The sequence below is a fragment of the Chiloscyllium plagiosum genome, unplaced genomic scaffold, assembly GCF_037043375.1.
Source record: "Chiloscyllium plagiosum isolate Xiang-an unplaced genomic scaffold, Cpla_swu_hap1 HiC_scaffold_8, whole genome shotgun sequence".
Lineage (NCBI taxonomy): Eukaryota > Metazoa > Chordata > Chondrichthyes > Orectolobiformes > Hemiscylliidae > Chiloscyllium > Chiloscyllium plagiosum.
In genome coordinates, this window is record NW_028270146.1 from 25080996 (window position 1) to 25369353 (window position 288358).

Sequence of the window (288358 nt, forward strand, 5' to 3'; positions counted from 1 at the left end):
ATTCCATATGGTGAATGTGATCCCACAATGTTGTCATAAAGGAAATATTAGGATTTTGACCCAGTGATAGTCAGGCTATGATTATATATAAATCCAAGTCAGAACAATGTCCAACATGAAAGAGATCTTAATGTTTTAAAGCAAATGCGGTTGTTGTCCTAATTAGTAGAAATCACAGGTTTGGAGGATGTTGCTGAAGCATCCAGGACATGCAACAGTGCATTTTGTAGTCAGATGGTAATGCATTAATGGAAAGGTTTGATGTTTGGGACAATGTGGATTTAACAAATGCTTCATCTTAGATACAAACATATAACTGTACAAATAGGAGCAGGAGCCATGCTCTACTATTTGAAAAGATCATGGCTGATCTGATATAACTTCAAATCTGGATTCCTGGCCACCTCTGATAACCTTTCATTCTTTTGTTTAACACGAATCTATCTACTTCTACCTTAAAAATATTGAAGGATCTGCTTCTCCTATCTTTTCTAGGAAGAAAGATCCAAAGACCCATGATTTTTTGTTGTATTCATTCATTCATTTTGAAGGATGTGGGAGTCGCTGGCTGGCCAACATTTATTGCCTGTCCCTAGTTGCCTTTGAGAAGGTGGTGGTGAGCTGCCTTCTTTAACCACTGCAGTCCACCTGCTGTGGTTTGACCCACAATGCCATGAGGGAGGGAATTCCAGGATTTTGACCCAGTGACGGAACGGCGGTATATTTCCAAGTCAGGATGGTGAGTGACTTGAAGGGGAACTTGAAGGTGGTGGTATTCCCATATATGAACAGATGGAAATGTCTGTTTGTCTCTGTTTGAAATGATGGCTCACCCGTAAAAAGAAATGTCCTCTCCACATTTATCATGTCAACACCCCTCATGAATTTACATGATTCAGTCAAGTTACCTTTCTAAGTTCCAATGATACAAGCTTAGCCTGTCCAACCATCCCTCATAAGACCACTCCCGGCTTCCAGATTTTCATCTTCTCCAAATTTCCAACAAAGCATTTCAATCCTTCCTCAAATGAGGTGACCAGTGCTGCAGTTCTCCAGATGCAGACTCACCAGTGCCCAGTTTAACTGAAGCATAGGTCCCTACTTTTGCATTCAACTGCCCTCACGATCAATGATAACATTTTGTTAGCTTGTCTAATTGCTTGCTGTACTTTGATGTTACCAAGCCTCTTGATACCTGATGCAGTTATACTCACCAAGACCATTCGATGAAACTCCTGACTTTTAGATTAGTTTCCAGGCCAACAAGTCCACACCAACTCTCTGAAGAGTAACCCACCCGGACCCATTCCCCTATATTTGCCCCTGATTACAGCACCTAATACCATGGGCAATTTAGCATGGCCAATTCACCTGACCTGCACATCTTTGGATTGTGGGAGGAAACCAGAGCACCCGGAGGAAACCCATGCAGACTCAGGGAGAATGTGCCACACAGGCAGTTGCCCAAGGTGGGAGTCGAACCCGGGTCCCTGGCACTGTGAGGCAGCAGTGCTAACCACTGAGCCACCGTGCTTTTTGTGCCTTGTAGATGATGGACAAGCTTTGGGAAGTTGAATGATAGGTTACTTACCTCAAAGTCCCAAGCTGCTGACCCATTCTGTTAGCCACAGTATACATGTGGCTGGTCCATTTGAATTTCAGGTCAGTGGTGGCCACAAACTGTTCATGATGATAGAATCGCTGATGATATTGCCTTTGAATATTGAGGGGAATCTCTTGCTGGAGATGACCATTGCCTGACAATTGTGAGTCATGATTATCATTTGTCATTTAGCACTTAACTCTCAATGTAGGGTCCTAGTGCATGTGGACAGGGACTGTCTCTGTCTCTGAGCAGTTGTTAACAGTATTGAAGAAGGTACAATCAGTCAACATCCCACATATGACCTTATGCTGGAGGGAAAGTCATTGGTGAAGCAGCCAAAGATATTTGGGTCCAACCAGCTCTCTTTTCATTTTCTCTGTAACCACAAATTTCTCTGTATGGAAATTGTTGTGGGATTAATACTTTCATAGCAGAGTTAAAAATTAAACAGTCGATATTTCAATCAGCAAAATTACTACACATTTGCCAGTAGATGGCAGCAGCTCCTTTCTTTCTCAATATGACAACTCTCAATTTTCCATAAATGCATTTGTTTTTAAGTGTCACAACTTAGATGTTTGGATAGTTCTACAAAATAAATGAGACAATAAAAGGTGTATATAAGGAATTTTAGAACAGCAAAATTCATAGCATCTAGTAATCCATGTCTGCACTGTACAAACTTCTCAATCTTCAAGTTAAATGCCTCTGAGCACCTTAGAAGGGTTACAACTGCTAAGAGGGACACTATCATGAATGAATCATTCTTTCAGTTGGTTTATTGCCAATGCTTCTGCACTCAGGTCCAGCCAAACACAATATCATACACCTATATCACCAAGGTTGGAAAGTCAGCTTTCATTGAGGAAGTGCCTTTGGTGCATCCTAAATGATGGGGGAGCCCAGCATACCAGTGCAAATGGCAAAACATTGCATTCATAAACCAGAACTGCCTAGTGGATGATTCATCTCAGTCTCCTCCTAACCATCCCAGCCTCACAGCTGCCAGTTTCAACCAGTTTGATGCACACCATGTTCTATCAAGGACTGGCTAAAGGCGAGGGATACTGAGAAGGCGATGGACCCTAATAACATTCCAGCATTAGTACTTAACATGTGCTCCAGAAACAGCCAAGCACAAGCTGTTCCAGTATAGGTATAACAACAATAATATGAGAAATACCCCAGGAGTGTCCTGTCCATTAGAAACAGGGCACGTCCAATCTAGCCAATTCCCATCTAATCAGTCTACCCTCAATCTTCAGCAATCTGATGAAAACTATCATTGACGATGCTCTCAAGATGCACTTATTCAACAATCACCTGCTCACTGATGCTCAGATTGGATTCTGCCACTAAACCCCTGGCCTTATTCCTGCCTTGTCCAAGAATGGACAATGGAGGAGAAGAGAGGTAGAAGTGACTGTCCTTGATATGAAGGGCACTGAGTGGAGCATTAAGGAGCCCTAGCAAAACTGGAGTCAATGTCTACTTGTTGGAGTTATACTTAACACAGAGGAAAGTGGTGGTTGTTGTTGGAGGTCAAACATCTCAGTCACAAGACATCTCTGCAGAGGTTCCTCAGGCTAGTGTCCTAGGCCTAACCATCTTCAGCTAACCATCCATCAGTCAACTTCTTTCCATCATTAGGTCAGAAGTCAGGATGTTCACTGATGATTGCACAATGTTTAGCACCATTCACAAATCCTCAGATATGGAAGCAAGACCTGGACAATATTCCGATTTGTGATGCTAAGTGACAAGTAACAAGTACCATGTAATGGCTATCTCTAACTGAGAGTCTAGCTATCTCCCCTTCATACTCAATGGAATTACCAGCTGCCATCTACCATCTACCCACTATTAACATCCTAGGAATTACTATTGACCAGAAACTGAATTAAACAGACTGTACAAATACCGTGACTAGAAGAGCAGGTCCAAAATGAGTAACACAATTCCTGCCTGCCCACCAGCTAGAAAGCACAAATCAGGAATGCGATGGAGATATTCTCCACTTGCCTGGATGAGTGTGACTCCAAGAACACTGAGGAAATTTGGTACCACCCAGGACAAAGCAGTCTGTTTGATTGGCACTGCATCCTCCAACTTAAGCATTTACTTTGTCGACCACTGGTATACAGTAGCAGCAGTGTGTACCATTCACAAGGTATGCTGCAGTAACACACTAAGACTCTTTCAACAGCACTTTCCAATCCAGAACCTCTACCATCTATCAGGAGCGAGGGATACATGGAACACCACCATTTGCAAGTTTCCCTCCATACATTCCTGACTCGGAGCTTATTGTTCTTTTACTGCTTCTGGGTCAAAGTCCTGGAACGTTCCTCCTAACAGCACAGTAGCCTTACCCACATTAGGTGGATTGCAGCTGTTCATGATGACGGCTCACTAGATTGCCATGTCCCATAAACAAATAAGAATAGCGTGGCCCCATGATTCGAGAGCCATCATACTCAACACATTGAATCTGATGACAACAGGTTTCCACAAAAGACTGATCCTCTTCACAATATTCTGACGTGCTGGATGGTTTCTACAGCAGTGAAGTTACACTAACTCATGAAGTGGCTCTGCTGTTTCCGAATGCATGCTCATGAAATAATTGTGAGCTGCACAGTGAAACAAAGAATAAAACATCACACAACGTGATCATTCAGCCCATTGTGCCCGTGTCAGCCCTTTGAATGAACTACTCAATTACTCCCACTTGCTTTTCTCATCCTGCATGCTCCTGTAGGTTTCATCATTTCAAGCATTTGTCCAATTCTCTTTGAAAGTTACTATTGAATGCATTTCAGACAGAATCTTTCAGCTCACTGCAAACTTGCTACATATGAAAAGAAAACTCCTCAGCCCCCCCCCCACCCCCCCCCCCCCCCCCCCCCCCCCCCGATTCTTTTGCCAATTGCTTGGCCGGTTTATCGATTTTATTGAGTTTTCCTAAAGATACTGACATTTGATGTGTTATGTCTCTCAATCCTAAGGTCAGAAGAAATCAATTCTCTTTGTAACAGACAAGAAACTTGTCTCATAGCTTCATGAATTGCAGATGTTTACATGAACCCTACTCCTGGCTGTTACATTAAGAACTGAGGAAAGATTGATATCAGCAGTCACAGAATGAGGAGATCTGCCTGCTAATGGTCCTGCGAAGCACCTTGCAATAATTTTCCCGCTCCTCAAAGGTGCTATGTAAATGCAACTTCTTGAGACAATTAGCTATGGCAGCGTTGTCACAATGTTTCAGAACGTTACACATCTAAAGCCATTTCGAGTAGTCACAGAATGAGGAGACCGATTCTGCCTACTCATGGTCCTGCGAAGCACTTCAGAATAAGTTTCTCACTCCTCAAAGGTGCTATGTAAATGCAATTTCTTGAGATACTTGGTTATGGCAGCATTGTCACAATATTTCAGAACATTAAACGCCTAAAGCCATTTTGAACCCTGTAAGATTCCCATTCGCTTTTCTACATCTGTAATTTCACCCCCTCGTTCTTTATTGTTTTTCACCAGTTAAAAAAAAGCTTAATCTGTTTATCTTTGCTTAGCTTTCCCTTGTTGTGAAATGGAAGTTGAAAGCTCAGGCAGATTACAGCTAATAAACCTATTTAGCTTTTGGGACTCTTGACCTTGTGCTTTTGAAATCTATTGCTGCTAAAATATTCCAATGATTGTACAAGCAGCTGTACATGGACTAACAGTATGAGTAGGTGAGATATCAGGGTAATTATAGGTCAAACTGTCGTGATAAGCAGTAATGACTGTTCAGGCCCCAGCAATGCACAAAAAGTGAAGGTACCATTATATTCTGATTGCAATGGGAGTTATTAATAATCTGAAGCCTATTCTAATAAGAAAGAAAGTCTTACATTTGTGTAGTGTCTGTCATGATCTCAGAATGTCCCGAAGCATTTTGTGGTCAATAATGAAATGCTCAAATGCTGCCATTGTTGTTGTACAGACAACCTAGCAGCCAATTTGGACAAAGCAAGATCCCATAACAGAACAGAGATTGGGACTTCATTCTGCTTTTAGTCCTGTCGTGTAATGCTTAAATATGGACCAGGGCACTGGGGATTACTTCACCCGCTGCTCTTCTTGGTATCTTTTACATCCACCTGAGAAAGTAGACAATCTCATTTTAATGTCACAATTAAAAACCACTGCCTGGAGGGCAGCACATCTCAATGTTGCAGAGGAAGGATCATATGCTCAGGTTTCCAGAGAAACCACAACTTTCTGCCTCAGAGATGAGGTTGCCATATTACATGAGAAAGTAAAGGCATTATAAATTGTAACTGTACAATAATAAATGGCTACAAGTAAGTTGCAGGGCAATGACACAGCTGGGACAGCACTGAGTAAAACATTGCCTTTGACGAAAGCTGTCTTGTTAGGCTGAAGTCAGTTGGAGCTGACTTATAACCTACTGAGAGATGGTGAGCACAGCATGAAGCAAGGGTTACAACTCTTTGAGAAATTAACTCAAAAATTGCTTTCAGTAAAACATACAGTTAGCTTGATTGTTCAATGGACAAAGATGACTAAGCTACCATGGTCAATTCTCCTCACAACAATGTGAAATTGCTGATGAAGTTTGCACAAAGTCTAAAAGCCAATATCCTGGGGATCCTTGTGATTGCAACTAGCTCTAGGATACAATGCTAGTTCAAATAATGGCAACCACAATCTAATAAAGGAACAAAAAGTCCCAAATATTACTGGATGCAGTCCCTTGACCAAAACAATTGACGAACATGACTTTAACCTTTGACCTAATGAATAAGGGATAATTATTGGGGATGATGTATTAGTGATTGAATGACTATCTTCCATATCACCTTTTGATTCCACCACACCAAAAAAATCATTATAAAATATCTCAACACAGATTAAATGATCAGATTCCTTGGGGGAGAGACATTAGTATTGGTCACCACCACATCATATTTATTCTGACCTAATAAATCTCACACACTCAGGGATCAAAGTAATTTTACTATGATAGATATCTTTGCAGGACCACATGATGTGTCCTAGAGTCTAACTCCCTCTGGCTGAAGTTGAGGGAAATAAGTTGAGAGATCCACCTGATCCTAATCACTCCAGGTGAAGAGTTACAAGTAAATAACATCAGAGACTGCTTCACAAGCTGGAGTGAAGGGAAAAGAGAGTGAATGGCTGTTCGAAGGCAGTCACACCATGGAATAATACATCATAAACCTAAAGAGCAATGCACTCTAAACATTTTATTAGTGTCCTCCAAATTATTTTACACACAGTAGAACCCTCCCAGCTTAAACTTTACAATTCGTGCTATGATAGTGATAAGAGATTTGGCAGAACTGGGCCGGTCCAAGGTTATGATCCCATGGTACGAGCAAATGAGTTCTAATGCCGGAAATGCTTGATCCAGGGGTCATGCTGCGAATGTGTTACACTAATGTGTTATTTTCCCAAGCGAGAAATTCTTAATCTGCATCGATTAGATGTAATCTATGAAGAGTATTTTGGGTCGGGGTCGAAATGAAGGTTGTTAAGTTTGTTGAGCAGAAATAGTTGCATTTGTTTTGTTTTTCTTTATTGATTACTTTGTGCTCATCATGGAGAGAGGTGTTGGGAAACAGAGTATTCAGGCAATCAGTGCCAGGTCTGGTACAGCATGTGAAGGCACAGTTCCATTCCTGCTCTATCATCTTATCCCATGTCCCATACCAAACAACCTATCCCTTTCCATGATTCAGAGATGCCGGTGTTGGACTGGGGTGTACAAAGTTAAAAATCACACAACACCAGGTTATAGTCCAACAGGTTTAATTGGAAGCACAATAGCTTTCGGAGCGACGCTCCTTCATCAGGTGATTGTGGAGCTCCACAATCACCTGATGAAGGCGCGTCGCTCCGAAAGCTAGTGTGCTTCCAATTAAACCTGTTGGACTATAACCTGGTGTTGTGATTTTTAACTTTATCCCTTTCCAAGCAGCATTGGCCATTAAGGCATAATTTGATTCAAACTGGGTGTCATTTTGTTCAGTGAGCCCCAGTTAATTGGGAACTGCAGAGGGAAGACTTCCACTTTATAAGGCTTAGTTACATTCACATTTGCTCCTGACATGCCTGAATTATAAGGGATGTGCCAACTCATAGTTACCATTCAGTCCACCAGTGACCAGGATCATAAGGAAAACAAAACTCTGCAAGTAAATTCAATATTACAAAATCAAATTGCAGGTTATACATAGTAAGTCCCTGTCTTCAGTCTCTCCACTTTGAAGTTGGTCAGTTACTAGGACATGACTAGATCAGTGCCATTCTGCCATGTCCCTTCACCAACCCCAGACTCTCTGTTGCAGTTGATCAACCCAGTGACCGTCCGTCTCATTGTCTCACCAGCTGCAAACTGCCTCAGCAACTTCACAACTCAAAACTGCTTTTTCTAACTCTTGTCTCATGAACCCTCGCTCACAAAGGCTTGGGAGATGGAAATGATGGGTGGGAGGTTTGACGAGAGGAAGGTTTGCTGAGAGGGAAGTTTAGGGAAACACAATTGATCAGGAGGGCTGGGGAGCAGGAGGAAGTGCAAAACAAAAGAGGCACAGAGTGAGGGAGCAAAGGAGTTGGTGAGCCAGAGGATTGAAGAGTGGGAGAGACAGAAAGGCAGAGATAGCAGAAAGTGTGGAGAGCCAGAGCGTTAAAGAGACAGCAATTTAGAGTTAATTAGAAAGAGTTAGTCATTTTCTTTTGCATTAAAAATTTTTTTTAAGTTATTTTACCAGAAATGTAATCGTATAGGAGGTTGTGTTATTTACATTTCCAAGGTATAAAGCTTTAATTTTTTTTACTGATGTGAAAAGACCTGCAAAATTAAACTAAAACTTTTTCTTTGCTGCAATGGAAAATCAGAATCACTTAGTGTTGTTAATTTTAAGTTGCACTTTTTAAGAATGCAGCTGCAAAGTTGAATTAGAATATACTGCAATGTATTTGAAAAGGAAACTTGAGCAGAAAGATGTTGCAGAGAAGTTTGAGGAATGAAATTAACTAGACTGCTGTTCCAATGAGATAGCATAGGCACATTGAAACCAATGGCCTTCTCCTTCCATGTTGTAAAATGAGGCCAATCTCATTCTATGTACCTCAATAGATTGGCTCGACACATGTCTATATGAAATCTATCAGAGTTTCTCTAATTCTATAAATTTATAGCTCTGAAGGTAGCACTCTTACTGCTGGGTCAGAGCACCGTGGGCTACAGTCCAGCTCCAGACATGAGTATAAAATCTGAACTGATATGTCACTGTAATAATTAATGAGTGCTGTGTTGTCCAATCTATTCTCTTTTGGATGTGACTTTTGAAGTGAAGTTCTGTCTGCCCTCTTAAATGGATGTAAATTATTTGATGGAACTATTTTAAAGAAGATCAATATTTTTCCCCAATGTTCTTGCAAATATTTATATCAAATGCAACACCACTAACATCAAATTATCCCTTCATTATCACTGTGATGTATGTGGGAGCTGGCTGTGTACAAATTGATTGCTTGATTCCTATATTACAATGAGAATTGTAAGGAGCATTGAGATTGCCTGACTGTCTAAGGTTCCATTTATTAAAGCAAGTGCCTGAACTGTGTAGTATATCATTTGCGGGTTGGGTCACTTAGCTCAGTTGACTGGCTTGTAACGTAGCTTGATGCCAATACTGTGGGTTCAATTCCCACCCCAGCTGAGGTCACCATGAATGTTCTGTCTCCAGTTAACTCATCACCAGTTGTCTCTCTCTAATGAGAAAGCAGCCCTCTGGGACTATGGCAACTTTACCTTTACCTGTAGGCCAGTTAAAGAGAAGAAGACTGTTCCCAGATGATGAGATGATAATTTCAGTTACCCCATTGGGGAATGGCTTGGTATCTGTTTTTAAACAGTGAAAAGGTTGGTGAGAATGACAGGGAGCACCAAGCAGAGCTACAGAAAGGAAGTTATTTAATAGTAACTCGATTAAGAGAAACTTGATCATCAAGTCTCTTAAAGCTTTTCACAGGAAAATGTCTTGAAAAAACTCATGCTGTCATGCATCAAGCAAATATATTCAAAGTGTAAGGAAATTCTCGCGGCCCTCTTATGCTGTAGTTTAGAGTGAGTACAATTTGTTGAGACAAGGCATAAATGTGATGGACCAGAAGACGTCCCTCAGTTTTTTGATTCTATAGTCACCCAATTCCCTCTTTTATCACTGGGAGCTGGGTAGCACACACAAGGGTAGTTTGCTGCCACAAATCCTCCCTTCCAAGCTGACTCTAAGAGCATTTCTAATTATTAGTGGTAGAGGATAGACTATGAGATTGTCTTCACAAAAAGAGGTACTTATCTTGCATAATCATGAATGATGTGGAGTTTCCGGTGTTGGACTGGGGTGGACATAGTTAGGAGTCACATGACACCAGGTTGTAGTCCAACAGGTTTATTTGAAATCACAAGCTTTCAGTGCGCTGCTCCCTACACTTCACCAGATGAAGGAGCTGTGCTCCAGAAGCTTATGATTTCAAATGAATCTGTTGTACTCTAACCTGGTGTTGTGCAATTTATAACAATGCAGAACTTCTTTTTTTATAAATATTTTTATTGAAAACATTTTTAAATCTTTTACAAAACATACATACATAATAACACCATCAAAACAGACAAAAAAGGCAGTACAAAAAAGCCATAACACAGTACCATTGTTAATAATAACCATTGTTCGTTCTACCAGAACAAACATATCTACTTAACTTAAACTAAACTACAAACATATTAAATAAATACAAACTTAAACTAAATTCAAATAACTTAGATTAAATAGTATCTCACTACTTTATTCTATCTCACTCGTCACATTTCCGCTGAGGCTCCCATCCCTGTTGTTTTACAGATGTAGAACCTCTTAAAATGGCAATGTTCATCAAGTCACTTGCATTGAAAAATTTTATTCTTCTGGATTGAATGAACTTTCTCCACTACTGTTATCTTCAGGTATTTCAGCAATGGTACCTACCACTGATCACAATGTCATATTGAGTTCTATATACCATCTACTGTCTGCCACGGGAAAGGCCATCCGCTCCTACAAAGTACATTTGAGGCAGTGCCTCCAGCAAGCTAATGCTGTGGCTGTTTGAATTTTGATTTCAATTTTGATTCCAAGAACCTTTTTTTGTTTAGGCTGCTGGGTATGCCTGTTTCCAACTTCAACGTTTCAACAGATCTCACGATGGGAGACTTCGAATTTTGGTTTTGTATGCAGTGTGGGGTGAGTGAAATGAGACAACAGAATTTTATCTGGCTGAGGGTTAACATATTACCCTACCTTTACCTTTTAGATTTTGACTGACCAATGGTACATGCATCTGTGTTTCATTCCCCACCTTACTCAACCTCTCTCTTTTTGATCCTCCTCAGTTCAAGTTCGATCCTTTATCTCCCATTCCCCTCTCCACACCCCACTACTGCTCTATTTGAGAAGATGATCTGTAGTTCACAGTTAATTTATTTATTATTATGAATCAGGTACTGCCCTACACAGTTTGTATACAGTTAGTGATGGCAATTCCAAGTACTATACCAAAAGTGAATAAATAAGTAAAAACCCACAATCAAATGACTGCAAAAAAAACCACCAACCTCTGGTCCTTTAAACTCAATTTATTTTTCATTTTGGGGAGAAAGATTTACACAGTGTATTAGTTTATATTTTCATTGAGAGAATTCACTGACAAATAAAAGAGCAACTGTCAACTGGAGAAATTCAGTTCTATTATTTATTTCATACAGTGTCTCCAAAGGTTCAGAGTGCTATTATTGCCTCAGTACTGTTATGCTTTTTCATAACTAAGTTATTGTATGTACAAATTACTTTAAATTATATAAAACGAGTGGAAATTATGGGGTTGCTATTCCCTAGACCCTCTACATGTACCGTGTAGCGATATGAACTATATTCAGCCATCCTTTAGGATATATTCTCAACTGTAGGGGGAGATTGCCTTTAAACACAGTTAAATACAATTTGTAAGTTTGACACGCAGCTGTACTGGAGTTGTGGCTTTCACACATTCACACACACATTGACATACATTTGGAGATCTGTAGAATGTATATCACAGACATGGATCATTTCATCCAGCTGTATTATGTCAATATGAAAGCAAAAACTTGTTGATGCTGGAATATGAAATTTTAAAAATGCTGGAAATGCTCAGCAAGTCAAGCAGCGTCCATGGAGAGACACAGAGTTGATGTTTCACGTTGGATTGATCTGTCATCAACTGGCTGAGTCTTATTTGCCTCAATTTTTCTCACCAGGAGCCCAAAATGTAAATGAATTATAACCTGATCAGATGTCCATGCCCAATAGATACCCACCAATAGATACCCTGATGTTTTACCTGGACAGGGAAGCACAGACAAACTCTCCAAATCTTGCCTCGTTATCCCATAAAGTGGGACCATTCTGACATTAATTGTATGTGTCCACTTATAATTTAAGTGGTTTCATCTAATATTTTATATTTTATGTTTTGGTGATTGCAGCTCCTATTCTTTTTGATTGGGAACTATTTTCTGAGGATTTCACCTCTGGATCCTTCCAATGTCTGAGAAAATTTAGCAATCTAGTGAGGTTATTCTTGAATGTAAATCACAGTAACTAAAACCTGAACATCTGATGCTCTGAGAGTTGATGGGATTTGAAGTCCAAATCTACAGATCTGGAGTTAAATGTAACCCTGCTTCACTGTGAAGGGAATAAGGACGAAGACACGTAAGATGGCTTCGGGAAACTAACCTGAAAGGTTTCTTAACAGTAAAACCTGCAGCAAGCTGCAGTCTTCAAAGGGCAAAAATGACTGGGCATAACATGGTCAACTCCCTTCACTACAATGTGAAAGTGCTGATAAAGATATGGAGCACATAAAAGTCATATCCTGGAGAACCCTTGTGATGACAACTAGCACTAGAAAGCCATGCTAGTTCAGATAAGTAAAACCACAATCTGATAAAGGGATCCTAGGCCCTAAGTTTTATTATCTTCCTGGACACGATGCCATGACCAAACATATTGACCAACACGACCGTTAACTAGCCCTACATTTTCAAGAATAAATATAAAAAACAATTTCTTGGAAATAGAATGGGCAATACATGCTATTGTTTATGAGAAGGTCTTCCCAGTGAATATAAAATAATGCTTAGGGGTGATCTATTATGGATTCAATGACCACCTTCCATGCCACCTGTTAATTATAGAATTCCAAAGAAAATCACCATAAACAACTCAGCACAGGTTAAATGATAAAATTTGTTAGGAGAGAGTCTTTGAATAGGTCACTCCACCTCAGATTAATTCTGAACTGAATGAGTCTTTCTCGGCAATCAAGTCCATTTTGCTTTGGCGTTGGACAGACATCTTTGCTTTCTTTTAAAGTCTTGATTTTGCACTAAGTAGAAATTGAATATTCTCATATAAATTCGAATCATTTGTCTTTTATTTTCAGGATATTCAGATTTATCATTTATACTCTGCAACCACCAAAATTACTTTCTAGCATTAAATATATGTGTTCACTTAAGTCTCATCTAATATTTTGTGGATCTTACAATATCTGAGAAAATTGCAATCGAGCTAAAATAATTTATTTAGACTATCAGAAAAAAGGTTTGACTTTTTCCTTTTGGGTGATGGGTCAAGCTGGGCAAGGTGGGCTCAGACAATATATCCTAGAATCTAACTCACTCTGGCTGGAGTTGAGGAAAATTAATTGAGCATGCATCTGGTCCTAATAGCTCTCGCTAAGGTGCTTCAATTATAAAAACACCATGTCTCCATGGTGTTTCATGGGATCAATGTATAGATAGCTTACCATTCTAATGTCAATTGGGTGCCTTATGTAACAGATTTATTACTTGGATGGTGAGAATGAAAATTAACATCCTCCTACTCCCCTCACTTTCATCCTGACTGTCTCCTCTTGGGTTACAATCCCTCATGTACTGTTTTCTACTGAATGTCCAAGGAAATATTTTAATGCATGAATATGGATAATGAATGGTGTCAGCTTTCTTTGATATTGGAAGATATTGTACCCTGAAGGTGGCAACGCAGGTCAATAGAGTGGTCAAGAAGGCACATTGCATGCTTTCCTTCATCATACAGGGTTTCAAGTACAAGAGTTGGCAGGTCATGTTACAGTTGTATAAGACTTTGATTCAGCCACATTTGGAATACTGTATACAGTTCTGGTCGCCACATTACAAAAAGGATGTGGATGTTTTGGAGCAGGTGCAGAGGAGGTTTACCTGGATTTTGCACTGTATGGAGGGTGCTAACCATGAAGAAGAGGTTGAGTAGATTAGGATTATTTTCATTAGAAAGACAGAGGTTGTGGGGGGGGTGGGGAACCTGATTTAGGTCTACAAAATCATGAGAGGTATAGACAGGGTGGATAGCAAGAAGCTATTTCCCAGAGTGGGGGACTCAATTACTAGGGGACATGAGTTCAAAGTGAGAGGGGAAACATTTAAGGGAGGTATGCATGGAAAGTTCTTTACACAGAGGGTTGTGGGTGCCTGGAACACATTTCCAGCAGAGGTGGTAGAGACGGATACAATAGCATCATATAAGATGTATCTAGACAGATACATGAATGGGCAGGGAGCATATGGAATACAGATCCTTAGAAAATAGGCGACAGGTTTAGATAGGGGATCTGGATTGGCGCAGGCTTGGAGGGCCGAAAGGCCTATTCTTGTACTGTAATTTTCTTTGTTCTTTGTTCTTTGAAACCAGTCTCCATCTAGTCCTTACTTGTTGTCACTTTCTAACAGGGAGTCACTGGATTGTGATCAGGACAGGGGTGGTGCATTCCCCTGCCTTATCCTGTATCCTATTGCTACTTCTAGCAATACTTACAACTCACCCAGGCTGAACTTAGTTAATTGGTGTTGGTGGATTGGGGACCAAACAGTAGAATTGTACCAAGGCCAGTCAGGAGGTGAACACGTTATCGATTCCCTAATTGTCTCCTACAGACCGTAGTTTTCATCTCATTATTTATATGTCTTGGGATAGCTTATGAGTAATTCAAATCACTTAGTAGAAGATGCTACAATTTAAATGTTCATGAAATACCTTGTCAATGTAATGTATAAGCTGCAGTTTTCCCTGTTATGTGCCAGGACCACAATTTATTACAATGAGACTTAGAATTGTTTGAAACCTATATAAATAGAAAATGCAAGCAACACACAGCAGATCGGGCTTTTTGTTTTGTTTTTCAGGTTTTTTGTGTTGTTTTCTGTTTGTCATTCTGTAGCTTCTTCCCATTACAATTAGCTGTTCCTTCGAGCATCAACCTTCAGTACAGAAATTAGAGAGTGTGGCAGCCTCTCAAGGTGTGTAATTCAGTGACAGGGGACCAAATAAATCAGACATCTCTTGGGATGAGATCCCTGCTGGTGCTCAGGACTGGACGATATGGCAAGCAAACCAGCAGGTGCCTGAGACCTCCTGAGACAAGCCAGAGGGGGAATAATGTTGCTGTTATTGTTATTTTTATTCTTCAGTATGGTGTTAAGTAAAAAAAAACTAGCTAGGGTACCAGAAGGCTTCTGTTGTATACATTTCATAGTATGTCCACTTTTGACCTCCATCTTGCCTACACTCCTGCACAGGACAGACTAAAAAATCGCATCATATATATAAAAAAAGAAATCTCTCAAGCAGGAGAGCAATGAGAGGAAGCAATACAGTTGGAGTATGTCGGACAATGCCAATGGTGGAATCTGATAACGTACCTTCCTTAGGTTCACATTCTACCCAGCGAGCAGAGGAAGGAGATCCCAATAACCGCACTGGTCATTGTGATGAAAAGTAAAGTTGGACAGAGGTGTTAAGCCTTTCTTATCTCCTCAGTTTATCATCAAGCAAGTTCAATTATAATTAGTCCCTGAAAATTCTCTCTTGGCTCAACTTTATTAAGCTGTGTATCCATCTCTCCTGATGTGGATGCTATTGGTGATTTTTCACAGCTCAGTACCAGAGACTCTTTTCTCATATTGTCATTTATAGAACAAATCTGTTCCTCCTGTTTTAGTGCCTCTTTCTCTGAATAAACAGGACTCTCTGACAAATGGGTCCATGGACACAGCTAGCTCACTAATATCATAAATTAACATCAATGCACTTGAGATCGGAGCTTCAATCTGCATTGAATTAATCAGGGATAGTGGCACTGCAAATGCCCTAGCATCCCTGGGCTAGTTCCTGCTCATTGTTCAGCCGACCCTTACTCCAACCTCACTCCTCAAACCACCATCATCACTGCTATTTTCACCTTCTTGGCCTGGGGCTGGGGAGGTCACTGCCAACAGTATTGTTCACTTTTGTCCATAGCTGGCTGTGTTGGTATCTTAACATTCCAGCTGTTGGTGACTGGCTGGTGAGATGCTGGACTATTTTCCTATCTCCCTATCAACCACAGATGCCTCACATTTCCCTTCTGATTTCAGATTTAATGTAAGTGTGCTGTCTGAGCGTATTAAAAGAAAGTAAATTCATACCTGCTGGCTGAATATTTTAGCTCTGCATTCTGTTTGCGGAATGTACTATTTTCCAAATTACTCATTTCCCTCTGTTGGGAATGATGCTGTGCAATCATTTCCTGCATGCCTGCTGTCAGAGCTATTCCTGGGCTTTCCATCAATTTCAGCAAAGTTAAGCTCAATATAAAGAGTAGACAGGGCTCCCTTTATAAGAATACATTTGAAGAATAAAGGTAGGTATGGCATTGTGTTCACCATTCAGTTCCTGCTCCATTACAGGAGGGATTTATTCAGGAATCAGCAACGCTAATGTAATCAAGGTGGCCAAGGTGAAGTATAATTTGGGAAAGTCAACTTTGGTCAGCTGTTTTATTTCAGAAACAGCTTCATAGCCAAACACAAAATGGTTCTCATTGGGCCTTTAAGCAAATGCACCTGGAAAAGTTCTAGAAAGGAATGATGCCGCGGTTGGGTGACAGGTCTAGTACTTTGGAAGAAGGGGTAGAATGAAGAGGGTGTGGACTGTTGCTTTGAAGAAGAGGTTATTCAGGATGTTTCTGAGGGAGATCAGGATATTGCCCAAAGGCAGAGAGGAGATGATAGCCTCAAACTCCTGTCCATTTCTTTATTGAGACGAGGTTCAGTTGGGTGGTCAGCTGCTGAAACTGGAGAAGATAAGAAATAGGAGCAGGATTAAACCAATTGTCTCCTTGAGGCAATTCCACCATTGAATTGGGCCATGGCAGTTCAGATTGTGGCTTTAAATCCCTAACCTTTGACTTCCTAGTACATCAAAGATTTGTCTAACAAAGAGAGAATTCAGGAGGTACATTTCTATTTTTCAGCAGTAATGGATGAGTAGACTGGAATCAAAAGGATTATATCAAGATGAGGTTGAAGGTGGCATCTGCCAATTGATTTGGACACAAAATATTCCTTGCATTATGCGTCTGAAGTCAAGGTAGGCAGAGCAAAGAAGAGATCCGAGAGATGGTTATTGACGAAGAATAGGAATTTGGGACATCATTAGGCCAACAGCAACTATAGTAATAAAAACTTGTATTCATATATTGAGGTTCAGTTAGCTCAGTTGGCTATATGGCTAGCTCATGGTTCAGAATGACACTGACAGTGTTGGTTTGATTTCTATTCCAGCTGAGAGAAATATAGGACCTTCCTCCTTGACTTGCACTTGAGTGGAAGGTAATGGCAAAACACCATTGGCCAAAAAAAATTACTAAGGAAATGACTCAGGATGAAACAACAATAGACATCGATAAAGGATCTACCTTTAAGCAGAATACACAAATGTATCATTTGTACAGAACATTTAAATTGGTAAAATGTCGCAAAACATTATCAAATAAAATTTTAAAATGCACCCTCTGATGAACTCTTAGGACAAGTGGCCGAAAAACTAGACTTATAGGAAATCATAAAGAATAGGTCAATTGACTTCTTGAGCCTCCTCTGCCATTCAATAAGATCATGACTGATCAAATTGTATCCTTGACTCCATTTTCTTGCCTGACCTCCATAACCCTTAATTCCCTGTGCAACAATCTGTCTAATACACCCTTGAATATATTCGATGACCCAACTTCCACTGCTCTTTGGGGAAAAGAATTCCAAAGATTAACTACCCACTGAGAGAAAAACTTCCTCATCATCTCTTTATTAAATGGGAAATCCCTATTTTGAACCTATGAACTCCTAGTTCTAAATCTCCCCAGTGAGAGGGAACATCCTCTCAGCATATATCCTAGAAACCTCCTCAGCATTTCAGTAAGATTACTTCTGATCATTCCTGTTCAACCTTTCCTCGGAAGACAATCCCTTCATCCCAGAAATCAGTCTTCTCCAAACTGCCTCTAATGTGAGTATGTCCCTTCTTCAGTAAGGAGATTGTTCACCTTACCCTAGGTGCAGTCTCACCAATGCAGTTGTAGCCACACTTTATACTCCAGTACCACTTGTAATGAATGGGAATGAGATAGAAAGGCAAAGAGTCTTAGGAAGAAAATTCCAAAGCTTTGGGTCTTGGCAGCTGGAAACATGGCTGCCAAATGATGAGGTTACGATGTGAAGGTTCTAGTGTTAGATTTAGGTGGACAAAATCAGAAGTCACAGAACACCAGGCTATAGTCTAACAGGTTTATTTCAAATAACAAGCTTTCAGAGCGCTGCTCTGAAGTGCCTTCACCTGATTAAAAAGCAGCTCTCAGAAAGCTTGTGAATTTAAAGGATGAAGTGACAGCCACTGGGGATGTGCAAGAGTCATAAATTGGAAAGGCACAAATATGGTGAAGCATTCTAGGAATGGCTGAAGAGATAGGAATTGATAAGGCAATGGAGGGATTTGAACTCAAAACTTCAATTATTCATGTTAATGAGAAACCACAATGGGTTAAGAGATTAACTCCACTACGAATTCATCAGATGTTGGGCTGTATAGCAGCCTTCACATAGGACCTAAGAATGATATATGTATATAATTGTATATTTTCCTATCAGAGTTTGTTATAATAAGAATCAATGCCTTAAATTTCAAATAACGCTTCCCATTGCATTTAAAAATTTACTACAATATTGTTATAGAAGCCAAGTATTTAATAAGGGTTCCTGCCAACAGAATGCCTGTATTTTAGATCAGCAAAAGATATTTCTGTGTCCTGGAAATGTATTTTTAAATGTAACCAGAATTAGCCTATATACTTTTGAATCATTTTCACATGTAAACCTGAGAAAATAAATTCATTTCCCACACATTCCTAAAATGAAGCCATTTAGAGAGTCATTTGAGAATGAGCATGTTGAAATGATCAGTAGTTAAACCACATGGACAGGCAGTTCCAAGTTCAGTCCTGTCCTGTACTGAGTTAGCCGGTGTTAGAAACAATGTAGTTGGTGCACCACAGTTGCTGTCAGTGCCTTAGATGCGTTTTCAGTGGTACATCGATCTGTTGTGCCTCCGCATCATGCTTCCTTAGTACTTTATTTCAGTAATACTTTGTACAATTGGATCTTTGAAACAAGGCAGTGTGTTGTTGTTTTTGTGAGGGTTCTGCTTATTGGTAATGCTCAGTGATTAATTTTTTAATGAATTTTTCACACGAAAAGTGTTCCATACCTGTGGACTATGTGAAATTAGGATAAGTCAAAATTATCTGTTGCATTACCTTCACATCTCACCAGGGAGATCTTGAACACTAGGCTGCCCTCTGCTTTCACAGCATGTCTGGTTTTAGCTCAGCTATTGGGACCCACCTGGGAAGGGAACTCAAATGGAAGAAATAGGATGAAGAGACTTAAGGTCCCTTTCCTGAATCTTGTGGGTCATGTCATTGTGCCTTCGCAACAATGCGAGGGAAGCTTGCTTCACTCCTTAAACAATATCAGAATAGAAGAGGAAAATTTACAAACCAAACTGAAAGTTAAAAAAAAACTGTTCTAAAGAACCGTTCTTTGATAGGATCCGTACAGTTTGTCCCAATCCTTGGATAAATAATCGAGCCACATTATCATCAAGGCTCCCTCTTAGCAACCTGCCTGCAGTTTACCTGGTGGGAGCTGTCACTATTCACTGTGTATCAAATAAACCTGTTGGACTATAACCTGGTGTTGTGTGATTTTTAACTTTTGTTCACCCCAGTCCAACAATGGCACCTCCACATCATGGCTACCATTAGCTACGTCTAATGAATAGCTGAGGAGAACACAGCATTTTTGGGTGGGGAGGATCAATAGGAGTAAGGGCTGGGGAAAAAGATCAAGAGGGAAGGGCACCTTGGGGAGATGTATCTGGTTTGGAGTTGAGAGCTGGAGGTGTGGCAAAAAGGAACCAAAAGGGGGCACTGTGAACCAACAATTCAATATCATTAACACTAATCTGCCAGAGATGCAGATGCAATATCTTCTCTGTTTTGCGTTTGCATGTATAGGAATGAACGGCAGGAAAAGCCTGAAAGATAATTCAAAATATGCAGAACTGTGTTTATTAACTCTCTTTTTGAAGGTGCACCACAGAAGTGACCCAGTCTCTTCCACTGAGTCACAGTGACCACTTACTATGCCTGAGTTTAGATAGGCAGTGAATTTTGGGTGGTGATTCATACCTTAGAGAGGGGAGGGTCTGTGACATTGAAAACCAATTCTGTCCCCACTGAAGGTCCAAATAAACATACTTGCAGCTCTTGCCACTGGAACATAGCTAGGATCAGATCACCAGGTCACTTTTTTCCTACTCACCCCAAGAGCGCTGAACTTAATTGCAAACCTCTCGTCACTGGCTGCACTACCTGAGGTTAGGGATGATCATTCGTAATTTAAAGGGCTTTATATAATAATACAACAGGAATTAGAGGCATCTCAATTACCCAGCGCAGATCTATTAACATATCCCATTAACATTTTCTTTGGGTAGGGCGTGGTAGATGTATGGCTTGTTTCCAGAAGTGAATACACTTAAATTATGACTCCTTCTCTTCCAAGCTCCCTACCATGCAACCCCAAAAAATTACTTGAGTCTGTAAAGGGACTGACTTGAAGAGGTTAACATTCAGTGACGATTTCAGTATACAGCAAGAATGGAAATTGACAACAGAGGAGCTTCAACACAACTTCTGTGCATCACCTGAAATGGTATGGAATTGTTACTGTATAGGCTATTTTGTACAATGCCTTGGGATACCGGGCTGCAATTTTCCAATATTTTACATTCTCCGATGAAGAAATGGTCATTTGTAAAAGTTATCAAGTGCAAAGTATTGTTTTACAAAGAAAAACATATCAGTTAAAACTGCGTTGTCTGAGAAATAATGCAGATGTTCTTACAGCTGGTCGGAGGGGATGAGAGATGAAGAGCAAACTTAAAATCTTTGCTTATCTCTTATATCAATATGCATGTTCTTGCTTATCATTTAGCAGTTTGATATTGATTTACAATCTTGGAGATTTGTTAGAGCCAATGCTGCCACCTTCCTCATTGTACTTTTGTCATCCCAAGGTTTAACAATTCTGGGATTTTCTTTGCCCTATTCAATGTCAACTTGCCGAAATCCAGCTGCCCAGCTTCCTGTCCTATACCATGACCCCCCCCAAGAAGGTCCCCATGCATCTAAATTCTCCACTTTCTTTGTGCATCTGTTCATGAGCTGACTGATGCTTTACTCTTGTAATACCCAGTCAGCTGATGTCCCAGTTTGCATACTATGATTCTCAGATTTTTGGTCTGTCATCTCTTCTCTCTCGACCGCGCATGGCATAACTGTTCAGCCATTTCTATTTTGCACTTTTGAACTGCCTCTATGAACCACTTTACCTTACTATCCCACCTGATGTCTCTGCACTTATGTTTCCTGGAAAGCTGCCATTTTGATCATACTTTCAGTTCTTTCCCCATTGCAGTACACCACCTTCTCCTTTACAAAGCACCTTGCAACCTTCACAAAAGCAGCAAATAAATAATGATAATTTGCATTTGTATAACAACCTTTAACATAATAAAACATTCCAAGCTGCTTCACATTTGAGGGAACAGATTGAGCAGTGGTGGAAAATTAGAAGATGTGGATGAAAGCACAGTCAAAAAGGCTTTGAGGAGGCTTTTACATAAGGACACATGAGACTGCCTCAATGTAGCACAAAGTTTAAATAAAAAGCTGAGAGAATCTCTGATATAGTTACTGTTTTACACTCCTGAAGAGGACTAAATTATCTGGATTTTTGCACAGAATTGTTATGCTTCTTTCGTCAATGTGACCACTCTTTGTGAATTGATATTTGAAAGTAAATACTGAAGGCCATTCAAACATTTGATTGGAACTGAATCTAACCTTTCTAACATTTTCACTTTCCATCAGTGATCACAGGATTCTGCGGAAAAGCAGAAACATATTTTAATATTACATCTACTTATTCTGGAGATATTGGAACCAATTAGAGTGTTCAAAATGCATGTCCTGGCATAATAGTAGAACAGACCAGGCTATGTGGTTAGGACCTGCTGGTTGAAAAGTAGCTCAGTACCTTACTTACCTGTAGAGACAATGAGGACTACAGATGCTGGAGATCAGAGTTGATAGTGTGTTGCTGGAAAAGCACAGCAGATCAGGCAGCATCCGAGGAGCCCTTCCTGATGAAGGATTCCGGCCTGAAATGTCAATTTTCTGCTCCTCGGATGACGTCTGACCTGTTGTGCTTTTCCACCTTACTTACCTGTGAATATCTGGGAGGCAGTTAACTATATTACTTTGATTTGCTGGACTTACATCTTCTCTTAACTTGTAATGATTTAATTGATTGGTTACTGAGTTACCTGCACTATCTAGAACATGTGTAATTTTACCTATACAATGCTGGTCATGTTATAAAACAAAAAGTAAATATTTTCACATTTATTGGAGGGCTCAACTTACAACCAGTATAATGCTTAGAAAGAACTTGTGGCACCAATGTATTCAACAGCAGAAGGTCCATCCACAATGTTTATTTTTATCAAAGAGTTCACTTGAGGTTAATACAAAAAGGCACAATGAATGCATGAGTGCTCCAATGATTTACCAAAGCTGGTGATGCAGTTGGTGGCAATTTCAGTTGATATTTGATGTACAAACTGCAGTGACAAGTCACTGCCATATGTTAGTGACTGTCAGAATACTTTGTGGAGGAGGTCCACTGTCTTAGGTCGTATGGTTGCATTGTTTGGGAGTTGATGGCTTCAGGAAATGAGGGAAAAATTTGTTTCTGCAGAGAAGGAAAGTAAAGGAAGAATAAGATTTGGTCTCAATGCCTCAAAGGAGAATTTACATTGTGAAGGAATAAGATCTAAAATGAACGGGGCAGATACAAGAAATTAACTCCAAAGCTCCTTTTCAGTAAAGCCTACAGCAAGCTGCATTCTTCCAAGGGGCAAAAATGGCCAGGTATAAGATGGCCAAATCCTCTCACAGCAATGTGAAAGTGCTAGTTAAGATTACACACACTGAAAAGCCGCTATCCTGGAAATTCTTGTGATGACAGCTAATGCTGTAATACAAAAGCTGTCCAAAAGCGGTCCAAAAATGTGCAAGTTAGGTGAATTGACTGCGTTAAATTGGACATGGTGTTAGCTGCATTAGTCAGAGGGAAATGGGTGGGTTACTCTTTGGAGGGTTGGTGTGGACTTGTTGGGCCAAAGGGCCTGTTTTCACACTGTAGGGAATCTAATCTAATCTAATCTAATCTACAATGCTAGTTCAGGTAAGTAAAATCATAACCTGATAATGGAACATTAGGCTCCAGATCTTATCTTACTGGGCACAATAATGTGACCCAACAGACTCACCAACATGACTGTTTATTAGCTCTATGTTTTCAAGAATAAATGAGAAATAAACATTTCTTGGAAATTGAATGGACAACCTAATTGTAATGAACAGGCCATCTAGCCAATTAAGGGATAATACTTAGGTTTGGTCTATTATTAATTGAATGACCATTTTCCATGCCTACATTTGAGTTCTGCAAAATCATAAAAATTCATTGTAAATATCTCAACATAACTTAAATAATTAGATTTGTTAGAAGAGATTTGTTGGTATTGGTTGTCTCCACTTCCTAGACCCATTCTGAATTGAACACATGTCTTACACTCTCAGGGATCAAGGTAATTTTACTGTGCCATATGATGAATAGCCTTGCTTTCTTTCAAAAGTTTGTATTCGAATTAAGTAGAGGTTAAAGTTTGAATTCTCTGGTAGAAATAATAACTAGTTTTCTTTTCAGGATCTTATTTAGCTTTGTGATTTATAGTCTGTGTATAACCACCAAAGTTGCATGTTTTCTGTAATATTAAATGTATGTATATATTTAAAATTTAAATTGCCTCACCTAATCTTTTGCATTAGTGAACCTAACTCCTATTCCCCTTTGGTGGGGGAATATTTTCTGAGGAATTTCACCCAGATCCTTACAATATCTGAGAAAATTATAATCAGAATTTTAAAAAAATGTAATTTAGACAATTGGGAAGAAGGTAACACTTCTGTTTGCCTTTCATCCTTTGGCTAAGGGACTAGTTGAATTCTGCAGGCCCAAATGATGTGTCCTAGAATCCAACACCCTCTGGCTGAAGTTGAAGGAAATTAGTTAGAGATACATCTGATCCTAATAGCTCCAGGTAAGGTGTTACACTTGTAAAAACACCACAACATTTCCAACGATACTTGCAGAAGCCTCCCCTCCCAGGCTTCATATGACCTTCCACTGCTGTGAAATGTCAAACTAAGTTCTGATTTTGATGCAATGGTTTTGCTGTGTTGGGTCCCATTAATTGTACGAGGACAGTGGAAGAGAACAGCAACAAAACATATTGTGATTATGCACAGAATAATAGGTACCTGGGGGTGAGTTACCAGGCTGTAACCCAATTAAGAGGCTTGGATGACATCATAAATCATTACAATGAAACCTGAGCCAATTGATAAACATGATCAGAACACAGAGATTGAGCTGCAATCTTTTAAACATTTTTCTTTCAATTTATTTAGAAATTATATATATTGCAGGTATGTTATCCAACATCAGCTGAGTTGCTATAGGCTGATAGTATTCTTCAGTGTGCACTGTTGGACTTTAATGAGCACATGTGACTCCTAGAATGATATTAACAACTCTTTGTGATGTAATTACACCATCATGCGACTGACAGAAGGGTATTGCAAGGTTGCCGATTTAAAGATGGTTGTAATTTTATTTGTTAGAGGCTGTATCGTAATTACTTCATTCCTTTACTGCATTGACACAATACAGTAAATTGAAAGATTGTACGGTTTAATTCATATCACTAATGCTGTATTTATTTTTGTGCTTCACAGGGTCAAGTACTGTTCTGTTGGTGCTGTCTAATGAAAAGGCTATCCTTTATATGTAAGTCTGAAACAGGAGCTGTAGACAAGCTATTCATACCTGGGAGGCATCACTACTAAACCCTAGACCACCTCCTCTCAACATACACAATCTGGAGCCACTTTTCTTTTGCCCCTCTGTATCTCAGTGGTTCTGAGAGTTTTCTCTTAGTCACTTTTTAAATAATCATGTTAAAGCAGGCAATGTATAAATGTTTGGTATAAAAGTGTCCAAACACAGAGTACAATCATAGGTAACATCACGGTCATGTGCTGAAACTGAGCTCTTACTGAGGAAGACAACCCAGTCATTCTCTCCAAGGAGGGAGAATTTTCCAATGGAAAAGATTGCTCTTAGAGTGAAATTACACTTGAGAGAATTTTTGCATTCTGTGGGGATTGCCATCAGCTTCACATATACAGATGAAAAGCTGGGATAATTTAACTCTTCATGGGAAGCTGCTTTGAAATAGAGAAGCCTGCCCTGTTACATTTCAAGAAGTCAGAACAAAAGTGCAATAGGTTCTAGATGAGAGTGAGAGTTCCTAAGTAAACAGTTTATAGTGGAATTTGCAGGCTGAAAGGTGTTTGATTCATGTGAAGTTCATGTGCTGCTCTGAGACTAGTGAGGGACCCCAGGAACAGGGTATGTTCTGTAAACAAGCACTCAATTCCTTTCTGATGTCACAGATCTAAGCTCCCTTCCCTCCCACTGCAACCGTGATTGATTTTCATGAGTTCACTTCTGTTGGCTTCCAGTATTCTGATAGGACAATGTCAATTTAACAACTCCTCCCATTCATTTCTCTCTCTCTCTCTCTCTTTCTTGTTCCTTGTGTTTTGTTCTGTCCTTCCATGCATCTCTTCCTGTCGCCTGACTTTTCCAAGTTGTGTGTGTATGTGTGTGTGTGTTTCTTTACAAAAAAAAATCTTTCTGAAGAAGGAAGCAAAAGGACTGTCAAGTGAGTGAGAAAACTTGTTGTGATGTGTTGGTCAGAATTTTATTTTTTTTAGAAAAAGGATAATACATGACAGTGCTGAAGCTCTGCTACAATTGGAGCTGTAATTAACTGGTGCAGTAAATTCTAAGCTCTACAGGGTAGTTTACATAAGTGTATTGTACCTGACTCCCATGAATGTGCACTATGTAGGCACTTGCCAGTAGCAGCCCCACTCCATTTGATTTATTTTGCTAGTAGCCAGATTCGTTGCAAAAATGAAGGCCAGGTGTCTGCCAAAATGTCAATAACAACAAAAAGGGAGACAATTTTTTTGTTAACTAACTGCAGTTTTGAAACGCTGCTGGCAAAATCTGCTGCAAAATGCATTGTGCCCGTGCTGAACTGAAGAGACTAGCTTGTGTGTAAATAATATTTAGTGACTGAACATGCGTGATGGGAAACAGTGCCAATATAAACCCCAAAATTGCAACAGAAATAAAAAGAGGAAGGCGAAGGAGAAAATTCCGATGCAATGTGCCAAAACTTCCAAAATGAATATTTCTACAATGTATTTACAGCTTTAAAACATTACTCATAGAATTCACATTTAGTACTCAGAGGCAGTTCCAAACTGTCACAAATTAGCCTATGTATTATGCGTGTACAGTACAATGTGTTGTGATTGACTGAGTGACTATGTGCAATATGAGCTGCTTGCCAGCATTTACCTTCTTTTGTTGCAGAAATTGAACTGAAGCATAGAAAAAGAACCTCACATGGACCAAGGGAAAAAAAACTTTTGAGGTTATCAATAGCCGCTGGATTTATCTGGAACATGTGGGCATTAGTTTATGTGTTTATTATACTGAAAGAGAGAATATTTCAAAAGGGAGAGCTACTCGTGCAGCCCATTCCCATTTAGAATGAGAGGTGTCTCCTTACATTTTAAAGCAGGAGGAAATGCATTCTATTATACGGGGATTGAGTTCAGCATTAAACTGCAGCTTTGTCACACTATGGTAAATAAAGAGTGGGTAACTATCATCACCTTTGGGATGACAGCAGAGAAAATGAAGCCTATTTGTAAGGTGTGCAACGGTTTTCTCTAATTCCGTTTCAATTGTGAGATTGAGGAATACTCAGCCTTAAGTTTTATTTTGTGCGAGCCATTAAGGGTTTATTTTGTGAGGCCTTATTTGTCATTATCAATTGAACCATCTGATTATAAAATGGCATTCAGATTAAAACCCATGACCATCTGGCAAGTAACCTAGCAAGCATTTGTGACAACAGATACCACTTTGCTTTCTTCTTCACTCTTAAATAAATGCACAAACCTACACTGAAAATTAGAAACAAATATTTATGTAGAGAGTTAATTTTGTCAATAAATTACTGGAAATAGGTTACAACTTTACAGTCGTTTTGCTTCTTAAGTGCAATGTTTCGCCCAATGGTACATATTTTGGGTAAAGGAAATAATTGTGTAATGTTTTTTTTTGCTTCACTGTTAATCTGCAATATTTGGAAACTTAAAAATAAAATGAATGTCCGTGATAAAGTTTTCAAATATCATAGCCCACCTCCACTCTAAAATTGCTATCAGCTATTTTTCCACTGAACAAACTATGCAATGTGGTCAGATGCTAGTTGTAGCTACTTCTTGAGTGGAAAACAGAAAATAATTTGGATTGTGCCGCTTTTAAAAGATCACTTCTTTCTAAGAGTGTAACAAATATCCAAATTAGGTTAGCTAGTGCTGGTCCTCAACTGTGAAGATTCCACCGTATTGTGATTAAGTGAATGAGTGTACAATGTAAGCTCTTGCCGCTAAAAGCTCCTGTTCAGTTTTTTTTTTCTAAAGCACATTGCATTTACTTAGAGTGATGATTACCAATGTAGTTACAAGTAGCTATTTTGCACCACACAGATTGCTCTGTGTGTCTATTGTCTCTGAATGAATGCCTCACAATATGAGCTCTGGGTTTATGTTTGTGTGTGTGTGTGTGTGTGTGCTTACAATTACACTATGCCTCAAATTGATCATGCTACGGGATAGGATGGCAGAAAAGATAATTCGAACAAGCAATAATTTGAGGCAAACAATTTCTGCTTTCCTTTTTTTGACCTTCCCAATGAGACACCCCATTGACCAGCTTAGTGGAAAGCTAGCCTCAAGTCAGCTTTACCAGATGAGTTTGAATACAAAATTTGGACTTGGGACTTTCTGACTGTGAACAGGAGCAGCAACAAGAAGGAAGCCCACTCACCAGCAAAGAAATCAAAGGTTATAAGCATAGGACAAGAAAGTGGAGTTGAGGGTGATTAGATCAGCCATGATCTCATTGAATGGGGCAGTGTACTCGACGGGCCGAATGGCCTACTTCTGCTTCAAATCTTCTGGTTTTATGATCAATTGGGATCCATTCAGTTCCTGTCGACCATGTCATTCATGATCGTGTGGCCCAGCCATTTAATTGGAATGGACTCTATAGCTGGACGCTATTCTGGCGCTGCATCATAAAGGTGTCTGCAGTATGTTCGTGATATCGAACATCACCCTGTAACCAATGTGCCACAGACTCGCTGAGCGGGATTTCTAGTCGGGATTGGGCACATCTATGACAAAACTTTCAAAGAGAAGGTCAGAAACTGTACGCCTTGATTCAAAACCGTAACCATTCCTGTCGCAGCCGCGGGCAGGAACATTTTTAAAAAAGAATGCAGCGATCAAAATGAAAGTTAGTAAAAGTTTGCAGGCTTTCTTTTGTGGCCTGTTTCTCTGCTGAAGGCGAATCTTCAAGTGTGAGGCAAGAGAGTGTGTCGGCAGGACGGTGAGGAGGATCATAACTCGACGCTGAGCCTCAACGAGCCATTATTGCCTGTTAACCCTTAGTGGGCTTCTGTGGGTGGCTGATGGCGAACAGTACTACAGTCTGTCATTGACAGACGGATGATTCAGAGCGTTTCACATATTGCTGCTCACGAAAAATCGGTCAGCAGGGAAAGCCATCCGTCCAGTGTGTGTCGTACAATTAATGCAGGCGCAATATATACTATATGCCAGGAAAATTTGACTGCAAGTAACTGATGCCAATGGTGTGCTGCACATGTCAATCTATGTGTACGTACTTTTATTTGAGTTGAATGCCTGACAATGCGATTTGTTGCCAGAAGTAACCTCCTTTAATTGGAGAACAGAAACAAACATTCAAGACGCAGCATATGTTAAAAACTCCTGCGTTAAAACATGACGAGGAAATGCTAACATACACAGCTGTTGCCAGTCCTACAGGGCACAGGTTAGACGGAAAGCATCTTAAAATGTGCTTCTATGCCAGTATTTTTTCCCCAATTTATAAAATAAAGGAAGAGGGAAAGTAAAATATTTTGCATTTAGAAAACTGAAAACCAAGAAAAAAAAATCACCAATCAAAAGAAAATACAGATGTAAGGAATTGTTCCCGGAATGGCAATATGCAGATGAGATGTATTCCACTAGGATATGCGTGTGTGAAACTCCACCTCATATTAAACTATCTGTTTCTTAATGGTATGTGGCGAGAGAAGCAAATATACCATAGACTTAATTTATTTTACAACCTTAGTTCTCAAACATCCAACTGTATGCATATTAGATGCTCGCTCGGCAGGGCACAGTTTAGAATTGCAGTGCATTGAATTCCATGTATAATAGAATTTATTACAAATAAAATGATCAGTTGCGGTACAATAATGTCTCACAGCACATTAAAGGATTTTTTTAAAATCACGTAGATGAAAATAGTATTGCAAGTGGGGTGCATGGTAGAAACAGTTGAAAATTCTTCGATTCTTACCTAGAGATAATGATTATCTGTGATATTATTAGTTTATTTCTTTTCTTATCCATAAGAATGTTCTGACATATCCACAAATAAAGAGTTTACGCTCCTGAATATTCCCCTGCTGCAGGAGGAGGCATGAAATATATTGTGTTTCTCTCGTTTTATTTATGCACGTTGATTTATTCATTATTATTGGAAAGATTGGAAGATGGAAGGTGCAATTTGACTGCCTAGGACGGTTCACGTTGGGACATCAGAGATTAAAAACTTCCAGGAATATGTTCAGAAAGTGGGTCTGCTTGCCTGGTCTCTGAACATGGAGCCATGGCACCTTGAGGTCAGCTCGGCCGCCGTATCTGGGGTTAACCTGCTCTCTGAGATTCTTTCTATATTTCTTCCTTCCCTCCTTCAGTCCATGATTCTCCCGAATCAGCCTCCCAAGGGTTACAAACTTTGCAAAAATAGTAAACTGGAGGTGCCAGTTTATACCCCCTCCCCATCCCCTGAACAACATTAGTAAATCAGTTCCAAGTCAGAGTAGGTGGTGGGATAGGGGAAAACTATTAGCCCTGGTTTCCTGTTTCAATCTTGGACAAGCTTGGGTGACAGGGTCTGCAGAATCTGAAGGAGGAAAATCCTTCTAACCCTTCTCTGCCTGCCACCCCCACTGTCAAAGCAGAGTCCCTCACTGGCTTGTGCTAAAATGATATTGACGGATCAGGGGGCGAGGTGCTGTGAAGAAAGAGTGAAAAAAAGAGATAGTCTTTCAAACATGTTGACTGGCGATGCAATGGAATTAGCAGGCACCGACCTTTGTGTGCTATATAAATACCTTTCAAATAAATTGTTTTTTTTTTCCTTTGCAAATTAGCTGCTGCCAGCCACAACATAGAAAGTTAAATGATATCAGTGCAAATGTCTGCTCTGTGTATGAGCTTGGCGAACGGAAGCCCCCTATTTAAAATCAATCCAATTCATTTAGTCAGAAAGATGATTGGAAAATGTTACTGTGAGTGGCTATTAGCAGTTTAGCACTGCTCAATTTAGTCCGCGTCTGTTAGTTTTTGATTTGTGAGAGGGAGATTATACTTATCTAATAAACTAACAAATATGCTCTAGTGTTAATCATTCATTCCTACCTTCAATAACGAACTGCAGTAAGACTGCATCTCCCGCTCTATAAACATGAGTGGTGTGTATGCCCCTTACTGTGTTGTTAAATAATTTCTGCTATAGAGATTCAAACTCCTTCCGCAAAAATAAAATCTGAAGTTTTATTGTGTTTTGCTAGCGTTGCGATGGTTTTAATGCCCTCCAGCTTAGTAACAAAACAGAATTTAGCCTTTAAAAAATGCCCGTTTCTATTTAAGCACCAAAAGGGACTGTTTTACACAATGCCACAGTGGGATTGTAGCTGAAGATGTCACTAATCAATATTGAGGTGTGGCTTTGTACAGACGAGGTATCTGTGTTTAATTAGCAGTCAGTGGTTTAGTTTTTTTTCCGCTTCTGATCATACAAGGCCAGTGGTGGAGGAGACTATCAAATCTTACATATTATGCCAAAAGCATCATTTCCAGCCCCTAACCTTTCCCCATCATAATTAATAACGTGTGTGGTGTATGACTGAATATATAATCGTGTTAACCCGTGCACTGGAGGCAGCTCAGTCATTGCTTTCATTCTTCTGGATCGAAAATAAAACTCTTCAGAAAAGATGCAAGCGAACATTTGAGGATTGAGTCTCACTGCTCTACACCTTCCGTTCACCCCCCCTGTCCCCACCTCCAGCAGTCCCCCAGCGACCCTTTCCCTTAATGTTTGCGCGTTATTTTGGATTTGCTACAAAGCGGATGCTTCCACCCAATTTGAGCGCTTTGTAGCCGGTTTACGGACAGAATCCTTGCAAACGCACTTTAAAAAAAATAATTGCAAAGGGGATTCGGACGCGCAGCAGCGAGTGGCCAGTGCGCTGTGCCTGGATGTGAATGAAAGCTGCTCCAATACCAGTAGCAGATCCGAGTTGCGGAGGGAGCTGGATGAATCGGTACATTCCCTCTCCACCTCCTCCCACCACACTCCCCCCACCCCAGCCCACCCCAGCTTCAAAAAGAATCACTAAAATACATCAAACGTTTGAATAAGCAGTTGTTGCCAACTCTGTAGTTCTCGGATTAGCCGTGTGTATGCATTGTGCGTGAGTCACTATCTGTACAATGCGCTCGCTTGCCAGTTGCAATGCAATGCAATGCATTTCCTTGAGAGAGAAAAAAACGATTGCAAACATAGCAGTAAGTAGCTTTCAGCAGTCCCGCTCTTCTCCGGTTTACCAGACGTGCGCGTATGAGCATAATTGCAGATGAATGAATCCCTTCCAGCCCTCCCGCCCTACCCCTCCTCCCCTCTTAAACAGTTGAGCCCTTATTTTTAAAATACAATCCCTGAAACGAAAAAAAACCATGCACTCCACTCGGAAAGTTCATTATTTTAACATATATGTATATATAATAAAGGTCTGCGAGAAAGTGTCAGTTAGGGGGAGTCCGGTTTAACTTTCAAATCGCAGTCTTAGAAAGTTTGGGGGAAATGAGATATTTTTACTTGCCGATTTAAAAAAAAGTGTTGTCACTGTAGACTTAAAGTTAAGGATAGAGAGAGGGATGGGGAGAGAAAGGAGTTTTTTTTAAAATGTGCTTTCCAGAAGAACGATGCTTCAATTTTAAAGGAAAATAGGCAAATTGTTGAAAAAAAATGAATGGGAAGTTTTTCCTATGGACTAAAGCCTCTGCTATGAAAAATGAAATATACATGCAACTTGCAAAAGACAACGATCGAAGTTTTTTTCTAGAGATTATTTTTAATGAAAAGGAAAGCAAATTGATAAATACAATGAAGACTTTTGTTGGGGATTTTTAAAAGTGCAATTTGCAGAAGACAATTACTTTTTTAGATATTGTGTTTATTTATACCATGCAGGCAACTTGCAGGGTGCAGTGAAAACTTTTTTAGGGATAAAATAATCTTCGTGCAACTTGCAAAAACAACACAAAGATTGCTTTTAGGGATTGATGTTTCTATTTACACGTGCAACTTGCAGAGAGCAAAAAAAATGTTGTTTTTAAAGTGTGCAGTGCATTTACTGCACGATGTGGGGTAAATTGAAGAAAAGTGGGGTGTGTGTGGGATAAGGTGCGTGTGTGAGGACAGGCAGACGGGTTCGTACAGTATGTGAGATGTCTGTGTGTGAGATGCGAGTGTGTCTGTGTGAGCAGAGGTGTATGTATGAGGCGGTTTGTGAGAGGTCTGTGTGAAGAGGCATGTGTTTGTGAGGAGAGGTATCAGGTGTGTGTGGAGGTGTGTGAGAGGAGAGGTGTGTAGAAAGGTGTAAGTATGTGAGGAGACATGTGCCATATGTGTGTATTGAGGTCTGTGTATTTGAGGAGGTATGTGCCAGGAAGAGGTCTGTAGACGTGAGGAAAGGAGGTATGTCAGGAAGTGTGTGTGAGAAGAGGTGTGCGCTTATGGTAAGAGGTGTGTGTGGGAAGAGGTATGTGTGAGGAGAGGTGTGTGTATGTGAGGAATAGTGTGTATGAGGAGTGTATGTGAGGAGAGGTGTGCGTATGTGAGGCGGGTTTGTGTGAGGAAGGGAGGTGTGAGGAGACGTTTGTGCAAATGAAAGAGGTGTGAGGAGATGTGTGTGAGGTGTGTAAGAGGTGTGTATTTGAGGACAGGAGGTGTGTGAGGAAGAGTGTATAAGAAGAGGTATTTTTGTGAAGAGGTCTTTGATATGTGAGGAGAGGTCTGTCAGGACGCGTGTGTATGTGAAGGGAGGTACGTATAAGAGGAGATGGGTGTGAGGAGAGAAGTGTGAGAGGAGAGGTGTGTGTGAGCGAGGAGAATTGTGTGAAAGAGGTGTGTGTGAGAAAGGAGAGATGTGTGAGATGGAAGAGGTGTGTGTGAGAGAGGAGAACTGTGAAGGGAGAGATGCGTGTGAGAGGGGAGAAGTGTGATAGATAAGAGGTGTGTGAGAGGGGAGAGGTATGAGAGATGAGAGGTGTGTGTGAGAGGAGAGGTGTGTAAGAGGGGAGAGGTGTTTGTGAGAGATAGGTGTGTGTGAGAGGTGAGTGAGGGGAGAAGTGTGAGAGATAAGAGGTGTGTGTGTGAGAGAGGTGTGTGTGTGAGGGGAGAGGTGTGAGAGGGGAGAGGTGTGTGAGGAGAGAGGTGCGTGAGAGGAGAGAGGTGTATGTGTGTGAAGAGAGGAGGTGTGTCAGGAGGTGTGTGTGTGTGTGTGAGAGAGAGAGAGAGAGTGAGAGAGAGACACACACAACCAAGCAAGTGCCTCGGCTCTTTGCTTGGGGAAAGTGGGCGAGAAGGAGGAAGCCTTTATGTTTATTTTAATTCCCTCCCTCTCCCGACAATGTGATGCCTTTGCCAGTAGTAGCCCCCATTGAGCTGGCGGCTAATTCAACATCGGGGCTTTGACGTTCAAGTTCGCGGGCGCGTCACGTCCGCACTTGAACTTGACAGTGTGTGTGTGTGTGTATAGTGTCTGTGTGTGTGAGAGAGTGTGTGTGTGTGAGAGAGTGTGAGAGAGAGAGAGAGTGTGTGTGTGTGTGAGGGAGAGAGAGAGTGTGTGATCCTGTGTGTGTGAGAGTGAGTGTCAGACTCCCTGTCTCTGTGTGTGTGTCTCTCTGTGTGTGTATGTGAGTGTGTGTACACTAGCAGCTCTCTCTCTCTCTCTCTCTGCCCCCCCCTCTCTCTCTCTCTCTCCCTCCCTCCCTCCCTCCCTCCCTCCCTCTCACTGACGGCCGTCCCACAATCCATCTCCATCCGCCATCTTTGCATTATTTCCAATTTATTTTCTGTCAGGGGCTCTGATGAAGATATTTTTCTCTGGAGTCTCCGGCTTTCCGCTCCAGATGTGACCGACTATGTCTCGCCGCAAGCAAGGCAACCCTCAGCATTTAAGTAAAAGGGAATTTTCGCGTAAGTAACCATTCAGAGAGAGACAGAATGATAACAATTATTATAATAATGATGGTTATAATAAATAAAACAGCCCTCTTCTTTTTATCCCCCTCAGAATTTGTATTTTTTTTCAAAAAATATAAATTTCCGAACCCACTATAAATTGTTTTAATATCTCAGGCTGTTTTTGCTTGCGTTTGTGCTGTCTGTTTTTCTCTATTTTCTCCCCTCCCCTTCCACTCTTGTTTTCTTTTTTAAACTAATGTTTGAGGTGGATTGCACAGGAGGATGACAACAAAACACTGAGACTTTTAAAAAATTCTGGCGGAGTTGTTTCTCCCACCCCTCCCCAGATCCCCGTGCTCTCTTTATTTCTTGTTGGGTTGAAGATCGGTCTGTGGAAATTCGTAGCTCGCTATAAGTTTGATTAATATTATCCCACACACCCCCCCCCCTCCCCACCACAACCTCCAGAAAAAAAGGAGGAAAATAAATTTTGAAAAGCCCTCCTTCCCGTGCGTGTACAGTTTTGCATTGCAGTTTTTCTTTCGCAACGAGGGGCATCGCTTGGATTTATTTTTTTTTTGCAAACGTTTTTGTTTTAATATTGGGGGAAAGTTGCAAAATGAGAGATTTTTTTACGCTCTTCGGTTTGCAGATCTCTCTCTCCGGCTTTTCCTTTTTTTTGCAAACATTTTTTTGCGCGTAATTTAATTTTTGTTTGAGTTGCCGGACAACCCCCCCCCCCCTCTTCTCCACTACCACCTCCTCCTCCTTTCCTCCCCCTTTGCAACCACTTACTTAGTTCTACCGAGAGTGTGCCTCTTGGGGGGGAGAGAAAGCGGGGGGGGGGGGGGGGTGAAAGGAAAGGAGAGGAGCTGGGGAAAGAAAGAGGGGCGAAAAGAAAAGGAGGTTTAAAAAAAAGTTTGTGCAATAGTGCGTTGGAGTGCTTTCTCTGCATTGATGATTGCACGGGTGTCTGCTCTTGCATGTTTTTGGGTGTTTGGGGTAAATTTTGTGTGTGTGTGTAAGATCGGGAGAGTGTTTGAAAAGTTGCGAGTGGCGCGTGGAGCGGAGCTGCCCAGCGCGAGGCGGCGGATCACAACGTTCCAAACGTGGCCAAATAAGGAGAAAGTCGGAATATTTATGTCCCTTATTTCTGCTAAAAATTTAAATAAATATATTCTTTCCTTGCCCCCCCAACCGCTCTCTCTTCCCCTCCTCCTCCCGACCTTCCCCGAAATAAAAAAAAGCACTAAATGCACTCCGCTGCTTGCGATGTTAGGAAAATAAAACCCCCTTTCTCTTTTATTTTTGCAAATCAGGTGTCAGTCGCTGCTCCTTTTTTTAAAAAAATGTAATTTTATATATATTTATATATGCTGAGTTGGGCAGCATTTTTGTTTTGTCTGAAATTCTCGGGGATATTATTTTGCTTTCCACCCCTTCTCCCTCTCTCTCTCACACACACACACAGTCTTGCAAATTAATATATTTGCAATGGGATCTTTGCAATAAGGTGTGTGTTTTTTTTCGTGTGTGAAGAAATAATGTTATTTTTTCTCCGGTTGTTGCGTCGCGTGTCCGTGCAAAGGTCGGAATATCATTTTCTTTTTCGATGGAGATCGGTTCCATTTTTCTCGCGAAAAAAAAGGTAAATGCATGTTTAGTACGGCTGGGGTTCTTGGAGGGAGGTCGGTTGCATTGGGATATTGGGCGTAAAAAGGGAACACTTTGAGCAGAAATAACAAAATGCTGGGGTGTATTAGGTATATATGTGTGGGGAATAAATCCGACCCTTTTGTTTTATCATTTAAAACGTGTCTGCATGTCAGATTGGATGCACGTTGCCGTCTTTATGGGGTTTAAAGCGCACTTTTTGGTTTGAGAGACCCTGCAACTCACTGAAAAGGTAAATGCATATGAGACATTTTGCCGTTCTTTATTCTTTGACAGCCGTAAATAGTGTTGGGGGGCGGGGAGGGGGGGGGGGGGGGGGGAGGAGGGTGTGTGTGGAAGAGGTTAAAACAAAAGTGTAACGATTTAGTTTCATTCTGAAAACGATTCTGCCCCTGACCCATTGCATGCATTTTTAAAATTAAATTAACTGACGGGAAATCGGAATGCCTCTTGCCACACAGATTCTCTTTAGGTTGCATTTATTTTAATGCACATTTCCGAGTAGCTTATTTGCTTTCATTCTGTAATCACGCTTCTCACCCCCAGCTTCCCCCTCCCCCCCCCCAAAAAAAAATCGTGCTCTTCTCTCGTCTGTCCATCCCGGTTCGGGAATAGGATGAGGAAACTCGCGCTCTGCTCTATACCTTTCATACAGTCACAGAGAATGAATACCACACGCTCCGATGCAATTCCGAATCCCCCCACCCCCTCCCCCAGCTTCTTTTTGCACCGTATGGTGGAAACAGCACTGGTCGCTTTTTAATGCCACTTTCTCACTCGATCCGAACAACTTGCTATCCACCAGTTTTCCCCATTGTATAAATCGTCTTCCTTAACAGTGGCTGGGGGGGGGGGGGGGGGTAGTCGATGCATTTCTGTGTGATGGTGTGTGTGTGTGTGTTTGGGGGGGGGGGGGAGGAGAGGGGGTGTTGGGAGGAGGCTGTGCAGAGAGAGGTGAAAGAATTTCATATGCAATTCGTGTATTTTGCTTTGCATGTGTTTCGACTTTGCTATCGAAATTTCTGCAGTGTTCTAGTGCAGTGCTGCAAAGTCTGGCTGCGGGCAGGTTATTGAGCGAGCTGCAGAGACGGAGGAGGGTTAGACATTGAACTTGGGCTTGTGCTGGGTCTGAGTTAGACTCCTTTTGGCTGCCTTTGTGTTTGAATAAAGGGTTGATGAAAGGAGAGGAGGGGGGGTGGGGTCGGGGCAGAGAGTGTGTGCTTGAAATTCCCATTGCCAGCCGATCGAGGTTGCTTTGCGCTGAAAGTCGGAGGGTGTTGTGCATCGGAAGCACACTGTGCAAAAGGAACATTTATTTTTGTTATTAGAAAAAAAGAGAAAAACCTTCGCAAACGCATTGACGATATTGAGTCCTATTGAGATAGTTATAATTGTAATAAACTTTGTCCAGGGTTCCAACTTAAAGCGCGTGGGTCCCGCGCTGCTGAGCGGCGGTAACGCGCTGTCGCCGCAAGGGGGCGCTCCAAGTCAACTCATCAATGCCTTAAGAGCCAGGAAACCTGTTCTAGTGACCAGTAGCAGTCCCATTTACCTGTATCATTGTCAGGCATACATAATACACACAACCCTGCTAAATATAAAGCATTTTCTGCAGCATTCCACCGTTGCAATTCTTTCAGTGCGATATAATCTCTTTTTTTGTTTGTTCAGGAAGAATATGTCATATCTTTGCTCCATTTCCAAAATCTCGCTCTTTCTTTGCATCAACTTCTAGTACAACACAATCAGAATCAGTTTGGTGAAACCAAAATGCCGTGTTGATCTTCAGAGGAACTTAAACCATTTCATATACGGGTGGGAGGGAGATTGTAATTAAAATAATAAAGCAAAACATCCAAAAGCAATTTGATATTGGTCGTATTTGAATTAATTCAAACACTGAACAGCACCCCGTAATGGAAATTAAAGTGTGTATTCCTTTTTTTTCAAAGAAATGTGTGTTTGTGTGGCTGGGGAGAAAAAATATTTGGGGCATACCTTCTAAAAATATTTAGGATGCTGCAGTGATGAGTTTTGATTTTAATTAAAGGTGGGTAATTGAGTGAGAGAGAGCTGTGTTTGTATGCATTAAATAAATCAGATTTTAACTATCAGTTCGATGTTGTGAAGCAGGCATTTTAGACAAAATGAGATTGTGTTTGTTTTATTGTGGAGTTCCTACTAGCTAGCCCAGGCTAGCGAGGAGAGAGAGAGAGAGAAAGAGAACATTCGACTTTAAGGGAATGCTTTCGAGCTTCTACCCTTCCTTCATTGTTTTTGTGCTCATAAAACCCAGGAATAAAACAAAAAGTGCCTTAAGCAAGTTATTTAGAAATAAATTAAAGCAGAGGGGATACACTTCAGCAGTTGTACACACGTCAATGAGTAGGTTAGATGAATATCATCATTTTCTTGCTAAAGTGACAGCAGATGTGGGAATTGATTAATGATAGAGCAATCACTGCAAGTCTATTTGCCTTTTCTGAGTCTTCATATATTAAATATTTCAGATTTTATTTTGTACATCAAATGCAGATTTTTTTTGGTTGCTTGGAGAGTTGTTGGGTCACAATTGCATTGCCTGCTGTTGTGTACAAAAATCATTTGCTGCTCATTTTGACTTATAATTTTGTTGGGTTTGGTTTTTAGAAAATAAATAAGATTGTTCTGTCCGTACACATCTATCTGTACACTCTAGTTTGTTGGGATCAGTTTTGCTGCTGATTAATATTCCTCGAGAACCTGTTAAGGGTTTTCAAATAACGCAAAAAAAATTGTATCACTGAAATAATGAGGCTTCTTGTAATCCTGTGACAGAGCAAGTTGTTAAACTTTGAGCGACTGTCTGTGGAGAGCAGTAAAATGTTACGTGCTTGTCGGTACAATAGCCGGGGAGCTGAGAGGAGGCAGATGAATCAGAACATTCCTATTCATGCTTTGTCTTCCCAATCTCTTTCTCCCTCTTTCCCCTTCTCCCTCTTTGTTATTCCTGCTTGCTCAGTGCACCCATAAATGTAGAAAAGTGTCTACAAAATTTTCGATGTGATGTTCCTCCTCAGCTGTGCGACTTGATGAAGTGACTTGTCCGATTTATTTACATGGACACAAAAAATAAAATTGGTGGATGTTTTAAAAATAGCTCAGTGACAGCCGTTAACATCAGCTCCACAAAAGGGCCCTACAAACCACGAGTTGTGACGTTTTCATATTAAAAATGCACTTCTCTGCGTTAAGTTTTTTTTTTGTTTTGATTGGGAAGGAACAAGGGAAGGAAAATTATTCTGACTGATTACTCCACCACCTTTCTTGCTCGGTACAGTATAACTCTGTGTTGGTTGTCAGTAATTCTCACAGACTTGTAATGCAGGTCTTAGGTGGGGAGGCATTAGGAAGAGACTCGGCCAATGTGCCCTCTCACCTGTGAAAAGAATAGTCAATCTTGGGTGTAGTGATTGACTCTCATATTCAATACAATGAGAATAAACCCCCAAGCCAAGATATCAATAAATGTGAAATTAATCGGAATTGGGCAGGGTATCACTGTAGAATTTATCTAGATTTATGATAGTCCAGGGTCTTTGTGTTAGAAAAGATCATTTATTTAGTTTCTTTCAGGGAGAGTATAATATCTTCTGTATGATATCCTGTGACTTGTTCTACTGACTGCTGTGTGTAAGGTGCAATTTTCCATTTTTAACAAATGAAAGAAAATGCTTCTCTAGCCCCGATTTTGGGCTATTTCCATACTGTCACGGCTTCATTTTCACGACTACAAATAAAAAAAATGTTCTGTTTGCATGGGAGGGGTTGGGGGGAGGGGGATTTTGTCCAATAAAAGTCTGGAAATTGTATCCATGCGATCTTTAATTTTGTATGCAAACTTATAAATGTGGGGATGGTGTTATACTACAATGAATTCCTAGCTAAAAGCAGGCTCTCCTTTTTTTTTGTCTCTCTCTTTTTCTCTTTTCCCTCTGTGTGTGTGTGTGTGTGTGCGCGTGTGTTCCTGCGTGAAGCAGAGGCTGACCATGTGGAGACGGCGAGCACGGACGAAGAGGACACGGTCATGGCGGGGCCAGGCAGCGGCGTTGGCAGTGGAGACCACGACCTGCTGACCTGCGGGCAGTGCCAGGCGCACTTCCCGCTGGCCGATATCCTCGTCTTCATCGAGCACAAGAGGAAGCGGTGCAGCGGCGCAGGCATCTGCTTCGAGAAACCAGTGGATAAATCTAGCCCCTCTCCCCCACACCCGGAGCCCAGGAGAGTGTCTGAGCCCGTCGAGATTGGCATCCAAGTCACGCCTGAGGAGGACGACCGGCTGCTAACGCCTACGAAAGGAATTTGCCCGAAGCAGGAGAATCTTGCAGGAGGTAATGCGTCTGGTACCTCTCTGTGTACAGATAATTGCTTTGTTTTTGTTACTCATTATGGATTAATAAGTGGGTATGGTCACAATCATAGATCCCCTCTCTCTCACTGCATCTCTCCAGGTACATTTAGCATTTTGCCTTAAACTTTCATTGGCTAACCAGATGTTCCTCTTTTCCAGATTGCTAGACAGGTTTTAATAACATGCAGGGGAAAAGGAAACCCTGCCTGTCTTACTGTGCAAGTTGCTTTCCTATGCTATTACCTATACTGTATATAGCATGCATCGCGAGAGTTATAACACACAGACACGGACACACACACACACAGGCACTCTCTCTCTCTCTCTCTCTAACTCTATAAATAGTTAGGAGGAGGTACAGTTGGCCCTCAGTTTACTTTTAATTTAAGCATTTTCAGAGGTTACTGTTTTTAAATATACTTTCATTGCTGTCTTTACAGAGAGGGCTCCTGGGGTGTGTACACATTTTTGCATGTAACTCCTGCAGAACAGGTCACCTTAACTGTTCACCATGTCGAGTGCATTTAAGGAAATGGGTTTTCTAAGTCAGTCAGTGGTGACGTGTGACACTTAGTGCTTTTAATGGTGAATAGGGTGTTAGATATGTGTGGTGTTTGATATGTATGTATGTGTGTGTATGTATTGCCAATGCTCCTTCTTGCTCACTGCCGTTTGGGGTCCAATTGTATAGAAGGGAAGAAGGATCCATGAGTTGCACTCAGAATGGAAAGGGAAGGGTTGACACTGTTGGCTAAAAATATAAACCAGGATTTCAACTCTTGCCTCTTCCCCTGACCCTTTACCTAGAGAAAGCTTTGTCCAACCTGGAGTGAGAACTTAACTGTACCTAGCACAAAGGTGGTTATACAGAAATGGAACTTAGGCCTGACGCTGAATCGTTGTCTTTCTGTGTTTTTTTTTCAAATCAGGTTTGAAATCTCCAAGTCTCTCTGTTCAGCTCTTTTGTGCTATGGAGTGATGATTATGTTGCTAGACTGGAAATCTGCATTTAGACCATAAGATCAAACGCTACTTGTGACAAGCTGTGAAGATGGATTTGATGAATAGCGGGTGTTTATTGGGGGGTCTCGGTGGAGGGGATGGGTGATGTGGTTAATGGAGTAAAACAGACCAGCCCTGGTTTGATGTTTGGACTGACCAAGGAAAGGTGATGGTTAAACTGTGTTAACTCCATCTTAGTTATGCGCTGTACAAAGTCTGTGAGCTGCCCCATTGCCAGCAACGGAAGTAGAATTTGGGAGTGGATGAGTTGGTGACCAGCTTGAGGTTAACAGGCCCTTGTGATCAAGCCTGCTTTGCTTTTCTTGTGTCGAGTTGCTTATACGTACACAAGAACATAAACTGGTGTCAGAATTCTGTGTTGGCTTATCAGTTAGCTTGCCTGTAAAAGTGAACCGCAGAAGATATGCCACTTCCAAGGGGGGCAGTGTGGACTTTTCTACTCTTCATTCAGAATCTCCCATAAGAGGGTACCATTTCCATTTAAAACAAAAGACTTTTGATAATCTTTTAAAAGCTTCATTAAGCATAATGAGTATTATTATCAGTGCGGACATTGTTTCAGGACGGTAAAACCTCCTTTGTTGGAAGATTTTAAAAGGTTTAGCGTAAATAGGAATGTTGTGGAATTTTGTTTCTTTCAAAGATTACAGCACGTTGTATGAAGGGGAATGAAAGGTGGTTTATTCAGGTGATTGGGGAATGGTTGAGATTTGAATGAGTAAGTCTGTTTGTGGCTAGACATTTCCAAGCAATCGGGAGTGAGGTATTTGTGTTGTTTTTCCTTCAGTGTGATTCACAAACTTCTTTGATGCTTCTCGGGGCCTGAAAACACAAAATCCATGAATCGGGTGACTTCAGCTTGTGCTGTCTTTGACTCTTTCTCATTATCTACATCTTCCTTCAGCCTCTCACACGCACAAACATATACATATCACTGCGTTCATCACCTTCTCCCTCATTCAGAGATATGTGCATAAACGCACTGTTCAGATATTCAGATTTTGCCTTTTGCCTTGCTTGCTCCCTCTCTCTCAAACACCCACTCTACCCTTTGTGTGTTTTCCCTCCACCCATCCGCACCACTATGTTGTGCTCATATGACCATGTCTCTTCTCCCTCTCTTTCTGTCTTTCACTCGCTCAGACATGCAGATGCATATCCTTACCTTCTCCGCTTGCTGTTACATTCTCACTCTTTCTCCCACAGTCACTGTTTCACTCACAATGTCTCCCCCGACAATCCCTAAGAAGCTGCTTAGTTAAGTTTGTTTAGTTAAATTTTATTAAATTTAAAAGAAGGGGTGGGACACCAGGCAGATCTGATGTTCATGGTGAAGGGGCTTATCCATAAATCCCAAAGTTACAATGAAAACAGAAAGGTCTTCTCTGCTTTCCTTTTTTTGATGCCTTTGGCAGTTGGGGCACTCACGAGTCCCAGTGTTTTGTTTGTGAGCGTTTGCCTTAGACTCACATGATGTCCTTTTTTTAAACAAAAAGAAAATTACAACATAGATGAGAAACTAGCATTTTTTAATGAAAATTTAAGTTTTCCACTAACTGAAATTTGCGCAAAAATGCTTAGCTTTCTTTTATTAAAAACAATATCGTGTTCATGTTCGAGACAGAAAAATCAGATAATCCTAGTAGCTAATCCCATTGCTTTCACAAAGTGGATGGAATTATCTGATGGTTACTAGTCTTTAAAAATGAAATAAGTGACTGAGTTCCACATGATGAAGTGCTATAGTGCTCTAATTATTGTCGTGCTGCTGTTATTTCTGTCATTCCTTCCTCACCAACTCCACCCCAAAACAAAAGAAATCTTTCTTGAATTGGTTCCCACAATTTGTCATTGCCTTGGATTATTGCCCCTGGGAGAGAAACTGAAGAACTTTTTGATTATCACATATTGGACTGCATCCTAATATCTAGGTATCTCCCTTTGTAAACTGTGAGCTGCTTAGCAGGTAGAAATTCAGGTGGAGATGAGAGTTGTCAATACTGCAAAGGTGCACTTTGCCGAAGGAAAGTCATCTTGTCTGTTTTAAAATACGGTCTGGAATTGAATGTCAGGTACCATTTGGCGCTCAGCATTTCTTTGCGTCTTATTTGTTTACAGTAAGGCTGGGAAAAATATTTCTACAGAACTTTGGAAATATATCTGTGGAAATGTGCCAGCACCTGCCGTGTGATACACTCTTTTATAATTTGATTTGACTTGCAGTGTTTACGTTGTGCTTCCTTACACCTCACTCACTGATGGGCCTTCCTACACTGCACTAGGATTGTACTTTAACAAACAGAATAAAACTGTGGGCTCTAGAGATCTCTGTTCCTGGGTGTGCTGTTTCCTGCAAGTATCTATGCACGGGCACGTGTACAAATGTATTCTCTCTCTCTCTCTCTCTCCCCCTTTGTCTCTGTCTCTCTCTCTCTCTCATACACACACTTATATTTATTGTCGTACATACGCGCTCACATCTTTATGCTCCTGCATGCTTACACCCAAATCTATGTACATGGACATTCCGCACACATGTGCTTGGATGTGCTTTTTCTCACTCACACATATGCACTCATTTACAAACTCTTGCAGCTACATACCGTTACACACGTGCGCACCCCTGTGTAAAGGCATATTCTGAAACATGCTAACATATGGATGCTCTGTCTCCCACATGCATTCAGAAACATGCTCCCAGTACACATGTATAGCATGCGCGCATGCTCACAAATCGAGTCTTTCATGCAATCTTACAATTTGTAAACTGTGCTTACTTTGGAGTCTTTACCTGGCACATACCAGAAACATCTGATTTATGCCATTTATCTTTGCAATTTACATTTCAGAACTGAATATAAAACTTGGCCAAGTTGAGCCCCAGATGTGTCTTAACAGCCAGAGCTCTGCTTCCACAGTTACTGCTGATATCCGGAACCCCTTGGTTGTATTATGGCTCTGCAGCTTAGTCCCACCAGCCAGTGTAGTGGAACGTAGCCAGTTGAGTAAGCTTCGCTTGAATTCCAGAATTCCCAATATAAAAGTTTATTTATACATCATGGCCCTGCTATATACATGCTGAGACAAAAAAATGGTGAAATGGGAGACTTTGTTTTGAAGGGGACATGGGAAAGAAAAAAAATGTTCTGTCTTTCTAGCTGTCTGTCTCATTTTCCCTGACTCTGCATGTTTCTCTGTCTGTGTCTGTGTCTGTATCTCTGTGCCAGGCTTTGGTTTTCTTTTCTCTGTGTTTGTGCCTGTTGATGTCTCTGTCTCTGTTTGTCTGTATTGCTGTGCATTTCTCTATCTCCATTTTCTGCTGATTAAGCGTTTCTCTTTTTTTTTTCCCGCTCTATCTTTTCCCTCCCTCCTTATTCTGTCTCTTTCTAACTCTTTTTCTCTCTGTCTCCCTCCTTGGTTTTATGTCCCCCGTTTCTTTATTTCTCTCCCTTTCACAGAGGTAGTCATTGCCAAAGTAAGCTTTTCGTCAGCTTACTTCAGCATCAGGAGAGAGTGGAGAGAATGGATGGGTGAACAGCCACATGAAACATTGTAAAATGTTTGCCTTGAGAAACGCTTAATGATGGAGTTTGCTGGTACTTGGTGGATTGGACAGCGTTTTCTTTTGAGCTCCGTTCATGTGACTTTTGAAACACAATAGGAGAAACGGTAGACAGTATTACTCAATTTCCCCCATCCCACTGCGTGGCTTTCTTTTCTCTTCAGAAATGAACTGCCTTCCCCTCCAGCTACCTCCCTTTTGCAAACTCAGTGACTATTCCCTGTGGAAAGGTTCCACCAATCTTCTACTTCGCTGACATGGCTTTCTGCATGCATGAATCTTGACATGTCAGCACTGGTAGGGCGTGTCAACTGTGCAAGGCATTGTGAGGCCGAAGAACTGCTCCGACTTGATTATCACTCCAGACATGCACTTTGCAGTGGTGGGGGTGGGAGGGTGCTGGGTCTCTCAGAGGATCACTGGATGGTGGGTACTGAAGTGGATCCTGACTATTTACTTCCGCATCCCAGGTACTCATGCCAAATATTATAAATCTCGTCCCCCCCACCCCCATTCTGTATTGCACCAGACAATGCAAATTTTTATACCCCTTCATGTTGCTATTGCTCAGCAACTTCCCAATGTATTGCCAACAGTGTGAACGGGGAAGAAAACCCTTCCCTCCAGTTTGCAATAAGATGTCTGAGGGTGAGTGGGAACTCTGGGAGTGGAGAGAGTGGGCAGTTGAGTGGAAGTTGCTTCTGTGCTCAAACATGAGACCGTCGAATGTAACAAATAGCACTTTTGGGGTTGTTGCCCTCTGATGAAAATTTAGTCTCCTCCACCTCCCAAAAGCCAACTCTTCTAGTCCAGTGTAATGTCTGCTGATTCAAACCTCCTATCATGTTCACAATGAGCCACCTGAGGTGAATGAGAAAGTGTTATCTCAGACTGGGCAAGGAGAAACATTGTAAAGCTTTCTACAGCTGCCTGATGCTGGGGATTGGATTTGCCCCCCCTTTGTATTTCAGTTGTGTGTCAGAGAGCGCATTGTTAATCTATTTTCCTTATGGTTTACCCTTGAGCTCTGGCTGCATTCTTGTTTTGCCCCTTTGTTTTGGTTGCTAGTTTATAGCGTAGTCAGCATATTTCTCCGTTTTCTGCATTCTGTCTGTTTCCTTTAAGGGATGATCCATGTTTGCAGCATTGCTGTTCCCGCTGTAGTCGAAAGGGCAGTAGGGATCTGCTCATTATTTAGAGTTTGGGGGAGGTTCAACGGTAAGAGGGATAAGAGAAGTCCAAAGCTGGCGAGTGTTTGTGTGGACGGGTGCGTGGTCCAAAGGTGGCAGCTCTAACCTGTGAGACAGTGTTTCAGACTGAGGGGTGGGGAACACTGTTGCCTCTGCAAGTGCTGGCAGAAGGCAGCTCGGTTCAGCAGGCCTCACTCTTACTGGTGAGTCAGATGACTTCGAATCCCATTCCAAAAACTTGAGCACATTATTTAAAAATGGCCTTCAGCACAAAGAAACTGTGTGCCATCTTTCTCTCGAGCTGGCAAAATGAGATTCTGCTTGGGTGGGTATAAAATGTCCCTTACTACAGTGCAAGAAGAACAAGGGCATTCTCCTGGCATGCTGGCTAGTATTTATTCCTTAGCTGATACTTAATTATCCACTAGTTTGTCTCAGATCTGTCTGTGGGACCAAGCTGTGTGTAACTTTATGCTGTGTATACGTTTGTAGTAACACTGGCTACCCTTTTAAAAGTGGTTGATTGATTGGCTGTGAAACTCTTTGGTGCAGCTTGTACACATACACGGTGCTATATAAATGAATTTTCCTAATCTGGATTGTGCTGTCTCAGTGCCTCAGAGCTTGCTATTGACTGCACTGTTTTAAACTAAAGGGTAACTATTAGCCTCTGGTTTTCCCGTTGAACCTTTATTCTTTTATTCCTTCCCACCTCCAAATTTTAATTGGATCCAGTGATGTAGACACTCTGGACAGAAGGAAGCAGACACGTTCTGAAACCTCTTGGTATTTATTGTATTGGTTTCTATTTCCATTGAATGTAAGGTAGTGTCAGTCAGTGTGGGATAAACTGTTTCAAACATCACCTTTAAACTTAACCCTGAAGCAAGGCAAGTGGATTGCTGCAGTTCTGATTGCTTGACTTCTAGCATTAACATCTGTTTACTAGGAAGCTCCAGTTCCCAAAATTAACAGAAACTGTGCCAGACTTGTCCATGGTTTGTTTCCGGTTAAGATCAGATATTTAAAAATAAAATCAGTTTCCATTCTTTCCTCCCCCAACTCTGCCAAAAAGTGTTGACACACATTTGTCTAAGTCTAAAGCAATTTACGTAACGGGTCTTGGATTAATGGATGATGGGTTTGATCACATCCTATTGATAGCCCCCCAACAATATGGGTTCGATCATTAGTGGCAGGAGAGAGTGGAAAGTATAAATTCACCACAGTCCCAGAGGAGCATGGGGCTGCCCTCACATGAGAGATGACTGGAGGTGGTTTAACATGAGGGTCAACATGCCTTAAATGAGGGGTGGGAGGAGAGGTTGGGAAGGAGAGTCCTACATGGTGACCTCCGTGATTAGTGGAAAGTATAAGCCGCAGCTGTCCTGCTCCTGATGGTTAACAACTATGTTGTTGTACTTGTATGTCCATCAGGGTGAGGATTGTTTTTTATCTATATCACTCTCACCCTCTCTGTCTGCACAGCACAATGTGGCTCCTTGCTAGTGGTAGTTATCAATTGGTGGGGAAGTGCTGGCACAACGATAATGTTCCCAATGCTATCTCTAGGACTGGGCTGGTGCTGTGTGGGCATGCGGTCAAATTACTCCCAAGGCATCTGCTAGATTTTCAAATTGACTAATAAATTTGGAATGTAAAAGCTAGTGTCCATAAGGTTGACTCTGATGGCCTCATTGATAAGAGGCCAGCTGGTTCAATAATGGCTTCCTTTCAGGGGAGGAACCCTGCCGTGATTCCCTGAGTTGGCCTGCACCTGACTGTAGAATCCCCGCCACTCTCCTCCTGCAATGTGACTCACTCCAGACTGCCCTCAGTTCAAGGACAGTAAGGGATGGGCAATAAGTGCTGGCTTTGCCAAAGGTAACCACCTCCTGTGAAAGAATGAAAAAAATCGAATCCTGACAAGAATCTGATTGCAGGGAGGGGTTCAGATCTTTCTTGATTTCACATACAGTTACAGTTTTGTCTGTGTGTTTTACCATGCCTGCTAAATTGGTAAAGGGTTACCCGCAAGAAGCCTGATCCTGTTACGTTTGGGATTTGTGTTTACTTTTGCTTCCTTGCTCCCTGCTTTCATCCATGGCATCCCTGTCTTTCTGATGGGAATACTGAAGACTTGGTTTCATGTTGAATGTCACAGGGCTGAAATGGTTTATGCATGCATTCCACATCCAAGAAGCAGATTTCTCACAAAGGGTTTATGGGTCAAATTAACAGGTATGAACAGAGGGGGGGAGGAGAGAGGGGGAGAGGAGAGAGCAGTAATTGAATAACAAATTGGGAGACATGTTTAATACAGTTGAATGGGATGTCACCAGAGCCTTATTCCTGATGAAGGGCTTATGCTCAAAATGTTGAGTCTCCTGCACCTCAGATGCTGCCTGACCTGCTGTGCTTTTCCAGCACCTCGTTCTTGGATTGTGATATCCCACAACGTGTGCTTTGTCACGCAGTTGTAGCCTGGCTGACCTGTGCACAGAGGTCACGAGGTTTGTCAGATAACCCTGTGATTGCGGGGTAACTGGAGAGCTGGAAGAGAGGAGTTCAGTTGCCTTGAGGTGGCGTTGATGCCCTGTGAGGCGTGCCCCAGGTTTGTGGACCTGCCCATCTTGAGCCACCTTTTGACTTAAAACAGATATTTATGGGGGGGAATCAGCTCCAACCTTTGAGCCTAAATATATGAAAGTGGAATGTGGAGCTCATTCTACTTGTATGGTTATGAAGGGGCTGTAGCTTTTTCTTTTCTGATTTGAAGGCAGGCTGTAGTAAATACGAAGACTACACCGGATGAGCTTCAGTGTTTACTTACTTATTAAGGCTAGCTTTTGTTCAACGGTGTTTGTTCCTTCAGAACCTGGTAGACAGCAATGATGGGTGCCTTTGTTTTAATGACACAGGTTGTTGGTGTTGCTTCCATTCCCTGGCAACATTTTAACTTCCTGTGGCAATGATTTTAAAGAGAAAAAAACCTCTCCCTGCCCCCTTGCTGCCTGCTATTGTCCAACTGGCAACAGTCTGCGTCCATGCCTGGCACTGATTCAAAGTCTTTCACAGTTAGGTTTTCAGTATCTTTTTTTTTGTTTTTAAATAAAAACACACACACACACACACACCGTAAGCTGTGAGGCGCCAATTCAGTTGCAAAACTCGGCCAGCAGAGAATCAATGCAAGTACTGAACGCACAGTGGCAATGCAACTCCGCTGTTTGCCACTTGGAATGGGAGCGATTCACCGGACCCTTGTGTGTTTTTTGTTAGCAAAATAAGCAGGTTTGAGTTGGTGCAGCACCTTTCTTCTTGTATTGCAGTCACTAGTGTAAGAAAGGGTCCTGAGAAAGAGTCCTGCCTGAAATGGCGACTCCCCTGCTGCTCAGATGCTGCCTGATCAGCTGTGCTTTTTCTAGTACCGCAGCCTATCTATTCTGACTCTCCAGCATCTGCAGTCCTCACTATTTCCTAGTCACTACTGTAGTAATGTAGGGAATGTGACAGCCACTTTGCATACAGCATGTGTCCACAAAACGACAGTGAAATAAAGGATCGCTTTTTTTAGGGATGTTGGTAAAGAGATAAATATTGCCTGCTGTTCTTTCACATTGCTTTAGCTGTAATTGCATATACTGCTGGGTGAACAATGCATAGTTCTAAGTAGGCCAGGGAGTGGGGTTTATTGAGTGTTGGGTTGGCTCATTGTCAAGAGCACTGTCTGAAAGTTCCTAAAATGTGAGGGATGTGGGCTGGGTTGAAAGGTGAAGCTTCTTAATCCAAGCAGTTGTGGTCATGCCTGACTGGTGCATTTCTCTCTGTGTTTATGAATGTCACTCAAGTGAGCAATCTCTGGTCAGCTTTCTTTTCTCTCGCTTCCGAGCTCGGGGACGCAGGGACCATATACAGTGGCAGGCTGCCACTTTGCTAACTAGGCATAGACAAGGCTGGGACATTATTGGTCTGTGTTGCTGAGTGAATTGCAAACTGTGTCCACACTAATCAAGAAGTTGCTGATGTTCTTATCCCTTGTGATGGTCTGCACTGTGTTGGCAGAGTTTCTACATCATAGAACATAGAACAGTACAGGCCCTTTGGCCTTGATGTTGTGCCGGCCTTTTATCCTACTTTAAGATCAAACTAACCTACATTCTCTTCATTTTACTATCATCCATGTGCCTATCCAAGAGTCGCTTAAATGTCCCTAATGTACTACTCTCCTACTCAACTATCACCGCTGGCAGACCATTCCATGCACCCACCACTCTGTGTAAAGAACCACCCTCTGACATCTCCCCTAAACCTTCCTTGAATCATCATAAAATTAGGCCCCTTTGTGATAGCCGTTTCTGTCCTGGGAAAAAGTCTTGACTATTCACTCTATCTATGCCTCTCATAATCCTGTACACCTCTATCAAGACAGCTCTCATCCTTCTTTGCTCCAGTGAGAAAAAGCCCTAGCTCCCTCAATCTTTATGCATAAGAAATGCCCTCCAGTCCAGGCAGCATCCTGGTAAATCTCCTCTACACCCTCTCTAAAGCTTCCACATCTTTCCTCAAATAAGGCGAACAGAACTGAACACAAGATTCCAAGTGTTGTCTAACCAGGACTGTATAGAGCTGCAGCAAAACCTTGTGATTCTTAAACTCAGTCCCCCTGCTAATGAAAGCCAACACATCATATGCCTTCTTAACAACCCGACCAAATTGTTTGGCAACTTTGAGGAATCTATGGACATGGACCCCAAGATCCCTCTGTTCCTCAACACTGCCAAGAATCCTGCCTTTAACTCTGCAATCTGCAATCAAATTCAGTCTTCCAAAGTGAATCACTTCACACTTTTCCAGGTTGAAATCCATCTGCCACTTATCAGCCCAACTCTGCATCCTGTCAATGTCTCGTTGCAACCTACAACAGCCCTCCACACTATCCACCACTCCACCAACCTTTGTGTCATCAGCAAACTTACTAACCCACCTTTCCACTTCTTCATCCAAGTCATTTATAAAAATCACAAAGACCAGAGGTCCCAGAACATCTCAGTGGAACACCACTGGTCACCAGGCTCTAGGTTGAATACTTTCCATCCACTACCACCCTCTGTCTTCTATGGTTCTGTATCCAGCCAGCCAGATTTCCCTGTAACCCATACCTCCTTACTTTCTGAATGAGCTTACCATGGGGAACCTTATCAAACGCCTTGCTAAGATCCATGCACACCACATCCACTGCTTTACAATATGTTTTGTCATATCCTCAAAGAATTCAATAAGACTTGTGAGGTGTGACCTGTCCCATCACAAAGCCATGCTGACTATCTCTACTCAGCTATGGTTTTCCAAGTAATCATACATCATGTCTCTCAGAATCCTCTCCAATAATGTGCCAGCCACAGATGTAAGACTGACTGGTCTGTAACTCCCAGGATTATTCCTGGGGAAGGGAAAAATAAGGGAATGTTCACCATCATACCCTTACCTGGGCCTCTGGCTGACCAGCCTGGGAACAGTAATGGTGGATTCAGCAAAGTCTTTCAGAAAGGACCAATTAGAGTATCCCGTGATGAAGGAAGGGAAGTTATGTAAAATCTTTAGGCCCCAGTTGGTGTAGTGTTGACTTCTTGTTGATGAAGGAAGGAAAATTTGCAGGCATGGCAGAAAAGAGCACATGAGCAAGATCAGGGGGCAGTGGGCCGAATGATGTGCTGAAGAATCACAGAAGCAAGTTGGCAAGATTAGTCAAGTGTTGAGGGTTTATACCATGAAAGAAGGTGCTACTGACCATACGCTGCAGTAATTGGTGTTAGTCTGGAACCATTGTCTCTCCATTACATCATGAGCAAGAAGACTTTGGTCTTTATTACCGTTGAGAGTGTTACCTGTAATATATAGTCTTTTGAGACTGAAGTCTCATCAGGAGATGCTTTTAAGATGTGATACAAAAGAGCACTTCATACCACATTCCTTAAACAGACTTGAATTTTTTTGAAGAGGGTAGCAGTGTTGAACATGTGATGTCCTGTACCCTGTAGATCTTTCTCCTTCTATTTCTGATTGTGCATTGTCACATCTCAGCCAGGAACTGTTTAATCTTTAATATGGAAAGTTATTTCCTTCCTTCCTTCCTTTACAAACCCCATGGTCTTTAACACCTGCTAGCTGCTGCTAGAACACATATTTGTTTGTTTGTTTTTCTCCCTCTCTGTCTCTCTGTCTGGTTGTCCTAATAACCCTTTCCTTCTTGCCTGTCTGCTGTCACATGGCCGGTGGTGCTGTCTTCTCATCTCACCCTCTTATTCTTATTTGTCATGGACAGTTGTAATTAATATTGCCACTTCTTCCCCAGACGTAACACCAGAAGCATTTTGTAACTTGTCAAATTTGCCATGTTCGACAGACTGTCCTTGTTCAGAAGAATTGGAGTAAATTCAACATTTCTGTTGAGTTTTAAATGTCCCAGACTTGCACCTTATGCTTTTATCATGTGACTGCCCTCATGAATGTGGCTAGGGCTATGTTGAAAATTCATGAACTGCCTCAGGAATGGTAATAAGTAGTGTCTCTATTTCATAGGGTGTAAACACAAATGGAAACACCTTCTTTTACCAGTCAAGCTTTGTCATTTTGGTGAAAATGAGGTCTGCAGATGCTGGAGATCAGAGTCCAGATTAGAGTGGTGCTGGAAAATCACAGCAGGTCAGGCAGAATCCGAGGTGCAGGAAAATCGACGCAGGAATTTTGTCCGAAACGTCGATTTTCCTGCTCCTTGGATGCTGCCTCTCTAAGCTTTGTCGTTTGACATTTTCAGCCATGCCATTCAAAACCTGGGCCACCGAGCACAGAACTAGATTGGCGGGTTATATCTCTGTAAAAAAATGCAGAAATGAGCTTTCTCCGCAGAAGCCCTGCACTGACCCAAATTAAACGTCACCTTGTTTGGTAATTTCGGATTTTTATTTAACCATCACCAACGTTTTAGAGAGGGCTGATAATCTTCCTGACTGCAACAGCAATGGTCAAGAAATTCCATTAGATTAGATTAGATTAGATTTCTTACAGTGTGGAAACAGGCCCTTCAGCCCAACAAGTCCACACCGAAGAGCAACCCACCCAGACCTATTTCCCTCTCACTAATGTACCTAACACTGTTGGCAATTTAGCATGGCCAGTTCACCTGACCTACACATCTTTGGACTGTGGGAGGAAACCCACGCAGACACGGGGAGAATGTGCAAACTCCACACAGTCAGTCACCCGAGGCTGGAATTGAACCTTGGACCCTGGTGCTGTGAGGCAGCAGTGCTAACCACTGAGCCATAGGTTGGAGAAAAGAAAGGATTGTATTTACATGGCATCTTTCACAACCTTGGGACATCCTGTGTTGATTTCCAGCCAATTAAATACTTGTAAAATTTAAGAGAGTTGCACTTAATTTGTGCATAGTAAGCGCCTAGCAAACAGGGAGGTGATAGTGAGCAGATGATTTTGTTTTTAGTGATGTTGGTTGAGGAATAAATGTTTGCGAGGTCACTGGAGAGAAGAGCCTTGATCTTCTTTGAAATAGCCCCAGGGATCTTTTACGTCCACCTGAGAGGGAAGATGGAGCCGCAGGACAGTACTCTACCTGAATGGCAGAACCTCTGGCAGTGCACCTCTCCTTCTGTGCTGCATTGCAGGGGTCAGCCTGGATTCTGCTGAGTGGGTCCTGAACTCTGTCTGGCTCAGATGTGAAAGGATCACCCACTGAGCTGTGGCATTTGGTTGGCTGTGAGCTTTCAAGATCCTGATATGTTCACCACAGTGAAAAACTGCAGATGAACAGTGGTTTAATTGTTAATTATTTGATCCATGCACACCATCAATTTTTAGACTAGCTGTTCCTGGCCGTAGGATGCTGCAGTTTGCCTGAGTGTGCTCCATGAGTCTTTTTTATTGGAGGGTGGGAACTATAATCAGCAAGTGCCTTCTCTGTGGTGTACCTCAAGTGAATGTACTGAATGAGCAAGCAAAATGGAAATGTACAAAGTACTCAGCAACTCAGGCTGCTATGACAACTCCGCCACCCGGTCAGCTGAGCTGAGGGGAGGGGATGAAAGCCCACCTGGATAAGCTCTCTAAAATATTTCGACGATTCAGTTGTGATGTGCAACAGTTGGAATCTTCAAAAGGACTTTTTAAAAATCTTCTTGCTTTGTCACCGGAGCCACCATTTTACAAAGGTTACTGTTGTACTTTGAACCAGTTTTGCAGGCATTGTCGACACTTATTAAAGTAAAGGCCACTGCCTAGTTTAGTTAAACACTGTTTTCAAATGGCCTCCAGCAGCAAAAAAGAGCATTACAGACCAATTAAATGTGTGCAGCCATCTTTCGAAAAACAAAACCATGCCACTCAGCACTGGTGCTCAGTGGGTTAAATCCAGCGTTGTGTGTTTTTGTCAAAAGGAAAGAATACTTTGGTATGTCTGGTGTCAGGTAGAAGAGAGGTCGATCATTTTTTTTTTGTTTTTCTCTTTGTCTTTTTTTCTTTAAAGGTGTCTTGGGGTGGGTTTTATGAGCTTGTAAAGATCAGAACAGTGGCCGCTCAGCTTCCTGTGCAGGAAGTTTTTATTTCTCTCTCTGCCTTTGTACAGAGTTAGCTCTGAGTTTGGCTGGGAGCCAATTTACCTCCACTAAACGGAGGAGCCAGTTTGTGCACTGATTGAGAACGGGGAGGGGTGGGGGAGAGTGGGGGTGGGGAGGTGCCTTTGGTGAACGCACAAGTCCAAGGGCAGAAGCGTTCCTTGCAAACCCTTTATCTGTTTGTTACTGATTAATGCGGCCTGCTTGTTCGACTGGTGCTTTGTCCTCAGCCTTCAGGTTTCTGCCGTGCAAGGCTTTCTTTGTTGTGTACGGTTACATTGAGCAGAAGTACAGAGACAAGAACATTCTTCTGCTCTTTGAGTTTATGGAGTGTGTGCTGGAGGAGCAGATGCCAAAGCAGAGGAGTCACTATAGCGAGTCAATGGCTTCTGTACCCCCAACTCAGTGAGATATTTGATAACTGTTGGAGGAAGGTTATTCATTTTTAAAGAAATAATGTGTTGTACTTTGGTGGGAAATTGGCTGGGCCTAGGATGATTACAGACACTCCCCTGGTTCATGGAGCCAGCGCAGAAATGATGGGCCACTTAGAGTCATAGAGCCATAGAGGTGTACAGTACGGAAACAGACCCTTCGGTCCATCTTGTCCATGCCGATCGCATATTCTAAATTAATCTAGTCCCATTTGCCAGCACATGGCCCATATCTCTCTAAACCCTTCCTATTCACTTACCCATCTGGATGCATTTTAAATGTTGCAATTGTACCAACCTCCACCACTTCCTCTGGCAGCTGATTTCCATACATGAATGAAAAAGTTGCCCTTCAGGTCCCTTTTAAATCTTTTCCCCCTCACCCTAAACCTATGCTCTCTGGTTCTGGACTCCCCCACCCCAGGGAACATCAATGTTCATCATTCTGTGATTTTGTGAAAATGGAATGGAGATTAATAGATTATGTATTGTTGCTTTGCGCTGGTCGTGTTATTCTCACTGTCTTTTTCCAAATGGCTATTCGTTTGGAATGTATTGACAGAGGTAGGGGCGACACGGTGGCCCAGTGGTTAGCACTGCTGCCTCACAGCGCCAGGGACCCAGGTTCAATCCCAGCCTTGGGCGACTGTCTGTGTGGAGTTTGTGCATTCTCCCGTGTCTGCGTGGGTTTCCTCCAGGTGCTCCGGTTTCCTCCCACAGTTCAAAGATGTGCGGGTCAGGTGAACTGGCCATTCTAAATTGCCCATAGTGTTAGCTGCATTAGTCAGAGGGAAATGGGTCTGGGTGGGTTACTCTTCGGAGGGTCGGTGTGGACTTGTAAGACCGAAGAGCCTGCTTCCACACTGTAGAGAATCTAATGTAATCTAGTCTAATCTAAAACTTCACGCTGTGGGTCTTACTAGCCTGAAGCAAATGGGCAGGGTCAGGCTGTGATACTGTAGACCCATCTCTGAGCTAGCAGATCCTTGTAATATAGTAAAGGCTATATGCAGTATGGAGATCTATAAAGGCACATGTCTTACCGGCAGGTACCACTATGTAGCCATGGATTATAGTGTGATTTTGAACAAGCTGTTAAATACACCAGTCTCACTTGGAGAAATTTCATTCAGCAGGTGCTGAAAGGACAGGAACTTTGGCAGTGGCAGTCCACCTGATCTGCAGTGGGAGATTTGTTAGGAAATTAGAATGTGGCAATAATGACCTTAAAAATCCATTTTAGCTAAGAAATGTTTTAAAATACTAGCTAACACTTTTGTCATTTGACGTGGGTAGTGGCTATTTCTGGCTTAAGTGCCCAGCAGTGCTTTAGGAAGGGGGATTTGAAATCTTCATTCTAAGTGGTGAGGAAATCATGGTGAAGTTGATTAACTGTGAGCTCAATCCTCATGTACATTTGACAGGTGATAGTTTCTTTTCCCTATTTGCCTCTGCAGCCTGGAGATTTATTAAAGAAAGGCCTTCAAGATAATTAACCCTTGCTTTTGAGGCGCAGGGATCATTGGAGAACTTTGCTTGATGGATTTTTTGTTTAGATAAGGGTATATAAGGTTGCAGAATAAAGGCAGGCTGCTGCAGTCAAGATGGAAATATGCCATGATCTACATAATGGGATAGCAGTACCAGCTGGAGGGGCTGAGCCGCCTGCTCCTTTACTATATTACAAGGATCTGCGAGCTCAGAGATGGGTCTACAATATCACAGTCTGAGTCTGCCTATTTCCTTCTGGCCAGTAAGACCCAGTAGTGAAGTTGCCTGCGACCTCTGCCAATGCATTCCAGCTTTTTCTCCTTTTACAGTTGGTCCATAAGTTCTGTTATTTGGTTTTGAATGAAAATTCATCCATCATTATTTCCACTTAATCTCCTTCGGAAATGAGGTGCAATTTATTTAGCAGGCTAAGACAAGAGAGTTAACAATTCGAGAGCATCAATGTCCTGCTTTAACATAACGAAAATAGGTTGAAACAGCTGAGAGCGCTTTTACAATTGGCTTCCATTTCTCTTGGATCAAGAAGTGGAGGAGGGTGTCCAGATCCTTATTCCTGAGCACAATCTGGGGAATTCTTGTTGGAATTTGCACCAGGCCAGGACAGAATGAAGCATTCTAAACTCAACTCTCTAGGTTAGTGCTTAAGGCAAGTTGCCAGAGGGCAACTCTTGCATGTGGAACCAGTGTGTAAGGCACTTTGTCACTGCTGCCTTATGTTTTAGTACAGATATGAGGTGCAATGAGTGATCCCTGTTACTTCTTCAATAAGAGGGGTATTTCCTCAACGTTTTGCTGTTCTCACATCACCGTGTGGGCGGCACGGTGGCACAGTGGTTAGCACTGCTGCCTCACAGCGCCAGAGACCCGGGTTCAATTCCCGCCTCAGGCGACTGACTGTGTGGAGTTTGCACGTTCTCCCCGTGTCTGCGTGGGTTTCCTCCGGGTGCTCCGGTTTCCTCCCACAGTCCAAAGATGTGCAGGGTCAGGTGAATTGGCCATACTAAATTGCCCATAGTGTTAGGTAAGGGGTAAATGTAGGGGTATGGGTGGGTTTCGCTTCAGGGGTCGGTGTGGACTTGTTGGGCCGAAGGGCCTGTTTCCACACTGTAATCTAATCTAATCTAATCTAATCTAATCTAATCTAATCTAATCTAACCTGTGTTAGCTCAGGAGCTCCATTTGCAAATCTTATTCTGCCTAAGGTTCAAACCTCCCCCTTGTACTTTTCTTTCTGATCAAGTGAAATGACGATATGGTTTTAAAATTGATGCTCGTGCATATTTAATCAGCAGATTAATGTTCCTGCTTCTCACCTTTGGAAATGCAATTTTGTGAATTGAAATAAAAGTGCAGTCAGGTTCACACCTCGTTCGCTCATCAGTATCCACTCAGGTTGAGTAGGTTCAGCACTTTGAGTTTTCCTAAAATCTCTGCTCTTAGAACAAATATAGGACATTTTTTAAAAAGTGCACATTTAGGTTTCGCAGTTTGTCCACTAACCGCTCAATTTGCTGGGATTATTTTCTTATTCCCAAATCCACTAACCGCTCAATTTGCTGGGATTATTTTCTTATTCCCAAATCTCTTAAATTCTGATTGTGAGTGCGAAGTGGAACAACCAGTGCACCTTTCACATTTATGGATAAGTTCAAGAACAATATCACCAAATTGGATGGATCGGTTTTGGGTTGGCCCTGGCTGCTCATGGTACGGAGCTCAGTTTCCTTTCATTGGGAAAAAGGTTTATTCTATTAGCAAGTATGGAAATCTCTTTAATTACTTAGTTGAACACTACAAGGAAGATAGATATAGTTGCCAATACACTATACAATACAATCCAGCACAAGAACAGGTCCTTCAGCCCACTAAGCCTGTGCTGAGTCCTCATCCTTACTTAGACCTGCTACTTATTGCCCATGTGCGGTATCTATCCCTCTCTTTGCTTTATGCTCATGTATTTATCAAGATGCGCCTTAAACATTGCTACTGTGCCTGCTTCCACCACCATCACTGGCAGTGCATTCCATGCACCCACTACCCTTTCTGTGAAAACATTTCCCTGCACTTCTCCCCTAAACCTTCCCCCTCTCACCTTGAACCTGTGCCGTCTTATCGTTGACCTTTCCACTCTTGGAAAAAGCCTCTGACTATCCACCCAATCTATGCCTCACCAAATTTTGTAGACCTCTATCATGTCGCCCCTCAGCTTCCATCATTCCAAATAATCCGAGTTTATCTAACCTCTCCTCATGACTAAAACCCTCCAGATCAGGCAAGATCCTGGTAAACCTTCTCTGCACCCTCTCCAAAGTATTCACATCCTTTTGGCAGTGTGGCGACCAGAATTGCACACAATACTCCAAATGTGGCCTACCTAAAACAGCTGTAATGTAACTTGTCAACTTTTATACTTGATGCCCCAGCTGATGAAGGGAAATGTGCTGTATGCCTTCTTGACCACCTTTTCCACCTGTATTGCCACTGTCAGGAATCTGTGGACCAGTACACCCAGATCCCTCTGTATGTTAATTCTTCCAAGGCGTTTTGCCATTTATTGTATAATTTGCACCTGAATTTGATCTTTCAAAATGTATTACCTTGCATTTGTCTGGATTAAACACTATCTGCCATTTCTTTGCCCATTTCTGCAATCTCTCTGTATCCCACTGTATTCTTTGACAATCCTCCTCACTCTGTAACTCTGCCAATTTTGATGCTGTCCACAAACCTAATCAGAAAATGTACATTTTCCTCCATATCATTTATGTGTATTACAGGTAGCAAATGTCCCAGCACTGATACCTGCGGAACACCACTAGTTACTGATCTCCATTCTGAAAAACACCCTTCCACCGCTAGTCTCTGTCTTCTAAGTTTTGTATCCATCCAGCCAGCTCACCCTGGATCCCATGAGATTCGACCTTCTGTACCATCCAGCCATGAGATACCTTATCAAATGTTGCCTTGCTAAAGTCCATGTAGACAACATGCACTACCCTTCCTCATCAACCATTCTTGTCACCTCATCAAAAAAACTCAATCACGTTAGTGAGACATGACCTTTCCAGCACAAACCCCTGCTGCCTATCACTAACAAGTCCATTCGTTTCCAGACGTGAACAAATCCTGTCTCTCAGTATCTTCTCCAACAGCTCCCCCACCGTTGACATCAGACTCACTGGCCTGTAATTAACTGGATTGTCTCTGTTTCCCTTCTTAAACAGAGGAGTAACTGTTGACCATTCTCTGGTCCCCTTGAACCTTGCCTGAGGTCAAAGAGGATGCAGAGTTAAGGCCCGAACTATTTCCTGCCTTGCCTTCTGTGATTAGGTTCTTTCGTTTTAACATGAAAAAGAAGGTCTCACATTTAACTATAGTGCCTTTCATGACTGCAGGCACCCCAGAGCGCCTTATATTCAATCAGGTTTAGTCACTGTCATAATGTAGTAGGTGTAGCAGCCAATTTGGGCACAGGGATCAGTGTTCTGACAGTAGTCGGATGGAGAGACTGAGTATTTAACAGATTGATAACTCACTACAACACTGAGTCACGGAGAAGATTTGTTACAATGTTGGAGAAGGCTATTTGGCCCATTACATCTGCTCTGACTCTCTGAATGAACAGTTCATTTAATTCAACCACTCGCTGCATGAAGTGTTTTTTTTTTCACACATCACTGTTGCTTCTTTGGCAAATTACTTTAAATCTGTACTCTTTGATTCTTGATTCTTCCACTAACGAGAATAGTTTATTTCTGTCCAGACTTCTAATGGTTTTGAATCTTCTATCAAATCTTGTCTTGGCCTTCTCCAAAGAAATGTTCTCCAATTTATGAAGCACTAACCATTAGAGGGGAGGGTATGGGGTTTGGAGTGCTATAAGTTCTCCTTTGTTTGTACTTTAACTGATCAGCTATGCACTGTCTTCAAATTATTTATCTCTTTCTGAAAGAGTCTCCATTTTCTGACTGTCGTTTTCTCTATGTGCCTCATTTTCTTGTTCTCTCCACTCACTACTGCTGTTTTGTGTACTCTGTCTCTGTCTCTCTTTTCTTGTCTCTGATATCTGTTTTCATCATGCCTCTTTTGTCTTTTTCTGATCGCCATTCTCGTTTATCTTTCTGCCTTTTTTCTCCCTCTGTATATCAAGCATTCTGAATGTCACTAGTTTTCTTTCTATAAATATTTCTGTATATCATACATTCATCTGTCACTGAAACTTTGAAACAGAAGCAAACTTTCAAGCCTCTGCTATCTTTATGGATTGTCTTCTCCAGCTCTCTATATGCCTGTTGTGCTCTTGTTTACCTTATGAGTGATTTGGCAGGCCATAACCTATCATGGGAAAGAACTTTGAGCTGCAGTCAGGCTAGGAAGGGATATGAATGCCAGGATTTAGTGAGAATGCAGAGACGGGAACATTGTTGGCGAGGTCATTGGGGAGGCTGAGGACTGAGCTCTGAAGAGATGATCGTGTTGGACTGATGGCTTAGATTTTTGTTCTGTCTCAGTGATTACGTAATGTAAGGAGCAGTCCAGTCATCGCGATATGGAGGATGAAATTCGTTTTATTTCTTGCTGTACCACATGAACGAAGTATGTCAGTGTTACCTACATGAATATCAAAGAAATAGACAAATAGAAAATTAATGCACCACAAACATGTATGAATTGAAACATGTGAAAAAGATGGATGATTCCAATATTGTAAGTGTGAGTAGTTGGGAAAGGGGGTGAGGCCAGTTGCTTGTGCAAAGCATAGTTCACGTGGTTGGATAAAGGGCATGATCTGATTTATTGCTCACTTTTTTTTAATGTGGTCTACTATAGGATATGCATTTGTGCTGAATAGAATTGAATTTGAAACAAGTAACTATGTCTTGACATTTTACTAGTGGTGAGTGGCAGGTAAACAAACCCAATTGTACGGAAGAGAGCTCAATGCAGTGTATCATTTGTGCCATTTGGGGCTGCAGAGTAACCCACCCTGTCACCCACACTCTCTGTCCACATGAGATTAAACTAAGGGCGAGGGAGAACAGATAGCTGTGCCTTAATTTTATCATGATGCCTTCATACACGAGGGTCACTTTGGGGATCTGTGTGATGCAGATCCACCCTTGACCATTTTTCTCATCGTCAAAAAGACTGTCCTTAAAGATGCAGCATGCATCTTCATTCACATTGTGTAAAACTGTGACCCTAACTGTAAAAATGCTGGTATTTTGCTAAAACAAAATGTGTGGGACAGTTGCCTGCCAGTGGACTCATTCTGTCAACTTAGGGGGCATTTAATTAACATTTGTAAATGAATGTACAAAAGTTGCTGTATTATCTGGGAAGAGGCTGTGGGTGCAGCAGAACCTAGAGGGATTCGAAATTTTGATAGTAGCTACTTTTGGTCAAACAGTTTGTGCAACATTCATGGTTCCTTTTTGACTTGGCCCTTGTTAATGTTGATTTTCTTTAGTTAAATGTGGAAATTTGGTGATGAGTGTAAGAGAAACCTGCATCAATTTGATCAAAAGCCAGAGCCAGAACAAATGACTTTTAAATAAACAATTAATGCAAATAAATAGGAATACAATTGGTAATGGTGTTTCTGTTGCATAACCAATTTTTGGAAGTAGGACAAGCGCAGAGCATCTTAAGGCCAGGGATGAAGCGTGTAAAGGGAACTGAAAATGTGTTGCTGGAAAAGCGCAGCAGGTCAGGCAGCATCCAAGGAACAGGAGAATCGGCGTTTCGGGCATAAGCCCTTCTTCAGGAACGTGTAAATGCCACCTATTATAACAGTCAAACAAAGCACATGTTCCCGGACTGGGTTTGCTGTGACTGCTGTTAATGCTGGAACGTTGGACAGTAAGGTCTGTTGCGGCAGAGTGGAAATTTCCAGATCTCTTGCTCCTGGTTCAAGTCCCACCTGTTTCATGACATGTCTGAAGAGGTTGAATAGGAAATATTTATAAGTAAGGACATGGCAACTGATGGAGGTTAGCACTGATGCAGCCTGCTTCCTGGGGGCAAGAGGAACAGTACTGTTAGTCGATATCAGTGGGTACTGGGAAGAAGTGGTGAAGTTAAATCAATGCAGAAGTGCACTTAATGGATTTGATCTCGCATTCAAGATGTCCCAGTGCAGCTATTATAGAAAAGTGCCAAAAAAAAATAAAATTACCCTTGGCAGGAGCAGCCTGAAATTTACTGCCGAGCTAGTTGCTCTCTGGTCAGCGGCGTTCTCGCTGACCGGTCTCAGTGCAAAAAAAAACGTCTGGCTCTCTCCTCGTTTCCTTCAGAGCAAATGTCTCTTTGTGCAGATGTATAAAATGCTGAATGACGGACAATAGCGCTCTGTGTGACTCTTAGTAATAACAGTCCGGTCTGCTGTGTGTTTACTGGCCCTGTTTCACCAGCAAGCGTGTCACATTGATCTTGCTGCACCCATTCCACAAATGTGTAATACCCAGGGTGACTGTACTTCCTTTTTTGTTTCTGTCTGTGTGTCTGTCTCAGGCAGTGTTTTAATAATAACTTGCAGCATTGGCAGAGTACCAAAGCCTGGGTTTGTAGGATGTTGACCAGCAGCCTACTGTCTTCAACAACCAGACCAACCCAATTTTAAATGCCTGTAGAAGTTGTATGCTGGAAAGCCCACTGACTGAATACAAGCTTGAAGTACAAAACATCACACTAAATGAAATGGGAAAAATACTACCTTTGTGTAGAAAGTGACACACCATGGAATAGGGCTTGTATTACAGGTGAACTCGAGAATTCAATAGATAAATACTGACTTAATATGCAAGACAGCACTGAATAGAATAGGTAAAAAATATGGCTTTAATGTGCAGCGAGTACACACAGTAAATTGATGAATAAATCACTGTTCAATATGCAGAATATTCCTGGGTAAAAATACCACCTTAATGAACAAGGCAAGAGAGGATAGTTTAGGTAAAAGATTCAGACAGGAGGGAATAGAGTGACTAAAACGCCAAATTAACACTCGGGGGATTGGAGAGTATCATGAGTAAAATACTGCTTTAACATTCGGAGCAAAAGGAAATAAAATGGGTAAAACACTTTAATATTCAGGGCAGGATTGAATAAAATCAGTAAAATGTTCTCGATATTCAGGACCGATGAATATAAGTTCTAACATTGAAATGAGCTTCATCTTCAGTTTATTTTGTTTCTGTCAGAAATTGTCTTGTGAAGTATACTGTCCCTTTTTTTTAGAAAAAGCTGCAGATTTACAAGCAGTTATAGAGAATATTGAGTTGAACATTTTGGTTTCAAGGCTGTCATATCTTGGTATTGGCCGTTATTACGTATAGGTTTTGTTGTGTCATCTATTGCACATGCTGCTGGAAATGAGGTGATCTTTTGCAGACTTCAGCAGGCTCTGTTTACAGTATTACGCTCAAATGCTGCAGAAACATTGCCAGTATGTTTTTGGAGTATTACTTGGAATGATCAGAAAGTATCAATAAGGAAATAAGAATTCATCATCAGAACTAAGTCTGAAATTGTTCCTAGAGCTGGACAGAAAATTACTTTGATGGAAAATGTCAGATACTTGGTGTACGTTTTGGAAAATATGTGGAATTTAAGAAACCACAAATTATTAGTCACTAAAGCAAAACACAGAGGGTCCTGTAACCTTGATAGGAATGTCCAAAAAGCCTACAAAATACTCACTCTGTGACAGTGGGAGTGCAACTGGGGACTGCATAGGGTTAAGTAAACTGACAGCCAGCTTTCTGCAGTACAAAATGATTTGTCGTGATTAGTTCAATTGCAGTAGGAGAAAGCGACTGTTGAAAGTACTTTGTAGCATCCTTAATTACGACATTTTTTTTTGAAGACATGCATCTGAATGAGGAAGGAGCTATTGTTTGGTGGTTGCCGTGCACCGACTTCAGAGTATTCTCTTGGGCCCCATTTATTACAATCTAACAAGATACCATCTACTTTTGAAAATCTGTAAATATACTTCGGGATAAGACAGCTGTATTCATAATTCATAGATACTAAAGAGGAAAAATGCTGTGTTTGATTTTGTGCAGATAGTACAGGGAGATGAAGGGATAGGGGAGGATGAGGAGGATGTTTAACAAAGTGCTTTTTTATGCATGAGCCTTCAAAAGGCTTCCATCTAAAAGTGTAGACCATAAGTGAAGATTTCCTCTGTGCGCTAGTTGCTGTGGGATTGTATATCCATTCCTCTATCAATTCAGCTCCCATATTGTCAGACCTGGTACAGAGAAAGTCATCCCGTGTGAATATTTGTATAAATGTAGCTAATTGTTTCTAGTAGCTTACTGTGTCTGATTATTGACTGTGTGCATAGAAAATTATTTTTCATTGGCCAGCCCATATTTTCATAAATTAAGTCATGTTTACTTTATTCAATTAATACATTTTAAAAATTTACCTTGTGCCTTCTTCACTGGCATATAGCTGAGATGCTGTGGGTGAGGACTACAAATCAGTTAAATCAATACCTGTTTGCAGCACTGTTAGTTAAAATGCTACGGCAGTGTAGTGAAGAACCTTTTATCATTACTACTTTTTAGACTCTTACTGGCTTTGAAGGTGCTATGGATTTAAAGGGGCAGGACCTATCTCCAAGATTGGGATTGGAATGCATTTAATCACATCTCTAAATTTCTAATTGGGAACATTGCTTTTCAGGAGGAATACCATTTACTCCCAACGTCTTTTAAAGTAAAAAATAAATGCATCAGTTTTGGGTGAGAAGCCCATGATTTTAACCATTTGATGCAATAATATGATGAACAAAAATAAAAGTATTTTGGTGACTTTGAGCTACAGAACATTCTGAATGTGTCTTATGATTTAATTACAAATAGGGTGAAGATGACATGCCATCATTTCCCTTTACTTGGGGAATGGAAGTTGCTTCCTGAGATGTTGCCTTTGATAACAAAAGCCTGTTTTACAAGGCTGAAGTGTGTTAGAAGGCATGGTGCAGAATTGCTTTTATTTTGTCGATAGCTTTCAAATGCAATCTCGACAGGTTAGCAGAAGGGGTTTCTGTGCAGTGTATGAGACCGCTGGTCAGTAGTGAAGTTCTGCTAACATAATATCAAATGAATCTTATTTGTATGAGTGTCAGTGGAAGAGTGATTTTGTTTCTTTGTGTTCCCCAGGAAGCTTTTGTGGGTTGGAGGATTGTTTAGTCTTTTCTTTGGGCCAGCTGACCTTTATTTTTAAATAGTGCTGATTTTCAATCCCCGGTTGAGGATCTGGAGTTTAGGATTGAATGAATTGCTGTTTTGAGAAATTTACAACTTGGTCAGCAAGTTCACACCAGTGTTTGATGACCTAATTTTAAAACAAGTTTGGACTGTAACTCTCAAGCACATTTGAGCACCTTCAATTTTATCTCTGATTCTATTATCAGACATCTAAAAATCCATGTTCTTTTGTTCCCCTTGACTCATTTTTGCACCCAAGCAAGCACTGCATCGACTTCACCACTTATGACAGGAATTTTGCACTTTCTGAATTGCAAACTGACTCTTAATTCACTTGTAAAAACGCTCATGACACTTCACCAGATTTGCACAGGAGTGAAATGAGAGCTGCAGTCATATTGAGTATTTGATATTTGTATACTTCATCAATCTGTTTAAATGCATTACTACACATATGTTACAAATTAATCTGTACGTTTACACTCCCAGAGGAGGGAAGGAGGTGAGAGTTTGGAAGACCACTGTCTAAGTACCCAAAGTCTGTAATGCTGTCTGCATTTGATGAATATTTGATCACTTTGTAGACAGTGAACAAAGTTATAAATCTTCCAGGTTTCATTTATTACTGTGAGAATTTCAGCTTATTTAGCATTGTTGCGAGTGTGGCCCACTAATGTAATGTTATTTCAGCCTTTAATTCCTCGTCTGTTCTATTACCCCATGCACTTTGTATGGTATGATCAGCCTGTGCTGCACACAAAACAAAACGTTTCACTGTAACTATGTACATGTGACAATAATAAATCAAATCAAACTGTGGGATACTGACACTACAATTCCTGGTCACTGTCGGAATATTTTGATGCTTGTGATGTGCTCTGGTCGATCCTGCTGTAAGTACCTTTGTACTGAAGGTTGCTTGTATGCAAGTCCAACTTCCTTGCCAGATGGTTCCAGAGCTGTGAGGTGCTTCTGTTCCGCTGTTTTGGCCTTTCTGGCGATCACTCCCTGGGTTGCTGAGCTATAGGTAGAAAGATCCATCCTTGCTCTGCACTTCCCAACAACAAGGGTGAAACAAATAATTGCTGCATGAAGCCACAGCGATCCATCACAAATACGGCAAGGAGGGAACAGGGCACAGTTATGGAGAGAGGGAATTATACATGGGCACCAGGGGTGGAGAACAGGGCAGAGGTACAGGATGCTGGCTGTTAGGCAGATGAAAAAATACAGTGTATGAATTGTTTAATTGTAATGAAATAGGTTTTGTCTGTAGAAAGCAAGCAGTTAGAAGGTTGTGTGCTGACTGCTTTAGGAATTCAGAAGAGATGCAGATTCTATAAGGTTGAGCTTTGCTGTATTGTTTTACAGTAGCCTTTTGTTTGTTTTATTTAATTTGCTTGGATTCTTTGTTATTTTCATCTCTCTAATCAACACAAGATTATGTCCAGCATTGTGTTGACTGACTCACATACATAGCTACGTAGGAAAAGATTTTACATCTGGGTTTCCTTATTCATTCAGTGAAAGCCCATGACTTCAGCTTTCCCAGGTATTGAAAAAACATTCCACTCCCTTTTTCTTATTGGTTGTCTTTAAAAACTCTGGTTCATAGGCGTTCGTGTGAGGGTTGAAACAAATAAGCTGTAGGACCTTCCTGTTATACAATTATCATGTGAACTTGCATGGAATTTGAAAGCATGTACAGCATAGAAACACACCATGTGTTTAAATTGCTCCACTCTTTTCTAACCCTAACAGCATAATGTTTTGGGAAGTTCTTTATATATATTTTTTTAAATGGCTGCCTATAAACGTTCTTGTAACAAAATACTTCATCAGTCTAAACTGTTCTCCATCCATCAGTATGTCTGCACAAACTTTATATCAGACCTGAGCTGGGTTTGGTTGTCATATTGGTGCTTAGCTAAATTTGTTTCGCTTTTTACCTCAACGTGTTACTGTTCTATAGCCATCAATCAGATGTCAGGGTGAATATTGTATAAATGATCAAAGATGGAAGAGGCCGAGAGTGAGGTAGAGGGACTTAACAGAGAGCAGAGGCCACGGTTACAAGAACAGTGTAAAATCATTTCAGTTCTGTCAACCTGAATGTTACAGACATCAGTGCACTGGTGTACAAATTGAGATTGTGTGATCCATTACTGCATCACAGTCACCATCTACTGCTCTAACTCAACTGTGGTATTCTTCACCTCCCTCAGGTTTACTTGGGACTGCATGAAAGGTTGCAATTAAACTGACTTGGATTTTCAGCTCTGTAACTCACTGTCTGTTATCTCTCCCTTGTGTATAGCTGGGACTGATAAAAGCTGTGGCGTCTTATCATGGTGGCTAGGGTGTATGATCAATTGAAAGAAGAAATCAAGTTGAATTTGAGAGAGTTTTGGTTCTAGTTAGAATCTTGATTTAAAAAAAACAATTTACAGTATGCTGAAAACCTGAAATTAAAAGTGCTGCCAATTCACATCAGGTCAATCCGCTTTTGAGAGTTAGGAAGCAGGTTAACACACTGAGGTGAAATATTCTGGGGTCTGAATGTGCTTTTTTCTTGGGGGCTTTCAATTATAAAGCAATTCAGAATTGGAACAATGATGACATCAGTATCTTGGCAACCATTGCTGAACTGATTATGAATTAATTAATATCAGGTCTCCCCACCACAGACCGGAGTGTTGATCAGCTCCCTCTTGCTGTGAAAGCCGGGCTTTGGGACTGATTCAGGGCTGGTCACTCCAAACACCAAACTGAATTTTCAGAGTAATTTTGACTCCAATATGAGTTCACATTCGCAGCAGTTCTTTCACATAGCATCAGCTCTTCTTATCTCTGGAACCTACTACAACCCTCAATTCCCTGAGGTCACTGCGTAACTCCTGTTCCAACCTCTTGTGCGTCCTTGATTGTTCCACCCCAACTAACCATACTGCCTACTGCAGGCTGTAAGCTCTGGAATACCGCACTTTCATCCTTTACGACACACTTTCAAACCTGTCTTGTGGCATCTGCCCTTATATTCCAGCTTCCATGACATGGTGTCAGTTCCGTTTGATGACTTTCCTGAGAAATACCTTTGGGATTCTTGCAAAAACTGCTATAAAAATTGGTGTTGTTGTTGTTGTTGTTGTTGCTGTGCTATGAATAGAAATCACAACGCCTGTTTCATTCAGAGCTGGAAAAAGGGGAACCTGTGCACCATTTCCTTGATCTAAATTTTTATAAATTAGTCTGTGGTTTTGTATAGAGGGTTATTAAAATATTGTATGGACTTCTATATCCCTTTTGTTAAGGATTGCAAATGTTGCAGATTGTGCATCCAATAACAAATGAACATTAGGCAAATGTCTGCTTCTTGGATTCAGTGATGTGTGGTGCACCTTCAGTCGAAAGTGCTGGTTGGGTAATTGTTGAAAAAGGATGTATCCAGGAAACAAGTGTGACAGAGAACAAGGTGGAGAAGTAAGAATTAGAAGTGGGGACAACGATAGATGGACTAATAGTAATCTATATTATGCAGTTGCATCAAATAACTATATTTGGAAAGTACTTTTATCATCCAAAGCTGATTGTGTAGTTCAACTGGAAATTTGAGAAGTTTTTTAAATTCTTTTTTTTTAATCCTCCAGTTGGGATCTTAGCAGCATATTGGTTAATTTTTAGACAATAAGATTAAAAGCTGACTTCATGACTACATGAGATGGCCCTAAATCTTCCAGGTTCAGAATGGCTCTCAGGCATGGCAGCTTTGTGTTGGATGAATCCCAGTATTTATAAGACCAGTTCCCCACGCAGGCATTTATGTTCAATTGCCATGCTGCAGTAGAAGTGGAATGTTGGGTGTGTTGGGAATGGGGTTGTGGGCATGGGAAAATAAACTCTTCTGTGTGGTACTGCATTTTCAGATGAGACTTGAAATTGAGGACCTGCCTGTCTACTCAGGTGGATGCAACAGGTACCATGGTGTGCTTTCAGTGAACGGAGGAATTATCTCTGATGTCGTGGCAAATATTTGTTCCTCACCCAAAATCTAAAGATAGATTATCTGGTAACTATTCCATTGCAGGATCTAGCTATGTGCACATTGACTGCTATATTTGCAGCAATGACTGCCTACACTAGTTAGTGATGAACGGCTTTGGGATGCCTGCAGTCATCATGGATAATACACAAATGCAGGGTTTTGAGATGTAGTTCTTATTTGCTTCTCCTTTCTGTTCTGTAGGATGTTAATGTAAAGGAGGGGGTCATGGGAGGAAAATGAGAACAAGATTTACCTCACCTCCAGAAAAAGAGCAAAAGGTTTAATGTTTGGACAGTATACCAATTAGCGGTGCACAGTTCTGATAAAGGGTCTTGTTCTCTGTACAGACCTGCCTTGTACCTCCAGCACTTTCTATTCTAATTCGTGATTCCCAGCTTTTGCAGTCTTCTCTTTTTTTCCTTGTGAATCATGCTTTGATTTTCCCAACTTCCTACTTGAGAGGAGTCTTGCTTACGTCACAAGGTGACTTGGAAAAGAGTCAGCCCATTTTCAGGTAAAATTAAAAATATAAAACCACATGCCACCTTTCTTAACTGTGGTTTGTTACAACTATGGTTTGGAAATAAATAGAGATTGGCCCATCTCAGTGCTATCGTTTTGCAATCACTTTCAAGAGTGCTTCTGGTAATTAGTTTTGTTCCCAATTTTAATCTTTTTAACAATTCATTTCAAATCAAAAGCTTAACCTTTTAAAATTCAGTGATTTTCATTGCTCACCACTCTTTTTTAAAAAAAAAACAATTACTTTTTTGGCACCTTTCACAATCTTGGGCCTTCTGAAAGCTCTTTACAGACATTGAAGTACTTTTGAAGTGCCATCAGGAAATACAAAGTTAAAAATCACACAACACCAGGTTATATTCCAACAGGGTTAACTGGAAGCACACTAGCTTTCGGAGCGTCTCTTCTTCATCAGGTGGTAGTGGAGGGCTCAATCGTAACACACAGAATTCATAGCAAAAATTTATAGTCTGATGTAACTGAAATTATACATTGAAAAATTGATTATTAAGCCTTTCATCTGTTAGAATACCATGATAGTTTCACTTCTTTCATGGTATTCTATCATGGTATTCTAACAGATAAAAGGCTTAACAATCAATTTTTCAATGTATAATTTCAGTTACATCACAGTGTAAATTTTTGCTATAAATTCTGTGTGTTAGGATTGAGCCCTCCAATACCACCTAATGAAGGAGCGATGCTCCAAAAGCTAGTGTGCTTCCAATTAAACCTGTTGGAATATAATCTGGTGTTGTGTGATTTTTAACTTTGTACCCCAGTCCAACACCAGCATCTCCAAATCAGGAAATATGGCAGCTAAGTCAGAGACGGCATATTCTACCACCCATTCAGGCTCCAGCAGTGCCTGAGACATTCACTGTCCAGTTTCATTCTGATTTTTGAACAGGCTTAGTATTGAAAGCTGAGTGGAGTCCCTGCGGCCTGACTTTAAACCCCACCCCACACCCCTGACAATCTAGTCAAAATTTAGTCTGTAAATACTTGTTTGAATAGCTTAGTTTCTGTCTTGTATTGCATTTTATGGCTGAGTGTATTATAAGATTGTATACAACAGACTGAGCTTGAAGTTGCTGTCTTGGAATGTGTCAGGTTTACCATTTCTAGTGCCGCATAGATCTTCTGCCAGATTTATTGTGACCTCGTGTATGCTTTTCTTCAAAACTGCTACGTTTTGTTTTCTTTAGAAGTATACATCTGTCAGAGCCCCTCAAAAGACTCGGGCTAGAAAACGTCTTAAGGTCTTGTTGCAAATATCAGTCAAGGGTCTTGTTGCTTATAACTACCGAAGGTGGTGATTTCTGAGAGATAGCTCTCATTTCACGTCCCAGCTGAATTCTGACCAGCATATAGCAGCACTGAAGGTGAGCTGACTCGGTTCGCCTGTTGAATCCGACATGGCTCAGTACTGCTTCAGCCAGATTTGCATGTTTAATATAAAAACAAATGCTGATCGACTCTTAATGAAAACACAGTGGTAATTTCTTTTAAGAAAAATGAGCAAAGTGGCTTGGAATGCCAAAGAGAAAAGCAGTTGCAAGAAATATTAAATAAATGATAAACCTATGTTTTGATGTTGGCTGAAGTGAAGCATTAGAAATTCCGTACTGGATGAGGACACTGTCAGCAAACCTGCACCATATTGCTGCCCTGAGGTGTTATCACTGAAGCCATTTTAAAGTTGGATGCAACTTGCTTTTCTACAGAACTTGGATATTAAGCAAATTGTATGTATGTAGAGCCATTCTTGCTGCTCAATTATAGATGGAGCAGAAACGGTTTGAGGGACACCCCCCTGCCGCCGTCAGTCAGTCCACTGAGATAGGAATTAATAAGCAATTGCTCATTCCTTTAAAATTTGGCCTCTTCTGCTGATGTAACTGAAACATTGAGAGACATGCAGTACTTCTTAAAAAGTGACGGGTCCCTTTAGCTCACTTGGCTGGACAGTTAGTTTGCGAAGCAAATTGTTGCCAACAGAAGATTCGATCCTCTAAGGTTACCATGAATGACTCTGCTTCTCTACCTTTCCTCCTCGCCTGAGGTATGGTGGCACTCAGGTTAAATTACTACCAGTCATCTCTCTGAGAGAGCAGCCCTATGGTCTGGTAAGACTGTAGCAACTTGACTCATAAAAATCAGCATTGTTGATTTCTGATGCTCTATCCGAGCTGATGTCTACCACGTTAGGCTGTCTTCTTCCCCTGCCCTTCTTTGTTGGGGTGTCCTGATGAAATCATCCAAACGTGATGTACTTTGCTGAGGCATGTGTAAGGAATCTTTGCTTCTTCCACATGTTTGGTCCTTTTGCAAACAAATATGGTCCTCTTGGCATCCAGATTCTGAAGCCTGCTGAACCAGTAACTGCCAGACTGTGTTCCAAAGTGCAAGAGATAGGTAGAGGACTAACAGTATGACTCTTGAGTCAGCTGCCAGAACCTGCCCAAGGGGTCACTTTGCTCTTGGCTTTTTATAAAACTTGCCTCATCCACATGGCCTAGTGTATCTAGGCAGCTCGTGGTATCTGTATTATATGTATAGTCAGGGAGTAGGAACATTTTCCTAATGGGGACAATACAAGGGCAATCATCACACACTCTGACTTTCTGGCACAGTTCACTGGCACAGAGCTGAATGATCCAGCAGTGTGTAGCTGATCCTAGTTTAAACTTGAGACATTCCTGTAGTTGAGAGATTGACACCCATACACTGGCTGCTTATGTTTATGTTGTTAAAGCCAGCTCCTTACCTTGATGGCAGAATCACGAATTTCCAAACACAGCTGTCTCCCATGATCCAAGCTCCAGAAATTGCTAAATGCTGTAACTGTAAGAGCTGCTGCGGATACTGTAGAGCTTCCATTTGACTAGGGTCCTTGCTCTCTGCTCTGTAAAAACCCAAGCACATCTGCCGTTATGAGCTTTTACTGCAAGATCTTGTTCCATCTATTGGGACTGCTGTTCGGGAATTTGAATGGAATGGCCAACAAAACCAGTAGAAATTCCCGTTGTTGAAATTAATGCAGGGAGAAACCCTATGGGCCAAACATCTGAATTTTTAATTTGAGCTCCTGGGAGAAAGCTCCTTGTTAGAAGAGTAGATTATGAACATAGCTCCCTCTCTAATATGACTGTTTCACTGGGTAGGAAAAGTGTTAATTCAGAGCATGCGCGGCTGTATTTGTATTTAGCTCTATTATTTTAAGCAGATAACATACTTACTTCAATGACTGTAAATGCTTTGGGCAGTTTTGAGGTTGTGAAAGGTGCTGCCTGCCTTCCCTCATTCCTTCCTTCATTCATTGTTTCCTCCTGACATTCTGTCCTTCCTTTGTTCCTCCCTCCCTCCCTTCCATCTTTCATTCTTTTTTCCTCCTTTTAATCCAAACAAAACATCTCTTAGGTTAAAGCTGCATTATTTGTGGACTGAAATTGTGTTTGTGTTTGAGTGTGTCTGTACTTGGGATGTGTTGCATGGGCACACGCTCACAGAGGTTACAAAATCAGTCCAGGGGATGATGTCTGAAGTAACTCCACGAAGGCCAGTATCCCTTCACTGAGTCATCCTTTATTTAGGAGAAAGTGAGGACTGCAGATGCTGGAGATCAGAGCTGAAAATGGGTTGCTGGAAAAGCGCAGCAGGTCAGGCAGCATCCAAGGAGCAGAAGAATTGACGTTTCGGGCATGAGCCCGGAGTAGGGCTCATGCCCGAAACGTCGATTCTCCTGCTCCTTGGATGCTGCCTGACCTGCTGCGCTTTTCCAGCAACACATTTTCAGCTCACCCTTTATTTACCCATGCATGGTACATGATACTGACCCAGCTAGTTTAGAGCTGGCTGCTAGACTGAGCAGAAATCCTGACACTAATGTTTATATCTGTCAGCCAGGGCTCCTTGATTGGACCAGGTTAATTGTCCCAGTCAGGGAACTCATAGTCTATGATGTCCACTTGGCTGACCTCGTTACAATCACTACAATGTCCTCTGGCCCATTTGATCTCTTTCAGATGACAATGCCATTCTCTTCCATTTAAAAGATAATCCAGGGGCACTTAATCATAAGCTAATGTCCATGTCTGACAGTGTATAATATTGGGGAAGGATAACAGATGAATGTGAGACATTTTTCAGAATTTTATTTTCTGTTACTACCTGGGAATTTATTGATGTACTTTTGTCATCTGTGTAAATCTGTAGAGTTGAATTCTTACACTGGGAAGTCTAAATGGCGGACTGTATTTGGGAGCTTGCAGTTCATTATCGGTGCACTTTCAGAGCTGATAACAAATATATCCAAGTTTAATTTCTCTCCTAGAGTCATAGTGATGTACAGCACGGAAACAGACCTCTTGGTCCAACCCTTCCATGCTGACCAGATAGCCCAACCCAATCTAGTCCCACCTACCAGCACCCGGTCCATATCCCTCTAAATCCTTCCTATTCATGTACCCATCCAGGTGCCTTTTAAATGTTGCAATTGTACCAGCCTTCACCACTTCTTCTGGCAGCTCATTCCATACCTGTACCACCCTCTGTGTGAAAAAGTTGCCCCTTAGGTCTCTTTTATATCTTTCCCCTACCACCCTAAACCTCTGCCCTCTAGTTCTGGACTACCCTAGGCCTGCTTCTTGAATGCTGCCTGACCTGCTGTGCTTTTTCAGCACCATTCTAATCTAGACTCTGGTTTCCAGCATCTGCAGTCATTATTTTTACCCAGGGAAAAGACTTTGTCTATTTACCCTATCCGTGCCCCTCATGATTTTATAAACCTCTATAATGTCACACCTCAGCCTCCAATGCTCCAGGGAAAACAGCCCCAGCCTATTCAGCCTCTCCCTATAGCTCAAATCCTCCAACCCTGGCAACATCCTTGTAAATCTTTTCTCTCTTCTCACATTTGTGATGTTTTATTTGCTTTGTTTGTGGAGATGTAAGATGAAATCCCAGAACCCTTTAACATGATTGGAATCAGGCATGGAATTCATTAAGATGTTAACTGTCCTTGGGTGTAGGCTTGACACCTATTCTTTGGGAGGAAACGTAGTTGGGGGTGGACATGGTGTACTGTCTCCCAGTGTGCGAGTCCACGTTGAAAGGGGAAGCATAGCTACAATTTAAAACAAAAGTGACATCCACCATTGCTCCGTGATGGCAAAGCTGCTTAATTCCCTGCTTGGTGTGGTACTGAACTGTTCACCTCAAGAAACTCTTGGATACAATCTATTGCTACCACCCTGATCAGAGTTAGATCACCTGGGCGGCAGTGGTGTGTGCATTGGCAGAGTGTGCTGCCTTGAGGATGGTGGGTGTGTGGAGAGAGAAGGGAGGAGGCGAGTCATGGCATCCTGAGAGAATCAGCTTAAGTACCTGCCTCTGATCCGTGCCTCCTTTCAGATCAGCTGGAAGGTGCCCGCACCCCCTCACCACAGTTAATGGAACAAATACACACAGACGGGGGCTGCACCTGAGTGAGCTGCTACCTGGGCAAGAGGGGGGAACACGGTGAGGTGGAACGCTGTTGGGGCTTGTGTCTGCATGGTCGGTGAAACAGGGAAAGAGGAGGGGGAGCCAAGAAAAAAGAATTAATGTCGTTTGGAAAACACTGCTCCAACGAGAATCGATTCATTAACAGACAATCCTCGAGATCCTACATTTCTGTTTAATTTCCTTTTGTCTTCTGTTGTGTATGGGTGCTTTTTCTTTAAAAAAGATATTTTAAAAAGAATAAATGCCAAGCTCTGGTTGTGCACTGCAGTCCCTCCACCCCCCCTTCCCCAAATCTACCCTTTCCATTTCCATTTTCTGCACACTTGCTCTTTGTTAATAATTCGGCAGCGCTCATTTGAATATTAAAAATTTCTTTAATCATCAAAGGCAGGAGCGGCTTCATGAATATTCATATTTTGACTGGATTCTAGTTCATTACCCTGCAGTAAAGCCAAACACTCATATATCGCCTTCATTACGCCTGCTGCCGTTTTGATTGGCCGCCTGGTGGTGATCGATTCTTGATGAGTTGCTGTGTTTCTGTCAAAACTTGCAACAACACAAGAGATTTTTAAAAAAAATTTGTTTCCTTTTCTGTAAGTGCAAGGGCCTACCGGCTTGACAAGTTTCTCCCTTCAACGCTGTTATTTCTTCTACTCCCCCCCCCCCCCCCCCTCACTTCACCACAACCAACAACACACCCACAGCCCAACCCAACCCCCCCTCCCCTTTTTTTTAAAAAAAATCTCTCAGAAATTGATTCTGGTGCTGAATATTTGTCAAGAGAGTTGACGTAGGTTTAATTTGCATAATGACTTTGTACTTCTGCATTAATAAAATTTGCATATGAAGCTCTGTTAATTACTTTTGATCATGCTTTTTGCATTCATGCATGGTAATTTTCATGACTTTTGAGAATTAATGTCTTGGCGTGGGGGAGGGAGGGAGATGAGGGTGATGCTACTGTCATGTAGCTGCTGAGCCTCACTGCTTTGCCTGTCTGCCCATGGCTCCCCGTCACCAGCCATTCCCAAAAGCACGGTGGATGAGCCAGTTTTTAACTCTTGTGTGACATTTCACAGCCCTAATATTTGGGGTTTTATTTATTCTGAACTTTATTCTTTTTATAAGCTCATTGCTGAAAGGAATGCTGTTTAAGAGGAGCTTTGCATATCCGCATCTTCACCATGACTTCAGCTTGTGTTGATCTGCTGCTTTCGTATATTTTAAAGCCTGACCCCCACTAGGTGCACATTGGATTCATGCACAAAAAAACAAGGTGTGTGATGTGCAAGTTGAGGAATTGGTGGTGAGGGGAGTCCAAAGCAAAATTTTCGGAGGTAACTGTTAATAATTCTCTCATCCTCTGTTTATATGCAAGTGAAAGTTTATTCTGGCAGATGCCGCTATTGTGCTATCGGAATCAGGTGCACATAGCAACCTGGTGAGCTTGGCATTGTGTGCACGGTGAGCTGCGAATTGCTTTCTTGTTCCATTTCGTAAATGAAGAGGTAGCAGAAGCTCTGTGCAACTGTTGCACCTTACTGAAACCTCTCCTTCAGTCAGCAGATTATCTGGATGCCCCTCCAAATTGCAGTCTGTCAATGAGCTGCCACCATCTTAGCTTTAAGTTGTTGACATATAATGATCTGCCTGATTTGAGCACCTTTCTCCATGTATTCACTGTCTGCATTCATACATGAAAGACCAGCCAGGTACCAGAATGTTCAGCAGCTTGTGAAATTCTACTCCAATAGGATTTGGGATAAATTGGAAACAAAATAAGAGGGAAGGATGTTGAACACCTTCTCTTGTCACCTATAATGTTGTTCATCCTCTGTCCCTGTTACAACAGCAGTTTTCATTTATGTAGCCCCTTTAGTAAATCATATGAGATCACCTCCAGGTGCTTCCCAAGACAGTTATCGTATGATACAAAGCCGCACAAGAAGTATTAGAACAGCTGACCAAATGCATGGTAAAAGTGGTAGGTTTCAAGGGGCAACTTACAAGATGAAGGAGAGTTGGAAAGGCTTATGAAGGGAATTCCTTAGCTTGGGACTGAGACATGACAAAGGGTTATGCCTGAAATGTCGACTCTCTTGATCCTCAGATGCTGCCTGACCTGCTGTGCTTTTTTCCAGTGCCACACTTCATCACCTCTGAAATTTGTTTTGTCATTCCATGAAATCATAGTTGGTCTAGGACTTGCCTTTATATTCCCAAACTCCCTCCAGATTCCGTGGTGCTTTTGGTTAACAAACATCTTATCCATTTCAAATTTAAAATTAGCAGTTGACCAAGTATCACTTGGCATTTTATGGAAGAGGGTTCAAAACTTCAACCACAGTTTTTGAGTAAATGAGTTTCCTAACTTCTCTCTTTTAAGGCCTGGCACTAACTTTTGCCTATGTCCATACTTTTCCTGATTGGGCAATCTAAGACTACATTTCTCTCTGCCTGTTCTATCTGTTCCCCTTATTAGTTTGAACACTTTAACTTAATTACTCCAAGTTGCATGTTCAAACTTATGTCAAACTTTTTTTATCGGACTCAACGTTAACTCTGTTTCTCCCTCCACAGGTGCTGCCAGACCTGCTGAATTTCTCTGACACTTTCTGTTTTTGTTGCAAATTTCCAGCACCTGCAGTATCTTTCTTTTATTACAATACTCCAATTGTGGTTTAACTAGGTCTTTGCAAAGCTGAAGCATGACTTCTGCTCCCTCATGAAATCCTTTTTGGGGGATGGATTCACTGTACATATACCAAGATTCGACATTCACACAGTCTGTCATTCTCAAAGTTAACCTCATTGATTTTATTCCTCACTAGCCCAGCCCCAGTCAGACCAATCCTGCTTGAGATCAGAGCAGGAAACCAAATCCTGGAATCTTCTGACTCTGAAGCTGGCTGTTACTTTACCTGACTATCCTATTGAGATAAGTCAGCCTGTTCACCAAAACTAGTGAACTCACCATGGTCTGTATTGATTAGTTTTTGTTTTAGTTAAAGTGATGGAATCTGATCGGCTGCTTTTTTGTCATGTCAGACTTGGTGCAGCACCCTGTCCCATTGCAAGAGAATAAGTTTGAGCATTATTCTGTTGGACCACTTGCACTTTCCTTATGCAGCTTACTCTAATTACAGTTTGTAAATTTATGTTTCTTCTTGTTGCCTAAGCTACTTCAACATTGGATTTTGTTCTGTTTTAGATCCTTGGTCTCTTGGACCACTGCTGAGGTTGGCAACAACAGTGCTACCTGTGCCTGAACTGGCTGTAGGGAACACTTTTCATTTTCCTTCTCTTTCCCAGTCTTGCGGCTCCTGGGTATCAACTGGAAGAAACAGAAACTTGTCACAAAACCAGTCTGAGCAAAGCCTCAGCGTCTTGGTGGGAGTTGCACATTGAGCTCTTTCCAGCAATAACATGTACACATATACCACATTTTAAATACAGTAACATGTCCCAAAAGAGCCGATACAAACCAAACAAGGTCATATTAGGACAGGTGACCAAAAGGTTGGTCAAAGAGGTAACTGCTGACTTGAATCTCAGAGGTGAAGATGGTGAGACAGACAGGGAATTTGGAGATTTAAGGGTCACCAGGTCACATGGTCACCAGTGATGTCTTGAAGGAGCTGCTGAGTGGACAAGATCACTGACCACCCACTCTGAATTCCTTCCATTCCACTCCCCTCCCATCCCCTCCCAGCAGGTTTGGCTGAGATTGATGATGTCAGTGAAGAATTGAATCTTTGTCCCATTGCCTCTATTTTTAAAGTTGAAATGCAAATAAGACAGTCTGGGACTTTAAACTGATCAGGACAAATTACTAAGTGAAGAAATTACTAAACACATCACATGACAGATTTCAATTTGGTTGATTTTTTTAAATCACTAAATTAAACCCAGACAAATTTATTTTTTCCTTTGGCTGATTTAACGCTATTTACCATCGGCGATAGAGTGAAATTAAGCTTCAACAAAATGTAAATCCCATGAAAATAAAGCATTACACAGTATGTAGTAATTCGTCAGGAGAATTGATTGATAAAAGTATTTTTGCACGGCATATTTTCCTTACCATGGGGTGAAAATAGTTATCATAGCTTTAATGGAATTAACAAATATAAATAAAGATTAGAGAAATCATTCGCATTGCACATAGAATTTGTACTTTGAAGAAAATTCAATTTTTCATGCCCGGTTGGTTTTAAATATAGGCTTTCCCTGGTTCCTAGGGTCCTTCGCAAGGAAGCCTTTTCAGCCTCAAGATTCAAACCTGCCGCAGAGGTGTTGATGGAGGTAATTTTGATCCTGGGAGTTGGGACTTTTTGATAAATGTAGCAAATGAGAAGCGACAATTTGCATCGGGCCCCCGAATTGCTGAGGGGTATTGATTAAAGCTCCGCTAACCAATTATTATGGCAATTAAATAATCTGTCAATTATTGAAAGAAATAGCCGACTGTTCCGGTTAGGCGTGTAATCACCGTTTCTGCAGAGCAGCAAAGCTGACATCATGGGGAATGCATTAACTGTTTTTTAGGCTTGCATGTATTTCAGTTATTCGGCTTGCAAGCTCAAGTCGCAAATGTATCTCGGGCAGCATCGCTTCCTTGTGACAATATTATATAAGTACGTGGACATAATCTAATAACTCCACAACAGTATTCTGTTTTATTCCCTGGCTTTACGATTGATATGATTGGATGGACACGTTGTCCCTGCTAACCTGGCTACTCTGACTTGGAATTATAGAATCCTACAGTTTAGAAGGAAGCAGTTCAGCCCATTGTATGTGTTCTGGGTTCTCTGAAGGAGCTGTGCACTTAGTTCCATTTCCCTGCACCCTTCTGAATTTTTTTTTCCTTCTTCAAATATTTATCTGCTTCCTTTTTAAAAGCTCTTACAGATTTTGCTGCCACCGCATTTTGTGGAAGATCAGATCGAATGGTTCTGCAGCCCAAGTCCACAGACCACTCGTCTTAATATTGAAAGAACCCATTAAGTGGAGGGAAATAGTGCATGGATAGAGTTATCAGAAATGGCGGTCTAACCAAGGGTGCAAATCGTGTCACACACCAGGGTTTTGAAGGTCAAGTGACTTCAAATAATCACCTGAATCCTCAGATTATAGTCTTAAAGTGATTATTGGTTTCTGTTTATAATATCTTGTTTTCAAAGTTGTGTGGGGGCCTAACTCCCAAATGCTGCTGGTGCATTTTCTTAGCGCCAGGAGTTATGAATGTGAAAATCTGCTACAAGTGAGCTTCACATGGTGGTGTTCAAAGCAAGGAATTAATGCCTCTGTATTTACAATCTAATATGTTAAGTGGTTCATCTCAAGTTTGATTGTAAGCTGTCAGTTTCACTTCTTCGTGATCACCTGGAACTGAATCTCAAAATCTATACCAGAGCAGCCATTTTGTTCAAACTCTGGCAGTTTCTTCACTAACTTTATTGTTATTGGTGTTACCATCTTTCTGGCTAAATGGGTGATGGAAGCAGATGGAATACTAATTTTCAAAGGATAGATACATGTAAAGGAAATACGTTCAGAGCATAGCAGTGGGATTTGTCAAATAGCTCTGACTGTGAGCCAACACAGATATGACAGGCTGAATGGTCATTCTTCTCTGCTTTAAGATGCTGTGCTTCCAAACTCCATAATAGCCTCTGTGACTGTATAGGAGGGGCTAGATGGTACTTGGTTGTCTTAGTCCGCATGGGCCAGATGTTGTAATGGAACCATCAGTTTTCAGAAAGAAAGTGCTAATGGATGCCATGAAAGAGGTTTGAGATGGATTTGATTCAAGTCATGAGGAAGCAGTGTAGCAAAGAGGCTTGAAACTGTGGTGACAGGAGCAATTGTCCACCTGAGTGTGTTATTGGAGAAGACCTTGTGCTGCGACCTTGCCTGTATTCAAACTCCCTGGCAAGAAAGATATTTGTGTTTTCACCCTGATAAAATGCATAAATGTTCTGGTCATTTCAAAAATCATTTACTTGCCTCTTTATTTTAAACAAAATCCTGTACTTTTATAAAGTGATCAGCTTCTTGCAAAAATAAAATTTGTGAACAAAAATTATCAAGATGTTTGACTTGCCTTTATCTCTGTTTTGAAGGTGCTTTGGATGTATGTCCAGGCCTGAAAATATTTGTGACAGAATCTCCTTTGTTGTCATATCAGCTGTAAAACACCTCCAAGCATTTGGGTGTCCTGGTAACAGCCTGGGTGTGGATTCATTTCCTACTCGAGAGACTTGAGCCCATATCTGTTCTAAAACGCCCCAGTGTCAGTGCTGAGGGAAGTGCCATCTCTCGGATGAGACAATAAACCTATTTGCTCATTAAAGATTCCCATGGCACTATTTAAGACAATGGTGGGGATTTCTCGCTGTTGTTCAGGAAATTATTTAAACCCGCAACCATCATAGCTCAAATAGCTTATCTGGACATTATCAATTTGCTGTTTGTGGGATCTTGCTGTGTAGAAGTTGAATAGATTGTAAAGCACATAAATCTTGGGAGCCGCACCACTTCGATTAAGGCCACTGATAATCCTGATTTTATTTTAACAAAAACAACATTGACCTGGAATGAACCAGCAGGATTGATGGAATCGCTGTTGTTTCACCGTGACTATTGATCTCTTTTGATTTATCATGCTGTCAGATTCCATTGTCTCTTAAGTCTTACTGCAATCTTGCAAAGCAACTTTTACTGTATATGCAAGATTCGGCAGTCTTTTGGTGTTTTACGTTTTGCTTTTAATCCCAGCCTCTCTCGCTTCCTCAAACGTCCCGCTCGCCCCATGAAATAATTAGAAATAAATAATCTGAACTAGTGGGAGATGGGGCCAGGGATTTTGAAAGGATGTGGTAATGTAATTTCAACCTGTTTTGACCCAGAAAGGTTCTTGTGGAAACAACAGTGCTTGCAGTCTGTGCAGCTTCAGCCAGCACTGTCACTATTCCCACATAGGGGAGGCTGTAGGACAGCTTTTGCAGGGAAATACTGGAGATGTATTGGTGTACCACTGTATTAGGCAGGGAACAAAGGGCGCTTCTTTTGCTTAAGACTAGCTTGAAAAATCATTGTATATTTTTCATTAAACTGAAATAACTAGGTTTTGCAAACATTTTTCTATCTCCACTCCTCAAGAAAGAAACACTGAGTTTTGCAGTTTTTTTAAAAAAAAGTACTTGTTGGACCATTCTGGTCACTTGACCTTTTCAAATAAGGAGAGAGTTGTTTAATTGCCAGTTTTTGGACACTTTTCTGTGGAATACAAGCCCACCTGTGTGAGACAGGGTATGAGTAGCAGTTCATTTTATCATGAGGGAATGGAGCCTGTTCGTTATGCCTGCAGTAAAGCTCCTCTGAAAGCTTAGCTTCTTAGAGTGGAAGCACCCGTACTTGTCTGAAAAGGAAGGCTGTGTCAAAATCCACTTGTCATGCCTGACAAATTGAACTCGGCCAAGGCGTAGTTGTCTTAATACTACGATGTCATGACTTCGGTGTTTGGACTGATCTGTCCTCCCTTTAGGTTGGTGGTGTTGTGGGAGGGTAGGGGAAGGTGGAGAACAGAAATACTCCCTAGGATGCTAGCATTGTTGTGGGGAAGCATCTTTGTGGATTCTTCAAGCCAGCTGAGTGGTACAATCCTGTGAATAAGGCTGTCTGTCCTGCTGAGTACCTAGCATTGTACTGTAGCTAGAGTCCAAGGAGCAGCAGCACCTTGTTTATTGTACAGTTGCCAAAGACTGTACTATTGTCAGCATTGTTAACTGCTAGCTAACACCAGCACGATTGAAATCGTTTTCTGTGACATTCCAATTGACTGAATTCAGATAACTTAACACTGTAACTATGTGTAGCCATTGCTCTCTTGTTAACCCCTGGCTTCCACCCCGTTCTCACCCTGTTCAGTTCTTGCTCATTTATACAGCATTCCTCCTGGTTGATGGCTAAAACTCACAAATCTAGGAGTTGCAAACTGGAGGTATCGAAGCCCATCTTGGTTAATTGCCTTCCATCATCTGGATAATGGACAATGGGAGGGAGGGAGACACAGGCTTGACTTCAAACTGATAACCAAACCCCAGTGCCTACAACCGAAAATGCAGGAGTGTGAACCCAAGGTGAGAATGGATAGGACTTTACAGCTCAATAGCTGCTGAACGTTAAAGAGGGAGAAAGGGCTGGATGGGGTATCTCTCATTGGAAGACAAAAGGAATAGATACAAATAGAATGTGGAGAACTGAAGGGTTTATCAGACATTTATTTTATTCCTTTGTCTCTCTCTCTCTTCCTACACCACAAACACAACAGTATAACCCCTTGTAAGATGTAAGATATGTCAGAGGAGCATTTTAAAACAAAGTGTGACACCAGATTACAGAAGGAGATATTAAATGAAAGGACCAGAAGCTTGGGAAAGAGGGAGTGTCTTAAGGAATGTCTTAAAAGAGGAAAGCAGCAGAATCAGAGAGAGTATTCCGGAGTTTGTGTCATTGTAGTTGAATGCATGACCATTGAAGGTGGAGCAGTTATAATTGGGCGTGCACAAGAAGCTCAGTATTTGAAGCTGGAGAAGATTTCAGAGAAAAGGATGACACCATGGAGGGATTTGAAAATGAGGATGGGAATTTGAAAATCAAAACGTTGATTGACTGAGTAGCATTGTTGGTCAGTGAGTATCTGGGTGATAGGGAAATTGAACTTCAAGATTAAGTTGGATGGAATGTGGGGAATAATAAGGAATGCATTTAACAATTAAGATCCGTAAGGCACGGATGAGGGTTTCAGAACAGATAAACTGAGATGAGGCACAGTTGGATGATGTTATAGGAAGAGGAAATGGACAAATTTAGCCATGTCATGAATATGAAATTGGAAGCTTATCTCCATGTTGTATTTGGCATCAAACATACAAACAAACTAAAACAAAACAAAGAACTGCCAATGCTGAAGATCTGGAAAAAAAAGCTGAATTTAATGGAGAAACTCAGCAGGTCTGGCAGTATCTGTGAAGAGGAAAGAACATTAATATTTTGAGTAGGGTGACCCTTCTTCAGAATTGAATTTTTAATTCTGAAGAAGGGTCTTTGGACCTAAAATGTTAACTCTGTTTTCTCTACCTCAGTACTGCCAGAACCAGCTGGGTTTATTCAACAATTTCTGTTTTTGTTTGATGCAAACAGAAAAGCTTAATCTCAGACAGTTGCCAGGGAGCGGGATGGAGTTGTTAGCTGGAGAGTTTTGAGCAGAGACCAAAGTGAGGTGACTTCATTCTGACCAACATTTAATTTAAGACTATTTCTGCTCATCCAGTATTGAATGTTGGACATCAGAAGATAATTTAACACAGTGGAGGCACTGAGAGAAGTGATTGGGTAACAGAGTTGTGCTCACCAATGATTTTCAGTTTCTGAACTCGATTTGCATCTACAATCAAACCTTTGAGTGTGATGTTTTTGGGAAGAAGAGGATAAAGATAAAATTTAGAAGGGGAAGAAAATTTGCTTTCTTCTCTCTCTTTCATGTCATGAGCACACCTCAATGCAATTCTCAGAGAATTGGAGTATGATGGTTAAGACATTCCTTTCTCCTTAGTTTTCAGTGATATTTGGGACTTTGAGTGCACGGACGTGTTTTTAACGTCTGTGACTTATTGCATGTGGGACAAAGCATGACTCTATCCAAAGCTTTGCAACTGCTCCGAGTTAAAAGATATTGCCCCATTGACTGTATGTTTAGAGGCATTTCATCACAATAGTCCTATAAATCACAAGCGTGAGTGACTCACTTGTGACCGTGTCCTCAGAAGTGACAAAACCCTTGTAATGCGTGAACAGCAGTGCGATACTCTGCTCTATTTGTGGGTGAGCTTTGAGAGCACAGTGTACGTTGCATTTTTTTTAGATTACTTTACAGTGTGGAAACAGGCCCTTCGGCCCAACAAGTCCACACCGACATTTTGGGCTCTATAATCTGTGAATCTAAGAGAGTGTGATTGGGATCACTCCGCCTGATTGATGCTTGAGTCTGTTGTAACTATATTCTAGTCAACCAATTCAGAGATGCTATTACCACACCTCTGGAGTGGGTGGGACTTGAACCCAGGCCTCCTGTCTCAGAGCAGGGGCCACTACCACTGCACCACAAAGACCTGATGGTGTTTTGTCATATTTGGATTCAGTGAATTGCCAAGTGATAGGACTGGGAAGAGATGCAGCGCCATTCTTTAACCTGTACTGATCCCTGCTGGGTTAGTGGACTTGGTCCTCATAAGCTAGATGAAGTCGTCAGAGGGAAGAGGTTGTCCACTCTCAGACACCACATGGACTAACTAGGCATGTGGTCAAGTCGGAAGTGCAGGGTTGGGCAGAGATTTAGTAGTAACAGACTAGGAAATGCGTGTGATGCCTCCATTGTTCTCCCCTTCCTACCTCCAGTGGCTGAATAGCTTGTCGAAGCTCTCAACTAAATCTTCACAAGGGTATTCTTGTATGACACTGTAATGGCATTGTCCCCAACATGGTACAGTCAGTGCCTCCAAGAGGAGAAGGAAACAGAGGTGTGGGGGAGGAGGGGATACGGTTAAGGAATTGACACGTGAAAGAAATTCCTTTGTATTCCCAGTCCGTAGAACCTGCATCCTGAATAGATTGGAAAAATAACCTGAAGAAGAGACATGGAATTAATCATAAATACTGAACACCATATGGACTAAATATAAAGTCAAGTACATAAGTTATTTTGACTTCTCTTTTCTAGCAGATAACCTGTTGAACAAATATTTAACAAAATGAAACTTTTTATACAACTTCGCAAGGAAAATTTTTTTTATTCCCTCCCTCACCAGCCGCACAACCACTTGTCCAGTTGCACATGAAAGAAAACCTTTAAAATCGACTGATATTTTTAACTCCCTTGTCCCTCCTGTGTATATGTTGGTTGTTTACTAGGGCTCAAAACACATAATGTTCTGCACTCCAGGGACAAGCAGTAAGATGCTTTAAGTGTAGATGAACAAAACAGTGTGCCTCTCCTCCACTAAAGTGTCAAAACTGTATGCGCGCAGCCCTTCAAAAACCCAGCTAAATTTAGTATTAAATCAAAGTTCTCTGTTTTAAATCCATGCAAGATGTTGCCATTTTAACTATGAAAGGGACCGAGAGAGTTGGAAGCCTTTTTTTTATTGCTGTCTTTAAATTGAGTTTGGTTGCCTTGCACAGCTGGTGCTCATTAAGATATGCACTATCAATAAAATAGCATGTGTAATTAATTTTTAATGCAGTATTGTAAGTAGCACTTTAAAGCAGTTCCAGTACATGGGGAATTTTTGATGACCAGTGAAGGAAGATGAAAGTGATTAGATCAGTTGTTAAAAATAGGAGACCTGACAGGGTGAGGGGATAAAGTTGGGACCCACGCAGGCATGAATCTAGAGCAGCTTGTGCCAGAAGAGACCCCAAAACTCTTGGGGTGGGGGGAATGGAGTGCAGTAAAACGCTGCCCCAGATCAAAGCCTCCCTGATACTGAGGAAGTGTTGACCACCTTAAAGTATACATTCCAAGGATACAATGGCTTTGGAAATAGTGCAATACATACTCACCACTGTGTTAGTATATTAATCCTTCAAGCTGGATTATGAGGCAAGGTAACAGAAATTAGGTTATGTTGCAGAGAATGCAGAAGTTTAAGGTGAGGTATGAATGATCCTTTTAGGATTTTAGAAGGAGTCAAAGAGTGTAGTGCTAGAAAAGCACAGGCAGTCAGGCAGCATCTGAGGAGCAGGAGAGACAGCATTTCGAGCATCGGGATGAAGGGCTTATGCTTGAAACATCGACTGTCCTGCTCCTCAGATGCTGCCTGACTGTCTCTGCATTTCCAGCACCACACTCATCAACTCTGATCTCCAGCATCTGAAGTCCTCACTTTTTCCAGGATTTTAGAAGGGGTTAGTATGGTCAGTAGAGACAGAGAGAGAGAGAGAGAGAGTGTTTCTTCTGCTGGGAATATCTCAGATCAGAGTTGGGCCATTCAGGAGAGAAATTTGGGGATACATCTTGAAGGCTGGTTGAAAAGTGCACCTCTCCCACAAAACAATGACTTTAAATCTGGACCTAATTGATTTTAGCCAGCCAAGAATTTTAAGGGAAATGGAGTCAGGAAAGTTGAATGGAGTTAGGATACAGGTGTGGACTGATTGAAAGATGGAACTGATTCAGGGGTTGCTGTAGGGCCATTTCTGTGGCTATGTATGTAGTAGTAATGTACATACCAATTGTAAAAGGAACTTGTACAAAATCTTCCATTACCTGAATGGGTTATTTATTTCAGTGTGCTGAAACCATTCTCTCACATGGTTGGATGAAACATTGAGGGAAAGCTCATTGTCTATCTTTTCCTTCCCTCCCACTCAAACCACCATTCTCCCCGTCCCCCCGAAAAATCCAAAACATTAAAAAGCAGTAGGACAGGAATATTAGAAGGTGTTCCAGTCAGATTTGCATTAGTAGGTTCGAGAATGGGATTTGGAGAGCCCTGGACATTATCACCATCCGAGATATTTACATTGGAGATCTGTGTGAGGGAGCAATTAAAATGTGGAGATATGCTTTAAGAAAGACAGGTGCTTGAAGTGTTTATTGATTTTAAGACTTGTACATCTGTTAGTTTGGATTTTAGTTTGTCAACTTGTGTAATCAGAATGACCAAATAATGTATTGTTTTCACCATACTTTCCAGGAAAGGAGTAAAAATCTGTTACTTAAGCCCAATAAAATAATAAGCTAGAACCAAAGATAATTGAATATTTGTTCAAAAATTTGTACTTCTTTTAAGTTTTATTTATACCGTTTTTATTTGGCATATTTTGTCAATGAAATGTTTAAGACAATTGCCAACCTCACAGGAACTTTCAAACCAGGATACAAACTCGTTCAACAGACATAGTGACGACCACCATGTTCCGATTTGGTCTATTCTTTCCTTCTGAAATAGGCTACAAAAGGAAAGTAAGCCAGAGAACTACCTGATAAAAGTGAGATAAGATTAAAAGCCAGCCCACACTTGGTATCCAGCACCATGATGGTTGTTGAAGATACAGTAACAACAAGGTGGTATTTCAGTAGGACGATGTCTTTTCGTGGATTCCTGACCAAAAGTGGCATCAACTGACTTATTTTAAAAAAGGATTGAGCTCTAGAAATTGCATGAGAATACTTTACATATTAAAATCTGGGTGAGATTGTGTCGTGATTCCCCCTTGCACCTTCTTAAAGTTTTGCAGAAGAGTTGAAATTGTAGCAGATGGGTGTTCACAAATATGAAGAATTGCTTGCTTGCAGTATCTTTATTTTGAACCTTTGAATTTCTGAACTGTGCTTTCTTACAGATAGTTGCATGGGATCAACAACACAGAAACAGACCATCGGGTCAGCAGGTCTGGGCTGGTATTCTACATGATCCTCACACCAACTCTCTCTCTTTAGTGCTGATGGCATCACCTTATTTTCCTTTCTCCCTTGTGTAGTTAACAAACTTACCCTTAAAGCATTAGTGCAATTGCCTCAAAACCTCCTTGTGGTAATCTATACTGTATCACAGTTATTCTATGCATAGAGATGTTTCTCAGGGATTGCCATTAGGATTTATTAGGACTTCTGTTTTATCAGTGGCTGCTGCTCGATATCTTCGACAGTGGGTATTGTCTGCATATCTTCCCGATATGCTATGAATTCAGTGCGGTGAGATGCTAAACTATTTCTCTCGGTTCGCATGGGGCAGGTTGTAACAGCTGCTTCCCTAAGCACATTAGACCTTGAGTAGGATCACGAGAGCCCACCTTGACCCCTTTCTTGGCTCGCCTGAGCTGCCAGCTGGTCAGAGGGTGACAGAAATTATGTGGGAATATTGGAGAAAGGTTATGACCTTGCCCTCGTGCTATTCTGTTAGGGAAATTGAGATGTGTACTGTATACAACAAACTGACTCATCACAGGAGAGCAAATTAATAAATAAGTGAGATGCGCTTCTTTGGATCCTTAAATAGACTATCCTGCAAGATATTTTCACTAGCCCCTGCAGCAATAAACTCTGCATCTCCATATCCTTTCGTTTAGCTTGGAATCGGATGAGACAGAATGACATTTTGTCAATACGTCGTGGTATTGCACCAGCATGTAAATCCATTGGAGTCTTTTTTTGATCAGTGGGGGAATGCAGCACAGAGGGGAAATTGCTGGAATATGTTGGTTAACCTGACCTTTTTATTAGTGTCAAGTGTCACAGAATCCTGTGGCACGTAATGAAAACAGGTCAGGATGAAAAATATGATGTCTTTTTGACCCTACTCCCATGTCGTTATAATTCAGTAATGATAACAATAACCCTGTATATACAGAGAGAAGACAACCTGCAGTACAAGGCAGGTTGAAGTAACTCTTACTGGTTTAAGAGCCGCTTCAATAGGTTGTGCATCAAAATAAGCCATCAGCTTGACTTTGTATATATTGAACAAAAGTGTCCATTTTTTAAGGGAGGATTGCAAGCTGGAGAGGAAAGAGATTCTCTCAAACCATTGTTTACGGTGACATTGCGAACAAGTTTGTTCTATGGCTGTTTTCAATATTTTCTATAAATAGTGTTCTTGCATTAGGACTCAGTACTTCTACAGAACTGTAGTAATAATGATGGCATTAAAATGTAGGGTTGAAACACAACTCATTTTCATCTTTTAATAAATTGATGGCAGGTTGTTGTTTGTTGTTTGGACTGTTTCAGGTAAATTAAAAGTTTACATTCTGTAAGAATGTTCTTGACAGCTATTTGGATTTAATCCTGCTTCACCCAGATTTGTAGGATCACGGTTGAATGCAGAACTTTAAGAACATGATTCAAACATTTCTGAAAGGTGTTTGCCCCACCACCCTAATCCCTCAAGGGAAGTTTGTAGCCAATTGTGCTGTCGCAAATTATGGTATTCTGTTGTACAATAAATTATTGAGTGGCCATTTCAGGCATTCTGAACAATTGTAGTCTTTTGTTTAATGACACCTCAGTGTACAATCACAGAATGGTAATAGTGTAGAAGGAGGCCATTTGGCTTGCCCTGGTTGTGTTTGGCCCTCTTGATACACCTATTTCCCAGACAACAAAGGCCCTGTCAAGCCATACAGAATAAAGATGGTGACTTGAGCTTCAGTATTCCTCCCGAGTGGATGATCTGCGAACATTGATTTGTCTAATAACTAAATCTGCCAGAGCTGCCCTTTGCAGCACTTTTACCCAGCTTCGGGACAAGCTCTGAACCAAAACAAAAAGTATGCCATAACCCGCTCATGTGGAACTTTTGGTGCTCGGAGGCTTGTGTGTATATATCAAAAGAAACTGCAGCCTCTGTGATTAAGGGACAGGGTGCCACATGTTGCAAATGTCTTGTTTCTGAAACTGGTGAAGATGGATAGACATGAACGTAATTTCCTTTGTCAAAGGATTAATTTTCAGGCATTCCCTGACACTACTCCCCGGATAGGAGAAAGTGAGGACTGCAGATGCTGACGATCAGAGCTGAAAATGTGTTGCTGGAAAAGCGCAGCAGGTCAGACAGCATCCAAGGAGCAGGAGAATCGACGTTTCGGGCATGAGCCCTTCTTCAGGAAGAAGGGCTCTTGCCTGAAACGTCGACTCTCCTGCTCCTTGGATGCTGCTTGACCTGCTGCGCTTTTCCAGCAATACATTTTCAGCACTACTCTCCGAATCCCAGGTTTCAGGATGGCTCAATTGCTGTTTAACAATGCAGTCAATGGTTTGAGAATTTGCAATTGGAAGATGTGGAAAAATGTGATGATGGGAGTATGGGTGCAATGAGATGAGTAAAGGTAACATACACCCCTTGTTAGAGGAATAAGACTAATTCTATTTCTGAGTTTGCCATGTTCTGTCTGGCAAACACAAAGAAAATAGCACAAAGTAATGCGAGTAGGGAGCTCTTCAGCTCGCTATTGATTCTGTGACTGTGTCACTTTCTCTTGAAATGCGCACAATGGGCACTTTGCTGCTAGTTGGAACTGGAAATCAAGTGGTGAAATATGTAAATTGTCAGTTAGAAATTAAACAGAATGCCCAGAAATGCAATCAAGGACATGTAAGTATATCTTGTAGAGTAGATGAGGTTAACTGGAGAACGAAGAAAAGTTAGACTCTTCCAGAACTAAGTGGCTGATGCTGTATAGTAGTCAGCCAGCTTGCAACATAAGCATATTTTTAAACTTCTGTTGAAGCTGATGCTCACAGGAAATGAGAGCTGGAATGTCGATTGAAGGAACTAGAAAGGACTTGTGAGACTATTTGGAAAAGATCAGGGAAAGCTTTCCTCCTGCTCCATTCTTTTTGAGCCATGTTGTTGCAAAATGCCACAGATTCTGGAAATCTGAACTAACACCCAAAATTTTCTTGAAACGTCCAGTAGATCAAGCAGGGTGAGGTTTTATAGTGAGGCTCCTTTCATCCATTCAGGTGGATGGTAAAGATCCATTGTTGTTGTTGCATCTAAGAGCAGGGGAAATCTTTTTGGTGGTCTGGCCAATATTGAGCCAGCATTGCTAAAACAGATTATCTGGTCATTATCACATTGCTGTTTGTGGGAATTTGTGGTGTGTACAAATTGGCTGGGGTGTTTCCGACATTACAACAATGGCTGCACTTCAAGAAACTACCTCATTGGCTGTAATTTCTCTTTGTGACACTTAGAGGTCATGAAAGACCCTATGTAAATGCAATGTTTTATTTAATTTATGTGGAACAGTGCCAAAGTAGAGAAAGTTGGAGGGAGAGCAAAAAGTAGAAACTGTTGCCTAAAACAACTCACTCAATTCTGGCCAGTTGTACAGAACCTTGGCTTTTTTTTTGTTGTTTGTTGAAAATTTTGACAGGAGCTAGGCTCAGCTCCCAAGATTTTTTAGCTGGGAGCTGTTGGCAGGGAGCTAAAATCTGGACTAAGCACTAGAGAGTTTGGCAAGGAAGTGTGCATTGCAATCTCTACAAGGTGTGATTGCAAGCAGGAGCTAAGTTTAACTCTAAAAGACACGGCTTCTGCAACATCCAGCTCTCCAGTACTTGTTTTCATTCCCGGTCGAGGTCTGTGACCATAGGTTAGCTGTATTAAAACACAGCCCATTATTACCAAGATATACAAATCGGAAGGTATAAGATTTTGACCCTGGCTGATGTAACTAATCACAGAATCCTATAACAACAACATCAAAGGAGGTGGTTCTGTTAGTTATATTTGTACTGGCTCTCTGAAAGAGCAGCTCAGCTCATCCCACTCTATTGCCCTTTTCCTTGCTGCCTTGCATTTTTTTTTCTTCAGACACCTATCTAATTCCTTTTAAAGGCCATGACTGTATTGTCTCCACAAATCTCTCAAACAATGCATGTCATATTGCAAATCATATTGCAATTAATTCATTTGACAGTTCAGTCTTCTCCCAATCCAAGCCAATACCATCATGGTACTGCCATTAAGCACCTTTGATCTCATCTACTTAGAGTCATAGAGTCTTGATCTAGACTCTTAGTGATTTTGAGCCCCTCTTCATATCTTCTCTTTCCCTTCCTGAAGGAGAATAACGCTGGTTTCTCCACCTGTTCATCAAATTGAAGTTCCACATCCCTGAAGCTATTCTTCTCAATATTTGCCGTACCATGTACTTGAGTTGGCAGCAGCTCAGAGTAAGTTCACTAGACTGATTCTTGGGATGATGGGATTGTCGTGTAGGAAATGTTGAGCAAGTTGGACTGGGGCTTAGAAGAATGAAGTAATCTTATTGAAGCAATTATTCTTAGGGAACATGACAGGGTAGATACCGAGAGGATGTTTCCTCTTCACAGGCATAACGAAGTATAGGGCAAAACAAAGGGTCTCCATTTAAGATGGAGACTAGGAGAAATTTCTTCTCAGCGTCACTAATCTTTGGAATTCTCTTCCTCAGATAGGAGTGGTGACTAGGTTGTTAAGTATATTCAGGATTGCGTTAGATTCATTTTTGAGTGGTGGAATTGAGGGTTATTGGGGCAGCCTGTACATTGGAGTTATGATCATAGAATATAACAGCACAAAAGAAGGCCATTTGGCCTATTGTGCCTGTGCTCTTTAAGAGAGAGCTAACAAATTAATCTGTTCTGTCATCTACTACTTTGCCATGGCCCTGCAAAATTTCAGATGAACCGTGTCTTAATGAAGGCCAGAACAGACTTAAAGAGCTGTTTGGCCTTCCCCACTCAAGTTTAAATTATTTTATGTCCTTCTCTAAGGCCTTTACATCCTTCCTAAAATGTGGTGCCCAGCATTGAACACAATGCTCCAGTCAAGGCCAAACCAATGTCTTCTGCAGATTTATCAAGACTTCCTTGTTGTTGTACTCTATTCCTCTGCTGTAAAGCCCAGGATTCCATGTGCTTTTGAAACACTTTTTCAACTTGCCTAAGATCTATGTGCCACATAGATCTTAGTTGGGCTGTACAATGTAATGTTCTGATGTTAGGATGGCAGAAATGTTGTACGAACTGTGTTCACTGCAGCTACTGCATGCAGTTTTCAAACCTCACTCTCAAAGCAGACACTTTGTGCTGTTTGTGCTGTTATATCCCCAGATCTCTCTGTTCCGACACCTGTTTTTGAATTGTACCCTTTGCTTTATATTGCATCTCCGTATTCGTCCTACCAAATTGTATTTCTTCGCCCTCTGCTGCATTAAATTTCATTGGCTGCCTACTTGTTCACTCCAATTAGCTTTTTGTCCTCTTGAAGTCTGTCACTACCCTCCTTACAGTTCACAATGCTTCTAAATTTTGTCATCTTCAAATTTTGACATTTTGCCCATTACTCCTAAGTCTAATATGTATAGATCAGGAAGAACAGTGCACATCTCGGAAATCCCATTGTATATCTTCCTTTAGTCTGGAAAACAACTGTTCAATACCACCTCCGTTTCCTGTCACTCAGACAATTTTGGTCCGATGCAGCAACTCTTCCTTTTATTCCAAATTTACATCAGCCTTGTTGACCAGCCTATTATATGGTATTTTATTCAACTCCTTTAGCTGCCTAGACACTCACATCTGGAATTTCCTCACCCAACTCATTACATCTGTTTTCTTCTTTTCACATCATTTTCTCAAATCATTGGCCAAAGTTTTGCCTACCTGACTCAGTCTCCAGTCATTGGACTAAGGGTTTTTCGTGTTGCTATGGTCTGGCGCCTCATCTTCCGCCTAGGAACCCTCCATCCACAAGGGATGAACTCAGATTTCTCCAGTTTCCTCATTTCCCCTCCCCCCACCTTGTCTCAGTCAAATCCCTCAAACTCAGCACCGCCTTCCTAACCTGCAATCTTCTTCCTGACCTCTCCGCCCCCACCCCCACTCCGGCCTATCACCCTCACCTTGATCTTCTTCCACCAATTGCATTTCCAACGCCCCTCCCCCAAGTCCCTCCTCCCTACCTTTTATCTTAGCCTGCTGGACACACTTTCCTCATTTCTGAAGAAGGGCTTATGCCCGAAATGTCGATTCTCCTGCTCCTTGGATGCTGCCTGACCTGCGGCGCTTTTCCAGCAACACATTTTCAGCTCAGTCTCCAGTCATGTCTGATAACCGTTATGAAGCTCCTTGAGGTGTTTTACTACAAATAAGGTGGGATATGAGTGCAACTTGTTTAAATTGGAATTGTGTTTTTATATCGGCGTTTACACTGCCCATACACAGAGTGCTTGCACGTTGTAACTCCTTTCATCGGAAACGAAGCAGTTCTGATGAAGCTGGTTACCTTGGTATTGCTCGTCAATTTTAAACTATTGCTGTGCCCAGATCTCCGCATTGCAAGACAAAACATTTTCACCTCTATGTTATGCTTTTGTTTGTTAGTTCTGTGTTAATCCAAACTATGTGCCACATAGATCTTAGTTGGGCTGTACAATGTAATGTTCTGATGTTAGGATGGCAGAAATGTTGTACGAACTGTGTTCACTGCAGCTACTGCATGCAGTTTTCAAACCTCACTCTCAAAGCAGACACTTGCAACACATGCCCTCCTGGGGCGATTCTGATTTTAAACGACAGGGTGCGATCACACCAGATTATCCATCTGTTGCACACCCACTGACCTGATTTACAGTCAAAGGCCCAAATCAAAATTGCTCCCATCTTTTTGCATCAGTATTTACTGTGAAAAAGGATATGGAAGATATAGAAAATAGCAAAATAGATGGTGACACCTTGCAAAATGTCTATATTACAGAGGAGGACTTATACACTTAATGGTAAGGTCCAAGAGACATTGGAGTGCAGGTTCATAGCTCCTTGAAATTGGAGTCGCAGGTAGATAGGATAGTGAAGAAGGCGTTTGGAATGCTTTCCTTTATCAGTCAGAGTATTGAGTACAGGAGTTGGGAGGTCATGTTGTGGCTGTACAGTCATTGGTTCGGCCACTGTTGGAACGCATAAAGGTGAATAAATCCCCAGGACCCAATCAGTTGTACCCTAGAACTCTGTGGGAAGCTGGAGAAGTGATTGCTGGGCCTCTTGCTGAGATATTTGTATCATCGATAGTCACAGGTGAGGTGCCAGAAGACTGGAGGTTGGCAAACGTGCCACTCTTTAAGAAGGGTAGTAAGGACAAGCCAGGGAACTATAGACCAGTGAGCCTGATGTCGGTGGTGGCAAGTTGTTGGAATCCTGAGGGACAGGATGTACATGTATTTGGAAAGGCAAGGACTGATTAGGGATAGTCAACACGGCTTTGTGCATGGGAAATCATGTCTCACAAACTTGATTGAGTTTTTTGAAGAAGTAACAAAGGATTGATGAGGGCAGAGCAGTAGATGTGATCTATATGGACTTCAGTAAGGCGTTCGACAAGGTTCCCCATGGGAGACTGGTTAGCAAGGTTAGATCTCATGGAATAAAGGGAGAACTAGCCATTTGGATATAGAACTGGCTCAAAGGTAGAAGACAGAGGGTGGTGGTGGAGGGTTGTTTTTCAGACTGGAGGCCTGTGACCAGTGGAGTGCCACAAGGATCGGTGCTGGGTCCTCTACTTTTCGTCATTTACATAAATGATTTGGATGCGAGCATAAGAGGTACAGTTAGTAAGTTTGCAGTTGACACCAAAATTGGAAGTGTAGTGGACAGCGAAGATGGTTACCTCAGATTACAACAGGATCTTGATCTGATGGGCCAATGGGCTGAGAAATGGCAGATGGAGTTTAATTCAGATAAATGCAAGTGCTGCATTTTGGGAAAGCAAATCTTAGCAGGACTTATACACTTAATGGTAAGGTCCTAGGGAGTGTTGCTGAACAAAGAGACAATGGAGTGCAGGTTCATAGCTCCTTGAAAGTGGAGTCGCAGGTAGATAGGATAGTGAAGAAGGCGTTTGGAATACTTTCCTTTATCAGTCAGAGTATTGAGTACAGGAGTTGGGAGGTCATGTTGTGGCTGTATAGTCATTGGTTCGGCCACTGTTGGAATATTGTGTGCAATTCTGGTTTCCTTCTTATCAGAAAGATGTTGTGAAACTTGAAAGGGTTCAGAAAAGATTTACAAGGATATTGCCAGGGTTGGAGGATTTGAGCAATTGGGACAGGCAGAACAGGCTGGGGCTGTTTTCCCTGGAGCTTCGGAGGCTGAGGGGTGACCTTATAGGGGCATGGTTAGGGTAAATAGACAAAATCTTTTCCCTGGGGTGGGGGAAGTCCAGAACTGGAAGGCATAGGTTTAGGGTGAGAGGGGAATTACAACATTTAAAAGCCGTTTGGATGGGTATATGAATAGGAAGGGTTTGGAAGGATATGGGCCGGGTGCTGGCAGGTGGGACTGGATTGTGTTGGAATATCTGGTTGGCATGGACGGGTTGGACCGAAGGGTCTGTTTCCATGCTGTACATCTCTATGACTCTATCTGCAGTAACCCCAGCCTTTTCATTTCATCTCCTCATGGAGAAGTTAAACCATATTTAAGAATCCATTTCACACCCGGAGTCTTTTCTCCCTTCTTCAATGACGACTCATGTTTGCAGCTGACTTCCTGCTAACTAGCTAGGATGACTTTTCTTTCTTCTTGTGTCTGGGTGTGGGGTAGTTGGAGCAGCAATAAGTAGGGGGGAGAGCAATAAGACCTCAATTTAATGAAAAAAAATACCAAAAGAACTTCGGAGGCTGGCAATCAGAAACAAAGACAGAAATAACTGGAAAAGCTTAGCAGGTCCAGCAGCATCTCTGGAGAGAATTCAGAGTTAATGTTTCATGTCCAGTGACCCTCCTTCAGAATTGATGGTAGCTAGGAGGGAGTAAGGAATAAACGATAGGTGGAGATAGAGCCCAAAGAGAGAGAAGAAGAGTTGGACACACAAAGGAGTGTTTAATAGTCAGCCTGGGAGAATGAATGCAATTTAAACATCCATTTAAAACACCTCTGAGATTCAGGTCAGCTAAACCTTCTACATTATTTCTGCCATGCTGGCTCAAAGTAGCCAGAGTCCTGAAGACAGTGCAGGTTAGAACCTGGTCCACATCACTTCTCCTTATGTGATAAATATTAATATTTAATTATTAATTGTGTAATGAAGGAAGTTTAAAAAACATATTCTGCAGCAATATGGCTTAAAAGAAAATGTTTTTGTTCTTCATTATAAAACAAAGTGACCATATAGGGGAGGAAAGCAACTCTTTCATAGCTGTTTAGAGGTAGAATTCATTTTGTACATAGTACAATAGATATAACTGCTTATTTTTGTGTAATTTCAAACCAGGAAAGTGCGATTAGATTCAAATAACCTGTATTTCTGGTTTGCTGCCTTTTCCAGTGAACATATTTGTGGTAGGGTTATTTATTTTGCTTATTTCATAATTTCTTTTAAACTCTGTTATCAATGGATTGGATAATCTGGCGAGATCATCAACACCATGAAATGTTGCTCTGGGTCCACTTGCTCGTGAACATTCAAAAGATTTATGTGAACCTCTCTCTGCTGTCTCAACAGAGGGATCCCCTGTTGTGGATTACTGTTCTTTCTTGACTAAATGAGTGGAATCAGAAAAATCATGTGAAAGTTTTGAGGACTTCCATGCCAATTTGCCAGATTTTCACTGTAGTTGGCAAATGGGATTGGGATTAATTTAGGATATCTTGTCGGCATGGACGAGTTGGATTGAAGGGTCTGTTTATGTGCTGTACGTCTCTATGATTGTGACTCCTGGCAGATAACACTGATGTATAGCCTGCTTCTATGGTTTGAATTTTTTTGCTTTAAGACAGCATGGAAGTGTAAATGAACATGCTCCACTGGGTGTCTACACTGTACATCTTGGTAAATTGAGGTAAAAAGGGATACTCAGAAGTAAAGATATTTATGTTGGTAGTCAGCTATTTAACCTTTCAAAATTATTACTTTTTTTATTTATTGAATAATTTTTGTTAAATTATTTGTTCCAAAGTAATACATTTGCATTTATATTTCACAATAATAATGAAAGACCAGAATTAAAATTTCAGAAGTGTGGTATCAAGAAAGAAATCTCCATAAATATAATAAGATTGCATAATATGGAGAAAGGATTTTATAAATTACAGCAAAATAACAGCACAAGTATGTGTTGTGGGATTAACAAGACTGAATAACCAGCATTGACCTTAACAAGGGAATGACATGCTGGAGGGCGAGAGAAAGGCCGACCAGTACTGCCCCATTACAATCGCCGGAAAAGGTTCAGCTCATGGGCACTGTAAGAAGAAGGGAAAAAGCTGGCATTTCTCATTACTTATTATAAATCCGGATATTTATGTGGCAGGGTATTGGTGGTTTTGGCAAAAAGTTTGGGTGTTTTGGAAGTGAGATTCCTTGCGATTGTCCAAAGTCAACAGGCTGTGTGTGTTACTTTAAAGCAGGATACTTTGGCCCATGTTCTGCTTTTGCTAGCAGACAGGTGATTGGTACAGCTATGTGCTGAAATGCTAATACTAGTATGAGCAAGAGCAAGGAGAGAAATGAGTGCTTACTGTCTCTGGCCACTGTTGTACTGACTAAGAAAACATTTGCTATATAAGGAAGTTGTTTGGCAAGTGGTATTGGTTCCGGTGTAAACTCCCTTGTTGACGGTGACTGTCGTAGTCCCACTTTCATATTCTTTCATTGTTTCTTTTTTGAATTTATTTAATTCTGTTTCTCTCCTTAGATTTTAAAAGTCTCATTTTTGTTTTCAACTCCTTTTGTCGTGGTATGGTGACGTTCTGAGTTTCTCCATCTCTGGCCTGTTCAGTGTCTCCTGTTACAGTTGCTTCACTGTTGGCAGCTGTGCCTTCAATCACCTAAACCCAAAGCTCTATACCTCCCACCTCCCAACTATTTGCCATCACATTTCTTCATTTAGATACTCTTAAATCCCTACTTTTTTGACCAACTGCTAGTCTCCTTTTGTAACATCTCCTTATGTAACAGCTCACTATCCAAGTTTTGTCTGATAAAACACATGGAAAGTAACTAGCAGCTATTCACTGCAAAAGATGGTGCATAAAAGCACTCCATTTCTGTTGATTTGGGTTTAATAAGTAGCCAAGTGTGATGAAGTCTGTCCAATCTTTACAGGACAGCAGTTTTGTGTATCTCCTACCTCAGGAATAGCATCTAAGTCAAATTTCTGTCTTAGAGCCAAGCCTTTTTTTTTGTTATTATTGGTTTGCAGTCATGATTTGGAGATGCCGGTGTTGGACTGGGGTGTACAAAGTTAAAAATCAGGCACAAGTGAGGACTGCAGATGCTGGAAACCAGAGTTTAGATCAGAGTGGTGCTGGAAAAGCACAGGAGGTCAGGCAGCATCTGAGGAGCAGGAAAATCGACGTTTCGGGCAAAGCCCTTCATCAGGAAGTTAAAAATCATACAACACCAAGTTATAGTCCAATAGGTTTAATTAGACGCAGTAGCTTTTAGAGCGCTGCTCCCAACCACCTGATGAAGGAGCAGTGTTCCTAAAGCTAGTGCTTCCAGTTAAACCTGTTGGACTCTAACCTGGTGTTGTGTGATTTTTACCTTTGGTTTGCAATAACTGTTATGTCCAGTTGCTGAACATCAATGTGAGACACCCTGGGATTGAAGCCCATTGTTATCCAGACACTTTCCTTCTGATTTTCTTTTCGCACTTAACGTGTTTGTTTTAAGTTCTGAGTTAAAGGAAAGAATAAGAATGTGCCTTTCTTTATTGTATATGATGATGTCCCAGTAATGTGTAAAATCAAAACGGAACTAGTTGTTACAAGATAGCGGTGAGAGTGGTGAGTTTCTGTGAAGGCGCCTCATGGGCTTATGAACATTCACATTCCAGCTGTTGCCAGCAATCTCCCCAAATCATTTCAACTGTCCAGGAGGTTAGAATGCAGGGAAAACAAAACTTGGGATGTAATTGTGAGTGGGTTGGTGGATGTCCCTCCGGGAGATACAGGATACCAAAAATATTCAGTGCATTTGTTCAGAGATTGTTTTGCATTCTGTGGTTACTCCGGGGAAGTTCTATTTATGTAACACATTTGGTTTCCTTCATTTGTAATTTTCTTTGAACGTTTAAGCTCAAATTGTGCGCATTAGCCGGACATTTGCCCAATTCTAAATCATTTCCTTCCCAATGGAGACTCAGTCATTGACTAAGGTTGCCCCGGAGTTTCCAAGAATGCTGGGTTAATTTCCAGGAGACTATGGCCAGCAACACAGGAGAACAATTATAGGGTTACATTCTTTTAATAAAATTTTTATTCTATCTGTTTGTAAGTTATTTAAAAAATTGGAACCAGGGAACCAGGCAGTTAGACCTTCTGCCAGGTTCCATTCATTTGAGTGTTGAAGAGTTTGCTTGTTCTGCAGTTGATATCTGAAAGCAGGGCTCCAGGTAGACATGTTGGATTACCAGTGGGATAGGAGTTTGGAGCATGATGTTTCCTAGATGGAAGTTGTATGATGAGGTTCCGAACAACATGACCAACTGAGAGAGGTGGGATCTGGTAGGTGTAATCCAGTAGTGACTTAGAGCAGGAGCTCCAGTGCTAGGTTTACTCTGTGCAGTGCAGTGAGTAGGACAGTAATGTTTCAATTCAGGTCTCAGCCAGTCAGTGAGAAGAAAACTAGAAACCTGCCTTTATGGATGAGGTTTATTAAATACTCAGTCTCACAGTTCCTTCCACACACCAGTCTCACCTGTTCCCCATTCATATTGGTCCAGCCAGTTTTTTAATCAATCATCCTGGTCATCTGCTTAACTGTGTCCTGTGTTAAGGTATTGTAGGTTCTAACCTCTGATCTTCACGCCTGCGTGGTCTAGTTAGTACTCAACATCCAGTAGTACAACCAGCCCACTCTGATATGAGGGGAGCTGCAAAAATTCACTTTTGTTTAATGGCACGAGTGGGAATTAAGATATTCTTTGTGTTGGGGGAGGCTTGTGGTGTTGGCTGATTGAATGCTGAATGAAGTTGGGTTGTGCAACCAGTGGCTGCACTTGCCTGATACCTGGGAGTTTTGTGACTGAGATTGTCTTTGACAGGTAGAAATCAATTGATCCTAAGTGACATGCATTTTAAATTGGTGATAGCATTCCTGCAAAGAACTCTGTTGCCAGTCATAAAATAAAGAATTTTTTTAAACCTCCTTTTATATACAAGCATCTTTTGCAAGTGAAAGTTTTATCCAGAGTAGAGGTGTGCTGGCAGAGTTAATATGAATGGAGCTGTGAATGGCCACCGCTTGTGGTGTTAGTCGCTGTGGGGGTAGCATTTCTGTCAGAGCTATGTTTGCTAACGGGTTCTTTGAAAATGATATTTATTGTAACCAGGCACAGCTTCAGAAATGATGCACACCATGTAGTTGGCACATTTCCACTTAGATTAGGGAATGTACAGCCATTCCTTATTCCTGGTATTAATCCATGATTTAGCAGTTCAAATTAAACAGGCAGTACCTTACTTGTCAAACCTTACTAGATTTTTAGCATTTCTAATCCCGAATTGACAGGGAATTACATTAAATATTGATGGAAAGTGGGCGTTGCTGGCTAATCCAGCATTTATTGCCCAGAGGTCAGTTAAGAGTAAACGACATTACTGAGAGTCTGGAGTCAAATGTAAGCCAGGGCAGGTAAGGATGGCATTAGTGAACCAGATGTTTTTTTCTCAACAATGTTAATTAATTTCAGAATTTTATCATGCCCATGGCAAGATTTGAGTCTAGGTTCCCAGAATATTACCTGGGTCTGTTAGATTAATAGTCTAGCAATAATACCAAGCCATTACCTTCTCACAAGCCATTTTCATTTCTACCACAAACAAGCTAAAGAGCCCATCTGGTACTGTATATGCTATCCATAAATTTTATTCTACTCTTTACTGTTCAAGAAGTTTGTTTCACCTGAACATTCTATTTAAAACATTTCTTACTTTCCCATGTTTCTTTGCTTTGTTTAATTTGAAACCAATGCAAAATGACCCAGAGTGTATATGGCTGTGTGTGGGTGTATGTCCAGGGTGGAGGTGTGGTGGGAGGAGGTATTGGAGATGGTGTTGGGCAGAGTCAAGTTTGCTAAGAGGCAGTAAATCCCTGAGATCAGGTGACATCCTAATCAGTGAGCCAGAGCCAAAATGAATGGTCAGCTTCTGCTGGTCCTTGCGATCGAACACTTGTGTCATCTGACAAATCATATCTTTGTGATATAGGGAACTTCTAACATCTTAACAGAAATTAGCAGCCAGGGCTGTACCATTTTCTGACTCCAAAGGGTACCAAGGCAATTTTGCATTGTGCCTTGCCGTATGCATAATATCCAGAATTAAAATGTCTTCTGTATGTACACTTAAATTATCTTTTTAACTGTTTCGCAACAGAAATAGAAATATTTAGCACAGGACTGTGTGGCGTGAAAAAGCAGTCTTGACATTTCCAGAATGTTGCATTAATTTGGAGTGAAAAAGAAGTCATTCATAATGATACAGTCATATCATTGCGGATATTTGGGTTAAAAATGAGAACTCAAATATAAGGTGACTCTGGAAGCTTTCCATATTACATAGGGGAATTTTCAGGTAGCTTCTTCTCAGCTGCTTTAAATGGGGGTTAATTTATGTTCATAGTCTTAGTGTCTCCGAGTGAGCACCTTTATTACCTAAGATATGATTTATAGGTTGGACTCTGGGATAAAAATGATAGGGTCAGAGCGGTGTTATGCAGTGTAATCTCTGCAGCAACTGCATAAAAATACTAATATTGTAGATTAGGGTTTTTACAGCTTCCTACTCGAATTTTATTCTCCCAAAGGGTGTTTCCCACCTTTCCTGAAGGTGCTAATTGTTACTGGAGTATAGTTCTACAGTAGTTGGCTGCCTCTCCATCCCTCAGGAATTTATTTAAGTGGCCACTTCAAATGAGAGGCTGGACAAAAGCATTGATACCTTGCACTTTATAGAAGTGCTATCAAAGAAGACTTGACATCAAGATTCTGGTGACAAAAAAAGGTAAGTTTTGAGGAGTGTCTTGGCAGGAGGAGAGAAGTTGAGAGATGGAAAGATTTCAGGAGGGAATCCCAAAGCTTGGGGTCCAGGAGGCTGAAGGCATAACTACCTTCGAGGAGCAGTTCAAAACTGAGGGTGCTCAGTAAAGTGTATTTGACATAGACGGCATCGCAGTGATATCTGATTCTCATCCTTGATTTTGTGATATTCACACATGTATAGTGTGCAGTGAATTTCTGGTCAGTAATGATTGCAGTAAATGATCTGGCTTGACCCATTTATCACAACCATGAGCTGGGATTGACTATATGAGATTCGCTATAATAAACTCACCATCCCAGCTATTGGAAGTTTGACATTACTCAGGTGCCTGTATAAGATGGATTCAGAAGCAGGCATTATGGCTATTAACTTTTTTTGCAGTCTCTGTGCTGTTAAATGCATTTCCAATATTTTTTAAGAAGTATTATTCGCCATTTTCCATAATGTCGTGGCGGCGCTCTGTTATGCTAGAGTTATAGTGTTCAGACCAGTAACGGATTACATTGTGATGGCCATGCCTGTGTTGCAGATTTTCTGGTATTTTTGGCAGTGAGTTTACCAGCAAGTAAACTGACGTTTATTCACCTTACAAAACTGTCACATCATAATTTTTATTTCCTTGCGGAAATGCTCCTGGTGTATTTTGGAAAGCAAACACAATATTAGCTTTACAGATGTGGAAAAAAATAAACATTGATGACATTTGGTGTAGATTAGAGATGTGATGTAATTTAAATATTCAGTTTTGAAAAGAAATGCTGGGCATAACATCTCAGTGCTATGTGCAAGATTTCAATCACTTTGCTAGGGAAGGAGAACCTGTCACAATCTGGGCAACTACATGGAATCTGATTAATTACTGTACAAGTCTTTTCTTACCTTGCTCTTATTAAGTAATTTATTGCGTGAGCAGCATGTTCACTCTTCCCAGTGTAGTGTGTGTCTGACTCACACAAGTGCAAACATCTAAATTAATGTGGTAAGCACATGAGCTCTCTGTCAGCTGGTGCCCGTCCAGGTTTGTTTATCAGATTATGTGCTCTTTTTGGCCAGTTATGTAATTTAAGAACTAAACATAACCTTCACACAGAAAAAATTAACTATGTTCACTAATAAAATATTCTCTCTTGCTTAACGTGATGCAGAATTGAAATCTGTGGTTTCTGCCTCTGTGGAATTACTTTTGTTGTTAGAATGAAATGTAGTATTTGATTTAATTGTGGTGAAGCTGTTTCTTGTATTCTTATATGATGATGCACAGTAGGTGCATAATAAGTACAATAATTATTTTTGCAAATGTAGTTCTTGTGTTGAACAATAGTGATCGGGATAATGTGCTCTGATCAATCTGTATATTTGCATCCAGGAAACTTGGATCAAAAATCAGGAAAATGCAAGTTCACATTACACCATGGCAATTTGAATTCCATTTTAGTTTAAAAGTCTGGAATTCAAAAAGGTTGGTATCATTGATAGTGACCATTCAGCTATCAGAGTTTCATTTAAAAAGCAACTGACTTGCGAGCATCCTTTCAGGTGAGAATCCCAGAAGTAATAGGTTAAAAAATAAAATTTCAAAATATTGTGTATTATTAGCAATTGTAATATCAATTGCAAAGTTGCTCAAAGCACATTATTTTGTTTTTTTTTCTTTCTTACTTCAGTTGCTGTATATTTTGCTTCAGCGTACCAGTGGAATGTGCATCTGAATTCTCTCAAGCAGTATTTTCAGAGATTTATTCCTTTACCACACCACCACCCCCCAACCTTCCCCTTCTTTCACCACGACCGACTGACGTTGCTTTTGACTGTACTTAGAGAGGCGAATGTGACACACTGTCAAAGAATTAATGTGGAGCAATGCTCATCTGGTTTTGATTTTACTTAACCCTAGTGGAAATAGTTGCAGCCATTTTAATTTAGGCTGTGTGAGTGCTGAACCTCTCAGTATAAGGAGTGAGTGAGTGTATGTGTGTGTGTGAGAGAGAGAGAGAGATAGTGTGTGTTGCCATGGGTCAGCCACCTCCTCTTTCCACAACCATGCGGAGCTATGCTTCCCCACCACCCCAGAATGCCGGTTCATGCTTTTCCTTTACTGTAGGATTTCAGATGATTTGTGGTTGTAGTCAGGGCATCGCTGAAGATTAAATAATGCAGTGCCCAAGAAGGTGGTGGAAGCTGATACATGAGCAACTTTCAAGATGGGATTAGACATAATTCTTAAAAAGGGAAATCATTGTTGGGGAAGGGGCTGGGTAACAGGTTTAAATGAGAGAGTTCTTGGAAAGAGCCGGAATGGACATGATGGACGGAATGGCCTCTCTCTCTCTCTCTCTCTCTCTCTCTCTCTTTGTGTTGTTGAGAAGTGAATGAATATCTCACCGAGGCCATTTTGTTCTACTTGTCATCAGTGAGGTGAAATTTCTGCCTTTTGTCTCCGACCTACAGTGCACAATTTGTGGGGCTTCACCAATATTGAAAAAGGTAAAAATAATTTTAAAAATGAAGCAATGAAGCTAATTTGTGTGCGTGTTTTTAAGCTCCTTGCATATTCCCTTCCTTTGGCTGCCCATTTTGGTGGAAGTGTGCTAACGTAATGTTGTTGCAGTCCTGCTTAAGCATTAACGTCTTTCTGACAATTCCTTAAAGAAAGGGCCTTCTGAAGTCTGACAGTCATCTGAGATCTCTCCACTCCCCAAAATTCTTTCTTTCCTTGCCTCTCTCATTTATTGCGCTCTGCTAATGGTAGTCATGTCTTACGATATTTAGATGAAGCTTTACATAAATCCATCCCTTAGCTTTCCTGTCCCTATCACCGTCTCCATCTTAAATCTGTTCTTCAGTACTTTTGGGCACCTGCTGCCTTTTTCAGCTCATTGTCAGTTTTGGTCTGATCGTGTTACTGTGAAACACCTTGAAAGTCTTGCAATGTTAAAGTTACATAAAAGGTATTTTTAAAAAAGGACAGCAGGTGAAAGTCATACATGCGCTTCACACATGGAAGGAGAAATCGTGGATGTCAACGAAAGAAATGAACTCTAGTAGCAAATTAAGAATGGAAAAAGCTCAGTAAGTTGACAGAGGGGGGAGGATGAAAATCAGGAAATTGCATATTTCATCGAAGTTGTAACAAGGCATGAGAGTGTGGTGAAGGGTGTATCAGTCTTTGGGTTCACGTGACAGCATTGCTGTGTGGTTTATGACGTCGTCCTGAGCAGTTGTTGTCTTGTAGACTGGTAAACAAGCTTGCAGCCATTTTGTCATTTTCTGCCTTAGTGCTCTTGTTGGGCAAGAATATTGCACTCTTGCTGGAGGTGCAGCACATGGCTAGGATCAAAAAAACAGTTAGTCTCAGAATGGGCTTAGTAATGATTCGCCAGAGCCACATGTAGCTTTAACACAAAGCTGACGCTGACAGTGCAGTGGGTCCTTGATTTGAGGTCCCACAGAAGTGATGTGATGGGCCTCAGCTGCAATAGAGAATAACAACAGTGCAATATTTTAACCATTTAAGGGTTTTAAAATAACTGAGGTGTAAAGGAGTTAGGGTAGAATCATGAGGCATAGAAGAAATCATTGACTTTGACAAGGAGAGAATTTGTGGCCGTTGAATGTGCACTGTGCCCTATCACTCTAGGTTTGTTGCTCTTTGACGATAGTGTGTCTCTGTGGTGTTAAAGCTGTCTTCACATTGTCATACAGCCATGAATTAGCTTTAGGTCTCTTTTTTTACATTCCCTCCACTCGACCAGGGTCATTTTCTCTTTATTAGAGATCAGAAACGAGCGGCAAGGAAACACAGCTTGAGAATAGTAAATGCCGGAAGTTCACAGCAGAAAAAAGAAATGACAGCAAAATTTTTCTGGGTGGTTCAGCTTTTTGAGTTCTGATGAATCTAGAACAGAGACAGCGACTTGTCTCTTCTCTTCACTGATCTTAATTGAGCTGCTGTGCAAATTCAGGCCAACCTATTAATTTATCTTTCTCCTCAGTTCTCAATTAACTGCTAAGGCTTTTCTAAAGTTGCCACTGAATATAAAAAGACCAAAACCACTATTTGATTACCCACTTTAGAAATCACCCAAGACCTGAAAAATTATCTTGGTTGTGGTTGTTTTGAATTTTTTTTATTGCCAGTTGGGTGGCTGATTTTAAAACATTTGTTACTGTTTTGACTTGTACCTGCTTTATCTCTATCAAAACTTCACTTTCCTGGATAATTCTTTAATTTTTCCCAGTGTGAGGAACTCCAGTCCAGTAATCTGCTCTTTTCCTAGTATGGGTTACTGGTTTGTGAAGTGTTCAAAAAGATGCAGATAGCATTTCTTTTAGATTAGATTACTTACAGTGTGGAAACAGGCCCTTCGACCCAACAAGTCCACGCTGACCCGCCGAAGCGCAACCCACGCATACCCATTCCCCTACGTTTACCCCTTCACCTAACACTACGGGCAATTTAGCATGGCCAATTCACCTAACCTGCACATTTTTGGACTGTGGGAGGAAACCCACCCAGACACGGGGAGAATGTGCAAACTCCACACAGACAGTCGCATGAGGCGGGAATTGACCCGGGTCTCTGGCGCTGTGAGGCAGCAGTGCTAACCACAGTGCCACTGTGCCACCCACTTAAATATTGATTAGATTCCCTACAGTATGGAAACAGGCCCTTCGGCCCAACAAGCCCACACCAACTCTCCGAAGAGTAACCCACCCAGACTCATTTCCCTCTGACCAATGCATCTAACACTATGGGCAATTTAGCATGGCCAATCTACCTAACCTGCACATCTTTGGACTGTGGGGGGAAACCAGAACACTCAGAGGAAACCCACGCAGACATGGGGAGAATATGCAAACTCCGTGCAGACAGTTGCCTGAGGTTGGAATCGAACGCGGGTCCCTGGTGCTGTGAGGCTGCAGTGCTAACCACTGAGCCACCGTGCCGCCCAATGTTCTAATCTGCTGTATAATTGTTCCATATCTTGAGAGTTTGAAATCTTGACAACTGTTCAGAATTGTGAAGAGTAGAATAAACAGTGAGAAACACTTCCCATTGGCAAAATGGCTGAGAAGCAGAGGACATCAGAGGAAGGCAAATGGCAAAAGGAACAAATAAGCAATATGGAGAAACATTGTGAGTTGTTACACTCTGGAATGCATTGCCTGAAAGGTTGGTGGAAGCATTCTTCACTCTGCTTTCAAAAGGAATTAGATGAGTAATTGAAAATAAAAATGTGCAAGGCAATGGAGAAGAGTGTCAGACTAACTAACTCACTTTTGCAGAGCGCTAACAAGAACTTTGTGCAGAAACCATTCTGTAATTTTATGAGTTTAAAAAAAAGTTAGGAATTCCCTCCTAGATGTCTTCTGGTGCACCATTGACATGTAACTCCTGGAGTTGACCCCTGGTCTGTGCTAAGTTGGGTGATCCCTGCTGTAGCAGCATTCTGAATGTTACACCTGACCTCAGTTTCCCAAAGATACAGGTATGAGATCACCTCAGTTCTCTGTTTCCTCAGTGCTATCCATCCTGTCACTTTGAAAAGTCTGTCATGGGCTACTTTACCTTGGTTACTATGGGCTACTTTGCTTGATTGCATTCCCCCAGTGTCTCTCAGTGTGTTGTTGTTGGGGCAGGACAGAATCAGGGGGTTTGTCTATGGTTTCCCCTCGTTTGAATGAGACAAAACTTGTAGTCTAGTTTGATGACACTGTTGGCTGACAATGAAATTGTGTCCCAGCATGAATGAGGTGTGGAAGAAAGATGGGGGAGGAGGAAAATAAAGAGAGAGCCACTTTTTCCACGCATGCTTTGAGAACTCCTTGGCAGGCAGTTCCAAGAAGGGTGTTAAGAAAGTACAAAATGACTCAAAGGCCTTGTGTCCTGTCAGATGTGGACATAGCCCAGTGAAAAGGCTCGTTGCAAAGCAGAATGTTGACTGTTTTAAAATCATTGTTAGACTGGTAGTGTAATCGTGTTTCTATTTGACAGTTTCTTTTTTTAGCAGGGAATTTAAGCTGCCTGCTCAGAGATACACTATTGCACCCAGCTGAGCAAATAAGCAATCTCGCATCCCAGTTGGCAGGGCTTGTATACATGATAGACTGTGGCGAAAAGTATAATTTTTTTCTTGAAAAATATTTTAAACTGTAACAGATGTGCATGTAAGCACAAGCATACCAGCTCCCTTCCTCAGAAGTAGGATAAGTTGCATTGTTTTGTAGGGTGTAGGCTGGGCACAGTACAAAGAGGCACCTTGCTTTAAAGGCAGTTAATTGTAAATAAGATGTCGAATAAAGGGACTAATTTGACTTTAGGCACGAGGGTAAAACACCAGTTAAACATCTCTCCTGAATTTTTTATTTGACCTAATATCAGTCAAGGAGTTTCATTGGTGGTCAAACTGACTACTCGTTGAGTAATATATGAAGTGGGAGTAGACAAATCAGCTTTTCAAGCTTATTCCACCATTCTGTGTGATCATGTCTGTTCTGTATCTTAGCTCCAAATACCGGCAACTGTTAACTCTCTTTCCTAATCACAGATTGACACTGGGTACAGTTCATCTGTTACTAGTATCTTGCCAAAGTGTGTGAGGTCTATGAATATTGTGGGGGGAATCGAAATGTTTGGTTTCCACCTGCCTCTTACCTTTGCATTGAGGATTCTTTAATATAGAGGTCTGGAGGTAGTTTCATGTTTTTGATTCACTCCTTCACTAAAACAGTGGTGCTGAGGGCAATGCTGATGAGCTGAGTGCCATTTCAAATGAGGTCAGCTCAACAGAGTTGCTTAGACTTCATTGCTATAAGAAGAAAACCACATTGCTCAGCGATTAGGCGATCTGGTGACCGTAAATTGGTTTGTGTGAAGTGGGGAAAAGGTGATAGAGGAAAGTGTAGTAAAAGGGACAATAATTGTTGCACCATGTTTATGCTGAACAGCATAATTGTTATACTGTACATCTACACATGCTAACTAGGATTGTTTGGGGTATAGTTGGGTGTTGAATGTCATCATCTGATGAGTGTTTGAACTTTTGCTACAGGCCTGAATGTGCAAGCATGCTACGGATGTGCTGTACATGAGCATTCATTTCCCTAAATCCCTTGATTACACAAAGCAAAATGGGCATTTTGCGATAAAATGTTTCAGTAAGCATTGTAATTAAGATGGGCTGACAGAAGGATGACCTTTTCTAATTCTCACACCTCTTGCCCTCCGTATAGGGTCAGATACTGAAATGTTAAGTTATCAACTTATAAAAGAGATAAAGAACCACCAGCTGATCAGACTAAGCAGTCAGGCAAAACATGGGGTTACAAGGATAAAGATTTTTGTAAAAAGGAATCTCATTAACCAGGTGACTCTGCTAAGCAGATTCTGTTGTGTATGTGCTAATGTGTCTCTTTAATCAGCTACCTTCTGATTTCTGTACCTGTCTCTGTCATAGCAATCTTAACAGAGTTTGGGCCACATTTGGATGAAGCCTATGAGAAGGTTTTGACATGAAAGCAATAATTTAGCGATGGGTCAAAGATAATAGTTTAATTTGCCTTCTTAGAGTGGATAGATCTTAAGTGAATTAGGAGACCTGCAGACAACACAAAAATGTCTCCATTGCTATTGGGTTTTGGGTATCCTTCGCTTTCACTGTGCCACCTTGAGAAAGAAAATATAATAATGTACAAGGAATGGAGGACGAAGTACGCAGTGGTACAAGTTGAAACTCACCCCTACAAACACAATAATCTTGTGTTGTCTTTTGCGGGTTGGAAAATGGAACCAACACTTTCAGCCTGGGATGATCCCATATATAGTTTCCCACCCTGCTTCTGTCATTGCATTGAATTAATGGGAAGGATAATTCCCCTGAATAGGGAAGGATTAATAATCTTGTGTTGGTCCTCCTGCTATGTGGACTTGCTCTCCACAACTGTCTGGATTTGTCCCCTGCCCGTACACCCAATTCACCATCTTAGGAATATGGACAGCACTGAGAACAGACACAATGACGATAGCTGTTGTGATGCTGAGGACACCTGGTGCCGTGCACTGTCAAGACTGTGGCTCGCATTAGAAATGCTCTGCGCCATAAGAAACCGGGTCATGTTTGGAGTGTAAAAATAGCAAAGGACTCTGATTTTGGAGCCTGATACCTGGTTAAAAGCAGGCCAGGTTCTGCTGGTCTTTTTACAGAATTATTGCCAGATGAACGCTCAGATCTTTTAATATGAACGAGGCCCCCTTGCCTCTGAGAAAATTACACTGATGGTTGGGGTTGGACACAGAGGAGGAGGGGAAAACAACATAGAAAACTCCTGAGGAATCGGGCTGAAGAATTTTTCATGAAATTTGATCGGTCACAAATCACCAGTTTAATGCCTGTAGTTAAAATACATAGAAACAACTGTATGAATTAAGAAATTCTGTTGCACTCTCAGGTTCAGATCCCAGTTGCAATTCCTCAGGGAACAGTTTTTTCTGATTTTAAGAAAATGGCATTTTACCTTCTCTTTAAAATCTTAAAAGTTAAGCTTAGCCAGAAGCTCAACACTTAGCTGTGGCAGAATGCCACTCATCATAAAAAGCACTGCACTGACTCTGTAACCTGAGTTTTTTGCTGAGTTTGGCACAGAGCTGTGAGTACTGAACTTAGGCTGTACCTTTACTGTACTGAGACGGGGGGAGAGCTGAAGTGTTGGGGGGGGAGTCTACACTCTGTCAGTCATACTCAGTGTACAGTCTAGCATTCGTCTGGTTAACCCTTTCTCAGGTAAGGTTTGTTTCAGCTATGGTTCAGTGGATGACACCCTTCCCTGAGTTACTAGCTTGTGGGCTCAACTCATACTCCAGAGCCTTCAACATAAAATCTAAGCTGACAGTCAAGCATGCTGTCTTCTTTCAGAGGTGGTGCCAGCCCTCTCCTGGCTGGATGTTAAAGCTTGCACAGTACTGTACTTGAAGCAGTACAGGAAAACACTCGGCAGGCTGGACCAATATGTATTCCTCAGTCAACATCACCAGAACTGTTTAACTGAGCATTACCGCATTTGTGGAAGCTACTGCGTGTAAATTGGTTGATTTTGTTTTCTCTGAAATTGCAACAGTCGCTACGTTTCAATAAGTACTCCATTGTCTGCAAAGCACTCAGCAATGTCGAGAGGTTGAGAAAGGCACACTATAAATGCAGGTCTTCCTTTTGCTTTTATTAATATTTAGAGTAACTGCCTCAGGCTTTATTTTATATCCATTATGGTGCTGACCCTGGGTTTGCTATATGGCATCATTGGCACTGCATTTTCTCTTGTATCACTTTGTTAATGGCTTTGTTTAGATGCTATTTGGGAATACTATCTGTCTTCACATAGGGAATTAGCCGTACATCGGGCAATAATTGCTAACGTGGATGTACAGTAGTGATGGAAAAGTTGTGAATGAGTTTTTAACCCTTACTGTTGGACATGACTGGGATAATAATGATGGTGCTCATGTTGCCTTGGATCCCCAGCCCTTAACCACACTCAGGGGGAGTGGGGAAGGCAGATACCCAGAGAAGGCTTGATGAGTAAGAAACTGCATGACAAATTTGTTGGAACTGTTTGAGAAGGTAACAGGCAGACTAGATAAAGGCGAGCCAGTAGACATAATATATTTGGATTAACAATAGGTGTTGGATAAGATACTGCATTTAAGGATACTTAATTGGATTAAAAAACCATGGTATTGGGGGTAGTACATAAGTATGGACAAAGGGTTGGCTATCTAATACAAATCAGATTTGACATAAAGGGAACATTTTTGGAATGGCAGCTGGTAGAGGGATCAGAACAAGGGGCCACTATTTGTTACAATATATGTTTTTGGACGATAGACTATGGCCAGATTTGCAGATTACAGAAATAGGTGGAAAAGTAAGCAATGAAGTGGGAAAAAAAGTCTACAGAGGAATAGAGACAGTTTGAGTGAGTGAGTGAGCAAACATTTGTCAAATGGCATCTAATCTGGGAAAATGTGAAGTTATGCACTTTGGCAGAAAGAACGGAGGAGCTGAATATTATTTCAAGGGCAAAGACTGCAGAAAGCTGCAGCACAGAGATTTGGAGTACTCATGCATGGAATATAACAAGCTTGTATCTAAGTTGAGCGGGTAATAGGGAAGTCAAATGGAATATTGGACTCTATTTCAGCGAGAGTGGAATACAAAAGTAGAAGGTCTTGCTTAAACTATACAAGGTACTAATCAGACCACACCTGGAATAGTGAATAATTTTAGTCGTCTTATCTTAGCAAAGCAGTCTGGAGAAAGTTCACTAGGTTGATTCTGAGTATGGAGGGATTTTCTTGTCAGGGCGGGTTTAGTCAGTTAGGTTTGTATTTACTGCTGTTTAAAAGAGTGAGAGATGATCTTATTAGCTGAGAGGTTTTTTTCACCTTCTAGGATAATCTAGGGTAGATGCCATAGTCTTAGAATAAGGAGTCCGCCATTGAAAACAGAGATGAAGAGAAGTTCCTTCTTTCAGAGTGTAGTCAATCTGGAATTCTTCACCATAGAGTGCTGTCGAAGCTGAGTTGTTAAGTATATTCAAGGCTGAGGTAAACAGATTTTTAATCAGTGCGGGAATCGAAGATTATGGGGATTGGCAGGAAATAGAGTTGAGCATTATCATTATCAGATCAGCTATGAACTCATTGTATGGCAGAGCAGACTGAATGGACTGAATAGCCTGTTTCTGTTTCTATTATCTTAAATTCTTCAGGTCTCATTGGTGCCTACAGTCTGGGTTAGCTTCTCTGCTCAGTGGCAGTCCTTGGAGGGTGTCCCTGTGAAAGCTGGCTGAGCACAGAATCTGGTTCCAATCCTGTCCGTTCCATTCATGCATTTGACTTGTTCCAGAGGTTCACTGGTGAAGTAAAGTTCTGTAGGAAGTGGGACACTGGCAAGGCTGCCAGGCATCTGTGGAAGTGTTCGCTGGTGCAAAACGCGGCATTATCAGCATAAACGTTGGAAAAATGACCATGCTTACTCAACATCATGACACATAATTCTTTGTAACTGAGCAGCAAAAAGACCAAACTCTTGCTGAATCAGTATCTTCTGCTACACTGCCACTTCTTCCGCTTTCGTCAGATTGATTGTCTCTAATCTCACAACAACAGCTTCGAGAGGTTAGATCTGCCGGGCTCCATTTTATTATTTCCCTTTATACCTGTGCTTTCCACCAATCCAACTGGTAGCAGCCTGAGTTCACAAAGCACCTTTCACGTATAATATCCCAGTCAGTATTATCAAGCAAGAGTTTGAGGAGAAAAATCACGGCAGTTCATCCTTTTGTCGGGTGATTGGCAGTCATGTGCTCCGCCTGCTGCCCTCCAAGTTGGGTCGCCCCATTTACTCTGTCTTTTAAACCACAACTTTTTTAATTCCCTCAGTTCCACAGTGCATACTTAATGTTTGGCTGAGACAGTGAGCCAGTCTTTTTTTTGTTTTATTTTCAGAGGGAACAAAACAAGAAAGAACGCTTTTTAAGAGGGTTGGGGGTTGGGGGGGGGGGGGTGTTGGTGGGAGAAGAAAACCACTACAAGGGAGGAAAAGAAAAGTTTGTCCAACTCAATGGTTTTCAGATGTGGGCTCGCTTCCTTGTTGCCACCACAGCAGCGTTTGTTTACTGACGGCTTACTGATGGAAGTCAGTGCGCCTCTTTACTTTTGTGATCACCCCAACTGGACCCTCACCCAAATCCTTCGGTTTTCCTGGTTCCTGACTTTTACATTACACAGTGTTGTTGCTGATCTTCAGTCGCCAAAAGTCCAGGAACCATAAAGCAGATCTTAATAGATGTTCCTGCTTAGCCTAAGCTTGAGAAAGGAAAATCGCTGACTCTGTCCTCTTTGGATATGTTGCAGATTGGCTGCACCCTTGAAGTCTCCACACCACACACACACGAAGATTTAACCAAATTGTAATTTTCCAGGTTAACAGCCTCAGACATGATTCTTAGATTAGCTGATCAAGCAGTTTGGCTAGAGACACAAAGCAAAAAAAAGTAAATGTTATTCACAGGGAAGAGATGACGACACTTCACTCGAATGCCAGTTAGCTAATGGCAGTTCGACTAAGCCATATATACGCATTTTGGCCATATTCTCTGGTTTGTTTTTTTTTTGTAAGAGCAGACAGTTAAAGGCGACCAAGGGAGTTACCACAACTTCACCGCAGGAAAAAATGTCAAGCTTTAGCCAAGGAGAAAGGGAGTGATTCTGTCTTAGTGAAGAGTTAAACCCAGCACCGTTTAAGCAGCAATCTTTTCCTGAGACTACCACGACACAGGAACCTCCATTACACTTTGTATATTGCCTTGACTCAGCTTAAACCAACCATCAGCGGACAATAGGAATTGAAGTGACGGATATAAACGAAAAATTATCAGAAGTTCAGGAAACAAATTAAGATTTGGCCCAGATCAGAGATGCCAGTTGTGAGGGTTGGTATAATTTTCTCGATTTGCCACCCAGCATTAGCATTACGTGTCTTGAGTCAGTCAGCTACAGTGCTGTCTTGTTGCAGGGTAAAGCTTCCTCAGATCAGCCAAAACTGTTGGCTCTAGCCCAGCCTCACACTTTTTATCACTCGCTGCACCCAGTCATGCTCGTCATCTTTTTGAATGAGACGGTCAATTCAGTGTTTTTTTTAATGTAAAACACAAATTACGCAGCTTTATTTATATTCAGTAGCTAAAAATAAAGTGAAATGCTCTTGTACTTATTGGACTAGAAAATTGTTGACTGCAGGAAAATTTAAAGGCGCAGTGTTAAAATGAAATTGAAAACAAATTTTTACAACATTTATTTGCTGAATTAACGAAAGCGAAAATGTTCCCACAATTCTCTATGAGCAAATCTCTTGAAGCCAGTTTTCAAGAAAACTGAAGAACTGAAACAGTTGCCCTCATCTCTGTTTCAAAGTCCTCAGCCAGGCCCCTGGTTGGAAACTCAAGCTGAATTGGACTGCTCACCATTTGAGTTTCTGACCCCCGCCTTTTTATTCCAGCACTCGATTAGCAATGGTTTGTCCCAATCTGTTGCTAATACCTTCACCTATCCTTTTGTCATCTCTTGGCTGAAATATGTCAACACCTTGGTCAATTTTCTATCTTTCATAGTCTGAACTTCAGCACATCCAAAATTCTGCTGCTAAAAACCTGATTCTTCCCAGAATACCGTTTGTTGTCTCTGTCTCTCTAACTCTCTCTCTCTCTCTCTCTCTCTCTCTCTCTCTCTCTCTCTCTCACTCTCACTCCCCCTCCTGGTCTATATCTCACTTCTCTTTCTCCGTCGCTCTATTTTTTTCTCTCTCTGTTGGTCTGACTGGACAATTTGCATCCAGGGATACTGAGGAAAGTGATTGAAGGCTGAAGTGTAGGGATAAACCATTCAACTACAGGCAGTTAGTGAACTTCGATAGTTGGAATTCTTTTACAGACAATAATTTGGAACAAAATTGATAGTCACATGGATAAAGTGAGTTAATTAAGGAAATCCAACATCGATATCTTAAGGGAAAATTATGTTCAACTAACTTGCTAGAAGCTTTTGAAGAATTAACAACAAGTGTTCATCTGTGGTGTACACAGACTGATGCACAATAGATTTGTGAGAAAAGTTTTAGCTCTTGGATTAAAAGGAACAGAGGAAACATGGATACAAAATTGGTTGAGTGACAGGAAGCAGAAAGTAATTGTTAATGGATTTTTTTTGGCTCGAGCAATGTTAATACTTGAGTTCCCCATTGGGACATTTATTTTTCTTGTTATATATTAATAGTCTAGACTTTGGTGAACAAGAGCACAGTTTCAAAATTTGTAGATAATGAGAAATTTGGAAGCATTGTAGACTAGGAGGGGACCACTGTAATACTGCAAAAGGCCATAGGCAAGTTGGCGGAGTGGGCGGGTAGGAACAGATGAAGTTCAATATGGATTTTGTAGAAGGAACATGGAGAGTCAGTATAAACTGGGGCGTCACGGCGACTCAGTGGTTAGCATTGCTGCCTCACAGTGCCAGGGACCTCTGTGACTGTCTGTGTGGAGTTTACATGTTCTCCCCGTGTCTGCGTGGGTTTCCTCTGGGTGCTGTGGTTTCCTCCCATATTCCAAAAGATGTGCAGGTTAGGTGAGTTGGCAATGTTAAATTGCCCCTAGTTTTAGGTGCATAGTCAAGAGTAAATGTAGGGAAATTAGTCTGGGTGGGTTACTCTTCAGCGGGTTGGTGTGGACTTGTTGGGCTGAAGGGCCTGTTGCCACATTGTAGGGAATCTAAACTAATCTAAACTAAAAAGTACACCCTAATGGGGATATAGTTTTGGAGGGACTGGTGTATATAAGTACATAAGACATTGAAGATAGGAGGCTCAATTTGCAAGTAATTATTAAAGCATATTTTATTAATAGGGGCATAGAATACAAGTGCATTTAGGTTATGTTGAGCTAATATAGGAGATTAGATTGACTTCAGTCAAAGTGTACACTTTTGTTCATCACACATTAGGAAGGATGTGAAGGCAAAAGAGAGAGTGTCAACTTGCAGCCCACCACGTCTCTGCTGACCAACAAACAGTGATACGAGAATAAACATTTTTGCATCATGGGTGGATCAGTGACATTGATTTGGATGTATTGCGCAAGTTTGCAGTGGGCGCAGGTTTAATCAAGGCATTCAAATGGCTAGATGACTATTTGAAAAAGAGGAGCATGCAGGATTACAGGCAAAAGAGAGGTGGTTAGCTCTGGATGAGATGCACGTTTGGAGACCTGGCAGAGACGCGGTGGGCTGAATTGCCTCCCGCACTGCAGAATCTCCGATTCAGTGGGTAGAGAGAGTTGATTATGGTCCTGAAGTATATTAGATAAAGAGAATGGGAGAGGTGAGGCCTCTTTACTTTATTGATAAACATAGTCAATGGAAATCAGTAATTTTACAGATACCAACCAGTGTTGTTCGGTTTTTATTGATTGGCTCAATGAATGCTTCGTCACTGTATATTATGTTTTGTTTGTTTGTTTCTGCCATGGCAACTTCGTGGCAAGTGATTGTAACCATGAGTGACACAGGAAGTAATCTGAATGTAATACAGCATGGTTGCTGATCTTGAAGTTGTCTCTGGTGACAACTGTGTGCTCATATGTGGCTGGATTTTCAACAATAAAGTGAAACAGGAAGCTGTGGCTAATGCATATTGGATCATTGCAGGGATATAGATAGCTGCCTTGAGTTAATTAACTACTTGCACTCTTATTGCTTCAGCAGTACAATTGTTCTTTATTTTATAAAAAATGAGAGTGAGCAAGACAAAATCACATCTGTCCCAGAGACAGGTATAAGAGAATCATTCCAATTAAACTTGGCACTGCCCTTAATACCGAGGGATCTGAGAAGGGTAGTATCTCACAGCTGAGTTAATGATTGCCTCACTGACTGAGTTGACCTTTGCCACAATATTTTTGCTAATGGCTTTGCTTTTGTTTCAATGGCATTCCCTTTAATTGTCCAAAACAAGCGTATGATTCAACCCTCCGTCGTATTTTTGTTCATATAGGTTAGTTATTTTAGACTTAGAAGTATGTGCCCCTTCACTTCTGAAAATCACTAATCTTCCATGGCCCCTCCTTGTCACTGAAGTTTCTGACAATACACGGATCTGTGTTGTCTCTGTAGTCCTCCAATTCTGGCTGCTCCTGCACCACACCCACCCTCTCTCGTTTTCGTTGCTGGTCCCTGACAACTGTACCATCAGCAGTCTCGTCCCTAAGCTTGAAAGTTCTGTCCTTTAAACCCATTTGCCTTCGTTGCCCCTTTTCTTCTTTTCAGAGGATCCTCAGAACCTGCCTCCTGATCAAACTTCCAGTCACCATTCCTAACTATTTCTGTGGCTCAGTGTCAAATGACATCTGACAATGGTCCTCTGAAAGCGCCTTGTTACTATATTGAAGATGCTATATGAATGCACACATTTTTGGGGTGGTGCTCCAGCAACCCCTACAAGGTGAGAAAAGTGGCAACACAGTTTGGCTCACAGTCTGTCATTATATTGAAAAGGGTGTTGGGGGTAGCTTTGATTGCTGGGTGAATGAATTTGTTCAGCTAATGGATTCGAGTGATGTTAGCCAGCAGAGACTGGCTACGATGTCTGGTGTGTGCTGAGTGCATTGTGTTGGAGTAGTGATTGTCAGGGAATTGAAAATGAGCTATGTTTACCATGCCAGCTCACACCATTGGGTTTCATGCTGCCCTTCATACATGTAGTTCCGTGTAGAATCACTGGATAATGATTCGGAAAAGGTGGCTGGGCAAAGTTTCTGTAAAAGTATATACTACCTGGTGAAACAAAATCTCTCATGGTTAAAACTTTGCCAGATTCTACATCTCTTGCCCAAAAATTCCAGATATTTGCAAATGAATAAATATACCTGAAGTGAAAGGTGCATTCAGTCTGCAAATGGGTCCGTGTGTGTGGGGCATAAGGAACTGTGGTTATTGTCCACCACACCAGCGGCTCTGGCTTGCTTGTCTTTCAGTTTCAAACAAGGTAGCTGGTTGATGTCGGTTTCTCTGCCTTACTTCAGTGAATTGGCAATATCCTCCCTCTCTTAGGTATGTTTGAGAATAGGCCAGGGCGTGAGGTGCTTGTTATGTGATTACGGCCCATTAAATCGGTGATTAATGGACCATTTTACAGGGGAAGGTCACTTTAGATCACCGGAGTGTGCAAAACTAAAAGAAAATAGTTACAGTGAAATAGTCACATGAAAAGGAGAAACTCGCCCCTAAGCTCAGAAATCAAATGTGCATCCATTGGCTCCTACAATTTTTCAATATTCATCACCTTTCTTTAACAGAGAAAATAATTTATTTATCTCTGTCTCACTCTGTCTCTCTCTCTCATTCTATAATTGTCTCTGTCTCAGTCTCTCTCTCTCGCTAACACACTGTCAACCTCTCCTGGTTGAACAATATAGTATTGGGGATCATAACGGAGAGATCAGGGTGGGATGGAGTGTTGAAGTGGAATGCAACCCTTGAAGCAGCCACTTTCCCTTTCCTACTTTCCCTGCCCCTGAACTTCTCCTGTCAGCCTCAAAATTGAGTTGTTTTGGAAAGTAGCTACTTAGAGGCCTAAGTTGCCATGAGGGTAGACAGGCTGTTCTAGGACTTGCCTCCATGTACAGTTGCAGGCAAGTCGCTGGCAGGAAGGCCATCTGCAAGCAAGCCTGCTAGCCGGGTACTGCAAAATATGTAGTAAGTGAACACAGTGCTGTCACTGACTTTGATATAAAACATGGTGATCTTGGCACTGATGCATTGTCTATGTGTGCTCGGTGCCAAGAGAAAACTGAGACTATTGCAGAAGCCAGAATGACCTGCATCATTCAGGAGCTGGGGCTGCATCCCAATTCCATAACTTGAGCTTTTCTCAACAGGGAAGCCTTATGTTTCCTGCTTTTTGCAGGGCTCAGAATAACCTGTGTTTAATTATGTGGGATGTTTCTAAAACAAGTTTCCTCCATCCTCCTAAAGTTTAGTGTTGCCTTTTTATAATGAATCTCCATTTTTGGTGTAACTTTGTGCTAGATCATTTAGGCATAATTAGATTTAACCTAACCATCTACAATTCAAAAATAGTATTAAAGAAAATCCATTTGGTTCTGGCTTTGAATGATAAGAGGAATAAAATTTTGAGTCTACCTATGATTTGCATGTATGCAAGTCCAGAAGTTTCTTTTAGAGAGTAAAGTACAAAATAAATTGCTTAAAGCAAGTTTCTGTTAAAAAGGAATATATGTAATGTATAAATGCACTAAGCATTCACCCTGCAGTAAGAAAGACTTGCATTTATCTAGCCCCTATCACAATTTAAGTATATTTTGAAGTATTTTACAGCTAGTCAACAGTTTTGGATTATAGTTCCTTCCGTAATTTAAGAAAGGTAGTAACCAGTTTGCCTAAAGAGATTTCCCACAAACAACAATATGATAATAATCAGCTGTTCAATAGTACTGAGTAAGAGATAAATATTTCTGAATATTAAATATTCCTCTGCTCTTTTTCAAAATAGTGCCATATGATGCTTAACATCCATTTGAAAAGCAAACAGGATCTAGGTTTTCACATCCCATCCAAAACAAGTGTTACCTCAGAACTGCACTGGAGTGTCAACCTTAGATATTGTGCTTCAAACTATGCAAATCTCACAAATTATCACTCCTGGTTGTAATAACTATCTTAAATGCCTTAAAATACGTCGTCACATAACCGTCTGTGCTTTTACATTTCGTGTGCTAAAGAACTCTTTTCTGACGAAGTACAGATTCTGACTGAAAGCTCAAGACTTGTTCAGTTCAGTTAAACTGACTGTGCGTTTTTGTGTGTGTGTAACTGAATATGCATTAAACAGGGCTAGTGCTGTGGAATGTTATTAGGTTAGAGCCTGTTCAGCTTCCTTTAAGACAGAGATTTTGACAGTGGAGCAGAGACCTTGCCCAGTTAATCAAAACCACCATGTAAATAATTTAAGGGAATAATGGATGCATATGTGAACTGTCTTGCTGCATTGAGTTAACTTGAATGATGGAGAAATGAGACACAAGGTTGAATATGTCAGTCCTTCACTGTGTCCTCTATTTGCTAAGACCCAATGTAGAAAGTCCATTATGGATATTTAATCAGACAAAAGAAATGTTGAATTTCTAGATTTTGATTTGCTCCACTCGAATTTTTATTTCAAATCCCTTGCTTAAGGATCAGCTTGTGCAGTGCATTTAATATTTCAATAAATCATGATCCACTTGTCTGCGTATAAATTTGTTGAGATCAGAATAGAAGGGTAAAAGACTGAAGGGTTAGGTGGGTAACTATTATTGTAACTGGAATTATTTGGTTGGTTTTTCGATGAAAAATGAGTGACCTAGTAATAGAGAGAACAATAGTACCAACAAGGATGAAACATTTAGTTTATTGAGCCTTACAAATGAAGGCATTTGATAGACTTCTCTGAGATGATCATGAGTGTTTAGGCACTTGTTCGAAAAAAAGAAAGTCTGTAATGAAGAACACACATCTCTGGCTCTTTGAATCTAAAATGCCCTCAAAATTGTACTGAAGTAATTTGAAGGATGTATGGCTAGAATGAAACACCCCTCTTGTTTCAGATTACGGTGTACCCACAGATTATTTGACGTTGCAAGTGGAGACAACTTTTTCTCTTATCTCAAGAGGAACCAGATCATAAGAACAGAATTAGGCCCTGTGATTTTCCTCCATCATTTACTTTGTAATGAATGGTCTTTTCTTCATCTCCATTTACATGCTTATGCTCCATCATCATTTTTATCTCTCTCATTATCGCAGGACTGTTTGTGGGACCTGGCTACGTACAAATTGTCTGCTGCATTTCCTGTATTACAAAAGCGATTAAACCCTGAAGTACTTTGCTGCCTGCAAATCACTTTGGGGCAAGGGATCAAAGGCTGTTGAATTTTATCTGCCACCTACCTGCCCACTCCAAAGTGTCAGTGCCCCTTTTAAAGTTCTACACTGTTATCCTTACAGTTTACACTTCTCCCAAGTTTTATGTCACCTCCAAACTTTGGAATTGCCCCCTGCATACCAAGAGGTAGATCATTTAAAAATCAGGGAAAGCCTGTGCCCCAGTACTGACCTCTGGGGAACTCTACTACAAATCTTCTTTCAGCCTGAAAAATACTCATTACTCCATAAGACTAATAAAAACAGAACTAGAGGGGGCTGTCCTTGTACCCTTCCAGCCAGCGATGTCTCTCCTTACATTTTGAAATGTTTCTATAAAAAGCTACCTGTTCCATTGGTCCTTTCTTAAACCTTCTCACAAGATTTGATGTCTCGTAACTTTTAGTAGTACACCATGTGTGAACCTTTTTAGTACATTAAAGACATTTGTTTCGTATAACAGCTTAATTTGATTCGCTGAGGATCTTCAGTGAACTACTTTTGAAGGCTGTCGAATTTCACAATGTAGGCAAATATGACAGCCAATTTGTGTGCAGTTTTATCAGATGTTATGATGAGTAACCAGTTAATCTACTTTTGACTGTGTTGATTGAGAAACAATTGCTATCCCCTGGAAGAATTCATTGTTGTTCTCAAATCCTAAAATTAACTTGCAGTGTTGAGGTGAGCCATGAGAACTAGTGATTGTTAGTTAGTCCGAGTTAGTTCACATTAGTTAGTCCGATTGGACTCACGTATTTTCTCCCATCTTCTTTCATATTGTTCTTTCCAAACATTAACTTCATTGCTTTTCAGATGAATTTCTGACTTGAATACGGGAATATTGAAGTACAGTTAATACTGAACATTTCACGTTCTAATTGACCACTTTCAAAATATCTTTCTTCCATCTGCTTTTTTAAAAACAATTATCTTAATATTTTTTACTCCTCTGTAACCTTTTCATTGACAATTTGCTGCTGTTTACCTTCAAAGTCCTTCATAATGCAGAAGACCTCTCATTTCACTCTCATAAACTTGAGCTATGAATGTTACAGAAGCAGTAGGAACTCTTCTTTCTAGACAACTCTCACCTCTGATGAGACCTCCAGTGAACCTCTTCTCAAGTCGTACATTGTCCCAGGTTCGTACATTCACCCAGGTAAATAGTGCGGTGAAGAAGGCATATGGCGTACTGGCTTTTATTGGTAGAGGAATTGAGTTCCGGAGTACTGAGGTCATGTTGCAGTTGTATAAGACTCTGGTGCGGCTGCATCTGGAGTATTGTGTGCAGTTTTGGTCGCCATACTATAGGAAGGATGTGGAGGCAGTGGAACGGGTGCAGAGGAGGTTTACCAGGATGTTGCCTGGTATGGTAGGAAGATCGTATGAGGAAAGGCTGAGGCACTTGGGGTTGTTTTCATTGGAGAAAAGAAGGTTTAGGGGTGACTTGATAGAGGTGTACAAGATGATTAGGGGTTTAGATAGGGTCGACAGTGAGAATCTTTTTCCACGTATGGAGTCAGCTATTACAAGGGGGCATAGCTTTAAATTAAGGGGGGATAGGTATAGGACAGATGTTAGGGGTAGGTTCTTTACTCAGCGAGTCGTGAGTTCATGGAATGCCCTGCCAGTAGCAGTGGTGGACTCTCCCTCATTATGGGCATTTAAGCGGGCATTGGATAGGTATATGGAGGATAGTGGGCTAGTGTAGGTTAGGTGGGCTTGGATCGGCGCAACATCGAGGGCCGAAGGGCCTGTACTGCGCTGTATTCTTCTATGTTCTATGTTCTATGAATTTGATATGTATTGGAGTTTGTTGCTTGGTGAAAATCCTTCAGAGGAATCCCCTCGCTAACAGTACTGTGGACTGCAGCAGTTCAAACATTTAACTCACTGTCACCGTCTTGAGGGCTTTAGGGGATGAGTAGTCATTTACCTTGCTAACAACATCCCTACCACTTCAAATTAGTTATGTTTATAGTTTCAAATAGTGGTTTGAGTTTTAAGTTGAAGTGAAAGCAAAAGGTAACCTGGATGATCGCAGTTCCCTCAAGCCCTTACTTAAAGTGGTTCACTTCAGAAGTTTACATGTGGAAACAATTAGGCTTCCTGGTAGCTAAGCAAAGAGTGCAGCAGATCTGATTCAGTCTCCAGACATTTTCATGAAGCCAATGCGTGTTACAGGTGGCTTCAACAAACTGAAAGAATTGCAACTACTAATCATCTAGGCACACCCTCTAATAGAGTGACTCCGTACATGGGTGTTGGGTTAGGGCACAAGCCTGACATGTTTGAATGGTTTGCCTACATTCTTTGTAGAAGCAGACATATGACTAAAGACTGATTGGCTGGTGATCCATTGGAGTCAAAGAAATAACTGTGAAACTGTATGCAGCAAAAATCCTTCAGATTCAGGAGAGAAGGGGAATAAAAGAAAGTTACCTTCTTTTTCAATGTGTCATTACTGTTCATCCCAACTACTCCGATGAGAGCTATTGGTAACTGACAATGATTATAAACTATCTGCATTATCAATGCTTGTTGAGGAATACATTTTAGCCAGGACAATGGATGGAACTCTTGAATGGGTACAACCATGTTCTCATCCATTACAATGCCTGGGGAGGCTTAAGGCCTAACCAGTGGCTCAGATACAGTCTCTGACTTAAATTGTTTCCAAAAGAGTGCACCTCCCTCAGTTCTGCAGTTGATTATCAACCCAGATTTTATATTCAGATTTCTGGATTGGGATTTGAGACCGCAACCTCTTAACTCAAGAATAAGAGCTCTACCCGCGGAACTGCATCTGCCACAAGTTATAGAAGTATTTCCATTGGGGTTTCTTTCCACTTGGCTCAAATAAAAGTCAGTGTAGAAAAATTTGGAAACAAAATAAGTCTGATGGAGGTTTTCCTTTTGGTTTTGCTTTGTTGGATTATATGGGCCAAAAGAATCATTTTGGGATTAAATGACATCTGGATTTGGCACTCGCATTAGAACCAAGAAAATAAAGTATTAATCAGCCAGAAAGAGACAGAGAATTTCAGGATAGTGTTGTTTTCAAATGCAGATTAAAACATTTGACACTCTGTAGCTTCATGTCAGGGCAAGGTGTGTGAAGCCATTTTATTGTGAAGTTGTCTTGAGTTTTAAAAGATGAAGTGAGACCAGTTGAAAGAGGTAGGCTTGGACAGAGCATACAGCATAAAGCAGGAGTACGAAGAGCTCTTGGATGCAACTCTAGCCTTCCAGACCTCAGATGCACCAAAGAACAACTTGCATTTGTATGGCACCTTAGCAATGTTGCAAGGTTCTTCAGAAGTCTGATTATTGAATATAATTTGATACTAACCCACATCTGGATTTGTAGCGGCACGGTGGCACAGTGGTTAGCACTGTTGCCTCACAGCCCCAGAGACCCGGGTTCAATTCCCGCCTCAGGCGACTGACTGTGTGGAGTTTGCACGTTCTCCCCGTGTCTGCGTGGGTTTCCTCCGGGTGCTCCGGTTTCCTCCCACAGTCCAAAGATGTGCAGGTCAGGTGAATTGGCCGTACTAAATTGCCCGTAGTGTTAGGTAAGGGGTAAATGTGGGGGTATGGGTGGGTTCGCTTCGGCGGGTCGGTGTGGACTTGTTGGGCCGAAGGGCCTGTTTCCACACTGTAATGTAATCTAATCTAATCTACATTGGAGAATAGGAAGACAGAGCAAAGAGAGAGAGACGTTTTGAGAATGATCTTGTGGGAGGTCAGTGGTTCAGGGACAGAACTCCAGAGTTTTACGCTTAGGCTCCTGAAGTGTTGGATGCTAGTGACGGATGGCATACTTAAGAAAACAAAACTGGGAGAGTGCAGAGATCTCGGAGGTAATAGGTAGTGCTGGAGCTGTCCAATCCACAATGGTCAGCATACTGCATAATATTGAATTCATGCAGATAGTGTAAAAATACCAATAAGAGCATTGACAGTTTTCGTGAGTTGAGAATAAATCTATATCAGCAAAATTGAGATTGGCAGGCATACTTTAATGGAACAGGGCACTGTGTTTAAAGAGTATTGTTGTGGTACTTTCTCATGACTGGGTAAGATGGGACAAGCAAAGCCAGACCTGTCTGGTTGACAAAAGAAATAGAGACTAAGGTGAAGCAGAAAAAAATTGCATATGACAAATGTCAGGTTGGTAACACAAGTCAACTAGTCTGAATGTCAGAATTTCAGAGGGGAGCGACTAAGTCAAATAGAAGCAACGAAAATGGGGAAAAAACTGACAGCCAACATAAATTCAGAATTTTTAAAGGATATTCTATAGATATAAAGCAGTGGTGGGGTCAATTAAGAACTAAAAAGGAAACTCTGCATTGAGGTCAAGGTCATGGTTGAATACTAATGAAGCATTTTGTATCTGTCTTTACCAGGGAAGAAAATACTGCTAAATGTCTTGTGAAAGAAGAGATGATTGTGATACTAGATGGGCTAAAAATTAACAGAGGTTAACTTTGGTGTTGGAAATGCTTTTAAAACTTACAATCTGGGACAAAAACAGCAATTATTTGGATAAGGGTAGTTTAATTAAGAAAAGCTGACACAAATTTGTTAAAAAAGGCAAATTGTGATTACCTAAGTTACCTCAGTTAATAGAACACTTCTATTGATGTACTTATGGACGTTTTAAGGTGTTTGACAAAACGCTGCAGAATAGATTTACCGGCAGAGTTGAAATGTGAGACAGTGACAGCATAGATATGAAGTTGGCAGAGTGACAGGTAACAAGAATAGTGGTGAATGGCCTTTTTTTTCCAGAAAGAGGCAAAGTAAACAGAGGGGTTCTCCAGGCATCAGTATTAAGACAGCTGCTTTTTGTGATTTAGATTAATGACCTCAACTCTGGTGTACATGACACAATTTAAACATTTTTAGGTAATAAAAAAAGGTAGAAATATTGTGAACCGTGAGGAGGATAGTGATAAAAGTCAATATAGTTCTCCCAGGCCATAAGGCTGCTCTCTCTGTAACGATGACCCTTTAAGCTGAGAGTCATCATGCCTCAGACGAAGGGAGGGATTGAGAAGGAACGTTCTTCATGGTAACCTCAGCCAGTGTCGAATTGAATCCACACTGTCAGCATCACTGCATGTTAAACCAGTTATCCAAGGTATCTGACCGACTGGACTTTAAGAGTAGGTGGATAGGCTGGAGGATTTACCAGAGAGAAGTATGAACTAATAATGTTTGATAGAATCAATGAGGAGATGCAATATAAAGTGAAAGGTGCGTTTCTAAGGGAGGCACTGGGACAGAGAGATAATTGGGGTTTACCTGCACAAGTGAATTGCAGAACAATTTGTAAATGGGCATATGTAGCCTTTATAAACGGTACCATCGAGTACAATACCAAGAAGGTTATGATGAGTATTTGTATAACATCAGTTCATCTTCATCTGGACTGTTGTGTCTAATTCTGATTACTCCACTTCAGGAAGGATGTGAAGGCTTAAGGGAGGGTGCAGAAAAGATTCAGAAGAATGCTGCTAGGAATGAAGCAAAGCTATAATGGGAAAGTAAAGAGTCATCTCCTTGGAGAAGGGAACACTGAGAGAAGGTTTGATAGAATTCTTCCAAGTTATAAGGACTCTGTTCAGATTAGATTGGGAGAAATTGTACCCATTGGTGGAAAGATTAAGAACAAGAGGACACAGGTTGCAGGTGATGGCCAAAAGAAGCAAAGATGAAATGGTGCTAATCTGGAATATCTTGCTTGAGCGAATGGTGAAGGTAGATTCATTTGAAGCATCGGGAATGGAAATGAATAAATATTTGAAAACAAAAACTGGGTAACGAGGTGGAAAAGGTTCAGGTGAGTGACCAGCCACTTTGTCATGAATAGACTTGATGGGCTGAATGGCTTCATTTTGTGCTTTAGCGATTCTGTTATTCTAAGATTATACAAGATTTATGTAGTTTATTTCTGTTTGAATCCATCTATTTATCTTGCTCATTCACCACTGAACTATATTGTTGTGTTTATGCAGAGATAGTTATTGCATGGCTGGATAATGGCGTACGTCTTGTTGAATAATGGCTCACACCCATTCTGACGTTCCAATCTAAAGTTCAGATTGGATTGTCAACAGTATACAGTACTGACTGCTCCTTGTTGTGTGTAACCAATGTTATTTTTACCATCAGTATACACTGACTTGCTTGTCGCAAGGTTTGCTACTTTACTGGCCCATAAATTCAGATCATTTAACTTCAGTATTGAGGGTTCCATCTAATTCAAGGAAACTCAGGGTAAGGAGCAGAATATGACATTTTCACTGGTTAAACTTCAGTTTTTTAGTGAACTGTTGAGGCGTTAAACAGAGGCATTTAGTTGAATAATGAAAGGATTAGCATTTGTAAAGGTGAGAATAGGGTCATTAATCTGCTGCTTAAGAGTGCATTGTATCAAAAACACCAAAAACACTATATTTTGAAATTAATATTGCCCCTTGTGCTTAACACTTTTAACTAGACTCCCTTAAAAAAAGAGATAAAGTTGCAGCTTTAAAAAGAAGCATTTTACAAAAAGAGATTGACTTCTGACATAGGGTGCATTGCACTGGAGAGGGGTGAACATCATCAATTCTGCTGTCAAGTTACTGGTGGATCCCTTCACTGTGTGTTGAAGGCCTGAGCTACAAAGCTGCATTTCTCCTAGAGGTGAAGATTAATGCGGAAATAACAACATGTCTGTAAATGAAAATGAGGAACAGATGCTTGTTGATTAGGAATGTGCTTTTGATAACAGGACTGCGCTGGTACACTGAGCACACCGATAGAAAGCAGCTGCTTTCCAATTCCTCAGTCTGATAACTATATAAATCATTCAGTAAATATTGGAGATGAACTGATACCTGGTACCATTTATCTAGGATCTGACACACACAAAAAATGTTGTCTGTGTTGTTGGCTGGTATCGGGTGCAGCGAAGAATTGAGGATTATCTCCTCTTAAAATCAGTTTCCACTTGGATAGATTCCCTTTCACTGTAGAGCTACAGAAATCACTTTCACTGTACAAGGGTGAGGAAATGACACCAAGCATTGAGACAAAACGTAATTAGCAATGCACAGTATTTACGTTAGTTCTCCTGAAATGTGTGCATGGCAGAATTTTAATAATAGGCACTCATCACACATTACAGCTTCAGAAATAATAAGTTTCTTTTATGCTGTATATCATTAAACCACAAAGCCAAAAACGCTCAGAAGTCCTTCTTTCCAGAGTTATGAATAAACTGCTTAAAAATAAAATTACTTTTTTTTTGTCTGTGCATTTGATGAAATGCCAAGTTTTTTTAGGGATTGAAAACGAATCTTTTTGCATTGGGAGAGGGCCTGTTTTGAAGGTTTAATGGCAGTTTTCAAAGGTTTATAATATTTCAGCGTGAGCCTTTTCGGCTCTCTAGGCTTGATGTCAACAGTGACTTGATTTGCTTCGATTGTCTTTGAATTCAAGTGCATGGGAATGTTGCTCAGCTGAAATCCTTTGGGTTTGAGGGTGTTGTACATGCCATTCCCTTTTTGTTGCGAACAATCGAACGATTTCGAGAAAAAGTTGACACAACCGGACTATCAGGTTATGCTGAAAGTTAAAGTTGGCCACATAACCATTCATGGTTACGCTGGACAGTTGCCACTCCTCCAGGAATGAAAGATTAATTTCCTGTATTCTGCCACGACCTTCAAGGGAAAACAAAAAGCATGGAAACATCTAAAAATAAACCTTTGTTTCATTTTCTTCAGGTATATATGTTTTAACTGGATATGAAAGGAAAATGGAAAAAGGTAGAAAAAGAGGTGGTTTGACGGATAGAGCAGGAATCCTCAGGAATATGTCAAACCAGCCTTGGTTATCCTAAGGTAGTGTTGGAATGACAACATATCTCTGATGTTGAGGCATTTTTATTTTTCGAACAGAATTGATGAAATGTTGGGAATTAATTTGATATTTCAAATATCACAAAAGAGGAAAACATCTGGATCTTTAGAGCCACTTCTTTAAAATTTTGTGGGTGATCTTCCAGGGAACAATCTAAGCTATTTATAAAAATACAGTTCATTGGATTTTTTTTTTACGAATTTGTAAGGAATGATTCATCTTTAGGCGCTCATAGCTTCACGCAGTGAAGGGAACACTTCTTGTTGCAAAAATAAAAGAAAAAGTATGCTGCATGCAGATGAGAGATTTCTCAGCCAAATGTACATTTGAGTTGTCGTACAAATGTTTAACTGTTTGACAACTTTTAAGTGACTAGTAATAACTATGAAAAATCGGTCACCCCCACACCCCAAAAAACCCATCTTCGTCTGTGTTAACGTTAAGTGCCAGTGTCCATCGTCTCTCCAAACCCGCCACCCGCCCCCCCCCATATGCTACTATTCTGAAACTCTTTCCATGAGGAAGAGATGAGGGGGGTGGAAATTGTTCGATTATTATTGCAATGAATGCAACGTCAGTAAGACGAGGTGTGAAATTAGAGCCTGCCAACAGCAAGTGGCAGATTTAAACTAATGAACTGCGGGCTAAATAACAGAGCTATCTCACAGAATTGTCAGGTCAATTTAACACAGCTTGAGTCCCAACCTCAGTCACACAGTACATGTTAACTCAGCCCTGGCCGCTGTCAAGCAACACAATAAAATGGATATCATTTAAAGATAATTCAATCTACAGTTTTTTTTCTCTTGCTCCCTGGCAAGCTGAGACTGTCTCTGTTCTGATGGGGTTGGCAGATATGGAGGGAGCAACAGTGGTGGGGTGGGAGGGGGAGCTATTTTCTCTTTAAAGCAGCCAGTGCAGAAGGCACAAAGGATAATATTAACACACCTTTGGGCAGATTTGTACCTTCACATTATCCATCTGAACTGTAAGTCTACAAATATCAGTCACTGCCTGCTTGGGCAAATTCACTGAATGAGTCTAGATTAGAGTGGTGTTGGAAAAGCACAGCAGGTCAGGCAGCATTCGAGAAGCAGGAAAATCGTCGTTTCTGGCTTTTGCCCGAAACGTCGATTTTCCTGTTTCTCGGATGCTGCCTGACCTGGTGTGCTTTTCCAGCACCACTCTAATCTTGATGTAATCTCCAGCATCTCCCGTACACACTTCTGCCACATTCACTGAATGGCTTGTTACTTGGTTTAAAGTCAAATGCCTCCTCAAGCTAAGGCTATTGAGTTGGAAGTCTGTGGGTTCAAGCCCCAAACCAGAGAGTTCTGCACAAAATCCAGCCTGACGCTCCAGGATAGTGTAGACTGAGCGCTGGTCTGTCAGGGGTGCTGCCTATCAGTTCCCCACTCCCATCTGTCCTCTCAGATACCCTGGGCAACATTTTGAAGAAGAATAGGAAGCATTTATTTCTCTCACTTCACCAAGCAGAGTACCTTGAGGCATGGTGGGGGTAAGAAAGACAGCAGGGTTAGTAGCCTTCTAGCTGTGCTCATACTATGTACCATTCTAGACGCAGTGAGCTCATTGGTCAATGTAAATTTGAATCATGCAGAAAGTAAAAAGTATGACTAACATTGCAATAGGGAAACGAGTAATTATCCACTCTGGGGCGAGGTAATATAAGCAATCAACGAGTCAGAAGCACACTTGCGGTATGCTGGTGTACATATCCTGATGGACAAGCCTGAAGTACCTACACCGTGCTGAACAGTGTTTAATAGAAAATCTTCTCACAAATACACTCCTTCAATCATGGCCATCTTTCTCTAATCACATGGGGTGAGGGAATGAAAGGTTGCTCAAAGAATACTTTTGAAATTGCTGTGTATCCATGACATTTTGTACATGATTTATACAGTACCTTCAGTTAGTATCTAATAGGTTCTGATGGTAGATATTAAATGCCTCACAGCTAAACGTAATAAGGTAACTGGGTGTTGGGTATTAATTTAGTTAATTACACTTCAGTGTGTATATAAAGACAAGCCAGCCAGTACTTGGGTGGATACTTTAGCTTGGAGACGTAAGTTCTGAGGCAAACAATAAACAGTCTTCACCAGAATATTTTATTCTTCGTGTATTCTTAGCCAATAGTCTTGGAAGTCCTCTAAGACTGTTCACAATCTCAGTGCAATCTCAGACAAATAAGTACTTTTGAAAATGTGGTTAGTTTTTTAAAAAATGTTGAACAGTTTGCCTAAATGTAGGCAGTTTGTATACAGCAAGGCTCAAAATCAATAACAATCAGATTATCACTATTGGTGCTGATGGTTTGAGGAATAAAATTGCATAGGAGAAATTTTGGTCTTAGAGTCATAGCATTAGAGGTGTACAGCATGGAAACATACCATACCGACCAGCTATCCCAACTCAACCTAGTCCCACCTGCCAGCACCCGGCCCATATCCCTCCAAACCCTTCCTATTCATATACCCATCCCAAAGCCTTTTAAATGTTGCAATTGTACCAGCTTCCATCACTTCCTCTGATAGCTCATTCCATACACATACCACCCTCTGTGTGAAAAAGTTGCCCCCTAGGTCTCTTTTATATCTTTCCCCTCTCACCCTAAATGTATGCCCTTTAGTTCTGGACTCTCTGACCCCAGGGAAAAGACTTTGTCTATTTATCCTATCCATGCCCCTCATGATTTTGTAAACCTCTATAAGGTCACCCCTCAACCTCTGACTCTCCAGGGAAAACAGCCCAGCCTGTTCAGCCTCTCCCTGTAGCTCAAATCCTCCAACCCTGGCAACATCCTTGTAAGTCTTTCCTGAACCCTTTCAAGTTTCACAACATCATTCCGATAGGAAGGAGACCAGAATTGCACGCAATATTCCAACAGTGGCCTCACCAATGTTCTGTACAGCCGCAACATGACCTCCCAACTCCTGTACTCAATACTCTGACCAATAAAAGCAAGCATACCAAATGCCTTAGGGTATCCTCCTGTAAGCCTAACATCTCATCTTACATGTGAAACCTCTGACGCTGCAGCAGTACCTGAATATGGCACTGCTGCATTGGAGTGGCGACCTTGGTTTTGCACTGGAGCCTCTGGAGGGGGACTTGAGTACATAGTTTCCTGAAACAGAGTTGGCGGTGTTACCTACTGAGCCACAGGCACCACCTCTGCACCAAGGCAGGGTCAGAGCTCCCCAGTCTGAATGGCTGTATGGTTAGTTTCAGTCAACTTTCAGAGTCTGTTGGAGGAAGCCTGACTGACCCTTATCTCGCTAATTACAGCCCAGTTCCAGCCTTCCATTTGTGGGAGGCCGTATACAAGCGCAAAGGAGAAAGTTTCAACCCCTTGGCAAAGCATTCTGTGATAAAATAGTCAAGAGTTGACTTCAGAGCTGCTCAAGACATTGAACTGATGCATGATGTCATACAATCAACCACGTCACACACTTTGTAGCACTGAGGTGGTGCCACATGAAGGGAAAGCTCACCGGTCAATACATTCTGAGCGAATGTATACAGTTGGAATGAATTTACAGGTAACTGGCAGATCTGAATTCCGCACCGAGCAAGTTATTACTGCCTTGCAATTGTTGTTTTTATTGGGTTATTAAGAGCACGGACAAATGAACAGGGATTAAAAAATGATGTGACTGTAGCTTTCCCAGCTCCTTGGAACTAACTTAACTGATTAAAATTGCTGGAATTGCAGAAACTGTCTGATGTAAAAGCAGATCTCTTGCAGAGTGGGTGGAAAAATTAAACTGGACTCTGTGACTTCTTTAAATTGTATCTTTTGTGTTGTGTATTCATCGAACTTAATATATCATGTGCCATGACAGGCTCTTCACTTAATTTTCTTTGACTGTTGCTTTGACCGAGAGGAAGTGAAGTCTGAGAATCAGTAAGAGTATCTTCGTTTACAGCCATGTACTAGTTCTTGAAGCAGCAGTAGGAATGAAGCTGCAACAGTGCATGGTGTAAAATCCAGCATGGCAGGACGGCATAAAAGGCTTGGACATTGAGACCTCTGAGTGCAACAAAGTACTAGATATGCCTTGTTCCTAAGCAGTCCATTACTAAAATATTCCAGCATTATCTTAAAAAGCTTGCCAGATACTGTGCCTTGTTGCAAACTGTCGGGAGATGTGAGGTGGGTGGGGGGGGTAGAAGAAACTTCAGCCACAGTCTGAAATATAATGCAGAACAAGCTTCCATCCAGAAGGACTCGGGCTACAGGAACTTTAATTACAGTGAAATGAAAAGGACATATACAGTGCTTTGAACCCAGTTTAGGGCTTGTGTTCAGACAGCCTGTCTAAATCCTTGAAGAAGAATGTAAATCCTGGCTTGCTGAGTTCTTTCAGCCTCCAGTTTGTCTAGTTTGGATTCCAGCATCTGCATTTTTTTTTGTCTTTGACTACACCCCTCAACTGTCCTGCTCCTATCTCATGATGTTCTCCAGCTGACAAGACCTTCCTTTTGCCCCCGATAGGAAATTACTTCTGGGGGACCCTGTCACTTTGTTAAGCTAATAAATCCCAGTTGCAGCTGCTGCTTTTGCTATAGTAGCTAGATATTTGCTCTGGACCAGTGGGCAAGTAGGTTTCTTACATTTCACACCATTGGGCATCAGTGATTGGATGTGCATGTGGCATGCAAGGTATTTCTGGTGGGTCCCATCCTTCCATGCTCACTGTGGGTTGTAACCCTATAAGTAAAGTGAACCATGAACTTTTCCATGTATGCCTCCAGTCAAGGTTTCCCACAGTTATAAGCCTTTATTTAGTTTGCTGAAGGTTACCTGTTCGAAGTGATTTGAACCTTTGTGTGGAGTACCATGCTTTTGAAGTTGTGGACCCTATATATTGGGAAGAAGCAGTTTCGGTCATTGTATGCCAAAAGCAGTGCAACTTACTGCATTATTAATGTGTGTTCGTTTTGAAGTGCCATCCTGGATTGTGTGCAGGAACAAGGCTGGAGCCCATACATTTCTAATTAGAAACTGAGAACAATACCGTGGGCAGCACGGTGGCACAATGGTTAACACTGCTGCCTAACACCGCTAGTGACGTGAGTTCAATTCCTGCCTCAGGCAATTGATTGTGTGGAGTTTGCACATTCTCCCCGTGTCTGCGTGGGTTTCCTCCGGGTGCTCCGGTTTCCTCCCACAGTCACAAAGATGTGCAGGTCAGGTGAATTGGCCATGCTAAATTGCTTGTAGTGTTAGGTGAAGGGGTAAATGTAGGTGGGTTGCGTTTTGGTGGGTCGGTGTGGACTTGTTGGGCCGAAGGGCCTGTTTCCACACTGTAAGTAATCTAATACCAACCGAGCCAATTTCTCTCCAGCTGTAGGACACCATCTCCATTTTAAGCTGTTCAGTAATGTCCTTGGGGATCCATAGCAAAAGAAAATCAGAGCAGGAAAGTGTAGTTCTGGTTAAGTTGGCTTGAAATTATACTGAGTTGGTCAGGGAAGTATGTTAGTATTAAATCAGAATGTGATGATTTGTCGCCCTGGATGGACTTTCTGCTCTGCTGGAGATAGGTATGAATACAGGTGGCATGGAAAGTGGGGTCACCCATGAGTGTGGACACCTTTCTTCCAGAGAAGAAACAACAAGTTGCATTTCTATATTACCTTCTAACATATTAAGAACATCACAAAGTGCTTCACAGGGGAATTATGAAACAAAACCCGATGGTCAGCTATATAAAGGAAGAGTAGGACAAGTGGCCAAAAGCTTGGATAAAGAAATGACTTGATTCTGCGCGGCTGCTGTGCGTTTGGAGATTTGTTTTTCCAATTATGAAAATTCATCAAAATCTCCAGGGACTGTATCTCAATAGGTAGTATTTCTTCAGTAAACAATACAGTAGGAGAAATGAGTGATTATTGTTCCTGATAAGTCTAAAACCAGACCTGAGCTCGAAGTGTCCAGAGAGCTTAATTGAAATTTGGACGGTATGCTCTAAAAGCAAACAGATTGACGTTCTCTGTAAAAATGATGTTTTATTCAAACGAAACAGGACGCTGCCCAGTATACTGAGCCATATTTAATTGCAAGCTGTGCAGGACTTAAAACCAGAGCTGGAACTAAGATCGTAAAGATAAGAAGAGATAAGGGCGATCACTCAGCCCACCTTGCTTACCTTACCATACAACAGTCCAGTCTCACCAGCACACATCCAACTCCCCCACGAACCACTCTTAAAGAGTTTTTGTCTTCACTGCCCTACCCAGTAGAACATTCCAGATATTAATCACCCTGTGAAGAAGTGCTCCTGAGCATGCTTTTTTATTAGTTGTGTCTGTGCCCCTTGTCTTGCAGCCAAGGTTTCAACAGATTACTTAGTCCTGCTTTTCCATTCTGCGTATTTTCTTTTTCACGACAAAGCAATCAAACTTTCACTAATGTTTCCTCATCACTCATTCCTCTGACACGTGGAATCAGCCGTGTAGCCCTCCCCTGTGTCACTTCCAGACCTTTTGTGCTTTGATGATAAGAACTGAAAGCAGTGATCAAGGTACAGCCTGAGCAGAACAATACACAGCTTCTACATAATGACCTTCGACTTGTACTCTACTGATTGGCAGCATGGCTCAGCATCCTGTTTGCTTTAATTACTGCTTCGCAGTGCCTGGGCATGGTCATAATTGAGTCTACTGTCACTCCCAGATCTTTCTAAGTTTCTTCCCCTAGATAGCACACACCACTCATTAAGTGAGCATATTTTACTTTTTTTTTCTCCCTTTTAATCTGTATCACCTCGTACATCAGCTTTGAATTTCATCTGCCAAATTGTTTACTCCCTCCAGATTTAGTCCTGCTTTCTACAGCTTTTCCTTTGCTCCCTGTAGTTTAGTGTCTTGTGTGATACTGACTACTCTGTGCATTGTGTTTAATTTATACAAGTCAGGGCTGTAGGATGAAGGTGAATGGGTGTATTTAAGATTCAGATCAGCCACAGTCTAATTGAAAGGTGAACCTGGTTCGAAAGGCTGAATAGCCTATTGCATGTTCCTACATCACTGGTAGGAATCATCTCTCTAAGCCCTAGCACTTACATCTTTCCAGCTTCATAGCACTCCTTCAAGTAATAACCAGATGCTTTTGCTGTTCTTCTCTCACACCTCACAGTCTCAACCTCCATGTCTATTTCTATCCTGTTTGTTTTGTTTTCTCATTTACTCTCTGCGTCTGTCTCCAACTCTGTGTCTTTCTCTGTATCTCTCCTCATCTCTCTTTCTCTCTCTGTCTCTCCCCCCAACTCCCGCTCCCCCCTTCATTTATTTTGATTAATTTATTTTCAACCTCCTGAACCTTCAACAACCCCAACCCTACAAGTTGCTAGCTACCTTAAAGCTGCCTTAAGTTAGTGTGATATAGACTCATATATTTGGGAAGTCTGGTGGGGTTTTACACCTTCTGTTTGAGGAAATAAGTTCTTCAGAAAATGTTGGACAGGCAGGATCTCTGAAAGTTTGCTACCTGCTGTTCCCAGTATTATTTTCAGGCAATAGCAAAAGCAATGTATTTGGAGAATGAAAATCTGAAACAAAAATCTAAAACACTGGAAATAGTCAGCAGGTATGGGAGCATCTGTCGAAAGAAGTTAACATTGCAGGTCAACAAGCTTGCATGAGATAGTTTGCTTCCAGTTGATTCCACTATCTTCGCTGGTTATCAGAGTAAAAAGAATTGGCCTGTACAGTAATGGGATTGTTTGGTCATTTTTATTTTGAAAGCAGACATCACCTCAGAGCTTGTTTGTAATCTGGTGAAACCTTCTGAGTGCCTCAGGAGGCTTCTACCTTTAACCACTGGGATTGCATGACATTCATGTTAAAAACACTTAGTCCTTGTGATCACCCAGCTTGGTTTCATGCACCTGAAGAGATGGGAGAGGAGTTTTCATTTTACTTGTTTTTCCTTTGTCGGCCCTTTGTGTGTCGTTTATAAATCTCCCAGGAAATTAAAGGATGGGATTGGGGAAAGCTATCGAGGGATGAATTTCATATTTGTGCAATGGGGCCAGCTTGCTGGGCTGACTGATCCTTCTCTACTTGTAAATTTTATGTGTTCTTAAAATATTTCATACTATGGTACTTGGTGTTTTCCAAACTCGCACCTTAGCAATGAGTACAGTGTGTGTGGTACAGCAGAGAGACTTTAATGATAACTTGTAAAGATGTCTCAAAATGTTCACACAAACTAAACAGGCTGGACGAGGATTCTGAACTGAAAATGTTTGAAGGTGGGATCCTCAAAGTCCAACCTTTAGCACAGTGCTAATATGCATTTATCTAATGCCTTGCACATGAGAAACAATCAAGATACTTCACAGTAAGGAGTCCTGAAAGAAAATTGTGACAGCTCCAACACAAGAAGCTATTAGTTTCCTCACAGAGGTAGGTTTTGGAGAACATTTAAAAGGAGGAAAGTGAGGTGGAGAAATTTAGGGAAAGAATTCTTGAACTTAGGGCCCAAGCAACTGAAGGCATGGCCTCAAGTAGTATAGTGAAGAAAAGTGAAGGAGATGCTGAAGAGGTCAGAATTGGAGAAGTACAGAATCTCTGTTGAGTACAGAGCCACAGAAGCTTGTGGAGGTGTGCCGGGCCAAGCTATGGAAAGATTTGAAGACATGAATGAGAATTTAAAATTGAGGCATTAACGACTTTATTAGAAATGGAGAGAAATCAGTGTTGTCAGGTCAAAGAGTCAGAGAATGATGTACAACACGGAAACAGACCCTTCGGTCCAACTCATCCATGCGGTTAGATAACCTAAACTAATCTAGACCCATTTGCCAGCATTTGGCCCATATCCCTCTCAACCCTTCCTATTCATATACCCATCCAGATGCCTTTTAAATGTTGCAATTGTACCAGCCTCCACCATTACTTCTGGCAGCTCGTTCCATACATGCACCATCCTCTGCGTGAAAAAGTTGCCCCTCTGATCCCTTTTAAATCTTTCCCCTCTCACCTTAAGCTTATGCTTTCTAGTTTTGGACTCCCTTACCCTGGAAAGATGGTCTTGACGATTCTCAGTATCTGTGACCTTCATGATTTTATAAATCTTGATAAGCCTCAGCCTCTGATGCTCCAGGGGAAAAAAATGCCCCAGCATATTCAACCTCTTCCTAAAGGTCAAACCCTCCAATCCTGGCAACATGCTTGTAAATCTTTTCTGAATCCTTTCAGGTTTAACAACATATTTTCTATAGCATGGAGACCAGAATTGAATGCAATCTTCTAAAGGTAGTCTAACCAATGTCCTGTACAGCCACAAAATGACTTCTATATTCAGTGCACTTACCAATGGAAAGCAAGTGTGCCAAATGCCTTCTTCATCAACCTGTCTACACGCAGCTCCATTTTCAAAGGACTATCCACCTGCACCTTCTAGGTCCCTTTGTTGCCTCCCCCCCCAGTGTCCGATCATTAAGTGTATAAGTCTTGCGCTGATTTGCCTTACCAGAATGCACCACCTCACATCCATCTAAACTCCATCTGCCACTCTTTGGTCCATTGGCCTATATGATCAAGAGCCCATTGCCCTCTGAGATAACCTTCACTGTCCACCACACCACCAAATTTTGGTGTCATCTGCAAACTTACTAAACAAACCTTCTATATTCACATCCAAGGAATTGACATAAATGGTGAAAAGCAGTGGACCCAGCACTGATTGTTGTGGCACACCACTGATCACAGGCCTCCAGTCTGAAAAATAACCCTGCACAACCACCCTCTGTCTCCTACCTTCAATTCATTAAATACATCTTCTGTCTTTTAAGGATTCTGATTTATGCTTGATACAGAGAAATACACGGAGGTCCAAAACACAACCAGCAAGTGCTGCTAATGGTCAGGCAATATCTGTGAAAAGAAGGGATGAGTTAGCATTTCACATTTGGACTCTTTTGTCCAGACCCAAAATGCTGACCTCATCTGTTTCTCCTCCTGCAGATGCTGCCTGACCCACTAAATGATGTCCATTTGTCTTTGTGGAGAATCTTGAATGAAAGAAAGGAAGAACTTGTACTTATTTAGCGCCTTTCACAACTTCAGGACAGGGAACTGTGCCACTTGTCTTGCACACCTCATCGATTCCCCAAGTAGGTTAGCTATTGCCAGACCAGTACTTGTACTGCTACGGGAAGCACAGTATCTGCTATGTGACACCTCCCCTTTAATTGCAGAATGTCAGGACCACAGGCAGTTGTGCAATTAAGTAGTCTCCATTAACATGAATGGGGAAGTCTCCGTCTCTCAGCGCAAACATTTTATTTTCTGTTGTTTGGTTTGCTATTTTCAAAAGGATGCATGGAAAAAAACAATACCTACTACTGAAAGAGTGAAACACTTTAAAAAGGGGGAGGCGTGATTGTCCCAGTGGGGCGTTTCCTGGGATAAGCCAGCTCTTGACAGTTCACCACTGAGCTGCTGTGTTTAGCAATTGGGGAAAGTTCGGTGCTGCAGCACTGGGAAACTTTTTTCATTGTAGTGTTGTATTTTTAGCATTGTTTTAATAGATAATTGTTATTAGCCTAAACTTTGACACGTTACCCATTACTGAAGTCTAGCCAACTAACACTGACATTTAAATGCTAAGTATGTTCCTGTCCACAGCAGAATCTCTCATTCATCCTTTCATTCCTCCACACTGATTTGTTTTGGTACTGTACTCCCCTGGCTGTCAAGCTGTCCTGCACCTTCAGTAAGTTGGAGCCACGCTGTATCCTAACTTGCACCAAGTCCTGCTCTTCCATCACATTTGTGCTTGACAGCTCTCACTTCAGGGTCACCTTTTATGGATCAGTTTTAAAAATTCTCATCCCGTATTTCAGATCTCTCCATGACTATATTTTGAACCTCTTTCAGCTCGAGAACATTTTGGGATTTCTGCACATTTCTAACTGCGGTCTTTCATTCCCCCTCCCCCCAATCCCCACCAACACGCGCACACTTTTAATGAAAAGCCAACATCGACAAAGGAACTTCAGAACATGGGATGCATCAAGTGTCATTCCATACTGGACAGTTGAAGTCCACATCAGGGTGTAGTGACCATTGCTGAAGTCTAGCCAACTAACACTGATATTTAAATGCTAAGTATGTTCCTGTCCACAGCAGAATCTCTCATTCATCCTTTGTTTCCCCCTGCTGCCATGTCTCTGTACCCAAACAGCAGATAGCTTGATAGTTCTGATCCCAGTTCATGTGTGAAAAACGTCCACTTGCTGCATCTGCCATTCAGATATGGGAATCCTTGCTCGTGTAACCGCCACCTGTCCACGGAACGTGGCCTTCAGAAGGATGGGAAAAGACTTGTCATAGTAGTTTGGTCAACACACATGGTGGCTGTTTTGAATGGGGATGCTCAGAATTACTTCAGTTTTCAGTTAGTTTTTGCATGTGTATTTTTGGTGGCATGTTCCTCAGAGTTCTCTGAAACATCATTATTACTTCTGATTGATATTGGTTAGATGGAGGAGACGGTGGTGGAAGATGTGAATAAGCTGATGGAATTCAATCCAAAGGCAGAATTTGGTGTGTAAACACACATTTTACACATGTGAGTCAATTTGAGTAATAATGTTACTGATACAAGGAAAATGGAAGAAAAATTAGAGACTTGAGACACTTTATGCAATTAAATGAGTACACAATTGACTGCTGTAGAATTAAATGGGAGGTACTGTCCTGGAATAGCAATTTCATTACAATTGTGCCCATACCACGCGCAATGCTCCAATTACTAAAGAATTGTGAAATGGAAACAAAAGGTGCTAAACTGAGGCAGTGGATTCTGTATAATAGAGAGGGGAGAATTAGCTGTAATTTTATGTTTAAGTTGTGTTATTTTTTTCACTCGAGCGTAGGAGGTTGAGGAGTGACCTTGTAGAGGTTTACAAAATAATGAGGGGTATGATAAGGTGAATGGCAGGTGTCTTTTCCTTAGGGTGGGGGATTTCAAGTCTTGGGGCATATTTTTAAGGTGAGTGGAGAAAGTTTTAAGAAAGACATAAGGAGCAAGTTTTTACACAGAGAATGGTTTGTTTATGGAATTAACTTCCAGAGTTAGTGGTTGATATGAGTACAGTTACAATGTTGAAATGGCATTTGGGTTAGTACAGGAATAATAAATGTTGGAGGGATAGGTGCAGGCAGCTGGGACTAATTTAGTTGAGGATTATGGTCAGCATGGACTGGTTGGACTGAAAGGTCTGTTTCCATTGTGTATGACTCTGTGACCCTCATTGGATAATACCTGAGTATCAAAGAGGTTTCCACTGGATTGAATTGCACTTTTCTCTTTCTAGTGGCAGTGCTTGATAAGTGGTGGGAAATGTAAACAAAAGGTAAATTTTGAAAGAAAAATTATTACGTAACTCTGTCCTTTCCATGGGTATTTGTTGGTAATGATATTGTGGGATGTGAAACTAAATCTGGTAAATGCAATTGAAATACAGATCAGCCATAATCTAATTGAAAGGTAGAACAACTTTGATGGGCTGAATGGCCTATTGCTGCTTCTCTGTTCTGTCCATAGGAGGAGGTAAACCTCATCATTGCCTTTTTTGGGCAGGGTATTTTTCATTCTTGATCCCCTTTCCATGTCCAAGGTGCGCACATTGACTTAAGTTATTCTCGATTATCTGCGCATGTTCATCAAGAATTAGGAGGCTTGGTGATCTGAATTTGATTTTGGAATCCCAGTAAATGGGTTCTTGGGTGCATATATGCTGTCAGTTGTGATTATTTGAAATTTGGCATTCTTGGATTTGTCCTGATGAGTGCAAATCGAAAAACTTGCACAACATTTGCTGTGGTGTTCAAGTTGTATATGAGAGAATGACTGACTGTTGTCAATTTGACTTTAGAATTGTTTTTATTGATCAGTAATGGTGCCCCAACACCTAGTACACCTTTGCTACATGGAGTATGAACAGAGATTGTGATACTGTTTGATACAGGAGGGCTTCAACAAGCCAGCAAGCTTCCAACCTTACCTGATGCATGTGTGTGCACATGGAGGTACAATTTTCAGCAAATACCCCTAGATAATGTTCATGTGTAGCAAGCCTAGCCCTTTATCCCATCCCTACCCACCAGAAATGGACAGGCAAATTACAGCACCCGTGATGTGAGCTAAAATCAAAAAAAGAATTAAATAGCCTTGATTAAATCTCTCCTCACCCTAGCATTTACTGAATTAAGATCGGAAGAAACCTCTGTAGCGTGTATCCAATAGTACAGACCAGCAAGTTAAAATAACCTGTTTCTGTGCTTTAAATGCTGTACAGTCCAGAGATACACTTCACTGGGTTGGCAAATGCTAGGTGAAGGAGGTGATTGGCATTTCAGCTGTGTTGGGATGATATAAATTTCTCTATAGTGTTACAAGGTAGGGGATGGTTTGCAATGAAAAGATTGGAGTTGCTTAAGAATGCGGTTTACCACTTGAGGGCAGTTGGGGATGGATAACGAATGCTGTCTCTGCTAGAGATGCTTATGTTCTATGAAAGATTAAAATAAAATAATGTCAGAGACGGTATCCCTGTACTTTTGCTGAAGACGCAATGGCCATTGTAGAGGTCTGCTGGGGTCTGCCTTAGAATACTGTCCAGAGTTGGTAAGCTGTGCAGTATCTATTTACTGATTTTTCAAGAACTTCAAGGCACAGCTGATATTACAGTAGCGATCACATAGAACTATTCAGAAATCTCTGTCAATTTAAATTCCCACCCTCCCCTTTAAATAGAGAAAGGTAAACCCCATTCAATTGCTGTGTGTTGTAATTGCAATAATTTAATTTAGCTATTTAACCTGTAATTCGGCAATATTTATTAAAGCGCTGTTCACAGAATGAGGCCATTAAGAGCAAATGATGAATACATTTAAATTAAAATTAACAGTTCTAAGAGCTAGTTGACCTCCATTTTGTAATGGTTTTATTAGACTGGTCACACTAATTATAGCCAATGATTCACTCGAAAATGAAAACATTTTGCAGTGCAATTTTTCCGTGTTTATTTGAGAGCATTCTCCACTGAAATGCAAAGAGAAGGTCTTTCTATGTTTAAAACAAAATTAAATTTTGCTTCTATTCGTTGGTTACACAGATTGCTGTCAGTGTTCTGTTTGTTTTCTGCATGTATTCCAGGGATGTATGTGTCACTGAATAGCATTAGTATAATTATTCGTGTCACAAATGAGACTTAATACTTCTTTCTTTGTGAGAAAAATTGTTTACATTGTGTTCTTAAATTACACAATGACAGTTTTACCCCATGTTGTTGATTTCTTTTGGTGGGTGTGGGATGTGGGGTGTAGTTAAAGGATTTTGGGTTTTAAAATCTGATAGGTCTCTCAAGTACGTATCAGTCTACTCACTACCCCAAGAATAAGTTCAGTGAGGTATAAACTATCTCCTTTGACAGAATATAGTGTGGGGAGAAGTGGTGTCCCAGCCACATTTATCCTTTGGGGCCAACATCACCAGAAGAAAATTGCTCATTATCGAAATGTTTTTGCTGAATTTGCTGTGCAAATCCAAAGCTGGGGTTCCCTACACCTCAACAGTGATTCCACTTCACAAGTATATTATTATTTACAAAGGCCTTTAGGAAAATGGGAGGTCATGAGTTGAAATTAGATCCCAAAAAGAAAGAAAAGGGAGTATTCTGAAAATAATAGTGTTTCCTGTTGATGTTTTGTATTTAATGTGGTTGTTTGTGTTTTGTTTCTTAGGAATCCTACAACACAGAAAAAAAAGTCCATTTGGCCCATTGAGCCTCTGCTGGTCCTTTGAAAGAGCAATCTAATTAATCCTACTCCTTGTGGGTGGCACAGTAGCTCATTGGTTAGCACTGCTGCCTCACAGCATCAGGGACCCGGATTTGATTCCATCCTCAGGCGACTGCCTGTGTGGAGTTTGCACATTCTCCCCTTGTCTGTGGGGGCCTCCTTTGGGTGTTCTGGTTTCTTCCCACAGTCTAAAGATGTGTAGGTGAGTTGGATTGGACCATATTAAATTGCCCATAGTGTCTAGTAATGTGTAGGTTAGGTGGATTAGCCATGGGGAAATGCAGGGATAAGGTATTTGGGGTGAGTCTTGGTGGGATGCTCTTCTAAGAGTAGGTGTGGACTTGTTGGGCCAAATGGCTTGTTTCCAAACTGTAGGGATTCTTGTTCCTGTCCAATAAGCCAACACATTTTATTCTTTTCAAACATCGTCCAGTTCCCTTTCTGAAGTTACTGCATTTCTAGGCAATGTATTGCATGTCATATTTTATCCCATGTGACAAGTTATCTTCTGTACCTTGTATGCTGCAGGTATTGGTGAACAGTAGGCATACCTGCTTCAGCATCCCGTCGAAGCAATGACGAATTTCAATGTGCAGGTTTCTTCCTACTCCATTACAAAGAGTTTTCTATCCATCTGGCAGCTGAGGGAACAGTGAGAACAAAGCTTCTAATCTTGGGCATCTTCTTAGGTATTTTGCCACCCATGCAGTGCCACACTCCACTTAGCGTACCATGTTAAGCACACAGTAATCCTCCCAGTGATGGCTACTTCATTAGGGTAAAAAAGTAAAATGCTGCGTGGATTGAGTGCTATATGGACTGAATCCATGCCATTCACCCCCTCCCGTTACCTAGTCAGTGACTGAACCACTTGCAGATTGGTAGGGCAGGGATTGTTCCCTCCTCACAAAGAAGACAGTAGAGTCACCTCAGTTTGCTTCAACACTACGCTCTGAACCAGGAGGAACAAAATATGCTGTTTTTGTTGATGCAGCGTACTATTCATTGGTGCCTGCTGAGGCATTGTTGGGTCTCTGAAAGGAATGGACTCCACTTCTGAAGTCCTCTCCTTAACTCCACAGATGTTCAGTTTCTAGAAAGGTCTAAAAAAACTGTGGCTGTTTGGGGGAGAGGTAATGGCAAAGACGAGTGTCAACAATAATGGATGTTGGGTGTGATATAGCAGAGTACTGTTAGCACCCCTTGAATCTGGACTCTGCGATAATCAATTCCTCCTGCAGAACAGAACATTTTTTTTATTAGTATGTAGTTATTTATCTTTTACTTTGCACTGCCAGTGCAAATCCAGTTGAGAAATTGTCGCTGACAGTGCAATACAGAGACAAACCTTGATGATGGAGAGCCCTTCACTGCCTCAGTACGCCCTAAGTTCTTTACAGCTAATTAAGTACTTTTTGAAGTCTAGCCACTGTTGTGTAACTTAGGAATTAAGTTTCATAATGTAGGAATGAAGTTTCGAGCAGTCTACAGCAGGTTGCTAGTGAATGGCTAAACCGCCCATGTAATTCAGTGTGCATTGGACTTTTTCCAAAAGGCCATAAAGGTGGACAGGGTGGGAAATCAAAATGATGTCTTGATGCAGTATGAGTGCTTTTTTGAATGTGTGGTTAATATTGACTCATTTCCAGAGGGTGTGATTATAAAACATTTTGGCTAATTTTGAATTCCTATTGCATTATCCAGAACAGTGAGCTGCTGGCTACTGACTCTTAGTAACCTGTGGCATGGTAGTGGCTCCAAGATCTCAGACAGTGTTATTAGTGGTGAGGGCTGTACTAAATGGCTTGAAGCATTATGTAAATTTGGAGAAAGATAGGGCTGAACAGAAACCAAATCTTAAACTGGCCAGATTTGAGAAATCTTAATGTTGGTTAGGTTTCCTGTATTCACCTGCTATAAACTGTAAGCAGTGGTCCACAGTGAGTTGAATGTTTGCTGATGTTCTGCTAGGTAACACTGTTTGTGGAACACTAATTAATAGGGGTTTTGATGGAGCCCTTTGCCCCTCTCTAACCTGGTGCACTGGGGTCCGGTAGTCTGACCAAATATTGCCCTATCCAAACTTGCGCAAAGGGTTTGGAAAGTAGGATTGGGGAAACCATCGAATCAAGATCAAAACTGCCATGTAGATTTGATGCCAAATAATTGTTTAATTTTTAAAAATGAACTGAGGAATGCTAACTTAACACCTATTCATTCGTGACTAAAAGTTACCACTTTTAAAAAGAACTTAGGAGCAAGTTTATAAAGTGCATGGAAAGAAGGGAAGGTAGGAATTTAAATCATTCACTGATGTTCAGTAGAAATTTCCGAGCAGAAAATGCCTTATGGCACCTGCACAATGCAATAATCTTCAGATATTTAAATACAGTGGCTCGGTTGCTAGGCTAAAGAAATAAATGTTTGCACTTAGATAGCACCTTTCATGACCTCAGAAGTCCCAAAATCTTTCTGGTCAGTGACATACTTCTGAAGTTTTGCCACTGTTGAAATGAAAGAAATTTGGTCGTAATTTGTGTACAGCAAGCTCCCACAACAGCAGATGATTTGTGATTTAATGATGCTGGTCAGGGATAAGTATTGGTTCAACTGAGTAATTCAAAAGCCAAAGGAAATTCTGAAATAAGGAAGATACTCCAGTTCTTTGTCATTGCTTGGTCAAGCTTCATAGTTTCCCTGTCCTGCCATATTCTGAGTTTTTAAAAAATATTTTCTGTTGCAGTGTCTGAAGTAAATGAGCACAGCTCTGCTGGATAATGTGCTTATTAATCCATATTCAACTCACAATTGTGGTGTCACTTTCAAAGCCATTAATGATTTAATAAGCAACTCAGTGGATCAAAAGAAACACTAAAACAAACTGACATTGGAAGCATTCTAAGTTCTGCCCTTTTTTGCAGTTAAGCTGTGTTCCTGATTCATGATTACTGATTTTATTTGTGTTGTTTTGTAGTGTCAACAGTGCAGTTCTACAGTTTAATACTGATCCTGGCCTTAGGCTGGTAGAAAAGTATGTGTCCACAGCAGCTTTCCTCACTTAACAGTCTCATTGTTCATTGAGGCAGATGCATTAAAAGAGATTTGCACATTGATGCCATCTACTTGATATGTGTTTTTGTTTAAATTTGCATATTGCTTGCCCGGTCACATCCATGCTGTCCACATGCCTTGGAAGGAGGGCAGAAAAGGGTGCTGCTGGTTGAGCCCACAGGCTATTTCCCCAGTCCCTGGAAATATTGCACTCATTAGCTGATTTACTGCTGCGTTGTCCAGTACATTAGATACTAGCCACATGCGGCTAATTGAGAATCCAGATGTGGCTAATTGCATTTCTGATTAGTAAGTTAAAAAAATGTTATAGACACTGATCTCAATATTCATTCCTGCAAGGTGCTTGCAAAAATACATGAACCTTTCCATGTTGGTGAAATGAAAAGCATGAAAGGCCGTTTATTTTTGATTGTTTTGTAAGTTGTAGCTCTTTGGGTGTTAGATGTTTGTTTAGTCAACATGGGAAGGCCTTGCTTAGTGTTGTCCCAAGCAGCATCATTTTGCATTAACATTGCTGTCCAATTAATATTCTGCATTCCTGTTGTATTGTTGCTGTTACATGCTAATGTTATTTCTGCGTCTGAACTGAAGTGTCTAGACAGTCCTGTGTAAACCTGTGTGAGAGTTGAAGGTGGGTGGAAAACAGGGAGGGTGTATCAGGTCTTAGAAGGACTGGAAGCAGATTTTTAAATGTGCTGAGAATAGTTTTGTCTTGGTTTCCTGTTGTCCTACTAAATAAAGACAACAGGTTACATACTCACTGCCTTCTACTGAGGTAATATGGGCTGAGGTTAGAAACAGGAAAGAAGAGGTCATCCCGTTGGGAGTTTTCTATAGGCTGCTGAATAGTTCTAGAGATGTAGAGGAAAGGATAGAAAAGATAATTCTGGATAGGAGCAAGAGTGACAGGGTACTTGTTATGGGGGACTTTAACTTTCCAAATATTGACTGGGATTACTATAGTTCAAATACTTTAAATGGGTCAGTGTTTGTCCAGTGTGTGCAGGAGGGTTTACTGACATAGCATGTAGCCAGGCCAACAAGGGGCGAGGCCACATTAGCCAGGTGTTAGATTTGGAGGTAGGTGAGCACTTTGGTGATAGTGACCACAATTTGGTTATGTTTATTTTAGCGATGGAAGGGATAGGTGGATACCACAGGCCAAGAGTTGTAGCTAGGGGAAAGGCAATTACGATGCGCTTAGGCAAGATTTAGGATGCATAGGATGGGGAAGGAAGCTGCAGGGGATGGGCACAATTGAAATGTGGACCTTATTCAAGGAACATCTACTGCGGTTCCTTGATAAGTATGTACTGATCAGGTAGGGAGGAAGTTGTCGAACGAGGGAGCCATGGTTTAATAAGGAAGTTGAATCTCTTGTCAAGAGGAAGAAGGCTTATGTTAGGATGAGATGTGAACGCTCAGTTAGGGTGCTTGAGAGTTACAGGTTAGCCAGGAAAAATCTAAAGAAAGAGTTAACAACCAGGAGGGGACATGAGAAGTCGTTGGCTTTCTTTTCTTCCTGATATACCTGTAGAATAACAAGAGTAAGATTAGGTCCAGTCAAGGATAGTAGTGGGAAGTTGTGTGTGGAGTCTGAGGAGATTGGGGAAGCGCCAAATGAATATTTTTCGTCAGTACTCACACTAGAAAAAGACAATGCTGTCGAAGAGAATACTGAGGTACAGGCTACTAGACTAGATGGGATTGAGGTTCACAAGGAGGAGTCGTTAGCAATTCTAGAAAGTGTAAAAATAGATAAGTCCCCTGATGGGATTTATCCTAGGATTGTCAGGGAAGCCAGGGAGGACATTGCCAAGCCTTTGGCTTTGATCTTTATGTTGACATTGTTTACAGGAATAGTGCCAGAAGACTGAAAGACAGCAATTGTTGTTCCCTTGCTCAAGAAGGGGAATCGAGACAACCCTGGTAATTATAGACCAGTGAGCCTTACTTCGGTTGTGGGTAAAGTGTTGGAAAAGGTGATAAGAGATAGGATTTATAATCATCTAGAAAGGAATAGGCTGATTAGGGATAGTCAACATGGTTTTGTGAAGGGTAGGTTGTGCCTCAGAAACCTTTTTGAGTTCTTTGAGAAGGTGACCAAATAGGTGGATGATGGTGAAGCGGTTGATGTGTATATGGATTTCAGCAAGGTGTTCAATAAGGTTCCCCATGAAAGGCTATTGCACAAAATACGGAGGCATGGGATTTAGGGTGCTTTAGTAGTTTGGATCAGAAATTGGCTAGCTGAAATAAGGTGGTGGTTGATGGGAAATGTTCATCCTGGAGTTCATTTACTAGTGGTGCACCACAAGGGTCTGTTTTGAGTCCACTGTTGTTTGTCATTTTTATGAACGACCTGGATGAGAGCTTAGAAGGATGGGTTAGTAAATTTGCGGATGACATTAAGATCAGTAGAATGGTGAATAGTGACGATGGATGTGTAGGTTACAGCGAGACATGGATAAGCTGCAGAGCTGGGCTGAGAGGTGGCTAATGGAGTTTAATTCAGAAAAGCGTGAGGTGATTCACTTTGGAAGGAGCAAGAGGAATGCAGAGTACTGTATTACTGATAAGATTCTTGACTTGGAGGTGCCAGTGTTGGACTGGGATGGAAAAAGGTAAAAATCACACAACACCAGGTTACTGTCCAACCGGTTTCTTTGGAAGCACTAGCTTTCAGAGCACTGCTCCTTCATCAGGTGGTTGTCAACCTGATGAAGTAGCGGTGCTCTGAAAGCTACTGCTTCCAAATAAACCTGTTTGACTGTAACCTGGTGTTGTGTAAGATTGTTGGTAGTGTAGATGAGCAGAAGGGTCTTGGTGTCCATGTACACAGATTCCTAAAAGTTGCCACCCAGGTTGATAGGGTTGTTAAGAAAGCGTATGGTGTGTTAGCTTTTATTAGTAGAGGGATCGAGTTTCAGAACCATGAGGTCATGCTGCAGCTGGAACAAACTCTGGTGCGGCCGCACTTGGAGTATTGTGTACAGTTCTAATCACCGCATTACAGGAAGGATGTGGAAGCTTTGGAAAAGATTCAGAGGAGATTTACTGGGATGTTGCCTGGTCTGGAGGGAAGGTCTTATGAGGAAAGGCTGAGGGACTTGAGGCTGTTTTTATTAGAGAGAAGAAGGCTGAGAGGTGACTTAATTGAGACATATAGGATAATCAGAGGGTTGGATTGGGAGAACAGTGAGAGCGTTTTTCCTCGGATGGTGATGGCAAGCACAAGAGGACATAGCTTTAAATTAAGGTGTGGTAGATATTGGACAGATGTCAGAGGTGGTTTCTTTACTCAGGAGCGTGGAACACACTGCCTGCAACAGTAGTAGACTTGTCAACTTTAACGGCATTTAAATGGTCATTGGATAGACATATGGACGAGAATGGAATCCTGTAGGTTAGATTGGTTTCAGATCGGTTTCATAGGTCAGCACAACATCAAGGGCCAAAGGGCCTGTACTGTGTTGTAATGTTCTATGTTCTACTGTATAAATGGATAGAGTATGTGACCCCCCCCAACTTGTACGCCAACAATGCAAAGAACCCCTTACAACATCTAACCAAAATGTCAACCTAACCTCCTATAAAATCCAAATCCATCACTGTTCATTCATTTACCTAATTTCAAGGTTTCACAGCTTGGTGACTACTTAAACTTGGTTGTTGTAGCTTTTTCACGGAAAGACAAATTTATTGTTGACGTTCTATACGATTTCCTAACTTTATATTGTCAGTGTACTTATTTTTATGGGAATGTGTACCCCACACCCTCCTCCATGAATGTAACCCCTAGTTATAACATTGTGTGTATGGGAAATTATGTTTCATTTAATGTTGAGTTTTCCAGGAACTAATTTTGAATGCTCAGCAAGGACTTACTCTGTTTGCACATGAGTTGCATTCCTTTGTTTAAATTTATCTTCTCTGGAGTTGTGGAGGAACTAGCATTTATTGTCCTTTTCCAGTTGAGTGTTGGTGGGTCATCTTCTAAGTAGGAATTGGATGAACTGGGTGCCTTCCTAGGCCCATTAATAATGGTCTGGGACTAGAAACATATGTGGGCCAAACCAGCTAAGGGAAACAGATTAATTTGACTAAAGGTATTAAGGAACCCAGTCAAAAATTTAGATCAGTTTGAAAAGTTCCTGGTCATTTTTACTGATAACACTTTTAATTTTCAGATTTTTAAAACTACCAGTAAAACACTAAAAATTTACAAAACCACAGTTGGAAATAAATCCACATTTTCTAGATTATTAGCCGAGACACCTGGATTATTTGCTGTATTACATAGTTGTGACATAACCCCATACGTACATCTACAGGGTACACACAAATAATATGCTTAGGAGTGAGGAGATGTCTGTGATGCTACTTCTATGAAGCGTTAGGTTAGGTGCTAAGACTGCCAATGGCTTTGCAATCCTATCTCCAATCCAAAGCTTCTCTGTGATCATGTATTCTTTATTAGGAGCAGAATAGCACAGAACCATTTCTCTGGGATTGCAGAGAGGTGCAGCCGTAGTCCTACGAATTTCAAATTGTTATCGTGTCCAGCTAACCTTATGACCAACAGCTAGTTAGAACATTCGAGGTAAGGATTTGAAGATGAAAACATACAGAGAAGTTATAGAAGAGAATTTGTCGAGAAATTATATTACAATCAGGCGATGTCAATCAAGCAAAGGACCTTCTTCTGGCCTGGCCTTAATTTGCCTACTGTGATTTTTGCCGTGTCAGTGTTGCTAAACCCACAAAGACTATTTGAAATGGTGTAATCTGGAGTGAATATTGGCTGTTGGTTGTTCTAAGGGCATTTTGAGAGAAGCATATCATTATTGTCCATGAACCATTTAAAGCTGAACATGACGTGGCCACAAGGTTGTTTACACGATCTTTACCCCCATACACCCCCATCCCCAACAGACTTCAGTCCCCCAGGCACATGTTGTTAGGCCTTGCAATAGTGAGATTGTGTAATGCAATTTTGTAAAGATTTATAGCACAGGAGGTCATTCAATTGGAACAGTCCAAAACTAACTCTACTGGCCTGTGCTTTCCCTGTAGCTCTCTCTCTGCTTCAAATATTTCTTCAGTATTCCCCTAAAAGATTTTGTTCCTGTCTTAATTCCTTCTGATGGCAAAGCAATCAAATATCCTTTGCATAAAACTTTTTTTCCAAGCCACCTTCCTTGCTCTCTTTGTGACCAGTTTAAATTGATGACTCCTTGTTACGGAGGAAAGAGTCTAATATATATTGCCAGCTTTGGTATCACACCACTAACTTAATGTACAAATTTATATGGAACAACTTGATGGTCTGGAAAATGTTAGGAAACACAACACAGGTAAAATCATTGAGAAAGACCACAGAAAGAACCACCTCACAGGAACACAGCAATGACCCTAAACTTTGGTTGATTGAAGCAGTCAGGTTGTTCATATCTGGCTTCACACCTCCATTGTTTTTTGGTGACTATGCGTTAACTGAGCTGTTTAATGGAAAGCGAAATATATCATTAAAAAAAAACATGTTAATAACCCGTTGCTGCTCTGATGGACTCTTTCATTGTAGCCTGATGAAAAGAAAGCTTATCACTCAGTAGCTAGCCTGTGCCTCTTAATTACTGCAGCACTGACATTTTTATATACTGTGGCTCATAGCCCGCACAGCTGATAGCCCTAATGTGCATGACCATGACAACTGTTCAGCTCAAAACAGAGTACCAAGGCTTGTTTTCTCAATTCATTTCTGGCTGGTTTCTCCCTTCATTCACACTGCTGTTCAAAGGTAGGAGCGTTCTCCTGGATTCCCCAGTAGTGCAGGCATCTCTCTTGGCTGTCCTGTCTCAGCTGTGATGTCCCGGTATTGAATTGCACTGGTGGACAAAAGGTTGGCAGCAGAGCACTTTGGAAGCAAGTAAGATCCAGTGCATTTCGAGAGCCACCTGCCACCTCAAACTGATCTGCCTTCCCACCGTTATAGAACTTGGTGGTTTATTAAAGATCATTAAAAATGGTAGGATCAATGACCGGGGAGGGGGCAGGGGGCATAGGTTTAAGGTAAGAGGGAGAAGGTTTAGAGTAGATATGAGAAATACAACTTTTCACCTGCAGGGTGGTGGTAATCTGGAACTCACGACCTATAATGACAAAAACCTTCATCATCTTTAAGAAGTATTTAGATGTGCATTTGTGATGCCAGGCCATAGAGCTCTATGGATCAAGTCTGTGGAAAATGAGATTAGAATAATTAGGTGGTTGTTTTTGCCCGACACCGACACAATAGGCAGAGGGTCTTTTTCTGTGCTGTAACTCTCTATGGCGGATGACTCTGTGGCATGGCAGGTTGAGAAAGCAGCTACTAAGGCAAAGGCAAGAATTTCATAAATGAGGTCACATCGTACAAAAGCAACAAAGTTACTGATGAACCTGTAAAAAGTACTGGTTTGGCTTCAGATGGAGTCTTTTGCCCGTTTCTGGACACCATGCGTTAGAAAAGATGTGAGGGTAGAAAAATGATTCATGAGAATGATTCCAGGATTGAGAGACTTCAGCTACATGTATAGATTGGAGAAACTGGGGGTGTTCTTCTCAGCTAATGAATGGGGTGCTCTAAATCATGAAGGTAGAGTAAATAGGGATGAACTGATCTTATTGCTGGGAGCATCAAGGACTAGATGGCACCAATTTAGGGTGATTTGAAAAGAAGAAATGGTGACATGAGTGAAAACCTGTTTGGTTAGGATCTGCGGAGAGTGTGGTAGGTTCATTGTGGCTTTCAGAAGAGAATTGGGCAACTCCTGAAGAGAGAAAATTTGCAAGGCTCTGGGGAGTGGCAGTAGGTGAGTATTTCTTGCAGCAAAACGGTATGGTCACAATGGGCCAAATGACTGCCTTTGCTCCAACCATATTCTGATTCAATGAATATGAGTAATATCTAAAGCTGACTGCTGGAATGTAACAGAAGCTAGGCTGTACTAACTTGGCAGTGGAAACTGTCTCAGGATTGTTGAATGTTGGATCTAACATATGGTGGAGAGTTTGAGAAGGGGGAATGATAACATTTAAGAATTGAATTTCAGAGGGAGCACTTCCTTATAATAAACCTCCCAAACATTTTAAACTATGATGTAATTGTCTTGCATGTGGAATGGTTTCCTTTTACTGGCCACACCTTGTAACCCAACTTTGACAGCTTGTTCTGAGTAGAGGCCTCTCTGTTGAAGATGGCCAATTCTTCCGTTTGCTCATTGACACTGCATTAACTATGTTGAATGTTTTGAAATATTTGTAGGACATCATTCTTTTTTTAAAATTGCTTTGAATACTGATGCTTTAATTTAAAAAAAATAAAGATTTAATGAGTTGTTGATAAATTGCCTGCTTGCTTTGAACCTTCAGTGTTGCACAGTCATCTTACATAGCCCCTTCTTGTTAGTGTGCCACATTCAACACCCTCCCCACTATCAATGCATTCTGAGGAAAATGAAGAAATGGGCACTCTTTATAATTGCCACAAGCTGTTATTTAAATTCTGACTATTCTATATAACAATGAAATGCAAAGTATCTTAGATGCAGACTAGAATCTATGCCTCAGCCACAAGAGCACTGTGGGGATTGACAGCTCCCTTTTTATTGTTATCAGTGATTTATATTGTCCAGGTTGTGGTGAAATCCTTTGTGTGTGCCGTGTACGTTTAAAAAAAAAATTGGCTCTTTTCTTGGGGAACAAAAGATTGAGTCAATTTTAACCAAGGTGTTCTTATTAATGAGGTTTCAATTGACTGTAATGAAGTAATATTTATACTGTAACTGTTTTAAAAAAAAATAAGGTTCAGAAGAGAGTACACACATAAGGAATTTAATGGAACGGCACGACATAGAGCCATAAATTATACAGGGAAAAATAAATGGCTATTGGCCCAGAAATCCTGTGCAGATTGAACTGTGATTAACCCTAACTTTACTGAATGGATGGGAACTTGTCCCATTGGCATGTTGAACATTATGTCTATTGATTTGAGGAGCTGCCTTACATGTGGTGTGGAACAATCTTTGCTGCCGTTATGTTAATCCACTATAGATGTAGCCCAGATACAAATGTTTATTGGGCGCAATTTGTTGAAACTGGTTGGGATGAAACTCTGTTATTCATCTGTAGTCAGTAGTGCTGCACTATCCTTTTGAAACTGCTGTTCTGCCTTGTTGGGCAGTTGCAAGCTGTAGTCCAGGGTTTGAAAACTTGAGTGGACTTTCCGCAGCCACGTACCTGCATTTGTTGAGGGTGGGATAATGGTGGTGTTGGTATTCTGTCCTTAGGTATTGACCAGAAGAGGCTGATTGTTCTTCCTTATTCAGGAGTGCTTAAGCCCTTTGTATCATTTCTTCCTATCATAGTTTTACAGCTTGAAGGGTTTAATTTTGTGAACTCTTGCCCCAGTTCCCTATTTTATGAGAACACTGCCTTGTGCTGGATGCACTCTTTTTTTGTGAGGGTGGGGAAAGGGGAGTCAAGTAATGGAAAAATCACCTTAATTGTGTTACTGTAAATGTGTTTGGGCTCAATAAAATATATCTGTGCAGCTTGGAGTTAAAATATTTGCCTATCTGAAGTACAGGCTGATGGATTGGCACAGGTGGATCTGCGCTTGTCCTGGGTTTCCAAGCCAGATTACTGGAAAATCTACTGCTTTACTTTCAGTGGCAGGTGTAGACCAGATTACAGACAACACTGACTTTAACCTTTTATTAAATCGCCAGTCTTTTAAATGATTTATTCCCTGCCCTCCCACATAAAATTGCAACTATTTATTTTGTTCCATTCCAAGAAGAAGGAAAAAAGAAAGGATGTCTGACAGTTTTCTTTCTTTCCTGGCAGTCATTCCGTTTCACATGTCCACAAATGTGACACCTCCTATAGCCTATCCGAGTGGGCTGCCTCTAATATAACGCGTAGCCATTCAATGTCGCTGTGAAATGCAGTGTGACATCTCCCCAGGGAACTCAACAGATCATTTCAATAATTGGAAGGGCACATGGAGCTGCCATATGACAGCTTTCCTGTTGAGCTCAATTAACCCTTTATTTTACTTCTCATGACTCCAGCATCATTTGAAACATTTCGTTAATTTAATCCCAACCCAGTGCATCGTGTGCAGTTCTCTCACTGGATTGTGCCTCTGAGGAACTCAAATTGTCATTCACAAAGGCCACACCCAGTAGATCATTATTTTTTTAGGAACCTGCAGCTGCTTGTGTGTGGCAGTATAAGAAGAGCTAGTTCCCACTTTATACATAAATGGTGTATATAAACATACACACTCATTCACTTTGTTGCCATCTTTCTCTCCCTATTTGATCCAGGAGTCAAAAGTTCAAATCCCACCATGGTGGTTAGGGGATTTCAATTCAGTTAAAAAATAAATCAGAAGTTTTAAAAAAAAAGGAAACTAGTCTCAGCCATATTTATTATAAAACTGTAGGATTGTTCTAAAAATTCATCTGTTTTACTGAACTCCTTTAGGGAAAAAAAATGACTGTCCTTTCTCTGGACTGATCTCTGTGATTTTAGACCCATAGCAATGTGGTTGATTCCTATCTGCCCTTTGAAGCAACCTGACAAAAACTCATTTAGGCTAGTTAGGAATGGTCATTAAAGGCCAATGACATCTGCATGATTGAATTAAAATATGTATATTATACACAATTGCAGACTATGTGTACACAGGCACACAGTGGCATATGTTCATGTACATATATGCTCATTCCTTCCCCTTCAAGGACTGTGGGACCAAGTCCTGAAATAGCACTTTAATGTAAAGGATCTCCACATTAAATCACAAAGTGGGAAATAAGGCATTAAAGGTCATGCACTCTATGGCGTCCACAAACATTTGTCCTATCTTCTGTATCCTGACAATCCTTTGTCTTCAAGTATGATACTGAAGTACGATTCTTCAGTTTTGTCCTTTTCACACTCTTCCACGTTCCACTCCCACAGTGCATTACACCTGCATTCTCTGTCTCAGAAGTTGTTTCTGCTCTCGTGCATCTTACCTCTCAGACAGAGGCTTGCATCTTCTCTCGTTCTTGCCAGCCTTTAACTGCTCCTCTGGGAAAAGAGGAGACAAATACTAGCATTTGCCTTTTTCCAATTGATACCAAGAACATGGGGTTCTCAGCACAGGCTGAATGGACCATATGGCCTCATTTTGGGCTGTAACTGTTTGATCACCGTGATTGTTGGAATGGTGCTGCCAGCATTTTATGTTGCCAAAGTGTTTTGCTCAAGGTGCTGGAGCAGGATTAAACTCCATGCCCTTCTGACTGGAGACAGGAGTCCTGCCCAATGAAATGTAGCTGGGTTGACATTGTGATTTGTGCAACATTCAGAGATGCAGTGGGAGAGGCAGTGAGTTCAGGCCCAAGTCACTGAAATGACTCCTGCGGATTTTAGAGGTCTGCAGGGAAGACACCTTCAGCATAGAATGCCATCTTTCATCTGGTGTCAAGAGGCACAAGTTTGCTATGGATTTGGTTACATTATGGACAGAAGGGAGTATTCCCCTGTGCACATAAATTACGAGAAGTTCTGCAGCGCTGTGCAAGTGAACTGTGACCATTAAAAATGAGTAAATACCTGAGGCACCAAAACCATTCCCAGAGTTGAAGGGAAATATGTTTGCCTTCTCATGGTTTAAATATTTCTCTATTAACCATTCCACCAACCTGTAGTCACAAAAACAGAAGTTGCTGGAAAATCTCAGCAGGTCTGGCAGCATCTGTGGAGAGAGAGAGCAGAGTTAATATTTTGGATATGGTGACCCCTCTCCAGAACCCATATTGTTCCCCCCCAGAGAGTGACACTGTTCTGATTTTGTTGCAAGTTCAGCTATCTGTTCCATGGAGAAGGTTTCCAAAATTAGATAAGTTAACAAAGCAGTTTGCAGACATTTTGTTCTTCCTTTTTAAACAGAAGTCTATACTTTTCCAAGTGTTTTTTGTTAATTGTTTTGTGTTTGCATAGATTAACTTGAACTGTCTCGACATGGATCACAGTTTTCACTGGTGGTTAACATTTACACTTGTGCACAGTGTCACCGACCAGCTGCTCCATCCCAATGTTTAAAAAAAAGTTTGCGAAGCATTTTGGCCGTGTTTAAAAAGTCAGCAGGGTTCAGATCTGCTAATTTCAGTTATTCCAAACATGTCAGAATTAATCACAGTTGTTAACCTGCCTCTTGTATTCTGTGCGGATTGCCTTCCCATTTCCAAAACTAAAAAAAAGTCTTGTTTGGCTCTGAGTCTCTGTTGGCAGGAAATGTCACATTATTTGGGGGAATAGCAATTTTGCGATTTTGCCCTCATTACCGATTTACTGTCTCAGATACTATCTCTGGCTGAAGTCTTTGAAGGTTCATTGATATTTGTTTTGGGGGATGGAAAGATTTGCTCTATTATGACATCTTTCACCACTTCAGGATGTCTCAAAGCATTTATGGTTATTGAAGTGTTCTTGAAGTGCAGTCACTGTTGCAGTGCAGGGAAAGCAGGCAGCCAGTTTGTGTCGAGTAAGCTCCTGCAAACTGCAGCACGTTGATACAATGCATTACAACACAATACAGCACAGGAACAGATCCTTCAACCCCGCCATGCCTGTGCCAATTCCGAGTTCTTATCTAGACCTGCTACTTACTGCCCATGTGCAGTTTCTCTCCCTCTGTTCACTTGCCTTAAACGTTGCTAATATGCCTACTTCCACCACCTCCATTGGCAGTGTATTCTGGGCACCCATCACCCACTGTGTGAAAAATTTTCCCCGCACTTCTCCCCTAAACTTTCCCCCTCTCACCTTGAACCTGTGCCTTTTTCTAGTTGACTTTTCCACTCTCGGAAAAAGCCTCTGACTCTGCCTCATAATTTTGCAGACCTCTGTCAGGTCGCCCCTCAACCTCTGTCTTTCCAGTGAAAACAATCCAACCTGTCCTCATAACTAAAACCCTCCAGATCGTCATTTGTTTCCTGTGATAATCGTGAGGGCTAAATGTTGACTAGAACGCTGAGAAGAACTTTCCTGACAGCCTTCGAAACAAATGTCCACTTTATAGAAGGCAGAGAAAATTGAATCTGAAAGAAGCAAAAATGCTGCCAGTGGTTGAGCATCTCACTGGAACTGATGAACATGTCTCTTCTGATGTTTCATCCTGCTTTGCTCTTCCACATGTTGACTGGCTTGGCTGTGTACTTGTGACATTTCACAAAATTATAATTAAAAAAATTCCAACTATCTGTTCAGCTACAATTCTCTGAGAAAGATAGGAACAGGTGTTGGACATTGAACCCTTCAACTTGTTCACCTCTTCATGGTTGGCCCTTTTACAGCAATGTCCTCGCCTCAGTTCTGTAACCCTTAACCTAATAAGGCTGTTCCATCTTTCTTTCATATTGAACTGTTTTGTACTGGTAAAAATCCTTTTTGAAACAATCAAGAGCAAAAACATTATGTGCAGATTTTCCAGTTGCCGCTTTCTCACTCCAATTTCTAAGCTGAAACCCAGAAATGAATCAACTTGCTCGCATGCTCATTGATTATTCAGTACAATCAGCACATCATTCTTATAGTGAAGAGCTGCTTAGTTTAAAAATAGCTCCAGAGCAATGTAAACACAGCAGCCTTTAAGCAATACAGTATTTGTAGCATTTGGCAGTTTCTCAATTCCACATAGTTACTGTGGTGAGCTTGTTTTGTTTTGTTCATGTCCTTGGAGTATTTTACCTGCTAAACTATATATATTAAAAAACTGGTTGATAAAAATTCTTTTTTGCCATCTCTGACAAGATTGCTGTTGGGGGTTAAGTTAGTCGATCTGGTAAAATCCTTTGACTGGAAATGCCTGTTAGACCCAAAGGATCTTTAATTTCAGAGGACTTTGTGCTGTAGGATCGCATTAGTAAATTTAAAGCCTTTGTATCAGAGCTTCCCAACGGATAAAAGACAAGTTTGCTTTTCATTCTAAAGGTGCAGATGAAGTGTGACCACAATAGTTATGAAGAATTTAATAATTTACGCAAAAATAATTGGAACATTAGATCTCAAAATTCAGCAGTGGGAGAGTGGAATATGGAAAGGAATATGGAAAGGACAAGGAGTCCATTGTATTATTGATGTTGTGACTTTAACCCAGTACTAATCTAGGTTGAAGATTTGCAGGATTACTGAGCAAGAATATAACTGGTTAAATATCTGCTTTGGGTGAAATGTATGATTGAAAAATGATATAAGCTGCAGGGCTTCGATGTAGTTGTACCAAATAATTGAAATTGAGATTAGTTTTGTTCCAGTGCCTTACTGAAAACAGTAAATTAAAAATTAGTTAAGTTTACAAAGCATTAAAAAAGAAAATGTGAGTGAAAGGGGACAGGATTTAACACGTCTCCATGTAATTTCTTTCAGTCTTCTGATGGTGGTAACAGATGAAGCAAAGTGGACTGATCCACATTTATACTCAAGGTTAACTTGGAAGTTGCTAGTCAAACATGCCCTATCATGTGTGTTGATATCTGCAGCTGTTTTAATATTACACTCAGTGGGGGTGGCAGGGCTGCTTGTTTCTGGCACGTGCATCATACTGACGTAAGAGCAGGAAAAGGTACCTCGGTCCCTTGAACCTGCTCTAGTGTTCAGTAAAATCATGGCTTATTTGATGACGCCACATTCCCGTCTACCTGTGATAACCTGTCAATCCCATGTCCCCGGGGTTTAAACCCCTGCCTTCAGACCATTTGCATTGGGTTCTGAATTGCTAGTCCAGTGACATAACCACTACATTGCCGCCTCCCTACTGCTCAGTGTTTTCCAGACTGATGGTGATTTGCTTTTACATTACGTGGCATTTACAGCACAGAAACAAGACTGTTTGGCCTCGCTGCCCTGTGCTGGTGTTTAGTCTCCACGGGGGCCTCTTACTTGATCAGCAGTGGATGGGGTGGACACAGTATTACACATGACAGCTTTGTTCCATTCCAAATCAGTTACCTCTGGCATTCGGGAAGTGTTTTTGGGAAAAATATGGGCTGATTAGTTTTGATTGTCGTTTGTTCTTAGCATGTGGGTGGCACTGGCGAGATCAATTTTCTTGCTTCTGACTGGTTATCTTGATAGAGGACAACCTTGTCGCTTTACAGCACCTTTCATGACCTGTAGATATGCCAAAGCATTTTGCAGTTAAGAAGGTGTAGTCACCATGACTTGAGAGCAGTAAGATTCACGTGCAGGCCAGTCCAAGTAGAGTTGCAGTCTCGGAGTGTCATGAGAGAACTGTTTGAGGGATTAAATCATATCATTCCCAGTATTGTGATTGTAATCATTCATTGAGCTAAGTGAGGAATAATGTGACAATAATTTGCCATAATTTTCTTTGAATGTAACTGTTCCAGGTGTTAACTTGAAAAAAAAAACTCGATACTGAGTGTTTTTTAGAACTAACTTCATAGCCAGCTCTAACTGCCAGACAATGCAGAAACAATGGCAGGATCAATTTGGAACTTCAGTAATTTGGAACTTAAGGTTTGCACTGGAGGATTTGGGTCAGCAGTAGTAAGTTTGATAGATATAGTGACATATACCCATATAACATAGTCACACACACGTTACTGTCTTTCATATGTACTCATTTTACCTATGGCTTCATGAAACCTTGGGTAAACACTGTATAATGAACATCATTGTTTGATGGACACTACAGTTAGTGGGATATTTACAAGCCATGGAACAATAACGATGAATGAAGCAATTCTTAATGTTTATGGCCAGTTGAAGAGGAGTGAATCATTCCTCTCTTCTTAACCCCTCAGTCGCAATAAAGTTTCTACAATCTTTTTAGCACAGTTTTGTCGCACTTTGAGCAATATGTAATTCACTAGTTCAAAAATAATAAACTAATTGCACAGTTTTTTTGAGTGAAAGAAAGGGGAATTTTATTGCCTAACAACCCTGAAAACCCTTACCAATCATAAAACACAACATCACACATGTGCGTACAAACACAGGTAAAAATTAAAAAGGAGAGAGTGTCTAGTAAAAAAAGGAAAATAAAAATTTATAGTTTAAAACAAACCTCAAGTCTTTGAGCTGTTAGGTTTAACCTGAGATCATGGTTGTTTAATTGATGACTAGCATCATCTGCAACAATTATATTTGTAGATACCTTTGTGTCCTCATGAATGGCTGTTCCCTGATGGGCACTGTTCGTCAAAGGGTTGACAGAAAGAGCAAGCCTACTAATTCAAATCCAATTTTTGTCTCTCTGCTCTGTCCAAAAGAAGTTAACTTTCTATATTCCTGTGTATCGCTTTATTGTTTTTTCCAAGCTGCATAACCAGTTGAATTTCTTCCCAACGTGCAAAACTTCCAAAACTGCATAAATCAAATAGGAGATAGGGATCTATGTGATTGATGTCCAAAAGTGTAGTGCTAGAAAAGCACAGCCGACCAGGCGGCAGCCAAGGAGCAGGAGAATCGACGTTTCAAGCTTAAGCCCTTCATCAGGAATGTCTATGTGATTGATATCAGTCATTTTGATGGCATGTTCACTTTGGATTAGACTGTGCCATATTGATGTTTTTATGAACTGGGTTAAACTGTGGTAAAAAGATCACTGTGGCCATTTTAAGACATTGTCTTTCCTTTTTAGTTCATGATATATTCCCGATATTAAGATTAGATGATGGAAGTCAAATCTTGATGGTCCATTTGTGCCACTAAATTCTTTCCCTGTTTCTGTCTGTCACTCCCTCGTTCTTTCCTTTCGTGATTCTGAGGGAATTTGGGACAGTATGTAGTTTAGGGTGGGGCAGAGGGCAGTGGATTACCATTTGTCATACACCCTCCCTCATCTCACTTACCATTGAATTGACAGGAGGTGATGTGTTTGCTTGTCCAGTATCTAACATTTGCATTCATAAGTTGGATTTTGTCCTCATTCAAGTTTAAATTGACTTTGATTGAGCTGTGCCACAATACATTTTTTTGAGTCTGGAAAGAAAGAAAACGCTAGAAACGTCACATGTCCATGCCGCTGTCAGTCCACAGAACTTGTCTGCTAGTTGTTTTTACTGGATGGAGATCATTTACTAGTCTGGGCTTGTGTGCGATCTGTGTTAGTAGGATCCCCCTGAGGGCTATTGAAGTATTACGAGGTTTATATAAAACTGGGCTTGTTTTTAATGAAGGGTCCGCAGATAGTAAAATCTTGTTACCAAACCTGCCAAAATTGGAAACTTGCAAGTTGAGTTCAGGGATTTCAGATTATTACCATCTATTTGCCAGGGTCGAGAGATCTTTTTAAGTGTAGTACTTTAATTAATTAAAGTATTTTGAATCTGTCAGTGAAATGAGAAACATTAGTGGGGTATTTCCACCTATAATTTGGAACTTAAGGTTTGCACCGGAAGATTTGGGTCAGCAGTAGTAAGTTTGATAGATATGACCCAGTGACACACACGCACACAGACACACACACACACACACACACACACACACACACACACACTCACTCACTCTCTCTCTCTCTCTCTCTCTCTCTCTCTCTCTCTCTCTCTCTCTCTCTCACACACACACACAGACACAGATACACACAAACACACACACACACACACACACAGATACACACAAACAGCCACACACACACTGACACAGATACACACACACACAGACACCCACAGCCACACACACACTGACACAGATACATACACACAGACACAGATACACAGACACATACATACACACACACTGACACAGATACATACATACACACACAAACATTGTCACCTTCTCTCCCTTTGTTTGTCTTTTGCTTGCTCTCTTGCACGCGTGTGCACATATACACACATAATCTTTCTCGCTCCAGGGTCTGGAAACTAACTCCAGCTGTGCAGAGGGGATTATACAGTTGTGAATTTCAAGGTATGTTTATATTTGGAAAGGATTGCCATGCTGGTGATTGACTTGGCATGAGATGAAGCTGAATGCTGAAAATGGACGGAACCATACTGAATAAAAATAGCCATGAACTATGCACATCTGCAAATCCCCTTTTTTGCCATTCTAGTCTATAGGTTTTATGGTCAGCCTGGTCAGTGAGTTTCTTTCCTGTGATCTCTTTGGCTTAAGGTACTTGTACTGCCCGTGATTATTTGTCTCTTTATCCTTGTCTAGCTCTGCCTTGAACAACTCTGGTCTCATTTTATTCATGTGTCCTAGCTTTAAAAGCAACATATCCATTTTGGAAAGGGGGCACTGGTTTAGGAGAACAATTTATTTTTTTTTATCCTGAGCCCTCATTAGAATCATGCAGAATCACAGATTTGCTATGGGCAGATGAAGGACCTTAATGAAATATATAACATACATGGAGGTTGACAGGGTAGGTATGGAGTGGCTGTTTCCTTTAGTGAAATAGTCTCGCTCCAGAGGACATTATCACTGAGGGGGTCACCCATGTAAGACAGAGATAGGAGGATTTTCTTCTCTCTGAGGATGATGAATCTGCGAATGTTTTTTATTACAGAGGGCTGTCAAGGATAGGCTACTAAAAATATTCAAGATTGAGATGGGCAGAGTTTTAATCACTAGGGAATCAAGGCGTATGGGAATGAGGCAGCAGAGTGGGGTCGAAGGTTATCAGATCAGCCCTAATCTCTGTGAATGGTGAAGTGGATTTGATGGGTTGAATGGCCTACTTCTCCTTTGTCTTATAGTCTCATGATGTCCGTTTGGCTCATTGCGTCTGTACCAGCTCTCTGAAAACACATCATGACTTCATATCACTTTCCTCCTCTTTCCCCATTACTGTGTGCATATTTTAAAAAACAAGTAATGGTCCACTGCCCTTTTGAATACTTCAGTTGAATCCTTGGCACCTGAACCACTCACCACGTGAAAAGATTTTTCTCATATCAGGTTTACTTCTTTTGCAATCACTTTAAATGTGCGCCCTCTCATTCCTGATCCATTTGTGAATGGGAACAGTTTTTCCTTGTCAACTGTATTCAGACCTCTCCTGATTTTGAAAACTTCAGTCAAATCTCCTCGAAACCTTTACCTCTGCAATGAAAACAGGTGACGTAAAATCGTTGGAAACCTTCTCCTGCGATCCAGAGGGTGACTGGTAGCTATGCTTTTGTGTTCGCTGGCGTAGAGCTTGAGAGCAGGTTTCTGGCTTTCACCCCCCTGAGCAGCTTGTGTTGTATGTCCTGAGATGACAGGCTGTTTGGATGGAGAAGAGTTTGTGAGGAGAGTTTACAGGGATTCCTATCACAGTGAAAGGTTTGGAAGTTCTGCAACCCTACACCTCGTCTTCGTTTTCCAGCTGGGTTTTTGTCTAAGTAGGTCATCTGCAAAGTTTTCTGATTGATACACGAACACTGTGCATGCTGTCCTCTCCTTCTCCCAAAACAAGCGGAATTGTTAATGGTTTCTATAGCATCTGTCAGGAGTAATGAACATTTTTCTAGAGCCACTTTTAAATTGTAAATTTGCAAAGGCCTTGCACCTATTCCCTTGAGTTGTGTTGTAGAGTACAAATTTATTAACATTGCCAAGAATTTGTTGGATTCATTCCATCTGAGGCAACAACAACAAAACAAAATCCTTGCTTTTAAATGCTAAAGTGACAGTAAGCCTCAGATCTGATGCTTAAAGATGTCTTATGAGCTTCTTTCATTTTCAGAGCAAAGCCAGATTGTCAAGTGAAGGTTCCTTGAGAAGAAGTTTTTCGTTTTTGTTTTAAAATATTCTGTCACCTTCACCAGAAAAAAAACTACCAAAGGGAAACACAAAAGTAATTATTGATTGCAATTGTTAATGAGACATAGAAAAATAGAGAATAGGAACAAGTGTAGGCCATTGAGCCCTTTGACTCTGCTCCTCAAATTAGCCTTGTATTGGCTGGTCATCTAACTCAGTAGCCTGCTCCCACTTTCTCCCCAGAGCTGTTGATCACTTGAGCCACTAGAACTGTGTCTGTCACTTGCTTGAAAATATTCAATGTTTCGCCCTCAACTGCTTTCTGTGGCAGAGAATTCCATAGGCTCATCGCTCACTGGTGAAGATATTTCTTCTCAACTCAGTTCTCAGTGGTCTTCCCCGTATCCTTAGACGGAGACAAGAACTAACGATACATCTCTTAATTGTATCATCTTCACAGTGGATGGCACAGGCACTGTTTCGGTCTGTCTGCTCATGGTCCAGCTTCACCCACACAAACTGGTGCATGAGGTTGAGGCACTGGCAGAGCTGCTGGCACCAGTGGCAACATGTTAGTCTATTTGGGGGGGGCATAAAGAATGGGGAAATTTGTTTTTAAAACATCATTATCAAGGAAGAAATCAGACATGGCTGAAAGGCAATGAGGCATGTAGTTATTTAAGTGAGTGCCATTCTAACTTGACATGGCCTTTATCTTAAAAAAAGGCTCAACAAGCGATAATGTTGACTGCAATTTTGAGGAAGTCAGCAGTAGCTGTTATACTTTAGGAAAATGTCCAAAGTCATCATTTGTGTGTATATAGAACTGTGCCTAAATAAACACTTTCTATAAGTCAGGAAGGCTACATCAGAAATGCATTATGTGAACACGTGTTACTTCATTATAATATAAAAATAAATAAACACTTGGCAAGCCCACACTGACAAGGTTTTTTGTGTTGTTGATCTTGCTTCCCTTGGCACGTGTGATGTTAGAAAACGGATGGTAGGAACTGTTAGGATGTGAGTGTGAACGTCTCTGACGGCATTTTACTGTGCTCTTTCCAAGCAGCCCTTTGCCAACACAGTGTGTGAACAGTGTCCAAAGCAAGCACAACATTCCTTCCAGTCACAGCCCATGTGGACTGACTAGTTCTTTAAAAAAGGGCTTTCTCCGCCACATGATTGGGCGTTTTCTCATTATCTTTTTTTATTGCTTTCTCTCTCATTATTTCTCTCTTGCTTTCTCTCTGATCGTGCAGCTCCACTAGCCTCTTGCTCTCTGTGCTCCCATGATTTCTCACTCTTTCCATGGTTGTATCTCTTTCTTTCTCCTCCTCTCACTATATCCCTCCCTTTCTCACGCTTTCCGTTCAAATTCGTTTTACCATGCACATTTCTGCACTTTCTCATTAACCCTTAACATTCTAAAGAGGTATCTTGGAAGTGTCTCTCATTTAGCTGACACCAGTATTGTAGAGCAGGTTAGGCAGCTAAACTGAGAGGCACCTTGTTTCTCTGCAGAATTTAAGTGGAAAGTGTCCTTCGACTTTTAGATGAAATGTGAATTTCCAAGGTCAGAATTTGGCCAAATGGTGATAATTGTCTGAGGACAGGATATTGGCTTGTTTATTGTATTAAATTAGTTGGGTGAAAATATCCAGCATATTAGCATTTTCACATGACCTGAATCTGGAACCCAGGCTCAGCATTGTTCAGAACAGTAAGCCTGTAATCGCTGCCCTCCCCTTCTTACGTGTGCTTCACTATACTCTTTCTAAGAATTGGACCTAATGCCTTTAGGATGAGCAAGAAGGCAGGAAGGTTTTCCAGGATCCCTGTTGTCTCTCACTGGCTGATCCTATGGAGGATGCACTCGGGCCAGTGGACTGCTTTGACAATGGGCTGTGATAGTCTGCACTTCTGCCTTCAAGTTTCCAGCATGGCTGTGTTTTTCCATGTGACGTAAGCATTTTCTTAAGTCCGAGAGCGCTTTGAGCAACTTTCCGGCTACTTTTCCCGTCTTTATGTGAGAGACTGTCTGTAACTTGGGGAGGAGTAAAGCGAATGGCTTTAAATCTGCATTGATAGTTCTGATGTGAAACAGGAGCTTGCGCCCGTTGGTAGAACCTACTGACCTGGGAGGTTTTGTGCACTACAGGTTGGTTACCCTCTGGTTAGCTTATCCTGCTTAGACCCTTTTACCTTCATCTGCACACCATTTTAGAAACTATCCCAGCCTCCTGTTTCCACTGTGTGTTTTGCTTCAATACTGTATTCTCAAATTGCTTTTATGATTTTTTTTAAAAGACCACATTCTGTTGACAAAATATTTCCACTGTGTTGTTTTCAAATCTCAGGCATTTTCAAAACTTTACTCAGTGGCAGTTACTACAAGGAAAAACAAAAAAAAAAGCTGGAAGGCTCACACCATCACTTACACACAACAATCCTTAACCTCTTACTGTCCCATGTTTCCTTCTTAGCAGCGCTTTGTAAGCTTAGTATCAAGCTGTGTTCACTTGGATCCTTCTCCACACTTGCATTACTTTCCTCACCACTGTCTACCTCTCTGCTCTTGTCTATTTTGAAATGTCTTACAGTGTGGACCTCCGCTTGGTTTTCACCTGCTGAATATATAGAGTTCTTACAGCCTTGCTGTTCTGTCCAGTTTGATCTTACAATAATCTGAGTCTGCTGAGGCTGTACAGATCAGGTAAATTATTTTGAGTCTGGGTTCCTCAGGAAGTGGGTGTTGGCGAGGTAATTTGCAACCATTCAGTTGATGTTAACCTCGGGGAATGTAAAGCCTGGAAAACTGGACTCCTTGTACTAGAGTACTATTGGCAACCCGATTGCACAAATGTCAGGTGGACTGCTCACTGTGGTCTATAGCTGAAAGTTTCGATGAGAATCATTTCCATTGCAAATGTTCTCATTTGCCTTTCCTCTACATCATCTTCACCCACCATACCCCCCACCCAGCCCCGACTCATTGCCCGCGCACAAAAAGGTAAGAGGCCATGAGGAGACATTCTGCAGCAAAGTGTTACAACTGTGGACTTTGCTCTTGGCTGCAAATTTTAAAAACCAGGAAAGGCTTAAGATATTAAAAGGTTTTGAGTAGGTGAGTCTTGTCATCTTCCGGTATGTATGTAAGGTTCTAGCTGCTGATGATTGTAGTTTTTACCCTTATCTATGATTTTGTTTCAGTTTCATACTAATTTCATCCAACTCCAAAACAGATACATGGTGGTGCCTGTAGGTTGCTCTTTGCTATTGGTGGGTGAAATTAGTCACAGCACTTGTTGTTTAACCATTCCCCTAATTCAGCTCGGCTTGGGCTGCAACTTTTAATATCAATGTGTTGTTTGGTGCTTAGTGCCATCACGTGCAGACTGAGCCTCAGTGACTGTCTCTTCAGCGGCTTCACAGGGCAGACTGATCAAAAAAAGTCAAAATCTTTCTACCTCCACTCATTGTCAATTGGAATAGCAGCGTATTTTTGGATTAATATATCACACTGGGGGATTTTTAAACTTTTATTTTCTCCACCACAGTTACCCACTTAAAATCTGCCTTAATGAAATAAGGTGTGATTGAGTTTTCTGTTTCTGTTTTGATGTATTGTATTAGATTTGTATTGTAGGGAACAACAGATGACCTTTGTATCAAAAGCTGCTTTTTATACCTATCCGTAACCACATACCACTGTCACCTGAGTTTCCCAAATGACAACAGGTAGGTGAAGCAGAGAAAAAAAATCTTCTTTTCTCCCCTGAGTCTCAGTGTGTGTGCCCACTGGTGTAACCACACCTAGTAGCCAGTATCAGCGAGACCTAGACTTGTCTCCCCAGTGTTGTACACTGTCATGCAGTGAAACTATTGACTATATCTCTAACAAATCTAGATGTTTCGGTTATCCAGATGCATGCAGGGTAAGATAAAGCATTAAAATAGACCTTTATGACAATCTCAAAAAAAAATACTTCAGGGAGCTTTGAGGTATATAGGAAGTACAGTGATGAAGCAATAAAGAAAATTCAGAAAACAAAGATAGAGTAAAATATTGGCTGTTAAAATCAAAGTAAATCCAAAGAAGTTTTATCAGTTCATTAAGAGCAAGAGGATGACAAAGGAAAGAGTAGGACTGTCAGCAATACATGGTAACTTGTACATGGATGCAGAAGGTGTGGGCAGGATTGCTAATGACTGCTTTGTCTCTGCCTTCACAATGGAGAGGGATGATGCAGACATTCTGTTAAAGAGGAGGAGTATGAAATATTATATATAATGAACATAATGAGAAGGGAAGTACTGGAGGGACTGACCTCTGTGAAGGTGGATAAATCAGCAGGGGTGGAAGAAATGTTTCCTAAGCTAGTGAAGTAAGCCAGGGAGGAAGTAGTGGATGCCCAGAGGATCATTTTCCAATCCTTATGAGATCGAGGTGAGACAACTGGTCCGGAGGCTTGCAAGCATTCTATCGTTGTTCTAAAAGGATGCTGGGCCAAATCATATAGGCTAGTCAGTCTGCCCTCAGTGGTGGGAAGATTACTAGAATAAAAGCTGAGAGATATGATTAACTATTGCTTGGAAAGGCTCAGACTAATCAGGGATAGTCAGTACAGTTTTGTTAAGGTTGTGCCTTACTAGCTTAATTGAATGTTTTGAACAAGTAACAGTGTTTTGGTGTTCCTCTGGTTTAATGAGGGTAGTGTAGTAGACGTTGTCTACATGGATTTTTGAAAGTCATTTCCAGTGGAATTCTGGTCAGAAAAATCAAAGCTCATGAAATGGAGGAGAGTATGGCCAGTTGGTTTAAAATTGGTTCAGTATCAGAATAGTGGGTAATGGTTGATGGATGTTTTTGCAAATGGAACTGGTTTCTAATGATGTTCCACAGGGCTTAGCATTGGATCTCTTGTTGTTTGTGGTATAATTAATGATTTGGACTTAAGTATGAGAGACATAATTGGGACATCCCATAAATTGTCTGGGTAATTGATTAGGAAGAGGATGGCTATTGACTACAAGATGATATCAATGATTTGGTTGAGTGGGGACACAAGTGGCAAATAGAGTTCATTGTGAAAAATGTGAGGCAAGGTGCTTGGAGACGGTGAACAAAGCAAGGGAATGCACAAAGGAAAGGGTAGTGAGAGAAAGAGAAATTGAGAGATCTTGGAGCACAAGTGCACAGGTCCTGAAACGGGTAAGACAGGTGGATAAGGTGGTTAAAAAGACATATAGGTTGCTTAACTTCATTGGACGAGGTATGGAATGCAGTAGCTGGGATGCAATGCTGGAAGCATCTTAAGACAATGGTTAGGCCAGAGTTAGGGATTTGTGAACAGTTACAATGGAGTTACAGGAAGGACATAATTCATTTACAAGAATGCTGTCGGGGCTTAAAAATTATGAGTATAAGGAAAGATTGGACAGGCTAGAGTTGATTTCCTTAGAACAGAGGAGGCTGAGGGATGACTCAATTGAGATGTGCAAAATAATGAGGGCCTTGTGGTCAGTTTGCCTGCCTGGAGATTTCAGTTTCCCGGGGGGAAAAGGTTTAAGGTGGAAGGATTATAGGGCACATGAGGTAAAAGGTTTCTCCCCCAGAGAATTTGCTACCCAATTTGGAGGATGAGGTGACTCAACCTGAACTCAGCTCAAATACCTGAAGGACTGTAACGTGCAAGGCTCCGGACCACGTGATGATAAATGGGATAAGATTAGGCAGCTGTCACAAACAGGAAGTGGGGGTTCAATGGCCTCTTGCCATGCTACAATTCCCCATGTTCTACTTCTGTACATACACAGCAACGATCAATTTGCTATCCTTTCAGTAGGTTCACTCTGCTGTTTTGGGCAATAGTCAGGCTGCCCCCATTAGACATCAGCCTCTTAATTTAAATGCCCTTCAGTTAACAAGTTGCCATTTTCAACACAAGCCTCATTAACTTGGACATGTGAACCAGCCACCCGTTGTAGCTCACACTTGCTGTCCATCCCACTGTGGGTGTGTAGGCTTTGGATGGAGAATCCACTCTGCTGCATCACCAACCTGTTCACCAAATTAAACTTTATACCTTTTGAAAGTTTCCTGATTTTTGTAAATTGTAGTGCTTTGTTTTTCTTAAGAAACCTTGTATGACTGAGGTGGGAAAATACTAATAGGCAAAGTTGTTTTTTTAAAAAAAAATCAGGAGCTGGTTTTCTGGAAGGCTTGCATGGCCATGTTGCTGTGGGCTTGAAAGGGTTATTGATTGAACTTTGCTCTATTTCTCTCCCTCTTGTTGTACAAATTAAATGTCTCCAGTTTATTGTCTGGAAGAATGTGGCAGAACAAAAATAAAAGACCGTACCTTTTTGTTTTAAGAAGCTGCTGCATTTCAGAGTTTTTTGTTTCCTAAAACTGTCATTTAGAACCATTTATTTCCCACTGATGCAGTTTCACTGGTGAGGCTGCAGAAATAACTGGGTCAGTAAAGTGACCAGACTACCCGCCTGGTTAGAAGGTGGAGCTGAAAACCTAGACTGTGTGACATTGAGGAGTGGTAAGGCAAATGAATAACCAAGGTTGTCCAGATAAGGTGGGCATGATCTTTTTTCACAGTATTTATCTGAGCAGACTCCCATGTGTTCCTCAATTGTACAAACTTAGAAGCAGAAAGTCTCAAGACATTTTAGCGCCATTTGGTGTTCCTCTGGTTTAATGATACATTTGATTTTGTTTGTGTCGGCTAAATAGTTGCTTTAATGTGATTGTGCAACAAAGGCAAAAGACAAATAAAATTCACATGAACTGATCTGGAGTGAAATGATCGGCCAGTGTGGTTTTGAGACAATCCTTTTGTGTTTACCTTTGGAACGGCGTCTGTCGTAGAAAGGCTTTACCTATGTCTACTACAAACAGGAGAAAAGAGACAGAATTGCAGTTTGCCAGAGATATTAATGAGAATGGACCTCAGCAACTAGTGCAATTTACCCACCAGGCTGGGATTAACACTAACAATTTGCATTATTTCCTGCCATTGATGTAGTAGGACATTGACATGTATTGACAGGAGCATAATCAGAGTATCAGAATAGTGGTGGTATTAAGTTTTTATCAAAAGGGATCAGAACATTGTGCTCTGTCACTGTGAGTTAATTCAACTTAAGGGGTTAACTTTAGACCTAAGTTGCATCGTTTTGATTAATTGATTACTCAGTTTGTACATCTCTTAAATGAGCAGCCTGATTGAGAGAAGATTTTGGACTTGACAAAAGGTTCAGGCAACACAGCTTGCCTTGATTACTCATGTCTTCCTCCATCCCACATCACTCAATCGTGCCCCTCGGAGAAATATTATCAGTAAAGTACAATGGGAGGCAAAGTTTGAGGTAGAGGACAAAGGCCAAGATGGTACAGTCAGTTCTGCTATAACACAATCATTCTGTTCTCATGCAATCCCATGTTATAAGCAAATTGTGTAATAGCAGCACCATTTAAACTAATGGGGCCAGAATCGCATTAATACATGCTTTAAAACTTCACTTTAGAAACAGTGTCCCAACTTGTCAATCGTGTTATAGCGAATTCATGTTAACGAAACACACATTTTAGCAGAATGATCTGTGTAGTCAAATAGTGCCATTGGAGTACTAAGGTACAGGTAGAACATGTCAAGGAATTTACACCATGATGCTGGCCCCTTGACAGAAAGTAGTACTTGAAAGGGAGTGTATAAATTGAAGGCAGGCTAATATATTCTGGCTCTGATTCTTAGATCCAGACTTTTTGCTGAACTCTCCACTTGGAGTGAGGAGTCAGTGAATTCCAGCCCCCGCCTCCCCAAAACTATAAGGTTATAAAATACAGACTTGAACAGATAAGGTGAGTCTTTTAGCTTGCTTCAAGTCAGAACAAATCAATTAAAATTTGGCAAGAAAGTAAGTTTTAAAATAGGTATCAGGATTTTGTAGAAGTTGGAGGTATGACAGCAGCTCCTCTGGACATCAGAGGTGTTAAAAATGTGGTCATATGCTTGACTTGATCAACCTAAGCAGTGGCGAGGTGACTGACATGTGTAGAAAGTCCCTTCCTTATCCTTGTGTCTGTGGCTGGCTTCTGATTGAACTGGAAGTGGTACTTGTGGCACCTACTTGTCAATCTTGCATAGCAGCCTCACATCTCTCAGTATTTATTGATTCTCTGGTAAATACATTTGAAAAAATTATTCCGGCCATTGTGTCTGTTGTTGACCGTGGTAACCATTGCGTTTGGGTATTGGGAGTGGCACTGTTTTAGTAAGTGAGCTGGAGATCTGAGTTCCAGTTGTCAGTGGAGTTTGAATATCCTTTTTGAACTGGACACTAAACACTTACTGTCTGTATACAAAGTTAATTGCAAGGATGTAGACACTAAAAGATTCCACAGTAGGTTTTAAATGCTGTAAGCTAAGCATTCTCTTCACTAATCGCCCACCATGCCCTACTCTCTACCAACATAGTTGCAGTTCCCTCCAGTGTGATTACATAGAGTGAGAGTTACTTGTTGAGGGCAACCATATCCTCACCAAATAGTTGCAGCTGGCCTTTTTACAACATAACTCTCAGAGCAGTGACCAGGAGTTGCAACCGTGGCCCATTTTCAACCTTTCTCTTCTCACTGGTATTTACTTTACAAAAGGCAAGAACTAAAACTTGTATAGTACCTTTCACAACCTCAGCTCATCCCACAAAAAGCCAGTGAAGAAAGTTTCTGAAACAGTGCTGTGACTGTTGTAAATTGGAAATGTGACAGCCAATTTGTACACAGCAGAACCCCTCACAAAGCAGAGTTATGTGTGTGAATACTTTTCATTTTGGTCATATTTGTTGAAAAATAATTATCAGCCCAGGACTCCAGTGCTCCTCTTAGAAATAGTGCCATGGGACGTTTTATGCTCATTTGAGACGGCAGACAGGATTTCGGTTTCATGTCTCCTTCTCTGCTGCTTGAGCAGATCGGTTAACTCATGTTAGGGATCGTTCATCAATCAGTTTTCACCTTTGTAACGCACCAGGCTTTTGCCATGAACGTAGCTCTTCATCTCTCTCTCTCTCTCTCTCTGTCCAGTTTGGGTCTGTTTTAGGCACCAGATCCCATGGAACGGAGCTCTTATTTCAATGAGGATTATTTTAAAAACAGTGACAAAAGGTTGGCAAATGCCAGATTTTAAGAACTGAACTATTCTGATCGACCATTTCTGCAATATCTTCTGTCTGCTGCAAATTTGAACAGCAAAACCATCTCGTGGCTGGCAGCTTTAGCTAATTGGTTGACGTTTTCTAGCTTCCGGCTATTTAAACCAACCTCTGTAACTTGTCCAGGCCTTTGCAAGCACAGCAGCTGCATTTTTGATTATGATTACGTCTTTTTTTTTGTCCTTTCTGAGGAGAGATATTAGTGACCAGTGTGAATTCAGTTCTCTAAGCTGAAGGGTAAGGCAGCTATTGTGGTGAGGACCAAGCAGGAGCTGCTGTGGGTTTTTTTTTTCATATGGAAATGCAGAATAATGGGGTGATTAAATAGAGCTGTATATAAAAGTACATCTGACATTGGAATTAACATAATACTATGTAGCCTAAGGCTGAGGACTTTATTTGCCATCTGTGACTGAGCAAAATCCCCCTGGGGGCGGCTAAAATATTCTGAATAAACTCAGCCGAAAACCTTATTGAGAGTAAAATACCATTTCTGGCACGTCATATTGATTTTGCTTAATTGCGGTGCAGCTAAGAGCATTTAGTTACTGATGACTTTTGTACTGCGTGACAAGTCTGCAAGCGTCTTTCTGACTTGAGAGGGTGGGTTTACATGGTGAGCTCTTGCCTGCTATTGAGGGAGAAGACTAATACCCTGAACTATCTCATGGGTATCTGTCCTCTCTGTCCGGGATTTTAGTGAGGAAGATTGTTCCCTCTCATTTTTTTGTTGTTGCTATGTTTAATTTGGAGATGGAGGTAGGGAAAACATTACCAGTCGAGGAATGATACTCACTTTGCCAGTTGTTTTAAATGGAATGAAAGGAGGCTTTTCTGGAATGCAAGTAAACAGTCTGTTGACTCCTTTAAAACTTGTCCCGAGAGGCACAATATATTTTATTTGGCACCTTAATACACTTCGCCAAACTTCTGATTTAAAAGTATTGTGAAGATTATGGATAAAATCAACTTACTGCGGATGCTGGAATCTGAAACCAAAAAAGAGAAAATGCTGGAAAATCTCAGCAACTCTGGCAGCATCTGTAAGGAGAGAAAAGAGCTGATGTTTCGAGTCTAATTGACCCTTTATCAAAGGGTCAGTTAGACTCGAAATGTCAGCTCTTTTCTCTCCTTACAAATGCTGCCAGACTTGCTGAGATTTTCCAGCATTTTCTCTTTTTTGGTTTGTGAAGGTTATGCTCAGTCTGTGTCCATCTCTCCTCGTACTAGGATGTATTGCATCCCTCAAGTAGCAAGTGTCTGTCAACTATCCTCCCATGGAGTAATCACATTGATGCCTGTTTCCCATGGTCACCCGACTTTGCAGATACTGGATGTTGTGAAAGTGGCTGGATGAAGCAAAAATGGTCAAATTTCTCGCACCGCCTTGGCCTGTGTGTCCTGAGACCATGAGTCACCATTTTTGTTTTGACCCTGGCTAAGGTGAACTGTATCATGGCTAATCCAAACTCAAGGCAAATAAGGCAAATAAGAAGCCACTTCCACCCATTCCCAGGCAGAGGGAGGCACATCTTGGTTGATTTTAATCATGTGGGCAATGGGCAAAGGAAGGAAAGGCCATTTATTCACGTTTTTGGCTACTGCTGTGTTCCCTGTGCTATGAAACCTCTTATCTTACAGGGGCCAGAATTCATCAGTCAGATTGAAAAAAACGTCCCATTAGAAGTATTGAATTATCCTAACCGATTTTGCCATTTCTCCACATCACTCGCTCCTGTAGTGTTAACCCTTCTGAAGAAGAGCCATATTGGATTTGAAGCGTCAACTCTGTTCCTCTTTTTACAAATGCTGCCAGATCTGTTTATCTCCAGTTAGTTTCAGATTTCCAGCATGTGCAGTATTTTTGCACTTTGCAGTATGTTAACCCTTTCCTCATCTGGCCCTATCCCCTGTGAATACAGCAGGGTTTTGCATCCATTATTTGTACCATTGCACTTTAGAACGCATCATTAGGCTTCTCCAGTTTAATGTGCACAATTCAGCCTTTACGGTTGGTTTGAAGTCATATGCAAGACCTTCAAACTGGCTTATTTTAATTTGTGTATGCAAGGAAACAGCTGCACTGGGCACTGAAAATATAACTGGCCAGTTATATGTTGCTGAATTGCTTTTCCCAGCACACTTACGGACTCATTGACAGGCACATACTCACTCACACTCTATTTCTCTCTCTCTGTCTTTTTCTTGTTTTCTCCGTGGGTGGAACCAAGTAGCAACCACAAAGGGATACCAATCTAAGGATACATGGTCCAACTTTTGCTAACTCCCCCTGTCTCCGGGTCATGACTGTATCTGGTCGGCAACTTGGATGCTGTTGTACTTCTTCAGTGTTTTAAAATCTTTGTGGAGTAAATCGGCCCAAGTGGGGCTTATTGGTAAATTGACACCAAGCAATGTGTTTAATGGTTGTTGCCAACTGTCTGAAAATTCACAGACACCTGTCTCAATTATCAGTTGGTTGAAACTTCTTGTGTCATATTACTTGGTGTATGGTAATATGATGGTTATTTTATTGGTTAGAACTAGTAATGCAGAGGCATGTTCTAATATTGCAGAGAACATGCATTCAGAACTTGAGTTCAGTTTTGAAAAGCAATAGCAAACATAAGGCTGTCCGATGGCACTAAAAATAAAATTTGTTCACAAATGTCTTTAGGGAAGGCAACCTGTTGCCTGTAATCAGTATTGCCTCTGGGTGACTTCAGACTCGCACCAAAGTGGTTAACTCGAAACTGCCCTCCAAAATGGATTATCTGTTTTTTCAAACTAGTGCTAGCCATTCAAGGAAGGCCCACCACCACCTTCCCAGAAAAACAAAGCCTTGCCACCAGTGCCCATATCCCACAAATGGATTTTGTTTAGGATTCCATAAGTGCCTGTCCAGCCTGTTAGCAGTGCACTGAGTTCCATTGTTTTAACCCCAGGCTGTCTTGAGGTGGTCACAATCTGGTGTTTATTGTTTAGGTGTAGTCATTTTAGGACCAACAAAGGGACCAGGTCAAGAAGTTGGATGGAACTTCATTCCGGGGGCAGTCTGACCAAGAGTGGATGTTGGACGTGGCAGTGATTTTAGAATGATTGTAATCATATCTCTCCCCATTTCCATATCTAGTTCTTCGTATCCAACCCATCTCAAATCAGCTTATAAAGAATTGCTAACAGTAAAATACAGTGGCAGCCAAGGTTCTGGTAGAAACAACCACAGAGACTGTACATCCGGACATTGCATTCTGCATAAACAGGCTTCAACCTCTGTGTGAGAGACCAGAGGAAATCATACAGGACTCGCTGTGGTCTGCAACTAGTTTTTTCTTGCTTAAATATAGACATTGGACAAATGATATGTCCTTTCAGAATGGACATTGATCACCAGTAAAGCATTTCATAGTTCACTGTACAGAATTTCTTAGATCTTTTGAAGTAAGAAAAGTCGAAAAGTTTTCTTTTGTCCATCACTGAAGAGTTTTGATTGTATCACCACATCCCTTTCTTTCTTAATTGGGGTTACTTGAGTTGACATTCCACTGTTGTCATGAATAATGGCCGTTCTGTCATTGCTGTTTGGTTTGCTTTCAGAGAAGAATTATTTCTGTAAGATATAAAAATTTACAAATGATGGAAGTCTGAAAACGAAACCATAAATGCTCGGATGTTTTTAGATTAGATTAGATTACTTTACAGTGTGGAAACAGGCCCTTCGGCCCAACAAGTCCACACCGACCCGCCGAAGGGCAACCCACCCATAACCCTACATTTACCCCACTACGGACAATTTAGCATGGCCAATTCACCTGACCTGCACATCTTTGGACTGTGGGAGGAAACCGGAGCACCCGGAGGAAACCATGCAGACACGGGGACAATGTGCAAATTCCACACAGTCAGTCGCCTGAGGCGGGAATTGAACCCGGGTCTCTGGCGCCGTGAGGCAGCAATGCTAACCACTGTGCCACCGTGCTGCCCACTTCTGCAGCACTTGAGAAATGAGAGAAATGGATTTATTATTTATGCCTTTCATCAGAAATTAAGCAAATATTCACTTTTGAGAAGCTTAATGGGGGAATGAAAGATATTGTGTAAATGCGTGTTCTTACCTCTTTCCCAGATGGTCAGAATATTGTACACACGGTATAGATCTTTTGAAGTATACGAACTGTAGTTCTGACATTTTAAGCCGTACTTTTGACAGAGGTGAGATTTGAACCTAGACCTGACCAAGAGGTATGGGTGTTACCATTACGCTAGAAAAGCCTGTTAGTGACTGTTGTTATTTGGCCAAATACAGCAGCCAGTTCTGTACACATCAGAAGACAAGCACATGATTGCTTTGACTCCTCATTTGCTGCTGTTAGCTGAATGAGGGAAGTTGACTAGGAACACCAGGAGAATGTTTTCAGTTAGGACTGTGATTCTGGATGAGGCATGAGTTGACATCTCAAAAGGCCATTCCCCTGATATCCTGGCTGTTCTTTTCAGTATAAAATTCGGCCTCCGTTAGGTGCTGGAGTTCACAGTGACATCTCAACTCTCGACCTCCTTAATGTGGAGGCAAATGTATTACCAAGTGAATGAAGCTGGCACTAGATGCAAAGCATTGCAAGTCTGCTAAGAGTCAGACTGAGTAAGCACCAACATAGGCCCACTCTGAAGTTATAATATTTTATTGTGTTTCAGGTCAGAAGGCTGACCTTTAATTTAATAGACAAATGAGACAAATTTACTAGTGCTCAGTTGTCATTTTTTCCTGTTTTATAAATCCCACAAGACCCAACACTCTCAACATCACATCGTTCAGCACTGCATACATACATTATCATTTGTTTGCTCTGCCCCATTAATGACTCCCCTCTGTATTCGCTAACCTATATAATGTGGCTATGAGACTGTGTCTGTGTAATGTCAATTACCACTTAGTTGCTAAATGTATGCTCTGCATAGCTCCATTAAAATTAAAATACTGTCTGTACATTGGCTCGTGGGATTAGGCAGGAGGTTTGTGTAGATTTACTACGATAGAAGCTAATGGAAAACATAACTGTTAACAATCTGAGGTTTTCAATTAGCCATTCTCTGATTGATTTTTATGAAATCTCATCGACTAATAACTATGCATCGCTGAGCTAACCATAGCACATGCTGAGATATCAACATTTTTTTTAATTTAAAAAATAACACATCTATACCTAGAGAGGTAACAAAACAAGTAGCATGTTCAGTATTTTGCTTTTATGTAGCTGATGAAATACAAAGCCTTTTTGTGAGTGTGCCCTCGAGCTAACCACAGCACATGCTGCGATATCAACATTTTTTCTAATTGAAGAAAAGATCTCTACCTGGTAAGGTAACAAAAAAAAGTAGTATGTGCAGTATTTTGCTTTTGTATTGTTAACGAAATACAAAGCTTTTTTGTAAGTGTGCCTTACAATGATTCTCCTCTCCTGCCTGTTTCATAAACTCACCAAAATTGAGTTATTCCTGGTCTAAATTCCAGAGACAGGGCTTTGTGATTTTACTTTGACCAATCAAGTCTCACTGTACTTGCAAAGAGTGTTGGATTGGTTCAGCCCTACAGGAACTTGTTCTAACACAATCACTGTGTCACTGGTTTACGGCAACTGAATAAGTCAAGTTTTATTTTGTACATAGAAGGGATTTTCTGTCCTTTTTTTGCATCGGCACTCTGCAACTTTGCCAATTTGTCCCTGAAGCTGATTGGGCTTTTTAATTGCACATGATTTGGGCAGGCTGTCCTGCATGACATAAAGGGGGAAGTTCCCGCCTATTTCTGTTTTATTTGTATTTTCTTATCCTTGTTAACTTGTGGTAAAGGTGATGTTATTCCAAAGTTAAAACTTCACAGTGCCGGAGGGTTCCCTTGCTGACCTGAGTGAACCAAAATAGCACCCCCTTCAGGAGATCTAATCCATATGGATCTCTATATATTTTTCCTTACTTGAGAAGAACTATAATGAAATGTCAAAGTAAGCAATCAGGATTTAAAAGGTGGAAATTTTATTCAACAGGCTTTATTTGTACAGAGACATATATACTAGTGAAAGCTCTCTCAAAGAGTAACAAAAGTCAGTTGCTGTAGACAGTGTGGTTACATGTGAAAGGAATACAGAGTGCATTTGGTCCGTTATTGATCTTCTATGCATCATTGCTTGGAATGATTATAGTTAATAAATAAAAATAAATCTGTAAAGAAAATCAAATTACCACCTTATTTATTCCTTACCTTTATAGAGTAGCTAGGCTAAGTTTTAAATGTATTATGAATTCATGAATAGTGTAAGAAAGAGAGATCATGATTTCGCAGTGCCGTGCTACATTCATCCAGAGCCTAACAGTCGGTTATGTGCCTCATTCAAATTAGGCTGAAGGGAGGGGGATGAGGATCATGGTCAACCTGTGATCAGAATAAATTTTTTGAAACTTTTGAATCTATCAGCCAGTAAGTTTGCCTTTAACTGTGAATAGCTTTCTTTTCATTGCATTTCAACTAATTAAACAAAAAGTAATTCTGGTACTCATGGTGTCATTGGGGATGTGTTGAGCCCAACAGTGTAGGTTAGCTGAATTAACATGACTATTCTGGATTAATGACGGTCTCTTACTAATGGTTTAATGATTTGCTCTATTTGTGATGGTTCAGCTCTCTTATGCTGTATGGTTTGCCCACTCTTCCAGATCAGAACCCCAGTGATACCATGAGACGTCAATTTTAAAACAATAATGTGAACAGAGTAAAATTACACTCAGGTTCATGGTAATTTTTACAAATTGGTACATCAAGAATGTCCCGTATATAATGTGATAGATTTGCTGTTGGTTCTGGGCTTGAATCATTTCAGTGTTTCACCTTGGCTTTTAGCAGTATCAAAAATGTAATTTATTTCTATAAGCCGGCAAGAGTAATTATTCCTATCCTGTGACTGACATTCCTCTGGTTAAAGAGAAGGTTCTGATCTTTGAACTGTACAAGCCTGTGGCACCACAGGCTCAATCTGTGGCATCAACTGACCAGGCAAATAGGACATGAAAATGGCCGCAGTCCCTTGGTTTAGAGGACAGAGAAATAACCAGAGGTTCCATCCCTACAGTGATCCTTTTTCCAATATATATGCTCTTCCACTGGAAGGTGTTGCAAGGTCAGTTGAGCTGTCACCATTCATTGTCGAGGCGTACCAATGAAGAGAGGTCACTTGACCAGTGCATCTAGGAAGAAGCAAGATCCCAAGGAGATCATAAACAACATCAAATCAGAAAGGGTGGGAAGAATTCCGATAAAATAGTAATAATCCTGCTGGCTAGGTGTCTAGTGACCCCTCGGTAAGTGCTTTGAAACAAAATGTGGCATTTTATTTAGAAGAATAAACCACATCAGGAATTTCTTATTCTTATAAATGCAAATATTGATTGAAAGAACCAATATTTCAGTCTTAAAAACCTACCTCACTTAGTGTCATAGAGTCATAGAGATTTACAGCATGGAAATAAACTCTTCGATCCAATTCGTTCATGTCAAACAGATATCCTAAATTAACCTAGTCCCATTTACCAGCATTCGGCCCATATCCATCTAAACCCTTCCTATTCATGGGACCCATTCAGATGTGTTTTAAATGTTGTAGCTGTACTCGCCTCCACCAGGTCCTCATTTGATGTAGTCTATTTTGTGCGTTCACCATAGAAATATAAAACATGTTAGGACCCAGTAAAAAAAAATCGCAAATCCAGCAGACCATTTGCTTAGCTCAGCGTCATCGAAACATTATCTTATTCCCTTGCCTCTCCCGGAAAAGTATCTGTTGCCTGTTGAACCTATTAAAGAAAATCTGTTTGCTACAGTTACCTTCCCTGGTGATTTATTTCACCTTAGTTTAAAGTAGGGCTCAGAAACGAAGGGATGTCATTTAAAAATTAGGAGTGATTAGGGAATTTGTGCAAATGGCCATATGGAATAAGTTAAAAGGGGGAAAAAAGTCTCTGAAACAAATGAGACAGGTTCTTTCGGAGACAGTTGAATGCACTTATTGACAGTTAGAAGGATGGAGAGGGTCTGGAGAAAAGCTTCAAAATGGGAAGAGTGTTGAGTTCAGTCGAAAACCTGTTGAGCTGGATTGGCCAAATGGTCTCCTCCAGTTCCTGTGGCTTGATGCCAGCAGCACACTTTTTAAGTGATTGGTGGTGGTGGAGATGGGGAGTCACAATACACAGCATTGTTTCTCTGTAGGGATGACTGATCTGTGCAGATCTATTGCCAGTACTGTGCTGAAGAGATCTGAGGGAATTTGGTTGAAAACGTTTAAAAGCATCTTTGTGGAAATGCTGGCGGGTAGCCGTGAGAGTGTTTCCGAGGGTCAGCGAGGGGATGGCAAAACCTCGTGCCTTTTTGAGAATTCCCAGTTAAATTGCAAGTTCACCTCTGAAACACTCCTAATGAAAAAACCATATGTTAGGTGGATGTGTGTATTTTCAAGTGGGAACCCTTGCGTGTTTCTAAAGGCACTGTATATTTTACTTAGTTCTTTCTCTTGGCTTTGTGTCAGTCTGAAGCTGTCAGAAATAGTTGCCTAGTCGCATGGCTCATGCTGAATTTCAGCAACGTGAGAAAATGAATTCCCAAGTCAACAAGATGAATGTTCTTTGTGCTATGTTTTGTTTTAATGGCTATAAAATATATATATTGAAGGGGTGGGGAGGGGGGTTCTGAGTGGTGTAGGAGGAAAAGGAAGTTGAGATTTATTTGTGCTCTGAAAATTGTCTCATTTGCCCATCATTCTACTTTAAGATGGGGGAGGGCGGTGTCTGCGTGGTGGTGGTGAAGTGTGTTAACTCCTGTCAGTAAAAGATAAAGAATTAGGCTATCATATTAAAAACAATGTACTGGGACAGTCTTAATGAAAAAACATTAGTAGTATTCTTCATTCAGTAGTGTAGCAGTGAGCAGGTCATTAAAGTTCCCCTCATCAGGAACCATATGGAAATGGCTGTAGAGATCGCCAGTAAATTTTTTGAAGTATAATTGAACAGCTGTCTCTGATTAATTGATTAGTTTAAAGCCAGGAAAAGCAGGTAAAACCCAAGGTGAAGGATGCGGTTGCACATTAAATGGATACAATACCACTCCTGGGACCTCCTTCCAGGTTCTGTATAGGGAAGATACACTTGGGGTTGACAGTATTAATATCGAACTGGAGGGCTGCTGCGTCTGAAGCTTGAGAAAACTGGGGTCTGCTCAGATAACCGCCTTAGTCCAGAAACTGCTTCTGACCAGTTTCACGTGCAGCGGGATATTCCTATCACGCTTGTTATGTCGCTTTGAATCTCATTTCCTGATTGTAGAATCATAGAAATTGGTGGTGCAGGTAGAGGCCATTTGGCTCACTCTGTCTGTGCCAGCCAAACAAAAATAGGGTCGCAGCTGGAAGATTTAGTTCAGCTGCCAAATAATAAAATTTGCACCATAGTGCACATTTCAAGAAAAGACCCAAGAGGTTAAAAGCAGTCGTTGATAAAGGCCGGGGCATAGGTTAGGGCAGGTGGTTCGGGTTTGAGGAGGCAGCTGAGTTGTAACAATTAGAGGAACCGTTGCATAAGGCAAATCTTTATTATTTCTGCTTGAAGCCTGACTATGACATTCCATTGCTGTGTATCAGTGACTGCAATAAATTGAGTTGTGAGAGTGCAGCTGATTAGGCAAGGACTGAGTGGTCTTAACAATTGACCTCTGTTACTATTAGAGGTCTCTGGCTTATATTAATTTACCCATCAAGGTAATGCTACATGATTCAGTTCATGCATGTTTGTTAATTATTGAAAAATAGCTTTTGGTTGTCTGTGCATTATAATTGATTCTGCCACAGCATTAGATTAAAGCCAGTTAAAAAAAAGTGGCTTCCATTTGAAATTTAAGCAATCGATGAGAGCAGCTAAACAGATATCCAGCAATCTCTTTTTCTGTCCTCTCTCTGACCCGTCCAGTGTGTTAAGTCAGGGGCACATAGCGTCCCCCAACTCCTTTTTTTTAAATCATCAGCACCAGAATTCCTCACTTGTACCAGTTCCTCTGATCCTTGATTTCTAATTCCAGTATAATCTCGTCCCTCCTAGAATGAGAAAATATAGGATATTGACATTTGGCTCTTCGAAAATGCTATCCAGTTTGTCCCACTTGACTTGCTCATTCCCCATGGTCCTGTAAAAGTTGGCTTTTCGAGTATTTATCCAATTCCCTTTTGAAAGTCACTGTTGGTTACTTCCAGGCAGCGTCAAAATGAAGTATAACAGCTCAGCCTGTACGATGCAAAGAAAATGAATGACTCTTATCTCAACTCTTTCCAGGCTTCAATATCCAAAATTTATTGTCCCCTAACATATGAATTGTATTTTGTTCACACTCATTTCAGCAGCATGGTTAGGTGCCTGTAAAACAGCACTGTGTTTTTAAATTAGCAAAACATACACAGATTCTCTCCTTCCTGTATTCAGAACTGTTGAATCCCACAAAGATGGTGTACCTTGGGTCAGAAGAGCTTTTTCTCTTTTATTTTTCCAGTCCATCAGGGACTGACAGTGTTTACCAGGGATCAAGTAGCTGTCAGTGCAGGAAAGGCATGATCAGCGCAAGGATACTGTTATCTTTCATTGATTCTGGTATTGAGGTTGATATCCTTGAACTTAGTTCCATTTATGTGTTGTCCCATGTATTCACCAGCTTATATTGGCTCCCATTCCAGTGATTCATAGAATTTAAAATTCCGATCCTAGATTTCAAATCCCACCCAACCGCATCTCTTAGCTGTAAAGAGAGATTGGACAAATTTATTTTTGCTAGAATGTCAGAGGCTGAGGGGCAACCTCAGAAATATATAAAACAATGAGAGGCATGGCTAGCGTGGATAGTTGGGTAGAATTGTCGAATACTCGGGACAGCTGCAGCTCTTGTTAAACCGCATGACGGCTCTGGAGCTGCAGATGGGCTTACTTTGGAGCATAGGCGATGCTAAGGGCATTGTGGATAGCACGTTTAGTGAGTTGGTCACACCGCAGATTAGGATTGCTGAGGGAGAAAGGGAATGTGTGGCCAGAAGGCAGAGAAAGAGCAGGAAGGTAGTGCAGGTGTCCGCTGCGGTCATCTCCCTACAAAACAGGTATACCCTTTTGGATACTGTTGGGGGAGCTGGCTCACCAGGGGAAGGCAGCAGTAGCCAGGCTAACGGCACTGTGGCAGGCTCTACTGTATGGAAGGGCAGGAAAAAGGGTGGAAGGGCTATAGTCATAGGGGATTCAATTGTAAGGAGAGTAGATAGGCAGTTCTGTGGTTGAAAACGAGACTCTCGAATGATGTGTTGCCTTCCAGATGCACGGGTCAGAGATGTCTCAAATTGGCTGCAGAACATTCTGAAGGGGGAAGGTGAACAGCCAGTTGTCATGGTGCATATAGGCACCAACGATTGAGGTAAAAAAAAACAGGATTAGGTCCTACAAGCAGAATTTAGGGAGTTAGGAGCCAAGTTAAAAAGTAGGACCTCAGAGGTAGTAATCTCAGGATTGCTACCAGTGCTATGTGCTAGTTAGAGTAGGAATGAAAGAATAGGCAGGATGAATGCATGACTTGAGAGATGGTGCAGGAGGGATTTTTGGGACATTGGAATTGGTTCTGGGGGAGGTGGGAGTACTATAAATTGGATGGTCTACACCTGGGCCAATCTTGAACCAATGTCCTTGGGGATGCTTTTGCTAATGCTGTTGGGGAGGGTTTAAACTAATGTGGCAGTGGGATGGGAACCAAATGAGGAGATTAGTGGATAGTAAGAAGGTAGCAACTAAAGCCTGTAAGGAACTAAATAATGAAGTCAGGGTGACTAAGCGGAAGAGTAGGCAGGGAACAAATGATGAACGCAAAGGGGCTGATGGTCTGAGGTGCATTTGTTTTAATGCATGAAGTGTAGGTAAGGCAGATAATAGATAGTAGGTGCAGGAGTAGGCTATTCTGCCCTTTAAGCCTGCACCACCATTCAATATGATCATGGCTGATCATCCTTAATCAGTATCCTGTTCCTGCCTTATCTCCATAACCCTTGATTCCACTATGCTTGAGAGCTCTATCCAACTCTTTCTTAAATGAATCCAGAGACTGGGCCTCCACTGCCCTCTGGAGCAGAGCATTCCACACAGCCACCATTCTCTGAGTGAAGAAGTTTCTCCTCATCTCTGTCCTAAATGGTCTATCCCGTATTTTTAAGCTGTGTCCTCCAGTGTCCAATCCTTTAATAATCTTATATGTCTCAATCAGATCCCCTCTCAGTCTTCTAAACTCAAGGGTATACAAGCCCAGTCGCTCCAGTCTTTCAGCATAAGGTAGTCCCATCATTCCAGGAATTGACCTCGTGAACCTACGCTGTACTCCCTCAATAGCCAGAATGTCTTTCCTCACATTTGGAGACCAGAACTGCACACAGTACTCCAGGTGTGGTCTCACCAGGGCCCTGAACAGCTGCAGAAGAACCTCTTGCTTCTACACTCAATCCCTCTTGTTATGAAGGCCAGCATGCTATTAGCCTTCTTCACTACCTGCTGTACCTGCATGCTTACCTTCATTGACTGGTGTACAAGAACACCCAGATCTCTTTGTACTGCCCCTTTACCTAAATTGATTCCATTTAGGTAGTAATCTGCCTCCCTGTTCTTGCCACCAAAGTGGATAACCATACATTTATCCACATTAAACTGCATCTGCCATGCATCTGACCACTCAACTAACCTGTCCAGATCACCCTGTAATCTCCTAACATCCTCCTCACATTTCACCCTACCACCCAGCTTAGTATCATCAGCAAATTTGCTAATGTTATTGCTAATACCATCTTCTATATCATTAACATATATTGTAAAAGATGAACTTAGGGCTTGGATTAGTACCTGGCGATACAATGTTATTGCTAATAATTAGACTTGGTTGAGAGAAGGGCATGATTGGCAACCAAATATCCCAGGATGTCGATGCTTCAGGCGGGATAGAGAGGGAGGTAAAAGGGGTGGAAGAGTTGCATTACTGGTCAGAGAAGATATCACAGCTGTGCTGAAGGAGGGCACTATGGATGACTCGAGCAGTGAGGCAATACGGGCAGAGCTCAGAAATAGGAAGGGTGCAGTAACAATGTTGGGGCTGTACTACAGGCCTCCCAACAGTGAGAGTAGGATAGAGGTACAAGTATGTAAATGGATACTGGAAAGATGTAGGAGCAACAGGGTGGTGGTGATAGGGGATTTTTATTTTCCCAGCATTGACTCGGATTCACTTAGTGTTGGAGGTGTAGATGGAGCAGAATTTGTAAGGAGCATCCAGGAGGGCTTTCTAGAGCAGTATGTAAATAGTCCAACTCGGGAAAGGGCCATACTGAACCTGGTGTTGAGGAATGAACACTCATGGACAAAGACGAGAGTGGTTCTAAAGGAAGAGTGCTAAACTTGGGGAAGGCCAACTATACCAAAATTCAACACGAGCTGGGGAGTATGGATTGGGAGCAGCTGTTTGAAGATAAATCCACATTTAATATGTGGGAGGGTAGCAGGCATAATCCAGGCAATTATAGACTGCTGCACCTAATGTCAGTTGTCGGGATGCTAATGGAGAAGATACTGAGGGATAGGATCAATCCCCATCTGAAAGAAAATGGGCTTATCAGTGATAGGCAACATGGCTTTCTGCAGGAAAGGTCATGTCTTACCAACTTAATAGAATTCTTTGAGGAAGTGACAAAGATGATTGATGAGGGGACGGTTGTAGATGTCATATACATGGACTTCAGTAAGGCATTTGATAAGGTTGAGCTGAAAATGTGTTGCTGGAAAAGCGCAGCAGGTCAGGCAGCATCCAGGGAACAGGAGAATCGACGTTTCGGGCATAAGCCCTTCTTCAGGAAAGAAGGGCTTATGCCCGAAACGTCGATTCTCCTGTTCCCTGGATGCTGCCTGACCTGCTGCGCTTTTCCAGCAACACATTTTCAGCTCTGATCTCCAACATCTGCAGACCTCACTTTCTCCTCATTTGATAAGGTTCCCCGTGGTAAGTTGATGGAGAAAACGAAGTTGCATGGGGTCCAGGGTGAACTCGCTGGATGGGTCACGAACTGGCTAGGTAACAGGAGAGTGAGAGTAGTAGTGGAAGGGAGTTTCTCAAAATGGAGAACTGTGACCAGTGGTATTCTGTTGTTTGTGATATACATAAATGATTTGGAGGAAGGTATAGGTGGTCTGATTAGCAAGTTTCAGATGACACTATAATTGGTGGAGTAGCAGATAATGAAGGGGACTGTCAGAGAATACAGCAGTGTATAGTTAGATTGGAGAGATGGGCAGAGAACTGGTAGATGGAGTTCAATCCAAACAAATGCAAGGTGAGGCGTTTTGGAAGGTCCAATTCAAGAGCGAACTATAGAGTAAATGGAAAAGTCCTGGGGAAAATTGATGTACAGAGAGATCTGGGTGTCCAGGTCCATTGTTCCCTAAAGGTGGCTACGCAGGTTAATAAAGTGGTCAAGAAGCCATACAGCATGCTTTCTTTCATCGGACGGGGTATTGAGTACAAGAGTTGGTAAGTCATGTTACAGTTGTATAAGATTTTGGTTTGGCCACATTTGGAATACTGCATACAGTTCTGGTCGTCACATTACTAAAAGGGTGTGGATGCTTTGGAGAGGGTGCAGAGGAGGTTTACCAGGATATTGCCTGGTATGGATGGTGCTAGCTATGAAGAGAGGTTGAGTACATTATGATTATTTTCATTAGAAAGAGGTTGATTGGGGACCTGATTGAGGTCTACAAAATCATGAGAGGTATAGACAGGGTGGATAGCAAGAAACTTTTTTCCCAGAGTGGGGGACTCAATTACTAGGGGGGTCATGAGTTCAAAGTGAGAGGGGAAAGATTTAGGGGAGATATGCATGGAAGGTTTTTTACTCTCGCTTCCCTCAGCAACCTGGGATCGATCCTATCCGGACCTGGGGACTTGTCCACCTTAATGCCTTTTAGAATACCCAACACTTCCTCCCTCCTTGTAGATGTCATATCCACGGACTTCAGTAAGGCATTTCATAAGGTTCCCCATGGTAGGCTGATGGAGAAAGTGAAGTTGCATGGGGTCCAAGGTGTACTAGCTAGATGGATAAAGAAGGATGGTGGCTGCCTGGAACGCATTGCCAGCAGAGGTGGTAGGGGCGGGAATGATAGCGACATTTAAGATGTATTGAGACAGATACATGAATGGGCAGGGAGCAGAGGGATACAGACCGTTAGAACATAGGTGGCAGGTTTAGATAGAAGATCTGGATTGGCACAGGCTTGGAGGCCGAAGGGCTAGTTTCTGTTCTGTAATAGGATTAAGATGAGTAGGGAAAAGTTCAAAGGAGATGTCCTAGGCACGTTTTTTAAACAGAGGGTGATAGGTACCTGGAACGCACTGCCAGGGGAGGTGGAAGAAACAGATACGATAGCAACATCTAAGAAACATTTTGACAAAGACAGGCAGGGAGTAGACAGATGGGATTAATTTAGAATGGCATCATGGTCAGCACAGTCACAGTGGGCTCGAGGGCCTGTTCCTGTTCTGTGGTCAGCAGTAAACTGCTCCAGTTCTCAAACCCTTCAAGATCTCCAATTGTTACCTTTTGCGTAAACCCGCTTTTCAGTTACTCTGAAGTTGAAACCTGTGCCTTCAGCTATCCAGATCCCATGTTCTGAAATTCCCTCAATAAATCTCCAGCTTTCTAGCTCGGTCTCTTTTCCTCTCAACACTGCTTAAACCTACTTTGATATGCTTTTGTTTTGGTCACTTGTCCTCATATTTGTTTCTGTGGCACATATCAAAGTTCTGGCAGTTCTCCAGTCAGGTGCACCAGGACACTTTAACATGTTAAAGTGCTACATGAATGAAGGTTGCTGTTGGTAATATTTTATATTGTATTGTGTGAGTGATTATATTTTAAAACGCACCTTTCTGCTTTCTTGACAGGTAAAGATGAGCCTTCAAGCTACATTTGCACAACATGCAAGCAGCCTTTTATGAGTGCTTGGTTCCTGCTCCAACATGCACAGAATACACACGGATTCCGGATTTACTTGGAGACGCATCCGTCGAACAGTCCCCTTACCCCTCGGATTGGCCTTCCCCCCTCCTTGGGACCAGACCCCATCTCACAGTCCCCCCTTACTACTTTTCTCGGTGAGAACAATCCTTTCAACCTGCTGCGGATGACTGGACCTATACTTCAGGAGCACCCGGGCTTTGGCGATGGCCGTCTCCCCAATACGCCCCCCATTTTCAGCCCGCCGCCTCGCCATCATCTAGACCCGCATCGTCTGGACCGCCTTAGTGCTGATGAAATGGGCTTGGTATCTCAGCATCATAGTGCCTTTGACAGAGTAATGCGCTTGAACCACCCACTGGGTATGGAATCCCAGACTATGGACTTCTCCAGGAGGCTCCGAGAACTAGCAGGGAACAACAGCTCCACTCCGCCCTTGTCGCCCAGCCGTCACAATCCTATGCATCGCTTGCTTCAGCCCTTCCAGCCCAGCCCCAAGTCGCCATTTCTGAGCACTCCGCCACTCCCCCCCATGCCCCCCAGCAGCACAACTCCTCCTCAGTCACAGTTGAAGAGTAAGTCCTGCGAGTTCTGTGGGAAGACCTTCAAGTTCCAGAGCAATCTGATAGTCCACCGGCGCAGCCACACGGGAGAGAAGCCGTACAAGTGTCAGCTGTGCGACCACGCCTGCTCCCAGGCCAGCAAGCTTAAACGTCACATGAAGACACACATACACAAGTCAGCCTCCGTCACGGCCAGGTCAGATGATGGGCTCTCCACCACCAGCTCACCCGAACCTGGCACCAGTGAACATGCGAGTGGAGAAGGATGTGGCCTGAAAGCCAATATAACCAATTTCAACACTGGTCAGATGAATGAGAACGAGGAGGAGGAAGAGGAGGAGGAGGAGGAAGAGGAAGAGGAACTGGAAAACGAAAGCCGGCCCGAGTCCAGTTTCAGTATGGACTCCGAGCTGAGTCGCAACCGAGAGAATGGCTTCAAATTGCCAGTGAATGAGAAACACTGTGTTCTGGGCAAAGTCATGGAAAATGTCGGTCTCCGTGCAATCCAGCATTACAGCGATGTGCTTACCGATAAGCAGAAGCGTAATAGCTTCTCAAAACGATCCTCTGATGGTCAGAGAGACACTGGAGATGAGGACTCTGTTGCAGGTGAACTGGATCGACCGGAAGATGGCACAGTGAATGGAAGAGGCTTCGGTCCCGGTGAATCATTCCCTATCACATTGCCGCGGAAACCTCCTCTCATCACTAGTCCCTCTCTGTCAGTTGCTTCTTCAAAAAGAATTAAAATGGAGAAAGACATGGATTTGTCCTCAGCACCTTTAATTCCCTCTGAGAATGTTTACTCTCAATGGCTGGTGGGCTACGCAGCATCAAGGCACTTCATGAAAGACCCGTTCCTGGGATTCGGCGACTCTAGACAATCTCCCTTCGCCACTTCCTCTGAGCACTCCTCGGAGAACGGCAGCCTGAGGTTCTCCACACCGCCTGGAGACATGCTGGACGGGGGACTCTCTGGCCGTAGTGGCACAGCCAGCAGCGGCAGTACCCCTCACATGGGAGGGCCCGGCCCGGGGAGGCCGAGCTCCAAGGAAGGACGCCGGAGCGACACTTGCGAGTACTGCGGCAAAGTGTTCAAAAACTGCAGCAACTTGACAGTGCACCGCAGGAGCCATACCGGCGAACGGCCTTACAAATGCGAGCTCTGCAACTATGCATGCGCCCAGAGCAGCAAGCTGACGCGCCACATGAAAACGCACGGCCAGATCGGCAAGGAGGTTTACAGGTGCGACATTTGTCAAATGCCCTTCAGCGTTTACAGCACCCTTGAGAAACACATGAAAAAATGGCATGGAGAACATTTGCTGACAAGCGACGTAAAAATCGAACAAGCAGAAAGAAGCTAAAGCTCCTTGAAGTAAAAGAGACTTGGTTTTAAAAAAAAACACACACACAAAAAAATTCAATTGTAAAGCTTAATTAATTGCCAACTGAGAAAGTCGGCCCAGAGTGCCTCCTGTGGCACTTAAATATTTTCAAGGTATAATTTGTGTCTGAGAAGCTCAATCAAACCTGAGGGTGATATAGAGGCAGTAAAATAATGTTGAGCCTTTTCAACTGTGCAATAATTTCTGTATTTATTGTTTTTTTAAAATATTTTTTCAAGCATCATGTGCAGGTATTTTTTTTCCTTTTCCTTTTTATTTTTCGTTGTTTGAAACTTTATTTTTGTTTTGGGTGTCCCTTTTGATTTTACCCACTTTTCAAAAAGAAACCTGAGATTACTTGCATTTTGAGGTGCAGACCTGTAGAAATAACCCTTGACCCGGGCCGCTGCTTATGTGGAATTGAATAGTTAAGCTACTCAACGCAGTAATTTCTTGAATAGAAGCCGCGTTTATTCATTCTTTTATTTTTTTTAAAAAATATGGGGAGGAAGGATTGGAATTGCACAAATTTCTTTTTTTTAATTGTAAGATGAGAAAAAGCCACAGCGGATCACAATCCTAATCGTAGCACTTAATAGGCTTTTATTACAAGCTGGGTTCGAAATGTAGCACTGATCTTGCCAGCCTATGGTGTCTGGAACTGCCATTGTCGCTTTTCATCAAAGACGCCTGCCTAAACATAACACAGTTAATAACGTTTTTAAAAAAAAGCAGTAAGCAAATGAGAGAGGCAGTTTACTATCTGGTATCCAGTTGTACCAGCCAGAAACTTAACCTAAGCAATAACGGACTTTTAGTTGTGTTACTAATTAGTGAATAAAATGCACAGCGAAGTAAATCTGAACAAAGTCAAAAGTGCATTATTGCCAACACCTAAGGAAACATCTGTGCTCGATTGTGAGCGACTTGCATTATTGTAGAAATGCACTGCTATTTTGCCATTAGGGGTAGATGGTCTTTGGCCACTGTGTTAAATAGCTAAATTTGTACCTGAGATATTTCCTTTTTTTGAACCCGCACCTTAACATATTTGTTTTTTTAATTATAGAAACTGCGACTTCTGAACAAGAAACTATGGGAAATCTATGGTCCAAAAGGGTTATGGTATACATTAGGGAACAACTGAGATTAAAAGTGTCAGTGTTGCTTAGCATAGCATTCACAATGCTGGCACTATAAAAAAAAAATGTTAATGTCAGTTGACGGTTTTTATACTGCCATTCAATTTGACATGAGTGCCTTGAATATTTGATCTTCCTAATGAGTCTCTGAGACAAATGCAAAACCATTTTTTGTGAAGTTAAAAAAAAGTACTGATTTGAAGAAGAGAAAAAAAAATCACACAACAAAGAGAAAAATGTACGTCATATTAGATTCTAGAGTTCTACACGCACCAACAATCCAGCATTTGTAAAACAAAAACAAAAAATAAATTCAGCGGAACTTCACGCCAGCCGCTACAAGTTGGTGAAGACGAAACAGCATCCCTTCCCCCCCCACTTGCCCCCCCTACCCATCTAATCAACTTCGGAAAAACAGTTTGACGGTCTGTTCTCATCAATTGACGCTGCAGGACGCTGCTTAAACTGTGGGAACCCCACTGTAGCAAGGCTCAAAAGTTTTTAAAAAAAAAGACGCCTCCAGAGTCCCACCAAGAACGTAAAGACAGTTACTCATCAGGAACAATGGCTACTCCTTATTTTTTTTTGTTCTGAACAGAATTAGTGCACTCAGTCTCGAATAAGTTTACAGTATTGAATATATACAAAGGTGGAAAAAAATAACAAAAAAAAATTGTGTGTGTGTGTGCGTGCGTGTGTTTGTTGAATGATCAAGAGATTTTTTTTTTTCCGAAGTTTGCTTAGTAAATACATGGATGCCATTATGGCCATGTGTATATTGGTTCTCTGATTCAACTGGTGAAGGGGTTTAATATATATATTACAGTTTCTTGATCACTGTAAAAGTGTACCAGTATTTGTAATAATGGAGAATGCCTGGGCATTTTACAAAATGGAGAAAAAAAACAAAAAAAATTTTTTTTTCAAAAATGGAAATTGTTGCAGTAAATTTGTGGGTCTAAAATTGTATTTGTCACTGTAATTGTAAAGTCTAATTGACTATCAGTTTTAGTAGACTTTTTTGCCTTGGGTGTTTTATCTTTTTTCAAAAATTGTATAGAACTTGTATTGGGAAGAACGATTACTGCTACCATATGTAGACAAGAAAAAAAATAGTAGAAAAGTGCATATTCATGTAATTGCTTTGCTTAAATCACATTCCTGACCTGTACTTTTTTCCCTCTGTTTCTCTGGAATGGTTACTTGGTATTGGTTCATAATAGTGTAGGCACTTGCTGTATTTATACAGGAGCTTGTATTTTTTAACTGTTTGCTTGTCCTTTTAAAGGTACGACAAAAAAGTACCTTTTTTTTGGTAGTGGATTAGAAAAAGAACACACAGGCTGCCATAATATATTTTTTTAATTTTGGCAGGATAAACAAATAGTGCAAAAATAATTTGTATGTTCTGAAATCTTATTGTACAGGAGAAAAAGAAAGGTCGTGTAACGACCTTTTGTTAAAAAAAAATACAAAAAGGAATTAGGAAATGCATTGCTGGTCACTGATAATTTGATTTTCATTTGTACAGTTTCCCTCCCAGATTCCCTGTTGGATATGCACGGTTTACAGTTTTGCTAGTCTGTCTCATTTTTTTTTTGTTCATGATTTGCTGCCTTCACTCTCCCTATTCACGTGGACTCACTTCAAATCCATTGTGGTCAGAGTCAGATCAATGTAAATTGGACTGAATGAAAACTAAAATATGTTGCATCTTGCGCTGCTTTTAAGGGTCATTCAGTACGTGACATTGAAGACAGCAGATGAATTGTATAATGTCCATGTTGGGCAGGTGTATACTCACAGGGATGAGAGGTTTCCTTATTTTGGGCACATTTCTGCCTTTTGTAAGTTTCATAAAATAGTTACCCAGCTTTTTTTTTGAAGAAAACAATGATTAAGTTAAACTGAGGTTTGCAATATGTAGTGACCACTAGATGTCACTGAAACATTCAATTGTCAGTGCGCTAGCGACCACTAATGGTAGTGAACAAATACTGCATTTTTCCAAAATGGAACTCCCTTCAATGGTTCCTTATTTTTATTTTCTCTTGAACCTCCTCTCTTGTCCCTGATGCATCCACGTTACGTGCATGGCACTATTTTGTTTTACATTTCCATGGGGATTTGGGTTTCAGGCCTCCTTGATCTGCTGCTGTGTAAAACTGATGAGGCAGATACAAGTATATGTTGATCTAACTGCCATTTGTTTTTTTTAACATTTTTGTGTTAACAGGATCATTCACACCTTATTTCACATTCCACGGGTTTCTCAACGTACACAATAGTAGGTAAGAGGTGGGATGAAACCTTTTGTATTTTGACACTTTGAAATTTGCACTAAAAGGCAGAAACAAAACAAAAGCCATCCTGGATGAATAATCTTTAACTGCTAAGGTCTGAAATATTATCACTCCACTACCTAAAGGCATGGGCAGCATACATTAAACTCCACGTGTTCAAAGTTGCTTATCAGTTGGTGGGCTAAGTGGCTTGAAATATCCAATTGTTAGTGAGTTTGATATTCAGACATTCCAGTGCTTTTCTGTGAATAAAATGTAGCATGAAAGCTGTAGAGGCTCCATTGCATATCTCTTGATCTGCAGCAGCTATCATCGTTTGACCTAGGTTGTGTCAGCGGTTGACAGTTACAAGTTCGTAATTGATTTTACCAATATAAGGTGACCAGGTACTATTTATGCATTTTTCTCTAGCTCTAGTGGAAAGTGTTTTTGACAGGTTTCCCCTGCATCATCCTTATTACCGTGAGTAATTCGGTGAGATGGAAGGAGGTTGAGCCTGTAGTAACCGAAGCCAGGGTTGAGTGTCAACCTTGTCAGTTCAAGAGATGCACCTCATAATGTTTGGGCACCAGCAACAAAGGTATCAACTTTGACAGACAATATTCATTGGTTAAAAAGAAAATGTTAAATTCATTATGTCAAGAAGGAGCAATCCATGGAGCCAACTTCTCGTCAGTGTAGCACTTCATGGGGCTTCTGGCATGTCAGTCAAAGGTTTTATTTTTACTTCCCTGTTTACATCTTCCTTGTAAAACAAGCAGAAAGCAGAAAAAGCACTTTGGTCATTACTGTAGTGAAATATTGGACCAGAAAGTTGATTTCAGAATAATACATTGTCATCAAATGGTCACTATTATCTTATCAAATTGTTATATTTGGTACCCACATAGTTCCAACTAAGGTCTGTTTTACCAGTATAAGATAGAATAGTGACGGCACATTGCTATGTTTCTAAGTGGTCCTTGGCACAGGAAAGCTTTAAGGAAAACGTTAGTAAACAGGCAGCAATACAAGTATATAGGAAGGTAGTATCTCTTGTTTGAGCAGGTTTCATGCCACTGAGGGGTGGCAGGGAATTAAATTTAAGATATTACTGCAATATTTTACAGCAGTCTTTTCAGCCACAAAGGGAAAAAAATTAGTCAGCTGGTGAAAACTAAGTATTTGCATATTGGCAGCCACTGCATATGTTACAATGGACACAGGTTTACAGAACTAGATAAAACCTAAAGTATATACCGAAGTTTTCAGATTTTATCTGTGAAAGGTTGATGGAAGTGTCAGATTCCAGAACTTGGTGCTAGAGAACTAAGCTAGAGAACTAATAAACTCTAAATTGAGCCAGTGTAGAAGCTGCACAGTGGATTTATATAGAGAACTTGTAGTACCTGCTTCCCTAAAGATGACAAATCTTTCAAAACAAAAATCCAACATAGTAGTTTATTGTATTGGCGTATTGCCTATGACCATTTTATATTGGGTGAGTTTAGGGTTAATTGATTTAAACTTTTCCTTTATATAGTGGTGTTCAATGCTCTGATGTTGTTCTCCATCACTATTCAGTGTTTGAGCTGTGTTGTTTCAGCAGCTTCCGACATTGTGTGCCACTGCACGAGATCCACCTCCCCATGCTGCCATTTACCACCAACCAGTTAACATTGTATACATTCAATGAGGAGTTATGCAAGGAAAAGTACTGACAAACACTCAAAGGTTAAGACTTACGTTTCATCCCACCTCTGTTAAATACAGTCCACAGGTTGTTTTATCATGACCAAAACACTTTTAACGGTGCTGTTGTATTTTTAAGAATTGTACTTAAAATGCAAAGCAAATCAATGCCACTTGAGTTGGACCTATTTGTAATGGCAAGGCAAAATATTTTATTAGCTTTTTTTCTATTTCTGTATTTAGAGCTTTTTATTGTAACTTGAGATTTGGTCTTATACTACAAGTTTGAACTATTTATTATTGCTTGTGTTGTGCTCTGTTTAAAACAGATGCACGTTATCCTTTTTTTTATGTTGAAGTGCTGACCAGAGGTCACATCAGCTTGGCTTTGTGAAATATTTATTGTTCTGTTTTTCTGTACAAAATCAAGCCCTCTCCTAATCCACACTGTTTTCAGCTTGTGTCTACCATTTCATTCATACACACATCCAAATGTTTGTCCCATTTTCAAGTGAAAAAAATAAATCAAAAGTTATCTTTACAATCTTCAAACTTCTTCCTTTCTGCCTATTTTTTCCCCCCCACCCTCCTCAGTATGTGGGTTTAACAATAAATGTTTAGCAGCGAGCACCTGCATGACTCATGGTATCACAGGTCAAGTTGAGCACAATGAAGACTCAGATAATAAAACCTTCGATGGCACTAGAAATGATGATGGAACATATCTGCACGTCATATTGTGACATCTGGCTGAGTCCTAACGGCCCACTTATCCTGTTGAGTAGGTCAGTAATCATCAGAATCTTGTTAAAATATGCTATTAGTCAGTGCGTAAGTAAGCAAGAACCCATTGTGACATACAGCGCCATCATGAATTAACCAATACACCCTTTTAAAACCATCTTTTTGTAAATACATTCTCACATTCAGTTCATACCAATTGGACATCATTTCATCCTTTTGAGTATTGTACACACGTGCACGCGAATCCATTGGTACTATTTCTGTTCACAAATGAAACCATTTCTTCACTCTTTGCTCTTCCCTTATTTGCAGAAAACAATTGTCCCATTAGTTTATCTTTTATAATTGCACTTCATATCTATTGGCACCGGTTTATCAAAAGCTGTGTAAAACAAAAAATCAACTGGGTATATTACAATAAGAAATGGACTCTTTTGTGTGTACCTTTTGTGAAAAAGTTCCTTTTTTGAATAAGAAGTTAAGTTGGTTATTTTAATTAGGATTCTTTTATCCAAAAACGTGATATTATTCCAACTATAATATAAAGCAAAAAAACAGAAACTGCTGGAGAAACTCAGCAGGTCCGGCAGCGTCTTTGGAGGGAAAATAAGAGTTAGCGTTTCAAGTCCAAAGACCATTCTTCATAACTTAAAGCAGTTGGTTCTTTTGAAGATGCTATTTTTAGGGATTTCAAAAAAAATCCTATATTAGAATGCATCCATAATGAATGATTTTCATAAACAAAAACTTGAAAATCTTATGCAAACCTAATGACATAATGTTTCCAGCACTGACAAAGGATTGGGGTTACATAACATGATGAAAAGCAGAAGCACTCGTGTCAGACAGTGAGTGGGCTGCTTTATTGAGAAAAAAAATATTCAACAGAGTTAAATGCTGTGGCTGATATAAAATATAGAAACAATAATGGACCTGTTTGGTGGAAGCCAAGTCTAGTAGAAGTGCAAGACACTATGTGCAATGGTTTTGATCAACACTGGCTAATTTGTAAGTGGACTGAGCAAAACTTTCTGAATGAAGAAAAGCCATTAAGCCTAATAGCTCCTACCCACATCAGTCAAATATTATTTTTTCAGAAGCACATGTAGTCCTCTCAATTCAACATATACTGCCCATGCGAATGGCTTTGAGAATGTGTTCCACGACTGTAACTTCCTTTGAGTACACTTGCTCCAACAGCTTTCCCAGTTTAATTTCTTCCATTGTAACTTGTCCTGCTATTAAGAAGCAGCCTTTGGGTCAACATTTAACAATTCATTTTGCTACTTTGAAATAACTTACCTTTACAGTCCTTTTCTCTTGAGGTAAAGTGACCTCAATTCTCGTAACTCTTACTGTCATATTTTGCTGATACTGGGAATTATCAACATTACTTAAATGATTTGCAATTTACCGGACATAGGAATGATGCATCCAGAAGGTTATCTGGAGCCTTAGAATAAAAATATATATTAGGTTTTAATGATCATAGCATAAGCAAGTTGCAAGTGTGGAAGGCAATACAATTAACAGATGTGATGCATAGTGGGTATAGAAGAGTGTTGTTGGAGAAGACAGCAGAAATTGTTTCTGACCCAAGAATGTTTGGTATATTGTTGGGGTATACTCAAACACAATATACTTAATTGAATGTACCAAAAAGTGTGTTTTTCCAGTAATACCAGTATGCATATCAGTAGTGCTTTTATAATAACTGTTTGGTTTAACCGCCTTCCTGTTACGTGTGCAATAAGCAAGGCTGAACTAGCTGCTTAAAAATAAACAAATCTATCTACTACCCACTAGCTTACAATGACAGGCTCACCAAACAAAATAATGTGAGACAAGACTTACACATTAAGATGTCCAAATATCTATATCAGTCATATAATTAAAATTGCCCTGGTCAATAAAAGATGCACAAAAGTTAAAATGTCATGATGCAAATAATGTTCACGAACATTTATTTACATCGGGTTTGCTTTAATTGGAGCCGCTTCTTAGCCTTCTGACAAATTGTCAAAATTGTAGCTTGTGGTAAATTTTTACATACTCGCCAGAAATTCTTGTCACTAGATGTACTAGTTGGTATCTCCGTGCAATAGCAGGTGTTTTAATTTTTAATTAGCTTACTATATAGAACATAGAAGAATACAGCGCAGTACAGGCCCTTCGGCCCTCGATGTTGTGCCGATCCAAGCCCACCTAACCTACACTAGCCCACTATCCTCCATATGCCTATCCAATGCCCGCTTAAATGCCCATAATGAGGGAGAGTCCACCACTGCTACTGGCAGGGCATTCCATGAACTCACGACTCGCTGAGTAAAGAACCTACCCCTAACATCTGTCCTATACCTACCCCCCCTTAATTTAAAGCTATGCCCCCTTGTAATAGCTGACTCCATACGTGGAAAAAGATTCTCACTTTCGACCCTATCTAAACCCCTAATCATATGAAATTATTGAATCAGGTACATCGCCCCAGTTGGGTGAATAAAGTCAAATGTCAGACTTATGCAGTGCTAGCATCAGATAAATTGTTGAAAATGTAGTTTGTGTTCAAGTTATTTCGGGATTTTTTTGATAAAGGAAAGGCTGCAGAAGAAAATTTCTGCCAAGTGTAAATTAGAAGATGTCTGCATAAATGATGGTAGAAAGTCAGTAATTCTCAGTTTGTTCAATGCCCCCATTGCTCGTCTCATCCTCTCATTACATAACTCCTTCCATGTGCTTTGCTAACACCCATTTTGCTTCTGTAAGCAAGGGAAGCATTTAGTGGAAAGCATTTTGTCCATTTCAGTTGATGGGCAAGGCCTTTAGTAAGTTTTTAATTAAGCATAGTTTAGAAAACAAACATTTCTGTATATACTAATGATTAATGGAAATTTTCCTAAGTTACAAGATGGAAATGATTGTCTCCAATTGAAACACATTGCATCGCTTATTCTGGAAAGTCTAAGGAAAGTAAATAGGATCAGTAGAATAAATGTGAAAGGAATAAGCCCTATTTGCTGTTTTGATCCATGTATTTACTCTTGTGTCAGGATATTCTTGTCAAAATTGTTCCTTGCCATGTCTGTGGTATTATGCAAACATTTGCTAAATGTTTATATTCATCAAACATTTAGTAAGGAAAAGCTATCCAGCTTGGGTTCTTGCAGTCCTAGGTTGTGACTTGTGATCACTGCCTCTTCATCAGCCACTGCAACAAGCACAGTGTTAAAATACATCTTAGAAAGGAAAAAGGAGAGGCTACAAAATCAGTATTGCTGGGGGAATCTCCGCAGGTCTGGCAACATTTGGGGACAGAAAGCAGAGTAAACATTTTGGGTCCAGTAACCGTTTTTCAGAACTGATGGTAGCTAGGAAAAGGGGAGATATGGTGAAGGGGTGGTGGTGAGTAAACGATAGGTGGAGATGAAGCCCAGAGAGAACAAAGGAATGGGTAAAGGTCAGCCTGGGAGAATGAATAGCTGCTAATTGGGACCATTAGTGGCTGACAATGGGTTGGTTATGGTAGCAGCCGATGTGATGAGTGAAGGGGTTGGGGTAAGGACACAGGAGAAGGCGCTCAGACCTTGAAATTGTTGAACTCGAATGCTGCAGTGTATCCAAGTGGAAAATGTTATGCTGAGCTTTGCTGGCGCACTGCAACAAGTCTGAGACAGAGATATTGACCAGGGAACATGGTATGTTGAGTTGGCAACTGGAAACTCAGGGTGATGTTTGCAGGCAGAACATAGGTGTTCTGAAAAGTGGTCACCCAGTTTACATTTCATCTCCCCAGTGTAGAGGGCACCACATTGTGAACAGTGAATGCAGTAGATTAGGTTGGTGAAGTAGAGGTAAATTAGTGCTTCACCATGTAAGGAGACAGAAGAGCAAATGTTCAAAAGCTTAGACCAAAGAGAGAAGTGTGTATGAGGGCTTGGATAATGAGTAGGGAGTAAGTAAACAGGCAGGTAATACACCTGCGATTTCATGGAGGTGTGAGGAAAGTGTTGAGAATGGAGGAGGAGTGGATCAGGGTTTCCTGAAGGGAACGGTCCCTGGGGAAAGCTAACAAGGGAGGGGAGGAGAATATATGTCTGTTGGTGGCATCCTGCTGGAATTACAAAAATGGTAGCTAATGATCCTTTGGATGTGAGGGTAAGGAAGGACGGGGGAGGGGGGGGCAATTGCTGTATGGGAGGAAAAACAAGGGATGAGGAAAGAAGTGTTGGAGATGGATCAGGCAGGACTGAGTTAACCTGGTAACCATGGTGGTGGGGAATTCTCAGTTGAGGAAGAAGGTGGACATTTCGGAAGCCCCCGTCTAGGTAATCATGGGAGTTTGCGGTGGATATTTTTGGCCAGCCTACTGCACCCCCCCCCCCCCCCCCTCCCCAAAATGGAAACAGTTATCAAGGCAGGGAAGGAAGGAAGGAGTCAGAAATGGATCAAGTGAAGGTGAGCACAGGGTGAAAATTGGAAGTGAAATAGATGAATTTTTCCATAGATTCCCATTCAAAGAGCAAAACAAGTTTATTCCTTGCATTCATATGATCTTTAATATGAAACAAGCAGATATTTGCCTTTGTAAATTTACAAATTAAAGAGTTATCATTATTTTATTGTGATAAGTCCTGGGAATTTTGAAGAATGGGATGTTTTGTCACACAAAATCTGTATACATAAATTATCCGTGAAAGGAACTGTGATAATTTCATCACCCTACTATGAGGAGCTTTCTTGTGTGCCACTGTGGTCTGCTGTTGAAGATTGGTTTCCTTTTTCAGAGGGCCAAACCATGCTGGAAGTTCCCCTGAATTCTGATACCATTCTTTCCTTACTGAGCAACACAACATTGAATGTCCATCGAGTAAAATACCATACACTTAAAATAATGAACAGGAACATTTTCATTATGGGGCTTAGCATGCCTATACCACCAACATAACAGTTAAGCCGCTAGTGAAGAGGTGGACATAAACACAAAGTATAAGAACACCATTCAGGACCAGAGTAATTGTAGAGGTTCGAAGACAGATTTCAAATGATTCAGGAACCAAACTTCTTCATAGCATAAAGACAATATAATGGGAGTGATCCTATTCAGTTTTTTAAAAAGAAAATGCAGTGAGTAGAATTTTCCATTGATATTTAGCGATAGGGATAATCAGTACTGTAGATAGTGGGGTAGGTTGAAATCCTGTTTTAATAGTTTATTGCTCATAATGGTGGGGGTGACATTCGTGACCTGTTCTCCCCAGAATACTAAGGGAAATGGATGATTTAAGAATCTCTTGTAATAGACAATAGATCTCATATGTATTCATTGCAGTTTGATCCATGTAGAAAAGTTAGATACTTCTTGGGTGTTTAGGAGTCGAAGAAGTCTTAGCAAGTTCTTCAGAAAAAGCATCAGTTTCTTAGCCTAATGTCATAAAAATGTGCTTTTATTATTGCTTGAAATGAGGCGTACAAATCAATTGAGTCTTTTATCAGAGAAAAGCCATTTTTAAAAAAAGCATACTTCCTGAAACTCGAGCTTGTGGCAACAGCTATCAGTCAACTGAGATGTCTTTGCATCGAATATGATTCAACAATAGCAGCCCATTTAAGTCAGTGGTATTTGCATGTACACTCATCCATTGAAAACCTCATTGGTCCAAGCTTTTAAACATTTGCTCTTGTCTCCTTATATGGTTCAGTCTTTTTTTCTCTTTGATAATTGCTCCTGTGAAGCAGTTCCATGAAGTTTCATTCTGTTAAAGATGTTATATGAATTCAATTTGTTAAAACTGTGCAGGTTTCAGATAATGATTAGATCCATCTGATACATCTACAGCTCACATTTGTAGATGCTAAGGAGTCTTGATAAAGCACCTGATGGAATGCTCTCAGGAAAGAGCTTCAAAATAGCTATATTCTGGGGGAATTAATCTTTGTGCTGATCTAGAGCTTCTTGTTTGTAATATCAAGAGGCTTTCTTTAGTCTACAACATGATCCACACTCACCAATTAAGATGGCTAGCTCAGCAAGAGCCATGTGTTTCTTGCTTTCACCATGGGTTGCAGTAGACCAATCTTTTAATGTTACCTTTGGAACAAAAGCTGTACCATCGAGGAAGAAGAACTATCTAATTACCGACCATAGCAACCCTATTGGGCAAGCACTTTTAGTCAATATGTCTGATCAAACAAATTGGTGTGAGGTATCCCAAGGAAGCAAATTGGCACATCAACAAACTGGAGATGAAAGCAATTAAGTCTGTTTTTCCATCACTTGCAACCATGTAACTCTGGTGCCTACTATCATGAGATGGATTACCCAGGACTGCACTAGCTAATCCTCCTCTTTATAAAGTTGGCACTACAGTTACAGGAACACTGCCAAATTATGCGCTTGAGATTGGGCTCTGTAAAAAGAGATACATAATACCTATGGCTCACCACTTATCAGTAAAATAAATAGGTTTACAGACATAAAGTAGGAGAATTATATACTCCATGTAAGCTTTAGATATAGTGTTGGACCCAAAAAGTCAATTCTTTTGCAAGTGATAATTACAAAACAGATTCTATTACAATATTTATTTCTGATCTTAGAAGGGCAGAGTTATTGTGACAACTGTTCAGTAGTCCTCAAACTTAATTTTCAGCTTTCAATATTTGTGATAGTACGTGTTACCATTGCCTTGTATGCTGACTTAATCCAGGCCTTGCTCGATGCGTACAGGTAGATGCTAAAGATGCAATGGCACAGTTGGAACAGAGAAGGGAATTATCCAAATATAATGTCCTTCAAATGACACTACTAAAGTTGCATTAACTGCTCATTCATCTCAATGTTGTTTCTGAGCTGTCGTTTGCATACATAATTTTGTAGGCTGTTATGTTTGCCTACAAAACAATGCATGTTAAACTCATTCACTGTATTTGAAGATCTTTGGGTTGTTTGAATAATGAGATAAAGGACCATAAAGTTTAATTTGCCCTAGAGGTACATTTTTCTTTTTAGTGCTTTCAACTTGCAAAATTCTACATCAAGAACTTTAAAGCTGAGAATTTAGAATAGAGATCTATAAACTGGAAGAATGAGAACTTCTGCTCTTGTGGATTGAATTTCTCAAACAGGTTCTGGTATCCTGTATATCTCCACTATTTGGTTGAGTAGGGAGGAAATACTCAAGGGGTTAGTGAAGACGATGGCTCACTTCATGGTGCGATCTGGAAAACCCAATATCTGAGCATGCAGGACAAATATATCTGGCTTTCCATCATATCCTCAAATTCCCAAAGACCCTTAAGGTCATCTAGCATATCCAGTACTGCATTCTTCTCATTGAAAGTTGATGATCTTATTGGTTTTCGACATAACTCTTACTTTCAAATTTAATGTTTCAAAGTGGGATTATCTTTCTATCAATTAGAATGAGTTACAGACCTTGACACTCAATTATTGAGTATTTGGGAAGATGGTTGAAAATAATTCCATAGTACCTGCACGTAGATCTACCAAAGAAGCATGGTTTGAAGAAGCCTTTCTTTTCACATGCACATGATGTCAAGTGGCAAGATTATGCTGGGATCCAAACCCAAGATAGAGTTAAATGTGTTCTCTCATTTACACTAGTGAAGTGTTATTAAACTTGTACTCAATAATAACATTATATGCATCGATGCACTCTGAAATATTTTCCAATTAATTACATACAAAAATTGTTATTAAGACCTCACAACTAGGTATGAATGGGTAGTGACATTATAAATGAATTTCCTAAGAGATCCTCCAGTGGATATTTATAGGAAAATTGTAAAGATGTTCTTAAAGATGTAACCCACAGTTCCATTGGAAGTATAGAACAGGGGGAATTCTCACAATTCATTTGTAATGACAACCAAAGGGATCTTTATGACAATATTATATAATGTGCTATTAGTTAAAATTAAAATGTAGCAAAGATAATGCCAACTTGGCTGGGACTTTATAGGTTGACTGACTTCAGTAAACAATTATATTTTCTGATTGAAAATAACTAGTATCACTTTCCAGCATGTTTTTTAGTAAGTTACCAATCAATCCAAACTCTACTGTGGCACCAAAAGAAAACAAGAGATGTGATGCATAGTGGGTATAGAAGAGATGAAAACATAAGTTATAATGGAGGAATTCATCAAGGCAAAAACAAAAGAGCTAATTCAGCAAAGATGAAAGGGGGAATTACTGAGTTAAAACTTCACAGCAGTGATCACTTTTGGCCATTCACAACTTACTTTATTGAAGGTGGCTGTTGAATCTACATGACAAACAGCATTCGACACCAAACAGGACATGTGGTCAGCCATCCATTATTATGTATAAGAAACAGGATTTGCCCATTTGATCAATATTTGTTGAAGCTTATGTTATTATTGGCTCTGGTAAATAACTATTAAGTAGATAAATTGGAGCCCATTTTAATTAAATGTAGGCAAGTGTTTCTGAGAAAAAAAGAGATGGAGAGTTTTAATTCAATTTTCACTGACCATCTCTGGACAGAAGCGATGAAGGGTTTAAAAATGGCAAAGTGGACCCAATTCTGTGATTCACATCCTCAGTCCTGATGTCTCCAATGTTCAGTGGCACAGAATAATGATGTGTGTAATGAATTGCACCTCTACCCCTACCCCATTTTTCTCTCTCTCTCTCGCACACACGCATACACACACACGACCGGCAGCAATGCACGCAAAGGCATCTCCCATCCCCCCCCGAAACTTTCATTGAGCTCTGTCAATTTCACTATGATCATGATTTACTATCCCTCAGAGGAATCACACAGTTGTACAGACCAGTCCATGCTGAACATGTTCCCAAACTAAACTAGTCCCACCTACCTGCAATTGGCCCATACTCTCACAACCTTTGTTATTTGTCTACCCAACCAAATGTCTTTTAAATGTTGTAACTGTACCCACATCCACCACTTTCTCTGGCAGTTCTATTTCACACATGAACCATTCTCTGTGTAAAAACGTTGCCCTCATATTCTTTTTAAATCTTTCTCCTTTTACCTTAAAAATATTTCCCCTAGTTTTGAACACCCCCACCCTAGGGAAAAGACCCTTATTTATGCCCTTCATGATTTTATAAACCTCTGTAAGGTCACCCGTTAGCCTCCTACACTCCAGTGTAAAAAGACCCAGCCTTTCCACTCTATATACCTCAAACCCTCCATTCCAGGTAACATCCTGGTAAACCTTTCTGAACCGTATCCAGTTTAATAATATCCTTTCTATGAACAGAGTGACCAGAGAGTACTCCAGAAGAGGCCTCACCAATATCCTGTACAACTTCAACATGATGTCCCAATTCTTATACTCAAAAGTCTGAGCAATGAAGGCAAGTGTGCTAAATGCCTTCTTAACCATGCGGTTTATCTGTGACACAGGTTTGAAAGAATTATGTACCTGAACTCCTGGGTCTCCCTGTTCTACAACACTACCCAGGGCCCTGCTATTAATTCTATAACTCCTGTCCTTGTTTATATTACCAAAATGCAATACTCTCATTTACAGTCTGCATTCAGGAGTAATTTTTAAAGCTAAGGTCAAAAGACTTTACCCATATCCTTCATGCGCTCTCAACGTCAATTCATACTCACACTCACAATGGACTGCATGCCAACTCATAAGTATTTTCATGCCCATTTATACAATAAGGTTTTCTGTGCAGTGGGTTGTCCCTTCCTCAGGGTAGAAGGTCTGAGTTCAAGCCCCACCTGCCACAATATACCACAACAAACTGATCGAAAAAAAGCTGCACTGTACAGAACCAGTTATCAATTAAAGTAACAATTGCACGTGTGGAACTGCTTAAAGGAAATGATCTTACATACATGATGTTCTTTAAAAAATACTGCTCCCACCCCATACAAGTGACAAACAACTAGACATTTAAAGTATTAATTATGGAAGCTAAAAGTACTTCAAAGCTTTTATATTGTCTGGATAAACATTAGGCCATTGCCTAAAAATGCCCACAGAAAAATAGCTTCTTATAACATCATAAAGTTATCAATCATGCAAAGTTTTTCTTTCTTCCTAACTAAGTAAAACCTTCTATGGAAATCTGGGCTCTCAGCCAACCATGTGCAATGAGACTTTTGTTCAAATAATAAAATTCTGAATCTTTATGCTTTAAAGCTGTGTCACACTTAAAACCATAAATATAGGAGAAAAGTTAGACCATTCAGCCCATTGAGTCTGCTCGGTTATTTATAGACAATAGGTGCAGGAGTAGGCCATTCTGCCCTTTGACCATGGCTGATATGTTTCTCAAGGGGTTTAGATCAGAGTGGTGCTGAAAAAGCACAGCAGGTCAGGCAGCATCTGAGGAGCAGGAAAATCGACATTTCGGGCAAACGCCCTTCATCAGGAATGGAGGCAAGGAGCCTCCAGGGTGGAGAAATAAATGGGGAGGGTGGGGCTGGGGAGAAGGTAGCAAAGAGTACACTAGGTGAATGGGAATGGGGATGGAGGTGATAGGTCAGAGGAGAAGGTGGAGCAGATAGGTGAGAAGGGAGATTGGCAGGTAGGACAGGTCATGAGGACAGTGCTGAGCTGGAAGGTTTGAACTGAGGTAAGGTGGGGGGAGGGGAAAATGAGGAAACTGGTGAAGTCCACATTGATGCCCTGGGGTTGAAGTGTTCCGATTCATCCCATTCATCTGCCTTCTCACTATAACCCTTAATCCTCTTACTAATCATGAACCTATTTATCTCTCTCTTAATGCACTTAATGACTTGGTCTCCACAGCCCTCTGTGGCAATACATTCCACAGATTCACCACCCTCTGGCTGAAGAAATTCCTCCTCATCGCAGTTCTAAAGGGTCATCCCTTCACTGTGAGGCTGTGGCCTCAGGTCTTAGTCTCTCCTATGAGTGGAAATATCTTCTCTATGTCCACTGTATCCAGGCCACTCAGTATGGTGTAATTTTCAGTCAGCAGTTGGACCATGAGTAAAGTTCCCCAATTCATTCAGATTCTGCATGGGATATCCTACTTTCTGAAAATACTCTTCAACTCCTTTCTTGGTTGGTTGCAACAAGGTTAATTTAAATATATTTCCTTGCCTCATGGACACCTTTTCCCAACTGAAATGTCTTTGTTTTAAAAGGATCCAAATATACTAGGCTTTCTTAACACAGTGAGTGTATTAGGCACAAAACATGAGAAAAGATGATAAAATGACACAGAAATACAAGTAAAGTTAAAAAGTTGAAAAGATTTATGAGTTAATCTCTGGCTAAGTTATAATATAGTGATAATGCTGACATTAGTAGTGAAGTCATTGATTTCGAGAATTCTGGCATTACAAGTTAGCTGGCAGGTTTTTGTCCTGTTTGCTGTTAACAGTGCCTTAATTGGTTTGCCTAGCTTCCAGCACGGGGAGGAAGAAATGGTCTGTTTTTACCTGCAGTGCAAGTATGTCTAATGACTGCCCTGAAGCCATGACCTTCACTGCACACTAGTGTACACTCACGCATCGGCTCTGAACACACACAGATCAGCGTTTTTCTTCGGTTTTTAATACTCCTTTTAATATTTTTCCAGAAGACTAAAATGCAAACATTGTAGTTTTGGACCTAATTCATAGGAGCTGACCTTCTGCAGAGAGAAATGATCAGCCCCACATTGTCTCTGCAGCCACTGATGATCAGAGTTTAGTTTGTTTTAAATTGAATCTCACCCTTTGAAGGATTGCTGTTTGCTATTTCATCCATGGTTTCTCTCATGGATTTGCAAGGCAGTCACTAATTTTACAACCTCAGTCCTCTTTTGGCTGTAGATCCTCTTCTTAAAAAAATGATTTGACATTAAAAGTTCAAGAAGTCAATAAATAATTTGAAGTTGTGGTCCATTTTCATAATGTACCATATCCTTCACTAGATCTGAACAGTGAATGGAGATGGAAGTGTCATAAATTGGTCTGGAAAGTTCTATGAACAACTGTGGGATGATAAGGGAATGAGTTGGCCTGGAGATAGCATTGGCAGCAGATGGGATTGTAGGGAGTGAGGCTAGGTTGCGTAAAATATAGAGTCATACTGCCCCTTCAGTCTAACCAATCCATGCCAACCATAATCCCAAACTAGTCCCAGTTGCCTGTGCATGGCCCATATTCCTCCAAGCATTTCTTATTCATGTATTTATCTAAATATCTTTTAAATGTTATAACTCTACCCACATCTACAGCTTCCTCTGGAAGTTCATTCCACACACTAATCACTCTGTGCAAAAAAACTGCCCTCCGTGTCTCTTTTTAAATCTTTCTCCTCTCATCTTAAAAATGTGCCCCTTAGTTTTGAAATCCCCACCCTCGGGAAAAGACACTTGCCGTTTACCTTATCTATACCCCTCATTATCTTATAAACCTTTATAATGTTACCTCCTACGTTCCAAGGAAAAAAATCTCAGCCTATCTAGCCTCTCTTTATAACTCAAACCCTCCATTCCCAGCAACATCCTGGTAAATCTCTTCTGAACCTTCTCCAGTTAATAATATCCTTCCTATAATAGGGAGACCAGAACTGGACACCATGAGGAACTAACTGAGAAGAAGTCCCAGAGAAGCAAGGTAGGCATTTTAACCAGCCTGCCCTGGCAATTATTACTTCTGCGGCCACCTTCGATTTGCTTCTGGGAGGAACAAACCTGTCTCTATTTCACACTTGCTCTCCTGTAACAAAGCCTTCAGTCTGGCAGGGCACTTTCCACCAAAGCAGGTTTGCTGAGTTGCAAAATATTTGTCTCAAACATGAAAATTCAGCTTAGTTTTCTTGTATGAAACAATAATACATTTATAAAGCAGAGCACGGCACACTCACAGTATCCTAAAGCAACAGTGTTTACTTTTGACGTGTAGTTACTGTCATTCTGTAGGCAAGCACCATAGCCAAGTTTGACACAGTAATGAGAGAATGACCACTTCCTCTTTCTATTCAATTCTATAACCATTGCCATATCCCTTCAAACCTTGGTCAGGTCACAGCTGGAGTATTGTGTGCAGTTCTGGAATCCACATTAATGGAAGGATGTGATAGCATTGAAGAGCATGCGGAGGAGATTTACCAGGAATTTGCCTGGGCTGGAGAGTTTCAGTTATCTTTCTTTGGAGCAGAGGAGATTGAGAGGGGAACACCATCAAGATGTATAAAATTATGACGGACGTAGATGGGGTAGACAGGAAAGTAACTTTTTTCTGTGATGAGAGAGATCAAAGACTAGAGAGCATAGATTTGAGGCAAGGGCTAGGAGTTTAGAAGGGACATGAGGACTTTCTTTTTCGCTCAGAGGGTGGTGGGAATCTGGAACTCACTACCTGTAAAGGTGCTAGAGGCTGAAGCCCTCATAATATTTAAGAAGTATTCAGATGTGCACTTGCAATGCCAAGACATACAAGGCTATGGGCCACGTGCTGGAATATTGGATTAGAATAATTGCATGGCTATTTTTGACCAGTGCAGATTCAAAGGGCATTTTTGTGCACAGTAGATCTCTATGACTCTTCAACATTCTGGGGCATCACACATAAACCAGAAACCCAACTGGGAATTGATACTGAAATAATCTGGCTTCTATGGCAATCAGATTCTGGGTATTTTATAACTGAGCTCCTAACTCCCCCAGATTCTCTTTAAGGTCTACACAGTTCAAGACAAAAGTGTAATGCAATACTCTAATGTCTGTTTAGCAGCCAGTTCACCACTTTAAACATCAAGCCTCGACAGCCCTTATTGTAACTACACCTATTCCATCTGTACGATGCATTGCAGCAAGTCATAAAAATGACTTTGACAGCAACACATAACACCTCAAACTCCACAGCCTGAGAAGACAATGACAGCAGGCACATGGGAACACCACAACCTGCAAGTTCTCAAGTCACACTTCATCCTGACTGACTTGGAAATATATCATCATTCCTTCATTGTCGCTAGGTTAAAATTGTTGAACTTCCTTCCTCTGCCCTGTGGAAGGGTTTATGGAGAACAAGCATGCAAAGACTCACCACCAAGTACATGCGGAAACTAGACACGAGCAATAAACACCAGCTTTGTCTGCAACATCCACAACCTGAAATGAGTTTTAAAGGTTTTCTTTTGGGTCGTGATTGAGGGAAGATGCTGATCATAATCAAAGATGATCTCTTCAAATAGTATCATAGAATCATTTCACCTACTTCGGCGAACAGTTTAGTATTTAATCTCCAGACTTGGGGTGGGAGGTGGGGGGGAAGATTGTGGAGGTGAGCAGGTTGGTTCATTTCCTACAAATAGCATGTACAGAAACATGTATGGGTCATTTTGGCCAACTATTGCTCAGGTAAAAACTAATTTATTATTCTAATGATTGGTCCCTTTATTTTCATATCATCTGTGAAACTCAGATTGATTTAAGGGGATGGTGGGGGGGTTGGTGTTATATAAAAAGATGCAGAGTGCATTTGTGTTACAATAACTTCGAATTTGGTATTGGGGAACAGTAGATCTATGGAAGAGGCAGCCCACTCAGTCATGGACTCATAGAGATGTACAGCACAAAATCAGACCCTTAAGTCTAACTCATCCATGCCGACCAGATATCCAAAATAAATCTAGTCCCATTTGCGAGTATTTGGCCCGTATTCCTCTAAACTCTTCCTATTCATATACCCATCCAGTTGCCTTTTAAATCTAATTATACCAGCCTCCACCACTTCCTCTGGCAGCACATTCCATATACGTACCACCCTCTGCGTGAAAAAGTTGACCCTTGGGTCCCTTTTAAATCTTTCCCCATCTCACCTTAAACCTATGCCCTCTAGTTCCGGACTCCCCCACCCTGGTGAAAAGACTGTGTCTGTTCACCTTATCCATGTCTCTCATGATTTTATAAACCTTCATAAGGTCATCTCTTAGCATTCGACGCTCCAGAGAAAATAGCCCCAGCCTAATCAGCCTCTTCCTGTAGCTCAAAACCTCCAACCCAGCAATATCCTTGTAAATCTTTTCTGATCCCTTTTAACTTTCCCAGTATTGATTGGAACCTCCTTCGAGCAGAAGATTTGAATGGAGCTGCTTTTGTAAGGTGTGTTCAGGGGGGTTTCCTAACTCAGTACGTTGATAGGCCGACGAGGGGAGAGGCCATTCTAGACTTGGTGCTCGGAAACGAACCGGGGCAGGTATCAGATCTTGTGGTGGGAGAGCATTTTGGTGATAATGACCACAACTGCCTCACATTCTACATAGCTATGGAGAAGGAGAGGATTAGGCAAAATGGGAGGATATTTAATTGGGGAAGAGGCAACTATGATGCGATTAGACATGAGTTAGGAAGCATGGATTGGGAGCAATTGTTCCATGGTAAAGGCATTTTTGACATGTGGAGACTGTTTAAGGAACAGTTGTTGCAAATGATGAATAAGTATGTCCCTCTGAGACAGGCAAGAAGTGGTAAGATAAAGGAACTTCTCGCCAAAAGGAAAAAGGTAGCTTACATAAGGTGGAGGAAACTAGGGTCAAGCTCAGTTCTAGAGGATTAGAGGCAAGCGAGAAAGGAGCTCAAAAATGGTCTGAGGAGAGCCAGGAGGGGGCATGAGAAAGGCTTGGCAGAACGGATTAGGGTGAACACAAAGGTATTTTACACTTATGTGAGGAATAAGAGAATGGTCAAAGAAAGAGTAGGGCCGATCAGGGATAGCATAGGGAATTTGTGTGTGGAGTCTGAGGAGGTAGGGGAAGCCCTAAATGAGTTTTTTGCTTCTGTCTTTACGAAAGAAACAAACTTTGTAGTGAATGAAACTTTTGAAGAGCAGGTGTGCATGCTGGAATGGGTAGAGATAGAGGAAGCTGATGTGCTGAAAACTTTGTCAAACATTAAGATTGACAAGTCACCAGGCCCAGACCAGATTTGTCCTCGGCTGCTTTGGGAAACAAGAAATGCAATTGCTTCGCCACTTGCGAAGATCTTTGCATCCTCGCTCTCCACTGAGGTCGTACCTGAGGACTGGAGAGAGGCAAATGTAATTCCTCTCTTCAAGAAAGGAAATAGGGAAATCCCCGTCAATTACAGACCAGTAAATCTCACGTCTGCCGTCTGCAAGATATTAGAAAGGATTCTGAGGGATAGGATTTATGACCATCTGGAAGAGAATGGCTTCATTAAATGTAGTCAACACGGCTTTGTGAGGGGCAGGTCATGCCTCATAAACCTTATTGAGTTCTTTGAGGATGTAACTAGAAAAGTTGATGAGGGTCGAGCTGTGGATGTGGTGTATATGGACTTCAGCAAGGTGTTTGATAAGGTTCCCCATGGTAGTCTCATTCAAAAGGTCAGGAGGAATGGGATACAGGGGAACTTATCTGTCTGGATACAGAATTGGCTGGCCAACAGAAGACAGCGAGTGGTAGTAGAAGGAAAATATTCTGCCTGGAAGTCTGTGGTGAGTGGTGTTCCACAGGGCTCTGTCCTTGGGCCTCTACTGTTTGTAATTTTTTTTAATGACTTGGATGAGGGGATTGAAGGATGGGTCAGCAAGTTTGCAGACGACACAAAGGTTGGAGGTGTCGTTGACAGTATAGAGGGCTGTTGTAGGCTGCAGCGGGACATTGACAGGATGCAGCAAAGGACTCACCTTCATCCCCCTCCGTCAATGTATCAATGAATTTAATACACGCCGTGACGTCAAACAATTCTTCCGTCGCCTCCACCTCCGAGCTTACTTTCACAATCAGGATTCCTGCCCACCTTCCGAGGACCCCTTCGCCCACCTCCAGCACATTGCATCCACCTGGACACCCCGCGCTGGCCTATTACCTGCCCTCGACCTCTTCATTTCCAACTGCCGCTGGGACATTAACCGCCTCAACCTGTCTACCCCCGTTCCCCACTCCAACCTCTCACCCTCATAACGCGCAGACCTCCAATCCCTCTACTCCAATCCCAACCTCACCATCAAGCCAGCGGATAAAGGGGGCGCAGTGGTAGTCTGGCGCACTGACCTCTACACCGCTGAAGCCAAACGCCAACTCGAGGACACCTCTTCCTACCGCCCCCTCGACCATGGCCCCACCCCCCCATCACCAAACCATCATCTCCCAGACCATAGAGAACCTCATCACCTCAGGAGATCTCCCACCCACAGCTTCCAACCTCATAGTCCGGGAACCCCGCACTGCCCGGTTCTACCTCCTTCCCAAGATCCACAAGCCTGACCACCCTGGCCGACCCATTGTCTCAGCATGCTCCTGCCCCACTGAACTCATCTCCACCTACCTCGACACTGTCCTATCTCCCCTAGTCCAGGAACTCCCCACATATGTTCGAGACACCACACACGCCCTCCATCTCCTCCAAGACTTTGTTTCCCTGGCCCCAAACGCCTCATCTTCACCATGGATATCCAATCCCTCTACACCTCCAACCGCCATGACCAGGGTCTCCAAGCCCTCCGTTTTTTCCTCTCCAGACGTCCCCAACAGTACCCTTCCATCAACACGCTCATTCGTTTGGCCGAAGTGGTCCTCACCCTTAACAATTTCTCCTTCGAATCCTCCCACTTCCTCCAGACCAAAAGGGTAGCCATGAGCACACAATTGGGCCCCAGCTATGCCTGTCTCTTTGTTGGCTATGTAGAACAGTTGATCTTCCATAATTACACCGGCACCACTCCCCTCCTCTTCCTCTGCTACATTGATGACTGCATTGGCGCCACCTCATGCTCCCGCGAGGAGGTTGAGCAATTCATCAACTTCACCAACACATTCCACCCTGACCTTAAATTTACCTGGACCATCTCTGACACCTCCCTTCCCTTCCTGGACCTCTCCATCTCCATTAATGACGACCGACTTGACACTGACATTTTTTACAAACCCACCGACTCCCACAGCTACCTGGATTACACCTCTTCCCACCCTACCTCTTGCAAAAATGTCTTCCTGTATTCCCAATTCCTCCGCCTCCACCGTATCTGCTCCCAGGAGGACCAGTTCCACCACAGAACACACCGTATGGCCTCCTTCTTTAGAGACGCAAGTGAGGACTGCAGATGCTGGAGATCAGAGCTGAAAATGTGTTGCTGGAAAAGCGCAGCAGGTCAGGCAGCATCCATAAGCCTGAAACGTTGATTCTCCTGTTCCTTGGATGCTGCCTGACCTGCTGCGCTTTTCCAGCAACACATTTTCAGCTCCTTCTTTAGAGACCCCAATTTCCCTTCCCACGTGGTTAAAGATGCCCTCCAACGCATCTCATCCACATCCCGCACCTCTGCCCTCAGACCCCACCCCTCCAACCGTAACAAGGACAGAACGCCCCTGGTGCTCACCTTCCACCCTACCAACCTTCGCATAAACCAAATCATCCGCCGACATTTCAGCCACATCCAAAAAGACCCCACCACCAGGGATATATTTCCCTCCCAACCCCTTTCCACCTTCCGCAAAGACCGTTCCCTCCGTGACTACCTGGTCAGGTCTACGCCCCCCTACAACCCACCTTCCCATCCTGGCACCATCCCCTGCCACCACAGGAACTGTAAAACCAGCGCCCACACCTCCTCCCTCACCTCTATCCAAGGCCCTAAAGGAGCCTTCCACATCCATCAAAGTTTTACCTGCACATCCACCAATATCATTTATTGTATCCGTTGCTCCCGATGTGGTCTCCTCTACATTGGGGAGACTGGGCGCCTCCTAGCAGAGCGCTTTAGGGAACATCTCCGGGACACCCGCACCAATCAACCACACCGCCCTGTGGCACAACATTTCAACTCCCCCTCCCACTCTGCCGAGGACATGGAGGTCCTGGGATCCTTCACCGCCACTCCCTCACCACCAGACGCCTGGAGGAAGAACGCCTCATCTTCCGCCTCGGAACACTTCAACCCCAGGGCATCAATGCGGACTTCAACAGTTTCCTCATTTCCCCTTCCCCACCTCACCCGAGTTCCAAACTTCCAGCTCAGCACTGTCCCCATGACTTGTCCGGACTTGTCCTACCTGCCTATCTCCTTTTCCACCTATCCACTCCATCCTCTCCTCCCTGACCTAACACCTTCATCCCCTCCCCCACTCACCTATTGTACTCTATACTACTTTCTCCCCACCCCCACCCTCCTTTAGCTTATTTCTCCACGCTTCAGGCTCTCTGACTTTATTCCTGATGAAGGGCTTTTGCCCGAAACGTCGATTTCGCTGCTCCTTGGATGTTGCCTGAACTGTTGTGCTCTTCCAGCACCACTAATCCAGAATCTGGTTTCCAGCATCTGCAGTCATTGTTTTTACCACCAGGATGCAGAGATGGGCTGAGAGGTGGCAGATGAAGTTCAACCTGAATAAACGCGAGGTGATGCATTTTGGAAGGTCGAATTTGAAAGCTGAGTACAGGATTAAGGATAGGATTCTTGGCAGTGTGGAGGAACAGAGGGATCTTGGTGTGCAGGTACATAGATCACTTAAAATGGCCACCCAAGTGGACAGGGTTGTTAAGAAAGCATATGGTGTTTTAGCTTTCATTAACAGGGGGATTGAGTTTAAGAGTCGTGAGATCTTGTTGCAGCTCTATAAAACTTTGGTTAGACCACACTTGGAATACTGCATCAGTTCTGGTCGCCCTATTATAGGAAAGATGTGGATGCTTTGGAGAGGGTTCAGAGGAGGTTTACCAGGATGCTGCCTGGACTGGAGGGCTTATCTTATGAAGAGAGGTTGACTGAGCTCGGACTTTTTTCATTGGAGAGAAGGAGGAGGAGAGGGGACCTAATTGAGGTATACAAGATAATGAGAGGCATAGATAGAGTCGATAGCCAGAGACTATTTCCCAGGGCATAAATGACTAACACGAGAGGTCATAGTTTTAAGCTGGTTGGAGGAAAGTATAGAGGGGATGTCAGAGGTGGGTTCTTTACACAGAGAGTTGTGAGAGCATGGAATGCGTTGCCAGCAACCGTTGTAGAAGCAAGGTCATTGGGGACATTTAAGAGACTACTGGACATGCATATGGTCACACAAATTTGAGGGTGCATACATGAGGATCAGTGGTCGGCACAACATCGTGGGCTGAAGGGCCTGTTCTGTGCTGTACTGTTCTATGTTCTATGTTTCACAACATCCTTTCTATAGTAGGGAGACCAGAATTGCATGCAGTATTCCAAAAGTGGCCTAACCAATGTCCTGTACAGCCGCAATTTGACCTCGCAACTCCTATACTCAATGCACTGCCCAATGAAGGAAAGCATTCCAAATGCCTTCTTCACTATCCTAACTATCTGTGTCTCCACTTTCAAGGAGATATGAACCTGCACTCCAAGGTCTCTTTGTTCAGCAACACTCCCCAGGATCTTGCCATGAAGTATATACGTCCTGCCCTGATTTGTCTTTCTAAAATAGAGCACCTCACATTTACCTAAATTAAACTTCATCTGCCACTTCTCGGCCCCTTAGCCCATCTGGTCAAGATCCAGTTTTACTCTGAGGTAACCCTCTTTGATGTCCACTACACCTCCAATTTTGGTATCATCTGCAAACTTACTAACGATACCTCCTTTGTTCATATCCAAATCATTTATATAAATTACAAAAAGCAGTGGACCCAGCACTGATCCTTGTGGCACATCGCTGGTCACATTGTGTTGTGAACGTTTATTCACTAAATTTGTTTGAAGTAGGAATTTGAACCGTTTGTGGTTGAGGTGAAAGGGCAGGAATGGTTCACTTAATTGGGGCTGGAATGGCCTCCTTGACCAGTTGAAGCATCTGAAGGAGTTGGAAAGAATATTCCAGGTGTTGCCTCCCTGGTCAGTGTGATATTTTACCCAGTCTCCCATCTCTCTGAGGGCAGTACATGGGTTTTCAATTGGGTGGGCAACATACAACCGCACTGTGTCATCACAATGTGTAAGAAAACAGGCTGGATAGACCAATGGGTCTTTTCCTGTCTGTCATTATTTATAAAATTTGTGGATAAAATTTGTAGAAATTCTATTTCTAATTCTAATGTTAACCATTTCTTGGCCCCTACTTTTAGGATGTTAAACCTTTTAACTTCTTAGCACTACATTCAAGGAGGTACTTATCCACTATTTGTTCTTAAGGCAATTGCAACATTTATGCCTGTGTATGTGATGTTCCAAAAATAGAATCCCAGTGAAAGGAAAGACCACCTATATTTGTAACCAAGGAACATTTATTATTACCAAATATTATTACCCTTTAAGATCACCCGATAATATCTTGTTTTCCTTTTCGCCAGGAACCTAAAGTCCCCATATCTGACAGTTTAACTTTAAGCGAAGAATGAACTTAGTAGCTGTGGCTGCCTGATAATAGCACTATCTTTTTATTCACAAGCTCCCTTGCACAGGATCCACATTGCTTTATTGTCAGTCTTCACGCTGAGCTAGTGGGCTACAGAATCCTCCACAGATACTCCTACCATTACTGTTCCATATATTGAGTGGTGGGAGGCGTACAAACTGGGACGAGATGAAAAGAGCTGTCAGACTTAATATCTAATTTACAATAATGCCATCCGTCTACAGGTTCGTTTTTTATAACACCCAATCATTCACTCTGACAAACTTAATTAAAACCACAAATGAGTCGCAATGCCATGTTCTATTATGATCAGTTCTTGTTATTATCTGGCTAAGGATTGCTTCTGGCACTAGATGTTGCAAGTAGATCCATGCAAGTGTTTAAAGAGTAGGGACTACCCATGGTGGATTTACCTTCAAATGCATAGCTATGACGTGTCGGAAGGAACCCAGTTGCTGCTGGCATGAAGCTTCCGAATGTTATACTGTGCAGCGAGCTTGGATCTCCTGTTGCAAACAGTTTCACCTCAACAGGATCTTCCAAGTGTGGAGAAAAACTCTTTGTTCTGTTCTCTTCACTGACTGTACTACTGAGAGTAGTTACTGAGGCTTCATTTCCCTGGACCTGTACTTTCAATGGAATAATTACATGCCCCCACATCTAATAATGGAAAAACAACTGTACCCTTAGCACGGAATCTAATGCAAATTTTGTAATTATTGGATTCCATCCATTGATGTGGCCTGACAATTAAGGAGACCTTAGACCACTTTTCTTGATAGGGCCATTTTAGTTGAATGTTTTGACCAAATGTAACACAGAAGCGAAATCAAAATCTTGTCATGGTCCTGTTCCAGTTATTGCAGATAAAGATAGGTTTGATTATCTACTTGCTATGATTTATCTATCTATTTGATAAAGGAGTTGCCCCAAAAGCTTTATGAAGAAGATATTGACTCACTATGCAGTCCATCTCAAGTCATTATTTGCTGAAAAGGTGGTCTACCTTGACGATGTGCTATAGCAAGCTCAAAGAAGACAGAAGATAATAAAACAAAGAAGATTACTACAGTTTTAAAAAGCACTGAAGAGAAAGTGCACTTCAGTAAAGTGCCACTTCTGAGGTCCGTGAGTGAAGGTTTTTTTTTTGATATTCAGATTTCCCAGCCTACGCAAAGCATTATGGCACATTCTCTTGGCTGCATCGTGGGATTAAGTGTCTTGTCTTGTCAATTCCGACAACAATGGTATGAAATAGGTTGCAATTTTCACATAGCTTTTTTTTGTGTTATTACAGACAGGTTTTGAGATTTACATAATTCTTTGGGTTTAGGTAGCAAAAGGTTTCTCAATAATGACGAAAGAGCAAGATTTGAGAATTTTTAATACTTGAAATCCCATATGCTGCTATTACTGTCAATGAGGCTATGGTCAGGTAATCCAAAAGTGTTGTAAGCTGAGACAAGGAAGAAATGTCTGTGATCTGAGAAAAACCAAATTGTCACTGATATACCAACTTTCTGTTGATGTCAAATGAAGGCCATCTCTACGCTAAAAACTCTTCATATAATTGGTTGTTTTGACAATTTCTCCTCTGTAATTAACTATGATTGTAAGAGCAGGATAATAAATGGAAACTTTTGGTTTTACTTAAGTGCACTTTATACACAATGAAATTAAGTGAGTGAAGTCTGATGGTACAGACTCATTACAAAGATAAAACCAAGGCAAACTGAGCTAAGATTGAATTGCACATTATTTGGAATGGAAATCACAATTTATTACCTACCAGTGTCTATTCAAATGGAGATAGGCACCACGTAAATTTGGTGCTATCACCTCATTTAACATGATAGTACATTGCCTGGCTCTGTGCTCAGTTAAGAGCTCAACAGTGTTATGTTGATAGCACAGGGCATGGCCAACCTGCTATGTTTAAAGGCAATCTGGTCTTCTTAAAGGGGAGCTGCTGACTATAGTAGCTAAAATTCAAAACAAAGAGGATGGCAGAGAGGGGCCTTCTGATTCATGGATGAGATACTGGAGGCACTCGCAGTTGGAGTCTACTGGAGGAGACGATTCATTGTCCTTTTGGAAGTCAAAGGCCCTCAATGATATTGTTCAGATGAAATTGGGAGCAAATTAGGTCAATTCCCAGCATCTGGACCCAGTGCTTGACTTGGCAGCAGTACCACATGAAGTGGAATCCCCACACAGATGGTCAAGATCAGGGAATGCAACTTCATAAGACAGTCTGCGACTACCACAACACCAATAACTCACAGTATCCACTGGAGTACAGTCCCATTATTCACCCAGCAGCTCTCCCAAATCCCAATGTTGCACTTGATCAATGGTGCCAATCTCTTGCTCACCGACCTCTCAATGTCAACACGTGTCTCCTGTTATTCTGTGGCAGGCTCTTCACCCAAATACAATATCTGCTGTTCTGTGGGGGCAACATGTAGTTAGCACTGCTGCCTCACAGCACCAGGGACTTGGGTTTGATTCCAGCCTCAGGCAACTGTCTGTATGGAGTTTGCACATTCTCCTTGTGTCTGTGTGGGTTTCCTCCAGTTTCCTCCCAGAGTCCAAAGCTGTGCAGGTTAGGTGGATTGGCCCTGGGAAATTAGAACATAGAACAGTTAAGCACAATACAGGCCCTTTGGCTCTTGGTGTTGTGCCGACCTTTTATCCTACTCTAAGATCAAGCTAACCTTCATACCCTTCATTTTACTATCATCCATGGGCCTGTCCAAGAGTCAATTAAATGTCCCTTATGTATCTGACTCAATTACCACCGCTGGCAGTGCATTCCACACACTCACTGCTCTGAGGACCCAACTCTGACATCTCCCCTAAACCTTCCTCCAGTCGCCATAAAATTATGCCCCCTTGTCATAGCCATAACCACCCTGGGAAAAAGTCTCTGGCTATCCACTCTATCTATGCCTCTCATCATCTTGTACACCTCTATTATGGTGCTTGGTAACGAACTAGACCAGGTGTCAGATATCTCGGTGGGAGAGCAGCCCCAAGTCACCTCTCATCTTTCTTCTCTCCAATGAGAAAATCCCTAGCTCCCTCAACCTTTCTTCATAAGACATGTCTTCCAGTCCAGGAAGCATCCTGGTATATCTCTTCTGCACCCTCTCTGAAGCTTCCATATCCTTCCTATAATGAGGTGATCAGAACTGAACACCCTGAATATTCCAAGTGTGGTCTAACTAGGGCTTTATAGAGCTGTAGCAAAAGCCCACAGCTCTTAAATTTAACTCCCCTGGTCATGGAAGCCAACACCATACATTTTCTTTACGACCCTATCAACTAAGGTGGCAACTTTGAGTGATCTATGGACACGGACCCCAGGATCCCTCTGTTCTTCCACACTGCTAAGAATCCTGCCTTAACCCTGTAATCTGCCTTCAAATTCGACCTTCCAAAGTGAATACTTCACACTTTTCCAGGTTGAACTCCATCTGCCACTTATCAGCCCAGTTCTCCATCCTGTCAATATCTCTTTGCAACCTACAACAGTCCTCCACACTATCTACCACTCCACTAACCTTCATGTTATTGGCAAATTTACTAACCCACCCTTCCACTTCCTCATCCAAGTCGTTTATAAAAATCACAAACAACAGAGGTCCCACATCAGATTCCTATGGAACATTCCTATGGTCACCGAACTCAAGGCTGAATACTTTCCATCTACTACCACTCTCTGTCTTCTATGGGCCAGCCAATTCTGTACCCAGACAGGTTTCCCTGTATCCCATGCCTCCTAACTTTCTGAATGAGCCTACCACGAGAAATCTTATCAAACGCCTTGCTAAGATATATCTATACCACATTCACTGCTCAACCTTCATCAATGTGTTTTGTCACATTCTCAAAGAATTCAACAAGACTTGTGAGGCATGACCTGCCCCTCACAAAACCATGCTGACTATCTCTAATCAAGTTATGCTTTTCCAAATAATCATAAATCCTGTATCTCAGAATCATCACCAATAATTTGCCCACCACCCGCGTAAGACCGACTGGTCTGTAATTCTCAAGGTTATCCCTATTCCCTTTCTTGAACAAGGGAATAACATTTGCCACCATCCAATCATCTGGTACTCCTCCAGTGGACAGTGAGGATGCAAAGATCATTGCCAAAGGCACAGCAACCTCTTCCCTTGTTTCCTGTAATAACATTGGGTATATCACATCTGGCCCAGTGGACTTATCTATCCTCATATCTTTCAAAATTTTCAGCATTTTCCTTCTTAACATCAACCTGTTCTAGCATATCAGCCTGTTTCCCGTTGTCCTCACAAATGACAACATACCTCTCTACAGTGAATACTGAAGCAAAGTATTCATTAAGGACCTCCTCTACCTCCTCCATCTCCAGGAGCAAATTTCCTCCACTAACCCTGATCGGCCCTATCCTCACTCTGGCCATCCTCTTGTTCTTCACATAAGTGTAGAATTCCTTAGGGTTTTCCTTAATCTTACCCACTAAACCATTTTCATGCCCCCTTCTATCCCTCCTAACTCCATTCTTCAGTTCCTTCCTGGCGATCTTGTAACCCTCCAAAGTCCTGTCTGATCCTTGCTTCCTCAACTTCAAGTAAGCTTCCTTCTTCTTCTTGACTAGATGTTCCACATCTCTTGTCATCCAAGATTCCTTCACCCTACCATCCCTTCCTTGCCCCAGTGGGACAAACCTATCCAACCTATGGGCGGCACGGTGGCACAATGGGCGGCACGGTGGCACAGTGGTTAGCACTGCTGCCTCACAGCGCCAGAGACCCGGGTTCAATTCCCGCCTCAGGCGACTAACTGTGTGGAGTTTGCACGTTTTCCCCGTGTCTGCGTGGGTTTCCTCCGGGTGCTCCGGTTTCCTCCCACCATCCAAAGATGTGCAGGGTCAGGTGAATTGGCCATGCTAAATTGTCTGTAGTGTTAGGTGAGGGGTAAATGTAGGGGTATCGCTTCGGCGGGTCGGTGTGGACTTGTTGGGCCGAAGGGCCTGTTTCCACACTGTAATCTAATCTAATCTAATCTAAATCTAATCTAATCACTCTCAGCAAGTGGTCCCTAAACAACCTCCACATTTCTGTCATACATTTCCCTGAGAATATCTGTTCCCAATTTATGCTCCACAGTTCCTGCCTAATACCATTGTAATTTCCCCTCACCCAATTACATTCTTTCCCATACCGTCTACTCCTATCCCATTCCGTGACTACAGTAAAAGTCAGGGAGTTGTGACTATCACTGAAATTCTCTCCCACTGAGATATTTGACACCTGACATGATTTGTTGCCAGAACCAAATCCAATATGGCCTCCTCTCTAGTCAGCCTATCTACATATTGAGTTAGAAATCCTTCCTGGACACACCTGACAAAATCTGCTCCATCCAAATTATTTCCACTGAGGAGCTTCCACTCAATATTAGGGAAGTTGAAGTCACCCATGACAACAACCCTGTTATTTCTGCATCTTTCCAAAATCTGCCTCCCAATCTGCTGTTCTGTGTCTCTGTTGCTATTGGGGTGTGTGATGGGTGTGGGTGCGGTGGGGGCTGGGGGGGGATGGTTTTGTCTGTAGAAAACTCTCAGTAAAGTGACTGCTCCTTTCTTGTTTCTGACTTCCACCCATAATGACTCAGTGGACAAACCCTTCTCGACGACTTCCCTTTCCACAGCTGTTATACTATCCCTGATTTGTAATGCCACACATCCACTTCTTTTACCTCCCTTCCTATTCCTTTTGAAACATTACTATAGTGTCCAGGGATGTGCAGACTAGGTGGATTAGCCATGGGAAATGCAGGATCACAGGGATAGGATTGGGGTGTTGGGTCTGGATAGGGTCCTCTTTAAGGGTCGGTGTGGACTCAATTGGCCGAATGGCCTGCTTCCACACTGTAGGGGTTCTATTATTCCCATGTGCCTGGAGGATAAGATGGCACGCCTTATAAAGGCAGCAACGTAAAGCTGGTAGTGGGTTCAGTGGCAGGAACAACAAGGGCAGCTGCATCTCCCAAGTCTCCCAGATGAGCTAGCTATCCATTTCATGGAAATAGACATGTCAAAGCCTGACCACACTGAGCAGGATGGCCTTCTCACTCCCCGTCCTGCGGTCTGCCTTGGTAAGCAAACTGCAGCTGCTGTGCTGAAAGACTTCTTATTCTCTACCCATCTTGCCCCTCCAATCTAACCTTTCTGTTCTGATCTCCGTTCAGCTACCCAAAGATTGCTGCCTGCCCAGTCACAACAGCTCAACTCCCCCATGACCAGATCAGCCAATGGTCCTGCACGTACTTTAAAGGCTAGAACTGAAATGGGTGGGGTGCTGCAAAGGTAGGTGTAAATGATAGTTTGTGGGTCAGCTCACCAGTGGGCAAGGCCACTGATGGGTTCTGCAGAAGACAAAGATGGGGAGATGGATGGAGGGGCAACAGGAGAATACTAATGGGCACGCTCAATATGGTGCTCGTGCACATTACCAAGGAGCATGGAGTCTGGCTCTTGTTTGGCTGAGGGCATGATGCAGAGCTTCACAGTTCCACAGCCTCCACACCATCTGCCATTAGGAGTTCCAGGCCCAGAGACTGCGCTGATGGTGATAGCCTACATCCCTTCCACTACACACATTGCAGCCTTGCTGTAGACAGGTCACCAAAGCATCCACCCTCTCTTTATAACTCACTGCAACATCTTCAGACACTTCTAAAGCACTTTCAGATACTTTGCACTAGCAACAGTTTGTAACTCTGACCTTCTTGGTGATTTGGAAGCCTGGCACTTTACGTAAAGCTAGTCTGTCTTGCAGCTCAACCTTAATTAAGTTGTACAGTTTTGGATTACTTATTACTTTCAGCATGCGACTCTTATACTTATCATGTTTTTCCAGTCATTCACTTTGTCTCCAGCACCACCATATCTTAATTTTTTTGTATTATCTCTCCGCCTCATTTAAACGGATTATAGGTCATCACTGTCCTGGTTACTCTCGCTGTCTAACACCGTTGGTCACCTCCGGAGACTTCTTATTTGACACACCACTCACACCAGTTGTATGATCTTTTGATCGCTCTGCACTTGGTCTCTCTGCTTATAACTTCTGTGATGTGGAGGAGCCGGTGTTGGACTGGGGTGGACAAAGTTAAAAATCACACAATATCAGGTTATAGTCCAACAGGTTTATTAGGAAGTATTAGCTTAGAGCACTACTACCTGATGAAGGAACAACGCTCCGAAAGCTTGTACTTCTGAATAAACCTGTTGGACTATAACCTGGTGTTGTGTGATTTATAAATTCTGTGTCTGTGTTTTCTTCCGTCTCACTATACCTGATGAAGAGGGGCAGTGCTCCAAAAGCTTGTGATTTCAAATAAGCCTGTTGTACTATAACCTGGTGTCATGTGACTTCTGACTTAGTTCAACACTTAGGACAGTACTTAATGGAGGCTATGGGGTGTCTCACCCACCCACCAGAGTCAGTGAGAATCTAAAAGAGTCATCTGTTTTAGGTAGAGGCTGCTGTATTAAGTGCAAGTCAGGGAGTGTGAGGGCCTTTGCTGAGCCGAAAGACTGGGACAAGAGGGTGGAGAGGAAAGGGTATTGTTTGTTAGAGGAGAGAGGGGATTGTGGCTCACAGCAAACACCTCCTTCCTGAAGTTGGGTGCCGTGACCAGGCTCTGAGTGAGTGACATGAGAGCCCCACCTCGGCTTCCCTTACTGCTCACGAATTTGCAGACGGCTCCACCCTGCTTTGCTTCTCGTGCTCCTCACGGGGTGAACCCTCCACCCGTCAATCCCTGAGGCAGAGAGAGATGATTCTCCCTGATTGTCGTTCCCAGAGCCTTCCAACCCTGAGTTGGGTGAAGGTAAGAAGGTGACATAGTCCCCATTCACCAACTTTTTGGCTGATTAAATGTCCCCCACACCTGCAATGCCAAACCCTTCATGTAGGGATGGGGGGGGGGGGGGGTGTGGCGCGGAGGGCCCTTCAATGAGTGATGTGCACACTTAATGAATGGAGCTGTATATTCTAGATTTATTAAGAGGGAATCAACCTGCCTGTTGGACTGCACAGTACCCATTCCATTGCTCCTAGTGCCCATAGGAGGGTCCATCTGTAGGTGGCATGTTGCTCTGGTCATGTGAGAATTGGGAAACAGTGTTGGAGACGTGCACCAAGAGGAAGATTGACTTTGGTAACATCACCTCCAGTAGCGAATAGTCTGAATGTCTTGTCAATTGATTTTAATGCAGCCATTTGTCATGTCTGTTCGAAAAACATCAAAATACTTCATGCAAGATGATTCAGTTTTAAATGCAGCATTGACCATCATGTTGTTAATCTTTGCCAAAGTTTACTTGCAGTCACCCAAGCAGACTATCTTACTCTCTTTCAAAATCATAATGTAAAACTCAAATAGTGCTAACTGATGGGTACTGTTTATACTGCAATTAACTCTCATGAGATTTTAACCGACAGAATGGGAGAGGGAACTTTGGACACTGCAACAACCTTACCTTCGACAGGACGCCTTCAAACAATCAACAGCTACTGAGAAGAGGCAACTTCCAGTAAATACATTACGTTTTGTGAGAAAGTGGTACATATGCAAAGGTGAGGTGAAACTTTGACTTGAGGGAGATTCCAAAGTAATGTATTACCCCAAATCCCCCAACCGATGTAATAGACTTTTGAATTGAAGAGAATCCAGCCTGCACTTTTTAAATCAAAGTCAAATTAATTTGGTTTAGTTCAGAGTGTTTGGATGGAAAGGCTAGCTTACCTCGACCAGTAAGCATCAGTTCGGAACTTAAGGCCAGGAGCTTAAACTGGACAGGTGATGAGTAGGTGGGAAGCAGAGGGAAACAGATGCTTAGGAATTCGGCGATAAGTTTAGACAGTACATTTGGATCGGCTCAGACGTGGAGGGCTGAAGGGCCTGTTCCCGGGCTGTACATTTTCTTTGCTGAAAATGTGTTGCTGGAAAAGCGCAGCAGGTCAGGCAGCATCCAGGGAACAGGAGAATCGACGTTTCGGGCATAAGCCCTTCTTCAGGAATGAGGAAAGTTTGTCCAGCAGGCTAAGATAAAAGGTAGCGAGGAGGGACTTGGGGGAGGGGCGTTGGAAATGTGATAGGTGGAAAGAGGTCAAGGTGAGGGTGATAGGTCAGACTGGGGTGGGGGCGGAGAGGTCAGGAAGAAGATTGCAGGTTAGGAAGGCGGTGCTGAATTCGATGGATTTGACTGAGATAAGGTGGGGGGAGGGGAAATGAGGAAACTGGTGAAATCCGAGTTCATCCCTTGTGGTTGGAGGGTTCCTAGGCGGAAGATGAGGCGCTCTTCCTCCAACCGTCGTTTTGTTGTGGTCTGGCGATGGAGGAGTCCAAAGACCTGCATATCCTTGGTAGAGTGGGAGGGGGAGTTGAAATGTTGAGCCACAGGGTGGTTGGGTTGGTTGGAAGGGGTGTCCCAGAGGTGTTCTCTGAAACGCTCCGCAAGTAGCCGGCCTGTCTCCCCAATATAGAGGAGGCCACATCGGGTGCAGAGGATGCAATAGATGATGTGTGTGGAGATGCAGGTGAATCTGTGGCGGATATGGAAGTTTCCTTTGGGGCCTTGGAGGGAGGTGAGAGGGGAGGTGTGGGCGCAAGTCTTGCACCTCCTGCGGTTGCAGGGGAAGGTGCTGGGAGTGGAGGTTGGGTTGGTGGGGGGTGTGGATCTGACGAGGGAGTCACGGAGGGAGTGGTCTTTACGGAGTGCTGATAGGGGAGGGGAGGGAAATATATCCTTGGTGGTGGGGTCCGTTTGGAGGTGATGGAAATGACGGCGGATGATGCGCTGTACATGGAGATTGGTTGGGTGGTAGGTGAGGACCAGTGGGGTTCTGTCCTGGTGGCGGTTGGAGGGGCAGGGCTCAAGGGCGGAGGAGCGGGAAGTGGAAGAGATGCGGTGGAGGGCACAACCCAGATGGCCTCCTTCTTCAAGGACCGCAATTTCCCCCCGGACGTGGTCGACGATGCCCTCCACCGCATCTCTTCCACTTCCCGCTCCTCCGCCCTTGAGCCGCGCCCCTCCAACCACCACCAGGACAGAACCCCACTGGTCCTCACCTACCACCCCACCAATCTCCATGTACAGCGCATCATCCGCCGTCATTTCTGCCACCTCCAAACGGACCCCACCACCAAGGATATATTTCCCTCCCCTCCCCTATCAGCACTCCGTAAAGACCACTCCCTCCGTGACTCCCTCGTCAGATCCACACCCCCCACCAACCCAACCTCCACTCCCGGCACCTTCCCCTGCAACCGCAGGAGGTGCAAGACTTGCGCCCACACCTCCCCTCTCACCTCCCTCCAAGGTCCCAAAGGAAACTTCCATATCCGCCACAGATTCACCTGCATCTCCACACACATCATCTATTGCATCCTCCGCACCCGATGTGGCCTCCTCTATATTGGGGAGACAGGCCGGCTACTTGCGGAGCGTTTCAGAGAACACCTCTGGGACACCCGGACCAACCAACCCAACCACCCTGTAGCTCAACATTTCAATTCCCCCTCCCACTCCACCAAGGATATGCAGGTCTTTGGACTCCTCCATCGCCAGACCACAACAAAACGACGGTTGGAGGAAGAGCGCCTCATCTTCCGCCTAGGAACCCTCCAACCACAAGGGATGAACTCGGATTTCACCAGTTTCCTCATTTCCCCTCCCCCCACCTTGTCTCAGTCAAATCCATCGAATTCAGCACCGCCTTCCTAACCTGCAATCTTCTTCCTGACCTCTCCGCCCCCACCCCAGTCTGACCTATCACCCTCACCTTGACCTCTTTCCACCTATCACATTTCCAACGCCCCTCCCCCAAGTCCCTCCTCGCTACCTTTTATCTTAGCCTGCTGGACAAACTTTCCTCATTCCTGAAGAAGGGCTTATGCCCGAAACGTCGATTCTCCTGTTCCCTGGATGCTGCCTGACCTGCTGCGCTTTTCCAGCAACACATTTTCAGCTCTGATCTCCAGCATCTGCAGACCTCACTTTCTCCTGTACATTTTCTTTGTTCTTTGTTATTTGCAGCAGCATGTTTCACAATTCAGCTAGATTGGTAAAACTCTGTATCTAAACCCCATTCACCTGCCTTGTTTCCTTATTCCAAAATATCCTGAACTAACATAAGTCTGTCAATTTCAATTCTGGAAATTTTAGGGCAGTGAGTTTCAGATTTCCACTCCACTTTGTGAAAAAAGTAGCTCTTGATATTACCCAGAATGGGTCTGGTTTTAATTTAGTGTTGTCTAATTTGATGTACTTGTTCTGGACTCCTCCCCATCATAAGAAGTAACTTCTCTCTATCTATCCTATCAAATTCTATAAGCTTTTAATCATCTTAATCTTCCAGTGCATCTTATTTATGGGAACATTTGTTTACAAGTTAGCATTATTCAAATGCAGGATCACTTGCCAGATAGTAATCCTAAGGAAAGTCTACTGGTTTGGAGGAACAACTTAGATCAGGTTTTACTTTATAGGCATGACTCTGAGCCATTACAATACCCTACCCATGATTTAATTAGCAGATATGCACCCAGAATGTACAGATGAATTACATCATTTACCAACTCAAAGAGTGAGTAAGTTGGATACTCCAATGCCAAATGAATGATTTTAAACATTACAAACAGCTGGTTCTACATTTTTAAACATAAAACATTCATGGAATGCAGGTGACACAGGGCTAGGCCAATATTTCTTGCCCCCAGAGGACAGCTAAGAGGCTAGGCCTGGAGTTACATGTAAACTAGAATGGATAAGGACAGCAGATTTCCTTTTTTAAAGACATTGATAATCTAGATTGCTTTCTGTGGCCATAGCTGCTATTGTGTTAGCTGTTTATTCTAGATTTTCTTTCCCTGTTGAATTCAAGTTTTACTGTCTAACATGGTGGGATTTGAACCCATAACACCAGAATATTATCTGGGTTTTACGAGCAGTGACATAATCACTGTGCGACCACTTCATTTGTACTTGCTGTAGTATAATTGAATGTAAGGAACGATGCTAGTTTTTCAAATACAATTAGAAATTTCCATTGGCTGACCTGGTCCTTATATGGTCCCTTATTAACATCTGAATGAATGAGAGAATCAGAGAATGGCTATAGTGCAGAAAGAGATCATTCGGTTTGCTAAGTCCATTTGGGGCTTTTGTAAGAGCAATGCAGCCACTCACTGGCACTTACCCAGGAGACCTACAAGTTTTTTGTTTCTCTTCAGGCACTACAGTAACTTCACTCTCAACATCACAGTGGAATGGCTGCCTCCAGCAACCTTTGAAGTATTTCATCACTACACACTGCCAAATACTTTCACCTCATAAAACAACTGCAGAAATTGGATACAGAAACAGAAATTGCTGGAAAACTCAGCAGGTCTAGCAACAGAGAAAACAGAGTTAATGTTTTGGATCTAGTGACCCTTCGCCTGAAGAACAGGGTGTAACTATCACCCATGTTGTCTTTGGTTGTTTTTGCCAATCACTTTAAATTTGTGTCCTCTGGTTCAAACCATGTGCCAGTAGGAACAGTTTCCTTCCACCTGCTCTATTGAGACCTCTCTGAGTGACTTTGAACATTTCCATGAAATCTCTTCCTAACCTTCACCCTCAAAGGAGAAATGCTTCAATAATCCATCTTCACAACTAAAGTTTGCCATTGCTGGGATCAATCTTGAAATATTTTCTTCACCTTTTCTAAAGCCTTCACATCCTTGTGCATGCATGTAATTAAATACAATACTCCAGTGAAAGGTAAACTGGTGTTTTATTAAGGTTTAGAGACACTCAATGCTTCTATTCATAAAGCTTAGGTTACTACTTCTGTAATCACTTTTCCATGTTCCTACCACCTTTGATCATTGTGCACATATATTCCTGCACACCCTTTAGAATTGTATGTTTTATTTTTTATCTCCTCTCCTCATTCTTCCCAAAAAAATGTATCGCCTCACTCTTCTGTACATTGAAGTGTATCTGGCATGTCCTCTCATCCAATATCCATCCAAGACCTCTGGAAGTCTATCGCTAGCCTTCTCACAATGCATTTATGTTTGCGTCATTTGCAAACTAAATTGCAGCCTGTGCATCCAAGTCTACCTCATCGATGCACATTAAAAACAACATTGGAGCTGATATTGATCCCTCTTTGTCCAGTCTGAAATGCAACCATTGAACACTATATTATGTTTCTAGCTATGTGCAGTCCATTTGATTCCATGGGCTTCAATTTCACTGATATTTCATTATGTGGCATTTCATCAAGTGCCTTCTGTAAATCCATATAAACCACATTGACTTCACTGCCGTCGTTAATCTTATCTCGTACTTATCAAAAAACATGTTCGTCAAAGATAACTTACCTTCAACAAATCCATGCACGCTTTTCTGAAATAATCAACAATTATTCAGGCGACTATTAATTTTGTGCTGGATTATCAGTTCTAGAAGTTTTCCCACCAAGACAAAACCTGACTGGTCTACTGTTGCTGGTTTTCATCTTACACCGTGTTCTGAACAAGGCTGTAAAATTTGCAATTCTCCATCCTCTAACACCATCCCTATATCTAATGAGCAATGGATGACTGTAGTCACATCCTTGCATCACTGTTAGTGCCTGTATGCACTGATGATGATGGCAAAATGCTAACATCGTCAACTGTGAAGAGAACATGAGGTAAACAGAGAAACTGTAAATACTCAGCAGGTCAGAACTGATGAAAGCTCACTGCACTTAAAATGTTAACTCTGCTTTCTTCCACAGATGCTGTTGGACCTGCTGAATTTCACCAAGAATTTCTGTTTTTCTGTTGATCTCCAAAATGTGGTCATCAATTCAATGGATGCAGTGAGTTCCAGGTTCCAGGTTCTACATCAGTGATTGGCTATAATTGTGAGAGAGAGATACTCTGTGTGAGTGCATGACTGTGCTGCAAATCAACATATTGTCTAGCTATCACCCATTGTTAACAGCTAACCTGAGAATGCAACTTTTAAAAAAAAGGTTTTGTGATTTACACAAGAAAGAAGTGAAACTATCATGGCATTCAAACAGATGAAAGACTCAACAGACAATCAATTTTTCAATGTATAATTTCAGTTACATCACACTAAATTTTTGCTATAAATTCTGTGTGTTAGGATTGAGCATTCCACTATCGTCTGATGAAGGAACGTCGCTCCGAAAGCTAGTGTGCTTCCAATTAAACCTGGTGTTGTGTGATTTTTAACTTTACAAATTTGATAAAGTGTGTGGAAACCTCAAAATGGATGTGTGGAACATGGGAGAGTGTGTGTGAGCTTTTGTGAGAGTCACTTCCATCAGTGTGCATTTTTGATAGTGTAGTATTCACGAATTCCACAAGAGCCAGAGATGCAAGGTGGAATCATACAGAGGTTAGTGCAACATGGGCTTTCGTGAAATGCTTGGTAAAAGCCATCTTGATAACAAGATCATCTCGCCACATCTTTTTATGCTTTTCTGAAGCGATGTGACAAAATTCTTGCGAGGTTCTAGTGAGCTCTTGATTGATGTCATGTGTCACTTTAAGTGGAAGGGGAAGAGGAAAACAGAGTAATATCTGTGGTGGCGAAATTGTTAGAGTCTATAACCAAGGATAAGGTAACTGAAAACATTGAAAATTTTCAATTAATCAGGAAGAGCCAGTATGGGTTAATGTCAGGTAGCTCATTCCTGACAAACCTCGAATATTTAGAAGAGGTGACTAAGATTGTGGATAAGGGGATAATCATGGAGATTGTTTATATGGACCTTCAGAAGTATTTAATGAAGTCCTACATAGGAGACTGTAAACTAAGGTAGAAGCCCAGAAAATTGAAGGCAAATTACTGACTTGGCTGGGAATTGATTGAGTGGCAGGTGACAGAAAGTAGGGATAATGGATCAGTGCTCCAATTGGCAGGATATGACCAGTGATGTCCGACAGGGATCTGTATTAAAGCCTCAATTATTCACATTGTCTATTAATGATGTGGATAATAGCATAGAAAGTTATATATTCAAATATGCTGATGATACAAAGTTAGGCAGCATTATAAACAGTATAGATGATAGCATAATATTAGAAAGGGATATGGATAGACTAAGTGAATGGGCAAAACTGTGGCACATGGAGTTCAACATAAGCAAGTTCGAGGATATCTATTTTGGACTAAATAATAATAGATCAGAGTACTTCTGAAATGATATGAAGTTAAATACAAAGGATGTCTAAAAATACTTGGGGGTTCAGGTGCATTGATCTTGGCGGCATGGTGACTCAGTAGTTAGCACTGCTGCCACAGCACTAGGGTCCCAGGTTCGATTCCAGCCTTGGGTGACTGTGTGGAGTTTACACATTCTCACCGTGTCTGCATGGGTTTACAAATATGTGCAGGTCAGGTAAATTGCCCATAGTGTTAGGTGCACTAGTCAGAGGGAAATGGGCTTTGGTGGGTTACTCTTCAGAAGGTTGGTGTGGACTAGTTGGGCTGAAGGGCCTGCTTCCACACTGAAGGGAATCTAATCTAATCTTTAAAAATATCACAAACAGGAGCATAAAATAATTGAGAAAGCTAATAGAATGCTGGTCTTTATATCAAGAGGACAGGAATGGATGGATGCAGAAGTTATGCTTCAGTTATACAAAACCCTGGTTAGACCCTACTCGGAGTTCTGTAAGCAGATTTGGGCCATAGGAAGAACATATTGGCCTTGGAGAGAGTGCAATGTAGGCTTACGAGAATGATATCTGGACTTCAGGGGTTAAGTTATGAAGAGAGATTAGACAAATTAAGTCTGCTTTCTCTTGGATTTAGCAAGTTAAGGGATGGTCCAATCAACGTCTTCAAGATATTTACAGGAAATGATAGGGTTGATATAGATAAATTATTTCTGCTTGTTGGGAATTCTAGAACTAGGGGGCATAGTCTGAGAATTAAGGTCAGACCGTTCAGGAGAGCTATCCGGAAACATTTCTACACACATAGGGTAGTAAGTGTTTGGAATTCTTTTTCACAAATGGCAGTAGATGCTGAATCAGTTGTTAATTTGAAATTTAAGACTGGCAAATTTTTCATTAAGTCAGGGTATTAAGGGACCGGAGCCAAATGCAGGTATATGGATTTAGGCCATAGATGAGCCATGATCACATTGAATGGTGGAGCAGGGGCCAAAATGCTGACTCCTGTTCCTACGATTCTCTTGTTGCTTGCTTCAAACCATCTCCACGTTGCTCAGTGGGCACCAACATCTCTGCACACCCTAGATAGGCACCAGCCACAGACATGTTCACGGACATTGGCATCCGATGTCTGAGAACCCTCATGACACATCTCCAATCCATTTACAGGAAGCTTCTTGCCTCAATGCTGCATCTCGGGCTACGCATTTGCATGCCATGATACTCATTAACATAAAGTCAATAATTCAAGATAATTTGTGGAGTGGGGCCAGTAGCATGGAGACATGGAGGAGTGATCTAGGGGAAGGCAGAGCGAGAGATGGAGAGAAAGGGACCATGGAGCAGGGAAGTGGGAGAGAGAGAGACAAAGAGACAGCAGGGGGGAGAGAGAGACAGACGGACAGACAGAGGGAGAGAGAGAGAAGGCATGGAGGAGTTAAGTGGGAGAGAGAGAGAGACACCATGGAGGACTGATATGGGAGAGAGAGGTGGAGAGAGAGAGAAAGAGAGAGAGTGAGAGAGATGGAGAGAGAGCCATGGTGTAGTGAATTGGGAAGGGCCTAGTGGGTCATTAAATGAGGGGCCTAAGGGACAGTGTCAGTACTGTCCAACTGTGTGCCCATCTCAGGGTGTTGCCTGGTAGATTTATTCCAGGGTTTTAGATTCATCTTCGACATTTTCTCTCCCTCAGCAGAGATTACTTTTGGACAATGTGTTTTATAATGTGCTTCAGAAGGAAGGGCCAGCTGATCCTAAAATTTAGGCGGCTCCCACTGAGGTCAGTTAAGTACATCTCAGGACATTAATGCCAGCGTCCAATAAAGAGTGAACACAGAAACAAAACATTGTTTCATCCCTATTCAAGGAAATGCCCCAAATCCTCTGCAACCATCAATGCATGCCAATTATGAAGATACCTTGATCTCTGATTTAGCTAATCTTAACAAATAATGATGATGCGCACCAGAATGAAGTGAAATGACTGCAATGTGAAATATTTACAAGTGAAATTAAGTTCGAAAGTCGTCTTTCTGCTTTCAAGTTTCACGTGAGGGAAGTCGGACAGTCACAATACGGAGCCTCCCTGTTTGACCGGGAGACTCTAATAGGCCACCCACAGATTCAGTATTTGGAGCTGACAGCAGATTTCACCAATAAGTAGCTTCCCCAGCTGTTAAATTCAATATGTTTTCCATGCAAGCTGCTGGTACTTTGAATTTTAATTAAAATTGCAATGGAGAAGGAGAAAAGAGAGAAAGTGTAAGTGGCATACAGTTCCGGTTACAATATTGGAGCAAGGATGAGCAGGTCTTGACAAAGTTCAGGCCTGTGAGTGTGTATCAGAGAGAGGTGTGTCAGAGAGAGGTGGGGGTGTGTGTGCAGAGTGAGTGTATGACAAGACGCACCAATGTGTGAGTGAGAGAAAGAGAGAGAGAATGCAAGTTTGTGAAGGTTCTAGACTAGAAGAGATTGAGGTTCACAAGGAAGAGGTATTAGAAATACTGCAGAGTGTGAAAATAGACAAGTCCCCTGGGCCGGATGGGATCTATCCTAGGATCCTCTGGGAAGCAAGGGAAGAGATTGCCAAGCCTTTGGCATTGATCTTCAAGTCATCATTGTCTACAGGAATAGTGCCTGAGGACTGGAGGATAGCAAATGTGGTTCCCTTGTTCAAAAAGGGTAGTAGAGACAACCCTGGTAATTACAGACCAGTGAGTCTCACATTAGTTGTTGGTAAAGTGTTGGAAAAGGTTATAAAAGATAGGATTTATAACCATCTAGAAAAGAATAATCTGATCAGGGACAGTCAGCACGGTTTTGTGAAGGGTAGGTCGTGCCTAACGAATCTTAGATGTGAGTAGATGTGAGTAAACCGGTTGATGTGGTGTATATGGATTTCAGCTAGGCGTTCGATAAGGTTCCCCATAGTAGGCTATTATACAAAATGCAGAGGAATGGGATTGTGGGAGACATAGCAGTTTGGATCAGTAATTGGCTTGCTGAAAGAAAACAGAGGGTTGTAGTTGATGGAACATGTTCATCTTGGTGTCCAGTTACTAGTGGCGTACCGCAAGGGTCGGTGTTGGGTCCACTGCTGTTCGTCATTTTTATAAATGACCTGGATGAGGGCTTAGAAGGGTGGGTTAGTAAATTTGCGGATGACACTAAGGTCGGTGGAGTTGTGGATAGTGATGAAGGATGTTGTAGGTTGCAGAGAGACATAGATAGGATGCAGAGCTGGGCTGAGAGGTGGCAAATGGAGTTTAATGTGAACAAGTGTGAGGTGATACACTTTGGACGGAGTAATTGGAATGCAAAGTACTGGGCTAATGGTAAGATTCTTGGGAGTGCAGATGAGCAGAGAGATCTCGGTGTCCATGTACACAGATCCCTGAAAGTTGCCACCCAGGTTGACAGGGTTGTTAAGAAGGCATACAGTGTTTTGGCCTTTATTAATAGAGGGATTGAGTTCCGGAACCAGGAGGTTATGCTGCAGCTGTACAAAGCTCTGGTACAGCCACACTTAGAGTATTGTGTACAGTTCTGGTCACCACATTATAAGAAGGATGTGGAAGCTTTGGAAAGGGTGCAGAGGAGATTTACTAGGATGTTGCCTGGTATGGAGGGGAGGTCTTACGAGGAAAGGCTGAGGGCCTTCAGGCTGTTCTCGTTAGAGAGAAGGTTGAGAGGTGACTTAATAGAGACATACAAGATAATCAGAGGGTTAGATAGGGTGGACAGGGAGAGCCTTTTTCCAAGTATGGGGACGGCAAACACGAGGGGACACAACTTTAAAGTGAGGGGAGATAGGTATAAGACAGATGTCAGAGGTAGTTTTTTTACTCAGAGAGTAGTAAGGATATGGAATGCTTTGCCTGCAACGGTAGTAGATTTGCCAAATTTGAGTGCATTTAAGTCGTCATTGGACAGGCATATGGACATACATGGAATAGTGTAGGTGGGATGGGCTTCAGATTACGTATTGGCACAACAATATATGTTGCTGTGCTTTTCCAGCAACACATTTTCAGCTCTGATCTCCAGCATCTGCAGTCCTCACTTTCTCCTGGGCTTCAGATTAGTAGTATGTCAGGGCAGCGCAACATTGAGGGACGAAGGGCCTGTACTGTGCTATAATGTTCTATGTTCTATGTTCTATGTGTCAAAGTTTGTGTGTCTGAGGGAGAGTGCGTGTGTGTGAGTACCAATATTTGTACATGAGAGAATGTGTGAAGGTGTGCATGTTTCAACATTTCTGTGTGAAAGTGTGTGTTAAGAAAGTGAGAGCGTATGTGTCAATGTGCGTGAGTATATTTGTGCGAGTGAGACGGTGTACATCAATGATTATGTTTGAGAGTTCTGTACGAAAGAATGAGGATGTGTGTATATCTATGTCTTTGTATGTGATAGGGTGCGTGTCAATGTTTGTGAAAATGAGTGTGCGAGTGTGTGTGTCAATGTGTGTGAGAGAATGAGTGTGTTAGGATGCACGTCAGTGTTTCTGTGTGAGAATGTGTAAATGTTTGTGAGCAAATATGCATGTGTGAGAGAGAGTGAGAGTGTGTGTGTCAATGTTTGTGTGAAATAGTGTGTCATTTTGTGTTAGAGAATGAGTGTGAGGATGTGTCAATATTTATGTGTAAGAGTGTGTGTTAATGTTTGTGAGCAAATGTGTGCGTATGACAGTGTATCAATGTTTATGAATGTGAGTGTGCTTGTGTGAGAATTTTGTGTGTGTATTCGTGCATGTGAGAGAGAGTTGTGTGTATGTCTATGTGAACAAGAGTGTATGTGAGAGAACATGGGAGTGTACATAAAGAGGAACTGAATTCTAACTTAACCCATTAGGTAGGGAACAATTCAGATGTCTATTTTACAACCAATTTCATTTTACTTTCCATTGACTTCCACTGACATTAAAAAAATACAACTGCAAACGTTTATAAAATGGATAGAAAATGGGATCTGCCCAGGTTTCCGCTGGATGAATGAAGTGAAGTTAATACCACCCTGAGTGTACAAGTGTGAAGAAGGGCTGAAGATTCCTGAAGAAGGGCTTATGCCCGAAACGTCGATTCTCCTGTTCCCTGGATGCTGCCTGACCTGCTGCGCTGTTCCAGCAACACATTTTCAGCTCTGATCTCCAGCATCTGCAGACCTCACTTTCTCCTGTACAAGTGTGTATCAATGTGAACGTGGTTGTGCGTAAGTGTTAATGCATGTGAGGGGCTGTGTGTGAGTCCGATTGGGACAATAGACAAAACAAACTCACTATTTAAACCATGGATTAACTGCTGGACTCATGCAGTGTCTTAAAATGACTCCCTTGCTTAGTTACATTTTAACTGCAATGACCTTTTGTGTATGTCCTCTCCCCTCTACTCACACATGCAAATATACACACCCCTTGGTTTGTGGCTTAAACTGAGAGAAGAGGAAACATGTTTATATAAGCTAACCTCATGTATCTGTAAAACTCATCAGTTGTGTGCTTTTTTGGGCAACACGTTCACCTTTCCCCCTGTGACAATGTAGGAACAGAGCCCAAGCATGTGGCATAGAGCCGGGTTGGAGCTGAGAATCCATTGGAGATTAACAATGAGCCGGGAATCCCACAGAACAACTGGAAGAGGAAAAGATGTAGACGAGAGGAACGGAATTAGAAGAATACTTGGTCGCAGACACAACGCAGAGGGACAGGATGGTAACAGATAATGATCCACCCACCAAAAAGCCAGATGTTTCAACATCTGCATGGATGCAGCAACACCTGACTGTTTCTAAGCTCAGTTTTACTAACTACTTGAGTGAGCTATGTATTTAGATGGCTGAAGGTTGATTCCATCATCTACAATCTGATAAAATCTGTTCTTCTTCACATAAAAAAAAGCAGAGCAAATCTTTGTGGTTTCAACACAATAGGATTCTGGCAAATCCATCTTGATAAGCAACCTGTTGGCTTACCATATCTGACGTCATACTGTGAGATGGTACTGGTGAACCATGCTTTCCAACATAAGTTTCCTTTCCAGCTTTCTGTGTTTAATCATTTTGCAGGAACTGCAAATTCTCAGACGATGCATAGTTCTGCACTCAGGCAAGACACAGAGCATTGATATAAAAAAGCCCATCACGCAGCTTTGCATGTGGGCTACAGCAGAAACTTTGGCCTACATTAAGAGGTGAAGGTACACAAGGAGATGTATATATATTCTGGTCCAGCTGAGTGTTAAATGCATCAGAACTGGGGCACAGTGAGCCTTCTGCTGCTGTGTTTCTGAAACGGTCATCCAGGTTCACCTTCACTTATTACTTGTGGCTTGAATTGGGCTGTTCCTCTGGGATCTTGCTTAATGAAGTCAGCAGGAAATGGTTACCAGTTCCTTTAAAGGGCAACAGCAGCAGTTAAAGACAACATGTATTTTTGGCATGAAGTCTTGAGCCCAAAGATTTTGCTTTTCACTCCTCCTCTCCCTGCAGTGCCCTGATTATCTGAGGACAGCTATCATGAAGTTAACAGCAGAGGGCAAGGTGAGCAGGTTGGCCCTAGGAGTGTTTACAGTGGGTATGAACACTGAACCATGCCTTTGGTATTACTCTGCACCATGTGGGAAGGTATCAAATTTTGCAGCCAATCTTTGAGTCTGTCATTGGGCAGCTCAGACTCAAATGATCTTACTAGTCTCCAAAGTCCAAGCATATCTCGTTCCGTTTGCTATCCTGCCATAGATATTAATGCTTCTAACTCTCCAAATTCTTTATCTGCCTGCTTTTCACAGATAGATACAAAACATTGAATTTTGGCTCCTATGTGGGTGGCTTGGTGACTCACTGCAGCCTCACAGCGCCAGGGACCTGGTTCAATTCCCACCTCAGGCAACTGGCTATGTGGAGTTTGCACATTTTCCCAGGGTCTGTGTGGGTTTCCTCCCACAATCCAAAGATGTGCAGGTCGGGTGAATTGACCATTCTAAATTACCCATAATGTTAAGTGCAATAGTCAGGGGTGGGTCTGGGTGGGTTACTCTTCAGAGGGTCGGTGTGGACTTATTGGGCTGAAGGGCCTGTTTCCATACTGTAGGGAATCTAATCTAATCTAAAAAATACTTTGGATTATTTCAACCTTGATTCTTATTGATTTGTTGTCTCCTTTTTGATATTCTTTACTGCTTATTTGTAACATTTAATCCTCTTTCTTATTGGCCACTGATAATTCCTCACTATTTATTTCAGGTAAAGCTTCTGCTTTTGTAGCAACAATCACCCTAATCATTGCTTCCTTAACTTGTCCTATATATGGAACAGGAAATAACTAAAGATGACCATCCTGAAATCTTGTTTGTCAACCTAGCTTTGAAAACACCTTTATCTTTATACCATTAGTTCCAGCAATGACTTTGGATTATTTTCCACTATTCCTGATGAAGAGCTTATGCTCGAAACATCAACTCTCCTGCTCCTCGGATGCTGCCTGTTCGGCTGTGCTTTTCCAGCACCACACTCTCGACTCTGATCTTCAGCATCCGTAATCCTCACTTTTCCCCTTTGGATTACTTTCCACCATTCCATTGGCTTCTATATCTTTCTTTTAAAAAAGCAGCTGTTGTACTTTTGATATATCCTTAAATACTTCAGGCTTATGTTCCATTTTCATGACATTCTGCAGGTCCTGTGGTCCTTGGCTGTCTAGCATTGCTTCTTGGATTCTTGCTAAGAAGTCAGCTGTAGAGAATGTGAGAGACTGAACCTACAGGGAATCAGGCAAATATTCCAGGGATGAATATGCTTGTTACCCAATGACCAGTAAACCCAGGAAAGACCAGCCTCAAACATGGTGAGTCAGGACAATTTAAAGCAAACACCATGAATTCCCCCTGTTCCCTCATTCCCTTCATTACTTGTTCAAGTAGGAATGCTGCTTAGAGTGGTTACAGAGCACAACCTGGAAGAGTATAGAGACACATCCATCAACTGTTAAATTGAATGGATGCAAAGTTACAGGGTCTAGACTCTCAATTCCTTGTCCTCTGCTCAATGCTCTTGGGAATGTCTAATTATGGAGCAGTCCCTCATCCCCCACCTTCCCATATTCCCTTGAAAACAGAGAAGAAATTAAAGTGCTATTGACATTGCCAGAATCAAATCACCCCCATCCTTCTCCCCAGTGGACTTGAACCATAAATCTTAACTATATGCCTTCTCAAGAAGGCATATAGTATGCTTGCCTTCATTGGACAGGGTATTGAGTATAAGAGCTGGCAAGTCATGTTAACATTGTACAAGACATTGGTTCGGCTGCATTTGGAGTGCTGTGTGTAGTTCTGGTCGCCACATTACCAAAAGGATGTGGACGCTTTGGAGAGTGTGCAGAGAAGGTTTACGAAGATGTTGCCTGGTATGGAAGGTGCTAGCTATGAAGAGAGGTTGAGTAGGTTAGGTTTATTTTCATTAGAAAAAAGGAGATTGAGGGGGGACCTGATTTATAAAATCATGAAGGGTATAGACAGGGTGGATAGAGAAAAGCTTTTTCCCAGGGTGAAGGATTCAATAACGAGAGGTCACGCTTTCAAGGTGAGAGATGGAAAGTTTAAGGGGGATACACACGGCAAGTACTTCACACAGAGGGTGGTGGGCGTTTGGAACGCGTTGCCAGCAGAGGCAAGCATGGTATATTCATTTAAGATGCGTCTGGATAAATGCATGAGTAGGTGGGGAGTAGAAGGATACAAATGCTTAGGAATCGACTGACAGGTTAAGACAGTACATTTGGATTGGCTCAGGTTTGGCGGGCCAAAGGGCCTGTCCCTGGGCTGTAAATTTTCTTTGTTCTTTGTTCCCAGTGAGCTTAAAGATTCTTCTTGTTCACATGAACCATTGTCTGCTCCCAATGCTCCAGGACTGCAGTGGCATGATGGCTCAGGGGTTAGCACTGCTGCCTCATCAATGCCAGGGACCCAGGTTTGATCCAGCCTCAGGTGACTGTCTGTGTGGAGTTTGCACATTCTCCCTCTGTCTGCGTGTGTTTGCTTGGTGCTCCAGTTTCCTCCCACAGTCCAGGTTAGGTGGATTGCCCATAGGAAATATAGAGTTTAAGCAATGGGTGGGATGCACTTTGGGGTGGCAGTATGGGTTGAATGGCCTGCTCTCACACTGTAGGGATGCAATGACTTGGTATCCTATCTATGACTCATGTGGCTGCTATAGCCTCAAGAATCATGAGGTTGAGCTACAGGATCCTGGAAGAGTGGGTGTTCCAAATAGGAATGATGACCACATTTGTATTCAATTGTAAAATCTAAAATGTCAAGTGTATTCTTATGTCTGAAGAATAAAAATCTAATAAAAGTTGAATTGCTGGAGTGGAGGTCACTGTTCATGTGGGGAGGCCGCCGCCTGTGAAAGTTCAATGAACTTATCTGGGGTTTGGAGGATGGCTCCACTGGGAATTGTCCCATTTTATTGGAAGCTGGGAGCGACTCTGACCTAATGGAAGCATCTGCTGCAATGACCTCGTTACTTTACGTAAATACGACTTTAGTCATGCATTCATTCCTTCAGACAAACCTTTCAGTTAGATCCAACTTTCTTGAGGGCAATTTGGGATTGTGATAGGAAGGCCCAAATCCACAATCTTGAATCAAACTGGGTTGATTGACGATAAGGTTAGGATGCTCTTTCCAGTGTTGTTTTAGGTGGAAAGTGTACAGTAACTGGACTATTGTTTGTCCTCAAAATGATCTGCACAACTATCTTCTAACCAAGTTAAATTTAATCTCTAATTCCAATGTACCTGCCTTTGAGCAGGCCAATCTTTCAGTGCAGTGATTAGAGTTAGGAATTTGATTAATGTTTTGACACTCCATGCAATGTGTTATACAGATTATCAATCACAGCGCTCCCTTCACCACTTCCACTAGCAAGCAGGCTGAAATGTGCCAAAGAGATTAGCATAGTCTCAATAAATGATTCTGTCTCTTCACTGAAAAGCAGCTTCTCACCAGGAATCCAATTTTACTGACCGAGCGACTCTTTAAATAACCATTTATTTTTCCACTCTGGAGCTCAAACTATTCCTCCATCTCCACGATGGCTTTCACTGACTCGGACTCGGACCTGTCCAGTGTGCAGATTCTCAAACCTCTCGTCAAGTCAGAGCTGGAATATAGAGTCAAAAAACCTTCAAGATTTATTACTTGTCATCATCACAACAAAAGCCGGATACATATTACGCAAAGGACAACAATTGAAATTGTTTGCCATATTAGACTTTTACTTGCAATCTTTGGAGCCATCTTTACTTAAATCAATAGTGAAGGTTGGATAGATGCATTTAAGGAACAGCTAGACAAGAAAGTGGAAATACTTCAGGGATGTCCCAAAAGCATACTGCCTAAGAAAGATAAGTTCATGAGAGAGAGAAATAAAAATCGTAGGATATACTGTGAGGAGGTGGTGAAGGAAGGTGCTCAAGTGGAGCTGAAACACCAGTATAAATCAGTTGGGCCAAATGGGAGGTTTCAGTGTTTAAATTCTACATAATTCTATATAAACAGGTTTGAATCAGCTGCTTGTTATAGATCTCTCACTATTTTAATGCGCTTTGAATTCATTAAATTTGGAAGCTGGGAACAAATATATTTTAAGACTCCTGACTTGTTTTCTCTTTCCATCTAATCATTTGATATATAGAAATTACACGTTGAGAAGGGTCACTGCCATTCGAGAAATAATCCAACCGGAATTCTGGACCAATGTCAAGTTGAAAAATCTAACCCCTGGATATAAATCAGCTTTGTAAACCTGAGTGGTGCTACAAAAGGTGATTAATGAAGGAGCACTTTGTTATATTATGAGTCATATCTGCATCTGCAAATGCTTGAACTTTAAACTGGCAATCAAAAAAAAAGCCAGCACATGGAGGATGTTTGTGCCACAACAGATTACAGCATCCGCTGCCATTGCTCAGGAGGCCAGGCTAATAGACTCTGAGAGGGGACTTATAAAAAAGCTATTCCTGGTTAGAATGTAGTCAGTCCCAAATTTTTATAACTAATGAGAAGAAAGTACTATGCAGTGGCTTTGTCGAACACAGTGAAATCTCTGACATATTAGAGGGGATGGCAACAGGATATGCAGCTTAACCTTCCATTAAGAGCTTTCATGCTACATATGCTTTTCATTTTTCAAAAGGCATTTGAGCGCTGTTTGAAATCAGAACCACGTAGCAACAAAAGGGACTTAAAAACTCAAGCTTGGTGGCAGCTAAACTCTATTTGAGTTTAGCCCATTCCTCATTACCACATCACTCCTGCCATTTTGGAGGTGTCTTGTATTATGGGAGCTTGGCTTTCACCTCATCCTCACCACAAGGTCTCTCCATAGCTCTCCAGCAAACAATATTGGGCTCCTGCCCTTAACGACATGACCATTGGCAATGTGACTCAAACTGAAGTGCCAACATGACAGCTCTCGCTAAGCAAGTGGTAAATGGAGCACTCTCTAACCACATAAAAATTTGGTTCAGATAAGAAGAACACAGTTGAGGCAGCTTTGACTCCTCCCAGCAGATACACACTGATGTCCAACAATCACTAACAGTTTGGAATGTCTCCCTCAGCTTATAATGATGGAGAAATTAAAAGTGCTCAGAAATTTACAAATTCTATAGTGTTAAAAACTAGAGTTAGAGAATTGTAGAAAAAGATGCTTGTAGGCCCATGCCCGCTATCTAGGATTGAGCCACACAACTCTGGAACAAATTTACATTTGCTGATCTAGTCCTCGTTTGCAGGCCTCAGGCAAAGTGTTTGTTCCCGACCATTGTCAGGTGGGATTCACTGGAGGTTCATGGGAGGACTTTGAGGGAGGGGAGAACTGGGCCGAGTTGGCATGTCTTTCTTTGATTGAGGGGCTTTCTGATACCCACTGCCTTGGACTGAACCACTCAATGAATGGGCACAAAGGTGGACCATTGCATCCAAGCCCATGTTTCATACCTTCAGTCTGAGTTCTCAGCAGAACAGAGGATTGATGGAAAAGTAGTTATAATAAAAATCCATGTGCATTATACTTCAAAACAAAAGGAAGTGAGACTGAAGAGAAGAAAGACATGCGTTTAAAGAAGGCATTTATAAAGAGCATTTTATAGCTTTAGGACAGTCGAAAGCACTTTACAGTCAATAAAGCAGTTTTGAAGTGTCATCACTGTAGCTATGTTGCATGCCAGCCAATTTGGACACAGCAAGTTCCACAAATTACAATGAAGTAACCAGACAATCTGTTTTAATGATATTGATTTATGGTTACTGAGGAGAACACCCTACTCTTCTTTGAAGTGGTGCCATGAAATATTTTATGTCCATTTGAGAGAATAGATATTGGCTTAGTGTCTTATTTAACAGACAACACCTCTCGCAGTGCACTGGTTCTCAGAGTGCATGCATGTTTTGCCTATACTAATGTATCTCCCACACTTTTTGCTGAAATCTCAAAGTAAATTTCCAGTTAGTGGCTCAGATTGTCCAGTGAGCCAACAAAACCAAGTCAAATGAAATTTACCACATATAATTGTTCCATTCTTATCCAAGAACTTGGAAGGGTTAATCTTCTGTCATCAACAAAATAGCTTACCTGTCACTTTTCAACCGCATTGAAAATTGCAAAAGGTTAAGCACTGAAGATATTTTCAGCAAGTCAAGCTGATTTAATCTGAGGCATATTTATGCTGTGCAGTTATGATGTAAGATTAAGAACTCAATACAGAGTGAGGAGATAATTCATTTTGTTGTTACTGGCCTCTATTTCACACCTCCTCATTGTAGTGACACCTCCTGCATCAGATAATTATTGATAATGCAATTATTCTGAGGATGTTTTGTCTCCCGTGAATCTGCAAGGTCATGTGTTTACAGAGGAGAGTCATATCTTGGATAAATTTTTTAGAAATCAATACGGAGTGAGAGAACAAGGTTTGAATGTACAAAGATCAGGGGTCTCCTCTTGCCCTTGCAGACATTTCTGGTCCCTGATCTGTCCCCTCAGTTATCCCTTCCATGCTTCCTTTCAGCTTTCCTTTATTCTCTTCATTCATGGCCTCACATTTTGAGTTGCCTTGCAGTTGTCAAAAGCGTTATGTCAATATAAATTTCTTACTTTCTTCAGACTTAGTGCCAACCCCATTGATCCATCAACATGGAGTCTACTTCTCATCCAACATTACTCTCCAGTTGTTGAGTCAGCTTAAGTCTGTCGCTGCCTTCTTGGTATTTTTCACCATGCCCACTGTGGGCACTTATTGCCCGTTTTGCCAGATACATTTTTCTGAACTCATCAGGTGGTCAAACTTGCCAATCCTTTGGCTTCTATCACCAACCAACATCTCATTCCATTTCACCCAGCAGAATGGTTACCCCCTCATGATAACTTCCATCTCCAACAGTAACATTATCATGAATTGGTTGGTGTCCCGGATGCTAATAAAAGTTGAGTTATGATAGAAAGACCTTTCTTCTTACTGAAATCATTTTCCTCCTAGTTGCAATTCTCAGACCAAATTGCTGCATTGGTGGCATGACTTGGCAAACATCATCTCGATTTATCTCTGCAAGTGTGGGAGCTCCTCCAGCTTCGAGGATCTCACCTTGTTCTACGCCTACTTCCTCCTAAAGCAATGTCTTTGTTGCATGGCACAATCACAGTTCTCACACTGGCTCCTCACTTAGCCAAAAGCTTTCCCCTAACTAACTGAGCTTGTTCTCTCCTAACTGACCTGCCTTCCTATAATCACCTAATATCTTCTCATGCAATCCCATGGCCATGCATTCCCCCAAATTTTATCATCTCTCATGCCCAGCACATTTAAAGTCTTGACTAATCATGACCATGTTCTTGTATTCCCTACCATTTGCAGCTCACATCTTTCCCACCAGCTCCAAAATCTTACAGCTGGAGAATGACCCTTACTCCCACCACCACTCCATGCTGTCTCACCCAAATTCAATCGAAAATCTCAACTCTCTCTCTCTCTCTTCATAGAATCATAGATACCTACAATACAGGATGAGGCTATTCAGCCTAACATGCTTGTGCTGGCTATTCCAGGCGATTCACATCGAATTTACTCAATCCACTTTGCATTCATTTCCTCATCACTCACTGACCTCTCTGGTCTTCCTCTCAACACCATTCCCGTCGGGTTCTGCCTGCTGACCACGCGACAGTAAAACTCTGTTGGAAGCAGCATATGTGGTGGGTGCAGGGTTGGGTTTGGTTGTGATGCCCTCCAGAGGTGAATAGCTCAGTAAGACTCATTCTGAGTCTGACCAGGACTGATCAGTTGGGCTACAGCACCAACAATTCAGCATGGTCATGTATCGAGTAACAAGTGATCCATCTTCAGGGGTGATGGGAGGATAGTGTTAACACAGTGAGGTGGGCTGGGGGCTGCTGAGGGAAGTATTTTATTTGTGTGCTGTAGCACAGCACCCTTGTTACACCACCTCCAAGTCTGCAGCGTGGCCAAAAAACAGTTAATCGAGACACTGCCAGAGGCACAAGGCACAGGAGCCTGCTGTGGTTGGAGCAAGTATACTCTTTCTAATGCTCCATGGCTCCAGATCTCAATGCTGGCACTGGAAGGAATAATTAAAATGATAGCAAGCATCCAAGATGTTTGCATAGACATAGTAGGAAGGAGTCCAGGTGGCTTGTGTGGAAGTACCATACTGTGTAACAAATTAACCTGGCACTAGCTGTGTGAAAATCCAGTCATCCGCTTGAACAGTTTTGATTTTGATGTCCAATCAAATAGTTAAAAGTGGCAATTTAGCTTTGACAATTTGATTCTATTTGATCTGATATTTCAGTCGGAACTATCAGATCAGCTTCTCTGATTTCCTCACGCTTACAGTCAGGCCAAGGGATGATGCTGGGGTGGGGGAGAGTGCAAGGGGGGGGGGGGGGGGGGGGAAGGGGAGCACTGGGGGCAAGAGTGCACGGAACAAAACAGGCTTTTTGCTTATTTTTAAACAGCTTGCTCAGGGATTTTATGACAGACCTCTGGGGCGAACGTGAGTGGAAGCTGGATTGAGGACACTACTGCTGTGCTACAGCAGTCCATTTGAAAGGACTTGATCATCACTTTAAAAGCAACCCAGCTTCTAGAACAAGTGGGACTAGAAACCAGGGTCTTCTAACCTAGAGGTAGGGACAACACCACTGTGCCACTATATATTTACATTACTCCTTCCATTTCTTTTGATTAAAATCATAACCAGATCGTGAGTCACAACCAGATTCTGAGTGTCTGGGGGTGGCATGGTGGCTCAGTGGTTAGCACTGCTGCCTCAGAGCACCAGGTACCCAGGTTCAATTCTAGCCTCCATAAGACCACAAGAAATAGCAGTGGAAGTAAGGCCATTCGGCCCATCGAGTCCACTCCGCCATTCAATCATGGCTGATGGGCATTTCAACGCTACTTAACCACACTCTCCCTTGTGTGACTGTCTGCATGGAATTTACCTGTTCTCCCCATATCTACATGGGTTTCTTCACATAGTCCAAAGAGATGCAGGTTAGATGAATTGGCCGTGTTAATTGTCCATAGTGCCCAGGGATGTTTGGAGTAGCCATGGGAAATGCAGGGTTGTAGGGAGTGGGGGTTTGGTCTGGGTGGGATGCTCTTCAGAGGTGCAGTGTGGATTTGATGGGTCAATTGGCCTGTTTCCACACTAGAGATTTGATGAAAAAGGAATGTTATGAATAATTACCAGAGGTGATGACTGATGGGTAAAAGATGTAACTGATCACAACAGCTCAGATGCAGCAAAAAAATTTAACTGGAATAAAACATAACATACACAGAAAGACTTGATTTGATGCTGTATCTTAAATTAACCCTTTTGGATATGTAACTCCAGGGCATGTTGGACTTGAACCCTGAGGTAGGGACATTACCATACAGCCACAAAACCCTCACCAATATCGATTACAATCAGGGAAAGCCTTAAAGCATTTTGGAATCAATGAAATGCTTTGGGAAGTATAATAATAAAAAAACACAGCAGAACGTTTGCACAGAGGAAGCCCCAACACAGCAATGAAATAAATGTCCAGATCATTTGCTTTTTCCCAGTTAGTAGAGGGACAATTATTTGCCAGGGCACTGTGGGAAAATGTCAAGATTAGAGTGGTGCTGGAAAATCACAACAGGTCAGGCAGCATCCGAGGAGCAGGAAAATCGATGTTCTGATGCTTCTCGGATGCTGCCTGACCTGCTGGGCTTTTCCAGCACCACTCTAATCTTGACTCTAATCTCCAGCATCTGCAGTCTTCACTTTAGCCACTGTGAGAAAGTGGTTTGGAATCTTTGATATCTACCTGAAAGAACAAAGAAATTTAGTATCTCATTTCAAAGACAGCTCAGCACTCCCTATGTATTCAGACCAAAGTGATAGCCTAGTAGTGACATTTGAACTAATACTTTTTGCTGGTACTCTCAGAATTGAAAGCACCACCATTGAGCCACAGCTGACAGGTCAAGACTGAGTGTTATCTTGTTTGCTAATGGTAACCCCGATAAGGAATAAATGGTTAGGCCACTCACTGCTAGGAAGGAAGGAAAGAAAGGAAAGGAAGGAAGAGAAGGGAAGAAAGGAAAGAAAGAGAAGGGAAGGAAGGAAAGAAAGAGAAGAGAAGAGAAGGGAAGGGAAGGGAAGGGAAGGGAGGAAGGAAGAATTCAATTAATTTCAGATCAACAATACAATTCCATCTGCTTCACAGAAGGAAGAAAAAAGGATTAGATCAGAAAGACTTGCATTTATATAGCATCTTCCACAATCTTAGAATCTCCCAAGGTTCTTTGCAGCTAATGTGATGTCACTGTTGCAATACAGGAAATGTGGCAGTCAGTTTACCAATTTCCACCTTAACATCTAACAGCTCCCATCGCTGGAATCCCCCCCTCCATCCTAGAGGGTTACCATTGATCAGAAATTGAACTGGGCTACCATAAATGCAGGAGAGAGGCTAGAAATTCTGCGGTGAGTAACTCACCTTCTGTCTCCTTAATGCCTGTCCACCATCCATAAGTCAAAAATTAAGAGTGTGACGGAATAACCCCGTTCACCTGGATGTATGCAGCTCCGGCAAAATACATGAAGCTTGACATGATCCAGGACAAATTAACCCACAGGATTGACATGACAACAACAACCTTCAATATTCCATCCCTTTACCATGGAATCACAGTGCCAGCAATGTATACCATGTACAAGATGGACTGCAATAACTCACCAAAGCACCTTCCAAATCCACAACTTATACCGTCTGGAAGGACAAAGGTAGCGGATCTTCCTGCATGTTCCTCTACATGGCACAATCTATCCTGACTGGAATTGTATCACTGTGCGTTCACAGTCATTGGGTCAAAATCATAGTATTTACTTCCTAGCAGTGTTGTGGGTGTCATTACATTCCAAGGACTACAGTAGTTTTTTTTGTAGATTCTCTACAGTGTGGAAACAGGCCCTTTGGCCCAACAAGTCCACACCGACCCTCCGCAGAGTGACCTGCCCAGACCCACCTCCCTCTGACTAATGCACCTAACACTATGGACAATTTAGCATAGCCAATTCACCTGACCTGCACATCTTTGGACTGTGGGATGAAACCGGAGCATCCGGAGGAAACCCACGCAGACACGCGGAGAATGTGAAAACTCCACATAGACAGTCACCCGAGGCTGGAATCGAACTCGGGACCCTGGTGCTGTGAGGCAGCAGTGCCAACCACTGAGCCACCGTGCCGCCCTACTTCAAGAAGTTCAAGAAGGTACCTCACCACCAGCTCCTCCAGGGTAGTTAGGAGTAGTTCATAGTGTTGGCCAAGCCAGCGACACCAATGTCCCACCAACCAATCAAAAGAAGGCTCGATAGTCTGCAATGAAATACATGATTAATAGGAGCATACTCCACCCATCAGTATCCATTGACATGATGTTCTCCAATTAATATAGGATCCAAAATTAGATATTTTGGAAGCATTATGCCTTTTTCAAGGTCTCTTTGATAAACCAGCCCGTGGGTCTTGGATGACCAAAGGGTGTGCAATTTGTCGTATCAAACTTTAAGTGCTGACCACTTAACCTTCCATCATAAAAGGGGGACATAAGAACTGAAAGCAGGCGTAGGCATTTCAGCCCCTTCAGCCTGTCTCACCATTTGATAGGATCATGGCTGATCTCTTCTTGGCTGCCACTCCACGATTCTGCCCGCTCTCCATAACTCTTCAACCCATTATCGATTAAAAATCTATCTCCTCCTTAAATTTGCTCAATATCCCAGCAACCTTTGCACTCTGGGGTAGTGAATTCCATACAATCACAACTCTTTGAAAGAAGTTCACCTCATCTCTGCTTTAAATCTGCTACCCTTTATCCGAAAGCTATGATTTCTCATTCTGGATTGGCCCATGTGAAGACACACCCTTTCTACATCTAGTCGGGGTAGGTAGTTGGAAAATGCCTCCCATTCTACCAAGTTTGGTGTCCATTCTTCAAGTAGGATGGCAGGCCATTACAAAGGGTTTGATGAAGAGTGACACGAGAGCTGAACAGTGAAGATTAGCTTTGTATCTTGGGGCTTCCTCTTCCCGAAGCAAAGAGAAGCAGAATCCTTGAAGCTAAAGAAAGTGGAATTAGACTTGTTTGTTTTCTACAGGTGCAGTTCCAGAGAGTGGGGAAGAAAACTAATGAAATAAATTTCGGCCAGAGGTTTGTAATTGCATGGTGATCGATATATAGAGCAAACCACTGGTGCAGGTGAATGCTAATGCTCAGAATAAATATGGGCTGTAAAATATAATATACACAAGTCAAAAGATAGATGGACCAATGCACTTGCAGACAAAAAATTCCTTACTATAGCTTTAAAAAATCTTTGGCAATACAGGAAACTAACAATTGCAATCTCCGTCTTTTAAACAGCCAACTTCTAAGAGTTAATGCTGCACGAAACAGTAATCAAAATCAGTTATCTGCAAAAACAATCAACACCATAACTTTTAGTTTGAGCAGACATTGCCTTCACAAAGGTTAAGGAAGTGAAATTATTACTTCATGGAATGAAGCACTGCACGTGCCTCAGTCGCAACCCACTCTTTGCCCCCATCGGGTTTTCTCCCATTCCCCTGAACCCAACAATTAACGGTTGGAGGTGGTCAGCAGCCACCTTGAAATAGCATATATCACCTTTTTCATTTGAATAGATCAAGGCATGACATTTCTGCAACACTGCCCAATATTTGAGAGGGGTGTGGCTTTAAATATTTTCTTGATGGAATGGCAAAGTTATGGAATTTTTTTAAAAAATGAGGCCTGACCAGAAATTCAACATAAACCGAAAAAGGTTTTACTGCTGCAAAACCATCAAAAGTACTTTTAGTCTGACAGCCCGAAAATTCCCCTAAGACAGCTAAAATCTTCGACTGGTTGAGTAATCAGTTAAGACACATCATACATTGTTGGATGTTTCTGGTTGAAATCCCAGTGCTTGGATCACCTTCAAATTTGCCACCCTCGCTCGTGATGAGTTTAGTCAGTTCCCAGGTGGCCATCTCAACAGAATCGCTCACTGAATTGGCTCACTTGACCTTGAAAGTAAGTTGCCTCAATTCCTTTCTCCTGAACACTGTTGCAGAATTCCCTGATCCAACTTTCCAGGTGAAAGGGGCAGAAGGAGTGGAATTGCCTCAGAGCTGATCGAATTGTGTGGGAACGTCAATGTCTTCTGGGATGAATGAATGAATGAAGAGAGAAGAATAGCCTTTATCCCTGGCATTATCTTGTGATACAAGAATGCCCTTTGTGGTGACCAGGGATGAAGAAGAGAAAAATAGGTGGAGGTTGCTATTTAAGGTAAGCTGACCTGGGATTGGCCATGTCGCAATACTGGTCTATACCACGATTATACTTGAACCTAAGCCACCTCCTGTTCTCCTTAAATGAAATATGCTCCCCTTGATGAATAAAATCACAAGTTTGAACCTGCTTATTTCTTTTTGTCTTTATTATGAAGAAATGTTCCATAAGTTTGTCATAGAGGACGAAAGCACAGAAAGAGACCGTTCAACCCATCAAGTCTGCTCCAGACTGTAACAAGCACTGAACCATTCTAACCCCAATTTCCAGTACATGGCCCATAACCTTGCATAAAAATAGCATGGCAAGTGCACATCTAAATATTTCTTAAACATTTTGAGGATTTCTGCCTCTACCACTTTTACAGACAGACAGTTGCAGAATTCCTGCCACTCTCTGGGTGAAAAAACATTTTCTTCACATTCCCTCTAATCCTCCTGCTCCTTACCTTAAATCCTTGCCCCCAGTCATTAATCCCTTTTCCAAGAATAAAAGTACCTTCCTGTCTACCCAATCTATGTCCCTGTAATTTTATACATCTTAATCAAGTCCTTTCTCTGTGTCCTCTGCTCTAACCCCAGTCTATTTAATTTGTCTTCAAAGCTTAAACTCTCCAGCCCAGGCAACATCTGCAAATCTCTTCTTTGTTCTTTCCCTCCGATAGTGTGGATTCCAGAACTGTACTCTCTCTGTGGCCTAAACAACAATTTATACAGTTCCAGCATCACCTTCTGCTTTTCAACTTGGCCATCATCTGCTTCCCAATTTGGTGGCCTTTATTGTAGCAACAGGGAGCCAGTCCCTCAGCAGCTTGCTGTCTGTGGACGTATTGTTAGTTCATATCCAGGCCACTGGATGGAGTGCCATGCTGAGGGGTGGGGAGAGCTTGTTGGGCTGGGGGGTGGGGGCAGTGAGACGGGTGCACGTCAGCAGAGGAAGTGTTTGCTCCCTCGGGTGGGCAGGGGGAAGGGAACAAGTAATTGACATAGTTGGCTTTCCCTGCTGTCTACTGATTATGGAATCGGAATGATGCCAGACATGGAGAAGTCCATAAACTAGCCTGTCCTCTTTCACTGCAGCAATGTGGTGATGAGCTGCTCCTGTGGGGAACATAAACAGCAAAAGATGAAGGGGGAGAAAAAAATAAATAAGCATAAAGATCCAAGAGCACAATACAGCTGTACTTCCAAGCCATAGATAATTTAAAAACGCTGGGCTAATTCAAGCTTTTGGCCTGGTTTCACCAAACCTTTCTAGTTATAAAAGCTCGCTCACTGTGTGAATCCCTAGGTCGGCGTGAGCCACTTTGTCTTAATTACCTTAGGACAAGCTAGTGTCCCCGAAGCAATCATCTGTGTTTGTTAACACTGTACATGCTTCAGTACTACATATAAATAAAACATGACCAATATTACAATATCTTGTTTTTGTGGACCTGAAACCTTAGTAACTGCTTAAATAGAACGCAAAATATATCCCACAGCACCCTGATGCATTTCTGGGTCACTGTGACTTTCTTCCTAAGCAACCTGGCATATGTTGGCACATAATATTAGGCATGGTTTTCAAAAATGCAAAATATTAAAATGCATTGTCAGATTAATGTCAGAGCAGTGATATATCAGCCTCATCCTTTATTATTTTATCCTTTCTTTTCTTATCTCTGCTCCAGTCAGGTCTTTGGAGAATTTATTTTAAACCCAATCCATTACTGTAAATATTAATTAGGAGCGAGGGAGTGAGTTAAAATCCAGTGTAGTCTGTTGTTTCCTTTGGCATATTTTTGAACCCTTTCCTGTGTCAAAAGACATTGAATTGGAGCCAGCTACAGAGCTCCCTAGCACTCCTATCAACAAAGACAAAATAAGAAAGTTAGTATTTCATTACACACAAAAATAAATCACTACCTTTGAGGCAAGTTTTCAGTTCAGGTCTTTTGTCAACAATTTTGGAATGAATACTAATTGATTACTTGAAGAATTGAAAATCTAAATTAGTGTCACAGGTTTCATTTATTCTGTGTGCAGTCCTGCCTGGACCTCACATCCTAGTAACATCAAAATTTTAAAATCACTTTGGAACTTTTGTGCCTTGGTCTGATCCACCAGTGGCTATTAACAATGATGGGAAAATGAACAATATGAATCTGGAGTCAACTTAATGAAAGATAGCATGTTTGATTGGATTCCTGATGGGTAGAGGTTTGATCCAATGTCAAAAAGCAGGATGAACATCACGGGAAGGGGAGCTTTTGTTACCCATTTCTAGCTGTCCTTTAACAGATGGTTTTGCTGGGCTATTTTGGAAAGTGGTTAAGAGCAATGAGCTTAGAGCCACATGTGGACCATTGCAACAGCAGCTTTGCTCCCCAAAAGGACATGAGTGAATCTGATGTTTTTCTGTTCTCAGCCAGCATTTATTGCCCAGACAACAGTTAAGAATCAAACACTTTGCTATGGGTTCGAAGTCACATGTAGGCCAGACCAGGTAAGGATAGCAGATTTCCTTCTGTGAGGGAAAATTGGTAAACCAGATGGGTTTTTTACAACAGTGGTTATCTTACTGTCAAATTCAAAACATGCTGTGGGGCGGATTTGAACCTGTCTCCAGACTATTGGAGGGTTTGAGTTATAAGGAAAGTCTGGGACTACTTTCACTGGAGCCTTATAAGGTTTATAAAATCAAGAGGGGTGGAGAAAAGCAAAGGTGTTTTGTCAAAATGAGGGGGCATGTTTTTAAGGTGAGAGGAGAAAGATTTAAAAGGCAACTGAGGGGCAACCTTTTCACACAGAGGGTGGTTCGTAGATGGACTGAACTGCTTGAGGAAGTGATAGATGCAGGTACAGTTACAACATTTAAAAGACATTTGGACAGGGACATGAATAGGAAAGGTTTAGAGGGATATGGGCCAAATGCAGGCAAGTGGGGCTAGTTTAGTTTGGGAAACTTGGTCAGCATGGATGAGTTGGGCCATAGGGTCTATTTCCATGCTGTTTGACTCGACAACCTTATCAGGCTGTGATGGGGGTCAGAACCCTGCACTGAGTGGGAATTAAATTGTTACTATCCCTGATCTGGACAATGAATGGCCAGAGATTGGGTGTCCCTTTCAATGAATGTGGGTGCTGGTAAGGCAGGAAAAAGTCATCAGGAAACTCTGCAGTTTGGAAAAGCAGCAGAATGCCCTTGAAGATAACTGAGGAAGAGGGCTCCTCAAAAGGGAAAGCAGAAAGCCTCCTCTCCAGCATTTTCAAACTAGAAATAGATCCAGTTGCCATAGCACCATTGTAGTGATGTTGGTTGTGAGACCTGGGGGAGGATTGTGGGAACTGGTGAGTGTTTGTAGCAAGGTAGCTGCCCCTTCTCCCAATACCTTGGGGTTCTTGATCCCGGCTGGCCTCTGACAATCGGCGTAAGTGGCCACTGACAAAGTCAACTGGCCACCCACTGCTTGTCCCTCTGTTAACCTGCTTCTGGGAGATGGCCTGATGTTTGGAGCTATGGAACCAGCATAATGGCAGTATGTGGGTGCTGGTAAAGCAGGAAGAAGTCTAACATTTCAAACCACCACCTCATTTTTAAATCGACTGAATTGTCACTTTTAGCTTTTGATGTAACCATCCAAGTTAAGGCTTTAGGATATAGCTACATTTTGAACACTTGGTGGTATCCATTCCATTCTACATCCAGCCATGCCAGTGTGGTGGTTTTCAGTGAATTCTTCACCGGAGTTTTCCTTTCACAACTTGGTCTCACACGTGGCCAGCAGTTCGTTGTGGGATTTCCACCTTCCTGATTCCTCCAAAGTGCTTGATTCTCACTGGTTGGGATCAATGGTGCAGAGAATCTGGAGAATGGGGATCACTCCTGGATACAGTGAAACTAGGCCACACCCCCTCCAGGTTGCACAATATCTTAAAGAACAAACAAAACCCCAATAAAACTGGTGAATGAAATCAACTAGTCTGATTTGTCTTGTATATTTCAAAATAGAGGATCAGTTTGACCACAACATTCATGTTTTCATTTATTAGTTGAGCTAGGAGATTGCACCACATCACTTAATGTATCACAAGCTCAGCAAAAGACTGTAATCCTCCAAAATGACTAACATTTGGCTTTGTGTTTTCCACACACGCTGATCGAAGCATTAATAGCTTTGCAGGACTAGAGAAATAGTTATGATGAATGACCGGTTCTGTCAGCAGACATGTGGATACATGGTTACATGGACCATGTCAGGTAAAGCCCAATGCATTCATATAGCATTGCTTTCTCTCTTCAAAATCATGAGAAGGCTTGATAGAGTGGTAGGGAGAAACTGTTGCCACTTGGGAAAGGCTGAAGAGTGAAAGGGCACAGTTTGAGAGTGTTCTGCAAAGGAAGAAAATGCGAGGTGAGAAGAAAAGACTTTTTCAAATGGCGAGTGGCTCTGGGGCTGGAGTGTACTGCCGAGAATTATGGGGCATCAATAGAAGCAGGTTCGATTGATGGAGGAACGTTTAATTGAGGCATTGGATGATTATTGAAAGAGAACCAATGGGCAAGGTTACAGGGTGAAGGGAAATGACAGCAGGAGAACAACAGTAAATCATGATGTTCATGTGGAGGGCCAGAGCAGATATGATGGGCCAAATGGCTTCCTTCTGCACTGCAACACCTCTGTGATTCTGTGACAGTCAGGCACTCCTTTCTGCTGGATCAGTATCTATGAGGTATAAGAAAAGGAATAATGTGCATTTATATAGCACCTCTCATGGTCTAACTATGTCCCAAAACACTTTACAATCAATTAAGTGCTTTAGAAGTGAAGTGTGCTAACTGTATAATATAAGTGACGGCAGCTAATTTGCACATAGCAACCTCTGACAAATAATATGGTAATAGACAAATAGTCAGTTTTTTTAACCTGTCGATAGAAGGATAAATGTAAACCAAGACACCAAGATGATCTCTTCTTCTCCAAATAGTACTGAGGAACCCTTTATTCCATCTGAGATGGGGTCTGACTTAAATGTCTCATCCAAAGACAAAACAACAACAAAACAGAATCAACACTGTTGCCTTGCTGCACTGGAGGGACAGTCGAGAGTTTGTGCTTGTCTCTCTCCGACTGAACTGTGAGAGAGCTAACTGCTAACCATTGGCTGTGAAAGAATATAATCTCTGACCTTTAGTGATTGTAATGGGGTTGGGCAGGTGGACCTCATAGAACAGGAGTTCCCTGATCAGATCGGATTAACAGCCCCAATCAGGGAACCTTAGCTGACAGGTAAGAACAGGAGTGTCAGGGGTTCTGCTCACTGTGAGGAGGCTGAGGGGGCTGGATCATTGTCAGGGACTCTCTATATGTAAATCAAGGGTGACTTGATGACAAGATACCAGCCTCTATCAAGTCTGTGCAGTGCTAAACATTATTTTAAAGTAGCACTGGTACAGACGAGTTGGCTATCAACCAAGTACTTTCAATTACAATGATGTGCTGTTTTATTGCAGGTCCAAGCCATTAGATTTGTGTGGCTTTTCCTTACCTGTAATAACCTTCAATTTCTGTCTGTGTTGCAATGCACAAGCTTATGAGTGTGCAATGTATTTACTTGCACAAGTTTTACAGTACCTCAGCAAAACGGTGACACACGTTCTTACAACTCAATTTCTAGACGAGAAACCAAAGAACTGCAGATGCTGGAAATCAGAAACAAAAACAGAAATTGTTGGAGAAACTCAACAGGTCTGGCAACATCTGCAGAGAGAAAGCAGAGTTAACGTTTTGCCCAGACCCGTTGGGTTTTCCCAGCAATTTCTGTTTTTGTTCAACTTCTAGTCACTTGTGGGGTAGTAGTTACGTTGTGGGAATGCCATTGTGCCAGAGTCCCAGGTAAATGTTCTGGGCCCATGGGAATCCTATAATGCAGATGGTGAAACTGAATTTGATATAGTCAGGAATTAAAAAGCTAGCTTTACATCACCATAATTGAAAAAAATTCTAATGTCTTTTACGGAATGAAATTTGCCTTCCTCGACTCGTCTGGTCTGCATGTGACTCTAGACCAATGGCTTCAGGAAATGAATCAATTCTGGGCCAATTAAGGATAGGCAGTAAATGCCGTCATTGCCAGTGATGCTCACATCTTGCGCAAAATTAAAGAAGAGCTATGGTCATGTTTGTTTACTCTGAGTTCAATCCCAGGCTTACTGAATCAAGTACAAGGAGTAGTGATCAGTTCTCAGACTCAAACACAAAACCATTTAGTTATTGAAAGCTACAGTTTCCACTTTTTTAGACTTCTCTCCTGGCGAGCTTCTGCTTTACTTTGTCATTATTTTGTTCATGATTTCTGGTTTTGACCTCATGGACTTCCGAATGCTGGGAAGGGATTTTCCTATTTGCTGTGATATGGCCGCAGGGTGAGAATTCCACTTACACCCAGAAACTCTACCCCATCACTAACCCACTAGCCTTACTCAGGACAGGGAGGGGGGACAAATGCTTGGGGTCATTGGAGATGGACTCTCAGGTGGGATTCCCAGGACTGAACTTGAGCTGGCGAGGGCAAAGCCTATCAAAAGGAACCTCTACCACCAGTGTGGCCAGTGACTTCCAGGAGCAGAAGTGATTCAGAAGCTTCAACATTTTGTGATTGCTGGCAACAGGTTGCTGCGAATTTGAGTGACCTGGAGATGACCCAAGTCTTTGTACCTCAGTCTTGGAGTTGGTGCAGGGGTGACACTGGAGGCAGATAAATCCCTAAGACCTGATCAGGTGTACCCTAGAGCTCTGTGGGAAGCTAGGGAAGTGATTGCTGGGCCTCTTGCTGAGATACATGTATCATCGATAGTCACAGGTGAGGTGCTGGAAGCCTGGAGGTGAGCTAATGTGGTGCCTCTGTTTAAGAAGGGCGGTAAGGACAAGCCAGGGAACAATAGACCAGTGAGCCTGAAATCGGTGGTGGGCAAGTTGTTGGAGGGAATCCTGAGGTACAGGATGTACATGTATTTGGAAAGGCAAGGACTGATTAGGGATAGTCAATATGGCTTTGTGCGTGGGAAATCATGTCTCACAAACTTGATTGAATTTTATTTGAAGAAATAACAAAGAGGATTGTTGAGGGCAGAGTGGTAGATGTGATCTATATGGACGTCAGCAAGGCGTTCGACAAGGTTCCTTATGGGAGACTTAGCAAGGTTAGATCTCATGGAATACAGGGAGAACTAGCCATTTGGATACAGAACTGGCTCAAAGGCAGAAGACAGAGGGTGGTGGTAGAGGGTTGTTCCTCAGACTGGAGGCCTGTGACCCGTGGAGTAAAACAAGGATCGGTGCTGGGTCCTCTACTTTTTGTCATTTACATGAATGATTTGGATGTGAGCATAAGAGGTATAGTTAGTAAGTTTGCAGATGACGCCAAAATTGGAGGTGCGGTGGACAGCGAAGAAGGTTATCTCAGATTACAATAGGATCTTAGAGTCATAGAATCATATAGATGTACAGCATGGAAACAAACCCTTTGGTCCAGCCTGTCCATGCCGACCAGATACCCCAACCGAATCTAGACCCACCTGCCAGCACCCGGCCCATAACCCTCCGAACCAAAATTGGAGGTGTAGTGGACAGCAAAGAAGGTTACCTCAGATTATAACAGGATCTGGACCAGATGGGCCAATGGGCTGAGAAGTTGCAGATGGAGTTTAATTCAGATAAATGCGAGGTGCTGCATTTTGGGAAAGCAAATCTTAGCAGGACTTATACACTTAATGGTAAGGTCCTAGGGAGTATTGCTGAACAAAGAGACCTTGGAGTGCAGGTTCATAGCTCCTTGAAAGTGGAGTCGCAGGTAGATAGGATAATGAAGGCGGTGTTTGGTATGCTTTCCTTTATTGGTCAGAGTATTGAGTACAGGAGTTGGGAGGTCATGTTGCAGCTGTACAGGACATTGGTTAGGCCACTGTTGGAGTATTGCGTGCAATTCTGGTCTCCTTCCTATTGGAAAGGTGTAGTGAAACTTGGAAGAGTTCAGAAAAGATTTACAAGGGTGTTGTCAGGGTTGGAGGATTTGAGCTATAGGGAGAGACTGAACAGGCTGGGGCTGTTTTCCCTGGAACATCAGAGGTTGAGGGGTGACCTTATAGATGTTTATAAATTATAAGGTAAATAGACAAAGTCTTTTCCCTGGGCTGGGGGAGTCCAGAACGAGAGGGCATAGATTTAGGGTGAAAGAAGAAAGATATAAAAGAGACCTAAGGAGCAACCATTTCATGCAGAGGGTGGTACGTGTATGGAATGAACTGCCAGAGGAAGTGGTGGAGGTGGGTACAATTGCAACATTTAAAGGGCATTTTAATTGGTATATGAATAGGAAGGGTTTGGAGGAATATGGGCCAGGTACTGTCAGTTGGGACTAGATTGGGTTGGGATAGCTGGTCGGCATGGATGGGTTAGACCGAATGGTCTGTTTCCGTGCTGTACATCTCTATGACTGTATCTGGAGGGGACAGAAGCCTGTGCTCAAAGCCAAACATTCCTGACCCTTTTGAGAGACTTGGACACCTAGGCCTCAGCTTCTGGTCAACCAGCCCCTGCTGGACAGAATGTCTGTGGGGTTGGGGGGTTGGGCTGAATGGGCCCGACACTGTCTGGGATCTTTCACAATCTGACATCTTGGACCACGTTCTTGTAGTGAGGGATGCAAGTTCCTCGGTGGGTAGTTTTTAGCACAGTCTAGGAGTGCATCAAAGAGTGGGACTTTTTGGTTGCAACTCATACCACCCCACAAACAGGAAATTGAGATGAACCCTACACCTCCAGCTCTACAGGTTTTGAATTATACATTTCTTGATGTTATGTTGAGTAAATTTAATCTTGCCTCTTAATTTCCATAATTTGTCTTGGAGCCAATTGCACAAAGCAGTTGTACATTAAACACAGTTGTCCATGTTTGTGCTCCAGTTTTCAGTTCACACCAATTTTGACTTCTGAGGAAGGGTGGTGATGGCTGTGGGGCAAATTCTCATTTTCACATCCAGGTTGTGATTAGGGAGAGGATTAGATCGCCATCCCTTCCTGAATCCAGCCAATTTGCACAAGGGGAATGAACGTCACATCTCTCCACCCCCACCCCCCCCCCCCCCGCCCCCCTATACGATGGAGTTCTGATCACAACAACAATATCTTGCATTTGCTTATCACGTGAATTGCAATAAAACCCACCCTTTGCCTCTTCACAGGGGCGTAACCAACATTCTGACAGCCAGCCACATAAGACAGTATTGGCTTGGGTGATCGAACACATGGTGGGTTTTAAGGTGTGCTTCAAAGTAGGTTGGTGGTGTAGAGGGAAGAAGAATCTTCCGGAAGGAATTCCAGAGCTCGGGGTTAAGCTAGCTGAAGGTAGGGCTACCTTTGCGGGACCAAACAATGTGAGGAATGGTGCAAAAGCAGAGGATCGCAGAGCTCTCAGTGGGTTGTGGACCCTGGGGAGAATACAGAGGTAGGGTGTGGACCATGGAGGGAGCTATGACAAGGAGACATCTCAACCATTTTATGCAGGGAAGGTCTGGAGACCTTCTGATAGTCTGGGGAAGGAGGGAAGACGGCTGGTGAGAATGTCACCCAGCCTGAACAGCTGGCACAAGTTGGCACCTTGGAGTGAATACATTTCTTTTGCTACATCTGGGAGATGTAAGCCGGGGACAAAGCAAGACAAAGCTAACCCAAAGGCCACCATTAAACAGGTGGAAAAACCAGGAGGCAATTAGATTCTCACTATATTTGTTTGGGCAATGCAGGTTCTGGAAGCCATTTGGAAGCACATTAGACTGAGTTTGATCTCTAACTACTGTCTGCAGGAGTCCGAGGGGGGTGACAGGCATAATTGCTGGAGTTCTGTCATAATTAAGAGCCACTTCAGTTTCCAACGCACCGTGTAACTAGGGTATAGTCCGACAAGAGAAAAGCTGGCAGCATCAAAAACATTGCAGTTAGTGCGCTGTAAACTATAAAATAGTGCTGTCAGAGCAGTAAAAATGTCAACAATAGGCATTATAGCAGAAATACTCTTTTCTCAGGCCAGTAATCAACACCCCAGGGTTGGAAATCACTGCTCAAATTGCTAGATTATAAAACTGTACATCACACGCCTGCACTACAGAGTGCAGTAGTAAACAATGGCCTGTAATCAATTTTTCTTATTAAAGTTTAATCATGCTGTTTATTGAACATTTTTCAACAAGATAACAGTTCTTGACCAAGCTGCAATCCTGTAGCAGCACATTGCCCATAAACATTCACCAGTACATTAAAGTAATTCAAGCAGCCCTTTTACAATACTGTCCTATCATGTCCCGTAGTTAGTATGGACTATACCTGCAAAAGACATGCTCATGATATCGTTAGATCATGATCCAAAGGTTGTACGGTCTCAGACACCACCTTAACTGGGGCCACTTGAAACATGACACGCTGATAGAACCATGTCCAGTTTATAAACGAAAAGCTCAATATCAACCCAAACATTGAAGTGCCCATGATTGTAATGTGTGTATGTATCAGGAGCTGTCTAATGAATGTTTTCATACTATTTTACCCATATGTAGTTTTATGTTGTGGGAACTGACATACGTTTTGCCTCATAGAAACCAAAAGAACTGTGGATGCTGTAAATCCGAAACAAGCACAAAAATTGCTGGAAAAGCTTAGCAGGTTTGGCAGCATCTGCGAAGAGAAATCAGAATTAACATTTTTGGAAGATTTGGAGCTCAGGTTGAGGTTCTGAATGTAAGTTTACTCGCTGAGCTGGAAGATTTGTTTTCAGACGTTTCGTCACCATACCAGGTAACATCATCAGTGAGCCTCTGGTGAAGCACTGTTGTTATGACCCGCTTTCTCTATATAAACACAAACAGAAAGCTGGTCATAACAACAGTGCTTCATCAGAGGCTCACTGATGATGTTACCTAGTACAGTGATGAAACGTCTGAAAATTAACCTTCCAGCTCAGCGAGCAAATTTACATCCAGAGTTAACATTTCGGACCTGGTGACCCTTCCTCGGAATTGTTCTGTGGAAGGGTCACAAGACTGGAAACATGAACTCTGATTTCTCTTTACAGATGCTGCCAGACCTGCTGAGCTTTTCCAGCAATTTCCGTGTTTGATTATAAATATTGCCTCAGTAGGTACAAATAAAATAAGTAAAGTCATTATACTTTCAGATGGTCATAGGTCTGCTCTCTCTCTCTCTCTCTAGAGAGAGAGAGAATGAGATCGAGAGCAAAAATGTGGGAGATGACTGTGGTGAGTTTAACCTGAGGGCCACCATGCCTCAGGCAGGTAGTGAGGTTGAGAATGCAGGGCATTCATGGTAATTGAACAGCTGGTTTGCAATGCAGGACAATGCCAACTCCATGGGTTCAATTACTGCACCAGCTGAGGTTACAATGAGGTTCTTACCTTCACAACCCATCCCCTCTGCTGAGGTGTAGTGACCCTCAAGTTAAACCACCATCAGGCGCTTGCTCTCTCTCTTGCTCTGTCTCTCTCTCTCTCTAATGAAAGAGCAGCATTATGGTCCTCTAATACAAATACCATTCTGGGAGCAACAGTTCACACCAGATTGGGGGCTGTATGCTCCAGTGGCCTTCAGCTACCATATTGAGTGTTATATGAAATGCTTTGAATGATGTCATTGGGAAAGAAGTTTCTCCTTTCTGAAAAGGAGTTGCCTGAACTCCCCCGTGGTTTAGTGCGTAAATACTCTGCCATCTGTGGTACTGAGCCTTGGGATAAAAGGTCTAGGACATGAGATCACTGAAGCAAAGCCAACTCTGTCTTCATGAACATGAGAGAGCAAGGCCATGGCAGAATCTCATTATTTTGAGATATTTGGAGGGAATGCCAATATGTCCCTCTTGATCACTACAGAACCATTTCATGAGGGATATGATGAGTTTGTGACATTACTGAGGGCTGAATTTCTCCTGATTGTTGAATGGGAATTGACGTAGACTTTCTGTGGAAAGTACCTGGACAATTGGCTCAGCAAATCTCCCTCCAAAGCCTGAGTAGATGGGGGCGGTGGGTGCGGGTGCGGGGGTGGTCGGGGGTGTTGGTGGTGGCGATGGTGGGTAGGATCCCTCATGGGAGCTCAGTCCTCAGATGAGTGTTGGGTTCGGCTGTGTTGCTTTTATGGTGAAGTTGTTTGCCAATGCTCCTTCCCTTGATTGGAGCATTGGACAGCGCTGACTGCCCATAGACTTAGATTCCAACAACACCCAAAAGGTAGCACCACATAAATAGAATGAGATACTTGCTTCCAACAAGTGACCCTCTGTTTGAGGCACTCTAGCCATTTGGATTCCTTTATATTCCAGCAAAGATTTAGGGAGGAGTAGGCACCCAACAGGATAAAGAGGAGGCAATGGAGCAGCAGGAGGAAATGAGAGGTGGAGATAAGAAGAAGGTAGCAGTAGTCTCCCATTCAGATGGTAACCCTGTTCATCAGTTTCCTGTTGCCTCATGGCTATTTCCTGTACTTGCTGCTGTCAGCCTCAGCCTTCCTTCAGCTCTGCCCTCAGTCTTTCCACTAATCTGATCTGGAAAGCTTGGATTGGTGCTGATGCTTGGACCTGTTGAAGTGTACAACTGAATGGTTTAAATTAATCACAAGATGCTGTGGGGTTGACCTGGGATTAAACATCACACCTTGTAACAGAGACAAGACGCGGATCTATAGCATGCCATGTTATCTTATCCCAGTGCTCCGGGATTAAGAGTGGGTGAAGGGCGACATAGGGTTTGGAACCATGTTTTGTCCTATCTCCCTTCTTTTTCCCCAGAATCCTGTCATGAGGGTCAGCTCCTCAGATCAACAAAGTGGGAGAGGTCACTCAGGGTGTGGCCAATCACTGGGCTGGTGGGCAGCATTCTCCCTCCGACCATCGGAAAGTAACGGGGCCCAGTTGGACTCTGGCATGATTTCAAAATAGTGGAATACTTGCCGGATTTTCGAAGACATTCGGTTTAGCTAATGCTGAGTAAATGTTCAAAAGTGCATTCCGAACTGGAATGCCATCACAAACCACTTGATGCGCCCACAGTGACGTTAGCCAGAGATCATGGAATGATACAGAGCAGAAGGAGGTCATTCTGCCCACAGTGCCCATGACAGCCTCTCGCCGCAGCAGACCCACTTCCCTGATCCTTTTTTTTTTGCTCTGCCCTGTAAATATTAGCTTTCTGAGTGTATGTTCAACTGACTTTTTGGAAGTTCCTTTTGTATCTGCTCCCATCGCCCTTTCAGACACTACATTTCGGAATATTGATGCCAGACTAGCCCCTTTCCAATTAGGTGCAACCCTGTGAACCCCTGAGGGCAAAGTGTTGGGATAACCTCTAGGATCACATTGGAGCATATTCTGGGCTGTTGTAGCCGCATTTTGCATATTCATTCCCTGAGGGAATGCAGCTGCAGCTTTGCAAACTCTGACCTGTGCTCCAATAGTGAAATAATGTATGTATAATGCATGTGGTCACTTCCACTGACACTCTTCCCATTAGGACACAGTTTCTTAATTCATGCTCAAGTATTGTTGACCTGGCAGACCCCACACAGACACTGTTCCACACATGTACATAGCCAGCAGGAGTTCCTGCATAATAATTCAGAGCACAATACCTAGCTGACTTTACCTTTCCAAAAGCAGGGCAAAATTACTGCTAGGAATCCGAAATAACCACCAGAAAAAAAATAGCGGAAGATGCTCCACAGCTCCGGCAGCATCTGTGACGTGGGAAATGGAGTTAACATTCCAGCCATAGTGTGGAGTGCAAGGAGGGAGTCCATCAAAACAATGGGGGAAGCTGAACCTCCATGAGTAACTACATTCAACTGCAGATGGGCATATCGATGAGCTGTTTCTGCAATCATAGAACGCGTACAGTGTGGAAGCAGGCCATTCGGCCCCTGAGTCCAGAATGGCCCTGCAAAGAGCACCCCGTTCAGACCCACCTCATCCCTGTAGCCCTGTATTCCCAATGGCTAACTCACCTAGCCTGCACATCCCTGAATGCTATGGGCAATTCAGAATGGCAAAAACGTGATGACTGCAGATGCTGGAGACCAGAGTCTAGATTAGAGTGGTGCTGGAAAAGCGCAGCAGGTCAGGCAGCATCCGAGGAGCAGAAAAATTGACGTTTCAGGCAAAAGCCCTTCTTTGCCCGAAATGTCGATTTTCCTGCTCCTTGGATGCTGCCTGACCTGCTGTGCTTTTCCAGCAATTTAGAATGGCCAATCCACCTAATCTGAGAGTCTAGATATGTACAGCATGGAAACAGACCCTTTGGTCCAACTCGGCAAAAGTGAGGACTGCAGATGCTGGAGATCAGAGTCTAGATTAGAGTGGTGCTGGAAAAGCACAGCAGGTCAGGCAGCATCTGAGGAGCAGGAAAATTGACATTTCCGGCAGGAGCCCTTCATTAGTTGGTCCAACTGATCCATGCAGACCCGATATCCTAAATTAACCTAGCATTTTGCCCATTTCCCTCTAAGTCCTTCCTACTCATATTCCCATCCAAATATCTTTTAAATATTGTAATTGTACCAGTCTCTACTACTTCCACTTCATTCCATACATGCACGACATGAGGACGTTGCCCCTTAGATCCATTCTAAGTCTTTCCCCTCTCACCTTAAACCTGTGCCCTCTAGTTTGGACTTCCCTACCCTGGGGAAAAGACCTTGGCTATTGACTCTACCAATGCCCCTTATGATCTTTGGACTGTGAGAGGAAACCGGAGCACCCAGAGGGAACGCAGACACAGGGAGAATGTGCAAATTTCATACAGGTGGTCACCAGAGGGTGGAATCGATCCAAATTCCCTGGTGCTGTGAGGCAGCAGTGCTAACCACTGAGCCACCACATCGCCTGGTCAATGGTGCGCAGCTAGTTTGCCAATTTAAGTTGCCAATTAGAGGCCACTCAGCAGGATACAGAACCCCTCCTCCCACCCTGCCCCATTCCTATCCTGAACTAGGTCACCCAATTTCAAATGGAAATTGGATGGCAGTTGAGGGAAATAAACCAGAGAGACAGAATGAGATTGACTAAATTGTTCTTAGAGAGAGCTCATTGGGGTGACTGATCTCAGTCGGAGACGTAAATAAATCTCCTTGTGATTGTTGCTGAAAAGGGGGATGTACTTTGCACATTGTACTGATCACAACAAAACGCGAGAATGCCAAATTTCAAAGGGACCACACCAATTTACGTAACAGGAGAAAGAAAAATGAGCTGTGTTCTGCAAGGTGACTCCTCAGCCAGTGTCAAGCTCATCCTTTCCAATCAGCAAGAGAGAAAGGAAAACAATTAGAAACAAGGCAGAGTGGGAGAAAAGTGAAATGAGATCGACAATATTTGAATGAAATATAAACTATAGAAAACTGTGAAACTCTTGACTGACAGATAAGGTGGTGTTCCTTTTGCTTGTGTCGAGCTGGACTTGGGGACACTGACCTGACCAAGATTGGGAGCTTAAATGAAAAATGCAACAACCCAATTTGCATTTGGTATCTTCCCAGTGTTAAGGAGAATGTATTATGAGCAGCAAATGCAGTATTCTGTAATGAGGAAATTACACGTAAATCTCTGGAAGGAGTTTTCCGGGTCTGGGTTTATGAGAAGAGTGAAGATAAGAAGGGCAGGTATTGCATCCCTGTACTTCATAGGATCTCTACAATGTGCAAAGAGGCCATTCGGCCCATTGAGTCAACTTTAACCCTCTGAAGAACATTGCACCTTGACCCAACTCACTACCCTATCCCATAGCCTCGCACTTACCATGGCTAACCCACCTGGACACTACAGGGCAATTTAGCTTGGCCAATCCACCTGAACTGCACAGGGAGGAAACCCACACAAACATGGGGACAATATGCAAACTCCACACAGACTGGAATCAAACCTGGGTCCCTGGTGCTGTGAGGTAGCACTGCTAACCACTGAGCCACCGTACTGTCCTTGTATGGAAAACTGTCTAAGGAAAGGGAGGGGGTGTTGGTCATGACTGAGCAGTGGACACCACTCAGTGAATAGCTCCTTTGGAACATTGAAAGGTGCAGGGGCTGAGGTAATATGTTCAGTGTTGGCACTGTACTGGAGGAGGGTGGATGTAGCCACACCCTGGTTGATAGTGTCTATTCTATTTCATGTATACCTTTCCTCAGTGATTCTGCTCTCCCAGAAGCATACCATTCCTCTTGTCCAATCTGACACTTCCATAAACATATGTTGCTAGCGTGAGGTGAAGAGGTGGGCAGAGAAGAGGGAATGGGTTCAATGGGCCAAATGGCCTGTTTTTGCACTATACAGTCAATGGAATTCAATACAAGGACAAATAGTTATGTTTAATAAAGAGCTGATAATTATATTCATTATGTAGAGAGTAAAGTTACAAAACTGTCAAATAAATTTGATGTGGCAGTGGTGTTGGACTGGGGTGGATTAGGTCAGAAGTCAGATGACATCAGGTTACAGTCCAACAGGTTTATGTGAAATCACAAGCTTTCAGAGTGTTGCCCATTCATCAGGTGATGTCACACCTCATCTGACTAAGGAGCAGCACCCTGAAAGCTTAATGATTTCAAATAAACCCTTTGGACTGTAACCTGATGTTATCTGAATTCTGACCGAATAAATTTGATACAGCTCAAGCTCATTTAGAAAAGTTAGTCAGCTTTCTGGCAACGTTTGCAAGTCCCTTGGTGGTACCTCTACCTGCCCTGTAAACCTCACTTCCTGTGACCATTACTGCACTGACAAATTCTGTGTCTTACAATTGTGTACTCCACAACCACCTGATGAAGGAGCAGTGCTCTGAAAGCTCGTGCTGTTGGACTATAACCTGGTGTTGTGTGATTTTTAACTTTGCACTGACAAAGACCTGAGAGCACTCTTTGAAATAGATCTCGAGCTGTGTTGACATCAGGTTGAAGACTGAGCCACTCAGGTAGCAGTTGAGCTTGTTTTTTATGCCCCATTTATTTATTACCACATTCCCCCCTCCCCCCAACATCCACCTGTCCAGTGCTGCCTCTGAAATGTCACCCACATTCGCCTGAGGGCCTGGAGTGAAAGCAACCAGAGAAACCTTCAGACAAAGAAAGTACTGCTATCAGTTTTGTTCCAGCATCAAAACTGTGGCCAGTGACATTGCTCTCTGCTGCTGTAGATAATGCAGCTGGAGGATAAAGCTCTTATACATTTTAATGTGACCTTAGCCAAGGCTTTTTTCTCCCCCTCCTCTCCCCTCCATCAATGCAGATGAACAGCTGACTATACTTGAGCTTGAATCAGGCTAATGGCATCCAGCTACCCTCTGTTCTTTTAGATGCAAAAGACCTTGATACATATGGGAAAGGTTGTTTGGAGGGGAGGGGAGGGGTTAGGGGAGAGACGCGCTCTTGAAGATTACAGATAGTGTGCCGAAAAATCTTCCAGACTTCCAGGTGACAAAAAGTGCCCTGTGCTCTCAGACCCTGGGGATTGTTAGTTGACCACACTATATTTGACTTGAGATAGAATCTTCTTTCAGTGTATGACTGAAGACATTCCATTGTCACCAGAAATGTGTGAGGAAGATAAGGCGACCTTTCAGTTGTTCTTATTTAAAAACTGAATAGGCCACTACTGCTATAATACCATCAGCAGCATTGTTCGAAGAAATGCTTTCTTTCTCTGGCAAAATATATTCATCAATTATCACAAGCTGAATCAATGTTTGGAGCCCTGAGTGCAAACGGTGTTGTCTTCATGAACTGCATAACCTTTCAAAATAACTTTGAGCTTTAGCTTTGTGGCTTTGGGCATCTCGCGTGAAACTCTTTGTTCAGACAATTGGCCAGATACCTATCTGGTATGTTTGTAACTGAAGTCAGTAGGAAAATACAATGGCCTCTCTCCATAATGCCGCTTTTAGGAAGCTCACAGATATTGTGTTGAAGTACAGGGGCTCTTTAAACTGAACGCATTATTTAGCTTTATGTCATTCAAAAGGAAACTTGTGGAAAACATCTCTGAACAGGTGTCATTGTATGCCAGAGAGGGATATCTCAGTGATAGGCTAATTGCTACAGAAAAATATAACAAATGCAAATAGGTACAAAGTAAGATAGAGAATGAATAGTTGCAAACCTACAATTATCCCATCAGTTTTTAAACTACTGTCTTTTCCACTCCACACATGTGACCCTTTATGTAAGAGAGCATGGTCACTCTGGTGAACTGACCATGAATTACTCACTAGCTTCCGTCTGTGTCATGGGTACATGAATAGGAAAGGTTTAAAGGGATATGGGCCAAATGCTGGCAAATGAAACTAGATTAATGTAGGATATCTGGTTGGCGTGGATGAGTTAGACTGACTGGTCTGTTTCTGTGCTGTACAACTGTATGAGTCTATACTATTCCACTTTAACTGATAGGAGCCAACTCCTGCAGATTGGAATCCACCCATCCATCTGCTGATTCTTCCTGTAAGGGTCAGCTCAGTTTGCAGTCACCTCACCTTGGAGTTGGAAAGTTGTGGAAACAAGTTGTATTCCAGGACTTGAGTGCAGAAATTGAGGCTGACACTGCAGTGCTGCACTGTCAGTACTGCCTTTTAAATTAGATGTTAATCTGAAGCCCAATCTCTCCTGTCAAGTGCATGGGGAAAACAATCGAATGATATTGCCTTAAAGAATGGCAGGGAAATTATTACCCATCCTTGCGATATTTATCTCTCTATCAATATCATCAAAACAGACTTTCTGCTTATAATTATATTGCTGTTCTGGGGAGCATACTGTGCACAAATAAACAATCTGCTTTCTACATTAAAATAGTGACTACACAATTTGAATGTATGTAACTAACAGTGAAATGGTTTTGAATGTTTTGGCTCATGAAAGGTTCGGCATAAGTGCAAGATTCTCTTTCATTTTTCCTAAAATAAAGAATTCAAATGAGATTCTCAAAAAGAGAGAGGTCCAAAGTGAGGCAGTAGATTCAATTTGTGATACATATAAATGATTTGGAGGAAGGTATTGGTTGCCTGATAAGCAAGTTTGCAGATGACACTAAGATTGACCACAGTTCTGGTTGCCACATTACCAAAAGGATGTGGATGCTTTGCAGAGGGTGCAGAGGAGGTTCACCAGGATGTTGCTTGGTATGGATGGTGCTAGCTATGAAGAGAGGTTGGGTAGATAGGATTGTTTTCATTAGAAAGAGAGAGGTTGAGAGGGGACCTGATTTGAGGTCTTTAAAATCATGAGAGGTATAGACAGGGTGGATAGCAAGAAGCTTTTTCCTAGAGCCCGGAACTCAATTACTAGGGGTCACAAGCTCAAAGTGAGAGGGGAAAGGTTTAGGCGAGATATACGTGGAAAGTTCTTTACGCAGAGAGTGGTGGGTGCCTTGGAACGAGTTGCCAGCGTAGGTGGTAGACGCGGGAATGACAGTGTCATTTAAGATGCATCTGAACAGATACATGAATGGTCAGGGAGCAAAGGGATACAGACCCTAAGTAAATAGGCGACAGGTTTAAAGGATCTGGATCAGTGCAGCTTGAAGGGCTGAAGGGCTTGTTCCTGTGCTGTAATTTTCTTTGTTCTTTGTAATCAGAATCAGCAAAGGCCGGAATTCAAATCTCAGTCCATTCATAGAATTGTACAGAGGTCACACCAAACCACAAGGTCACTCAAAAAGGGGAGAATGTGCTACAATATTTTCATTCTTTCAAGAAGTTACTCCATCACGATGTGACATCTCTTATAAAATGATTGATTGTTGTATAGTGTTTACATTTTGTATTTTAGCCAGCAAAAGGAAATACTTCTTGATGTGTGATAGAATACAAAACTATATTAGGAGAAAGTGAGGACTGCAGATGCTGGAGATCAGAGCTTAAAAATGTGTTGCTGGAAAAGCGCAGCAGGTCAGGCAGCATCAAAGGAACAGGAGAATCGACGTTTCGGGCATAAGCCCTTCTTCAGGATTCTCCTGTTCCTTTAATGCTGCCTGACCTGCTGTGCTTTTCCAGCAATACATTTTTAAGCTACAAAATTATATTTAAAAGTTCAGCTAAATAGAAAAGATAGAATAAAATAAATGGATGTAGGAGAAACAGGTTCAAATTCATGGGATATTGGCACCAGGACTGGGGAAGGAGGGAGCTGTTCTGATAGAACGGGCTCCATCTGAATCACACTGGGACCAGAATACTGGAGAGTTGCATTACTAGTGCTGTGGGTAGGACTTTAGACTAAATAATGCGGGGTTCAGTTGCATGGAAAATTATGGCTTAAATTAAAGGGAGAAGGCTCAGAATTGATTAATGATTCCAGAACAAGCAATAGGACCAAGGAAAAGGTCAGGAATGCAACTTTAGGCACAGCAAATGAAGGGACAACTATGAGAAGGGAGGCAGTCAATGCTGGACTGAGGGTGTTGTACTTCAATGAGCACAGTATATGAAACAAGGAAAATGAGTTTGTGGTGCAGATTGAAATTGCTAGGTATGATGTTGTGGGTATCACAGAGACATGGCTGCAAAGGGATAAGGACTGGGAACTAAATATCCAAGGATACACATCCTATGGAAAGGACAGGGTAGTAGGGGTGGAGTTGGCTAGCTTGTAAGAAATGAAATTAAATTGATAGCAAGAAGTGATTTAGAGTTAGAAGGTGTGAATTCTGTGTAGATGAAGTTGAGGAACTGCAAATGAAAACAGATGAGAGTTGTGTACAGACCTCCTGATAGTTGTCAGGATGTGGAGAAGGAGGTAGAAAAGGCATGTTAGAAAGGCACTACTCCAATAATCATGGGGGACCTCAAATGCAGGCGGACTGGGAAAATCAGGTTGGTAGTGGATCCCAAGAAAACGAATTTGTGGAATGTCCATGAGATAGTTTTTTGGAGCAGCTTGTGGTAGAACCTACTACAGAAGAGGCAATTCTGGATTTGGTGATGTGTAATGAGGCAGACTTGATCAGGGACCTTAAGGTGAAGGGACCTCTATGGGGTAGTGACCATAATATGATAGAATATACCCTGAAGTTTGAGAGGGAGAAGCTGGAATCAGATGCAATAGCATTAGTAACGGAGTAAAAGTAACTACAGAGACATGAGGGAGGAGCTGGTCAGAGTTGATTGGAAGGGAAGCCTAGCAGGGAAGACACTGGAGCAGTAATGGCAGGAGTTTCTGGGGGTAATTCGAGAGGCACAACAGAAATTCGTCCCTAGGAAGAAGAAACATACTAAAGGGAGGATGAGGCAACAATTGCTGACAAGGGAAGTCAGGACACCACATAAAAGCAAAAGAAAAATCATAAAATGTGGTGAAGATTAGTGGAAAGCCAGATGACTGGGAAAAACTAGCAGAGGAAAGCTAAAATAACATCAATGAGGGGGAAGAAGATGAAATATGAGAATAATGCAGCCAGGGAACTATAGACCGGTGAGCCTAACCTCGGTGGTGGGCAAGTTGTTGGAGGGAATCCTGAGGAACAGGATGTACATGTATTTGGAAAGGCAAGGACTGATTAGGGATAGTCAACATGGCTTTGTGCGTGGGAAATCATGTCTCACAAACTTGATTGAGTTTTTTGAAGAAGTAACAAAGAGGATTAATGAGGGCAGAGCATTAGATGTGATCTATATGGACCTCAGTAAGGCATTCAACAAGGTTCCCCATGGGAGACTGGTTAGCAAGATTAGATCTCATGGAATACAGGGAGAACTAGCCATTTGGATACAGAACTGGCTCAAAGGCAGAAGACAGAGAGTGGTGGTGGAAGGTTGTTTTTCAGACTGAAGGCCTGTGACCAGTGGAGTTCCACAAGGATCGGTGCTGGGTCCTCTAATTTTTGTCATTTACATAAATGAGTTGGATGCGAACATAAGAGGTACAGTTAGTAAGTTTGCAGATAACGCCAAAATTGGGGGTGTAGTGGACAGCGAAGAGGGTTACCTCAGATTACAACAGGATCTGGACCAGATGGGCCAATTGGCTGAGAAGTGGCAGATGGAGCTTCATTCAGATAAATGCGAGGTGTTGCATTTTGGGAAAGCAAATCTTAGCAGGACTTATATACTTAATGGTAAGGTCCTCGGGAGTGTTGCTGAACAAAGAGACCTTGGAGTGCAGGTGCATAGCTTCTTGAAAGTGGAGTCGCAGGTAGATAGGATAGTGAAGGTAGCGTTTGGTATGCTTTCCTTTATTGGTCAGAGTATTGAGTACAGGAGTTGGGAGGTCATGTTGCGGCTGTACAGGACATTGGTTAGGCCACTGTTGGCATATTGCGTGCAATTCTGGTCTCCTTCCTATCGGAAAGATGTTGTGAAACTTGAAAGGGTTCAGAAAAGATTAACAAGGATGTTGCCATGGTTGGAGGATTTGAGCTATAGGGAGAGACTGAACAGGCATGGGCTGTTTTCCCTGGAGCGTCGGAGGTTGAGGGGTGACTTTATAGAGGTTTACAAAATTATGAGGGGCATGGATAGGATAAATAGACAATTTTTTTTCCCTGGGGTCGGGGAGTCCAGAACGAGAGGGCATAGGTTTAGGGTGAGAGGGGAAAAATATAAAAGAGACCTAAGGGGCAACTTTTTCACGCCGAGGGTGGTACGTGTATGGAATGAGCTGCTAGAGGATGTGATGGAGGCTGGTACAATTGCAACATTCAAGAGGCATTTGGATGGGTATATGAATAGGAAGGGTTTGGAGGGATATGGGCTGGGTGCTGGCAGGTGGGACTAGATTGTGTTGGGATACCTGGTCGGCATGGACAGGTTGGACTGGAGGGTCTGTTTCCATGCTGTACATCTCTATAACAATATAAAAATGATATTGCCAGAGTTTTTTTAACGATATCTAAAATGTAAAAAAAAAAACAAGAGTGGACATTGAACCACTGGAACATGTGGCTAGAGAGGTACTAAAGGAGAAGGAAGAAATGACGGAGGAATTGAATGGGTACTTTGCATTAGTTTTCACAGTAGAAGACACCAGCAGCACACTAGAACTTCAAGACAGTCAGAGGACAGAGGTGAGTGTAGTGGCCATGGCCAAGGAGAAGTTGCTGGGGAAGCTGGAAGATTTGAAGGTGGATCAAATTACCCAGATCAGATAGACTACGTCCCAGAGTTCTGGAGGAGACAGCTGTGGAGATTGTAGAGGCATTGGTGTTGATCTTTCAAGTATCACTGGAATCACGGAAGGTCCCAGAATACTGGAAAATGGCTAACGTAACACCCCTGTTTAAAGAAGGGACAGAAACAGAAGACAGGAAACGATAGGCCGGTTATCCTGACCTTGCTCATTAGTAAGATGCTAGAGTCCATTATTACATTCTCCCTGTGTCTGTGTGGGTTTCCTCCGGGTGCTCCGGTTTCCTCCCGCAATCCAAAGATGTGCAGGTTAGATGGATTGGCCATGCTAAATTGTCCATAGTGTGCAAACATGTGTAGGTTAGGTGCATTAGTCAGGGGTAAATGTAGAGTGACAGGATAGGGGAATGGGTTTGAATGGGTTACTCTTCAGAGGGTCGGTGTGAACTTGTTGGGCTGAAGGGCCTGTTTCCACACTGTAGGGATTCTGTGATATGATTCTACAATGGTGAAGTCATCATTAAAAAAAAATCAATGATATTTGATAGTCCCCAGGGCCAGACCAGATTTATCCTAGGTTGCTCTGGGAAGCAAGAAAGGAGGTTGGTAAACCATTGGCAAAGATCTTTGCTTCCTCATTCTCCACGGGAGTTGTTCCGGGGGATTGGAAGGAGGTGAATGTTGGTCCTTTTTTCAAGAAGGGGAATATGGAAATCCCTGGCAATTATAGACCAGTCAGTCTTACACCTGTTGTCAGCAAGGTTTTGGAATGAATTCTGAGGGATAGGATTTATGACTATTGAAAAAGCATAGAGTGATTAAAGGCAGTCAGCGTGGCTTTGTGAGGGGCAGGTCATACCACACAAATCTTAAAGAGTTCTTTGAGGAGGTGACGAAACAAGTCGATGAAGGTCGAGCAGTGGATGTGGTGTATATGGACTTCAGCAAGATATTTGATAAGGTTCCCCATGGTAGGCTCATTAATAAAGTCAGGAAGTATGGGATACAGGGAGATTTGGCTGCCTGGATTCGGAAATGGTTGGCTGACAGAAGGCAGAGAGTTGTTGTAGATGGAAAGTATTCTGCCTGGAGGTCAGTGGTGAGTTGTGTCCCACAGGGCTCTGTTCTTGGGCCTCTGCTGTTTGTAGTTTTTATGAATGACTTGGATGAGGTGGTTGAGGGGTGGGTTAGTAAATTTGCCGATGACACAAAGGTTTGAGGTGCCATTGATAATATCGAGGGCTATGCAGGCTACAGCGTGACAGACAGGATGCAGAGCTGGGCTGAGAAATGTCAGATGGAGTTCAACCTGGATAACTGCGAAGTGATGCATTTTGGAAGGTCAAACTTGAATGCTGGATATAGGATTAAAGACAGGATTCTTGGCAGTGTGAGGGAACAGAGGAATCTTGGTGTTCAAGTGCATAGATCCCTCAATGTTGCCACCCAAGTGGACAGGATTGTTAAGAAAGCAGATGGTGTTTTGGCTTTCATTAACAGGGGGATCAAGTTTAAGAGCTGCGAGGTGTTCCTGCAGCTCTACAACATCCTGGTGAGACCACACTTGGAGTATTCTGTCCAGTTCTGGTTGCCCTACTATAGGAAAGATACAGAGGCTTTGGAGAGGGTGCAAAGAAGGTTTACCAGGATGCTGCCTGGACTGGAGGGCTTGTCTTACGAAGATAGGTTGACTAAGCTCGGACTTTTCTCTCTGGAGAGAAGGATGGAGAGTTGAGCTGATTGAGGTATACAAGATAATGAGAGGCATGGATAGAGTCAATAGCCAGAGACTTTTCCCCACGGCAGGATTGACTGACAGGACGGGTCACAGTTTTAAGATATTAGGAGGAAGGTATAAAGGAAATGTCAGAGATAGGCATTTTACGCAGAGAGTTGTGAATGCATGGAATCCATTGCCAGTGGTGGTGGTGGAAGCAGAGTCATTAGGGACATTTAAGCGACTGCTGGACCTGCAAATGGATAGCAATGAATTGAGGGATCTGTAGGTTAGATTATTTCATTTTAGATTAGGAATATTCCTCAGCACAATATCATGGGCTGAAGGGCCTGTTCTGTGCTGTACTTTTCTATGTTCTATGTTCTATATAAAGATGAGATTGTGCAGTACCTGCAACGCATGGTGAAATAAGACTGGGTTAGCACAGCTTCGTCAAGGAGACGTCACACCTGACAAATTTGTTAGAATTCGTTGAGTAAGTAATGAGCAAGTTAGACAAGGGAGAACCAGTGGATGTGATCTATTTGGATTTCCAGAAGGCCTTTGAAAAGGTGCTGCAAACAGTCTGCTAAATAAGGGCCCATAGTGTTAGAGGCAAAGCACTGGCATGGATAGAGGTTTGGCTGACTGACAGAAGGCAGAGAATAGGAATAAAAATATATTTTTCAAGTTGGAAGCTGGTGACTAGTGGAGTTCTATAGTGTTGGGACCACAACTATTCACATTATGCATTAACAATCTGGATGAGGGAACTGAGGGTATTGTTGCTAAGTTTGCAGATGATATAAAAATAGGTGGATGGGCAGTTAGTGTTGAGTAGGTTGGGAGGCTGAAGAAGGACTTTGATAGGTTAGGCAAGTGAGCAAAGAAATGGCATTTGGAATACAGTGCGGGAAAGTGTGAGGCTATGCCCTTTGATAGGAAGAATAGAGGTGTAGAATATTTTCAAATGTGGAAAGGCTTCAGAAATCTGAAACACAAAGGGATTTGAGAGTCCAAGTGCAGGATTCTCTTAAGGATAACCTACAGGTTTAGTTGGCAGTTAGGAAGATAAATTCAATGTTAACATTCATTTCAAGAGGAGTCGAATACAAGAACAGGGATACAGGGAACAGGCTGAGGCTGTATAAGACTCTGATCACACCGCATTTGTAATTTTGTGTCTCAAATCTAAGGAAGGATGTGTGGGAATTGGAAGGGGTTTACAAGCATGATGCTGGGAATGAAGGGCTTGTCATCTGAAGAACAGCTGAGATCTCTGGTCTGTGTTTAATGGAGTTTAGCAGGATAAGGAGCAATCTGATTGAAACTCAGAATACTGAGAGGCCTGATTAGAGCGGGTATGAAGAAGACATTTCCGCAAGTCGGAGAGACTACGGCTCAAGGGCACAGCCTCAGAGTGAAGGGCAACCCTTCAGAACTGAGAAGGAAGAGGAACTCCTTCAAGCCAGAGGATAGTTAACCTGTGGAACCCATTGCTGCAGAGGCCAAGTCACTGAATACATTTAAGACAAAGATAGACAGGTTTTTGATTGGTAAGAGGTTCAAGGGTTACTGGCAGAAGGTAGGAGAATGGAGCTGAGAAACCCATCAGCAATGATTGAATAGTGAAGTAGACTCAAAGCGTTGAATTGTCTAATTCAGCTCCTATATCTTATGGTGTTATGGTCTGAAACATTCCAAACAATCAGTGCAAATGATGAATGAGTTTAATAGCAGTTTCTTAGCACTTAGACATTGGAGTATGAGAGGACATTTCTGACAGACTGATGCATTTATATGAATTGTGATCTGTTTCTTGGAAATGTCCATGATGCATTGATAAAAAATGACAATACATCTAAAGGCACAACAAGAAACATATCCTTTCTTTTTGAACATCAAATAGTCTTACACTGAGCCTGAATACAGAAAGCAAACAGTTCATCAGCTGGAGAAATTCTGAGTAATCTTAATAAAGTTCACCTCATGCAAGGTACTTTCAGTAATGGAATTCATTGCAATTTTAACAGCAGCCCAGCAAACATCTTTCCTGTTAATTGATAATGGAGTAAAGGATAGGTCTGGAAGATTAATAGGGCGATGTTAAGGGTTGGTGATAATTGCAGTCTAATTTCTGAGTGAGGAAGGTGAATAACTTCATGGTAGCCCCTACATCCTCTGACAGATGGATGAAGGATTCAGTGAGAAGCTGTCCTTGCAGACTTTTCCTTGGCTCTTGAGTTGAGCAAATTATATCTCAAAACATGAGCGCTGTAGTGGGTAGAATTAACCAGAAAGTAACAAATTGGAAAAGATCAAGGGGACTAATGATTGTCCAAATCACAGTTTAACAGCAAACTATAAGTTTTTTTGTCATTACTTAACTGTATTTATTAAATTCAATTCAGAATGAGCTACTTCACCCCTTTCTCTGTCTTTCTGCCTACATATGATAAGAATTAGGAGCAGGAGTCAGCTATCTAGCCCCTTGAGCCTGCTCAACCACTCAGTGAGATTATGGCTATCATTTTTGTGGATTTAGCTCCACTTACGCGCCTGTTCACCATAACCCTTAATGTCTTTACTTTTAAAAATAATATCTACCTTTGCCTTAAACATATTCAATGAAGTAGTGTCAATTGCTTCACTGGGCAGGGAATTCCACAGACTCACAACCCTCTGGGTGAAGGAGTTTCTCTTCAACTCAGTCTTAAATCTGCTCCCCCTTATTCTAAGGCTATCTAATTTTTTATGATGCTTTATCAGAGAGAAATTCAAAGCAATATAAAACTGGCTGGGACCCAAAACCTGTCCAATTCCAGTTCTGTATCAGTTCCCCTGACCATGTCCAATTAGAATGGCCCCTTCCCCATCATGGATGTTCTGCTGCCTTAGAAAGATTGGGTTACTTCTCTGCCACAAACTGCACCAGGTCGTTCTTTTTCCCTGGGCTCACTTCTGATGTAATTCTTTATATTTTAACTTGCTTCAAGTCTTGCTCCCCATTCACCCACTCTTCTCTGGTTGACCTGAAGTCAAGGCTTCAAGTCTTCATTTTAAAATTCTCATCATTGTTTACAAAACCTCTGATGGTTTACTCTATTCTCATCGTATCCAACCCCCTCAACCCTCCGAGATATCTGTAGTCCTCCAATTCTGACCTCTTGGGTATCTGAGATTTTAGTCATTTCACCACTGGTGACTGTGTCTTGAGATGCATAAGGGACTAACCAGTCCATTCTGTTTTCTCCCTTTAAGACTCTTCTTCAGGCCTGCCCCTTTGACCAAGCTTTTGGTCACTTGGTGACAGATTCGGAAAGAAGGCGTTTGGTATGCTTTCCTTTATTGGTCAGAGTGTTGAGTACAGGAGTTGGGAGGTCATGTTGCGGCTGTACAGGACATTGGTTAGGCCACTGTTTGAATATTGCGTGCAATTCTGGTCTCCTTCCTATTGGAAAGATGTTGTGAAACTTAACAGGTTTCAGAAAGATTTACAAGGATGTTGCCAGGGTTGGAGGATTTGAGCTATAGGGAGAGGCTGAACAGGCAGGGGCTGTTTTCCCTGAAGCATCGGAGGCTGAGGGGTGACCTTATAGAGGTTTACAAAATTATGAGGGGCATGGATAGGGTAAATAGGCAAAGTCTTTTCCCTGGGGTTGGGGAGTCCAGAACTAGAGGGCATAGGTTTAGGTGAGAGGGGAAAGATATAAAAGAGACCTAAGGGGCAACTTTTTCACGCAGAGGGTGGTACGTGTATGGAATGAGCTGCCAGACGATGTGGTGGAGGCTGGTACAATTGCAACATTTAAGAGGCATTTGGATGGGTGTATGAATAGGAAGGGTTTGGAGGGATATGGGAGGGGTGCTGGCAGGTGGGACTAGATTGGGTTGGGATATCTGGTCGGCATGGACGGAAGGGTCTGTTTCTGTGCTGTACATCTCTATGACTCTAAGTGCTATATCGGACTCAAATCATTTCCGATTTTACTAGTTCTGAAGAAGGGTCGCTTAAGCTTGAGCTTAAGCTAATCACCACAACGCTCTCACTTGGCGCACTTCCTGCCGATCTGATCAGCTGTAATTCTTCCAATTGGCGATAGAAACAGTGGGGACAAGTATGGTGTGGGAAGAAATTTGAGAATCCTTTCAAAGAGCACTGACAAGATGGGCCAAGCTCTCCCCTTCTGTGTTGTAAGATTTGAGACTCTAATTGTAAGAGAGTCTTCTAACCCAGAGCATGGAGACAGAAAAAGTTTGACACTGAGTAGTGGAGTTTTGCTGAGTTAGGAAATTTTCCATTTCCACAAACTTAAAGTAGGAGAAAGTGCTGAATCTGTGGTCTCAGACTTGCCACCTCTGGAAAGAGAGTCAGCCAAAGGACTACAAGGTACTGAAGTGGGTTAGATACAAAGCCCACCTCAGTTGCCTTAGATGTCATCCCAGTTAAAACAGAAAGAAAGAAAGAAGATGGAAGAAAAAGCCCTTCCATCTCTCAAACCCCACCATGCATGCCCCATGCTCCATCAATGCTAACTCATACCATTTATCGGCCTTC

At 41.9% G+C, this 288358-nt stretch overlaps 1 protein-coding gene and 1 long non-coding RNA gene across 10 annotated transcripts; both read left to right on the top strand.

Annotated features, from left to right (window-relative positions):
• The first annotated feature begins 20767 nt into the window (after positions 1–20767).
• LOC148149363 (uncharacterized) lies at positions 20768–28054 on the top strand. Its single transcript, XR_015757750.1, has 2 exons — positions 20768–20852; positions 25067–28054. It is a non-coding gene; the product is annotated as an uncharacterized LOC148149363 (long non-coding RNA).
• Positions 28055–34633: 6579 nt separating this feature from the next.
• bcl11ba (BCL11 transcription factor B a) lies at positions 34634–202881 on the top strand. 9 transcript variants are annotated; one of them, XM_087989662.1, is made up of 4 exons: positions 34634–34850; positions 40529–40882; positions 194555–196568; positions 197648–202881. In XM_087989662.1, the coding sequence occupies exons 1-3, from the start codon at positions 34796–34798 to the stop codon at positions 196555–196557; spliced, it is 2412 nt and encodes an 803-aa protein (XP_087845788.1). In that variant the 5' UTR covers positions 34634–34795; the 3' UTR covers positions 196558–196568; positions 197648–202881. The 9 variants fall into 9 exon arrangements, 8 of the variants coding, with proteins under 8 accessions (XP_087845788.1, XP_043553086.1, XP_043553085.1 ...); XR_015757844.1 differs by having other exon boundaries at positions 34635–34850; positions 194555–196691; XM_043697150.2 differs by having other exon boundaries at positions 34635–34850; positions 194555–196436.
• The last annotated feature ends 85477 nt before the right edge of the window (positions 202882–288358 follow it).

Bases quoted from the DNA above. Each gene is read 5' to 3' on its own strand.
- bcl11ba (XM_087989662.1), top strand. From the start codon at position 34,796: ATGTCTCGCCGCAAGCAAGGCAACCCTCAGCATTTAAGTAAAAGGGAA. The intron at 34,851-40,528 runs GTAAGTAACCAT...TCCTGCGTGAAG, and splicing joins AAGTAAAAGGGAATTTTCGC to CAGAGGCTGACCATGTGGAG. The intron at 40,883-194,554 runs GTAATGCGTCTG...CTTTCTTGACAG, and splicing joins GCAGGAGAATCTTGCAGGAG to GTAAAGATGAGCCTTCAAGC.